We start from the raw sequence: 288358 nt of genomic DNA, 5'->3' as shown, positions 1-288358 counted from the left end.
GCATCCTTGTCATCAACTGACTTAATTGAATTGTACACCAAGCAAACATCTGCAAATAGTCTAGCGGTGCTCGTGTCTTTTCTGTGAATGTCGTTAATGTAAAATATAAACAAATGTGGGCCTAAAACAGCGCCCTGGGGTGAACCACAACACTGGACGCCATTCAGAGCTTTTTCCATTCACGCACACCCCGCTGGAGACGTTTCATCAAGCAATTGGAAATTCATCTTTTAGTGTTGGAGTGAATACCATAGTAATTGAGCTTCTTAAGTAATCTTTGGTGGGGAATGACATCAAATGCTTTGGAAAAGTTGAGCACCACTAAATCACTGATGACATTGTTATCAAAGTTTTTGGCCAGCTCATTAGTTGTCAGGATAAGCTGGGGCTCGCATGATCTATGCTACCTAAATGGATGCTGATTATCAGCAAGAATATTGTCATTGCTAAGATGCCTCATCAGGTTGCTGTCTATTACGTGCTCCAGGAGTTTGCAGCAGGTGCTTGTTAATGAAACAGGATGATAATTTGCCGGGTTGGTGGTTGAGCCCTTCTGGAAGAGAGGAGTGATGTTTGCCTTTCTACAATCCAGGGGAAGGTCACCTGAGTTAAGTGACAGTTGGAAGAGAAACTGCAGAACAGGAGCTACTTCTTCCTATTTCCAATGATAGAATTAAAGGTTCTTGGGAACTGGAATTTTTGCAGCTACTTTCTGATGATTTATGGGGAAGAATTTTGAACTTGTTAATAATTCTTCAATTTGTCCCCCTCACTCTATGATTCAGTTCAAGGTCATGCATAGGATACATATATCTCAGGATAGATTGGCCTGTAATTTTCCTAATATAAGTCCTATTTGTGATAGGTGTAGATCCAAAGAGGTCGCTTTGATTCATATGTTTTGATCCTGTACAAAGTTAGATAATTTTTGGCAAGGTGTTTTTGAAGCTTTGGGTAAAATGTTGGACTTAGATTTACAGCCAAACTGCTGGTTTTGGGATCACAGTATTGGGAACAGGCTTTGCACGTGCTTCAGCCAAAGGACAGTAACCTTTTCAACGTGGATGGTAAGAAGAGCTCGATTAATCAAATGGGAAGATTACAATCCACCTACTTTACTACAATGGCTTTCCTCCATTATGTCATGTTCAGATTTGGAAAAAAAAAATTAAAAGTTGGACATTTGATAAACTTTGAAAAAACCTGGCAACCATTTATTTAATATTTTCATTGACTCAAACTAATAAACAAAATTGAACCACTTCCACTTTGTGTTTTTCTCCAAGTGTGTTGTGTTTATTCAGGAAGAATCTCTTTTCTACTTACTTTAAAATTACTCTCAGAATGGATTGACCAGTGATTTTTTTTTTCTCCTTTTTTAAATCTTTTTTTTTAATCAGAGTTGGATGGGATTTTTTTTTGTTCTATGCATTAACTTTTTATTTCTTTACTCAATGTAACTGTCAATATATGGAAATGTTGAATTAATTTGAAAGTACTTGATTATTATATTGAAGGACAATGTATATTATTTTTTCACATTTTCTGTCTATTATTGTGTCTTTTGTGGAAAATTAATAAAAAGATCAAAAAGGAAGGAAAGAAATGTGAATTTTTGACTGAATTTTTGTCTCTATTTCCATATATTTTGAACTTGCATCACTCAAAACCCGAGGAATGAAAGGTTAATCAATATCATTGAAAAAAGCCCCTGGAAGTTTTCTTTCTTTCATTGGCGGTAATTAGGTTATTGTTGAAGTACATGTTACAGCAGCAATATTGGAAAATGGTGAACTCAGAAGCAACCTCAGAAATGTTGGAGCCATCAGCAAGTACCAATGGAGAAAGAAATGGAGATAACATTTCCAGTCAACACCTTTTATCTGTGCAGACAAAGCTGCGGTGTAAGGGGAGAAACAGAGAAGAGACCAAATGGAAAACCTGTAACAGGATGGCGATCAAGAGACTGTGGCAAAAAAAAAGAGAGAGAGAGAGAGAGAGAGAGAGAGAGAAAGAAAGAGCAATCCTGGAACTGTGAGAAAGAGAACATAGCAGTTGTTGGAAATCTGAACTAACAAAAATACTGGAAATACTAACAGATCAGGCAGAACCTGTGGAGAGAAACACCGAGTTAACATTTCAGGTCAATAATCCTTCAGCATCATCAGAAGTATTCCTTTTATTTTAACATTTACATTTTTATTTAAAATATGTTTATATTTAATTTAATTGGAATGATTGATGAAAGTTATGGAGTCAGAAGAGGCAGTGCTCTTCCTTAAGTTTACCTTGCAACGCTTATGAGGAATGTAAAGGCAGGGAAGTCAGAATGGGAGCAGGAAAGAGAAATAAAGTGACACATAACTGAAAGCTCAGGGTCACCCCTTGAGGAGATGTACTCTAAAGTGGTGACCCAATCTGTATTTGGGGTCTCCAGTGCAGAATTCTCCACACTGGGAGCACCAATTGCAGTACACTTGCTTGAATAAAATATCAATGAACCATTCCAAATACCATTCTTTCAGCTGGAAGAAGGTTCCTGGATGATGGGATTGGAGGAGATGACCACGTTGCTTTTTCTTCCGTGACATGGAACAGCCTCATAAGAAAGAGAAAGAACAACGAAGGAAATGGAAGAATCAACATGAAGTTAACTCATCTTTTGGGAAGCTGAAAAATAGAAGAGAGGGGCATTACACTGGAGGAGTTGAAAATGAGGCTTTAATCTGGCTTCAGATAAAGCTGCATTGGAGAGGCCAGAGAACTCCAAGGAAATATGAGTTTGAACAGTCATGCAAAGATCAAATCAATATAAATCAGGAGCTTTTGGATGCTATTTGAGGTAATTTTGATAAGGAAAGGAAATCTGTTAATGTAGATTGCAGAAGTAATGTTTACTTACTATTTTGAAGACTTGACTCCTAATTCTATAGTCATTTTCCTCATCCTCTCTGAGAAATGTTGTTTCCAGGGTTTAGATGCCTGAGGCCTGTGGTTCTTGCATTCCTGATTAGCAATTGAACACGTGATTACTTTACCTCAACCTCTCTATTACTTTACTGTCAAGATGCTACCTTATGATCTTGACCAATCCCTCCCTTTCACCTCAGATCTCTTTTTACTCACCTGAGTCACCATTTGTTTTACATGTCATGAACAGAGATCTATTTATGTCACTGGAGAATATGCGAAGAACAAAGTTAATTATTCTTTATTCATACAGATATCTGAATTTCAAAAGGAAAATATTATTCATCAGTCATAGGTTTTTAATCAAACACTTACTGCCTTTGAACACATCTCTTACACACACCTCTTCAAATCCTTTCAATCATTATATGCATTTGGTCCCATTCTCTCACATCACCATCACAAGACTCCTTTTTGCAACAGTTTAACCTTTAAGTCACCATGAGCCACACTATGAAAAAAATCAACTAATAAATTAAATGATCAATTAATTTGTGTAATCAAATACGATCTCATATGCTTTCAACAAGCAATTTTTGGGAAAAAAACCTGGCAATTTCAATGAATTAGTCAATACACAAGCTAATATATATTATAAACATATGTCCATATATATGCACACACAGTTAATACAATCCAATATTTAAATCAATTATAACTCACTTACTGAAGAGATTTCAGACTGTTACCTCTTGTCATTTTCATAGAATTCAATGAGATATCATCTCTTACTTCCATATGCTTCCCAAAATCTGTGTTGCAAATAGTACTATTATAAAAACATTTATAAAAACGATACTCCGTTGAAAATTGGGTATTGCAGTGCAGTTAAAAATAAATACATAAAGGTATTAATAGTAGCCTTGCACTCTATGTAATATAATCCAGTTATCTGGGAATCTCTGGGTAGGACAATGGAAGGTCATAAAACAATTATCTTATCAAAATGTGAACTAAATTGAGGTTTGCAATCAGATATACTGTAAATATTTCTACATAGTAAGACATTAGAAATGTTATATAAATATATATAAAGAAAATAATGTAGCTAAACAGAGATTACTCTTGGTAGACATATTTCAAATCTACAACTCTCTCTTCATTTTTCCCAGAAGAAGATGTAACCTGGACCACAGCGTTAAAATTTTCCTGATAAATGCTGGGAACATTGCAGATTTAATTCTGTCCTAAATTTGGCATTATGCAGTTATATTTTTGAAACAAAAGAGGAATATGTAGAATTAAACATCTGCTATAACTACAATATGCTTTCTGCTTACAAATCCAATGGAAGATTTGGACAAGTCATCTTTCAGAATTTTGCCAGGAGAGGGCACAAAAAGTCACTTCATCACTGTAATCTATTAAACTATAAATATTTAAATTCCATCTTCCAAGGACAAAAGGACCATATGTAGCATGACCTTTTGGTGAAATCTGTAATGCTACAAGATATAATCTAACTAACCTTTGGAGTTCAACTGCATAGTTCTGGATTCCCTAACAAAATATGACAGCTAACACAATATTGATGCATGTTATGAATGTAAACATTTGTTTATATAGATCAGACATACAAAGGAATCAATATCTTAAAGAAAAGATTACAGATTATTCACATACTATCCAACGCTGAAATGCCATTCATATCATTTCTGTTACTCGCTGTCATTATACTCCGCTACTATGTCACATTCAGCCTTATGTTCCTTTCCCCACCTTCTCTATACTTAACCCTCTAGAACAGGGCAATTCTGCCTTATTTGCAAATTCAATTTTGTGAGTTTTTTGCTGATATTATGGCAAATAATAATATGAATATCCAGCAAATAAAGAAAACTTAATTTGTCAGTCAAAGCTTAACAATTGTTTCAACTTTCTTTTGTAAGTATATCCAGAATATATATATTTTTAAATTAGATCTTATCTCTTTTTATTTTAGCTTCCAATTTGCAGTAATTGGTTCGATTGCTTTTGCACTTGAAACCAGCAACCCTTTTAGGAGGGAAGGATTCACTTCAGGCCTTCTGCATGAATTACAGAACCATTTCATGAGGGGTCAAAATCTTCAGTTTTACTGAGACCTCAGGCAGTATTTTTCTTCTCAACAATACCCAAGGACTCACATTTATAGACCATGCCAGACGAGACCTGCCATCATCCCTCCATTTCTCTGAAGAGCCAGGGATCGAACGATGCCATCTGCTATAAGCTGACCTGCAGACAACTTTTAAGGACCAAGGCACCTTTTTATGTGGCTGGAGGTCATAGTGCCATTAGACTTCTATGCTGCATGATCTTTCCAGGGCACCACAGGGGACAGATAAAGTTTTCTGCAAATCATTCTACAATAAAGGAACTAGCTGTGGTCGCTACTGCCAGGGGAAAAAATCTTTTTGTATTTGACATTGGAAAAGAGACACAAACTGGAGAAGATGCATTGAATTCAAAGAGAATAATTGATAAGTGTGAAATGTGCTGCTGGATTATTACTGTTGCCTTTATCCGACTGCAGAAAATTACTCTCACCCATGTAATCTATATTGGTGAACAGATCTTTTAAAAGTTCATGGTTCTTGGACTTTTCATAACTTTGTTCTGTGTCCGGGAAAAGACAACTATTTCATTATTCCTCATTGCCTGCCAGTTTACAGTCCAGGGCTCATATTTTTGGCCACATCGTTATTATTATGTGCGATTAATATTATGAATTGTTGAGAACCTTGCTCATGCAAAATGATCTACAACCTACTTTCAGTGTTTTGAAACTTACCATCTTTTCAGGTTTAGACATATCAAGATACTTTGGTTCTGTATCTAGGCGCAAGGCATCAGCTAAATAAACTGTTCCTTCACTCTTCAGAAACCACAATATGTCATTTGATTTCACACCATCTAAAATAGTGACACATTGAAACATTGTAGTTGGGCAGGATTTAAATAGTGGGAACTTTACAGAGGCACCAGACAGAGATGAATGACAAAAGAAACTGCAGATATCAGCACACACGAGTGTGCAATCAAAGATTAATTCTGTTATAGATGATTGGAGTAAGGACTTTGATGATCCAAACTTCAAAAGAAGGCTAACAGGAGTATACAACTAAATACTTGCGGCATTAAGAAGACTAAAAGAGCCTGTGTTTACTTCCAAGGAGCATCGAGAGGTCCATTATGTACCTGAATCAGAGAGTAACACAGCACAAAACTGTCCATGCTGACAAAGTTGCCCACATGGTCTACTCCCATTTTCCTGCATTTACCCCATATCTCTCTGGACCATTCCTATCTATGCACCTGTCTAGATGTGTATTAAATGCTGTAGTTGGAGGCATCTCTTTCACTTTCTCAGCTAGCTCGTTCCACATGCTCACTACCATTTATGTCAAAACATTGCCTCATAGATCCCCTTTAAAATTTTTTACCATCTCACCTTAAATTGATGCCCTCTGGTTTTATATTCCTCTGCCCTGGAAACAAGACTCTGTCCATTTACCTTATCTGTACCATTCATGATTTTATGTATTTCTGGGACCCCCCCCGCCCCTCAGCCTCCAATACTCCAGGAAAAAGCCCAAGCCAATGTAGTCTCTCCTTATAACTCAAGCCCTCTAATCCTGGTAACAGGATTTTTTTTCCATGCTCTTTTCAATTTAATGACATCCTTCGAATTGCTAGGTGACTTGAATACTGCATTACTCCAAGCATGGTATGGTGATGTCTTATACAATTGTAACATGATGTGCCAACTCTTGTACTCAATGTTCAGATCAATGAAAGCAAGAATTATAGACATAACATCTCATTCTAAAGTCTTTCCCATCTCACCTTAAATCCATTTCTTATAGTGTTTGGTTCCCCATTTTGGGAAAAAAGGCTATGATTATTTATTTTATCTATGCCTCGCCTATGATCTTATGTCTTATCTTCTCTATTCCTCTCTTATAAACCGTGATAAGGTCCTCTTTCATCCTCAAATGCTCCAGAGAAGAAGGTCCCAGACTATCCAGCCCTCTCCTTAAAATTGAAGCAAATTTTTCTAAATCCTTTTCATCTCAATGACATATATATTTTTAAAATGGTTGAATGACCAAAACTCCATGAGAGCGCTGTCTCACTAATGCCTTGTACAGTTGTTACATGACATCCCTGCTCCTCTACTCATGAAGGTAAGTGTTCCAAATGACTTCTTTACGATCCTGTCTATTTCAATGGACATATTTTCCTCTGCCCCGATGTACTACGAAATCCTTCACTGCATACATTCAGCTCTGACAAAGTGCAACTTGCCTGAGCTAAATTCCATCTGCCATTTCTTGGCCCACTTTCACAGTTCATGTATATTCTGTTGCAGTGCAAGATCTTAAGTAAAGGCATAACTTCAGCCACCTCCGGTCTTCTGCTACTTTACCTGTAGCCAACGATGATACAAATATCCCTGCTATAGTGTGACAGAGCATATAGATAAGTTTTGGGGAGATAAATTGGGAAAGGTTTGTTAGAGTAGGTTACATACAAACACTTTAAAACAGATCTTATTTAAAATACTGGAGCTCTGCCCCATGCTAGACATATCAGCTCCACAGCTTTTGCAAGAGCTTTGAAGAATGCTCAAGAGACTTCACTAATGGATTGTTATTTACAAAAGGCAACAGATGAAAGATCTTGTTGGAGCCACGGATTGTCTTGAAGAGAATTTGTTCTTCTAAGAGGGTCATGTGATTTTGCAAGCAGAGAGAATCAGACAGGCTTTGTCTCAGAGAGAGAGAGAGAGAGAGAGAGAGAGAGAGAGAGAGAGACTGAGATCAGTTCTAGTGTTACAGCTAGTAAAAGTAGCTGGGACTGGAACAGGACAAGCTGGAAAACTTGTGGAAAGCCCCATTTTGGAAGCTGGCCTGGTCAAAGACTAGTGGTTCAAGCAAGAGGAGAGGACTGGCTGTCTAATGTTTCACTTGGAATAAGCAAAACAAAAAGGAATTCAGTGGTGACCCGAAAGAAAGAGGTTATCATCTGGAGAACCTTTAAAGGGCAAGATTTGTCTGCAAGACACTGACATGGCTGATGGAAGAACATCAGTTGTGACTGTCCTGGAACAACAAATCTCTCTCTGAAAACCAACAAGAACCTTCCTAAGTGGTAACCATTTAACTTTCAAGCACCAAAGCCTGGTGAGTTTTATAAACATTAAATTCTGTGCACAGTATAAGAATTGCCTGCAACCAGTGAACTTGGAGGAATGAAAAGTGGATTGGACTGTGAACCAAAGAACTTTTCTGAACTTACACACACGTGCGCTTAGAATTAGAAGGGGGTTAAGTTAGGTTAGTTCAGTTATGTTAAAGTGTGATTCTGCTTTCATGTTTAAAGATAATTAAAAGCAACTTTTGTTTAAGTAACCATTTGTCTTGGTGAATATCTAATGCTGCTGGGTTTTGGGGTCCTCTCGGCTCGTAATAATAGTGCTAGCTTCCCACCATGTTCCAGGGATTTCATTCCCCTAGGAATTGATCAACCCTTGTATACTTTTTAAAATCTCCTCTTCTGTAATGTGGAAATACTTCATGACATAATTTTTCTGTTCCCTGAATTTGCTTGTCTCCATGGTAAATATTGACGAGAAATATTAATTTAAATATTCATTCATGTCAGTGTGCAAAAAAGGCCACCAGAGCATCACACAGATTACTAGGACTGCTGAGACATCATCCCATGGGAGTGGGAACAGATTCATGGAAGCATTAGCATGTAGTCTCCTCTCCTGACCCTTGCACCGCTGCTGTACCTGTGAACTTGCTGTTTTCTGTCCAGTAAAGCAACTCGAACTGCTGCCCTCTTTGGGGGAAATGCTGCAAACTTCAGACAGACATGAGTCTCCTTGAAAGCATCAAAGGCCATCAGCAGAATCATCCAATGAAAGTCGACAGCCTGAGGATCAAAATCAGAATCAAAATTTAATGTCACAAAAATTGTTTTGCAGCAGCATTCCAGTGCAATTAATTTTTATAAAATTACGTTTAAAACTAAATAAATTAGTGCAAAAATATGAGGAAGTGAGGTAGTGTCTGTGTTTGAGGAATCTGATGGCAGAGGAGAGGAAGCTGTCCTTGTCCCGCTGGGTGTCATCAGGCTTCTGTACCGGTGGTACCATATGGTAGCAGTATGAAGAGGGCATGGCCTGGGTGAGTCAAGGTTCATGAAGATAGAGGCTGCTTTCTTAAGACACCATCTCTTGTATATGTTCTCGATGGAGTAGCTACTGATGCCTGTGATGGCACTGGTCAAGTTCACAAATCTCTGTCGTTGTTTTATTATCGTACATTGGCTCCTCCATAACGGATGGTGAAGTGACCAGTCAGAATGCTCCTCATGGTACACCTGTAGAAATTTGAAAGATTCTTTGTTGACAGACCAAAATTCCTCAAAATCCTAAAAAAGCATAGTTGTTGGCAAACCTTCCTCGTGATTGCATCAACATGGAGGCCCCAGGACAGAACTTCAAGTCCTTAACCCATTCTACTGCTGATCCATCGAGGAGCACTGGTCTGTGGTCTCCTGATTTCCCCTTCCTGAAGTTCACAATCAATTCCTTGGTATTGATAATATTGGATGCAAGGTTGTTGTTGTTGTGCCATCACTCAACTAGCTGATCTATCTCCCTCCTGTACACTTGCCCTTTGACTGTCCTCTTCCGATGAGGAAGTCAAGGATCCAGTTGCAGAGAGGGATGCGGAGGCTCAGGGTTTGGAGCTTGTTGACCAGCACTGGGGGTATGATGGTGTTAAAAGCTGAGCTGCAGGCATTGAAGTGTAGCCTGATGTACGTGTTGCTGTCGTCAAGGTGATCCAGAGCCTAGTGGAGAGCCAATGGCATTGCTTCTTCTGTGATGGTAGGTAAATTACAGTGGTTCAGATCTTTAATTAGATGTGAGTTAACTCTAGCTATAACCATGCTCTCATGTGGGTGCTACTGGGTGAAAGTCATTGATGCCCTTTTGAAGCAGTTATGAAACTCTGGCTGCAGCATTGAGAGATTGAAAATGTCTGTGAATATCCTAGATGGTTAGTTGGGTATGCCATTGTAATGGAAGATTCTAACTGTGTTTTTTTACTTTTGCACCCTTTGTTTCTGCAAGGCTGAGAACCTGCTTGTTTTTAGAATCAGCAGACATAAGCTAAATTCCACCGATGGGCCAGAGATGCAGTTATCTAAAGAAAGGACATCTGTGTACCAAGAACATTTAATCTTCCTGCTTGTTTTGGTCACAGACTGTCAGAGGCCTAGCCTTGATGCAAAATAAACCATTGTATTCAAAGTGATAAGCTGAAAATTACATTATTCGATAGAAGCCTAGCATGCTAGCTTGCTTGCTTATCTTTCTTGCTGTGCTGGGAATAGGTGCTTGGGTAAGCAGCTTTTGGGTAGTATAAGCCATGGTCCCGTTGAGACTCTCCGAGAGGTGGCAACATCTCTCAGCAAGAAGAAGAACTTCTAGAGTCCAGCCAACGTCCCGGTTGGGGGAGGTGGAGAAGCTGCTACCGGCACCCTGACAACCTACTACAAGTTTGCAGTTGTTGCCTCGCTTCGGCAGTTGGGTCCAGTCCAGGCATTGATAAGTATAGTTGGGAAGGGCTTGCATATTATAGTTTGAAATCAGCGTTTGAATTTGTGTAATAAACATTTGTATAAACTGAACTGCTCTCAGTGTGTGTCTATTTTCTTTCAGTAGCTCAAACACTGTGACCAATCTAAAACGAACAAAGTGAGAGGTACAAGTTTACCCAAGACAGCCATTAGGGCCTGATGCCTGGCATGGGCTCAACATCTTTCTGATGTGGATGGTCTCAGAGACAGATATCATGAAGTCGTCAGCTTCAGCAGGGATTCCCATAGGTAACATTGAACTCTCCTTCTCAAAACGAGAATAAAAGATGTTCAGCTCATCAGGTAGTGAAGCATCATGGCTATTTATGGTGTTCGGCCTCACCTTGCAGGATATTATGGCCCACCATCCCTGCCAGATCTGGCAAGTATACGACTCTGGTTGCAGCTTCCCTCAGATTTGCCTCCTTGCTGCTTTCCGAAGGGTGTACCATTTACAGAGCAGAAACAGGCCATGTTGGCCTTTCAGTCCGCATTGGTTCACCAGAGCAACTCCACTAGCTCAAACCTCCCACTCTCCGCCAATAACCTTCCAACCCCCTCTTCTCCACGTACACATCCAACCTTCTCTTAAATGACAGAATGGACCCTGCCACAACCATCTCATTCAGAAGATCATTCCATTCTGCTGAGTGAAAAAGCCACCTCTAATATTTCTCCTAAAGTGTTGCCCCCTTACCCTTAACTCATGACCTCTTGTTTCAGCCTCCCCTGCGCTCAGGGGAGTCTATTTATGTCTAGTCTATCCATTCCTTTCATAATTTTAAATATCTCTATCAAGTCCCCTCTCAGTCATCTACATTCCAATGAATAAAGTCCCAGTCTCCTTCATTTCTCCCTGTAATCCAGATGCTGTTAGCCAGACAACATCCTTGTAAACTTTCTCTGCACCCTCTCCACCTTATCTATATCCTCTCTATAATTTGGAGACCAGAACTGAGCACAGTACTCCAAACCTGGCTTCCTATGAAGATCTGGATCACCAGCTTAAACACCATTGATCCTGGCCTCAGCAGTTTGGAAATCTTTTGATTCATCCACGGCTTCTGGTTGGGATACTCCCGGTATGTCCATGTGGACACACATTCATCCATGCAGGTCTTGATTAATTCATTGTCAACCATGGCATATTCATTCACGCTCGAGGCTGAGTCCTTGAATGTGGTCCTTTCCACTGAGTAGCCTTTCAGCCACTCCTCTGCTTTCCTCAACCATTCTTTCACTGTCTTCACCATTGGTGCTGTAGTCTTCAGTCTCTGCTTGTACACCAGATGAGCAGTCTTGACAAATGAGGTCATGGGATGGCTTGGTAGGCATTCTTCATGGAGGTGTAGCAGTGGTTAAGTGTGTTGGGTTCTGGTTTTGCAGGTAACAATCTGGTGGTAGCTTGTTAGAGACCTTTTCAGGTTGGCTTGGTTGAAGTCCCCTACAATGATCAGGAAGGTCTTCTACCAGATATGCCTCAGCTGCGTAGAAGCAGCTTAGTAGCAAAGGCGCACAGAACAGATGCTATGTAAAGGTATCAGAGTGATTGGCTGATTCTTGTTTGGATTATGGCATGATACCATCTACAAAGTTGATTTTCACTGTGCATCTTCCATGCAGTCCTTGTAATCCATACAGCTGAGATAGACGGAGCTCCTCCTGAGTGCTTCAGAGGTACAGAATGAATCACAAATGTTTGCAGATGTTGTGAATGGAGAGAAAATGCAGAACTGCTGGAGGAACTCAGCAGATCTTGCCATGGCCAGGCTGCGAGACCCGCTGAGTTCCTCCAGCAGTTTGGTGTTTTTACCACAGGTTTAGAGTTACTGGCAACACCTCTCTTAATCATATGCACAGTGTGCCCATATTCATGACTTCTGTTCTAGAATCATGAACTCTCTCATCTCTAAACAGATCTTGTAAGGCAAACACACACTTTGATTGAAAGGGGTGGCTGCAGGCACACCAGACTGCTGTACAACGAAAGCATTATAACTGACTGTCTGAATGTCAGCTTTTGATTTTCATACTTAGCTGCATGCATTCACAAATATATTTCATGTTGCTGGAAAAGAATCTCTTTCCATTCAGGCATATGGCAAAGATGGCATACAGTGCAGTTCTAGTGACGGCAGTCCATGGAATGAGTAAGCATGACAACTGCAGCCTTAAAATGTACTGACCGGGGTGTAGTTTAATTGGAATTTTAAAAAAGCAGTCATGACTATTATAATGAGTTTATTGTTCTTCACATGGTATAATGTAGATATGTCTGAAATTCTTACTTGGTGCAGCTGAACAGATACTTAGAAAGAGAAACTAATTAGAGACAATGAAACATAAGACAGATCATAAATATTTACCGTAATCCTAGTGCAAAGATTTGACGCTCTGGTGCAGACAGTCCAGGATTCGTGTAGCAAGGGGAGGCTCAAGAGTCTGATAGCTGGGGAAAGAAAATGTTCTTGAGCCCAGAAGTACTGGTTTTCAGGCTTCTGTACCTTTTGTTCAAAGGTAGCAATTGTGACCAGAGTGACTGGGGTCAGTATTGACATTGGCTGTCTTCTTGAGACAGGGCATCATTTTAATGTTTGCAGAGGATGTGAAGTCAGAGTCTGCAATGGACCTGGCTACGTTTGCTACCTTCTGCTGCCTTCTGCATTCCTGGGCACTTCCAAACCAGATTGTGATGCCTCCAATCAGTATACTTTCCACAGTCCACCTGTAGAAGCTTGATATGGTACCTGAATACATTGTCAAATCTCCTCTGGTTACGGTTGCCTCAATGCACTGGCTCCAGTGAGGGTCTTCTGAGATATGGACTCTCAGGAACTTAATAGTTATGACACTCCCTAGCACCTTCCGTAGATGGTGCGTGGTCCCTTGGACTCTCCTTCCTAAAATCAGCATTCAACTTCGAGGTCTCGGTGTCATTGAGAGCAAGATTGTTATTCTGACAACACCCAACCAAGTTTTCAATCTCCATCCTGTATCCTGACTCAACATTTCCAGGTATTCAGCAACAATAGTGGTGTCATCAGTAAATTTATAGATTGAGTTGGAACTGAGCATGGCTATGCAGTCATAGGTATACAAGAAAATTAGTAGGGGCCTAAGCACACAGCATTAGGGTACCACTTTGTTGACAGTCAGCATGGAGGAGGTGATCTCTGCACTGATTGGGGTCCGCCAATGAGGTGAAGGTTCCAGTTTCATGGGTCATGGGTCTTCCTGGTATCATGGTGTTGAATGCCAAGCTGTAGCCAATGAACAACAGCTTGAAGTAGTGTTCCTTCATCTTGGAGAGTCAACATATTGTGACAATGGGCGAACTGAAGTAAGTGCACAGTAGGAATTGATTCACTCCATAACTTACCTCTCAAAGCACTTCATCACGGTAGATGTCAGTGCCACCGGCCATAGTCATTGAGGCTCATCATCTTGCCCTTCTTGGACACCATAATAGTGGATATCCTTTTGAATATGTGGGGACCTCTAAGAACTGCAGTAAGAATTTCAAAATGAAGCTGAAGCTTCCAGCTTCAAAATGGCAGCACTGCCATAGAATGAGTGATGTATGCTGAGCAGGCCTGGATTGACCATTAAGCAAACTAAGCACGTGCTTAGGGCACCAAGGGAAGAGGGCACCGCAGAGTTTTGTTTCCAGTGCTGGATTTTCCATAGTGCCCCTGAACTAGGGCCCCACCAAAAGGGGGCCCTCACAATAAATGAAAAATATAGATATACATTTATATCTGTCCTGGAGGAATACTGTATTTTTAACCTATTATTTCACACTCAATACTTATTGAGTCTTAATGTTTTGTCAGTTAGATAATGGAAGGATCGAGGGGGAACCATTGTTGGGCTGTGCTTAGGGCATCAGTTGGCCTTAATCTGGCCCTGATGCTGATTGATATCATTATCTATTTTTTCTGCTTGCTTCCAGTAAGAGTACTACAAAAACTCTAGCCAGTTGGTTTCTGCAGGTTCTAACGACCAGGCAAGGTACACATATGATAAATAGCATTGTAGTATTTAGCAGAATTCGATGACATTTCCTTCATGAATTTCTCACATCAAAACTTCAATAATAGCTGAAGTTCAAGTGTAGAAACTGGACTTGGAACATACTGAGCAGGCCTGGGATCCTTGTAGCAGTATTTCCTAATTTGTGTGGCCTTTGCTCATTCTCCCTATTATATAGATCTCCAAAAGAATACCTAATGGATTGCCCATATAAAGTAGGACTTATTTTCCATTCTGCAAAGCATTATCATTATGTGGAAATATTTACAAATTTTGGAAGAAACAGATCAGCAATTACCATGAGGATAACTGATTCCATTCGTATGGCAAGAAAGACAATCTTCTTGCTGCTTATCTAGTGGCCATTGGAAGGTTATGAATGGGTGTCAGCTGGAGCTTTCAGCTTCAAAATGGCGGTGCTGCCATGATGATTATCTATATGCTCTGCATACTTCCAGCGAGTATGTATGCTTATCCCATTACTAAGATGGCAAGCGCAATCATTTGTGTTGAATAATTGTGCACATGTAATTTCAATCCTACAGAGACCAGTTTTGCCCTACTATTAAATATATAAAATTAACTTTCAGTTTTTGCTTTGTGATTAGAAACTCTGAATTAAATACAAATTCTTCTAAAATCTGGGTTTTTTTCTCAACTGATTTATAATCGTGCAGACTCGTAAATACCTGCAGATATCAGTGCCGAAATTCAATGAACAGAACTTCCAATCAATTGAAAATTAAAACTTTATTAGCCAATATTTTTTCTCAATAATGGAAGTTTTCAATATCAAAAATAATGATTTAAATTAATGAAAGGCACTAATATTCTACATAACAGCGACAGTGTGGCGATAAAGAGAAGTTATTTTATTAATGTTGTTATTTGAAGGTTCTTAAATAGCTGACTGTAGAATTAATGAAGATGTTTTATTCAAGTATTTGCACCAGTGGAATTGCAAGTTGGCTGCATATATCCACAAATTATGGGCTTTGTACTAGAGAGTTTCGCAATATGCACAGCTGGGAAGTGAAGTTCCCTGCTGGCATTCGTCACTTGTCCGTACGAATGCTGACAATCGTAAACTACAGAGCACCACTGCAATGAAAAGAAGATAATGGAAGATAGGAAACTAACTGGTCGCACTTTTGTCAGCTCGTAGCCCTATTGAGAGTTGTAAGCTGCTAGGAAACTTTGCTTAGTAATCTTTCTTTGGCTTGGCTTCGCGGACGAAGATTTATGGAGGGGGTAAAAAGTCCACGTCAGCTGCAGACTCGTTTGTGGCTGACAAGTCCGATGCGGGACAGGCAGACACGATTGCAGCGGTTGCAGGGGAAAATTGGTTGGTTGGGGATGGGTGTTGGGTTTTTCCTCCTTTGCCTTTTGTCAGTGAGGTAGGCTCTGCGGTCTTCTTCAAAGGAGGTTGCTGCCCGCCAAACTGTGAGGCGCCAAGATGCACGGTTTGAGGCGATATCAGCCCACTGGCGGTGGTCAATGTGGCAGGCACCAAGAGATTTCTTTAGGCAGTCCTTGTACCTTTTCTTTGGTGCACCTCTGTCACGGTGGCCAGTGGAGAGCTCGCCATATAACACGATCTTGGGAAGGCGATGGTCCTCCATTCTGGAGACGTGACCCATCCAGCACAGCTGGATCTTCAGCAGCGTGGACTCGATGCTGTCGACCTCTGCCATCTCAAGTACTTCGACGTTAGGGATGTAAGCGCTCCAATGAATGTTGAGGATGGAGCGGAGACAACGCTGGTGGAAGCGTTCTAGGAGCCGTAGGTGGTGCCGGTAGAGGACCCATGATTCGGAGCCGAACAGGAGTGTGGGTATGACAACGGCTCTGTATACGCATAGAACTTCATGATGTGCGATGAATGGCATTAATGCAGCATTCTTTTTCAGAATTGTACATTTGAAAATCAATGAGTAAATAGAATAGCAAATCTTCAGTTCTTTTATGGCAATTTTCAGGGCCTGAAAATTTTCAATATGATCCTTCACCTCGACATTAATGTGAAGAAGAACAACTTTATTCTCTTCATTTATGCTGTGAAGGACTCACTTCTTTGTACTTCATGGCTACCAATTCATGCTGTCTATGTTTGAACCAGTATTTTAGCCTATTTCCTCCCTCAATAGAGAGACTGTTGCACTCAAGGCTTCTCTGTACATCTGCACATACTTAATCCTCCCATGTATTTAATGCTCCTTTTATCAGAATCTCTCTATTGACATATGCTGCCTTTTAATTTGCAACTGCTGGAGATGCCAATTTACTTAATCATACCGCTCCTTGAAAACTTCAATGTTCCCATCATTTCATGAGTTTTAAAATTATATGCTCAATGCATACAACACTCTCCAGGAGGTTCAGAAAACTTACTTCTACCGTGTATCCTGAGGTAATATGAAAAATGATATATACATGCATTTACACATTGTATACAAATATACAGAGCCCACCTCACTGACAAAAGGCAAAGGAGGAAAAACCCAACACCCTACCCCAACCCACCAATTTTCCCCTGCAACCGCTGCAACCGTGTCTGCCTGTCCCGCATCGGACTTGTCAGCCACAAACGAGCCTGCAGCTGACGTGGACTTTTTACCCCCTCCATAAATCTTCGTCCGCGAAGCCAAGCCAAAGAAGAAACAAATATATAACATTCTTTTATCATGACAGGACCCTTGGTGCATTGATGCATCCCTGATTTAAATAGAAAGGCAGGTCGGAAAATGAGAAATACTGGTGTTATTGGGAGAAGGAGTGGGAGTGAGTCTCATCTTAATGTAAATGATGGGATCATAAAATCAAAGAAAATCCATGGTTCAGCAGGAGAACATTCTGCCCAATGAACTATCCTGGTTAAGTTCATACTCATCTTCCAGCACTTGATCCTTGATTGTGCATATCACAGCTCTTCAATTTCATCAAAGTGATTTTTTTTCAATGTACTGACATCATGACCACTTGCACCACTTCAGACAGTGAATTGCAGACTCCCACATCTCCTCTCCAATTCTTCTTAAAGCTTTAGGAAATACGTTGAATTTTGACAGATAAGTCATTCGTTGTTTGTGAAACATATTTTTCATACCTTAAGTAATTGCAACAATTATAATTCTTTTCTTTTTCAATCATTTTATTAATCACATTACAGGTGAACCACCCTAAGGAGAGTTGGAGTATATAATCAATAAGGACATCATATAACACATTGCATTACACCACAATTAACAAATATCTACTCATCTCCTCAAAGTGAAATCTTCCAAAAAAATATATAAAATCTCACCTAATCTAAGAAACAAAAAGACTGGGCATCCTATCCTGAGAATTTATTAATAAAAAATAATCGTCTGGTCTTCACCAACAAAAAGAAAAGAAATAAATTTAAATGAAGGAAAATTAGTTATACTAACTAAGTCATGTGGAAATCATTTATAAACGTTGCCAAGTCTCTTCAAGTTTAACAAAAGTATCAAATATACGACTCCTTACTTTCTGTAAACTTAAGCATGATATAATTTGAGAGAGCCATTGAGTCATAGGAGAATGGATTTGAATCTTTCCAGTTAAATAAAATAGCTCTTCTGGCCAACAGTGTAGAAAAGGCTACAACCCAATGTGTGGAAGTGGGAACTCGTCCCACTTCTGGAAGTATAATTCCAAAAATAGCAGTCAAAGGGTTAGGTTGCAAACTAATATACAGTATAGCTGACAAAGTCTTAAAAATACCTATTCAATAATTCTCCAACATAGGGCATGACCAAAACTTAGCAGTTAGAGAACAATTGTAATTACTGAGAAACTATGATAAAGTAAAATAATTGAATTATTTGATTTAACTGAAAACTGACAGCAGAGGGTAGACTTTAATGGAAAAATAATGCAGTTTGACCGACACATATTACTAATGTACAGGTCAGCCAGCAAAGAAGAGATTTACCATAAATTTGCAATTTGCCAGGTTGCTGATTGATTTTGCAACACTCCCTCGGTGCAACTTGCCCTGAAGCTTCTCATAAGTAATCGGAGTTGCTGCAAGAAAGCTTGCAGATGTTAGGATTGTAGTTGAACACACAAAAGTGCTGGAGAAACTCAGCAAATAATGGAGCATCTACAGGAGGTAAAGGGTAACCAATGTTTCAGACCTGAGCCCTTTGTCAAGGTATGAGCAAAAAGCAAGCAGGCGGAGAGGAAGGAAGAAGAGACATTGGGAGGTTCACAGGCTAACAGGTAAGAGATCATAGGTGGATATGCTATCGGTGGGAGACTAGGAGAGATAAATGCTGATATCTGATGGGGGAGGTGAAAAGAGAAGGGAAGGCCGTAGGGAGCTGGAGTAAAGGAGACAGAAGGATAGGGAAAGAAGAAAGGCTTGGGGAGGTGTGTGTGTGTGTGTAATAGAATTGGAGGAGCTGATGTTGATGCTTTTTGGAGAGTGCTAAGATGGACTATTAGGTGTTTTTCCTCCAATTTGTGGATAGCCAAATTGATGAAGCCATAATTAAAATGGTTTGCCACTAGGAGGTCCATTATTGCAGTGGGCAGAGATGAGGTGCTCAATTAAATAATCTCCCATTCTGCATTCACTCTCTCCAATTTAGAGGAGGCCATAATGGGAGCATGTAGATGACCCTTGTAGATTCACAGGTGAAGTGTTGATTCATTTGGAAGGACTGTTTAGGTCCTCCAAATTGGTGGTGAGGGAGGAGGTGTGACCACAAGTATTGCATTTCCTGCAGCCACAGAGGTAGGTAGGGATGAGTGGAAGAGGGAGTCCTGGAGAGAGTAATCTCTGTGGAAAGCAGAAAAGGGAGGGGCTGATGTGCCTCATGGTGGGATCATGTTGTAGGTGGCGGAAATTTCAGAGGATAATGTGTTGAATACGGAGGCTAGTGGAGGGGTAGTTGAGGACAAGGGGAATCCTGTCCTTGTGGTGTTTTGGTGTGCAGGGGGCCATGGTAGATGTGCAGGAAATAGAGGAGATGTGGGTAAGGGCTGAGTTGATGGCAGTAGAGAGGAAGATGGAATTTTATTAGAATCACAACAGAAACACAAATTTAGTGATGGGGAGCCTTAAAACACAACTGTTATTAACAAGTGCCAATCCACTTCTCTTGTACAGAAATTTTATTTTTTTTATAAATTTGGACATATTTAAATGTAGGCGTACAGCATGGCAACAAGCCACTTCAACCCACAAGTCTGTGTCACCCAATTTACAACGCATTAACCTACACCCCCGGCACGGTTTGAATGGTGGGAGGAAACTGGAGCTCCAGAGAAAACCCATGCAAACACAGGGAGAACGTGCAAACTCCTTACAGATAGCGAAGGATTTGAACCTGATCTCCGTTACTGTAAAGGCATTGCACTAACTGCTAAGCCAACCATGCTCTTTCTGACAGGTTATGGTGTTGTCTTGGGAGATATGTAAAACAGAGAAAATGAGAGGGAAAAACTGATCAGCAAAAGAGAGGAAAGAAAACAAAAGAAGCACATTTTAAAATTTTAAAAATTGATATCTTGAGTAACTCCAACTATCCTTCATGGCTTGGCTTCGTGAATGAAGATTGAGGAAGAGGGCTTTTCACATCTACTGCAGGCCTGCTGGCTGCTGACGAGGCCAATGCGAGATAGACATGCCCGGCTGCAGCACCTGCGAGGGAAATTCTGTTCTGGGTTTGGTGCTGTTATATCGCGGTTCTTCTTCTGCCTTCTTTTGTCCTCAAGGCCAGCTCTGCATGCATACTCGAAGGAGGAGACACACTGGTGAATGGTGTGTCCTTAGACCACATGATCAGGGGCTAGAGCAGACCACTGCTGATGGTCAATGTGACAGGCAGCAAGGAATTCATTCAGAGAGTCCCTGTATCTCTTTATCGGAGCCCCTCTGTCACGATGGCCAGTAGAGAGTTCGCCATTCAGCACATTCTTGAGCAGGCGATGATCTTCCATCCTAGAAACGTTCCCTGCCCAGTGTAGCTGCGTCTTCAACAGCATGCTCTCAATGTCAGTAACCTCCCCCTGTTTGAGGACTTCAATGTTGGTGATGAAGTCACTCCAGTGGATGTTGAGGATGGTGTGGAGGAAGCGCTCAAGGAGTTGTCAGTGGGGATGGTAGGTGACCCATGTACAAGAGAGTGGTCAGTACAATGACTCTGTACACACTGATCTTTTTGCCTTTCTTCAGACGCTTGTTGATCCATACTCTTGTACAGCCTGCCGAATGCACTGTTTGCCTTTGCCGGTCTGACAATGGTAATGCAGGGAGGGTGGTACAGGAAGAGCTCAGCAGCTTTCACAAAGCAACTATACCATCATGTGGAACTACTTAAATGAAAGATGTTTCACTGCTGTCATTATGATAAAGTAATAATTTTGTTGTCACATACATTGTACAATGTACAAAGTACCAAAGTTCTTACTTGCTGTAGCTGCACAGGTATTTGATAAACAAAAAAAGACCCACAAAGCAGCTATAGATAAACTACATACAAAATGCTTAATTGAATTCAAAAAGATAAGGAAAACATCAAAATAGATAGAATATAAATATTCACAGTTATCCTAGTGGCTCACCAATAATACAGATAGTCCTCAACTGGTATTAGAATAGTCTCTAATTAATGGAAAAAGGGGGAACATTTGATAGCATTTGGAAATAATTGATTCTTGAATGTAGATGTGGAGGTTTTCACGCTTCAGCACCTCCTACCTGAAGGTAGCAGTGAGAAAAGGATGTGACCAAGGTGATGGGGTACCTTTGATTTTGGCTTCCTTCTTGAGGAAGGACTTCACATAGATTATTTCAATGGATAGGAGATGAGAGCCTGAGGTGGACCTAGCTACTGTATGTCTATTACCCTATGAATCTTTCTGCATTCCTAAGCAGTCAAATTCCCAAAGCAGACCATGATGGAACCAATTAATACACTTTCCACGTTACACGTGCATGAGTTTGATGGTGTATTTGGCAACAGGTCAAATCTCTTCAGATTTCTTAGAAAGTAAAGGCATTGGCATTTTCATGGTGCATCAATGTGCTGGCTCCAGTTGTGTTCTGAACTATTACAAATATTCTGAATAATTAACATTAGACACTGTTACAAATATGCTCAAATTCCTAATTAGACAAAATTTTGAGATATGTTTAATGTAAATATCAATATATAAATCCCCACAACCTTAAAAATTAAGTTCAATTTGAGTGCTGTTACGAGCCCAGAGGACTCCAAAACCCAACAGCAAGACAAATGGTTACTTAAACAAAAATTGCTTTTAATTATCTTTAAACATGAAAATAGAATCAAACTTTAACTTAACTAACCTAGCTTAACCCCCTTTTAATTCTAAGCACATGTATGTGTAATGTATGTGTAAGTTCAGAAAAGTTCTTTGGTTCACAGTCCATTCTCACTTCTCATTCCTCCAATTTCACTGGTTGCAGGCAATTCTTATACTACACACAGAATTTAACATTTATAAAGTTCACCAGGCTTTGGTGCTTGAAAGGTAAATGGTTACCACTGAGGAAGGTTCTTGTCAGTTTTCAGAGAGATTTTTGTTGTTCCAGGACATCCACAACTGATGTACTTCCATCAGCCATGTCAGTGTCTTGCTGATGAAACTTGCCCCTTCAGGGTTCTCCGGATGATAACCTCTTTCTTTTAGGTCACCACAGAGTTCCTTTTTGTTTTGCTTATTCCAAGTGAAACATTAGACAGCCAGTCCTTTCCTCTTGCATGAACCACAAGGGTTTTGATCAGGCCGTCTTCCAAAATTGGGCTTTCTACAAGCTTGTCAACTTGTCCTGTTCCAGTCCCAGCTACTGTTGCCAGCTGTAACACTGTAGAACTGATCTCTCTCTCTCTGAGAGAAAGCCTGTTTGACTCTCTCTGCTTGCAAAACCACATGACCCTCTTAGAACATCTCCAGACAATCTGCGGCTCCAACAAGATCTTTCATCTGCTGCCTTTTGTAAACAACAATCCATTAGTGAAGTCTCTTGAGTACTCTTCAAAGCCCTTGCAAAAGCTGTGGAGCCGATTTGTCTAGCAATAGCAGAGCTCCAGTATTTCAAATGAGATCTGTTTTAAAACGTTTGTATGTAATCTACTCTAACAAACCTTTCCCAATTTATCTCCCAAAAACATATTTATATACTTTGTCACACTGCAAAATGAAATTTCTGTGTAAAAATCAGGAAGCTGTAGAGATTCACAATGCATGCCATGTCTCTTTATGTCCTGAATGCAGGCAATTTTAATACCAACTAGTTATTTGATGTTCAAAACAACCAGTTATTATGCATAAATTCTAGTCTAATATATAACTAATTTACCTGAATCAATGAAGAAGTGCACAACAGAAATACATTTTTGTTAAGGATCCATCTGCAGAGAACTTTGTGCCATGAATAAAATTTCATTTCAGGATGTAGCCAGCAACAAGGAAGCTTGGGCATAGATTATGGATAGATTTTGGTGAAAGGACACTATTCATACCAAGTGTTGAATCCTGAAAATCTCTTTAAATATTGCAGAGCCTTGTAAAGAGAAGGGTTAATTTGTGGTTAAATGCAGGTTATATGTGAGTGTGTTTCATATTAAAACATAAAAGCATTTAGAAATCCCTACATTTGCTTTACACGTGAGCCGAACTCTCATAATAGATTGCAAAGGCTAAACTCTTGACTAGGTTAACTGAATTTCATAATTGAAGAACAAGAATAGGGAGCTCCTGTTGGTTTCATTACGACATTTATAGGTACTGTCACCAAAAAATGCTCAAATACATCTTAATAAATAAAAAGCACATAAATATTTTCTATTATCTTTACTCATTGTAATAATGCTTCTCACAATGAAAGAAACAGAAGGAATTTTAATGCAACATGATAAACAAGGCTTAATAATCTTGTTTTATTTTGCAAAACTGGAGGTATTTTATAAGATAAATTAGCTGTAGGATGTGTGAGTAAAAAGGTAATAATAGCGAGTATTATGAGACCATATTTTGATATTCATAGATGAAATAAAAACAGAAAATATTGGAAATGTTCAGGCACCATTTGTAGGCTGATATTTTAGAATTATAGCCTTTAAAATCAGAAGCTAAAACTATATTTCTTAAAAATAATATTGCATTGAATGAGAGAAGTTTGATATTAACAATATCAAACCAATATTTAAAGGCAGTAATTGAAAAGCAAAAAATAAAAATGCAATTAAAATGTCATAGGTTGGAAGGTTTACCATGCCTTTAACAGCAATAAAAAAAAAATATTTTTCACACTATGAACCATATTAACCAAAATACACACAAACATTTCCCTCCTTAATATACACAGTGGCATTTTATCCCCTTCCCCCCCCTCCCTCCCTCCTTCCCACCCCCTCCCTACCCACTAAACGTTCAACATATACAATACAATAAACCCATTAAACAATGTCATCACACAATGAAAATAAACAAAAAATTATGTCATCTACTTTTACTCACTGGGTCAGTTAATTTAGTCTTCCCATTCTGTCATTTTAGGGGATGGAGGTCCGCAGTAGGCCCTCTCTGTTGTTAGCTGCAGCAAAAAAATGCATAACATCAACCTGGAAATCAGAAGAGAGCCTGAGAGTACAGCAATGGTACATAGAAATGAATAAATGTAAGCCACTGCCTTTTTTATGTTTTATCTTACAAAGAGCACCCATCTGATTCAATGTAAATTTCTGTAGAATGCCTAACAGGTTCCTTTGGCAAAAATATAGCTTTTTGTTCAGGATACGTGGGCAGAGAACCTATACTAGCTACTCAAACAATGGCTTCAAACCTTTTTCCAACTCATGTTTATGGAGCTTGGGAGAGTAAATGTAGGTCACCGTTAGCATGGACGCTCTCAAATTTACCCTCCTTCTTTGCAGAACTTATCTGACCCTGGACGCAATGCACAAACTATCAAAAATTAAGTCAACCTGAGCTGGTGATTTGAGCTGAAGTATCTGTTTGGTACATGTACTTCATCAACTGGATGGAAATGAGTTGCTGGCCTCAGCATGGCTTGGCCTTCTTTAATCCATTAGAGATGGGGGCATCCATGTCCTCCTGCTCAGTGGCCTGATTATAAATCTAGCCTGGTGAATCAAGACCAAGTGGAGAACTGAGTCAAGTCAGAAAAAGGGAGAAGAGCAACAGACTGAATAAAGGGGTGGGGAGGAATGAAATGAGGGAAGCGGAGAGGAAGAGGTTGACAAAAGAGAAGGATGAAAAAGCACATAAACAGTGAAAGGTCAAGCTTTAATATCTTTTACAAAATGTATTTTTGGGAAGATTTTGCTTCTCAAGGTCCTGATTTATTCTTAATTGCTGAGCTGCCGAATATTACTGGCAAGGAAACACCATCAGGATAGTTGCCATCTTACATCCTGTGTGAGCTGCCCATATGGCCTGAATGTCGGTCACTGGATTGAGTCTATGATGGGCTCCGGCTGGCAAACTCAGTGTTCAACGAGAGATACACCCCTCTCCACTTTGTCCTCTCTGTTCCCAGGACCTATCTGCGAGCAGGTGCAACATACACGTCACCGAATGTGATAGCAATCTAAGCTGGTTCACCAAAATGGATTTTCTATTCACTGCATGTTACATGGAAGTGAATCTCAGATTCACAAAGGTTGGGTGTAGGGTTTTATCCTTTGCATATGTTCCCTTGCTGGATCTTTGTTATAACTATGAGGCCTTTTTGAAAATCTGGCTTCTGTTTTAAATTCTATCTGCATCAGCAATATCTAAGAAACTCCAACTTGAATTATTTTCTCAGTAATTGACAGATTTCTAATTGTTTCGGTGCATTCTTTAAATTTTTTAGAACAATAATCATGGACAGGCTATTTTTTAAATTATAAAGCATGAAAATCTGCACACTATGGTTGAAGTAAAACACAGTGCAGGAGAAATTCAGCAGGGTGAACAGTGTCCTTCAAATAGCAAAAGTAAAGATACATGACCGATATTTAGGGCTCAGGTCCGAAACGTCCGTCATGTGTGAATTTGAAAGACTGAACTTTGAAGTTACTTCTAGATTTTGCCATGCACTGTAATGGTCTGGGTATATCAGACACACACACACACACACACACACACACACACAGTCATTTTGGAGTAAAGAAGACTGTAGATAAAATAACAAGACACTTCTATTAACCTAGTTTAAGCAGGGATGTTGTGACCTTTTGCAGGATATGTCACAATTCCAAGGTTCTGGATAAACCTAATCAGGGGCCGCCAAAGGCACCATTACAACCTATGCCTGTTTGTGGAGAACATTTTTCAAGAGTTATTGTGGATTGTGTTAGTCCCGTTGCCTAAGATAAAAGGTGGAAATCAGTATTTGTTAACTGTTATGTGTGCAGCTTCCAGGTTTCCAGAAGCTATTCCACTTAGGAACATAAAAGCTAAATCCATAACCAAAGCTTTGGTTAAATTCTTTACATTGGTGGAATTGCCTAAGAAAATTCAAGGATCAAGAAAGTAACTTATTTATAAATTGGGAGTTAAACAAATTACATCATCTTCATATCATCCTGAAACGCAAGGAGACTTGGAGAGATTTCATTCGATACTCAAGGCCATGATGAGGACCTTTTGCTGTGATAATGAGAAGGATTGGGATGAGGGTGTCCATTTGCTTCTGTTTACAGATCTGTACAGGAATCATTAGGCTTCAGTTCTTTTGAGCTGGTATTTGGACATCAAGTTAGTGGACCTTTAATGTTGTTAAAAGACCAGTGGGTTAATGAGGATGTGCAGTTAAATTTATTGGATTATGTTTATAAGATCAAAGACCGGTTGCAGAAAGTCAGGGAATTGGCTCAAGAGAATTTGAAGGTGGCTCAAGGAAAGTTGAAAATCTAGAATGATAGGAAAGCTAAAGAGAGGAATTTTAAGAAGGGAGATAAAGTATTAATTATTTTCCCAACAAACTAATCCACTTAGGGCTAGATTTTCAGGACCATATAAAATAGAATCAAAGATTAATGAAGTCGATTATGTGGTTAAAACACCTGATGGGAGACGTAAAACACAAAATTGTCACATAAACATGTTGAAGCCATATTTTGAGAATTCAGGCATTAGTTGTTGACAAGATTAAGGAATTTATGAATCATGAGACAATAGAAGATGACTCTTGTGAGGGTCACTTCAAACAAAACATTGTTCCAGTGTCTAATTTAAACTATTTTGCAGAATCTGGATGATAAGTTAGATCATCTCCAACCCCAGGAAAAGGAGGAATTGATACAGCTACTTTTAAAATTAAAAAAATTGTTTCCAGATGTGCCTCAAAGGAACATTGGTGATTTGTCAAGATGTGGATGTAAGAGAAGCTCATTCCATAAAATAATACCCCTATCGAATAAACATTGAAAAGAGTATAATAATGGATCAGGAGGTAGAATACATGTTGGAAAATGATATTATTAGATCTTTAAACTCAAAATGGAATTCTCCTTGTGTTCTGGTACCTAAAACAGATGGAACTCTTAGATTCAGTATAGATTACTGTAAGGTTAATGCAGTAACCAAAATGGATGCTATCCCATTCCTAAAATTGATGATTGCATTGATAAAATTGGGAAAGCTAAATTTCTTACTAAGGTGGATCTATTGAAGGGTTACTGGTCTGTGCCACTAATCAAAAGAGAAAGGGATATTTCTGCATTTGTGACACGATCAGGCTTGTACAAATATAACGTGTTACCTTTTGGCATGAAAATGACTCAGTGATATTCCAAAGGATAATAAATTCTGTGATGTAAGGTTTAAAACATACAGATGCCTGTATTGATGACTTGGTCACAAAAAGTGACACATGGGAAGAAAATCTAATGGAAATGGAGAAATTGTTTGCAAGATTATCCAAAGCAAACTTAACTGTCAATTTAGCTAAAAGTGAATTTGGACATGCTACTGTGACACACTTAGGGCAAAATTGTGCTTATTCAAGCGAAAGTGCAAGCAATTTCTGAATTCTCTATTCCCTATGGCAAGAAAGGAGTGAGAAGGTTTATGGGAATGACAGGATATTATAGGAAGTTTTACAAGAGTTTTGCAGAAATTGTTATTCGTTTAACCAATCTTCTGAAGAAGGGGGAGAAATTTGTGTGGACAAAATCTTGTCAGAGAGCTTCAGAAAATTTAAAGGAGATATTGTGCCATAACCCTGTTTTAAAATCTTCTGATTTGGACAAACCATTTTCTTTAGCCATGGATGTGAGTGAAGAGGCTGCGGGAACAGTATTATTCCAAAAGAATGAATATGATGATATTGATCATCCAAGAAATTCAATGTACATCAAAAAAAAATTCTACCACAGAGAAAGAACTATTGTCCCTTGTACTGGCTTTACAGCACTTCGATGATTATATCTGCACAGATCAGGGACCAATTATTATGTATCCTGACCATAATCCCCTAGAGTTTTTAAGTAAAATGAAACACAAAAATCAAAGATTATTAAACTGGAGTTTAATTCTGCAAGAATATAATTTAATGATAACTTACATATAAAGCTAAAATATGTACTTTCTGATTGCCTTTCAAGATGTTAAGTTTGCAATGTTTTGCAGCAAAATAAAACGTATTAGTTATATACGCTTCTAAAAGAATGTTAATTGTATATATTATATCAAATAACAGTAATAAAGGTATTTCTTAATGTGTAGATTATAGTTAAAAATTTTGCTCTGATGGCTCAAAATTTTCTTTTTTGTGGATAAGTGTTACAAGCTTCCATTTTAGTAAAATGGGATTGTCACTGAGATGGATAGTATAGACAAGAGGGACTGAATGGTCACAGTTAACATTTAGCATTTCATACAAACACAACACAATTCACAGCCCAGAGATAATTTGATACATTGGAAGAACGGAGGGAAGGTTTGTCACAGTCTGTTCCAGAATTCGATAATTTGCAAAGACATTGTGATTTTGCAAGGGAGAACCATTCTGGAGAGAAAGCAACTTTTTGAAGCAGCTCTTGAGGCCAGCCATTCTGTGGAATTTGGAGCAAAACCGGCTCTGTGAATGACTGGCCCTTTTCGGTGGATTGACCTGTACCAGGAAGGTCTTTTTGGGAAGCAAAGTGTTCCATTTTGATTGTGACTAACAGTGGAGGTCACTTGGAAAGACTGCTGCATTTCAAGTGGTGAATAGCAGTGAAATTACTTGGAGAGACCGGTGCCAGAGAAGTTTTGTGGAGACCACCCAGTTTGAGCCTTGCCTACAAAAGGACCAGGAGCGTTATGACCACAGCTCGTGAAAATGGACATTTCTTCAAAGACTCCGCAAGAAGAATTCGTGAGTCTGTAACAGACACAACTCCAGTCTTCCCATCAGTTCAACATTAATTCTGGGCATCAAATTTCAAAAGCCTAAGCTTCAACACTGAATTTGAAAGACGGACTTTGAAATAACTTTCTAGATTTTGGGCTGAACTGTATTGATTTGGGTATATTTCACACACACACACACACACACACACACACACACACACGCACGCACGCACGCACGCACGCACGCACGCACGCACGCACGCGCACACACACACACACACACACACACACACACACACACACACACACACACACACACACACACACACACACATTTTAATTGAGATCATGTATTAATTAGAATATAACCTGGTGAAATATTTTTACATAAACCGAAGGCTATTGGCAATTAGAAAGCATGCATTACTGTGATTATAAATGCACATGATTATAAATGTAACAACAATTTTAACAATTGAGATGCTTATCATAAAAATATGCATATTTATAAGAAAATGTAATTGCTGATCAGTGACAGATTTGGAAATGAATTATTAATGGTTTTATCTTGAATACAATTCATTTGGTAATCCACAGATCTCTATTAAGTATTCTGTTTATGCCACTTATGCATAATTAGTAGAAACTAGAAGGACCGAGAAATTGAATCACATTGCAAGTGCAATGGGATATGTGTTGCATCATAAAATCAATAACAAACTACAAATGGCACCTTATAAGACAGTTTGCATTTTATCTGGTATTCAGTTGCTCTGTGCAGCATATGTCCTACACACACACACACACACACACACACACACAAAAACACACACACACACACACAAAAACACACACACACACACACACACACACACACACACACACACACTGCACAAAATTACTGCAGGTGCAATATTAATCATCAGAATGTATGAGTGGCAACTCCCTACAAAATTCATTTATGTATGTGCAATTATTATGCAGTGTCTACTATGCACAAGAAATCAGATCTGAATAGTAGAATCAAATTCTGCAAATGCATTGTCAAAAAGAATCATGGCTAACTTACAGGTTTGTTGAGGAGTCAACTGTCTCATTGGAGTCAGACATAGAGAAGTTTGGGAATGTCCTGACCATATCTGACAGAAAAATAACTATTTGTTAGCAAATTATGGGTGGTTAATTCTTGGATCTGCTGGCCCCCTACAATAACAAGAGGGACAAAGGAAAGGCCTGCATCTTTGAGACGGAGGCCAAAAGGCCTTTGGTTGGGTGAACCTATTTCCCCAAGAAATTTCCAGTAGAAATGTCCTTACTACCAGATGCTGACATATGGATGCCATTATTTTCTAAGGTAGTGGAAGAGACCTGTCACCTCTGAACAGATTTCCAACCATGAAACTATAGCTAGGTTCCCTTTCTGTCAATGTGTCATCCTGAATTTTTCAGCTTTTGTTTTCTTTCCTACTATAGAAATTGATTTTATTCATATGTACATTACATAACACCACTGCTTCCTACTCAAGGGAGGAGCATTCATCTCTTCTTTTTCCTGGACAGCACAGGAATGACCAAAGTTAAATTGTTTCCTGTAGTATTTTAGACTTTCGATATTAAACAGGAGCATCTAATCAACCAGCAAGATTCCTCAATCCATGAACATGAAGATAGCAAATGATCATCAGTAAATGATACTTACAGTTAACACAAAATACAAAGAGGTTTACATTACCCATTCACCTTGAGGCAGATGATATGCCTGCATAATTAAAGACAGTGTGCTAGGTAGATGGATGGGTCAAGAGAGACAAAGACAAAGGCATCGGTCCTTTGCCAACAGTTCCTCACACCTGTCTAGGCAAACGGACAATGCAGTTACTTGCCACAACTCGGGATTACAAGAAGAATAATGGTGCCCAATTTTGGGATCCATGAGATACCATGCAGTCCTCTCCAGAAAGGGTTTTCCACTATTTGTTGCATTGTACTTAATTAATCTCACTCTAATGAGAACAAAGCCCTTTCCCACTTTATAGCATTGAGGGGAGGATGGGCAAAGGGTGGAAAAAGAAGAAAAAGAAATAGATGATGGGTGAAAATGAAGAAAGGACCTCTTCAAAAATGGTCAGGATGTGTTGTATACCCCCATTGTTCAGATGAGGTTTACCATTTCACCAGCTCAGAGAGCAAACTGGCAGAAAACAGTTACAACATTGGTGCTTGTAATAATAAGATGGTGGTAACCACTTTGTCACAATTGTGACTAGCATTTGACTGGAGAGAAAGTACATAATTTTCCCTTGTAAAAGCATCTCACAGATCGCCATTGACCAGAAATTGACCTTGGCCAGGTTGTTAATTAATAATCTTGACAAGGGATTTAACCCCTTCCTTTCCAAAGCTGTTCCATGTTCCAAGTAAGATTGACAAGAGAAACTGTACCCAGATCAAAAATAACATTGAAAAGGTATTAAAGGGTGCTCACTTTTTGCCTCCAATTGCAGGTCATTTAATTCACCTTGTCCACATTCAGCAAAAAAAACTGGCCTACTGCAGTGCCACCCATAGCAGAACTTTCACTCCAGTCTAACTCTGAGCTAATGCATGCAATGTGTTATATACCAAATGAATGGCAGCAGCTTTTCCCCATTAATACAAAGAAAAAAAATACTGAGACAGACATGGACTCCAACAACTGCAACATGGCTACCAAACCACAACACTGTCATTCCAATGAACTGAATTTTTAATATCAGAAGATGCAAATAGTTTCAAAAAAAGCAATTCTTTCCCTTTGAAGATCATAATTATTTTGTCATCTGCCGTGCCTATTATAACTTAGAGCTTCCTTTTAATTAAAATATCTTACAATATTTTGTTCCATAGACTAAAATTTGTACTGTTATATATGGTATGGTTGAATTGAATATAAATAAATCTTACAGTTAAACTAATTTTACACATTTTCTTATATTTTAACACTGGTCCATCAATAGTCTTATAATGGGAAACAATCTAATTGTGCATTCTGTTATATATGCAGAAAATAGATTTATTACAAAATAGTGTGTTTTTATGCATGCAATGGCTGTTCAGTATAAAAAATATAATTGATGTATTTGAGTGCACAGTAATTGTTGAAGTAGAATTATGGACCATATCCATTCTCAAATGAAGTACTAGTCATGCATGTGGTTTTCATTAATGCATGGAAATGTACACTTGAATTCCTTCAATGGTTTGATGAGGCATTTTTAGAAAACAACAGAACGGGAAATGAAAATAAACCTGAGAGGCCATGCACTCAATATATGTTACAATGTAGTGGAAATAGAAATTCTGAATCATTTCATCTAATTGTCAGCACATCTATCAATGCATCATATTTTTGAGAAATATAGAAGAATTTTTTAAGAGTCTGTTACTTATATTTAGATGAAAAGCTCTACTTAATTTGATACCAGAATGGAGCATCTGCTTCTTGAACGAATGAGTATGATGTACAAGTAGATTTTTTGTTAACTTCTTGAGATTCCTTCATTGAAGAATCATTTGATACCCCATCATAAGTTATTTTAATAACAATACAGATTTTTTTGCTTTGAAGTAAAACTAACAATAGCATTATATTAGCATTATTTATATTTGGGACAGCAGTCATAACTATGATCCAACTAACAATACGAAGCATGGTTCAGATGAACCAGAATATTGTGATGCAATTTTAGATTGTACCTTTTTTTTCCATTTAAAGAACTATTCAATTTGAGCAAATAGAAACTTCTTCCAGAACACCAAAAACATACAAATTTTAAAGCAATAATGATACAAATATATCAGTTACTTTTTAATTGATAGCAAATATTCACAGATTATTAGAATTAAAGATGCCAAATTCCGATTGAATAATGAATGCTTTTCACCGGAATAGCAACAAAGAACTGCTCGATTATTGTTTGGTCAAAATATTAATTATCCAACATTGCAATTCTCAATGCAGACCCACTTGAGATAAAAAAATGTTGGTAAATCTTTTGAGACTTGAACTCAAAAATCTAGATTCATATTCCTACATTGTACTCAAAGAATGTTGCTCCATTGAAAAGTGTTAATTTCCAAATTATACCTGAGTAAAAAACTTCTCTCGACAGAAAGCATCGATGAAGGGAAATGAGTAGTCAACTTTTCTGATCGTAATCCTTTTTTGCTATTGAGAAAGGAGAGGGAAGGCGGGCAGTGTTAAAATAGGGCGTGGGGGTGGGGTCAGTGGGTGATAGGTTGTCCAAGGAGGGGTGAAGGATGATAGATACTATAGATAGGGTCAAGTGGGGTGGAGTTGGCAGACAGTGCTAGGAGAAAAAAAAGAGGGCAGGTAGAGCCAGAGGGGAAAGGAAGGTGGAGACAGCTGCTTAAGAAAGGAGACAGGTAGAAACATAAAAGAGAAAGAAGGTGGTCTGATAGGTACAATGGAAGAGGAGATACAGAGAGGGCTTTGTGGGTAAGTGGAAAAGGAAAAGGAGGCTGAAAGGATATTGGACTGTGTGGCTAAGGAGAGAGAAAGGGACAGAGAGCGCATTGGAATTCGAGAATTCTGGTTTAGACTACCCAGGCAGATTATGAGATGCTGTTTCTTCAAATTTGTATTTGGCCCAGGACAGGCAGGAAATAGGGAGGGGAATTGAAATGACTGGCAACCATGAGCTGCAGCTGATGAGTGAAGACAGTGAAGGTGTTCGGCAAAATGATCACCTCGTCTGCACTTGGTCTCACCAATGTAGAGAAGGCCATCTCTTTCCAGCATCTACAGTCTCTCCTGTCTCCAGGTGCTACTTTCTGCTCTGCATGGCACTATTTTGAAAGGCAGGAAATTATGAGATGAGGCCCTTCAACCTGAAGCATTAACTGTTTCTCTTTCCACTGATGCAACTCAATGTTTCCAGCATATTCTGTTTGTCTTTTCCAGATATCCATCATCTACAGATTTTTTAATATTTTTAATTATCCCTAGCATCCTGGGTAATAATTAATCTCAAAACAGATTGTCTGGTCATTAGCTAAGTTCACTCTGCTGGAGAACCCCAGTGAGTTGATCAGCATCAGTAGGAGACAAAGAATGGTCGATGTATATGGGCCAGAACCCACTGAGTTCCTCCAGTAGATTGTGTTTGGCTTCAGATTCCAACATCGCCTATGTTTTTCTTATCTGATCATTAACATTGCTGTTTATGTGAACTTGCTGACTAGATATTGGCTTTCATAGCTCCTACATTCCAACTGCTTAATTAATTGACACATTCAAAATCACTCTGGAATTAAATCGTCAGTAACATAAATATTCAGGACATTCTTTGTTTTTTTTCTTTTTTTATTATATTTTAATATTTGAATGGTGCCACACCATTATTGTGCATCACACGACAAGTTGTATTTCTACGGGGATTGAAATTCATTGTTGGCTGAAGGGTAATTATTAGGAAAATTATTAGATTGAGACAATTATTGTGGAGGGTGGCAAGATTTTTGAAAGGAACCAGGAGTTCCCTAAGATGGAAGTTAGTTGAACAAGGTAACGATGGAGAATCAACAAAGGGAATAAAGGATGCAGACTCTATTTCCACCAAGGAAGATATGAAGGTTTGTAGAGGCTTTTAAACTTAGAACAAGAATCTTAAAATCAATTATTAAGGACATGGGAAGTTACTGGGCCAGGTCACTGGGCAATGTTAAGATCGCTCGTAAGTTCATGAACTGTGGCATTCTGAATGACTTAAAAAAGCAGGTCTTACTCCTTTTGGGAAATAAAGAGCAGTGTGCCACAAATGATGGGGAATAATTTATCATCAGTTCCCACTGACTATAATAGAGTGGGGACTTCTTGTGGTTGACTGAAGCAAGCATAAAGCTACTTTGTTGCATGCTGTGAGCAAGCGCAGGGAAGAGACTGAGACAACAGGCTGCGAGCTCCGGTATCACAACTGCTTTATTTTGAATTCCGCACTGCAACATTTAAATCCGAGCTAGGTCCCGCCTCTAACATCCCGGCACTTGCATCATCAGGACGTGACCTTCCGGTCTGGACCGGAAGAGACAGTCCTACGACACCATCCTTGCCGCAGCTGCCCCACCGACCATGTGTGACAAGTAGGGCCACTTCGCTGCTACAAGCATGTGCATCACCACATAGCCCCACCCCCCCATAGAACCGGCACCAATGGTCTCGGGATGTGTCAAGAGAGAGGTGTGCGGTTTCGGCAGCCGACCTCTATGCACTGGTAGGGGAACCTGTACTGGCTGGGACAAGTCCATATTTGCTGGTTTTAAATGGTCCAGCGTGAATAACTCCTCTTTTCCAACAATGTCAAGGGTAAACATTGAAGCATTCCTGTATAGCACCCTGTATGGGCCTTCATAAGGTCGTTGAAGGGGAGTCCTGTGTGCGTATCTGTGCATGAACACATACTCACAGGAATACAAGTCCAGTGGATAATTGAAGGGCGGTTGACCATGTCGCAATGGCGGGGGTGGTGCGATAGATCCCAGTTTGTCACGCAGCCTCTCAAGGACGATGGCAGGTCGGCATCCTGTTTAGATGCTGGAGGGAGGAATTGTCCAGGCATTGCGATGGTCTCTCCATAGACTGAGAAGGTCCCGAGGTCGTCTTTTGGCATTGTGCGAATGTCCAGGAGCACCCAGGGCAGTTTGTCCACCCAGTTGGGCTTATCGAGGCCGATTTGAGGTGGCGGTGGAAACGCTCAATTAATCCATTGGCTTGAGGGTGGTAAGCTGTGGTACAGTGCAGCTGGATCCCCAGGAGTCTGGAGAGTTGTGTCCACAGAGCAGAGGTGAATTGTGCCCCCGGTCGGTTGTAACATCTGCCGGGACACCAAAACGGGAGACTCAAGTGGCGAGGAAAACTCTGGCACATGTCTCTGTGGAGGTATGTCCTCTAGTCAGCGAGTGCATTTGTCCATCACCGTGAGTAGGTAGCAGGACCTCTGGGAGACTGGCAGGGGTCCAACTATGGCCAGATGGATGTGTTGGAACCTTTGGGTTGGGGCATCAAACTGTTGGCCTTGGTGCCTGGTGTGCCGCTGGACCTTGGACATCTGGCAGTCTGTAGTTTTTCGCCCATTCTGTGACTTGTTTACGTAGGCCTTGCCAAACAAATTTGGTGGATACTAGCTGCACCGTCGTGTGGGTGGAGGGGTGCAATATACTGTGGATTAAATCGAAAGCCGTTCTCCTCCACTGGACAGGGATGAGAGGGTGGGGCCGGCCAGTGGAAATGTCACAGAGGGGCGTGGTGGCATCAGTGTCAAGTGAGCTGCAACCCTGTGATTGCTGTTCAGAAGCTGAGTGTCTCGGGGTCGTTCCGTTGTGCATCATCAATGAACTGTTCCAGGACAGCGTCCATGGCTGTGTTGGACGCGTCGACTGGGAGGATTGTTGGTACATTCATTCATGGGTGTACTAGCATCATTGTGTGGGCCAGGGCTTCTTTAGTCTGGTCGAACGCACTGTGTGACTCCTCTGTCCATTCAACCTTCTTCGACAAGCTCAACATTAACATGAAGAGAGGGCGTATAATCTTGGCTGCTGCAGGGATGAACCTGTGGTAGAAATTCACCATGCTCACAAATTCCTGAAGGCCCTTCAGTGTTGTCAGTCTGCCCAACTGCCGGATGGCATCGACTTTGTCTGGTAAAGGGCTGGCGCCAGCTGGGATAATTTTGTGGCCCAGAAAAGTCTATTTCCGTAAGACCGAACTGGCACTAATGGTGAAGCTGAACTGTGCAAGGTGAGTGAACAGCTGGTGGAGGTGCATCATGTGCTCTTCAGGTGAGCTGCTGGCCACCAGGATGTTGTTAAGGTAGATGAAGGGGAAAGGCAAGTCTCTGCCCACCATGTCCATGAGGCGCTGAAAAGTCTATGCTGTCTTTTTCAAGACAAACAGCATACGTAGGAACTCGAACAGGCTGAACGGGTGATGATAGTGGTCTTTTGGACATCATCTGGGTGCACAAGGATCAGATGGTATCCCCGGATTAGGTTGACTTTGGAGAAAAACTTTGCACCGTCAAGATTCACTGCAAAATCCTGGGTATGAGGGATTGGGTAGTGATCTGGTGTTGATGCTTCGTTGAGATGTCTGTAATCACCACAGGGCCTCCAGCTGCCATTGGACTTAGGTGCCATGTTGAGAGGTGAGGCCCATGGACTATCGGTACGACAGATGATGCCCAGCTCCTCCATGCACCTAAACTCTTCCTTGGTGAGGTTGAGTTTGTCTGGGGCTAGGCGGTGGGCATGAGAATGCAATGGCGGGCCAGTGGTAGCAATATGGGGTTGGGCATGGCTGCCGTGAATTGGGAGCAGAATGGAGGGAAAGTCTGCAAGGGATTGGCCATACTGGCCGTGTTTGGTATCCATGGAAACGAGTGGGTGGACGGTTCGTTGGACTTGCCGAGGTGCACCGTGTAGAAAGTCTCAACGTGGACTAGCCTTCTGCCCTTGAATTCGATGAGCAGGGAGTGTGTCTGGTGAAATCTATACCGAGCAGGGGTTTGTCCACCGAAGCAAGCACGAAGGACCATTGGAATGTGCTGTTGCTAAAACATACAGCAATCCGCTTTTTCCCAAAGGTCCAGATGGCGGTGTTATTGGCAGACTGAAGGGAAGGACTATGCAGTCTCGTGTGCGTCTCGAGCGCCGTAGGAGGTATAACGCTTATCTCTGCCCCTGTATCCACGAAGAGCCTGCAGTCTGAGATGCTGTCCCAGACGTGAAGAAGGCTATTTGGTTGGCCAGCCACTGCAGCTACTATCGGAGGCTGACCACATCGCTTCCCAGGAACGAACATGGCTGGCGGCATCTGTGGACAGATGCCACCCTCCCCCCAAACGTTGGTGATAGAAACAGCATTTGGGATCGGACCTCTCCATCTTCTGGCAGCACCTGAATTAGGTCATTGACGTGAGGTGGCTTCCTGGTTGAGCGAGCTGACGACGTAGAAGTATCTCATCAAATCGGAGATTATCTGCTTGATCTGAGAGGCCTTCGCTTGACTGAACCAAGTGTGGGGCCTGTTCTTCCAGAAAGTTGGCAGCTTCAACACGACGGCGTGTACAGCTGCCTGTTCCATTGTGTCGAGTCTTCAGGGCCATGCAGACTCATCGGGGTCATCAGTGTAACATGTTGCGAGCGAGCACAGCGAAGAGACTGAGACAACAGGCTGTGAGCTCTGGTATCACAACTGCTCTATTTTAAATTCTGCGCTTCAACCGTTAAGTCTGACCTAGGTCCCCCGTCCCCCCACCCCCACCAATGTCCCAGAGCTTGCATCCTGATGATGCAAACGTGTATCCGACCTTCCGGTCTGGATCGGAAAAGACAGTCGCATGACACCATCCTTGCCGTGGCTACCCCGCCGACCGCGCGTGACAAGCAGGGTAGATTCGCCACTATAAGCATGTGCGTCGCCACAACTCCATTGATTTAAATTGGAATTCTATGATAACGGTAACACCTTCATGGTCATTCTGATTGGAGGGATCTTGTGCCGTACACTCTCTTGCCAGAATCAGCTCATGGACTAAGTGATAGGAAACTTACTGGTTAGAATATTTGTTTCTTTGCATTCTAAAATGGGTGTGGGCTAACATTGCAATGAGTATGACCTCTGAAAAAGGTCATTGCACCACATCTTCCCCTCCCCCACAATATCTGCCACTTTTCAAGGTTTGAAAACTGCCCACCCAATAAAGCAGCAGGCTTGAATGAGAGCTTTATTTTTGGGTACATTATATTAATGCCATGGTTTGGATGGTAGTCTTTCAATGCGTTGTAACACAATGTGGTTTTTACAGCTTGACAGTATATAACCAACTAACCTCTGTATTTGCTAGTGAATGAATGAATTTTCTTTCTTTTTTACTATATTTAAATAGTTGAATGATATAACACCATTATCATGTCTAGCACGACAAGTTGTATTTCGAAATAAATTGCAAACGGTTTGAAAATTCATTGTAGACTGATGCATAGCAGAAGGGTAATTAGTGGAAAAATTATTAGACTGAGCTTTATAGAGGGCAGAAACCCAGCGTCCACGGGGGATGAAGATATATAACCAACGTTTCAGGCCTGAGCCCTAAGTCCTTATTCAAGGACGTTGAAAGTCCTGCTGAGTCCTCCAGCATTCGTGTTTTTTACTGCAATCACAGTGTCTGCACTTTTGTGTTTCACTCTGCATTTATTAAAGTCATATCGTTTTGCAGCACATATAAACAGCTTATTCAGTCCAACTAGTCCATGTCCATATTGTCAATCCAAGCTCATCCCATTTGCCTGCATTATGCCCATATCCCTTTAAATTTTCTTATCCATGTACTTGTCTAAATGTCCTTCCAACATTACAAATACACCTACCTCTACCACTTCCTTTAGCACCTTGTTCCATATACCCCACCAACCTCTGTATTAAAAAGATGCCCCTCACATCCCTTTCAAATCTTTCCCCTCTCACCTTAAATCTATACTTTCTAGTTTTAGATTCATATACCTTAGGAAATAAATATTTAGTTGCCTCATGATTTGAAAACTTGTGTAAGGTCCCCTTTAGCTTCCAGCACTCCAGGGACATAAATTCCAGCCTATCTAGACAACAGACTCGCCAAGGCAAATAGCACCTTTGGAAGACTACACAAAAGAGTCTGGAAAAACAACCAACTGAAAAACCTCACAAAGATAAGTGTATACAGAGCCGTTGTCATACCCACACTCCTGTTTGGCTCCGAATCATGGGTCCTCTACCGGCATCACCTACGGCTCCTAGAACGCTTCCACCAGCGTTGTCTCCGCTCCATCCTCAACATCCATTGGAGCGCTTTCATCCCTTACGTCGAAGTACTCGAGATGGCAGAGGTCGACAGCATCGAGTCTACGCTGCTGAAGATCCAGCTGCGCTGGGTGGGTCACGTCTCCAGAATGGAGGACCATCGCCTTCCCAAGATCGTGTTATATGGCGAGCTCTCCACTGGCCACCGTGACAGAGGTGCATCAAAGAAAAGGTACAAGGACTGCCTAAAGAAATCTCTTGGTGCCTGCCACATTGACCACCGCCAGTGGGCTGATATCGCCTCAAACCGTGCATCTTGGCGCCTCACAGTTTGGCGGGCAGCAACCTCCTTTGAAGAAGACCGCAGAGCCCACCTCACTGACAAAAGGCAAAGGAGGAAAAACCCAACACCCAACCCCAACCCACCAATTTTCCCCTGCAGCCGCTGCAACCGTGTCTGCCTGTCCCGCATCGGACTTGTCAGCCACAAACGAACCTGCAGATGACGTGGACATTTACCCCCTCCATAAATCTTCGTCCGCGAAGCCAAGCCAAAGAGCCTCTCCTTATAATTCAAGCCCACTATTCATGGTAAAATCTTTTCTGCCCCCTTTACTGCTTAATAATATTGTTTCTATTGCTGGCGAACAAGTACAGGTGTACCCCATTTTACGAATCTTGGCTTTACGAAAATTCGCTTTTACGAAGAAACCTGTGTTCGCTTTCACTAAAGGATTTGAATGGGTTTTCACTTTTTCGAAAATAGCCTTTAATAGTAGTAAATGGGTCCTTGCTTGCGAGAAGTTTCATAGGAACACTCTAGTTCCTTAAAGCGGGGTACACCTGTACTCTAAATGCAGGCTCACCGTCGATGACCGATAGAGGCAAGTGTGCCAAATATGGAATCTATATTCTGGAAGAAGTCGCCAGAAAGTTTATTCCTTTCTGTGAAAGCTGATGTCTGGGAGAAGGCATGAGGAAAATCAAATGCTTCCTCCCTCTTTCTGTAAATTCTATTGTTTAACAAAGTAATTTGCTTACATTAACTTATTCTCCAGCACCTAAAAGTGATGACGACATATGGTATGAGAAATGTTGGTTAATTGAACTATGAAATTTGCTCTCAGGGTCTGAAAATGTCAATATTGTGGACTTACTTTGAGAGGTGGGTGATACAATTTAAATATTAAACCATGAAACAAATAAAGATGCCCAAGCAGTTAAACCTTCAGATAAATAATCTGTCCAATGGATGGAATCAATGGACGGGGATATTTACACAATATGGGGCTGGCTATGCAAGGTAATCCTGAATGTATGGAAGTGTAGATGCTGTTATATCACATTATTATATAGGTAGAGAATTGTGTCATAGTAACAAAGCCCAACAAAAATGTATCAGATGTATTATAAGCAATTACATCTCTTCTTCTTTCTTTGGCTTGGCTTCACAGACAAAGATTTATGGAGGGGTAATGTCCACGTCTGCTGCAGGCTCGTTGGTGACTGACAAGTCCGATGCAGGACAGGCAGGCACGGTTGCAGCGGTTGCAAGGGAAAATTGGTGGGTTAGGGTTGGGTGTTGGGTTTTTCCTCCTTTGTCTTTTGTCAGTGAGGTGGGCTCTGTCGTCTTCCTCAAAGGAGGTTGCTGCCCGCCGAACTGGTGAGGCACCAAGATGCACGGTTGGAGGCGAGATCAGCCCACTGGCGGTGGTCAATGTGGCAGGTACCAAGAGATTTCTTTAAGCAGTCCTTGTACCTCTTCTTTGGTGCACCTCTGTCTCGGTGGCCAGTGGAGAGCTCGCCATAGAACAGGATCTTGGGAAGGCGATGGTCCTCCATTCTGGAGACGTGACCCACCCAGAGCAGTTGGGTCTTCAGCAGCATGGGTTCGATGCTTGCGGACTCTGCCAGCTCGAGTACTTCGATGTTGGTGATGAAGTCATTCCAATGAATGTTGAGGATGGAGCGGAGACAGCGCTGATGGAAGCGTTCTAGGAGCCGTAGGTGATGCCGATAGAGGACCCATGATTCGGAGCCGAACAGGAGCGTGGGTATGACAACGGCTCTGTATACGCTGATCTTTGTGTGTTTCTTCAGGTGGTTGTTTTTCCAAGCTCTTTTGTGTAGTCTTCCAAAGGTGCTATTTGCCTTGGCGAGTCTGTTGTCTATCTCTTTGTCGATCCTTGCATCAGATGAAATGGTGCAGCCGAGGTAGGTAAACTGGTTGACCGTTTTGAGTTCTGTGTGCCCGATGGAGATGTGGGGGGGGGGGCTGGTGGTCATGGTGGGGAGCTGGCTGATGGAGGACCTCAGTTTTCTTCAGGCTGACTTCCAGGCCAAGCATTTTGGCAGTTTCCGCAAAACAGGACATCTACTAAGAAATGAAACAGACATTTATTACTTCCCTTTTTGCTGCCATCACTTACACGAGTTGTCATTTGAAACTTGCTTAATACAGCTTGATGATGGCAGTTTGTGCAGATTCACTTAACCTAAATTGGATCGCATGTGACATTAGGAGTCCAAGATGAGGAACCAGCAATGTGTGAGAAAGTTAATTCTGGAAAGGTTCATAAAAGACATTCAAGACCAGACTAGAAATGTAGGAAAGCAAACCTAAGGATGTACTGCCTTCAAAGTTTGAAAGTAATACCATGACAATACTGCCTTCGTTGTGTGCATTGACATGAGTTGGGGTGAAGGAGAATAGTCGGTATGTGGGATAATGGATGAAAAGTGGATTTGAAGATCATTTCTACAATCAGTGCATGATGAAGGGAACATTGAAAGTCCTGGGTGGAATTCAATTAATCCTACAGAGACAGACACAAGTCTGAGTGCAGAAGTCACAACTGAATACAATGCACCCAGCGCCAAAATAAGCTCAACTGTTAAAAGAACGCTATTTGACTGTTTATGTCATAGTATTAGTTCAAGGGCAAGTCCATTGACTTTGACTTGTCTTGAGCAACATTTAAGTCTTTCCAAAGGACATCATCAATTTTGAGGCAAAACAATGGCAACCAACGAATCACGTGCCATTAACGTAAAATAAAGCTGACTGGGAGAGAATCTCCGAATACAGTCACTCACAAAAATAGAAATACAACAAATTACACTTTGCATTTGACCCCAGAATCCGTAGCTTTTCTTGTTTACCTCCAAGAGAGTGATGATGTGGTTTACGTTATGGTGGTCAACAAAGATGTCACACCATACTTGCAAGTAATACATCCAACAGGTGAATTTAATAAAGGTAGATGACAACAGGATTGTGAAAGCAGCCAGAAAACAGGTATGCAATTGCCATGGAAGTACACAGGACATTGCACCACTGAGATCTGGAGACATAGTAAAGGTAAAGTTCATATCAGGTATGGCAGAATTGAATGATGACTCAATATACATCACATCTCATGTTATAGGAAGCCAGAGAACAGGAATCAGCCCAATTTGGAAGGTCAGCCCATCAGCTCAAGTAACTGGAAGGTTCCATGCCAAAGTAAAGTGCACAGAGTTAGGACAGTTGTTCGGCATATGATTTTGCTATTTTAACTTGTAGTTGTTCTCTAATATTTTAGAGATATAGTGTCCAGTCAGTGAACAGGCTACATGTTTGTAACCATGGTTGTAATATATGGTGCGTTTCTATGATCTGTTATGACTGTTTGTAAGCATGGTCATTCCCTTTGATTTATCATAAGTCAAGGTGATCTGTTACTGTGGTATATTATGCGTGACCAGTGGTGTGGCCTTTTACTCACCCTGGTCTGTTATGTAAACTTTGTTGCATGGTCTATATTCGGTTTGGCACATTGGCTCTGCCTGTCCTAAATAGGTAAGTAATTCTCATCTCTATTTACGGTGGAGAACTCGAGGAAGTAAATAGTGATGTTTTAAAGAGAGTTCACATTACAGAAGAGTAGGTGATGAAGGTTTCAAAATGCATAAAGGTAGATAAATCACCGGTCCTGCTCAAGTGTATCGCAGGACACTGGAAAGCTCAGGGAAGAAATTGCAGGAGCCACGGCAGAGATGTTTACATCATCGTTAAAAGCATAATTATAGTATCAAACAACTGGTAAGTGGCTAATAAACTGGGGAAGTGGGCAAATAGATGGAAGATGGAACTCAGTCAAGTGTGAGGTGTAGCACTTTGGTATATTAGAGCAGGACCTATAGAATTAATGAAAATGGCCTGGAGAGTTTGTAAGACTTCAGGGTACCTGAGAGTTCCATGAAAGTGGCAACTCTCGTGGATAGGGTAGTAAAGAAAGTATTTAGCACACTTGCCTTCTCTGGTCAGTTGCAGCTGTACAATGCACTTGCATGAAGATCTGGTCCTTCATTTATAGGAAAGGGTGCAGAAATGTTACCAGGCTCATAAGCTTGAATTCTCAGGAAAGGCTGAATATTCAGGGACTCTTTTCTCTGGAGAATAGGAGGCTGAGGGTGAACCTTATAAAGGTTTATGAGATCCGTAGAGCCATGGATAAGGTAAATAATCATAGTCTTTTTTTTCCCCCCAAGAAAGGAATCAAAAAATTAGATGGCATGGATTTAGGCTGAGAAGGAAAGATTTAAAAGGAGGGGTATATATTTTACACAGAGTGTTTTGTGTATTGCATGAACTGTCAGAAGGAGTAGAAATGGGTACAATTGTAAGGTTTAAAATAAAACATTTACACAGGTAATTTACACAAGAACATTTCAGAGGGATTGGGGCTAACCATTGAGACTGGCTTTCTTGGGCAAGTTGGTTGGCATGGACAAGTTTGGCTGTAGGGCCTGTTTCATTATGACTGTGTAATAGTTAAATAATCAAGTACAGAGTAATCAGTGAGCGTGACGCATCAGCGAAGTCTGTTTGTCGGCTCCATGCTGTCAATCAGTTGCTCAAGCCTACACAAACCTGTACAGAGCAATAATCCATCATTTAAATGTTTTAAGATCTGTCTGTCGGTGAAATTGGAAAACTATAGGTTTCCCTTTCCGTTGATGGAGAGAATGGATTGGAGGTGGGAATATATGTATGTAGGAGATGAGATTTGCATTAATTTCACAACAATACCAGACATTGTATTCGCTGCACAATGCATTTGATTAAGAGAAATTAACTCTAATCACACACATAAACTATCATCTTAGCTGAAGAAATATTCTAATTAGAACAGCAATAAATTTTGAAAAAGCTTTTTTTAAGTGCATAAAAGGTAACATTTTTTGTTTAAGCTAAACTATCAGAATCAGGATTTATTGTCATGAGCAAGTCATGAAATTTGGTGTTTTTCAGAGCATAATCGTGCAAACATTCATATTATAACCATCTTGTGACATTACTGTAAAACATAAAATAAAATAATAGTGCACAAAAAGGAAGGCAGTGTCTTTGGTTCATTGATTATTCAGGATTCAGATGGCAGCGGGGAAGAAGCTGTCCTTGTGCCGCTGAGTGCTCGTCTTTAGGCTCCTGTATCTTTTTCCTGATGGTAGCAGAGTGACTATTCCATGGGGTGGAAGATCTATCTCCTGAAAATCAACAATAACTGTGACATCAACTCTCTGGATGTTTCTCTGGATTTTGGTACCCTGGAGTCTACCATTCATAGCCACTCCTCGTATCTATTTACCTGCAGAAAATACTAAGGTTTTGTCTCAAGGTTTTGTCCCAAGCCTGAAGTATCTGAGAACCCAGCAACAAGACGTTATGTAGACCACTGTCCCCGACTTTCTCTGGCTGTTGGTAAAGCCTGGCTCCCAATTGTGATGACTCTGAATGATGTCAAGGATTTCAGACCTTTCAAGTCTTTAAGACATTCAGAAATAGATAAAAACTTACTTTAAACAAAATAAAGATTTATTTTCAACTTTGGAGCATAACCAAATCTCTTTACCACATATAAAACATAAATCTGAGGATATTAAATTAAATCTTTTTAATTTTTGAAGAGTTAAATATAATTGATGCAATGTTAATAGGTTTAGTCATATTTTCTCTACATAAATTTCTCCAATCATTTTCATCTATCTTTCTATTCAAATCATTTTCCCGTTTTAATCTTGATTTATGAATATTTAATTTAGGCATTTTCTTTTGTAATAATTTATACATCTCTGAAATAAATGTGCTTATATCTACTCTAGTGATTAATAATTCTAAAGCAGATTGTCTAGGTAATTTAAACTGTAACCTAACTTTTCAGTTTAAAAAGCTTTTACTTGATAATAACAAAAAAAAGTATTATTAGGAATTTTATATTTTTCCTTCATTCAATTAAAATAAATAAATTTCCCAGCCTCAAAACAATACTCCACCTTTTTATTCCCCAATTGATTACATATCTTTAAAAACTGATGATTAATCATAAAACAAAAAAGTTTATTCTGAAATGAAGACATTTTAGGTGAAATCCTACCTTTTCCACCGATCTCATAATCAATTTTATTCCATAATTCAATTGAATGTTTCAATATTCATGGATCTTTATCAACTAGTAATTTTGAATTCCATTTATAAATAAATTCTTGCATATATTCCTCACCAATTTTAGCTAATTCTATATTTTCCCCTACTGAAGACTTATCGAAGTCAAACATTCCACTAATAAATTTCAATTGAGCAGCTTTATAATAATTCTGAAAATGTGGAAGTTGTAAACCACCTAATTCAAATTTCCAAGTTAATTTTTCCAAAGACAGTCTAACCATTTTCCCTTTCCATAAAAATATCCTAAGAATTAAATTAAGATCCTTACATTTTTTTTAGGTATTTGACAAGAAATAGATTGAAAGAGATACTAAATCCTTGGAAAAATATTCAGTTTTATACAATTTACCTATTAAAGTTATAGGTAAATCATTCCACCTAGTTAAATCATCTTGAATTTTATTACATAATGGTAAATAATTCAATTTAAACAAACTATCCAAATTTTTATCAATTTTAATGACTAAATATTTAATTTGATTTTGTGTCCATTTAAATTGCACTATTTGCTTACACCAAACATAATCCCTCTCAAATAATGGCATAATTTCACTTTTGTCCCAATTGATTTTATAACCAGATATTTCTCCATAATCTTGTAACTTCTTATACAATGAACTTAATGAATTTTCAGGATCTGTTACATTAATTAAAACATCATCAGCAATTGTTGTTTTTATTAGGAGATACTAAAATGATTAGTTTAAAATTAAGATTAACTATGTATCAAATTGAATATTGACGATTAGTTTTAGTTATATCTAAGAAATGTCTAGCTATCACTTGGAAATCTGATTTAGTGTTGGGAATGCAAAGATGGCACACTGAAATGAAATCTTGTATCTTCTTGAAAAGATAACTTATAATTTATGAGATGAATATCATTTCTTTTTGAAAGTATGTAGCCCATATTTACAAATTGTTGGTTCGAAGCTAAGAGGTCTCAATCCATTCTGGTGATGATTCTTGGTTTCACAGCTGTAGAGTTGAATTATATACATAATTGATCATCTTGTTTCTTTTCTTTCTTACAGTGGGTAAATGTATGGAAAGGAGGATGGGAAGGTATGGGAGTAATGGGGAGGGAGATAGGGTTGGGTATTTTTTTGTATATACACATATTATCCACATATATTCTTCTTTATGAATGTAATTGTGGCTTTAAACATTTAAAATAAATTATTAAAAAAGATTTATTTTCAAATTATTTTCAAAACCATGAACTGAAAGCAATCCAGAACATTAAACAAACCCTTTTCTTTGAAGGACATATGGAGCCCTACAGCATAGAAAGAGACCAACAGTCCATTGAGTTATTAAGCACCCATAATCACCGATTATTTAAATTGACTGCAAACTCCATACAGCCAGCACCGGAGGTCAGGATTCATCACGGGTCTCTAGATCTAAATTTTTAAATTTTAAATTTAATTTTTAAAAAATGTAGTCATACAGCATGGTAACAGGCCATTTTCGCCCACAAGTCCATGCCGCCCAATTTACACTCAATTAATCTACACTCCAGGTATGTTTTACTGTAAGACAACAGCTCTACTGGGTGCCCACTGATTTAGTTTCTCTTTATATTTTAGATTCACAACTGTGAATTGAATTGAATTGTTATGCATACCAAGAAACAGTCAAAAACTCTGTTTTGTATGCTATCCATGCAAGTCAACCCATACTTAAGTAATACAATAATAAAACAAAGTGCAGAAACAGTGTTACATTGTCAAAAGGTGCAGGCTATAGTATCATTGGTATGGAGAGATGGATATACAGAGCATTGCATCATCTTTAACCTTTAGAAGGTTTATCCTGTATAGCCATGTTCGGCTCTAACTGCATCTACAAATTCTCTGATGACACTATGCTGTTGGTTAAATAACTGGAAATGATGAGTCAGAATAAAGGATGGAGATCAAAAACCTGGTTGGGTGGTGTCAAAACAACAATCTTGCTCTCAACATCAGCAAGATCAAGGAGATGCTTGATGACTGAGGAAGAAGAGGCGGAGGGACCATACACCACTCCACGTTGATAGGAAGAAGGTGGAGAGAGTCCAAATCTTCATGTTCCTGGCAGTCCATGTATTTCAGATCTTTCCTGTCGCCAGCACATCAGGGCAACAATGAAGAAGGCACATCAATGCCTCTACTTTCAAAGGAGTCTGAGGCATTTTGGTATGTCATAGGATACTCAATTTAACTTCTACAGGTGAACTGTGGAGAGTACATTTACTGGTTGCATCACATCCTGGTTAGGAAATCCAAGTGCCCAGGAATACAGAAGGCTCTGACCTCCCACACATGGGCAATAACTCAAGAAGGCAGCCAACATCACAAGCAGCCCCCCCCCACCCCCTGCCCCCCATCAGCTGGTCACAACTTCTTCTCACTGTTACCTTCAGGGTGAAGGTAGAGAAGCCTGAGAATTGGCATCTCTGGGTTCACGGACAGATTTTTTTTTTATAACACCTATCAGATTCTTGGAATTCCCTTTGGTACACTCATAGTCAGCTGTCCTAACATCACATAAGGATTACTTGCACTCTTGCTTCAATTTTTTTGCACGAGGATCACCATGAATATTTATTATCAATCTTATGCATTTATTATCTCTTTTAAGTTAATTCATTTAGTGTTTCTTTCTGTTTTGCCTCAACAAGTAGAATTTTGGTCCATGTGTACTCTGTATGACAATAAACATGTCATCATCATCATGAGTTTTATAAGGGTTGTCAAGAATCTGGTGGTTCATGTATTCATGTATCTCCTGCCCAACTGAGAGAAGGGTGGGATGAGCACTTTAAAATATTGGCAGCTTTCCCTGCAGCCCTTCTTGAAATAAATGAGGATAGGGAAATGAATCATGTTTATTCTTGTGCATGATAAGAATGCTGATACCCCTGCCTGAATGTTCTGTTGGGGCTCCATCCGTGAATCCTATTGAAATTGAATGGATGAATAAATTTATGACTTTTGCACTTCACTCTGATTGCATCAAGCTCCTGAATTGCTGCCATTTAAACAGTAGGTTTATGTGTAACCTCTAACATTTTACCAACAATTATGTTTGAAAGTTTTATGAACTTTCTCTAGTCTTTGATTTCAGATTTCGGGCTTGTAGAGTGCATCGCAAGAACCAAAGACTTGTTGATCCAAACCAAGGCTTTTATTAGCTAAAAGACTGGAGCATATCACATGTAGGCCGACCAGTCCAGAATGACCTGGTCTGGCTAGGAGCAATCCTTTGAGACCTGCCAGTAGGCATGGCTACACTCTCAGCCAATCACAGTCATCCTACACTATAATCTGTACATATACACATTGGTGATAGAATCTGTACTATCACAAGGCTTAGATTTATTGTCAGAGAATATACATGACATTACGTACAACCCTGAGATTCTTTATTCTGCAGGTGAGGCAGAATTACCACTTATTGGTAGTGCAAAACAAAACTACACAGCACATACATGTAAACAAATAACTGTAAACAGATAACGAATGTAAACAAATTCACTATGCCATATGGAGAGGATAAAAAAATCAATAAAGTGTACAAGGAAGAGTCCTTAAATGTGTCCCTCATTGATGGTGGGGGGGGGGGGGGGTTAGCAGCTGTTCCTGAACCTGGTAATGCCAGTTTTGTGACACCTTTATCTCTTTCCTGATGGCAACAGGGTGGGGTGGGTGGATCCTTGATAATTGCTGCTGCTCTTCAATGTCAGTGTACCCTATAGATGTTCTCAATAGTGGGGAGAAGAGGCTCCCCACTTGCTTGTGATATCCTAGGCAGTGTCCACTACCTTTTGGAGGGCTTTACGCTCAGGGGTATTGGTGTCTCCATATCAGACTGTGATGCAGCCAGTCAGCACACTTTCCACCACACTTCCATAGAAATTTGCCAAGGTTTCTGGTGTTGTTCCAATCCTCCATAAACTCCTGAGATAGTAGAGGTGCTGAGATGTTTCCTTCATGATGCCATTGGTGTGTTGGGTCCTCCAAGATAGTGACTCCCAAGAACATAAATTTGCTCACCCTCTCCACCTTCTGATCCCCTAATGATCACTGGATTGTAGACCTCTGATCAGGAGGAATATTATGCAAATTAGCAATACATTAACTTTGCAATGGGTTTAGGAGTTTGAATCCACAAGATTCAATATGGCTCAGTCACCATAGTTATGGGTAGAGAGATCACATAGAATACAAAATGAGAGGAGCAGAAATAGTCACCCATCTCCTCAAACCTGACCCACTATTTGATTTACCCCAGTTGTCAATGACTTTTCTGTACTATATGCCTCAATTCCATCAATCTCCAACCTTCAGGACACAGAATTCATCACCTTTTGTGAGATCAGTTGTGATTATTTCAAAAAAGGGGCTTTGGCTCTTCTGTAAGACTTACCACAACATATCAGTAGAATCTTATGCTCTGTCACATGCAGTATGCATGAGCTTGTGTGTAGTTTGGGCATGCTGGGTCCTTGACCACCTATAGCAGGCATCTCAAGGTACTGAATGATAGCTAAGCAAAATCTTCCTAAATCATTACCTTCCTTTCCCAGGCCAACAGTGCAGCACTGGGTACTCTAATTACACTCAGATGGATGTCTGAGTGAACATGCACGTCAACTGCATGTCTGACATTGGACTGCTGAATTAGGCACTCTGTCCTGAACTTTCCCATTGGAAGAAATTACCAGATATACAAAGGAACAGATTGAAGCTTGGTTCATAAGACCTCGTGAAAAAATTAAGACTTCTTCACTGATTCTTGGGAATGTCCTGATCAATACCACTCAAGATGAAGGAGCAGCCAGAAAACAATTGAGATTCTAGAAATGCTATACTGAATCCAAATCTGAATCAGCCATCATCGTAATTTAGGCTGGAGGGATCATCACCTCCTCCTGTTCCTTATGTTCTCATAAACCAGCAACTTACCTGTTCCAAAAGTCATTTCTCGTTCCCATCTGAGGGAGAGTCTGTGGGTCTTTTACTGAACATATCAGTTAACTCAGAATCAAGTCATCTTCCATCTCTGAGAAGGTACATTGGTTTTGAATGTATGGGTATTCTGAGCACAGCGTCATAAGAGAGCATTGTTTTTGTCTTTGCATGTTTATCAGTCACCTTTTTTGTCCATTCTCATTTTTTTGCTTAGTTTCAATTTCAGAAAATAATGCCTTTAGAACAAAAGGCTCCATCTCAAGCTGTAACAGAATTACTTATGGGAAGCCTGTTTCGGGAATGAGCAATCTAAATTACACAAAGCAATTATTAATTTTCATTTTCTTTTTTTCAGTAAAATAGTTAATGTAAAAAATGATCACCTTTTCTTTTTTTTTTAAATGCTGCATATGGTACTTAAGTCCTGAGATGAGGACATACTTATTTCCATAACTGGATCGTCAGGGGTCTGAACAAAAGTCTGAATAATCACATAGCAGTACTTAACCTCAAGTGTGTGCTTGCTATCAGCAGCGTTCAGTCACGCTAAAATTGTTAGTGCACTCCAAACATTAACTACTTTGAATACCTGCCATTTTCAGACTATGTCACACAATTCTATTGTGATGTATAATTACTATGATTTACATATTTTGCATCGGCTATACTTCCATTTAAATATGATAAATACTACCCTGTATTCAGCTGAAATAAATTTGTTTTAAGCAGTATCATATGGAATCATGACTTGTTAAAGTTGGTTAAAATATATATATTTTATATCACATATAAGCCAATAAATTGGAGTGGATTCCTACGCCTGATCGTTGAGGCTTGAATGAGAATTCGTATCGGACCTCGTCCATCTGCAAATAGTCTTTTTTACTCAAGTTTATAAAACAATTACTGATTTAAACAATTTTGCTATTTTAATTAGTTCATTGAGGTTGTATACAAAATCAGGTAACATAAAATTGCCAGATGATATGCAATTACCTGTTTTGTGGCACAGCCCTGAATCAACCAAAATGAACTGAATTGAATCGTTTACTGTCACACACAATGAGATGAAGTGAAAAGTTTTGCTTTGCATCCTACCAATGCTAATTCAACATTGTTGAAGTTAAAATCAAAATATAATATAGATATTATAATGAGGGTTGGTAATAATTTATTTTTTCTTTTGGCAGTGATTTAAAAAATATTTTTTATTGAATTGAGAACATGGAGGATAATTCCTACGCATTAAATATTAAGTGAATAAAATGTGTGCACATGGTAGAAGATTGCATTTGGCACTTAACATGCACATAATCCATCCAACATCAAAAGCTGATGTTCTATGTTTGGAACCATTTTAAGAAACATTGACAATTTGCCTCACATTTGTTACTGGAGACAAAGCAGACTTATGGCTCAAAATATATAATTCTGGTTATCATTCAAAGATTTAAAAGCAGGCTGAGCCCTATAAATGATCTTAAATAGTTAGAAGTTGGCAAAGACACCGAAAATAAGAATTTGGAATATTAATCACTGGTCATTGAAGCAGCCAAAGCAATGGTTCCTAAAGAAAACAAATTTCAGGTTTTATGCAGCGTCAGTTATGTCTACTAAGCTCAAGCAACAGGAACCTAGATTAATTACTCTCTACTTGAATTTCTATTCTTATTCCTTCATTTACAGGACTCATGAAATATTTGCAGAGTTTAAATCATTGTGCATCCCTAACCACTCCTGAGAAGTAGACATATGCAGACATCAATGAAGGTGCTCTTATAGTGTGGCTCAATATTTAGCCCCAGTGACAATGAAGAACCAGCAATTTATTTCTAAGCGAGGATAATGTTTGATTTGAATGGGGCCTGAAGTTGATGATGTTCCCAAACTTTGTCCTTCTAAGTGGTTGAGGTCAGGGATTTGGGAAGTGTCATAGAGTAGATAAATATGTAACTGCAATATGTTTGTAGATAGTACATGCTGCAGCCACGATGTGATGTGTATTGAAGTGAATGATTGGGGTGGGGAATTAAGTGTCAATTCTACATCCCAATTTGGCCTGAAAGGTGTCAAACATCCTGAGCGCTTTGATACCAGGAGTTAACCAAGCTTATGTCTTGTACCAGAAATTGTTAGAGGAATTGGGGAAATACCCCTTCTTGAGTTCCTCTTGCAGGCACATGTGGCAGATCCAGTTAAGTTTCTGGCTGAAATTGACTGTCAGGACTTTGACATTGAACATGATGGATGTCAACATGCTCAGCAAGTCAGATAATACAGTATCTCTGAATGGGGAAAGAATATTAGCATCAGAATTGGAAAGGAGAAATAAAGCAAGATCATTTAAATATGTAGATATTAGGGGTGGAGTTGAAGGATAGGACAAAGTAAATATCCCTGATAGAGAGATGCCAGGGTTGCCATGGTGATATGCCATGGATGAAACCATCCAAGTGATCATAAAGGGGGAAGTTAATGGGAAAGAAAACCATCAAAGGAATGTAGAAAAGCTGCATAATGAAAGTCATTCTGGTCAGTTCTGTTACAAACAGAGCAAGCAAAGTACCTGAAAAGTACCTGAATGCAGAAGACTTCAACATGCCCAGACAAAGACCAAGTGGTATTCCGTAAGCTCATATTGTGCTACATACTTAAGAGTCCAAGAAGCCACCAGGTGATAGGTTGAGCGGGGGAATATCACATTTCCAGCATTGGCAGTTTTATGATGGTGGAGTACTTGATAGGAGTGAAATGTCCCTGTGTGTGGCAAATATTCCTTGCTATTTATCAGTCCCTGTAATGTGTCTTGGAGTAAGTAGGTATTGTCTTCTTTATGATGTGATAAAGCTGCAAACAAAATTGAACATTGTGCAATCAACAGCAAATATCCCCACTTCTGACCTTTTGATGGAAAGAATGTTATTAATGAAGCGGCTGATAATTGATCACCACTGTATTATGGATGGCAATAACACTGCTCATCTCACACTTGGCTTCGACTACCTAAACTAAACAATAAGCTGATGGAAGCTGCATTTATTGACAATAAGATTTTTTTAGAAATTATTTTATTGAGGTTTTCATAACCACTCAAAGTATTACCAGTTGAATCAAGACAAATTATTTATTCTTGACCTGACATCAACAGTGAGGAACTACTGAATAACAAAGGAAGAACATGGTTATGCATTCAGAGGGATGTTGTATGTAGCATGTTTCATTTCCTTAGAAATTCACAAAGCATCCTCAGACACTTAATTACTTTTATGTGAAGTTGTTTTTGATACATTGAAAAATTTACAGTAAAGGAGCGCACAATAAAGTTGCACAAGCTGCAATAAATTGAATGAGAATTTATCTGTGGTGATGGCAATGGCTGAGATTACATGAAGGCGAGAGTATGAGAAAGAATCACGGTTCAGAAAATTTACCATATAGTGCACAACTTGGAAGCAAAATCAGAATTTATTGTCAATAACATGTCACAGATTGAAGGTTTTGTGGCAGCTTTGCAGGTGCAGATATTGCTATAAATTACATTTGAAAAAATAAATGGATTAGTGCAAAAGAAGAGAAAGTGGTTCATTGTCCATTCAGAAATCTGATGGCAGAGGGTAAGAAGCTGCTTTTGCACTGTTGTGTGTTCATCTTCAGGCTTCTGTACTTCCTTCCAGATGGTAGGAGTGTGAAGAGGGCATGACCTGGGAGGTGATGGTCTTTGAGGAGAGAGGCTGCTTTCTTATAGATGTCATCGATGAAGGGAAGACAGATCCCCATGATGGTGCTGGTCAAGTCTTTTTTCTCTGTAGGTTTTTTCTTGTCCTGTACATTGGCGCCTCATGTCAGACAGTGACGCAACCAGTCAGAAGGCTCTCCAAAATACACCTGTAGAAGTTTGCAAGAGTCTTTGATGACATTTCTTATCTCCTCAAACGTCTCACAAAGTATAGCCACTGGTGAGCCTTCTTCATGATTGCATCAACAGAGAGGCCAAAGGAGAGATCTTGACACAGAACAATTTGATATTCTTAACTCTTTCCATTGCTGCCCCCTCGATGAGCACTGGTTCATGTTCTCCTGATTTCTCCCCGAAGTCTACAATCAGTTTCTTAGTTTTGGTAAGGCTAAGAGCAAGGTTGTTGCCATGGCACCATTCAGCTAGCTCATCTATCTCCCTCCTGACTGCTTCCTCATTGCCGTCTGTGATTCTGGCGATGACAGTGGTGTCATCCGCAATTTTTTAGCTGGCATTCGAATTGCGTCTATGCCATACAGTCATGGTGTAGAGCGAGTAGAGCAGTGGGCTAAGCACACATTCTTAAGGTGCGCCCAAGTTGATGATCAATGAGGAGGAGAAATCTCTGATTTAAGCTGACTGTGATCTTCAGATGAGGAAGTCAAGGATCCAGTTGCAGAGGGGGATGCAGACGCTCAGGTTTTGAAACATGTTGACCAGTAATGAGGATATTCAAGAAGCGTGAGTTCTTTATGGTTATGAAATAAAACAGGGGTAATATGATGTGAAATTGCGGTTAGTCTGTTGTAAGACAGACAAAGATTTGCTATCAGCAGGAATTATCCGACATCCCTTACAATCAGAGAAAGTGAAGCTTATGAGTGTCCCCACAGAGTCACTGAGCATCTGTGGATTCGCTGCCAGCGCTCCCACGCAGACTTCAATCCAAACCATCAGCAATCCAAGCTCCAAATCCAAACCTCCAACCTGATTAGGAAGCCTTCACACCCTTGGCACTCTGTCTCATCTCACTTCTGATACCTGCTATTCTTTCAACCATTTCCTGCCAGTCTGCAGCCTTGTGTGTGTCCTTTGACCTCAGTCACTAGGAGCCCAAAAACTGTATTTGTTCCTTACCTCAATTCATCAACATCCCTAGTGTTGTTCAGCTGCAGACCCCCTCACTGGTCCCCTGCCATGGACACCTTCCTGTCAGCTCATCTCTTCTGCTTCTCCTTCTCAATGTTGGGGGGTGGGGGGGAGGGGGGGGTGTGGTCTCCTGGTTTTGTGGTGCCCTGTGCCAGTCCTCTGCTTCTTCAGAGTCTGCAACCCCACGAGACTGCTGCTGAATACAAGCACCGCCATCTTGGGCCTAGACTCCAAAGTCGCAAGATTTTAAAATAAACCACTATGGCAGTGTGCCACAATGAGCAATGGAGATTGGCTGCGTTGAGCGAGAAGTGTGAAAGAAACGAGCCGAGTCCAGCGATGTCTCAGAGCGAACTCCTTTACTTAAAACCCATGGTTCAAACAACTGCACCCTCTCACTTTAATCCCTGCGTCCTGCGGGATGGAAGTGATATGGACTTCCTGTGTAAGGCTCGCCCTGCATCTAAAACCCCACTAGATGCTGTCAGTTGCAACTGCTGGGGCCAGTTTGCTCGCTGCATAGGTGAGCTACGCTACGTAGGTGCTATGCTACATGACCGACCTTCCCCACCCCCCAGAACCGGCATCAGTGGTGGCCGTAGTCATTCAATTGCCCTTTTTACAAGCTCTGCCTCATTTGCGAGGGGTCGGAATCATAACCGGCTGATCAATATCAAAGCGTGTCGGTTTGAGGCAGTACACCATGAAGGTTTCTTCCTGTTCCCCAATGTCCAAGACACAGGTCGCCTTTCATACAGCCATTGCAGGGGTGTTGCAGGGGTGTTCTGTGCTGTCCTCTAAAGACAAACACATGACCCATTGCAGGTCATCAGGTAGATATGATGGTACTATTCCATGATGTGATGTGAGTATTGGGGCCAAATTCCTGAGCCTCTGTTGGTGTGTCATCTTGCTTGTGCAATGCTAGAAGGAATTCTCCTAGTACGAAAGGTCAGTGCCATAGACCAGTTCAGCTGAAGATGTCTCCAAGTCCTCTTTGGGTGCCTTGCAGATGTCCAGAAGGACCCAGGGGAGTTGGATCGCCCAGTCTGGTCCTCATAGGCAGGCCAACAGGGCTGATTTTAGATGCCTGTGGAACCATTCCAAAAGACTGTTGGACCTTGAGTGGTACACCATCATCCTGTGGAGCTGAGGTCCTAGCAGCTGCGCCACCGTAGACCACATGGCTGACATGAATTGAACTCCTCTGTCAGCAGTAATGTGGGCAGGGAGATCGAATCATGCAACCCAGATTGTAATGAGCATCCTGGCACATGTCTCTGCCTTCATGTCTGCTATGGGAACCATCTAAGGCCTTCTGGTAAATCTGTCCACCATCATAAACAGGTACCTTGATCCTCTGGACACTGGTAGTGGGCCAACGATGTCTACATGCACATGCTTAAACCTCCTACGTGTTGCTTGAAAAGGCCTTTATATCCCTTTATATCTTAGAGGTTTGGCAGTGTGTGCATGTTTTAGCCCAGTGCCTCACATGCTTACAAAGTCCATGGCACACAAAGCAACTGGAAATTATTTTGACAGTTGCCCGGACTGAAAGGTAGACTAACCTGTGCAACAGGCATTTCCAGGCAACAGGAATGATGGGACGGGGTTGTCCCATTGAAATGTCACACAGAATTTTAACACCTCTTGGTCCAATGGTCACATCCTCTAAATCGAGTCCAGTGACCGCAGTGTAGTGCATAGGTATCTCCTCATCCTGTCGTTGTGCCTTTGCTAAAGCGGTAAAGTCCACTCCCGGTGACAAGGTGCATATTGACTAGATGGCAGTCTGTGAAAGTGCGTCGGCGACCAAGTTGCTTTTCCCTGAGATGCGCTTGATTGTAGTGGAGAATTCAGATACGTATGACAGGTGATGATGCTGGTGAGCAGAACATGGGTGCAACACTTTAGCAAACACAAAGGTCAGGGGTTTGTAATCCGTGAAGATCGTAAAGTCCCTACCCTCGATAAAATACTGAAAATATTGGATTGCCAGGTAGAGTGGCAGGAATTCCCTGTCAAACGCACTGTATTTCATCTCTGGGGGGTGTCGCAGGTGCTGGCTGAAAAAGGCTAGTGGCTTCCATTGGCTGTCAACCAACTGCCCCAGGATGCCACCTACTGCCACCTAGAGGCATCCACTGTCAGGGCCATAGGGATGTCTACTCATGGGTAGAGGAGGAGCATAGCATTGGCCAGGGCATTTTTGGTTTCAATGAAAGCCTTCATCATCTCATCTAACCACTCGACCTCTTTGGATTTTGTGGACATAAGGGAAAAAAGAGATTGCATGATCTGGGCTGCAGATAGAATAAACCAGTGATAGAAATTAAACATACCAACAAATTCCTGCAGGCCTTTAACTGTATCAGGCCTAGCGAATTGTCAGATGGCTTCCACCTTAGACAATAGTGGTATGGCCCCATGGTGGTTGATACGATGTCCAAGAAAATAGATAGTTGATCAAGTTGACACTTTGTCAGGTTGATTGTGGGTCCAAAATCATTGAGATGACAGCAGAGAATACACAGATGTGCCAGGCATTCCTGGTGGGAGCGGCTGGGTACCAGGATATCATCTAAATAGATGAATAGAAAATCCAAACTGCGCCCCACCGTGTCCGAGGCACTGGAAGGTTTGTGCCACATTTTCTAAGACCAAAAGGCATACGAAGAAACTCAAAGAGGCTGAATAGAGTGATGATGGCCATCTTTGGAACGTCTGCTGGGTTAACCTGGACCTGATGATATCCTCTAACCAGATCAATTTTCGAGTAAGTTCTCCATGAAATCTTGTTTGTGCGGGACTGGGTTTCTATCATCGTTCAACCTCCTGTAGTCCTCGCATGGTCTCCATCCTCCCGTGGATTTAGGAACCATATGGAGTGGAAAGGCCCACGGGCTGTCTGACTGCCATACAATCCCCATTTCCTCCATCCTTTGAAGCTCCTCCATTGCGAGTTAGAGCTTGTCTGGAGGTAGCTTACAGGCCCGGATGAGTAAGGCGTGTCCCTGCTTGGGGATGAAATGCATCTCACCATGTTTGGGTTTTACCATTGAAAACTGCGGTGTGATGATGGAAGGAAATTCTGATAATACTCTGGCAAATTTGTTACTAGAGTGTATTACAGAGTCCAGGTGTGGAGCTGGCAATTTTGCCATCCCGAGGGAGAAAGTCTGAAAAGTCTTGGCGTTGACCAGCTGTCGTCCTTTAAGGTCTACTAACAGTCCATGCCCAGCAATGGCTACGATACCATGGCTATGGTAAATGTCCATTTGAAATGGCTGGCACCAAATTGTAACAGGATGGTTCACATATCATAGGTCCAGATGGTGCTGTTGTTGACTATCTTGAGGTCTGATCCAGCCTTTCTTGTCCTAGTAAACATGGACATCTGCACCTGTGTCTACTACAAACATGCACCAAGAGTGTCTGTCCCAGACATACAGGAGACTATCAGTGGCCAGCTGCCATAGCCATTAGTGACAGCTGGCACGTTCATTTCCCAAAAACAAGCACAGTGGTCGGCATCTGCAGGCCCTGGATCCCCATCTTCGGTGGTAGAAACACCAAATGGAATTGTCGCTGTCACTGGTTGGTGGTTCTGCTGGTCTTGTCGCTGGGATGCGTTGAAGTTGTGTCCTTGGACGAGGGGCAGTACTAATTTCAGCACTAGCTGCACCATATTGCTTTTTGCCACAAAGAACAGCTACACTTCGTGGATCCATGGGGATGACGTAGTGACGTAGTGATAACAAGCCCATACTCTGCAGCCAGCTTTCTGAATTCTTGTGACGTGAACTTTGTTCCATTGTCACTTATTACTTGCTCGGGTATTCCTTGTTCAGCAAGGAGCGCTCTCATTTCAGGTGATAGTTGACGCTCTCAGGTCTTTCACCCTTTTAATGAATTGGAACTTAGAGTAGTAACAGGCTACTATTAAATACAACTTTTGATTCTCCGTGAACAGGTCTGCTCCCACTGTGTGCCATGGCCTGGCAGGTACTTCTGTGGAAATCAATATCTCTTTTTGTTGTGTGTTTCTGTTAATGCTTTTGGATATTTTCTTCGACTGGATCTCATAATTGACAAGAGATCAACTGCAACTTTCAGCAGCTATTCAGGCCGAGAATTGCTGGTCCATCTGCATCTACCACGTAGAATGTGCAGAGGATGTTCATTCCCTTATGGCAGCCATTGTTCTTAGCTCTTCCTAGCTGCTTGATCATGGGTCCACCATAGGCCGTTAATGTGATATTTGCTGTTCTCTGGGAACATTTGGCGGTAGCGTCTGAGTGGAAGGACGTTGCTTTCTGATCCAATATCCAGCTTCACCTTCAGGTTAAATATTGTAGGGTTGTTCTGGATTGTCCTCTGCATTTGGACAATTCACTTCCTTCTTTCATCTCACCCGACATCTCGTGAAGAGTGTATAGATTCTTTGTCCAATATCTGAGTGTCGGAGTCCTCATTGTTGGTTCCTTTTATGTGGTGGATCTTCTCCTTGTCTTTTTTATTCACTGGTATTACTGTTTTCTTCGCACCAGACTTGCACATCTTCGCCCAATGGTTCGCTTCACTATGGGCTCTACATTCAGAACCGTATATGGGGATTTGTTTCAGTTATCGAAGGGGTGTTGTCTGCTGCACTTCCTGAAGGTCTTGAGGGTTTGCATTTTTCTAATTGTGTTCTTTATAGCATCAATCCTTCCTTCTCTTTGCTGTGAGTGGGACTGCATAGATGGGGATTTCATTTGCATCCTCGAGGCTTCGAAGTCTCTGGCTGTGTCTCTAGCTTTGACCAGCTTCAAGTTATCATTCCCTATAAGAGACTTTTGCACTTTGGGATGGGCACTCACCCAAATTGGTTGATCAACTAATCTTTCCTCTGTATCCTTAAAACTGCATTTTGCGGCAACAATTTTTAGTCAAGGGAGTAAATTATCAACAGTTTCATCAGTCTCTTGCATTAAGCCTTGAAATTCGTAGTGTTTAATTCTATGATTAGACCTGAGTTCAAGGTGAGAAGCAAACTTTGCAAATATCTGCTCTAGATCATTTATCTCCACCTCTGTAACCTCCCAGCTATTAAACAAGTCAAGGTCTCGCTCCCCTGTCCAGAGAAGTATATAACTGACCTTCCCCTCTGCTGTTGCATTTTTAAAATAGCTTTTGAATGATAAATTGCACTTTTGCTGAAACTTTTTAAACAATTCAACAATGTCTTCAGCCTCCCCGTCCATCACTGGGTGAATAGCTGTTGCTCCAGCCATTTTTTTTTCAGTAATGTTTTTTCTCTTCTTACCCTTCGAATTCCAGTGATTTATAATTAATTGTACGGCTTTATTCTTGTTCTCTTATAGCGCTGCCACCATTTTATGTCTCTGGGTTAATTGGGAGGCTTCTTAAATAACTCAGAGATGCAAGAAACTTTACTTACTGATGGTTTCCACCAGCTATGGAGACTGTTCACACACACTCTATATACATATACGTAAGCCCCACAGTGGGACACTACAGTTACTACAGTGAGAAGGGTGCATTCTTACACAGTTACAAAATAGTTCACATTATCCTGACTAAATAGCAGAAGGGTCCACTTTCAGTAAAACAGCATAACACTTACAGCAATATTTTTTCAGAAAACTAACGCCTCCACCCCCATCCCAACCTGATGGCTTCATTCAAAACAAGGCTTCTTTTCATTGCATTGTCAGCCCAGAATGCAAGCCTATATCATAGGTTATAGCCTGAACCCACAAGCTGACTGATACTTGGAAGGAAGAAGTGAATCAAACAGATCAGAATTAACTACTTGACACAGAGCATGATGAATATTTGGAATAGATTTACAAGATAAACAATTGAGAGGGCATCACAGTTAGTGTACCAGTTAGCACCATGCTGTTACAGTGCCAGCGATTGGAACTGGTTTTGAATCCTGGTCTGTCTGTAAGGAGTTTGTAAGTTCTCCCTGTGTTTGCGTGGGTTTCCTTTGGTGGGTTCAAGTTTTCTCAAACCCTTCAAAACATACCAGGGTTGAAGGTCATTTGGGTGTAATTGGACAGCGCAGGCTCATGGGCCAAAAGGGCTTGTAACCGTGCTATATGTCTAAATTTTAAAAAATTTAAAATCTAAATTTAAAGAATGAGAATGACAGTCATTTGAAGATGAGCTGGATAGATGGCCATTGGGTAAATGGAACATCATTTTTCTAAATAAGGAACTGGGCGTTCTGTATTTAAAATCCAGTGACTCCCCGATAGATTGAAATTATCTTCCCCAGGCATGTTTGTTCCTGAGTTCCTCCACAGACTTGTCAGAATAAAGAATTGTTTATGGATGCACTTTCAACCAAGATTTCCAGTATAATTGAAGTAAACTTATTTTTGAATTATTTGCTTGTAAGTGCTGCAAAATGGATCTTCCCTGCAAGATAAATTTGCCCTGTGTCGTGATCCTACCAAACAGCTAGATGAGAGCCCTGATCATAAGCTTATCCCTGGCCTTAGTGAAATGACCAGCACATCGGAAATATCAACAAGACACAAACCAGCAATGTGGGTGTGGTGGAACGTTGTAAAACAAGCATTGTACTGGTTAGCCTGCCACGATACTGGAACTCCTAATCCTACAGGATTCCTAATAAAGATGGTATCGCCCAATCCCCTCCCTCAGTACTGCCCTGGAATCAGGCCATCAGCATGTAAGAGATGCCTGTAAGTTTATAACAATTAAAACCTGTTAATCTCGATTTCTGGTCTCTCATGTCTAATTGATAGTGCCACAGTGGGCATTATTTTAAGGGGAGTTCTTGTTTAGGTTTGACCAGCAGGAGAAATAACTGGGCAAGGGCCATCTGAGGAGCAATGTCAGTCATTGGGATTTCTGTGGAGTCTGGAGGAGAAATTCAGCATTTCCTAGTTCCATGCTCTGGCAAGTACTTTTAGCAAAGCAAACATTTAGGTGGCAGACTTCAATTATTAGTTTGAAGAAAACTCATTAGAATAAATGTACTCCTACTTTCCAAAACTCTAGGTCCAGTACTGACTGGTAGAGGACAGTCAAGTTGTAGGACAGAGAGGTGAACAAGTAGTTTAGCAGGAAAGTCTCCAGATACTATGGTTGTACTGCAAGACACAAAAGTGCTGGAGAAATTTAACAGGTCACACAGCATCTACAGGAAACAAAGGGTAACCAATGTTTCTGCGATTACCCTTTGCTTTTTATAGATGCTGCCTGACCTGCTGAGTTTCTCCACCCTTTTGTGTATTGCAGAACCAAAACAGACACTTGCCTGCAATTGGCAAGTTAAATGCTTAATATCCATTTCAAACACATATTATAACACATTTCTTGAAGCCAATCTCAATATGGCAAGCAGTGAATTTTTGGCATAGAATTCACACCTGTGCACCATTATTATTTTTGTGTTACAGATAAGCAAAACCTATGAATATTTACAATATTGCAGTAGCTTGGCGAAACCATACCTGAACATGTGAGTGAAACACGAAAGTCTGCAGATGCTGTGATTGTAGTAAAACGCACACAGTAAATGCTGATGGAATTCAGATGGTTTTCCAGCATTCACAGGAGAAAAGGATATATTGCCAACGTTTCGGGTCTGATTTTTCCTGTTGCCCTTACTTTATGCAATTTTGAGAAATTTGCTTAGATTCTATTCCTGCAGAATTCCACAAACGGACACAAGGAGATTGACATAATCTTCTACAGAAAATCACAGCAGATGAGCTGGTGCCTGCTCAGATTTCATAAGTAATGCAAAGTAGACGAGAGATGGTCGTTATCACATTTCACTCTAGTAAAAATCATTGTATTATGCGATTGAATTTCTTAGCATATGCTGCGTTTGAGTGCAATGAACCTAATTTTCTAAAATTACAGTGTAAGAAACCAGTAAATGAATAATCAAGATAATTTGTTCGAAATTTTGGAATTTCTCATCCATGATTCCAATAGAGGAATTAACACGAGAGTTAAATGTTAGAAAAAGAATTTAAGATGGAAATATTAGACAGCCATCACCAATGGGTGGCACGGTTAACATTGTTGCAGCACCGGTGATCGAACCTGGGTTCGAATCCCACACTGTCTGTAAGGAGTTTCTACGTTCTCCTCATTTTCACCATGGGCTCCAGTTTCCTCCCACCATTCAAAACATAATGGGGGTAAATTGGGTGGCACAGGTTTGTGGGTCCAAAGGGCCTGTTAGCATGATAAATGACTGAATTTAACATTTATATCCAAGTCTTGTCTTTATACAATTATTTCTAGCCTACTGATCTGTACTGTAAATGTATAATATATTCAAAATAAACTTTATATTTAGCTTACTGATCAATAAAATGTTCACCAACCATTATAAATGTCTATATTTTTGCTTCATTGTATAATGCCAGATGTTACAGAGTTCTGTGTTGTGTATTGGCCCATGTGTTGTGTGGTTTTGTGTTGAAAAGTGACAGTTTGCCTTATAGAGCCAAGGTGAATCTGGACTGCTCAGAGAGTGGGAGACAGACTGAGCATGTGCAGAAAATGATCTAAAAATTTTTGGACTTGGACGATAAACCAGCACTGGGGGTGCTGTGGAGTGGAAGAAGGCCCAGAGCATGAGTCATGGTCTGGAGGACAGTTTAAAATGTTGGGATTTCAAAAAGGATGAACATTCTGAAGGCAGCCAGAAGAATTTGGACCAAGCCCGTTGTTCCTCTCTCTGCAAGCAACACAAGACAATTTCATATTTTGTGCTATCTCTCTCTCTCAAAGATCTTTTGGCTTCAGTTTACCAAACAAACTGAAATTTTTTTATGATCTTTGCTTCGGTTGAGATCGAAGTTTTGTGAGTCTTGTTTGTTTTGTGCCTAAGTTTTTTTCTGTGGGCTAGTTGGAAATATAACTTTAATTACTTATGTTAAATTTAGGCTGGGGAATTTATTAGTTTTACACTGTTATAGAAATTTGTATAGTAACCAGTGGGCATAAAAGGGGGGGGATTTTGAATTAAAGTTTGAAGGTAAATTTTTGTTAATAAAGTAACTGTTCATCTTTACCCCTGTGTGATATGCCTTCTTTGTGGTTGCTGGTTTGATCTTGTAACACAGAGTATACTTCAGGGATTTAATCTCTAAGTCTTTTTAGACATACAGCAAGCTCTTCCAATCCAAGACCCGTTCCATCCAAATGTATCAATTAACCAATAAACCCCATGGTTTTTTTTAATTTTTAGATTCTTAAGTAGAACCCTTGTCTAAATGCATGATCACAGACAGATGTTCTTACACAGTATCAGGAAGAAAGCATGAGTCAACACATGCCTCACACAGCCATTACATTGGAGAATTGCAGGCCCTCCCAACCTCAGCATCAAATGAGTAGTTGTAGTACGTGGGCTGATAAATTACTGGGTGGTCAGCAAATGTAAGAAGCTTGTGACTAGTGCCAGGGATTTGTGGGAATATTGCTTTGTGTAAAAATATTGTACCATCTTCAAGCACAATGATATGATTTCTCCCTGATTTAAAAGAAAACATCAATTCTATCGACAGTGGCAGAGTCCAAGGTTATAGATAAAAATGACAACTTCATAGGCATTTGTTTATGGTTGGTGAAAAATTTCTTGACTTTTCAGGGGGCAGCTCAATTCTGGTGTGATTCAGGAGAGACCTGGAGAATTCTTTTTCATGGTTACAGGTTGAGTCAAATGGGGATTCTGTTTATCTTTTAAGATCTGGGATATGCCAAGCCTATGGTTCCCTTGCGATGCAAGGTGAGGCAGAACGCCAAAGCAAAGGATACCTTTGATCAGAAGGAAATGGCAACTTTGGGAAATCCAGAGGGGTTAAAATGTATTTCCTGCTCTTAAGCAGTCTGTTTGTTGCTTTCTGTTTAACCTATTTTTTTAATGCTCTCTCCTAGTAACATCTTTGAGCCAATGTTATGGCTGGTTTCTCACCTTGTTAGGGCGATCACATATTTAGTTTAGTTCTTTTGTTCTGCGAATTGAAGTATCAGAGAAATGTTCCGACATTTGCTATTGACCAACAATGTTTTAACGGATTATAACAAAGTTTAACAACATAATAATGTTAACAATGTTTAATATCATTGGAAAGCTCAACATGACTTTAATATGAATTTGTTTGAACAATTCATAGACAACAATGTCTTTTATCCTCTAAGCAACTATAAAGTTATCACTACAATTAAGTTAATAGGACATTGGATTTTGAATTTGAATCGGATCAATTGAGCATTTCAAACTCATGGAGGCGTGATTGTCAACAGCAGCATCAAGGCCATTGGAAGCAGTAGGCCTTGCTTAAGAATTCTTTCTGTGTGTTTATTGCTGGTTTGAACACAGTTTGGAGAAATTGCTGGTTGTCCTTTGAGGACTTTTTTGGAGTTATTGTTGTGCAAGTTCAGCACCTGAGAACCAGGCGATTGGCTGGATGGATAAAGATAAAATGGCAGCCACCGCTGAAGCTGGTGCCCCTGAGGAGCAACGTATCCAGGAAATGAAGGTTAAGGAAGTTATAGAAGAATTACAACATCGGGACTTCGATACAAGTGGAAACAAAACTGCTCTTAAACAAGTCTGAAAGAGGCAAGAGAAGCAAAGAAGGTTTCAGTTGCTGGGAATACAAACCCCACCGAATTGCTGCAAAAATCATCAACGGAATCTAAGATCATCCATATGAAAATGGCTGAAGATGTGACACAAGACGATGAAGTGGAGGATGGGCAATTCAAAATGGACAGAGTCAGATCTTAAAGCCACCTCTGTCACACAGGATGATATACTTCTGTGTGATTGTACATCAAAATCTGGAAAGCAGGAGAAGCAAAAGAAGTTCCAGAGCTTCCCGTACTTCAAGGGCTCCATCTGCATGTTTAAAGGTTTAAGCTGGCGTGGCTGCTCTTGAAGCAGAATAATTATTGCTTCATAATAAGTTGGCCTTAGAAGAGCAGGAGGAGCAGCTTAAGGAGGTGAGCGGAGCAGTTTCGGAGAGGAGGAACAGAGAAAGCAGTAGCTATGGAGAGAAGGGGAGCAGTTACGGTTGGAAAAGGAGCTGAAGGAGGAGCAGCTAAGGAGGGAAAAGGTGCAGCCAAAGAGGCAAAAGGATCAGCTAGAACAAGAAACAAAAAATGTTGTCAATCAGGCCAGAGTGAAGGCACTAGGAGGTTTAGAGCTATCTGGTGTTCAAAGTAAATATCTAAAGTGCTTAACATAATAGAGTCATATTTTTAGGAAGGACAATAGAAAAAAGAAAATAATTAATACGAAGGTAAGCCAGTGCAATGGTTATGAGACATGTATGTACCCGAACAAATCATGTTAAGGCACACTAGTGCCAAAACTCAAACCCCATCAATGACCACACTGGACAGAGGTGCGAGCTAAATACCAACTTACAAGGCAGAATACTTGATGCTCCTGTCAGGTAATACAAAACACTCAGGTATGAAAAGGCAAAATTAAAAGACTGCATCATTAGTCCAGTTATCGTCTCTCTCTTCTCTGCTTCAGAGAGGGATTTCAGTTTTTAATGTTGACCTGAGTTCACGAGAAACTTTGAATGCCATATTGAAAGTAAGAGCCAAAACTCTGAGGATTTTCTATATTATTTGGAACAGTACACGAATGGACAACCACAAAAACCTGTAAAGAGTTGCCATCATATGCCCCCGAACGAAGGATTCGAAAGGGTTAATTCTTTACTAAAGAAGCATTTTGGCAACAAGCATAAAATTGCTACAGCTTATGTACAGAAGGCTTTTTCATGGTTGTCAATAAAACCAGATGACATGAAAGTTCTACAAGCTTACACCCTCTTTCTAAAAGGATGTTGCAATGTCATGGCAGAGATCGGCCATTTACAAGAGCTTGACATATCTACTAATATGCTAATCATTTTAAATAAACTACCCTACTGGATGGGAGAATTATGGAGAAGTTCATTTGCTGAATATCAAAAAAAATACGATAAAGTGGCTATTTGTATGGATTTTCTGGAGTTCATTGAAGGGTAAGTGGACGTTGTCACGGATCCGGTGTATGGAAATATGAAAGGCACTCAGACAGAAAGATTGGAGTCAGATTTAAATGTTAGAAGTGATGAACAAAACTGGTCTGATCTTTGTAAGAATAATATGACAAATACAATAAATGTAAGATACAGATTGGTCAATACAATTTTTTTACATCAATAGTATCTCACACAGCAGAAATTAAATAAGTTGAAGTCAGATTTATCATATCAATGTTTCAGATGTAGGTACATTCATCCTGGACATGTCCCAAGATAAGAGCTTTTTGGATCGATTTACGAATTTTCTATAGAACAGGTTACAGGATTTAAGTTTCCACAAAATCCAGAATTATTTTTATTGGGGAATATCACAGGGACAAAATTGAAATGATCTAAACACCAATTAGAATTTGTTAAAATAGCATTAGCAGGCAGCAAGAAAATGTATAGCAGTGGCTAGGAAATCTGATTCACATTGAAGTATGGCACGATGGAATACCAAGATGCATAGTTGTGTTCCCCTTGAGATTAATTATAATTTAAGAAATAAAAATGATATATTTTGCAAATTTGACACTTGTATTTACAAATTTCAGGTATAAGTTTGTAAACATTTTTTAATCCTAGAGACTTGCACTAACCTTTTCCAAAAAATTAAATAAATTATATATTGGAGATCCTTGTGGAGAGTGGCACTTTCTTGGCAATCCTTTCTGCTTTCCTTGCTTTTCTTTTTCTCTTTTCTGTTCTTGTCTTTTTTTTCTTCCTTTTTCTTTTCTTTTGGGGTTTCTCGGTTGGGAGGGAGTTGGAGGAGGAGTGGAGGATTTTACCATCATGAAGTGGATAATGGATTTACATTTTTTTTTTATTTGTACCTTCTTAAGTTTGTAACTGACTTCATGTGTGGACAAAAATTTAAATGAAATATTTTTTTTAAATGGCACTCAGACAGTAAGCAAAAAAAGTTCAGAGGTCCAAATCATACCCTCAACCAAAATTTTCTAAAGAAGTATATTTGCTACCTTCATGGCAGTTGCGAATAAAGAAATTAAGGAAAAGGAAAGATTGTCTGCTTTGAAGAAATGTTTGTTCTGTAAAGATAAGCATGATTTGGAAAAGTGTGCACAGTTGGAAAAGAAGACGCATAGTGAGAAAATCATTTTTCTGAAGGAAAATGGAGGATGATTTGGCCATCTGTAAAGGGCACATCAGCAAAAATTGCAAAAAGTGACTCAGCTGCGACATGTGGTGACAAAAGCTTCCCAAAATGCTACATATCTTCCAGGAAAGGAAGAATATGGAAAAAGAACAAACAGCAAGAAAAGAAGCAGATGAGAACGATGCTGAAACTTCGGTACAGACAAATGGTCTTAGTGGGGCCAGTAAGAACAAGTGGTAATTTTTAATAGTGCCTGTGCAAGTCAAGGCCAAGAAAGGAAGTGCAATAGAGCATACTTATTCATTTCTCCATCCAGATAGCACTGCATCATTTTGTATTGAGTGGCTAATGAATAAGCTTAATCTTCTAGGAAGAATGTCAAAAATTTTATTGAGAACTATAGGTCAAGTTAAATCATTGAAACCAGCTTTGTGTTGAGCTTAGAGGTCACTGGGCTGGATAGTAATGACTTTTGTGAGTTCCCAGGCATTTAAACTCAGAAAACTATGCCTGTGCACAAAGGAAACATCCCACATCAAAACACTGAGATAGAATTGCTGATTGGTACAGATGTACCAAAAGCTATGGAACCACTAGATATGATAAGGAGTGTGGGAGAAGTTATGCCATCAAAACTATGCTTGGATGGATGATTAATGGACCATTAGGAGAAAGAAATGAAGTTCAGAACCAGTCGGCTCTAAGTATCAACAAGATATCGATCATGAAACTTGATGAGCTGTGGGAGCAGCAGTTCAAGAATGACTTTCCTGAATGCCTCAGGGAAGACAAAGAACCTTCAAGGGAAGACCAGGAGTTCTTGGATTTGGTGTTAATGAGCATTATTGATTTGGTTTACCTTTGCTTTGGATTACCTTGCATGCCTGATAATAGAAGTGTTGTCGAACAACATACACTGAATTTAAAGAGAAGATTCTGGAAAGATCCTTGCTTTCGTTCCGATTACAACATCTGTGTATCTGACATGATGTGTAAAGGATATGCAGAGAAAGTACCAGAGGATATCTTGGAACGTAGTCATGGCAAAAAATGTTACTTACCATAACATGAGGTTTGGCATCTCCAAATGAAAATAAACAAATTGTATTTGACCGTGGAGCAACCTTTCAGGAAGTTTCACTAAATTCCCAGCACTTACAGGGTTCAGATTTGGCCGGTTGATAGAAGTCTTGAGTAGATTCCGTAAAGAAGCTGTTGTCATCACTGCAAACATTGAAGGAATCTTCCACCAGGTGAAAGTACCGAAGGAAGACAGTGACTTGTGATTCCTTTGGTGGCCTGATGGAGACTACAGTCAAAACATGGATGAATAAGGAATGATAAGGCATCTATTTGGAGTGACTTCATCACCAAGCTTGTGAATTTTTCCCTTAGGAAGTGTGCTGAGGACAATAGGAAACAGTTTCGCTCTCGACATATAAGCACCTTCAGGAATAGCTTCTATGTGGATGACTGTCTCACTTCTGTAGCCACAGAAGAAGCAGCAAGAACTCTTTATCATGAGTTGCGAGTGATCTGTTCCAGGGGAACCTTTCTACTTACCAAATAGATAAGTAACAGTCATTATATATTGACTGCCATAACTGAAGCAGACAGGGAAAAAGAAATAAAAAATCTGAACTTAGACCATGACAACCTTCCTGTGGAGAGAGGGGTTAGGTGTACAATAGGGTATTCAGTGTGACGTTTTTAAGTTCAAAATCATTTTGAAGGACTGACCTCTCATAAGAAGGGGTATTCTGTCAACAGTCAGGTCGATATATGATCCTCTAGGAATATTGGCACCAGTAGTCCTGACTGCCTAGAAGCTCCTGCAAGGTTTGTGTAGGATTGGTTGGGGTTTGAGCAGAAGAGCGAGATTGTAACTGGACTAATGATGCAGCCACTTCATTTTGCCTTTTTGTACCTGAGTGAATGATACTTTGTTCACCCAATTTTCTATTACCTGACGGGAGCATCAATATTCTGCCTTGTAAGATGGTATTTGGCTCATACCTAGTGTTGGCATTGATGGAGTTTGAGTTTTGGCACCAATGGACATTGTGGATTTGCAAAGGGAAAGGCCAGTGTGGTTCCATTAAAGCCAGCCATTATCTCTGAAATGGCCGTTGATGGCTGTTACCATGGCAACTAGAATGGACACAATGTTGAAAAGAGAGTTGCAGATGGAATCACCAGACTCCATACTTTGGGCTGATAGTACCTCTGTGCTCAAATACATTAACAATAAAACCACAAGGTTTTGAACTTGCATGGCTAACAGAATTACTGAAATTGATAAAATCTCACTTCCAATGCAGTGGAGATATGTTAACACAGTTAACAATCCTGTAGATCTGCCTTCCTGAGGTTTGAAAGTCAAGTCTTTTCTAAAGAAAGAAATATAGATGTCTGGGCTTTGGTTTCTTCTCAGAACAAGTGGCCTCAAATACCTGATAAATTAGATCAGTGGTTCTCAACCTTTATCTTTCAACTCACATACCACTTTAAGTAATCCCTTCGCCATTGAAGCTTTAATAAATTACTTTTAATTTCTTTTGAAATTTAGCCAATATATACTACTTGTAGTATATTTGATTTTTTTTCTTTATAATGGTAATTATTATTTTTTAAATATAATAATTATGGCAAGTATTTTTAAGTTAAAATGTATTTCATGCTTGCAAGCAGTCTGTTTGTGGCTTTGTGTTTAGCATTTTTATGCTGTCTCCTAGCAACATCTTTGAGCCAAGGTTATAGCTGGTTTCTCGTCTTATTAGGGAGATAACATTTTTAGTTTAATTCTTTTGTTCTGTGAAATGGCGGATCGAGAGAAATATTCTGACATTTCCTATTGACCATCTAACAATGTTTTAACAGGTTGTAACAATGGTTAGCAACTTGATAACATTAACAATGTTTAATATCATTTAATAAACATTGGAAAGTTTAACATAACTTTAGTTTGAATTTGTTTGAATGAGTCATAGACAACAGTAACGTTATTTTATCCTCCCAGCGACTATAAAAGTAGTCATTACGGTTTTCAAGCACTCAGACAGAAAGATTGGAGTCAGATTTAAATGTTAGAAGTGATGAACAAAACTGGTCTGATCTTTGTAAGAATAATATGACAAATACAATAAATGTAAGATACAGATTGGTCAATACAATTTTTTACATCTTCCTGACCTAAAAGAAAACTCATCAATTCTATTGACAGAGGCAGATTTCAAGGTTATAGATAAAATTGACAACTTCATTGGCATTTGATTATTTATTTATGGTTGCTGAAAAAATCTTGACTTTTCAGGGGGCATTTCAATTCTGGTGTGATTCAGGTGAGACCTGGAGAATTCTGTTTTATGGTCAAATGGGAATTCTATTTATCTATGACGATCTTAGAAAATGCCAAGCCTATGGTTCCCTTGTGATCCAAGGTGAGGCAGAATGCCAAAGCAAAGGATACCCCATGATCAGAAGGGAATGACATTTCTGGGAAATACCAATGGAAAATGTAGAATTTAACATGGATGGGATTCTCTGTTATTGGAAGTGAATGCTCAAAATTACAGTGGGGTGTTGCCCAGAAATTGAGGGTAACCATCCTACCTTTTTAGATGGTAATATTAGAGATTGGGATACCTTTATATGCAGAATCTAGGGTTTCCCTTGTGATTGGATGGGTGAGAGCCCAATGATTCCTTGCAGGTTATTGGAGGAGAGGGAACTGTTCAAAGAGATTTATAGTTTTAAAATACCTGTAGAAAGTGAGAATTTAATGTCCTTTTTGGTGGCTTCTGAACGTAATGCTGGCATTATGTGTCAATTGTGAGAGCAGTTAAGATCAACCACAATGTTGCAGGCATGAAGATTTCCTGAGAAAAGACATTAGATTTCTAACACTGAACCACAATCTGGTAACATCATGACAACATATTGACCCAAGCCTTTTATTGTTATTCCAGATTTTATTTAATTAGTTGAATTTAAATTCCCCATCTGTCATGGTGGGATTTGAACTTGTGCCTCCAGATCAATAATTCAAGCCTCTGGATAGTAACTTAATAGTGTCATAGATGCGAGAAAGCAGTAAAAATATACGTTTATTTCACTGAACATAATGCAAGGCTGTTTTAGATATTTCTTGAAAGAGAAAAGTGTTTCACTAGTACTATTTCAAACCTATAGTTGGAAAGCAGTATTCACAACATGCTCCACATGCAGTCACAGGAGACTGCAGAGATTGGAATCTGGAGCAACAAGCAATTTGCTAGAGGAACTCAATGGCATCAGTGGGGAAAAAAATAGCTTGATATTTTGTGGTGGAACCTGGTGGTAATTGTCTTTTTCCCCTGCCACAAAAGAGATAAATTGTATTTACCCCACAAATCTATTGAGTGGAAATGCCCATAATGTCATATGAATAATTGCTAACTTTGCAAATTCACTCAAGTAAAACATACAAGGAAATAGTAATAAATATTACTATTAGTGTGTTATCCTAAAGTTCAGATGAAGGCAGATTGTTGGTCTAAAATTAAGTGAATTTTATTTTCCATTAATAATATGATTAAAATGAACACCTCTTGTACTGATGAACGTTAAGACATTGTGGTACTGCAATGCTTCAGTGAGAATTCTGATTCCTAGAATTTCTGCCTGGTTAGGTACAGCAGATAATCAATAAGTCAATTAAAAGAGAGCAGGCTCTCTGCCTGAAACAGCCACGATGGTTCCCTTGTGATGCTGAACTGCCTGCCCAAAGAATACTCTGCCACTTATGCTACCATTGCTCCAGGGGTCCTGGAGTCTTTGAGGGATTGATGATTAGCACCCAGGGAGCAGTTGTGAACAACTCAGAACATTCATAGATTTCTTAAAAAGCTTTTCTTTTGTTTTCTTTGCATGATCATAAAAATATTCAAGACACCAAAAAAGGTTATCAGTTTTTTAATTTGTGTGTGTGTGTGTGTGTGTGTGTGTGTGTGTGTGTGTGTGTGTGTGTGTGTGTGTGTGTGTGTGTGTGTGTGTGTGTGTGTGTGTGTGTGTGAGAGAGAGAGAGAGAGAGAGAGTATTTAAATGGGTTTAATCATGGAAAGGTAACATTCAAATTCTCAATTCCTGCAATTAATCTAATAATCCAAACAGTCTCTGCAAAAGACAAGCTTGCCGCATCATCCATAATTTAAAACCCAATCACCATGGATAAACAATTGCCTTAATTGCCATAGCCTTCACTATAATAGTTCTCAGACTTTGGTGAAATTTTTTAAATTGTTGCATAGCAATTTTTCCACTATTATTTTATGTCCTGTGTTAAAATAATCAACATCAAAAAGGGGGATAATGAACTAAAAACAATTTTATATCAACATTACCCTGGAAGTCCCCTTTTTCTAGGGATGAATTTGAGAAAACTCTAAGTTCTCTATGGGCTAATAAATCACCAGGCAATGATAGATTACCTCCGAATTTTGTAAAGAATTTAAAGATAAATTAATACACCTTTTTATGAGGGTACTGACTCAGGCTGAGGAGACCTATATTTTCCTGGAATCTTTTTCAACTGCAATTACTACATTGATTTTTTTTAAAAAGAACTGTTGAAACCAACATCTTATAGATCGATAGCGCTTTTAAATGTGGACTATAACATAATAGCGAAAGCAAAAATTGGTTAAATCTGATCAATCAGGATTTATTAAAATAGTCAATTATTATATAATATGGGCAGATTATTTACTATATCACGCTGAGCCAAATCTAAGATGGACCTGAGTGTAGCAGTGGTTTTGGACGCTGAAAAGGCTTTTGATGAGCTTGAATGGGATTTTTTTTTTTATTTACAACAATGGAGACATTTAGTTTAGGCCAAATATTTATTAGTTAGGTAAGAGCACTTTACTATCAGTCAAAAGCTAAAATAATTACTAATGGACAGATTTCATCACTATCTAGGTTTTGAAAGCAGAAGAATTATTGCATTGGATCATGACCAAAGTAATGGTTATTTCAACTGACCCGTGCCTGGGTTTTAGAAGCATCGTAGAAGTCACACATTTCATTTCCCCTATGCAAGGTAAAGAGGAGTTGTGAAAACTGTTCGCCCAAAAGGAGATTTATCAGCAAGAAACCTAACAAAGATTTGTGAGTTTTCAGCTGTTCAATCACTCAGTCTCTCCAACCTCTTTCTAATTACTTCTGGGTATCAGTTTAAAAGTCTGCATTTCAACTATGGTCTTCTAGGAGTGAAATTTGGAATGATTTTCCAGAACTGTTCCTAAGCTGTACTAGATTGGGTATTTCTCTCTCTCTCTTTCTCACACACACACACACACACACACACACACACACACACACACACACACACACACACCACGCACAAGCATACTCATGCATAGTTGGGGATCAAGTTTAGCTAAGTTGTTATACTTATTAGTGGTTATTAATAAATATATCATTTTAAAAGAAAAACAATAGCAATCTTTTGGTGAATTTCTATTGCTGCTAGTCTGCAATATAACAGACCTCAGTGGGTCAAGCAGCAGCAGTGTGCAAAAAAGAATGGTCAACCTTTAAGGCCAAACCCTTTATTAAGGCTGGGGCTATGGAGAGTTATTCAGTGTGTTGGTGAAGGGAAATTGTTCAGAACATTGTTCCAGCAAGAAACCTGGGGATCTCCACATCCAGCAACAATGAAGAGACAGGAAAAGTTGTAAAAAAAACTCTATCTCCATCTGCATGCTGAATATGGCAGCAAACCATTGTCTGATAGTCACTGAAGCAGAGTCCCTGAGGGGTACTATTGCGAACTAACAACCGTTTTAAATTTTGTTTGGGACTAAAGGGATTTTGTTAGCAATGGAAAATTCACCAAACAATGGTAAATTCAAAATAATAGTTTTTAATTAAATTACTAACAATATAAACTTACTTAACTCTAAAGGTAACCCCACTATGCATGAATGTAAATGTGTGTGTGTGTGTGTGTGTGTGTGTGTGTGTGTGTGTGTGTGTGTGTGTGTGTGTGTGTGTGTGTGTGTGCGTGTGTGTGTATGTGTGTGTGTGTGTGTGAGATTAAAGTCCCACTCTGAAAAGTAATCCTTAAAATTCAGCATTATTTTAGTTTTGCTTGAATGTCTTAAATTTCCAGTTCAGAAGTAATTATAAAGTGCTTTTAAGCATCATATTTTCAGTCCTCTTTACTCACAACTCTGTTTTCCACATGAAGAATCTGCCTTCTTCTCAAAGATTCAGTGAATGTGGCTATTTTCTTCCACGATTAATTCACAAACCCAGACAAGGGTTAAACAAATGTTTTTTTTTATCCACTTCCACAATTAAGTTACAAACTAGACAAGGTTTAAATTAAGTGGCCATACAAAAATAGACCCAGTAGAAATCTGTCCTCTTTTCCAAAGAGAGAGTGCAACGGTCTTCCATATTTCAAAAGTCACTGATTCTGTGTTCCCTTTCCCCCAGGAGTAACACACAACAGCACCAATTTTGGTTACTATAACTCAACCCTATCTTTCACAAGGTTTCAACACCTGTGTGACTTTTGTAAACTCCAAAATGAACTGATGTCTTTGTCTCTCATTTCGATAATATATTTCTCCAAATCATGTGACAGCGAGTGTGATTTTAAACAGTTGCCAATCTCAGTTTCTGGTAAACCATGTGATCTTTATACTTCTGTCCTGTAGACAACACGACTCCGAAAGATTATCCTAATTCTGTTTCAAAGGCTTAAGGATATCATTCACATGGCTCTGAGTTTCATTTCTCTTGTTCAAGAGGCCTTGTGATTTAGTTTAAAAACAGATGGCTTCCTCAGCAGTAATCAAGACTCACTTCAAATCTATTAGCTCTGTCCTTCCTAGACACGTCGACTACAAGAATGAACTCCCTTCTCTGAAAATAACAGTTCCTCTATGAATGTGTTGTGACCTGTGTATGACCCTGTAGTAACCCACAACTAAGAAATCAGATATTATATTTTAACTCTTCAATTGACTTTACTAAGACATTTTTATATATGAGAAATATAGATTAATATTAAACTAAGAATTAACACCAATCTGTTATAATACAAAGACTTGCCTCTATTTACTATATTGCACCATCCTATCAGTCAGGATTAGAGTACTCCTGTAAAAATAAGGAGACAAGTTTCAGGTCACAAACACATTATCCATGTGTGATAGTGATCAACCTGACATGTCTTCATTTAACAGTTCAAGTTTATGATAAACTGACACCTTATTAACAGCTATTCAGGCATTTATATTTCATAAGGAGTGCTACTAAGTACTGGTAGGAGGAGAAGTCTGTTTTCAGAAGTTGCATCTCCATTAATACACAGTATCAAGGCCACAAGTTCTTAACCAACATTCTGTGGCAGTTCACCCCCATCATGGAAGATCCCAATTCATGAATATGCTGGTAAAAAAGTTGGTCAAGATCAAAAGGACAAATAGTGGAAAATCTGATGATATAGGTCTTCATCGGATGAACATAAAAACAAATCAAGCAAGACTTCTAAAAGAACCAAGCCATTTAACTATAAAAGTTATAGATGTTTTGCAAACCTTCTCATCCTGGGTTTGCCTATGCCCTCTTTATTAACAGGAGTTCTGGGATATGGTGAAAATTTGGCCCACACCTGGAAATAAAGTAAAGCCCCTGTTATCCAGAATCCAAGCAACCGGGAGCCTCAAGCAACCTGCTAAAAAATCTCAGAAATTAAATTGTTGAAAAATATGGAAGTTTAAAATTGGCATGCTTTGTTTTTATTTCACCATTTAGGCAATCTCAAGCAAATGCAAAATTCACTTGTCCAGCACCTCCCAATCCCCATACATGCTAGATACCAGGGGTTTTAAAATGTCCTTCACTGCTCCATTTTATCTTGCACCCAGAAGCATATCATATGCCCTTGAACAAGAAGTGAAAAGATTCAGAGGTATAAAACAAGAAAAAAAAATCCCAAATCAAGACACAGAACAAAAGATTAGAAGAATCCGTAGGCCAGGTGAACTCCGTACACGACAGGCTGAATTGCAGTAGCGAATAGCCAGCGTGGCAGGGCACAGGGGGCTTCCTTCCACGGCACAGAAGTTCCAGGCTGCAGGAGCGCATTGCCAGGGGAACGAACAGGCCTCACAGCAGCATTATGACATCACTCCCGTGAGCCTGTCGCCTCCCCTAAAAAAAGGAACACGCGCGGTTTGAATAAACAGTAGTTACTGGTTTACTTGGTTGGTGTGGACAGCATTTGTTTCAGCAGCTCTGCCTTTAGCGATGCTACAAATCCTCATTTTTTTCCTTCATATTCTGGAACTCTTTCATATCATGGAATCAATGAATTGTCAATTACAAAGAGAGATCACTCAGCCTATCAAAGCCTGTACCGGATCCTTGTAATCAGTTCCATTGCATTGCCCTCTCTTGCTCCTTCCCTGCAAGTGTCTATTCAACTCATTTTTTAAAGCCCTGGATGATTATTTCCACCAGTCATAGCCTACTGGCAGTGAGTTCAGATGACAGACAGCCTTTGCACTTGAAAAACCAGTTTCCATTTCATTTTAATGCTGTGCCCCCAGTCCACAATAAATCTATTGGCAGTTCTTGCTCCACAGTGTGGCAAACAAGTCACTGTAGCTGGTAACAAATCCAGCACACATGGTCACAAGGGAAAATTAAAGTGTTTCTTGTTATGAGCCCAAAGGATTCAAAAACCAGCATCAGAAATTCACTAAGACAATGGCTACTTAAACAAAACTGGTTTTATTTTCTTGATACATAATAATAAGATCAATACTAAACTTTATTACTATTAACTTAGCTTAGCTTAACTTAACCCCCTTCTAATTCTAAACGCTTGTGTATGTAATGCTTATGTGTTCAGGAATGTTCTTTTTCACTGCTCAATCATTCATTTTTCACTTCTCCAAGTTCACCGGTATCAGGACATCATCAATACTGTGCACAGAATTGAACTGGCTCTGGTGCTTTAACTCAGTTGTTACCGCTCAGGAAAGTCTTTGTTGGTTGCAGAGAGACATGCATTGTTCGCTGGGCACAAAATGATCTCCTTCAATCAGCAACTGAAGTGTCTGACCGAAGAAACTTGCCCCCTCTTGGATTTTTCCAAAAGATAACTTCTTCTTCCAGGTTACCACAAGGAGTTCTTTCCCCCCCACCCCCCACACACACACATTCCAGGAGAAACACAATAACCAGCCACAACCTCTGCAATTGACTACAAAGGTTTAGAGTAGGCTAATAGGGTTTAGCAGTAGGTCTGTCAACTTGCATCCTTCACTATAAATTGCTGCAGAATACTCTCCCAAACAATGGATGTTTTCTCTGTTTGCAAAACCACATGGCCCCCTCTTCAGACAACAAACTTCAACCAGAATAGCAGCAAAAGATTTCTCAGTTCTTGACCCTGGACACTGTTCAAACCTGCTGGTCCATTAACACCTACTTGTGAAACTCTCACAAGCACTTCCCATTATCTCTGCAAAGCCAACTGCAGACATAAAGTCAACTCTTGCATGGCAAATGAGATGTTTGTTTGTGAAATGTGACCTGATAACTAAATGTCACAATCTTTTAAGATATATTTTATCATAATTTTTTTAACTTATTCCGTAACACTCCACATAGTGAAAGGGGCACAAGAGATAGATCTGAGCTCTCCTATCATGATCTAATTACTTAAAATTAATTTAAAATGAAGTCTAACATTAAACTAAAGATTAACACAAATCCTTCCCCACACATAAGTTAGTAATTTAACTGTAAATGTAATACTTTTACTTACTAGTTGCCTTCCTCTCCACACATCATGTTCTGAATCATGATGTCAGGCTGCAGGTCTTCTGCTGGTGTCTGAGGTGGTTAAGTTCCAATACAAGTCCTGCTCCCCTTGCTGTGGCCATTGATTATCTGCCACAAGAAATTCTGGTTGTCTGGGTTCAAAGCAGTACTGGGCAAAGCAAGCATGCAAATGAGGTTTCACAAGCTGAAAATGGGGTATTTGGATCTCCTAGGTTCCAATACCAAGATTAGCATCTGTGTCACATGTTTGTCAGAGTGGAATTAACAGGATAGGTCAGATGATTATGAGGCTCGAGAAAAGGTGCAAAGAGAAGGGATTCATATCCCTGCTTCATTGGAACATGTTTTGGAAAACAATAGACCAATCAAACCAAAATGGGCTGTACCTAGGCAGGAGTGGAACTGATGTCCTAGGGTGTATTTGCTACTGCTGTTAATAAAGATTTGAAGTCAAATGGCAAGATTATTGGAGGTGATGAAGAAAGACAAAAGCAGAGGAAACAAGAATACAATCAAAATGTAGGGGGGTAAAAGTGAAAGTGGGAAGTGCCAACTTCAATGTATTCCTACCACCAACCATATTTTCCCCTTTCCCTCTTGCCACTTTTCACTGAGATCATGTTCTCTGTGACTCTCTGGCCTACTCTTCCCTCCCTATCACAGTCGGCCCCAGAACAAGTGTTAGAGGGGGGCATTAGGGTAACCAGGGAGTGTACAAACCAACAGTTGTAAACACGCTCAGCAGGGAGGTGGGGGAGGGGCTACCTGCCAAATGGATGTAAACTTCCTCTGTCCCTCTGATGTTACAGCCAAAAGCACTGTTATTTTTATTGCATAGAGATTTTTATTGTGTGGGAGATTCAATAGTGTGCATCAAGCTAGACACTATTGACACTTTACACATGCTAGTGACACGAGCGGGGGTGGGTCTGGTGGTGATTGATGGTGTATGGAGGCACAGCACCTCGCAAGGAGGGGCCACACTCATGAATGCCCCCACCCTTTGGCACTGACCCTGCTCCCTACCCATCCTTCTACTCTCTTAGCTACTTTCTGCTGCCTTTGTCCCTACAATTCCCCCTTACATCCATCAAGGGCCATAAATATTCCTTCCAAATGAGGTATAGTTTCACCTGCACTTCATCCAGCCTAGCCTACTGCATTGGGTGCACTTGACATGCCCTATGCTTGCTTGTTTTATCCAAGATGAACCTCTTGATTGACCCTCACCATCAGAAGCCTAATTGCCTGAATTCACCTGGGATTGTCTGATCTCGGAAGCTGAACAGGCTCAGGCCTGGTCAGTACGTGGAGGGGAGACATCCTAGGAACATCAGGTGCTATAGGTTTCTGTAAGGGGCGCTGGACAAAGTGACGATTTTCTGTCTGGCTTAGGGTCGAGAAAAGTTAAAGAATTTCATGTATGTTACATTCTAAAAATGTAGTATTACGTGACAATAATGGAACATTTACACCATTTCCCAGAGACATAACTGTCCTAGGTTTCATCCCATTGCATAAACATGAAGCCTAATAACCTAATAACAGCATTATTAAATTTTCCAATTTCAGGGAAATCCCACCCCAATCCAGTTCCACTGTTCCCATCTAACTTCATCTTGCTCCTGTCCTCACTTTTCTCTTAAACCTCCTCCCTCCCCTCCCACCCCCAGCCCACCGTACCCCCTGTTTCTTTATCACCTTCATTTGTCCTGTATCCCTTCACCTCTTGGCTCTTCTTCAGTACCACCACTCACTTTTTATGCCGCTATCTCCTCATTTTAGTCTCAATAAGTGATCCCAAGCCAAAACTTTGATGATCCATTTCTCTCCATGGATCCTGGTTTAATGCTACTACCTTATTTAGCATCACCACAAATCAAATACAGTTGCATCATTAATAAAGGTAATTCAAAGAATTACTTTAGCAATGTGGATCCAAAATACTTATTATTACATTTGTTTTATTCAAAGAAATCCCATAGCATCTTATTTGCGTGCATTTGAGCACTGGATATTGCAGCTCAAAAGGGTACAGATTTGTCATTTCAATCTTTGAGAGATTTAAAGAAAGAATCTTCAATTATTTGTTATGTATTCCTAAATCTTATAAATACATGGGGATATTTTAACCCAAACACACGCAGATGCACAGACATGCACACCACACACACACACACACAATACAATTTAGCAAAATTCATTAACTGAAGTGTTCCAAAGACTGAAAAAGAAAGGTGTGAATGAGCAGTTAGATGCTTTTTTTTCCGTAGATACTAAATAGAAGTGTTCAATAGCTATCATGTTCTAAGGAACTAATTGCTGTACTGCTCATTAAAATCAGTATAGAAACATATAGAATTACTTTCAGTTCAAAACATTTTTTTAACATGCAATTAGTATTTGAGTGACACATGCACAATAAAACAAAACAACAGTTGTCTATATTGTTTAAAGTGCTAATCACAAACGGCCATGGCAGAACGGCTGCTACTTTTCTAATGAGACGCAGAATGTTTCATATGCTGTTAAGGTGATCAAAGTGAAAGTGCTAAACATGTTATGACTACATTTTATAATTTATTATTTGTTTTGGAGACTCGTTAAAATCAGCTTTTAACAGTGAGGAAATGCCACTGGTTAGCTCTTCTACTTGGCATCGCTAGTTTGGCTGGAAACATTAGCAAAAAAAAGTGAGGAAAAACTCTATATTACTGCCATCACTCTAAAAATGTTATATATTTTTAAGGTTCTTTTGATTATTAGGTGTAAATTCACTTGCTATTTTTTTCTCGATGCCAGCAGCACCACTGACAATTGTAAAAGTGCAGACAGTTTTACTATGCACTTCTGTTCCAGTTTTACTATGCACTTCTGTTCCAGCTTAAATTCGTTTCATATTTATACACAGTCTCACACACATTTTATATATATAGAAAATGTAATTTTTAACAGATATGATCATGAGAAGAGCAAACTGTTTTGATTACGCTTCAAGGTGAAGGAAATTATTTCCCTCACCTTGGTTAAAAAAAATCTTTCACCCTGTATCCACTTCCATATTCCTCAGAAGCAGCAGAAGATCCAATTTCTTCCCCAAGGTAAACAACATTATTCTGCACATGTAGACATTCATACATCTACTGATAACTCCAAGGCAGATCTAAATAGTTAGGACTATTATGCCATCTATGTGCAAATCATATGCAAATCTTGCCAGAAAATAATTCGGGTCAATGCACACTTCCCAAGAGGAAACATGATGTTTTCATTCTGAAGTGCTCAGATGTCACTGAGCTTTTTGAAAGAAAGAGGAGGATGGAAAGCAGATTCCTCTGAAACCAGTCTCCATGAGGCAGCCATGCCTGATGACACGTCGGTGCAATGTTGTAACCCAGCAATAGAGCTGATAACTTGTGGCATATAGATCAAATAAACTGTTAACTGGTCAAATATTTAGATTACAATAACACCATTTCTCATGCTTGCAACAGCCACGTTGATCAAAATCATCTGAAATCACTTTATTAATGAAACATTCTGCCAAATCAATCTGGCAAGTAATACCCAAGGATGCCATTCTCTAATTCTCACGATCTTGACTTGTGAGGACCACTCTTGGAAAAATGAATTACCCAGAATCGCAATTTTTTTACAAGAAGAGATTCAATTACACAGGAAATTTATTTCTAAAGGAAAGTCAGATTTATTGCAAACATATAAAACTTTCCTTCACGGTCCTCCATGCATTTGACATGTGAACCACAGAAGAGCCTGGACATGTGCATAGGCATCTAATTGCCTGGATGCCACTTTGGGACTCTTGATTCACACACACACAGCCCACAGACATGCACCACAGCCTTTTAGCTGTACTCATGAGACTTGCTTGATAGACTCTACTTTCTGGGACCTTCACCTTTCAACCTCATAAGGCATATTCGAATTGCACCCAGAAACAGTGGCAGGTTCACTATCAAATGTTCATTGACCTGCTGCACATCATTTCATACAAGTGCCTAAACATGTGTCATTCACCAGGATATGGTGGTGAAGTGGAAATTGAATTACCAGTGCAGTAATCCAGAAGCATGGAAGATTATTCAGTGATATGAGTTTAAATCCACCATGTTGATGGACAATTTAAACAGTTTATTAAATAATCTGGAATTTTATTAAAATCTAGCCTCGTACTGATAACAATGAAACTGTTGGATCTGGTTCACTAATATTCTACAGGAGAGGAAACTGACCTATTCCTGGCTCCAGACCACTGAACTCTGGTTGACTCTCAAACGTCCTCTGAGCGTGCTGAGCAAGCTCTTCAGTAAAAAACCTAATTACTGCAATAGCTCACCACCAGCTTCTCCACTGTGACTAGCAATGGACAAAGCATTTGCTTTTGCCCGTGATACTGATATTGAGAAATAAAAACAGAAATAAATTTACACCTAAAAATCTACCATGTGTGTTTATTGAGGCTTGCTCTCGTTATGAAATGTCTTATTTGCCTGTCTCAAATCTCCACTGCAATGGTGTGCATAACGTTGTGGTTTTGGTTTCAAAGCAGCTTTTATGAGCTTTATGTTACTTGAACATCTTCAAAATGTGGATTGGATTGACAAAGAATTTCTTTGCAGAAACTGTAATTTCCTGAAGGCCCACATACCTATATAATGATTGGTGTGTAGTGTGGCAGCCTTGTGAAAAAGCTTGCCCACAGAGCTGATTGGATTGTTGAAAATTCAATTGACAGTTTAGCATCACATTTTTAATTTCTCTACCATTCAAACATCACAGCCACCAAATACTAACACTTCACCATAAGATAAACTAATATTATGGACCAATTACAGTTAATGCACAGTGAACAAAGAGCAAAGTTCAATTTTGAAATGCCTGAATACGAAAAATTGAAAGCACAGCAATTAAGAATTATCAGGAATGACAACATCTCAGTTAAATACACAATCAAAGAACATGTGTAGGCATGCAGATATACATATCTCTTTCTTCAGTCACATTTAGCTACAGCCTTGTTAAACAAAAGTATTTTGTTTCAATTTTAGAGCTTCATATATTGCAAGTGAAATTGTCCATCTATTCTGTTTGGTTGCTCTAGCTAGTGGCTTAAAAATACATAAAAATAGAACAAGCTAAAATTAAAATGCTAAAATCCCTGTTATAAGGAATTCAAGCAACTAGCTACCCCAAGCAACCGGCAAAAAAAATTGAGGAAATAAAAAAATAAAATAAGTAAGAATAAATAAAGCAAATAAAAGTTCACAATTGTAAAAGTAAATGTTCTTGAAGCAATGCGCAAACCCTTGGTCAAGATGAAAGCAAACATTCAGCCAGTGGAACACCCTGATAGTGACTCATCCGCATCATCGGTTTGCATAACACTTAATTAAAGTTATGTTTTAATAAAATGACATTGCCCAGGATGAAGAGCTGACCGATGCTGTTCACCACTGGGGTGAGTCTCTCTATCCCTGCCTAGTAAGAGACTTTATCTTTATTCTTTCTTTGGCTTGGCTTCGCGGACGAAGATTTATGGAGGGGTATGTCCACATCTGCTGCAGGCTCGTTGGTGACTGACAAGTCCGATGCGGGACAGGCAGACACGGTTGCAGCTGTTGCAAGGGAAAATTGGTGGGTTGGGGTTGGGTGTTGGGTTTTTCCTCCTTTGTCTTTTCTCAGTGAGGTGGGCTCTGCAGTCTTCTTCAAAGGAGGTTGTAGCCCGCCGAACTGTGAGGCACCAAGATGCACGGTTGGAGGCGAGATCAGCCCACTGGCGGTGGTCAATGTGGCAGGCACCAAGAGATTTCTTTAAGCAGTCCTTGTACCTCTTCTTTGGTGCACCTCTGTCTCGGTGGCCAGTGGAGAGCTCACCATAGAACACGATCTTGGGAAGGCGATGGTCCTCCATTCTGGAGACGTGACCCACCCAGCGCAGTTGGGTCTTCAGCAGCGTGGATTCGATGCTTGCGGATTCTGCCAGCTCAAGTACTTCGATGTTGGTGATGAAGTCATTCCAATGAATGTTGAGGATGGAGCAGAGACAGCGCTGGTGGAAGCGTTCTAGGAGCCGTAGGTGATGCCGGTAGAGGACCCATGATTCGGAGCCGAACAGGAGCGTGGGTATGACAACGACTCTGTACACGCTGATCCTTGTGTGTTTCTTCAGGTGATTGTTTTTCCAGACTCTTTTGTGTAATCTTCCAAAGGCGCTATTTGGCTTGGCAAGTCTGTTGTCTATCTCTTTGTCGATCCTTGCATCAGATGTAATGGTTCAGCCGAGGTCGGTAAACTGGTTGACTGTTTTGAGTTCTGTGTGTTCTGTGTGGTGGGGAGCTGGCTGATGGAGGACCTCAGTTTTCTTCAGGCTGACTTCCAGGCCAAACATTTTGGCAGTTTCCGCAAAACAGGACGTCATGCGCTGGAGAGCTGGCTCTGAATGGGCAACTAAAGCGGCATCGTCTGCAAAGAGTATCTTTATTAGCATGTTTTTAAATGACATATGTAATAGTCAATCCCATGTAATAGTCGACTCCCTCTCCTTTTTTGCCCCAAATTCACATTTTCCACATGACCCACCCATCTAAAAGTCAACTCCTCCTTTTATGGCTCAGATCGCCTGTCAATTTGAGCTCTCAATACCCCGACTACAAATCTTTACCCCTGCCGCCCGCCCATCCGAGCTCCGTTCACCTGCCTATCCAAACTCCTGACACTCCAACCACTCGCACATCCAAGCCCCAGACACCCAGGTCACCTCCCACCGGAGCTCCAGATACCCCAACAGCATATCCTCACCTCAGCCACCTGCCTACCAGAGCTCCCTTCGACCTCACCACAGACTCTCTCCTAAGCCCCAGTCGCCCACCCATCCATGCTCCCAATGTCCTGAATATGGACTTACCACCTGGTCCCGGCCATCCAAGCACCCGACGTCTTGAATAACACATGTAATTATCGCGGACAAAAGTAGTATCCATGTAAAAGTTGACCCCCCCACCCCCCAAATTTGACTGAAAAATTGGTCAAAGAACTCGACTATTACACGAGTATACATCGTATATCAGTATGGCTTAATCTGTAAATTGTGGTGTTGGGGAGGGGGGGGGTTAATTATGATGGCAGCACAGTTAGTGCAATGCTGCTACTGCACCGATGATCAGAGTTCGAATTTAAATTTAAATTTTGTAAGTTACGGGAACTTTAGTCAGTAAATCAAAGCTTTGCTTGATTGCCACTAGGGAGTTGATGAGAAATTTTCCAAAGTTTTTATTCCTGGAATTGGCCACAGGTTTTTTTATTTGGCTTTTTTCCTCCCCCAGGAGCCACACTACCTGTATAGTTGTCTACATGGACTTTAGTAAAGACTTTGACAAGGTCCCACATGTGGACAGGGTTGAAAATAGCTTTTAGCATCTTAGTCTTTATCAATCAAAGTATTGAGTATAGGAGTTGGGATGTTATTTTTAAGTTATTTAAGGCATTGGTGAGGACAAATTTAACCATATAACCATATAAACTCTTACAGTGCAGAACAGGCCAGTTCGGCCCTACTAGTCCATGCCGTAAAAAATCCCCACCCTCCTAGTCCCACTGACCAGCACCCGGTCCATACCCCTCCAGTCCTCTCCTCTCCATGTAACTATCCAGTCTATCCTTAAATGTAACCAATGATCCCGCCTCGACCACGTCTGCCGGAAGCTCATTCCACATCCCTACCACCCTTTGCGTAAAGAAATTTCCCCTCATGTTCCCCTTATAATTTTCCCCCTTCAATCTTAAACCATGCCCTCTAGTTTGAATCTCTCCCACTCTTAATTGAAAAAGCCTATCCACATTTACTCTGTACTTTGGAATATTGTGTGCCGTTCTGAGCACCAAACTACAGGAAAGATATCAAATAAGATTGAAAGTGTGCAGAGAAGATTTACGAGGATTTTGCCGGGTCTTCAGGAATTGAGTTACAGGTTAGGGCTTTATTTCTTGGACCAGAGGATAGATTTGATAGAGGTTTATAAGATTATGAGAAGTATCGACCATGTGGATGCGAGTAGGCTTTTTCCACTTAGATTGGGGGAGATAAATCCAAGAGGTCATAGTTTTAAACTGAAAAGGGAAAGCTTTAGGGGGAACATTAGGTGAAAGTTCTTCAGTCAGAGAGTAGGTAGGAGTGTGGAATGAACTGCCATCTGATGTGGTGAAAGCGGGCTCGATCTTATGTTTTAAGAATAAATTGGATAGATATGAAGGGAGAGAATTGATGTTTAGATAGTTAGTATAGTGGCTTTCTTTTTTTATGTAACAGGTTTTAAGATATAAGTATGTTAATACTTTTTCTTGGCAAGTACTTATGTAACATTTATTTGTTGAAACCAATAAAAATATTGAAAAAGAAATTGGATAGATACATGGATGGGAGAGGTCTGGAGAGTTATGGAATGGGAGCAGGTCATTTGGACTAGTAGAATAATGGTCGGTACAGACTAGAAGGGCCAAATGGCCAGATTTCTGTGCTGTAGCATTCTATGGTTTACATTATTAAGGACAAAACTATTGATTTTTTTTTCAAATTACTTCCATTTTGCTCTGTCTTTTGTCTTTTAAACTGTTTAATTCATAATGATTAGTTAGGCATTGTAAGACTCAAACAATCAGAAAATTCACATAAACAGCTTCTCTACCAATCCCCCTAGGTGCTGGATACCGATGTCTATCCAGATCTTGTCTTTTTTATTTGAACAAAATTATGAATATTAGCCCAATTCCCTTAAACTCTTAAAAGAATTGCACTCACAAAAAGGATATTTTATTATTAATAATTAATTGATCATTTTATTTTTTATGGAATTTCCCCTTAGCATCAAATTCAGCATCAAATATACAGCAAATCCTTCTTACAGATGTAAGAAGGCTTGCATATTCTGAAAGCATAATAGGAGCATGAAGTATTTTTTTTAAGACTCAGTGGAATTGAATGAATATCCACAAAAGCTTCTTCAAACTACTGAAAATACAAACATTGTTGGATTTCATCATTACTAACATTTACTCTCAAATGCAGTTGTGCTTATCAGTTGTCTCAGGTTACACCTTTTCATGTTTACACTGCAGATTACCACTTTCTCCACTGATATCCACATGTTCTATTCAGCAAATTAAAAACATTCGACAAAATTACAAAATTTAAAGGTAAACTCTTTCAAAAGTAATATTTTATTCATTCTTTAACTCCATTTTGTGCATTAGATATAAAATGGTTATGAATTTTGCTGAGTTAAGTCCCATCTGTCAATACTGGCATACAGTGAATGGTCTTTCATCTCACTGTGACTCACTCAGTTGCAGGAGTTAACACAGAAGCTACCATGTTCAGCCTCTTGTACACATTGAGCTGTCTGTTTTCAGCTACAATTCAATTAAGATTGCAAAATGTGGGCATGATTTTCTGTGGAAAATCCAAAATAAAACATGCTGAAAATTGGAAATAAAAACAGAAAATGCTGGAAAAACCCAGCGGGATAAGTTCCAAACTACGGAAAAACAGGCCACCTAAATACAATGTTAATTCTGCTTCTTCCTTCTCTGGTGTTTTACTTGCTGGATATTTCCAGAATTTTCTGGGGTTTGTGGTCAATTATTCCAAGAAAGAACCATTAGGGTTACCCATGTTATGTCTTTGGGTTACTTGGGAGGCTTCTTAAACAACTTAGAGATGCAAGATTCAAATAACAAAAGAGAGATTACTTACTGATGCCTTCCACCATCTCAGGAAAAACGTACACACACACACACACACACGCACACACACACGCACACAAACACACACACACACACACACACACACACACACACACACACACACACACACACACACACACACACACACACACTCCCCACAGTGGGGCACAATAGTACTACAGTGAGAGAGGTATATTCTTACACGGTTACAAAATAGTTCACATTATCCTGACTATATACCACCCATCATGCTCCTGGGTACCATTTACTTCCTTGAACACACAGGTGAAAAATGGACGGAGTTTGAAAGTGAAATAATGGACTTAAATGCTTAACTGGACCAACAAATATCACAGCCATGAGGGCAAGTAAAAGTATCTTGTACTGAGCGGCCAATCCCTTGATCTATTCCTTTTTAAATGTAAATTATTTCAGGGGATGTGTATGTGACTAAGAATACCACAATCATCATTCATCCTAGTGATCCCTGAGCTGAGAAATAATCAAGGTTTAACTGCATTGATGGTTCTGGGGTCTCAGAGAATGGTGAAGCAGCCCAGGTTTCCTTCCTTGAAGAACAACTTTATTGGCCATCTGCAATTACCCTGGAGAAGTTGGTGGTGAGCCACCTTCTTGAACTCCTGCAGTAATCAGGTTATAACTGAAGAGTCTCACACCAATACTGTTGTACCTGAAATGCCACCTTGACACTCAGAATCAATGTTTCTGTGTCAACCATTGTCTACTGTTACAAATCACCAAGGCATCTCCAACAACTCTAAGAGAAAGGAACATTGCTACTTCCACATTCAAGTTCAAATTCAAGGTTATTGCCATCATGCCATTGTATAAGTACAATTGGACAAAATAGCGTTCTTTGGTGTAAAAGTATGTAAACATGGCACGCATATTTACAAGCTATTTATACGCAGTACATACTGTCCATAAAAAAATAAATAAAATCTTGTTAAATAAATAGTAGAGACTCAGAGTGATTATATGAGCAGGTCATCAGTCATTCCAGAGTCTCACAGCTGCGGGAAGAAACTGTTTCTCAGCCTGGTGGTTCTGGCTCCGATAGTCCTGTATACCTTCCTCGAAAGTAGTTGGAAAATGCTATGTGGTGTGTGGTAGGGATCCTTAATGACTTTGCTAGCACTCTCCTGACAACGATCCCAGTAGATCACGTCAATGTGTGGGGCGGGTGTGTGGTGAGGGGGGAAGGGAGACCTCAATGATCCTCTCTGCTGCTCTTATGGTCCTGTGGTCTGACCTCTGATCAAATGGTCTGCGGCAACTGTACCACATTGTGATGCAAAAGGCCAGAAGTCTCTCAGTAGAGCTCCTGTAGAAAATTGACAGGATGGTGGTCGGTGGTCCTGCCCGCCTCAGATCTCAGGAAGTGCAGTCCCTGTTGTGCCTTCCTGACAAATGAAGATGTGTGTGTCCAGAAAAAGTCGCTATTTAAGTGAACTCCAAGGAACTTAGTGCTCTCTATTCTCTCCATGACAAAGTTATAGTGATATCTATTTTCATCCAAATCACCCTAACCCATCCCTTGAATTGGAAGTCTGCCTCTCTTCCTTCAATGTTATCGGGACATTAGGATATAAAATTCCTCTGGGCTGTTCAAGGTCCAATCATCATCATCTGGTTAATCAGTGACCCTCCTTCATCATAGGATCAGGTCTGTCCATGAATAAATGGAGAATTCCAATTCACCTTCCCACAAAATACACCATGCTTAGACCAAACATTCAAGCACAAGCTGATCCAAATAAGAAACATTTGCATCGCATAAACCATTGGTCAGAACCTCAACTTGATCAGCAACAAAGGGGAAGCATGGTTGGCATATTGGTTAGCGCAATGCTTTTACAGCGCCAGCGATCAGGACTGGGGTTTGAAACCCATGCTGTCGGTAAGCAGTTGGTACATAGTAAAGACAAAGATGCTGGAGGAACTCAGCAGATCAAACAGCGTCCTTTATGTAGCAAAGGCAGAGATACATAACTGACGTTTCGGGCTTGAGCCCTTCATCCAAATATGAGAAAGTGCCGGTGAGAGTCAGAATAAAAGAGTGTGAGGGGGAAGGAGGAGTGGCAAGGCAAGAGATGATAGGTGGAGAAGGGGGGGAGGGGACAACAGCATTGAGGGGGAGGGGGAAGAAAAGGCAAGCAGCTTTAAAGGAAAGCAATGGTCTGACTGGAGGATGTCCAGATGGAAAATAAGGTTTTTGTTCCTCCAATCTTTTGGTGGTCAGAGTGGGACAGGACATAAAGACATGGACAGACATGTGAGTGTTGGAGTGTGAATTAGAATTGTAATGGTTGGCCACTTGGAGGTCACTGTGGTTCCAAATGGAGAGGAGGTGCTGAGCAAAGCGATCTCCCAGTCTGCGATCTATCTCTCCAATGTAGAGAATGCGACAAAGGGAGCACCAGGTGGAGTAACTAAATCCTCTGGACGTACAGGTGAGTGTCGCTTCACATGAAAGGCCTGTTTGGGGCTCCAGACCGTGGTGAGGGAGGTGTGGGCGCAAGTGTTCCACCTCCTGTGGGCACAGGAGAAGGTGCCAGAGATGCGATGGGTGAGGAGGGATGAGGCCAGGAGGGAATCACGGAGGGAGCAGTCACTGTGGAAGGCCGAGAGAGGAGCGGAAAAGATGTGTGGGATCATGTAATGAGTGACGGAAATTCCAGTGATGAGTTGGATGCAGAGGCTGGTGGGGTGGTAGGTGAGGATGAGGGGGATTCTATATTGGTTGCATCTGGGGTCAGAGGGGGCCAGGGCAGATGAATGGGAAATAAAGGAGATGCGGGTGAAGGCTAAGTCAATAGTGGTGGAGGGGAAGCCACGTTTGTGGAAAAAGGCAGATGTTTCAGAAGCTCTGGACTAGAAGACCTCATCTTGGGGACAGATGCAGCAGAGGTGATGGAATCCTTGCAGGGGGAAGGATGTGAGGAAGTTTAGTCCAAGTAGTTGTGGGAGTCAAAGGGTTTATAGTATATGTCAGTGGAATGCTGGTCTCTGAGATAAAGATAGAGAGATCCAGGAAGGGGAGAGTGTTATCAGAGATGGACCAGTTGTGCTTGAGGTCAGAGTGCAATTTGGTTGTGAAGTGGAAGAAGTTGACAAGTTCATCGTGGGTGCATGAGGCAGCCCAAATGTACTCATTGATATACTGGAGGAAGAGTTGAAGTGTCTTGCCTGTGTAGGTTTGCAGCATGGATTGCTCCACAAAGGCAAATAGACAGGTGTAGCTGGGACCCATGGATACACCTTTAATTTGGAGAAAGTGGGATGGAGTTGAAGGAGAAGTTATTGAGGGTGAGGACTGCCAGGTGGATGAGGGTGGTCATGGAGAATGACTGGTCGGATATTTGGTCCACGAAGAAGTGAAGTACTTTCAGACCTTCTGTATGGGGGATAGAGGTATAAAGGGATTGGACAATCGTCGTGAAGATTAGGCAGTCTGGTTCAGGGATGCTGAAATCATTGAAGAGATGGAGGGCAAGTGAGGTGTCACAGATGTAGGTGGGGAGGAATTGGACCAGGTGAGAAAGGATGAGTCAAGGTAGAATGAAAATAGTTTGGTGCGGTAGGGGCAGGCAGAAACAATGGGTCTACCTGGATGGTTGGGTTTGTGCATCTTGGGTAGGAGATAGAAACAGGCAGTGCAGGGGTGGGAGAGAATGAGGTTGGTAACCATGGAGAGGAGGTGACCAGAGGTGATGAAGTTGGAGATGGGTTTGGATATAATGGCTTGATGTGTGGTGGTGAAGCCCTGTGGGAGGGGTTGATAGGATGAGGTGTCTGAGAGCTGTTGCCTGGCTTCGGCAAGATCGAGGTCAGTGCGCCAGACCACAACTGCACCACCCTTCTCTGCAGTTTTTTTTTTGCACCGTTCCCAGAGGCACTGCAATACTGGGTCGATGCGTGGAGTGTACGGAGCAAGCCCCTATTCCATCTCCCTGTTCCAAAAATAAATTTAATATATGGTCCCTAGATAAAGGACGTATCAGATATTAAACTGAAAAGCCTTTTGGCTAAGATCAAGTGTAGTGTCTACCCTTCTCTGCAGGTTTGATGTGAGGTTGGGATTGTTGTGGAGAAAGTGGAGCAGAAAGTGTTCTGAGAAGGTGAGGTTGGTATACGAGAGGAGGGTGGTACATTTGATACAGTTGATGTCTCAGAGGCAGTTGGAAATAAAAAAGGTCCAGAGCAGGCGGTTGGCCAGGACGAGGTGTCCAGGAGGAAGAAGGGTTGAAGCGGGAGAAAAGGTCCTGGGTGGAGGGGCAGAGAGTAGTGGTATGGAAATGGGCCCGGAAACGGAGGTGGCAGAAGAAATGTTTGGCATCACGGCATGCAGAACTCATTGAGGTGTGGGCTGAGGGGGGTCAAAGGTGAGGCCTCTACTGAAGACTGAGCTCTCCGTCTCAGAGAGGGGAAGGTCAGAGGAGTTTATACATTCTCCCTGTGTATGCGTATGCTTTCCCCAGTGTGGTGATGTATATATTCTGTGCTGCTCTGGGTATTTAGTGGCTGGCCCACCCACTGATGACTCAATCCCCTGTAACCCCTCTTTGTGACCTAGCCATAAAGGTCAACCTCCTTGCCCCCTTCCATTCATTCAAGCACATGAAGATGGGCCAGCTGAAATCTATTAAATCTATATGTGTATTAAAGTTCCTCACTCAGTCTTTGGAGTCATTGATAAGTGTGTATCAATTTAATACACATTAATTTTCCACATGGGATGGACAAGCTGCTGAGACCTGACAGACTCGAAATCAATCCACAGACGTACGGAGCTACTGAACGGTATGAGCAGTGGATCGCCTACTTCACAAACTTCCTCGAAGTCGCAGCAGGCCTGGTGGACTCTGACGAGAAGAAACTCAAGGTCGTGTAAAATAGAGTGGGCCACTGAGCATACCTGGTGACCCGGAACTGCACGACCAGCCCGGAGGCCATGGCTGAACTCCGAAATCTCTACCGACCCTGGTTGAACTAAGTGTACTCACGGTACCAGCTGGCCTCAAGAAGACATCAACCCGGTGAGTCCAGGGATGAGTTCCTCCGAGCACTGTATGACCTGGGGAAGAGACTGCTGGGACACTGCTACAGCTCCGTTGCCCATAGCCCAATGTGTGGAGGAACTGGTCCAAGATGCCTGCGTGGCTGGAGTAAGGTCTGACTACATTCATCAGCAACTGCACGAGGAGGACAAGCTGCCCCTGAAGAGAACCTTCCAGCTTGCCAGGACCCTTGACTCAGCCCAACGCAATGCTGACAAAATCACTAGTAAGAACAGGGCCTCCACATGCAGACCATGAGTGCTGTCATGTTGGGACTCGGCATCACAGATGGCCTCCATGATAGTGAACCACGACCCCACTACCCCTGCTGCCCTGATCAGACACCTGAGGTGCCACTTCTGCGGCCAGCAGCACTCTCGATTACTCTGCCCAGCTAAGAAGGTGATCTGTTCGGGATACAGAAAGGAACATTACCAGCATGCCTGTAAGCCAAACCCTCCCGAGTGAGCCGCACAGCGCTGATGTCACATCTGGCCCCAAATAGCTTGACCGTGTGTGCAACTCGGGAGTCACCATCTTACCTAGCGTCTCCTCCGCCCTCCTTGATGATGTCACCTCTGCCTTCCACTGCCTAGATGATGTCACTTCCTCCTTCTTCCACCAATGTGATAGCATGGTCAACATGGAGGCTGCCATCTTATCAGTCAGGCCTCCCCTCCAACAGCGACAATGATAACCTGCTCCTAGCTTTCATGACTCTGAACCAGGGCAGCCCTTGTCCGTTCACCCACTCGATGATGGCGATTGAGGTAAACGGGAAAAGAACGAACAGCCTGTTTGACAGCAGGAGCACAGAATGCTTTATTCACCTGGACACTGGCCAGAAATTCTCTCTGTCAGATCCATGAGCAGCACCATCTCTATGGCCGCGAAGGACCAATCCGCGGTGATCCAGGGGTTCTACGTAGCATCGTTAATGGTGGGGGGGGGGGGGGGGGTGAATGTTATAACTTTCATTTGCTTGTGATGCCAATACTCTTGGGTGTTGACTTCCAGAGCCAGTTTAGGAGCGTGATAATGGCTTTCGGAGGACCTCAACCACCCATAACAAAACACAATCCCTGACGCACAGCCCCTGTCCCCCAGCAGCCGGCCCCCAGCTGCGGCCTTTCCACCCTCCGCATATCCCCTCCATCATTATTTAAGAACCTGACCCCGGACTGCCAGCCCATCGCATCAAAAAGCAGGCGCTATAGTGCCGAGGATTGGACATTTATAAATTCCAAGGTACCGAGACTCTTGGAAGAGGGGTTCATAGCTCTCAATTCAAGCCAGTGGAGAGCCCAAGTCGTGGTGGTCAGGGGCAGGAACAAACACCGTCAGCCAGATGGTCAATCGCTTCACTCAGCTAGATGCTTACCATCTCCCCCGGATTGCTGATATGGTCAACAAAATAATCCAGTACAAAGTGTACTCCACGATTGACCTGAAGTTGGCATACAACCTTCGCCCGAGGAACTGCAAATACCCTGCCTTCGAAGCAGATAGCACACTCTATCACTTCCTCAGCGTGCCCTTCAGAGTCACCAATGGGGGGGGGGGGGGGGGGTCTCAGTGTTCCAAAGGGAGATGGATCAGATGGTAAACAGGCATAAATTGACAACATTCCCCTACCTTGACAATGTTACCAGCTGAGGTCATGACCAGCAGGACCTAGAAGCAAACCTGGCAAAATGTCTCAGCGCAGCCAAGTCCCTTAATCTGACTTACAGCAAGGAGAAGTGTGTGTTTAGTACCATTCGCCTGGCCCTCCTTGGATGCATCGTGGCACATGGCATCATCACCCTCGACCCCGAGCACATGCATCCCGTTATGGAGCTCCTGAAACCACACAACCTCAAGGTGCTGAAACGGTGCCTGGAGTTCTTTTCTTACTCTGCCCAATTATGCCAATAAAGCCTATCCCTTAGTAAGGTCTACATGCTTCCCCTTATCAGCAGATGCCCAGGCAGCATTTGACCAAATCAAGAGTCACCACTAAAGCCATGGAGCATGCCATGGACAAATCCATCCCATTCCAGGTGGAGAGTGATGCCTCCAATTTTGTGCTGGCTGCCACTCTCAACTAGGCAGGCAGGCCAGTAGCACATTTTTCCCTGCACCCTCCACGGCCCCAAGATGGCACTCCTCAGTTGAGGAGGCACAGTCGATTATTGAGGCTCTGTGCCACTGGCGTCACTACCTGCCCAGGAAAAAAATTACCCTGCTGACGACCAATGGGCAGTCACTTTCATGTTCAAAATAAAACTGCGGGGTAAAATCAAGAATGATAAAATCCTGAGGTGGAGAATCAAACTCTTCACCCATAACTACAATATCCTGTACCAGCCAGACAAATTCAATGAACACCCCCCCCCCACCGATGCCCTGTCCCAGGGAACATGCACCAGCGCACATCTTGACTACCTCCAGTCCCTCAATGATGACCTCTCCACCTCGGGGTCACAAGGGTGTTCTCCTTCATAAAAGCCTGGGACCTCCTATACTGCATCAAGGACGTCAGGTCTCTAACCAGACACTGTCAGGTCTGCACGGATTGTAAATCGCCGTTCAGGCACCACAAGGCACACCTCATCAAGGCCCTGCATCCCTTTGAATGGCTGAGTGTCAATTTCAAGGGACCCCTGCCCTCGACTAATAGGAATGTCTATTTCCTTAACGTTCTCCAGGTTCCCATTTGCCATCCCCTGTCCCAACATGACCTCTGCCAATGTTATCAGGGAACTCCACAGTGTTTTCACCCGTTTGGGTACCCAGATTATATTCATAGTGATCGGGGGTCCTCATTCATGATCGACGAGCTGTGGCAGTACCTGTTGGCTAAAGGCATACCTACTAATAATAGGAGGACAAGCTATAATCCCAGGGGGAACGGCCAGGTGGAGCAAGAAATTCTAGAAGCCGGTCCTCCTGGCCCTTAAGTCCAAAGGCCTTATGATGTCTCACGGGCAGGAAGTCCTGCCAGATGCACTCCGTGCCATCCGATCTCTCCTACATGCGCTGCTACAAATATGACCCCACATGAATGCATGTTTTCCTTCCCCAGGAGATAGGTGACCAGGACCACTCTGCCGCCCTGGCTCTCATCTCCAGGACCCGTCCTGCTGAGGAAACATGCAAGGGGCCCTAAGACTGACCCGTTGGTGAAATAGGTTCAGCTCCTGCACATAAATCCTCAATATACTTATGTCCAGTACCCTGACAGCCATGAGGACACAGTCCCTGTCTGGGACCTGGGGTGTGCCGGAGACACGCACCCATCCTACCCGGCAACCACATACACACTTTGTCCCCTACAGGGAATTGGTGCAGGCTAGCGACGCACACCCACCCCACCCGCGCACCCACACCACACCACATGCCCAGAACACTCAACCAGCCGAGCCGACCACCACAACCACCCCCACAAACAATGGCGGCAGCATTGCCGACCCCCCCCCCCCACCCCACACCTCAAGACATCTGACCAGCAACAGAGCCAACCAGTACACCCTCAGCGGAGCTGTGCAGGTCACAGAGACAGAGGAAGTCACCTGACTGGCTGAACCTTAGGACTGGCTTTTTTTTTAAAGAGGGGGGTGAATGTGATGATGTGTATATACTGTTCTGTGTGGTCCTGTGGCTGGCCCACCCACTGATGACTCGATCCTCTGTGACCTGGCCATAAAGGTCGACCTCCCTGCCCCCTTCCATTCATTCAAGCACATGGAGTTGGGCCTGGTGAAATCTAATGTGCATTAAAGCCTATCGTTCCTCACTCGGCCTTTGGAGTCACTGATAGTCTGTATCACCCGAGGGCTCCTATTTCCTCCACCATTCAAAACATACTGGGGGATGTAGGTTAATTGTGTGTAAATTCGGTGGCACAAACTCGTGGGTCAAAATGGCCCACTACCATGCTGGGTGTCTACAGTTTTTAAATCTTAAAAATTTAAATTAAAAAAAATTATAAATTAATAGCTTCATATCAGATATTCAGGTGCATGATAAAACACCTTTGCTTAACTGAATAAATGCAGTTCCATGAACACACAACTCAGGAGAAGCCATTACCCGATTGGCACCACCGTTAATAGTCAGTCCTCTATTGCTACATCATCCACAAAATCCACAGTAATTACTGAGAAGAGTATTCCATCAAGCTGTAATCTCCACCAACAAGGAAGACAAATGCAGCAGGCTATGAGAGTGCCACCACTTCAGGCTCCTCTTATAAGTTATATTACTTCCAGATTTGTTCCCTCGCTGTCACTATATCTTTCTCCGAGCACTCCCTGTAGAGCAGCACCACAAAGGTGCATTCACCAGGAGGACTGCAGCATTTCAAGGTGGTGGCTCACCATTGCCTTCTCAAGGGCAATTACGGATAGATATTGAAAGCCAATTCTATTTTGCGTTTCACCATTTTTACATCCTTTTGGTTAGATAGCATCCTATCAGAAATATTCCCTTTCCTTATCTATACAGGTTCCATCTTCTCTGTAACAAACTTTTAAGACTTCTTCAGTTTTAATGATGCACTTTCAGCTTGATATGTCGTCTGCTGTTGCACTCAGGTAAAGATATATAACCAGCGTATCGGGCCTGATCGCCTCTTCAAGATATTAGTAAAAGATTTCACGCATCTGCCTGCTTTCCACTCGTACCTTTTGGGCTTAGGCCCAAAACTTCAGACATATTTCTTCACCTCCTATGCAGACTTTTGTTTTTCACTCTTTCCAAAGATTCTAACTGTCCTGCTGAGTGTTTTCAGGATTTTCTATTTTCATTATAAGATCCAGTAACATGGGCAGCTCTGATACCAGAAGGTCCGGACCATTGATACTGACAGCCGAGTTTGACTTCCACTGTGACAAATTTAGTACATGTATTCAATGAAATGCCTGGAATTAGATTGCATGTAACAAAGGCAATAAGAATCAGCTGATTCACATTAAAATCAAATGAGAACAAAAAGAACCTGGTACCTTCCCCTGGCCAATATTTGACTGCAAATGCACCAACCAGGGTCCTGAAAATCTGCACCAACCAACTAGCAGGAGTGTTCACGGGCATTTCAACCTCTCATTGCAGCAGTTGGAGGTTTGCACCTGCTTCAAAAGGACATCAATCGTGCTGGTACCCAAGAAGAGTAGTGTAAATGCCTCAATGACTACCACCCAGTAGCACTAACTTCTACTGCGAATCAATGCTTTGAGAGGCTGGTCATGGCCAGAATTAACGTACCTAAGCAAAGATCTGCACCCACCAGATCCTCAATACAATCGCTCCACAGCAGATGCAATATTGTTGGCTCTTCACTCGGCTCTGGATCACCTTGAAAACAGCATTTCATGCATTCAGCTTCATCACTACAGCTCGGCCTTCAATACTATTACTCCCTCAGTGCTGGTCAAGAAGCTACAAACTCTAGGCCTCTGCAACTGGATCCTTGACTTTCTCATCAGAAGACCACAATTAGTATGAATTGGAAGTAACGTCTTCTCCTCATTGATTATCAAGAGAGGTGCACCCCAAGGATGCATACTTAGCCCACGGCTCTACTCATTATACACCCATGACTGTGTGGCCAGACACAATTCCAATCCTATGTGCAAGTTTGCCAATGACACCATAGTTGTAGGCAGAATCACAAACGGCAATGAGGAAGTGTGCAAGAGGGATATAGATCAGTTTGTTGAATGGCGTAACAACAACCTAGCACTCAACGTTAGTGAAATCAAGGAGATGACTGTGGACTTCAGGAGGAAGTCAGGGGAATATGGCCCAGTCCTTATCGAGGGCTCAATAGTGGAGAGGGTCAAGAACCTCAAATTTCTGGGTGTCAACATCTCCGAGGATCTGTCCTGGAGCTTCCATATTGATGCAATCTCAAAGAAGGATTGCCAGTGGCTATACTTTGTGAGGTGTCTAAGAAGATTCAGTTTATCACCAAAAGCTCTCAAAAACTTCTACCAGTGTACCATGGAGAGCATTCTGACTGGTTGCATCACTGCCTGGTATGGAAGGCACCAACTCTCAGGAACGAATAAAATCCAGAGAGTTGTTAATTCAGCCTGTGACATCACTGGCATCAGACTTCACTCCATCATGGACATGAGGCAGTGTCTTAAAAAAGCAGCCTCTATCCTCACCACCCAGGCTATGCCCTCTTCATTCTGCTATCATCGAGAAAAAAGGTACAGGAGCCGAAAGACAAGTGCTCAGCAGCACAAGGCCATCAGATTCCTGAATGATCATTGAACCAAAGACATTGACTTACATATTTTATTTATAGTAATGTTATAAGATGGTTATAATATAAATGTTTGCACTATGACACAAAATATCAAATTTCATGACTTGTTCATGCCAATAAATTCTGATTCTGAATGTGATTGTCTCTTAATTCCCCAACTGTGTTAATGGAGATGGACAAAAAAATGGTGTTTTGTTAGGTTATATCCACATTGTGTGAAACAAAAGTCGAGTTGCACACTGAAGTACAATTAATGACGCAGTCCCACAACTTTTAACCTTTTCATGAAGGACACTGAGTCAAAATTTTAAAATCGAAGTATCAGGGAGCTATTTTGATTCTTGCGAGTCTCTGCAACTCTGTGCAAAAGCACAGTAGATGCTAAACAAGAGTAAACTTCAATGAGTTTAACACTAATTACGCATTCTCTTTCGACTTGCCCATTACCGCGTGGGTTATAGCTGGTGGTCCTGCTTGAAGCAATACCACGCTCCAGAAGTTACTGCCGCAGCTCTGTGCTCATAAACAAGGACCCCCTGTTATTGTGGATGTAACTGGGGTACCCGAAGATGGCAAAGATGCTGTGCAGGGCCTCTATGACTGAGGAGGCAGTCATGTCCGAGCAGGGCACAGCGAACGGGAAGCGGGAGTACTCGACAAATGCTGTAAGGGTGTAGGTGTTACAGTTGGTCGACGGTAGGGGCCCCTTGCAGTCTACGCTGAGACGCTCAATGGGGCGGGTGGCTTTGATGACGTGGGTGTTCTCCGGACGGAAGAAGTGGGGCTTGCACTTAGCTCACACCGAGCAGGCTCAGGTCATGGAATCTCCTTGACCGTGTAGGGCAGGTTGAAAGCTTTGACAAAGTGCGTGAACCTAGTGACCCCTGGATGACAGAGTTCCTTGTGGAGTCTCTGCAGCCTCTTCCAGTTGTATGTCGGCGCAAGTCTGCCTGGAGAGCGCATCTGGCGGGTCATTGAGTTTTCTCCACCTGGCGATTTTGTCATTCTTGATCTTACCTCGTTGGGTATTGCTAAACATGGAGACCGCGCGTTGGTCGGTCAGCAGTGTAAACCGCCTGCCAGTGAGGTAGTGTCTCCAATGACGTACTGCTTCAACTATGGCCTGGGCCTCCTTCCCGACAGAGGATTGTCAGCTCTCAGGACCCTGGAAGGTTCTGGAGAAGAAGGCTACTGGCCGGCCAGCCTGGTTCAAAGTGGCTGCCAGTGCAAAATCAGACACATCGCTCTCGACTTGGAACGGTATGGACTCGTCGATGGCGTGCAGTGTTGCAGCAGCGATGTCCGATTTGATGCGAAGGCCGCTCTGGCTTCGGTTGACAGGGGGAAGGAGGTGGTCTTGATGAGTGGCCATGCCTCGTCAGCATAGTGTGGAACCCATTGGCCATAGTAAGAGAAAAAGCCCAGGCATCGTCTGAGTGCCTTCTGGGTGTGGGGGGGGGGGGGGGCAAGTCCATGAATGGACGCATGCAATCAGGGTCCAGCATTACCACCACGTTCTCCACCACACAACCTAGAATTGCTAGCCGAGTGGTCCGGAAGACACATTTGTCAAAATTATTGGTCAAGTTCAGCCGAAATGCAGTCTGAAAAAATTTCTCAAGATTGGCATCATGGTCCTCTGTGTCATAGCCACAAATGGTGACATTGTCCAGATACGGGAAAGTAGCAGTCAGCCCGTTCTGGTCCACCATCTGGTCCATTTCCCACTGGAAGACCGCGACGTCATTTGTGACCCCAAAGGGTACCCTGAGGAATTGATACAGCTGCCCATTCACTTTGAAGGATGTGAAAGGTCGGTCTTCTCAGCAGATCAGGAACTGATGATAGGGCGAACGTAAATCAATGGTGGAAAATACACGGTATTGGGCAATCTGATTCACCACATCCATGATCCGTGGAAGGGGGTACACATCCAGAAGCGTGAAGCGGTTGATTGTCTGGCTGTAGTCAACCACCATTCACGGCTTCTCCCCGTTTTTAACAACCACCACCTGGGCTCTCCAAGGACTCGAGCTAGGCTCGATAATGCCCTCGTCCAGCAGTTTGTGGACCTCGGTTGTGATAAATTTCCTGTGTTCATAACTATATTGCCAGCTTTTGGTGGCCACAGACTTCCAGCCAGGGATGAGGTTTGCGAAAAGCGCTGGTGGAGTAACTCGGAGGGTGAAGAGACTACTGGTGAGGCCCTGGGGCGCGGGACAGGATGGCTCGGGCTGCCGCTGGCAGGAGGCTTCCGGGGTGGAGTGGCTACAGACAGAGAGTGGAGCTTGAAGCCCCCCAAAGTGCAGGGAAACGGTTTGAAACTGGCATTGAAAATCCAGACCCAGCAGTGCAGGGGCGATCAATTGGGGAAAGGACTAATAGTTTGAAGTCTGTGAATGTGATACCCTGGACTTTGAGGGTCGCCACACAATACCCCTATACACCAGTCGAGTGTGATCTGGTAGCCAATAAAATTCTCAATGCAGTGGGGAGAATAGCCAGTCCGCAACGGTGGGCCAGGTCTGGGCGGATAAAACTGTCAGTTGACCCCCGAGTCAAATAAGCAATTGGTATAGTGACCATGCACTTTAATTAGTTCCATTGCTTTTGTGAGGGGATGGGGGAAGTCCTGGTTGAGGGTTACTGATGCAGAGACTTGTAATGGGGACAGTGAAGTCCTGCATGATGACGTCATGCAAACAGTTGGGCCTGAAGAGACAGCGTCAAGGAGTTGGTGTCATTGCTACCTAAAACTGAATTAAACTAGTAAACTGAAAGCCCATTAACTTTCATAATAATAAATTCAAGATTCCTTCATTTTCATGTAATAGTATAGAACATGTAATATTCAACAAAATTGCCGTCTGCCTGCCATAAGGCAGATAAAGAGCCACCATTAATGTCTCCTGCCACCCATTAGAGTCCAAGAAGCAAATGAGAGTCCCTTCAGATTCACTGACTGTCCATGAATTCATCTCCAGTACTCCTGCAGCCTTTGCAGCCACACAAACTCCTGTTCGACCTATCAGCGACCCAAGCTAATAATAATAATAAAAATACTGGCAATACTTTTGGCCCAAGAAACTTAATTGAAAAATATTTTTTTCTATTTCATTGCCTATATCTAACAGTGTTCTTTTGAAGGTGGTGATTGGGTTTTTTTTAAAGCTTTTGAATATGTTGAGCTGCATTTCAGCCATATGCAGGAAAACAAGAAGAGATCAGTTATTTTTACATCGCAAGTGGTCCCTCAGCACTTGGACTTGTGACATTTCATGACAGAGGTTTCAACCTCCCTTAAAGAAATGTCACAAGTCAGGATAAAGTTTATCCTGCTTTTTTATTTCAATAAAGAGCTCTCATCAGCTCTCCGTTGTGTTTAAAAGGCGTACGTGGGCATGGGGCCTTTCTCAATGAAACTGTTGCAGAATCCTTTATTCCAGGTAAGCTGGTACAGAATTTTGGACTGGGATGTTTTTGATGTTATGAACACGTGGAATGTATATACTATTTCAGAAAATTATTTCTAAAGATGCAGCTAGTTATATAATTGTGTATTGTGCATGTTTCTGATTTCTGAAGCTAATTTCTGGCAATAATACTGACAAGATACTAAATTCAAAACAAACTGGTAATTTATGAAGTCTGTCATTTTGTTGTATTATATGAAACTATTCTTTTGCCTCCAGGGAATTACTATATATCAGGAAAAAAATGCAGTTAAAATTTGGAACCAGATTGAAATATGTAAGTGATTAACTAACATTAAATTACCCTGACAAATATAAAATATATCATAGCTGAAAATCATGAGTTATATAAATGTGCAAATTTGGAAAAGTCTAAAAACTTCATTTAAATTGGATAATGAAACGGGATTAAAGAAATTTCAATTTCAGAAATCAGTGACATGTATCGATATACAGAGAACATAAATGGTTCTTGAAGATCAGGTGGAGGATCTTTTAAATGTAAGAAAACAATTTTAAACCCCAAAATATCTTGTTCAAATCACCAATGAATACACGCTGGGCGGGACCAGATTACTGGTAGGTGATTTTTGAATGGGCTGAATAATCTTAGATTTATTTTTCTCTGTTATTTTCCTATTGACCTAATCAAGAAAAGTAATCGAATGGAAATTAATTAATTCAATTTTCAACACTTTTTATCACTACTATTTTCCATGATATCTGGGAAAACATGAATACAAGTCAGTCACCTTAATTTTTGTTTGCACATGTCCTGATGAACATCCACAATCTATGGGCAGAACTGGCAACAAGTCATCAATGTACCCTCTCAGCTTCGTAGAACATGTAAGATTCAACAGAGGAGAATAATAAAATAAAATGTAAAAAGTGTTAAGTAAATAAAAAAGTGTTAAGTAATTAAAAAACTAAAGATGTTATATTCACTAAACACTTATCCATAGACTGGTAATTTTTTAAAAAAAATGAAGATTATATATTCAAATAGAGGAACATTAGATGCATTTGGAAGTCTTAGAAAGAAAGAGTTGTTTCACTTACGCCAAGAGCATTTAAATAAAGCACCACTGGCCAGCATTTTACACTTAAAAAAAATATTCTGCCATTAAATGAGTGTCAGTGATAAATAATAACTACACTGCCATAGATTCATCTTATAAAACTTGCAACTCCCATAGCTCTGCAGCCCTGCAGCTCAGCAAGATTTAGACTGCCCCAACCTGACATAAAACAGATCGAAAAAAATAAACAAAAACAAAAAGAAAACACACAGTAACCTTGAAAATGTGTTTTGCCAGAATAACTTTACTAGATATATAGTCCCACTATCAGTAAATTCTTAATAATTTTTATTTATTGTAAACAATGAGATTTAAATTGATTTTAATGGTAAGGAATGGTAATGAGATTAAACACAGTTGTAAAATTCTGCCAGAAATTTGCTGATGACTTTTCTAGTGACCTACTCCAATTTATATGAAACAGAAGAGGCTAATTAACCTCTGTGGACTTCAATAGCTTTTTGCACTAGAAATTAAACAATTGTGATTTTTATTCAGGGCACTATGAAATGTTATTGTCACTCTGCGCTTACTGAGTTATACCAAATAAAAATGAGTACTGGATGCAGTTATCGTTTAAATTTAATTCCCTCCTTAAAATGTTCAACATTGGACATTGTTCTCAGTCAAAAATATGTGACAACTTATCTTCTCCCTTATCAAATTTGTTGTAATCTTTCAGCATAATTTCTTTAAAGCAAATAATGACCGAGTTGCAAATAAACATAAAAAAAACATTGTTTTAATCTAAGCCACATTTTGCTTTATGAATGCAGTTCATAGAGAAGATCTAATGTAAATAAAGTGTTGAAAAATCTAGAGAAATATTTTGCTCAATAAAACATATCTGGGTTTTTTTCATGTTTATATGGAGTATGATTTTATTGTACTATAACTGCATTTACTAAAGATAATTAAAATAAAACATGGTTACAATTTGCATCAGGGATTATATGGACATACAAATAATTTTCTCTCTGTTCTTCACCAAAATAGGCTTCTGCAAAATGGCAAAGTGAAAATTGTCAACCTGCCACACACACCTGATTTTTTTTATTGATGCCAGTAGATTCATTATTGGTCATTTTTCAGTTCACTGTTCATTGATTTCACCCACATCACGTCAAGGTAAATATAATGGTCAAATATATTTTTCTAATTTTGAACTGAAGATTATTTTCTTCATCTGTTTTGTCTGGGGCATCAGTCACCATTCCCTGGGCAAGACGACAAAAATGATCAGCTTCCTAGTCTCTGGATACACAACTCTATAAGCAGTTTGAGAGCAACCTGAAGTGACTCAAATGATTATTTTCTCTCCTTCCCTAAGGAGTTTTTACTTGCTGCATTCCCTAGATGATCAAATCAAAGTCAGGAACTATTGTTGGGGTAAATCATCATCCTATCATTTCAATTCAGAGTGAAATGAAACACTGCTCACTACCATCACCGTCAAGCAGCGAGAATATCTTAGCATTTTAAATACAAAAGCATAGTAGATCATATATTTAGAACACATTCAAATTGTAAAATGAGAATCCTATTTACTATAATAAAATTACATTTTAATGATTGCATTATTACTTAAGCAGAATTGAGTTTTCATTTGACTTGCATGTTGCAATAGTTGGTTAAAATTTCCTTTTAAATATTTTTAAATATTCAATCCTTATAGAATTTTTCAAAAAAATTACTGAAGAGGTTTTACAGGTAAACATTCTTGCAGTGGAGCTTAAAAGTTTTATTCTGTGTTTAAACTGCCCCCTACTGCCCGATGGCCATAAAGAACCAATGTTAATGGCATTGTAGTAATAATATACTCATTGCATGTATCAGATTTTAAATGTTCAAAATATCTCCAAATATCACTCTAAATATCTTAGAGTGTGCACTCTAAAATGAAAAGAGGCAATTTTCACCATATTTCGATAAGGAACTAGTCTTAATGTGCTTCAGACATTTCTGCTCTCTGTGGAATTACCCACTTGCTTGAGTCAGAATGACTTTGCAGTTCTCAGTCAAATTCTTGGAAGGGCAGTGATTTTTTTAAAATGTTCCCCCGATCTGATTTCTTTTTTTTAATGTAACCACCATCCTGAACTCATGAAGTGATGTTGAAGGATGTTTCCCATATTTCTTGCAAAGGGTGAGGCACAAATAGATAAAGAATATTTTTTATAAAATATTAATTTCTATAATGAGTATATAAAATTATTTATTGTTTAAATCTCAATCTTATCTTGGAGTGAAATATTAATTATATTTTGGAAACTGTGCAAAGAAATTTGAACAGTGAGCAGAGATCAATAAGATTTAATTTTAACATTTCAAGAGCTTTTATGTACAAAAGAAAGTAATAACAAAGTAAACAATGTCCATTTAGTTGTGACTTAAAAAGTCCAGTATTGTGAATTTTTGGCATTATCAATTTTATCTTTTATCATTTATTTTCCGCATGAATAAATGCTGGAGAACTTTTATTTTTCATTCTCACATCAGGTTTCTCTGAACTCAAATATGTAAAAGGTTCATTGCCTCTTCCTTAGTTAAATGCTGCTGACCAACAAAGCTATTAGTTAAATAGATAATTACTTTTTTAGCTTTATAATTTAATTGCATCAGGAAAGAGGATTTATAATGCATTTTAATTATTTGCACCAGGTGACCCTTGTAAAAGGCTTTACAGTAGAGCCTCTATAATTAGCTTGTCATAGACCAGTTTGACTATTGCCTTGTTGTCCTTTTCATGGTTAGTCACTACATGACTAGCTTTCTAAAAACCACATATAATAAACTGCTACAGTTTTTAAAAAAACACTAAAATGTCTGCATAACTGACAAATATACTATGGCCATCCTAATTTGCGATGGTTCTGCTTGGCATGTCGTGGGAGACTCCCCAGGGTTTTGTGAAGTCGTCCCACTCCAGGATTTCAAATGGATCTCACCCTAAATGGTTGAAGAGAGAGCTCTTTCCCTAGGGTAGGTAATTAGCTTATGCTACAGCACACCACCTGATCTAATTCCATTTGCTTTATGTTTACTAAAAAAATACAAAGACCCAGATTAGAAATCTTCTAAAATATCTAAATGAGATATTAATTCAGTGAGTTTATAAAAATATTCAGTAAATTGGACTTACACATTAAAGTACTGTTGACAAACCATTAAGGATGTGAACCATTTTATATTACTAAGTGACAATCTATTAAAAATTGGTTAAGGCAGATAGAGCAAATTATATTACTGTTGGTCTTTAATGTCTATATGCTTCATGTGTTTTCACTGTATATTACTTTTATCTCTGTGGTTTTTAATGGAAAGCAATTTGGTAAAGAAGCAATTTTCATTTACTTATATTATGCAATTATGAAACAAATTAACCTTACTGGTCTTAATTATGTTTAGTTCCATATGGCTGATCAAGCAATTTATATTCTATTACACTTTAGAAATTAACAACCTTGTTATAATTTTCAGATGAACATGTATTGTCTTTTAATAGGTGCATCCCTAGATGAAAGATAGAGCAGTCGACAAAACATATTAGCTGGGGACAGAAATACCCAGTATTTTATTTAGATTAAAAAAATGTAATATTCCTGATTTCTGAATTTCCTAATTATTACTGCCATGAAATATGCTGAAAGATAGTATATGCAGGTTGGATCAGCAACAGGCCCTGCCTTGATCAAGACAGAGAGCATGATTATTCTAAACTGATGGAATTCTGGGACAAAAACCAATGCTTCCATATTCCAATGGGTACTATAGGGTAGAGTTCTTATGACTGAATGCATGTGACAGAAATTCAGTCTTTTACATGCTTCTTTGAGCCTTAACTTTGAAAGTAAAATTATTTCCCTCTCTTCACATCCAATGTAAATTTAAATTTAGACATACAGCACGGTAACGGGCCCTTTTGGCCCACGATCCCGTGCCGCCTAATTACACCCAATTGACCTATAAGCCCTGTACATTTTGAACGGTGAGAGGAAACCAGAGTCCCCAGGGAAACTCCACACAGACACAGGGAGAACGTACAAACTCCTTACAGACAGCAGGGAATTCGGATGCCTGTCCCATTCGCTGGCGCTGTAAAGGCATTGTGCTAACTGCTACGCTAACTGTGTCGTTCAATGTATGTGTCTTATATGTTGTCATATTGGAAAGAAAGCTCACATTTTAAGTCTTAATATTCATAAAAATAAGTTGTCTTATAGGTGATAAAATCGTAATACCTGCTGCATTTATGTAAATCAAGTGTCAATCCTCTATATAATCAGAAATAAGGCTTCCTTCATACCCTGGCGATCACTGTGTGATAAATCTGTACATGTTCAAATAACTCTCATTCCGTCTACAACACTATCTAAAAGGCAAGGCGTCCGATCATATGAAGTGAGGCTTAATTAGTTTACAGCCCAGAAATGGAGCACTGTTCCCCAAATGTCGGTCTATTACTAAAGATGCTGTTCATCTGCACTAAAACATGGATAGTGGCGAACTTGAATCCTATTTCATACATCTTTTCAGTTGAAATCATTGTTACATTTTTACCTTGCACTCAGCTACTTTGTACTTCCTTCTAAGATTGTTGATGTCAGTAGAGTTGTCAGCCAGCTTATTAGCGTCAAGACACGCCTCAACTTGTGGTTATTTTTGTTGAGATACTGGGAAAAAAACATGATTTTATCTCACGAATTCCCCAGGACATTTAGAGTAACTAAAACATAAGCAAAGCCTGTAATGACTTCAACCTCTGCAGGTCTTTTCTGAATCAGTTCCACCTGACAACAAAGCAGGATTCTTTTTCTGGTCAAATTACCAAATGCAATAACCCAGAATTTGATGACAATTGTTATCCTGCTTATGGATAAAGTTCCCCAAAGAGATCAAATGATCTCCAGATCCAGAATTTCCCCTTTTCTGAATCCAGGCACTGTCAGTAGAAACCACAAACTTCTAGTAGCAGTGCTGTCATCAGACTAATTGGCAAGCCACAACCAAACGGGGTTAAAATGTTAATCAACATTTTATGAACAAATGCTAAAGAGTGGAACATATCTTTATAGCCAAATTAAAATCTGAACTATAATCAACAACCTTTCAAAACATTTTCTAATGTTGCCATCCCTTGGGAAAGAAATGCATTCTGTTGCACATGCTCGAATTTACATTTCTGAAATATGGTTCCATTCCGTTCAAAGAAACCAAATTTCAGAAACAAAGTTCTAAGGGAAAATATTAGCATTTCACATGTTTAGAGCATTGAGCAGAAGACAATTTTTATATTTTCTAATCTTCATATCATGAAATTGCAATGCATGTACATACCGTATAAGCTGGCATATAAGACAACCCCCTGAATCCCCAACTAAAATGTAGATTTTGAGCTATCGTCGCTATATAAGACTGCCCCATGTCTGCCACTGACCACTGGAGTGATGCTACTAGGCACATTTAATATATTAATTCTCAATATTTTAAAAGCAAATCACGCAGTAAAGGATTAAATTCTATTAGCCTATTTTGAAATAAACCACCGTCAACTCCTTTAAAAGGCTACTTAAAGTCTGTTCATAGCCAACAGTAGTCGGACTGGATGGATAGACCCCATGGGGGAGTCCTGAGATTTCGCTGTTAGGGTGGAGATTTTACACTTGGGTGCAGGGGAGTGCTGAGACTTAGCTACTATATTTCATATTTTATATTTGATTCAGGAAAGCACTGAGATCCCTGTTCTGGTTTGAATTTTGAACTTGGTATGGGGGAGCGCTGGGACTTCGCTGTTAAGGTTCGGATTTTCTACTTGGTATGGGGGAGCGCTGGGACTTCGCTGTTAAGGTTCGGATTTTCTACTTGGTATGGGGGAGCGCTGAGACTTCGCTGTTAAGGTTCGGATTTTCTACTTGGCATATAAGACGACCCCTGGATTTAGGGTGAATTTTTTTTACATATGTTGAGATACATGGTAAACTGACTTTTCTGAGCCAGATCAGATAATTTACTGAGTAGCATTTACAGCTCAGAACACCATGAAAAAGCTTATGTATGTCTCAGGTAACTAGGTGTTAAAATTTTCAGGTGGTTTTACAGTGGGAATACTTAGCAAGAAATATTTTTTCAGGGTAAGTCATTTCATGAGAGGATAATTAACATTAGACTACAAATGTAAAAAACCGTGGAATTAGTAAATACCTCCAGCATTTGCCATTGTTTTTAACCACAGAATCTTAACCATTGAATTTAATTGTGTGCACTTAGTTCTGGTGATTTTTTTGGGGTTCTGGAGAAGGAGCAGAAAAGAGATACCAGGCAAGTCTGCTGATACCTATCTGCTCCTCTCTGAAGAAGCCTGCTGGTGTCAACAGTGATTCATGAAAGAATTCAGACTTGAACTTTGCATGCTGCAACACCCTTCTTCGTGTCAGATGTCAGTTACTATCAATGGTATATCTGCTTTCCAGGTATGCAAGTGGCATATCTTCAAAAAATTATTCAAGAGTTTAATACATTTTTGCAAATTTATCATATTTTACATGGGAAATGACCAGGGACAAGAACATTATATATTGTGGAAAATAGTCAGGAATTCAGGACATTATTTACTGCTCTGTGGCTAGGTCCCCATTATTGAATAAATGGGCTTGCAGTTGAAATGCACAATCCTGCCGGAGAATCTTAGCAGGTCAGTGGGTGGTTATTGTGAACATTGTAGAAGTATGTGCATGCTTAATGGCAGCTCCAATGATCCATTCATCATACACTAATTATTGGGACCTACCTTCCTTATCACAGGGTCATCAAATTCCCAGGTTGTTTTTACAGCATCACAAATATATTCCAGAGTTTCAGTTTCTTGACATCAAGATGGTTTAAAATAAAAAAATTATTTTAAAAAAAAGATGGTTTACAATCACTAGAATTACAGTAAGGCAGCCACCAGAGTTATAGTAGGATAAACCTTAAACATGGCTAAAGCTGAGACTTTGATCTTCGAACATTTGGGAACACAGGACATTACTCATAGATCATCTCCACTTAACCTATTCTACATTGCAGAGCAAACTAACAATAGAACAGAGGGAGCAATCATTCCAACAAGCATAAGAGAAGTTTGAGTACTAAATGTCCGGTGCTGATCAAATGCGAGAACGCAAGAAGGAATTAGTAGGCAACCTGCTTCCCCCCAACCTTTCCTGCTATTCAGCAACACCAGGACTGATCTGCCCTGGCTTTGATTCCTCTTCTAGGTCAGCTTCACAAAGAATTCCCTGATCTTTCAGAAAAAGTTTGCCTTCAAACACGTTCAATGATCTTGCCTGCATGACCTTCTGAGATAGAGTATTCCAGAGATTCGCCACTCACTGCAAGATAGAAATTCCCGCACAACTCAGTTTTAAATGGCTGCCCCATTGTTTTGTAATCATGCCCTGCGTTCAAGAGTCTCCCACTATTGAAAAATCCCAATATCTACTCTCTCAAATCCCCTTAGAACAGGGGTGTCAAACTCAAATTCACAGAGGGCCAAAATTAAAAACTTGGACTAAGTCGTGGGCCAAACTAAATATTTATTGAAAATTTTCAACAACATCTGCATGTTTTCTCTTCTTTCAACATCTGTAATGTTAAACTTTTTCTTATTGAAATAAATGTTTAATAATAGTTTAGGTTAAATTCTTTCCAGAAGAAGCATTAACAAATGAGAAATAAAATATTCAATAAATAATATTGAATAATATATAATAATAAATAATAAAAAGGAGCCTTTAAGCTCCTTTTAAATTTTTTTTTTTCACAAGCCAACAAGTCAAAAAAATAACTTGCTTTAATGAAAATCCAATCTTTCGACTATGAACAGTCCAAAGTGAACCAAAGAAAATATTAATCCAAGGTTAGCTTGCTACACTGTGATTTACTCTGATGCACCTGGGTCTAAACCAGATACTTGGCATCTCTTCTTAGATGCAAGTTCATCAAACTCTGGGGTCAGAGTTTGCCTCCCACCTGTCTTGAAAGGTCCTGTTTTCTGTCTTTCGTTTGGCCATTTTTCGTAAGGAGTTTATTACGTGTGAGTTGGGCGACAGGTCGCAGATGCCAATGAAAGTAAAGAGAGGAGGTGGGGGCGATTAACGGGCTGACGGGCCGGTGCCAATGCATTTGCAAAGCATTCTGGGATTTGTAGTATTAGCTGTGTATGCGCTATACTGGCGCGGCAGCCAGCGGGCCAGCTCTAATACATATTTGATATGATCTTGCGGGCCAAATATAATTATATCACGGGCCAAATTTGGCCCGCGGGCCTGAGTTTGACATGTGTGCCTTAGAACCTAATAAGATTTCATAAAGATCACCATTGATCCAGATGATACAGATCCAATCTCTTGCACTTGTGAGAGAACAACTCTCTAATCCCTTGAATTTTCTTCGTGAATCTTTTTCTGGGCTGATTCCAATGCTATTAAATAGCGTGACCAAAACTGGGCACAATACATCTGATGCAGCCTCCCTAGCACCCTATAAAATTATAACGACATGTAATGCTTACCCAAATGGTTCTCTTGCAATCACGCCTTGGAATCCTGATTAAAATTAAGGAAATCAATCTAAGGGGTGAGACTACATCCTGGAACACAGAGGCCAGGTAAACCCTCTCCTCCCTGAAATGTCATGGCATATGAAGATCAGAGTCCAGCTCATCGAACCTGATTTGAAGTTCCTTGATCAGCTACCTGACCATCTCTGGTTGATTTAATTAGTTGGATAAATTAGATTAAATTGTTTTTACTGGTTTGAATTGTTTTCACTCCTTTGCTATACTCTGATTTAAATCTCTGGCTAATCAGAAGATTCTTAGGGATTAAATATGGTGGGAAAAATACCCATCAATTATCAATGTAGTTTCCAGTAATTCACACTTTGAAATGAACAACCAAGAGCAAATTACAGCCAGGCCAGGGTTTCCCAATTCTTTTAACCCGTGTAGTCCTGCTCTATAAAGTCAAATATTAAAATTCAGATTTATTGTCAGAGTACATACATGTCATCACATACAACACTGAGATTCTTTTTCCTGTGAGTCAGGTAGAATTACAATTTATCAGTAGTGTAAACAATGTACTCAAGAAGACTATACAAATAAGAGAAATGTAAACAGACAAAATATATGTAAATAAACTGACTGTGCAATACAGAAGAAAAAAATGTTCAGTAATAAATATTGTGCAAAGTAAGAGCCCTTAAATGAGTCCCTGATTGAGTTTGTTGTTGAGGAGTCTGATGGTGGAGGGAGAGCAGCTGTTCCTGAATCTGGCAGTATGAGTCTTGTGGCACCAATACTTTTTTTCCTGATGGGACAGCAAGATGTGGATCCTTGATGATTGCTGCTGCTCTCCATTGGCAGTGTTCCATGGATATTTTCTCAGCAGTGGGGAGAGTTTTGCCTATGATGTGCAATACTGGTCTGTGTCCACTACCTTTTGCAGAGATTTCCACTCAGTGCTATTGGTGCTCCCACACCAGGTCATGATGCAGCCAGTCAGCAGACTTTCCTCTGCACATCTGTAGAAGTTTGCCAAATTTTCCGATGTAATACCAAACCTCCGCAACCTCCTGAGCTATTCTTGGGCCTAGCATCCATTCTCCGCTCTCCCTTGCTCTGAAGTCTTTGATCTCCCACTCTTTCAAAGCCACCTTCACTCTGCTAAGCTTACTGCAGACACCCAGTACAATCTACATGACCAAATAATTTCCCATACATGGTTAACCATGATGTTAAATAAAACTTACCATCTGTTCCTCACTATCTCTCATTCACTGCCTCACACTGATAGAGCTTTCAGAATATATTCAGTGAAATATTTGTTAGGCCTACCTGTGATTAAAATGGTCATGTTCCATCTCAATGTCATTTTCTCTGAATGTTTGACCAGTAGCAAAAATATGGGTTGCCAGTTTTCAAGACGAGGATGGAAGTGGCTCGCTCACTCTCTTCATTGTTTCATGTTGATGTATCTGCATTCAACGGGGAGGATTGGGAGGTTTTTCCCAGAATACCATTTTCATTGACTGTTGACACCTCTCTTGCTGTGCCATGTGTCTGAATAAATATAAATACCTGTAAAACTCTGAGTGTGTTTAAGCTCTACAAATGGTTGTTTCAGTCTAACTCCTGTTCCACTGATTCAACCGCAAACTGCCATAGATTGATATTCAAGCCCATTGTAGATTGCATTGGTGAAATTACGTTTAACATGAGACAAATGATGCTCCATCACAGAGGCCATTAAGAGGGGATCTTCTATACAGTGCCCAGCGGCTCAGACACAGTACTGTTTGCTCTGCTGGATGAGGTCCCAAACTATACAGATTAAATTACCCATTCTTTGAGTGACTCATGTAATACTGACATTGAGCTATTAAATAAGTGTTTGCTTGATTTAGTGATGTCAGAATCCTTGTTAATAACAGCAGAAAGAGGCTTCAAACTGACATTTCTGACAACAGATTCCGTCTGTTACAATTCCAGCTGTACATTTTCCTCCTCACATAACAAGAAAAAAAATAACTGCAAAAGTTAGGTTCATGCAACTTGCAACTCAAATCCCTGGCAATGCAAATCTAATCACTAACAGCCGCAGAAAGTGAGTGCGCTCATGTCCTCAGCCAAGATTATGCAGGCAGTTAAGACCTCTCCTTGTGTATTAGAAGGAGCAGAACAACTTATTTTTTTCTTAACTGTAAAGATACAGTACATTAACAGGACTTTCCAGCCCATGAGTTTATGCCGTCCCAATACACCAATCAACCTACAAACTCTGTTCATTTTTGGAGGGTGAGAGAAAACCGGAGAACCTGGAGAAAGCCACACGTACATGGGAGAGTGTATAAATTTCTTATAAACAGTACCGGATTTGTACCTGGGTCGTTAGTGCTGTAATAGCGTTGCACTAACAGCTACGCTAACCGTGCAGCCCTAAATCCACTTTAAATTATGTGCAGTAATACAGCTTTAAAATAAGAAATGAAGTGTGCTGCATAAACATTGGTCCAAATAAAGGAATAATTAATTAAAAATAAAGAGCAGGAATGAGATCATTTTTTTTGGTTTGATCGTAGCTTCCATCACCCTGAGAACTGCTTCCTCACCTGTAATTTAAATGTCCCTTGCACACAATGTTAAGCATTGGCTTAACATTCATTGCCTTACTGCCTCCTGTTCCAGGCAGACTTCTTCTATAAGGAGATGGGAGTAGCAAGTGCTGCCATATTAGGTAAATGAGCATTAATCATTTGGAATAAGCACTCACTAAAGAAACCTCAAAAAGTAAAAGAAATGATCAGAAGAGAGTCTGATGGTTGTCTTTTTGGCAGCATAGAGATATTCATTCAGGTATTTTCTTCTGCATGTCACCTGTTGTCTACAATTCAATTAGTCAGGCTGCATGTCCACTTCGTTCACCCAAGTGCAGCTGACCTGGTGCCCTTCAGATCACTCTCCCAACTCCTGATAATGACCATAATCTCTTGTTTGACGACCCATGGACAAAAGCAGCAAGGAAAGGTCTTCATTCAAGAATCACCCAACAAAAAGAAAAATGTGTAAAGCTAACTTGTTCAAGAAAAGCTAAACATAAATGAAATAAAAGAGCGACCGAAAGGCCAAACCATTAACAGCTATGGTATACACAAAAGAATGCAAAATAAAGATGAGCTGTGCTCAACCATATAAAGAGAACCATTTCATTATTTCTCACAAATTAATTAAATGTCCCACTGAGTGACAATTAGGTTCTAACCAGGGTGCTGAACATGAATCATTTGGGGAAACAAAAATCACATGGTGGTAGGTAAGCTCTTTTCATTTAGTCATCGTAATTAATAGAAGAAAGAAATCTTACATTCCAGAAAGAAAGAACAGATATGAACCCAACTTATGAAGAAAAAGCAGAAAATGCTTCACTTTAAACTTTAGTTTGCCTTTCAGATTGCACGTAGGAAACTTGGTTGAGAGTTGACCACAATCTTTCAGTGCATTGTAATTGTTGGAAAATTACATCCACTGAATGATCGAACTATCACAATGTGACCTAGAGAATGGATTACATGCTTTATAGGTGTTCTAAACAAGTATTTCACAGAGAACTAAAACCCACTTAGATCCCCTGAATAATTAGAAAGTCAGGCAAAACTCCATGAAGAGCAGTGCCGTGGTGGTGGGCACTCACTTTCCTCTCCTAAAATGGGTTCCACCCAGTCCTATCATAGTTGTACGCAGAGCATTGTAAAATCAAGTCACAGCAGCCACGATGCGAAAAAGATCGTGAGGGAGGGCAGAAATGGCATTGAAATGAGTATAAAAATATAAAAGTAGTCCAATTTCTAGGACTCTGTGTCTAGTGAGTCAGAACACTCAGCTGCCGTACGATGATCTGACCTGATTACTTCCATGCTGTGTGGCCCCCAAGCCAGTGAAAGGTACAAACTGATCAAGGGGCCAGAAATCACAGTATGCAGCTCACAATTGATTTTAAGAATAGGCTGTGATCACTGAAGGGAGTGCCATTGATTAATCCTCTGTAGTGTTGACCATAGGAGACCGAGCCTGGAAGATGCTGTTTGCAAGGCATCGATGTGATGGTGCAAACCCTTTAATTGCTATTGCATTCTGAACCTTGAGCAACATGCTCCTAGATTTTTTTTTATTGGACCAAGCAGTGAATATTGTATGTTTCCCCTTAAAGCTCCAGCAGTATTTTTGCTGGCAGTGAAGGCAATGTGTGCTCTGTGACCTGTGACATCATTAGGTGAGTGACCGATGCTAGGTAATATCAGCCAGACTAAGGGGAATCATCCACAAATGGGCATTAAGTAACTTAAAATGGTCACTAACATGATCAAACATCAAGAATATTGCTTTTTAGAATGCATTATGAATAAAAATATTATTGTCACATTTCCAGGTAAGTGAGTACATGCAGCTACGCTGTAAAATCTTACTTATCCATCGCATCCTTTTAGTTTTATCTATTATTACCAGTCTATTTCAGATTTCCATTAATGTATTTCATATATCTGGCCCAAGTATAATGCACTAAATGTCACTTGAAACCATCAACATCTTACTTAATTGGGAATTCAAACTGTATTGTTTCACAAGGGACCTATTTAGGGGTTCCACTGACTCCAAGGTGTTGATACAAACATAACTGTTCATTTAATGCTTCACATCTATTGCATGCCTTCTGAAACATGGTGATAGAGGCAGGTTAAATAGGATCTTTTAAAAGTAGGTACATGGAACAGAAACATGGAGGGTTATACAGTAGGGATATTCTAGGAAGTTGGTAGAGCAAGTTATTATGTTGGTACAACACTATGGGCTGAAGGGCCTGTACTGTGCTGTAGATTTCTATGTTTTAGGACCCACAGAAGTGCCAAATCTTTGTCCCTAAACCAATGGTTCTCAACCTTTCTCTTTGCCATCGGTGCTCTGTGATTAGTAAGAGTTTGCTTAAGGTTGTATGTGAGTGGGAAGGGAAGGTTGAGAAGCACTGCTCTAGACCCAATTGTTACTGAAATATTTTGCTTGAGAAAAATTGTCATTGGCCCATTTCCTTTGGGGATATGAAACCATGCACATAACGAGTCATTTAGGTACAATTAAAACAGAGGCTTTCAAACTTTTTCTTTCCACCCACATACGACCTTAAGCAATCCCTTACTGATCACAGAGCACCTATGGAATAGGGAATACTTCAAGTGATATGTGAGTGGAAAGAAAAAGGTTGAGAACCTTTGCCCTAAGCCTTTCAGACAAAAAAAAAGAATGGCTACTATAAAAAAACACTTTTGAAAGCTTATTTGAAATAATATTTTAGCTACAAATTAAATACCCAATTGGTTAAATACTAATGACATGGAAGCTATTAAATTCATTCAATAGTTATCAATGCAAAGGAATAGAAAACACAAAAATCAAATGTTCAGTTTATTCCTCAATAAATCTTGGAAGAGTTAAGCAGGAAGGACTAACCTATTAAAAAGGAACATAAATTTATTCTCGATGAAAGAGACCTTTTTCGTTTTGTGTTGCTGAAGCAAACTGCCTGGTGTAGAAACAGGGCCTGTCTCACAATTTGTTCTTCAGTTCACGATAATAACTATACATGCAATTGTGCAAAAAAGACAATTCATTAGACCAAATGGAATTTTTGGCCCTTTCACTGTTATGGAGCTACAAATCAATTTCATTTATTTATCAAATTAACCTGAAAGAGGGAGAATGGGAGATGTATAAATAAACTGAGGAAATGGAATGCATAAACACAAATTTTATGAATGGTAGAGCAGCTGTCTTTCTGTTTCTGAAACCTGCTGTTATATTAAATGGGTGGAATGAAGAATGTCCATTTAGCACTCCATTGTTCAGCACTCACTGAACACCATTCATGACATTTTGAATTTAATTTTGTGATATCAAATCCCTGGCTTTTAAGGGATTACTCAATAAATAAAGGGCTGCATCCATTTTTGTTGTATAACTAGATTTTTTTTAAAAGTCTCTTTGGCATGAATAAATTTGTTCAAACTGACATGAAAAGTTTCCATTAAAATTAGTTTCAGGCTACATTGCAGTTCTACAAATAAACCACACTGGTGCATTTACAAGTGAAAGTGATTGTATTCTGTGAAAGTTAGTTTACTCTAATGGGTGGTAAACGTCTATCAGTAACCTCAAATAAAGCTGTTAGAACAAAATTGTTATATCAATCACGCTGAAAGGAAGTCATTTGGCAACCCACTTACCAGCAAGCGAACCTGCTCCCAAAATGGTGGATGTGCCGTGGAAAACGTGGGAAGTTGACCTGCATCCAACACACTAAAATTAAGCAGAAAGTGACTGAAAATCACTTCATTAAGTACATTCATCATTAACTCCAATCTTTAATATGTTTAACTTTGATTCTACATCTTACTCTAGCCTCTGCATTCTTCAAACACAAATGCAGAAAACAGCATCTTTGCCATCAATCTTCTGGCCTTCGCTTTGAATTTCTCAAAATCTTTACCTGCTCTTCCATTTTGTCACGAATGCCAAGTGCTATTAATGAAGGATGGCAAGACATCGGAAGAGGAGAGAAGACGTGTTTTGTCCAATGGGATTGTCCAGATAAGCAGATGTCATTCTTCTGCTTAGTTCTTGGGCCATTCTGTGCTTTGTCAATTTCTCAATGTTTTCTTCCCCCTTTGCTATTCAATTGTTACTTTATTTTTTTATATGGAAAATGGGTGTTGTTGGCAAGGCCAGCATGTATTGACCACTCCTAATTTTCCTTGAAAAGTACCACTTATTTGAACTGCTGAAGTTCTTAAGTTTGAGAACCACTTTTCAAACATGAATATGTATGTATTGTAGAGCTCGTCGAAAGAACCAAAGACTTGTTGATCCAAACCAAGGCTTTTATTAGCAAAAGACCGGAGCTCTTCACAGGTGGCCGACCAGTCCGGAATGATCCGACCTGGCTAGGGACACAACCCTTTAAGGCCCAAACAATAGGTGTGGCTTAGCTCTCAGCCAATCGCTGTAAGCACAGTCTAGATACAGTAACTATATACACTATGTACATTGGTGATAGATCTGTACTATCACATTCACCCCTTCTTGGAGAATTGACCCGGGAAAAAAAAAACAAAAACGAGGGAGAGAATGAAAAGGAAGGGGTAGGTCAAGGACTGTAGCGGTCAGGGGGTCTGACCATCCGGCGTGACCGCCGTGGTGCCGGGATTGGGGTCGCTGGAGTGGTGTCACCAGCGGGCTCATCGGGTGCGACTGCTCCGTCACTCAATTCCCCAGTCGTTTTGTCGGCAGGGTGGCCCGAGTCATTGGGGTGCTGTTGGTCCTTCTGTTGCGGCACGGGGCCTGGAGCATAAGGAGTTGGGGGGTTTGCTGGGTCTACCGCGTCCTGAGCTAGGTCCCGCACCGAAACAGTGTCCTCCCGCCCGTCTGGGAACTCCACGTATGCGTAATGTGGGTTCGCGTGGAGTAGAGTCACTCGGTCGACCAAGGGGTCGTTCTTTGAGTGCCGGACGTGGCGTCGCAAAAGGACGGGGCCAGGGACGGTGAGCCATGCCGGTACAGTGGTTCCCGATTCGGATTTCCTCGGGAAAAGGAACATCCTTTCGTGGGGGGTGGCATTTGTTGCAGTACATAGGAGGGAGCGGATGGAGTGTAAGGCACTAGTGAGAACCTCCTGCCAGTGAGAGGTGGGGAGACCTTTAGACCGGAGAGCCAGTGTAACCGCTCTCCATATGGTGGCATTCTCCCTCTCGACCTGGCCATTACCGCGTGGGTTATAGCTCGTGGTCCTGCTTGAAGCAATACCACACTCCAGAAGGTACTGTTGCAGCTCTGCACTCATGAATGAGGACCCCCTATCACTGTGGATGGAATTGGGGTACCCGAAGATGGTGAAAATACTGTGAAGGGCCTGTATCACTGAGGTGGCAGTGGTGTCTGGGCAGGCCACAGCGAATGGGAAGCGGGAGTATTCGTCGATGGCCGTAAGGATGTAGGTATTACGGTTGGTCGACGGTAGGGGTCCCTTAAAGTCTACGCTAAGACGCTCGAAGGGGCGGGTGGCTTTGATGACGTGGGAGTTATCCGGACGGAAGAAGTGGGGCTTGCATTCGGCGCACACCGAACAGGCTCGGGTCATGGAGCGGATCTCCTCAACTGTGTAGGGTAAGTTGCGCGCCTTGACAAAGTGAGCAAACCTAGTGACCCCTGGATGACAGAGCGCCTCATGGAGTTTCCGTAGTCTGTCCATCTGTATGCTGGCGCACGTCCCCCTGGAGAGCGCGTCAGGCGGGTCGTTGAGCTTACCAGGCCGGTACAGGATGTCATAGTTAAAGGTGGAGAGTTCGATTCTCCATCTGGCGATTTTGTCGTTTTTTATCTTACCACGCTGGGTGTTGCTGAACATGAAGGAGACCGCGCGTTGATCAGTCAACAGTGTAAAGCGCCTCCCAGCGAGGTAATGTCTCCAACGACGTACCGCTTCAACTATGGCCTGGGCCTCCTTCTCGATCGAGGAGTGTCTACTCTCCGGACCCTGGAGGGTTCTGGAGAAGAAGGCTACAGGCCGACCGGCCTGGTTCAAGGTGGCTGCCAGGGCGAAGTCGGATGCATCGCTCTCGACTTGAAACGGGACAGACTCATCGATCGCGTGCAGCGTCGCAGCAGCGATGTCAGATTTGATTCGGTCGAAAGCCGCTGTGGCTTCGGTCGAGAGGGGAAAAGAGGTGGTCTTGATAAGAGGACGTGCCTTGTCGGCGTAGTTTGGAACCCATTGGGCGTAATAAGAGAAAAGGCCCAGGCAGCGTTTGAGAGCTTTCTGGGTATGTGGGGGGGGTAAGTCCATTAAGGGACGCATGCGGTCAGGATCTGGCATGACTATCCCGTTTTCCACCACACAACCTAGAATAGCGAGTCGTGTGGTCCGGAAAACACACTTGTCCAAATTGTAAGTCAGGTTTAGCTGACGGGCAGTTTGAAGAAATTTGTCTAGGTTGGCGTCATGGTCCTGCATGTCGTGGCCACAGATGGTGATATTGTCCAGATACGGGAAAGTAGCGGTTAGCCCGTTCTGGTCCACCATCCTGTCCATTTCCCGCTGGAAGACCGCGACACCATTTGTGACCCCGAATGGTACCCTGAGAAATTGATATAGCCGCCCATTCGCTTCAAAGGCCGTGAATGGTCGGTCCTCGCAGCGGATCGGGAGCTGGTGGTAGGCCGAACGTAGGTCAATAGTGGAGAAAATGCGGTACTGGGCGATCTGGTTCACCACATCCGTGATGCGTGGCAGGGGGTACGCATCCAGGAGTGTGAAGCGGTTAATGGTCTGGCTATAGTCGACCACCATCCGTAGTTTTTCCCCATTCTTGACAACCACCACCTGGGCTCTCCAGGGGCTTGAACTGGGTTCGATGATGCCCTCATCCAGCAATCTACGCACCTCACTCCTAATGAATTGCCTGTTTTCGTAACTATATTGCCGACTTTTGGTGGCCACAGGCTTCCAGCCAGGGGTGAGGTTTGCGAAGAGTGCTGGCGGGGCAATCCGGAGTGTGGAAAGGCCGCAGGATTGGCCCCGGGGCACGGGGGCGGGTTGCTCGGGTGCTTCGGGAGTGGGGCGATGGCAGACCGAGAGGGGGGCGTGGGGTCCCCCAAAGTGTAGGGACACCGTTTGGAACTGACACTGGAAGTCTAATCCCAGCAACACTGGGGCGCACAATTGGGGAAGGACGAATAATTTAAAGTGGGTGACCGTCACGCCCTGTACTTCCAGCGTGGCGATGCAATACCCCTTTATCCCAGTCGAGTGCGACCTCGTCGCTAATGAGATCCTCTGGGTAGTGGGGATAATGTCAAGTCCCCAACGGAGGGCCAGATCTGGCTGGATAAAACTGTCAGTTGACCCAGAGTCAAATAAGCAATTGGTGTAGTGTCCATGCACTTTAATCAGTTCCATTGCTCTGGTGAGGGGATGAGAGCATTGCTGGTTTAATGTTATTGAAGCAGTTGACAGGCGAGTTTTGCGCGATGACGTCACGCAACGGGATGACGTCACACAACGGGATGACGTCACGCAACGGGATGACGTAGTCAACGCTCGAGGAGAAGGTTGGAGAACCTCCCGGAAGTGCTGGTGAATGGTAAGTAGTGGGGTTTGTAGTTGCTCGTGATCGGTGGTCGGGCCCTGGCGGTCGTCAGCGATGGACGCTAGGGTGAGCACCTGGTTGGCCGCGGGGGTGGCTGCGGCGGCGGTAGCGTCGGCCCCGGGGGTGGCTGTGGCGGCGGCAGCAGCGGCGGTAGCGTCGGCCCCGGGGGTGTCCGTGGCGGCGGCAGCAGCGGCGGTAGCGTCGGCCCCGGGGGTGGCTGTGGCGGCGGCAGCAGCGGCGGTAGTGTCAAGTGTTCCGCACGGGGGCGAGAGGCAGGCCATCACCATGGTTGCGACGGTGGGTTGCCCCTTCCGGGTTCGGCGTCTCCGTGACGTCAGGCGTTGCCGTGCAGGGGAGCCCTCGCTCTCATTGGACGAGAGCTCTGGGGAAGAAGAGTTTGAATGGGATAGTGGCGGTTGAGCTTCACACGAGGCACTGTGTTTGCTGGCGGCCATTTTAGACCTACAGACTGCAGCAAAGTGGCCCTTTTTAAGGCACTTCTGGCACCTGGCTTTTCTTGCTGGGCACTGGGACCTGCTGTGCTTGTCCCTCCCGCAGAAATAACATTTCGGGTTCGCACGGGGCAGGGTAGCAGCAGCTGACAGGCCGTCAGGGGTAGGGTAGAAGGGCACTTTACTCACATCAGAACGAGGGGTCCAGTCCCTAGAGAGCTCGGTGGACTTTAAGGCTGCATCCTCCATTGTGATTGCAATCCGGGCCACGTCCTCTAGTTTTTCTACCCCTTGTTCGAGCAAACGCAGCCTCACTTCGTTTGATCGGAGCCCGGCCACATAGGCATCCCGGACGAGGTCGCTAGTGATCTCGGCAGCAGTTTTGTCCACACAGTTACAGTCCTTGCCCAATGCCTTTAATACTTGTAAATATGCCCTGCTGGACTCGCCGGGCTGTTGTTTCCTCGACGCAAGCATGAGCCGGGCATGAACTCTGTTCACCGGTTGATCATACAGTTCTTTCAGTACCTTTATGGCTGCGGTGTAAGTGGTCTCATCCTGGATGTTCTCGTAGACTCTCAAGGACACCATAGACAGCAATGCTGTTAGACGCTGGTTATCCTCCTCTACCTGAATGAATCTCAGGAAGTTTTCAAAGTTCAGCAGCCAGAAGTTAAAGGCTTTGAAGGCTGTAGCTGACTGTGGGTCGATATCAAGTTTTTCTGGCCGAGTTAAACGCTCCATCCCTTTCAAAAAAAATTCTTTTTGCTAATAAAATTGTAGAGCTCGTCGAAAGAACCAAAGACTTGTTGATCCAAACCAAGGCTTTTATTAGCAAAAGACCGGAGCTCTTCACAGGTGGCCGACCAGTCCGGAATGATCCGACCTGGCTAGGGACACAACCCTTTAAGGCCCAAACAATAGGTGTGGCTTAGCTCTCAGCCAATCGCTGTAAGCACAGTCTAGATACAGTAACTATATACACTATGTACATTGGTGATAGATCTGTACTATCACATGTATATATGCTTTATGTTGCTTTACAAGCCTACATAGGCAAGGTTCTGCAAGTCTTCCTCCACTACATGCATAATATTATGCATGTACAAAAATTATTTCTACAGTTACAATATTTAAGAGGTATAGAGACTAATACATTATTCATGAGGGATACATGATTGAGAAGGATATGGGCCAAATATAGGCAATGGGACAAGCTCAAGTTGACAACATGGCTAGCACTGATGAGCTGGGCCAATGCACCAGTTTCCATGCTCCATTATACTCCAATGAATATTCAGTGCATAGCACGTTTAATTGGTGGAATGTCAATATAAAGTTTTATATATAGATGCAGACTGGGAGATCACTTTGTTGAGCAGCTTGTCTGTGCCCGCTGTAGTAGCAAGGATCTCACAGTGGCCACCCATTTCAATTCTCCATCCATTCCCTTGCTGACGTGTTTCATGAACTGCCAGACTGAGACCACACGCAAATTGGAGGAACATCACCTCATCTTCTGACTGGATACCCTCCAACTAGATGGCATTAATATTGACTTCTCTGGCTTTTGTTAACCACCCCCCCCCCCCACTTTTTCCCCATTGCCTTTCCTCATCTCTGTCTCTCCATTCCATCTCTTTCACACAAACATGATAAATTTTACCTTATCATATCCTTTTGTTGGTCTGGATTCCTTCCCCAGCCAGCATTGTCTGAATTCCCAGACTTTCTGAGATTTCCTGCTTCTAAATTATTCCTTCAAGACAGGATCTGGCCCGAAACATCGGGAACATATCTTTCTCACCTGTAGATGCTGAAGACTGGCTGAGTTCCTCCAGCATTTCGGTGCATTTTTAATAAAGTTTGGGTTTGCCTTCTGAATCAATATTGGCATATTAACTCATTATCATTCTGGTAATTTAAGGGTTGGCAGAATCTAAGCTCAGTAAAATTCTGTAAAGGTGCTAGTATTGTACAATAAAGATCAACGTGGATCACCAGGGAAGTTCCTCTCCAATAAATTAGCAAACAGCTTTGATTCACCTTTAAAGACATAGCAATTGATTTTATTTCTTTGTGAATTTTGCCAGTGATTTCTGGAAGTTTTGAGTCTAAAGAGAAAAAGATCGTTGAGAGTGGGACATTAATCTCTACTCATGTCCTCAATTGATGTGTAACCCTATCTAATAACAGACCAGAAAAGAAAAAAAAAATGATCCGGTAAGGTTCTTTTCTTTGTCAAGAAATTTGTTGTGTGAAAGCCCTTCAACAAAGACCTCCATCGATTCCATTTCAAAGCATGGTTATTTTAGCTGGTTAAGGTTGTGAAACAATTCACTTAATAAAACAAATGTATCTGTGAGTTAGTCAATTAAACAAATTTTTTTTTTCCCCATGAAAAGGTAATTCATCTGCCCAGATGTTTTATCCCTGGTCAATTATGCTAAATGTGCTCTTTAGTATAGTCTGGTGTTGTACTCTGAAATCCATTTCACTGTTCAAATTCCAATATGCAGATCATTTGGCATGAAATGTATTTCCACCAGTTCACTGAGATACAACAATATCATGATTGAGTAGGGCAGTGGTTCTTAAATGTTTTTCTCACTCACACACCACCTTAAGTGATCCCTTACTAACCACCGAACACCAAAGGCATAGGATGCCATTGGTATTCTGTGGTAAATAACAAATTACTTAAGGTCGTATGTGAATGGAAAAAGTTTGAGAACCACTTTTCAAACATGAATATGTATGTATATATGCTTTATGTTGCTTTACAAGCCTACATAGGCAAGGTTCTGCAAGTCTTCCTCCACTACATTAACGACTACTTTTGGTGCTACCTCATGCACCCCTTTATCCATTTTGCTGCCAACTTCTGCCCTGGCCTTAAATTCACGTAGTCTATCACTACCAACACTATCCCTTTTGCGATCTCTCTTTCTCCATCTCAGGAGACAAACTTTGTCAGACATCTTCTACAAACCCACCAACTTCCATAGCTACCTCGTCTACACTCTTGTAAGGATTCCATTTCTTTCCCTGAATTCCTCCATCTCCATCACATCTGCTCCCAGGATGAGGTCTTCCATGCCAGACCATCTAACAGTTCCTCCTTCTTTACCTGCTATGGACACTATGAGAACTGCTGAGTTCATCCAGCATTTATGAGTTGTTAGCACAATCTCAGTGCCTGCAGATTTTGTGTTTTACATCTTACGATAAGCGGACTCAGTAACTCGCAGTAGTGGTTGAAAAGAAATGTCCCAAAACTTCCAATACCACAATAGGGTTCTCATATGAACTACCCCCCTGGATTTTCCATTCAAGACTAACTCACTCAAAGTAAATGAATGATTGTGATTAGCTGATCGAATTCAAGTTCAATTTCTCCTCCATGACCTCCATCAGTACCAGAGTACCACAGGTCTGCATTCTTAGCCCCCTGCTCTACTCGCTTTAGACTAGTGGTTTTCAAACTTTTTCTTTCCATTCACATACCACCTTAGTTTTTTTTGAAAATTTTATTTATCATTTGTATCAATATAAAAAAGAATAATTCAGTAATACAGTAATTAATGTAGGTCATACAAAATTATACAAAAAATAATAATTTTTCTTTTCAACCCCCCTCCTCCCAAAAGAAGGAAGAAAAGAAAAGGAAGAAAAAGAAAATGACACCTACTTCTACATGCATAATATTATTAACAAATATAATATAATATAATATTCATTGATTATTTTTTATAGATTCTAAATTGAGATGGGAGGGTAAGATGGAGAAGGTGGGTGGAATTTTATTCATAAAATCCATAATGGTTTCCAAATTTTTTTAAAGTTTTCAATTCAATTTCTTAAGCTTCATGATAATGCATATGTATGAGATGTACCGGAAGTCACGTGGTATGAGAGAGAGATAAGAACACAAGCAGGAGAACAAAGGGAAACTGGAAAATAAAGAAAACGGAGAAGTTTACCTGATAAACTTGTGTTTAATGTTTTATTAACTTCACATTTCGGGCCACAAATGTGACATTGGCGACGAGGATGAAAGAAGCTTGAAGAAAATTAAAGACTAAATAAGATTACAGAGGATTACAGACAACTTCAAGGTGATAAGAATTTTCTCTGTGTCTCAGTACTTTTGGGGCTGGAATATTTCCTCATGGCTGGTGCAGAGAGTGACTTTCTAACACATAGTGGAATTGCTCATTTTGACCCAACGGGTGATGCAAGCACTGTAAGTGTGAAGTGGAAGGCATGGCTGGAAGAATTTGAATCCTACGCCGACAGTCGTGGCCTATTTCTCGATACCGGTACAGTTGAACAAAAAGCGCAGAGAAGGGCGTTACTTCTTTTCACTGCAGGACCCTCAGTTCGGGAAACATTTAAGACACTTTTAAATACTGGAAGAAAGGATGAGTACCGGAAAGCGGTAGATGCATTAAATGCACATTATGTAGTGACACCGAATGCTACATTTCAACGCCATTTGTTTCGGAGAACGAGACAATTGCTCAGTACGTGACGAGACTACGCCAGCTAGCTGTTGGATGCAATTACATGCCAGCTGATTTGGACAACCAATTACTGGATCAAGTCGTACAGCACTGCAGATCAGATAAACTCAGAAGACGTCTACTGGAAAGAGGGAGTGAGTTGGAACTCACCGATGCTTTAACCATTGCTGCTGCATTAGAGGCTGTTGAAGGGCAATTTCATACCATCACCCTGAAAGACAACTCAAGCCAGCAAATTAAGAGGCTCTCACATCGCCATAATCAGCCAAGATATACGCCGACACAGGACGTGGAGTGTTATCGATGTGGAAACCGAGGTCACTTTGGAAAAGACCCATATTGCCCGGCCAAAGGCAAAGTTTGCAGAAAGTGTGGAGGTAAGGACCACTTTGCAAAGAAGTGCAAAAGCAAGTCCAATGCAGACCAGAAGAGGAAGAGTACAACTTCCAAAGGCAAAGCCTGGGGTAAAGGAAAGTATCCTGGAAAGAAAGATACCATTCGCCAGATAGACGGTGACGATGATGATACCCAGGAGGAACAGAGTTGTTTCCAATTTACGTTGAATGAAGTACATCATGAGAAGGTCCTAGTGATCATTGGTGGAGTGACAGTTCAGGTCATTGTAGATTCAGGCAGTGACAGTAATGTGATTGATCGACATTTATGGGAGAAGTTGAAAAGGAAAATGATCATCTGTACCTCAAAGAAGTGTTCCAAGAAACTGTATCCATACACAGCAACCAAGCCATTGCAGACCATTGGATGTTTTACTGCAACTGTTGAAGCTGGAGATAAGTACACCGAAGCAGAGTTTATGGTCATAGAAGAGAGGGGAGAACCATTGTTGAGTAGAAGCACAGCGCAAGACCTGGCAATACTTCATATTGGAGCTTGTGCCAATTCAGTTCAGTCATACGAGGATATGAAGCAAGAATTCCCCGCAGTCTTCCAAGGAGTAGGAAAGCTGAAAGGTCGACAATTGAAGCTAGCGGTAGATGAAACGGTCAAACCCAAGGCACAACCAATGCGCCGAACTCCGTTTGGACTTCGTTTGAAAGTCGAAGCCAAAACTAAAGAATTGATCGAACAAGACATTATTGAACCGGTGGAACATTCGACACAATGGGTCAGCCCAGTAGTGATTGTGCCCAAACCAAAGGGTGACATAAGACTATGTGTTGACATGAGAATGGCCAATGAAGCTATAATTAGAGAACAACACCTTATACCAACGGTGGAGGAAATACTTCAAGAACTAACTACCAGCAAGGTATTCTCAAAAATTGATCTGAAATGGGGCTATCATCAATTAGAGCTAGATCCAGGTTCCCGAGATGTAACTACATTTGTGACTCACTGTGGATTGTATCGTTACAAGAGACTATCATTTGGAATTAATGCAGCTTTGGAGATCTACCAGTATGAAATCCATCGAGTGATTCAAGGCATTCCTGGAGTTGCCAACATTTCTGACGACATCATAGTCCATGCACCAACGAAGGAAGAGCATGACAAACGGTTGAGGCGTGTACTATCTAGACTACAGGAGGCAGGCCTTACCGTGAATGGAAACAAGTGCCAGTTCGGTGTGTCAGAAATGGACTTCATAGGACACAGACTTACCCGGGAAGGACTAAACCCTGCAGAGGCCAAGGTGAAAGCTATTGAAGAGGCACGTGCACCTCAGAACGCAACAGAGGTGAGGAGTTTCCTGGGATTGGTCAATTTTTGTGCAAAGTTCATTCCTAATTTCACTACAGTGGCAGAACCACTAAGGAAACTAACCAGGAAAGGTGTACCTTTTCATTTTGGATCTGAGCAGAAGAAAGCGTTCACAGCGCTGAAGCAAAGCCTGACAGATGCAAAAACTCTTGGATATTACGATCTGGCGGCATCAACTAAAGTCATAGCGGATGCCAGTCCAGTTGGTTTAGGAGCCGTGTTGGTCCAGATGCATGATGGAGGACCAAGAATCATTGCCTATGCCAGCAGATCGTTATCAGATGTGGAAAGAAGATACTCTCAGACAGAGAAAGAAGCACTCGGACTTATATGGGCCTGTGAGAGGTTCCATGCATATTTACACGGCATTGAATTTGAACTCATCACAGATCATAAGCCATTAGAGGTGATCTATGCACCTAGATCCAAATCATGTGCCAGAATAGAGAGATGGGTACTCAGACTACAACCCTACAAATATAAAGTAATCCATATTGCAGGGAAAGCAAACATTGCAGATCCGCTGTCCAGATTGGTGAAGGATGGATGTCCACAATCCAAATCAGAATTGGGAACAGAAACAGAAAGCTTTGTACGCTTCGTAGCTATTCAGGCGACACCGAAAGCTGTGACTACGAAGGAAGTCGAGAGAGAATCCGAACGTGATCCAGAACTTATGGAAGTAAGAGAATGCATACAGAGTGGACAATGGGACAAGTGTACTCACAAGGCTTATATTCCCATTAGAGACGAACTTTGTTGCATCAGACAGTGTGTATTAAGAGGTTGCAGATTGGTGATACCACAAAGATTGAGACCGAAGATCGTATCCTTAGCGCATGAAGGACACCTAGGTATTCTTGGTACCAAGCAAAACCTCAGAACCAAGGTATGGTGGCCAAGTTGTGATAAAGGCGCAGAGAAATTTGTTAAAACTTGTCACGGATGTCAAATCACAAGTAGGAGTAATCCGACAGAACCGATCCGGAGTACGCAACTTCCGACAGGAGCATGGATCGACGTAGCTGTTGATTTTCTTGGACCTTTACCGACGGGTGAATCAATTATGGTAGTGATAGATTACTACAGCAGATACTATGAGTACGTGGTGTTGAAATCCACAACCACTGAAAAAACAATACAAGCATTAGCAGAGATATTCGCAAGATATGGGTTACCTGTTACATTATACTCTAATAATGGTCCACAATTCATTTCAGAGACATTTGCGAAATACATGAGGACCACAGGTATCCATCATCATAAAGTAACTCCGAAATGGCCGCAAGCCAGCGGAGAAGTAGAGAGACAAAATCAATCCATTGAAAAACGATTGAAGATTGCACACGCAGTAGGACAAAATTGGCGAGAAGCATTGCTATCTTATGTGGCTGTCTATCGAGCAACGCCTCATGCAACCACTGGAAAAAGTCCTGCAGAAGCATTTTTTGGGAGAAAAATCCGCACAAAAATGCCAGAAATAAAGGAAATCCGAGACGACCAGGAGATGAGGGACCACGATGCTGAAAAGAAAGGTGCAGCAAAGCTGCACACAGATTCGAAACGTGGAGCCAAGTACTCAGACATCATGCCAGGAGATAATGTTCTAGTGAGGCATGAAACTGGTGGTAAGCTAGATACACCTTATTACCATCAACCCTATACTGTCGTATCCAGAAGTGGCAGTATGGTGACAGTCAAGTCTCCGACTGGAGTCCAGTATAAGAGAAATGTATCAGGTGTAAAAAGGTACCAGTCCAGAGATACATCGAGCGAAGAGGTTGAAAGGCCAATACGAGATGCTGAAACTGAGAGACCTGATGATGTTCCAGAGGCAGTTACCAGCACTCCTGATGAAGTGACTAGAGCGCCAGAAACACCCGGAGCCGTGGCGAGCAGTATTTCTGACGCTGAGAGTGAACAACCGAGAAGCGACGACAATATCGCAGGCAGGCCGAAACGAAACCGGAAAGTGCCCAAACGATACGAAGACTTTGTGCCATAGTTTTGATAAGAACTTTGGGACAGTATTTTAATCTTATATCATAAAGTGCATGTATGAGTGCTGTAGGAAGTAAATTTTATGTAGTTGAGTTATAGTATTACCATTAGTTACGATGTTTGTAAGTTTCCGAGGAATATTGGTAAGTGAAGGTAAAGTTTATTTCTGATTAAAGGAGGGATGTCATGATAATGAATATGTATGAGATGTACCGGAAGTCACGTGGTATGAGAGAGAGATAAGAACACAAGCAGGAGAACAAAGGGAAACTGGAAAATAAAGAAAACGGAGAAGTTTACCTGATAAACTTGTGTTTAATGTTTTATTAACTTCACATTTCGGGCCACAAATGTGACAACACCTACTTCTACATGCATAATATTATTAACAAATATAATATTCATTGATTATTTTTTATAGATTCTAATTGAGAGGGGAGGGTAAGATGGAGAAGGTAGATGGAATTTTATTCATAAAATCCATAATGGTTTCCAAATTTTTTAAAAGTTTTCAATTCAATTTCTTAAGCTATATGTAATTTTTTCTAAAGGTAAACAACTTTACATTTCAATATGCAATCTGCCTAATTGCACCACACTCTCAGTTTTCCATGTTACCGCTATACATTTCTTTGCAGTCGCTATTGCTATATTTAAATTTTTTTCTTGATATTTGTCCAATTTCAGCTTTATATCTTTTTCATGTATATTCCCAAGTAAAAATACTCTTGGATCTTTTTGTATCTTTATCTCCATAATTTGTCCTAGCAATACACTCAAATCATTACAAAATCTTTCCACTTTCTCACAGGATCATACCGAATGTTTAAAAAAAGTCTCTATTTCTTTGGTACATCGAAAACACTTACCTGGATAATTAGAATTAAGTCACTTAATTTATGAGTATAATATAATTGATGAAAAAAATTATATTGAACCATTTGATATCTGGCATTAACTGTATACTCCCTTGACACAATTTTGATCTTATTTCCTCTAGAATTTGTATATTTAAATCTTTCTCCTGTCATAATTTTGATTTGTATAAATCTTTTTTCTTTGTAGATTATTGTAATTTTATATACATATTTGTAATAAATTTCTTAATAATAAGTGCATCTGTTATTATATCTTCAAACTAACTTTGTTCTGGGAGTCTTAATTCTGTTCTTAATTTCTTTAAGTACAATTTTAATTGGTAATATGCAAAATTTGTGTTATTTTGTATATTATATTTATCTTTTAATTGCTCCAAAATTAAAAAGAAAGATCCTAAAAAACAATCTTTTATCTTCTGCATACCGTTACTTTACCAAATAAAGAATTATACAAAGTGAAAGGAATAAGTTGATTTTGTTTTAACAACATTTTAGGTAATTGATAATTTTTAATCCCTCTCTCCATATGAATCCCATTCCTTATTTTCAACTTATGTTTTAAAATTGGTGCTTCCATATTTCCTTTAACAATTCACTATTCCATTTATACAAAATGTGTTCTGGGATAGTTTCTCCAATTTTATTCATTCCAATCTGACCCCAAGCTGTATTTTCACTCATTTGATAACAGAAGAACAAAAATCTCAATTGAGCTGCTTTATAATAATTTTTAAAATTCAGTAATCTTAGTCCTCCCTGATCAAATTTCCATGTTAATTTATCAAGACCAACTCTTGACATTTTTACCTTTCCAAATAAATTCTCATATAATTTTATTCAAACCCTGAAAAAAAAATTGTGGTACATGAATGGGTAAAAATTGAAATAAATATTGTATTCTCAGAAAAATATTCGTCTTAATACAATTCACCCATCCTATTAATGTTATTGGTAAATCTTTCCATCTTCTCAGATCTTCTATCTTTTTCGATGGTAGTGAATAATTTAACTTTAATAAATTATTTATATTTCTATTAACTTTTTATTCCTAGATATTTAATTACATAATTTTTTTCCCTTACATTTTGTCAATCTTTTACATTGTGAATGATCCATATCCACCATAGGCATCACCTCACTTTTATCAACATTAACTTTGTAACCCAATATTAATCCATGTGCTTTTACTCTCATATTCAACTTATTTAACAATATTTCTGATCTTATTAAATATACTATAACATCGTCTGCAAACAAACTAATTTTATGTTCTTTATTATCTATCTCAAATCATTTAATTTCTTTATCAATTCTAATTATTTCTGCTAATGGCTCTATTGTTAATGCAAATAATAAAAGGTGACAATGGACAACCTTGTTGATATGCCATAGACAAGGACCAGTCAAGTATCATTCCAATACTGGGCTTTTATTAACAGATGAAAAGCCACCTCTAAATTGGCCAGTCGGTAAGGTTTTCCATCTGTTATATCAGGAGGGTGGAGTATCTCTACAACCATAGCCAATAGCAAGCAGTCAGTGTAACATTCCCCCTCCCCATGACATCCTCACACTTGTCTAGAAGACCTTTTGAATAAAAAAGGTTTTGATATTTGTCTATTTGTATCCATTTTTGCTTTTGGCTGATCATACAACACTTCTATCCAATTTACAAAAGTATTTTGAATCCCAAAAGCATTAAACAAAAAATCCCATTCCAATCTATCAAATGCTTTGTCTGTATCTAATGCAACCCCAACCATTTCTATTTTGCATTATATGTATCAAACAAAAATTAACTATATTATCTGCTGCTTTTCTATTTTTAATAAAACCAGTTTGATCCATATGTATTAATTTTGTTAAAAATTTAACTAACCAATTAGCTAATAATTTTGATACACTTTTATAATCCATATTCAATAATTATATAGATCTGTATAATTCCTTTCTTTGGAATTACTGTTATTAATGTTGTTTTAAAAGATTCTGGTAGGTCATGTACCTCTCTCATTTGGTCTAATATCCCCATTAATACAGGTACTAATAACTCCTTAAACTCTTTATAAAATTAAGGTGGAAAACCATCTTCACCTGTCTCTTTAATATCCTGAAATGACATCAGGGTCTCATAAACTTCTATTTCAGAAAAAATATTAGACAATCTTAACTTTTCATCTTCATCTAAAACAGGTCATTTAACTTGTCGCAAATACTCTTCTATTTTATTATAATCTTTTAAAGATTCTGAATGATAATGTTTGGCATAAAACTCCTTAAAATTATCAATTATTTCCTGCATTTTATAAGTAATCTGACCAGTAGTTTTCTTAGTGGTAATTTTTGTTCTAAAAACTTGTTCTGCCTTTAATTGCTATGCTAATACTTTATGAATCCTTTCACCTAATTAGTAATATTTTTTCATGATCTCATTATATCCCTCTCCATTCTATAAATTTGTATTGTATTAAATCTTAATTTTTGGATTCTAACAATATTCTTTTCTCCTCATTTTTTTCACTTGCATTTCCTTCTCCAATTTCATTATTTCTTTTTCCAACAGATCCACCTCTTTCATATATTTTCTTTACTTTTGAAGTAAAACTTATTACTTATCCTCTTAAATATGCCTTTATAGAATCCAATATTATGAACTTAATTGTTACTCAATCATTATTAGTTTGAAGAAAAAAATTATCTGTTGTCTCATAAAGTCACAAAATTCTTTTTCCTTCAGAAATGTGGTATTTAACCTCCACCTTCTTCCAAAAAAATTGACAAAATTAAAAGTGAATGATCCAATAGAACTCACGCTTGATATTCAACCTTTTGCACTCTAAATTGAAATTGTGCAGAAATTAAAAACATATCTATTTGTGAATATGTTTTATGTCGAAAAGAGTAAAAAGAATAATCTCCTTCACTTGGATGAATTCTTCTCCATATATCCACTAAACCCGTGTCTTACAGTAAATCTATTGCTATTTTAGCTAGTTTATTTTTCATCATTTTATCTCCTGATTAATACAATTTAGAGTCCAAAGTAAAAGTAAAATTTCCCACTAATATAATTTTTCCCTTGGCATTTGATAATTGCATAATTAGATAAAAACATACCACATTAAGATATGAAACCATGCACATAACGAGCCAATTAGGTACAATTAAAACAGAGGCTTTCAAACCCTTTCTTTCCACTCACATACCACCTTAAGTAATCCCTTACTAATCACAGAGCACCTACAGCAAAGGGAATACTTAACCTGGTATGTGAGTGGAAAGAAAAGTTTGAAAACCACTCTGCTTTCGACCTATGTCTATGTGGCTCAGGTCAACAATAATACCATCTCCAAAATTGCTGATGAATCTACCATAGTGGGTTCTATTAAAAAAGTGTTGAATCAGCAAACAGGAGGGAGATTAAAGTCTTGGCTGAATGTTGAACTCATAACAACGTCACATTCAATGTCACCAACTTTAGGAAGGGAAAACCAGGGGTGTACAATCTAGTGATCAATGGGGAATCAGAGGTGGAGAGAGTGAGTAAATTTAAATCACTGTCTCGGGGGACCTTTCCTGGACCTAACATACTAATGTCATCATGAACAAAGCACGTTAGCGCCTTTACTTTCTCTGGGGTTTACTGAGATTTGGTATGACATCAAACGCCTTGGCAACCATCTACAGATGTTTAGTGAAAAGTGTGCTGACTGGCTGCATTACAACCTGGTTTCATGGAAAACTTTGCAAAAGGTAGTGATCAGAGCCCAGTACATCACAGACAAAATTCTCCCTACCATCGAGAAAATCTACATGGAACACTGCCGTCGGAGAATGGTGGATGGCTGGAAGTACTATCTGTCTGACGTTTCTCTTGAAATAAGAGAAACAGAGAGGAGCTCTGTAGTAGCTTGAAGAAAGAAGTTACCATGTGGAAAACCCTGATGGGGCAAGTTTCATCAGTGAGACATTGAGATGACTAATGGTGGTCCTGAGCAGTAAACATTTATCTTTCGAGCACCACTGCCTGGTGAACTTTATACATGTTGAATTCTGTGAACAGTATAAGAATTGCCTGCATCCAGAGAACTTGGAATAAGAAGTGAGATTGAACTATGAACCAAAGAACTTTTCTTAAATTTATACACACATTACATTCACGTCCGCATAGAATTAGAAGGCGGTTAATATGGGTTAGTTAAGTATAAAGTTAAAGTTTTATTCTATTTTCATGTTTAAAGAAGATTAAAAATAACTTTTGTTTTAAAAACCACTTGTCTTGGTCAATGTCTTTGCTGCTGGGTTTCGGGGTCCTTTGGGCTCATAACGGTAACATGAATCCAAAGTAAAAGAAACTATACAAATCAAGTGGATCGATGATATGGGACCACATGGTTATCAGCTAGGCTTGCAGGGACATGGTGGGGGTGGGTGGGCATCAGCCTCCTCAAAGGCATAATTGTTCAGCCACACATCCCCATCTCCCGACCACACATCACACTCTTCCCCTCACATGATGATGGTTCTGATCTTTCCATGATCGACCAGCTTCACTGAACCTAGCCTCCAACTGCTGATGTGCACCCTGGCAGTATCCATTTCGTCAAGCAGGGATCCGTGCTGGAGCTTTAATGATTCAATCTGCTCATCTTTCTGGGCGCCCTGACTACTCAAATTGGACGTGATACTCACCTCAGTAGGTAACCATAAGGCTCCTGCATGACTTCCTCTGGTCCCAGAAAACCCCAATTCCTCAAGAAGGGAGACCACATGATGCCCTATCTTCTCTCCATGGGGGTCCAGCCTTTCAATCCAGTCAGCTGGCATGACATGGCTTGCCAGCCACTCTGCAAAATGGCTAAAACCCTGATGGTCATCGGTCCACTCGGGGATTTTATATTCCTTTACTAGCTGTGGATCGCCTCCTGCTGTTCCCATTGATTTGGAGGTACACAATAACACATGCACACAACAGGACACCCATATACACACTCATTTGTGCTATCTCCCACATGATTAATACCTCACATGTTCAGCCAAAACTCTTTGAACCCTGCTTGTAGTGCTCATTGCTGTGTTTGGAAGTGTATTGGTGGGGGGATGATGGCATAGGAAGAAGACGTGGAAAAACACCTCCCCCGGCAGAACTATTAAAAACCCGATTTTTAAACTTCTTGTAACTTTTCAGAAAATATTGGATATATTGTTGGTATGCTCTGTAAACAACTATGAGGAAAACAAAAGTACAAGCAGTTGAAAAAAAATGACTTCTAAACAGTTATCAAGTACGGAAGAACTTGGGCCTACCTTCAAAGTGTAGCCTGCGGAGTCGATTCCTGCTCACCCAAGACTGCAATGGCAGACCCTGGGTAAGACTAACTTGACTCCGCATTGCGGAAGATGGCCCCAGTGCCCGAAAACATCCACCTCCAGATTATGAGGAGGAACCAAGGGGGATCCGCCTTCTCTCAGCCCAATGATACTGGACTGACAGGAGGGGGATATCTGAACCCACAGTCGGGCTGAAATGCCTTCAGCATCGACGGAGGAGGAAGAAAGTGACATTGGAGGAAGAAGAAGAAGAAGAAATTTATCCAGGTACAGTGGAGGAAGAGGAAGAGGTTTTAACAAAGTTTAAATGGGGTCTGACCTCATTATTCAGACCCACCAAGTCAAATCAGATAGAAAATTTGGCATCTCAGATGGGTCAAGGTTTTTCATCTATGAAGGAACAACTGACTGATATGAAGCAGGATATATCATCTACTGTATTAAGTTGGATATGGCAATGTGTGTGAAGATGGTGGATAAGGTACAAGATCAATTTAAGAAGATTGAAGAGGCTTTTCCTGACTGTAAGGATGATGTGGAACAATGTAAAGAAAAGATGGGGGATTAATTCTCTAGTTAGGAAATTCAAAGACATGAATTATTGAAGAAAATTGATGCATTGGAGAATCAAAATTGAAAGAATAATGTTAAAATTGTTGGTCTTCTGGAAGATTTTGAAGACCCAGACCTGGTTCAATTTTTTCAGTAGTGGATTCCTGAAGTTTTGGGGAAAGAATATTTTCCAAATGGTTTGGAATTGGATAGAGCTCATAGAACGATAAGAAGGAAACCTCTTCCAGGTGAAGCTCCACATTCTATCTTGATTAGATGCTTACGCTATCAAGATAGAGCATTGATCTTAAGAGTTACAGTCAAAATGCAAGAAGTAATCAAGATAGTTAAAAATAATAGTTTTCCTTTCTGTTGATTTGAATCAAGCTGTTATTAAACAACATAAAGAATTTAATTCTGCCAAAGCTGTTTTGTGGAAGAAAGGATATAAATTTGCTTTTCGGTATCCAAAGTTTTTTTTGGAGACTTGCACTCTCAGTTTTTTAGTGATGCTGAAGCTCTTACATTTGCTAATTATCCACTGGATAATAAACAGATGAAAAGTCAAGAAAGCTTTTCTCAACCAGTTCAGAAGGGGAAGAATGGAGGGCAAGAGAAGAAATCGCAGCAGTTGATTGATATTGATATCGATGATGACCAGGTTAATAGACATCTGGAGGAACCATATCATACCTGAAATGACTTGCTGATTATTATTTTTTGTTCTGTTCTGGGGGGGTGGTTTGACTACTGATCCTTCTAAAGTCATTGGCCACTTTGTGGCATTGGTCACTCCCACATAATTTGGGGGGGGGGGCGTAATACTGTAGTACAGTATTATTGTTTTTTGGGTTTTTATATATAACCCTCCAGGCGGAACCAGCAGAAAAGAACAAGTTCTACACCGACCTGCGCAACCTCATCCAACGTACCCCTACAGCCGACAAGGTTGTCATCCTGGGCGACTTCAACGCTCGTGTCGGCAAAGACTCAGAAACCTGGCCAGGAATCCTGGGCAAGCATGGCGTCGGCAAGTGCAACGACAATGGGCGCCTCCTGTTGGAGCTCTGCGCAGAACAGCGGCTTGTCATTACAAACACCCTTTTTCAGCAGAGGGACAGCCTTAAGACCACCTGGATGCATCCCCGATCCAAACACTGGCACTTCCTGGACTACATCCTGGTGCGAGAAAGTGACAAACAAGATGTGCTCCACACCAGGGTCATGCCTAGCGCGGAATGCCACACTGACCACCGGCTGGTTCGCTGCAAGCTCAACCTTCACTTCAAGCCAAAGCCCAGGAACAATAAAGCCCCCAGAAAGAGGTTCAATGTTGGAAAACTGCAGTCAGACGAAGCGAGAGGAAACTTCCAGGCAAACCTCAAAGCAAAGCTCGACGTTGCAACCCGCCTCACGGACCCGTCCCCTGAAACCCTCTGGGATCAGTTGAAGACTACCATACTGCAATCCACTGAAGAGGTACTGGGCTTCTCCTCCAGGAAAAACAAGGACTGGTTTGACGAAAACAGCCAGGAAATCCAGGAGCTGCTGGCAAAGAAGCGAGCTGCCCACCAGGCTCACCTTACAAAGCCGTCCTGTCCAGAGAAGAAACAAGCCTTCCGTCGCGCATGCAGCCATCTTCAGCGCAAACTCCGGGAGATCCAAAATGAGTGGTGGACTAGCCTCGCCAAACGAACACAGCTCAGCGCGGACATTGGCGACTTCAGGGGTTTCTACGAGGCTCTAAAGGCTGTGTACGGCCCCTCACCCCAAGTCCAAAGCCCGCTGCGCAGCTCAGACGGCAAAGTCCTCCTCAGCGACAAGATCTCCATCCTCAACCGATGGTCAGAACACTTCCAATCTCTTTTCAGTACCAACCGCTCAGTCCAAGATTCCGCCCTGCTCCAGCTCCCTCAACAGCCCCTAAGGCTAGAGCTGGATGAGGTTCCCACCCTGGATGAGACATATAAGGCAATCGAACAACTGAAAAGTGGCAAAGCAGCAGGTATGGATGGAATCCCCCCAGAAGTCTGGAAGGCTGGCGGCAAAACTCTGCATGCCAAACTGCATGAGTTTTTCAAGCTTTGTTGGGACCAAGGTAAACTGCCTCAGGATCTTCGTGATGCCACCATCATCACCCTGTACAAAAACAAAGGCGAGAAATCAGACTGCTCAAACTACAGGGGAATCACGTTGCTCTCCATTGCAGGCAAAATCTTCGCTAGGATTCTACTAAATAGAATAATACCTAGTGTCGCTGAGAATATTCTCCCAGAATCACAGTGCGGCTTTCGCGCTAACAGAGGAACCACTGACATGGTCTTTGCCCTCAGACAGCTCCAAGAAAAGTGTAGAGAACAAAACAAAGGACTCTACATCACCTTTGTTGACCTCACCAAAGCCTTCGACACCGTGAGCAGGAAAGGGCTTTGGCAAATACTAGAGCGCATCGGATGTCCCCCAAAGTTCCTCAACATGATTATCCAACTGCACGAAAACCAACAAGGTCGGGTCAGATACAGCAATGAGCTCTCTGAACCCTTCTCCATTAACAATGGCGTGAAGCAAGGATGTGTTCTCGCACCAACCCTCTTTTCAATCTTCTTCAGCATGATGCTGAACCAAGCCATGAAAGACCCCAACAATGAAGACGCTGTTTACATCCGGTACCGCACGGATGGCAGTCTCTTCAATCTGAGGCGCCTGCAAGCTCACACCAAGACACAAGAGAAACTTGTCCGTGAACTACTCTTTGCAGATGATGCCGCTTTAGTTGCCCATTCAGAGCCAGCTCTTCAGCGCTTGACGTCCTGCTTTGCGGAAACTGCCAAAATGTTTGGCCTGGAAGTCAGCCTGAAGAAAACTGAGGTCCTCCATCAGCCAGCTCCCCACCATGACTACCAGCCCCCCCACATCTCCATCGGGCACACAAAACTCAAAACGGTCAACCAGTTTACCTATCTCGGCTGCACCATTTCATCAGATGCAAGGATCGACAATGAGATAGACAACAGACTCGCCAAGGCAAATAGCGCCTTTGGAAGACTACACAAAAGAGTCTGGAAAAACAACCAACTGAAAAACCTCACAAAGATAAGCGTATACAGAGCCGTTGTCATACCCACACTCCTGTTCGGCTCCGAATCATGGGTCCTCTACCGGCACCACCTACGGCTCCTAGAACGCTTCCACCAGCGTTGTCTCCGCTCCATCCTCAACATCCATTGGAGCGCTCACACCCCTAACGTCGAGGTACTCGAGATGGCAGAGGTCGACAGCATCGAGTCCACGCTGCTGAAGATCCAGCTGCGCTGGATGGGTCACGTCTCCAGAATGGAGGACCATCGCCTTCCCAAGATCGTATTATATGGCGAGCTCTCCACTGGCCACCGTGACAGAGGTGCACCAAAGAAAAGGTACAAGGACTGCCTAAAGAAATCTCTTGGTGCCTGCCACATTGACCACCGCCAGTGGGCTGATAACGCCTCAAACCGTGCATCTTGGCGCCTCACAGTTTGGCGGGCAGCAGCCTCCTTTGAAGAAGACCGCAGAGCCCATCTCACTGACAAAAGGCAAAGGAGGAAAAACCCAACACCCAACCCCAACCAACCAATTTTCCCTTGCAACCGCTGCAATCGTGTCTGCCTGTCCCGCATCGGACTGGTCAGCCACAAACGAGCCTGCAGCTGACGTGGACTTTTTACCCCCTCCATAAATCTTCGTCCGCGAAGCCAAGCCAAAGATATATATATATATATATGGGTTTTTATCTTTTTCTTTTGAGGAGATTATTTAATCTTTTTTGTGTGATTGCCATGGAGAGGAGTTTCATCACGTGTGGTAAGGTGGTTTTGAAATGAATTGCAATGATGGCTAATTTAAATTTTGCTACTTTAATGTTAATGGGCTTAATAATCCAATTAAGAGAAAAAAAGTATTAGCGTATATTAAAAAATTGAAGATTGACGTTGATTTTTTGCAAAAAATACAATTGACTGAGAAGTAACATCAGAAATTTAAAAGAGATTGAGTTGGACAAGTTAGAGTGTCTTCATTAATTTGAAAGCAAGAGGAGTAGCTATTTTTATTAATAAGAAGTTATCTTTTAAATTGGAATCAGTTATTGAGTCAGTTGGTAGACTTTTGAGTGTTAATTGTAAAATAATTTCTGAGTCTTGGAGTTTAATGAATGTTTATGCTCCTAATATGGAGGATGAAAAATTTATGTTGGATTTTTTTCTCAATTTATATCAAGCATATGAAAAAAAATTATGGTAGGAGGCTATTTTAATTGTTGTTTGGATCCATTATTAGATAAATCTCCAAAAACAGTTGGGACTAAAAAGTCTAAACAGCTGATGGTGTTAATGAAAGATATAAATTTAGTAGATATATGGAGGAGGTTAAATCCTAAAGAGAAAGATTTTTCATTTTATTCATTTTGACATGATTCTTATTCCAGAATAGATTTATTTTTGGTATCAGCACAATTACAAGGCCGGGTATTGAAGGCTGAATATAAAAGTAGGATTTTGTCTGATCATTCTTTGTTATTAATAATATGCACTGGTTCAGAGAGAATTGATAATATTTATCGATGGAGATTTAATTCTTTGTTGTTGAAAAATGTAGAATTTTGTAATTTTATAAAAGATCAAATACAGTTCTTTTTGAAAATAAATGTGGATTCAATTTGTTTATGGGATGCTTTAAAGACATATTTGAGGGGACAAATTATTATTTTTACTGCTAAAATTAAGAAACATTAAACATTAGTACCTAATGTAACTAAATTAGAGGAGATAGAGATATTAGAAAAAAGATTTACAGCAAAATTCATGGAAGTTAAGAAAATAAGTTTAACTAATATGAAGTTACAATATAATTTGTTACAAACATAAATTTGAAAAGTTATTACAGAGAATCAGACAAAGGTACTATGAATTAGGGGAAAGAGCTGATAAAGTATTAGCTTGGCAGTTAAAGATGGAACAAGTTTATAGAACAATAAATGCTATTAGACATAAATCAATGATTACATATAAACCTCAGGAAATGAATTATGCACCAAAAATTTTGTGAAAAATTGTATACTTCTGAAGTAGTGGGAGATGAGGTTAAAATCTGATTTGGATTTACACTTTTTGAGTGATAAGGATATTAAGGATTTGGATGCTCCTTTTACTACTAAAGAAGTAATAGATGCACTTCGATCCATGCTAAATGGTATGTCTCCAGTGGATGAAGTATTTACTTCTGAATTTTATTTAAAAATTCAGGATTTATTAATTCCTTTATTGATGGATGTATTGAAACAAGTGACAAGAGTTTCATTCTTTTCTGGATTCTTTTTCTCAAGCAATTGTTACAATTATTCTTAAGAAAGATGGGGACCCATTGAAAGCTGGGTATTATAGACCAATTTCATTATTAAATGTTGATTATAAGATTGTAGCGAATGTTCTAGCTAATAGGTTGTCTAAATATTTACCAGATTTAATTCATTTAGATCAGGCAGGTTTTATTAAAAATCGTTATTTGGCAGATAACATTGTGAAGTTGATTTCTTTAACTAATGTTTCTCAGAAGGTATCCAACCTACAAATGGTTATTTTATTGGATGCAGAAAAGGCCTTTGATAGAGTAGAGAGGAGATTTTTATTTAAAGTTTTAGAGAAATTTAAATTTGGCCCTTTTTTATTAGTTGGATTAACCTTTTATATAGAAGTCCAACTGCTAGAATTGTGACAAATGGACAGTTATCTTTACCTTTTATGTTGACCAGATCGACTAAACAAGGTTGTCCTTTGTCACCAGCTCTATTTGCATTAGTTATTGAAGTTTTGGCTCAGATGATTAGACAAGATAGTAATATTAAAGGTATTAAGGTGAAATCTGATGAATTTAAAATTAATTTGTTTGCAGATAATGTTTTGATATATTTAACAGAACCTCAGAATTCTTTGAGGTGTTTACGTGACAGATTTGAACAGTATGGTGAGCTATCAGATGATAAAATTAATTTGGAAAAGACTGAGATTATGTTATTAGCTGAAATGGATTATTCTTCTTGTAGGCATATTATGAAATTTAAATGATCGAATCAGATTAAGTATTTAAGTGTTCAGGTAGATTATAATTTTAGTTATTTATATGAATTAAATTATTTTCCATTGTTGTCTAAAATTAAACATGATTTGAATCGATGGAAGGATTTACCAATAATATTAGTAGGAAGAGTTAATTGTATTAAAATGAATATTTTTCCTCTAATTCAGTATTTATTTCAATCTATTCCCTTTAAGATTTCTCAAAAAAATTTAAGGATTTAAATGGTTTGGTGAGGAAATTTTTATGAAAGGATAAAATGGTAAGGGTATCTTTACAAAAATTAACTTGGAAATATGAATTAGGAGGTCTGCAACTCCCTAATTTTTGAAATTGTTATGATGCGGCACAATTAAAATTTATTAATAGGATGTTTGATATAGATAATCCTTTGATATGGGCTAATACTGGATTATCTCAGATTGGTGAGAAGAGGATGGATCAGTTTATCTATAGATGGAATCCTAAGTTATTGAGTAGTTATAATTTACCTGTTTTGAAACATTTAATGAACTTATGGTATAAAAAAATGAAGTTATAAGTACTCAAGGTAAGATTTCAGGTAAAACTCCTTTGTATCAAAATAAGCTTTTCCCCTTTACTCTTCTTAATCAGATTTTGAAGTTATGGGACCAAAAGGGTATTAAATTAGTGCAAGATTGTTATGAAGCAGGATATTTTATTTCTTTTCAAAGAATGAAAGAGAAATATGATATATCTTCAAATACTCTTTTTTCTTATTATCAGATTGAAGCTTTATTGTTGGATAATTTTGGGCCTACTTTATGGTTACCTGGACGGTCTAAGTTTGAAATTTTAATTACTGAGGGTGGTAAGAAGGTATTTATATCTGAGATGTAGGCTTTATTATAGAATAAAAAGCTTAAGTTGGATTTACATAAATCTAGATTGAAGTGGGAGAAAGATTTAGGTATACTTATTTCTCAGGATGATTGGATGAATTTATGAAGGGATAGTATCACTAAAATTGTAAATGTAAGTATCGATTAGTTCATTATAATTTTATTCATCAATTATATTGAACTCGAGAAAAATTAAAGAAATATAATTTTATTTCTTCGGATTTATATTTTCGGCCTCATAAGGTTGTAGGTTCTTTTTTACAGTCTACTTGGTCATGTGAAACTGTAAAACTTTTTTGGAATAGACTAAGTAATTTTTAGAAGTTATTCTAAAAGTGAAATTTTCATTAGATCATTTTGCATTTTTGTTGGATAATATTAAGAGGTTAAGTTAATTAAAATTAAATAGATTTCAAATTGCATTTTTGAGATTAGCTTTAGCTGTAGTTAGAAAATGTCTGGCAATTACTTGGGAAAATGAGACTGATTTGAGTATTCGAAATGGCATATGGAGATAGGTGAATCTATTTCAATGCAAGGAGTATTGTAGGAAAAGCAGACGATCTTAAAATGTAGATTGGCATATGGAATTATGACAATGTATTCCATTGGAGAAGATAACATATAACTTGCGAGATTTTTTTATCGTATTTGGATTATATGGGGTTGAACTTTTGAATCCCCTCACCACACAGTAGTTGTGTTACTCCAAACCATGGTAATTAACTGAGGAATTTTGTTGTTCTGGTTGATCTCCTCTTTCTTTTTTCTCTCTTTCTTTTGGGGTAGATTAGAGGGGGATGGGTTGGGGTGGGTGGGTTAAGGAATGGGGTGGCGGGTCGTAGGGGGTTACTTTTAAAATATCATGCATGCATATTTTAATTGTTTTCTTTTAGTTTTATTCATTAATTCTATGTTTCAATATATGCATCATGATATAATAAATAAAATTTTCGCAAAAAATGAAGAGTATCAGGTTCGGTGGGTTCACAGTGAGGTGAGCTGGATACAAGTGTTACAATTACAGGTAAATTCATTGAACACACAATGAACACAGGTTGGACTCCGATGCCAGTGGCCGCTTATCTTCTACATGCTCATGCACATGTACACACTCTTATAGAAAGGAACTTTCAAACATACTCCCAGTTCCCTGTACCACTGGGGGTGTGGCTTTCTGCAAGCACTGATCTATTTCAGCTTAAGTGCAATGCACACCTTGCCCTCGACTCTTCCACCAATGTCCACAGTAGCAACCTGATGAGGAGTGATGTCCGGGGCTTGGTCCACGAAGCAGAGAGAAAGAAATGTGCTACACATGAATGTTTTAGGTTCTGAGCTGGGCATCCAGCCAATGATGACCCTAAGTAATTCAAATGAGCCAATGGAAAAGTGTGCACTAAAGGGTGGCCGGAGTCGAACCTTGATTGGAAGGTGATGTGACTTCCAAATAAGTTTCTGACAGGGAGGACACATGACCATCAGCAATCCCCAGTTTTCCAAACAGACAATGAGGCCACGTGCTCCTCCACAATCCACATATAACAATGAGGGAGTCACAGAGGGAGTGGTCCCTAAAGAAAACAGATTGGGGAGGGAAGGAGAAGGGAGGTTGTGTCTAGTGGTGATAGGATCAGATTGTAGGTGGCAGGAATTACAGAGGATAATATGTTGGATGTCGAGGCTGGTGGGGTGGTAGGTGAGGACAAGGGAATCCTGTGCTTGTTGAGCAGGAGTAGGTAATCTGGCCCATCTTGGTTCACCTTGGTCACCACTCACTGTCATTTCCAGAATCAAAGCTTCAACCACTTCTCTTCATTCAGCCTTTCCTCTGCATCCAAAACCTTGAAGAAGGGATCTGGCCCATAATGTTGGTTATAAATCATTACCTCTTGTGAAGGCTGTGATACCTGTTGAGATTCTCAAGCATTTCTGTGATTTTACTGCATCCAGAACCTTGACTGTTCTTACCTCTGCCTGTTTATTGAAGCTTTTTTTCCCCAAAGAGCTGCTGTCACTCCCAGCACCTGGGCCATTTAATCCACCTTTTCACACCCAAGCCTCATGCAAAAGCCTCTACTCAACACTGAGCCACTCCAATAGTCGCTCTGCTTGTCCCTTATATCTTTGATTGGCTGCTGCAAATTAATCAACCAATTACAAATCAGCAATTTACGGATGTGATAACTCTGGGGTTCTGGTCAGTGAAACACACCAACAAGTCTGAAGACCTACCTCCTTTGTGCTCTTGTTCCAGGTTCTGTCTCCTGGTCAGTGAAACATGATCGAGTTAAATGGTGGAGTGGAGCCAGGTGGCCTACTCCTGCTCCTACTTCCTATCTTCTTGTATAATGTTTGAGCAGACTCCACACTAGCTGCATTGGAGGTTGACTGAAGCCAGATTGTTGGACCTGTGAGCCAGCAAGTGAACCATTGTGCAGATACCTGAAATATAAGAAAAGAAAATGCTGAAACTACTCAACCGATGGGCAAGCATCTGGAGAGAAGGAGACAGAGTTAATTCAGGTCAATGACAAAGGGTCACAACCAAAAAGTAAATTCTAATTCTCTCTCTATGGATGCTGGAAATATTCAGCAGGTCGGTACATTGCACTTAGTTCATAAATCTAAGCTACTATTTTGGATAGTGAACATCTGAGCACTTTGCTATTTATCATCAAGAATCCACATTACCCAGTACATGCTCTGTTCTCACTGCAACCATCAGGAAAGAGAGATAGTTGCCACAAGACTCGCACAACCAGGTTCAGGAACACCTGCTACCCCTTCACCATCAAGAGTCTTCAACAACAAACTCAATCAAGGTCTCAATTAAGGACTCTTATTTTCACACATCATTGGCTTTTTCTCTATATTGCAAAGTCAATTTGTTTACATGTCTTTATTTCTTTACATATGTCCATTGTTTACAATTTTTCTGCACTACCGATAAATGGTAATTCTGCTTCACTCACAGGGTAAAGTATTTCAGCGTTCTATGTAATGTCATGTGTGTACTCTGACAATAAAACTGAAATCTTTTTCTTGATATCAGAATATTGAGTCCTGTGAGGAGAAGTGGACATACACTCACTAGAATTCAGAAAAATGAGGGGTGGTCCAAATGAAGCAGAAAATATTCTACAATAACATGTGGGATAAATTTCTATTGGCTGGAAAGACAAGAACTAAAGGCCTTAAATTTGGCAGTTTAACACTCAGATGAAGAGAATTTTCTACACACACACAAATGAGATTTCTGCAGTTCTCAGTCTCAGATGTTAAAACTGCATTTAGAGGCACAAACCAAAGGGTTGTGCATGGTGGAAATAATGTACTCAGGTGAATCTATTTCAATGCAAGGAGTATTGTAGGAAAAGCAGACGATCTTAAAATGTAGATTGGCATATGGAATTATGACATTGTGGCCATCGGTTGGAGGAGGAACAGGACTGGCAGCTCAATGTTCTGGGGTTATATTGTTTTGGATGTGATAAGATTGGGATGAAAGGTGGAGGAGTAAGATTGTTTATCAGGGAAAATACCACAGAAGGGCTCAGACAATGAGGAGACCAAGTTTTAAAAAAAAGTACTGTAATTTTCTACATGGTCAAACCAAAATGTAAACAAATAACCTTGAATAAAATCTGGAATGTGCTCTTTAATCACATGTGAATTGCTTGATTACAAATTTAAAACTGCTGAAAAAAAATGTCTTTGTCCCAAACATTATAGAGAGCACAATGTACATATTAAAGAGGAAGACGTGCTTGCTGTCTTAAAGTGAATAAAGGTGGATTAAGATATTCCCTGGGACTTTGAGGGAGGCTGGTGCAGAAATTGCAGGGACCCTGGTAGATATATTTAAAATGTTCTTAATCCACAAGTGATGTGCCGGAGGATAAGAGGGTATCTCATATTTTTCTGTTGTTTAAAACTACTCCAAAAATAACCCAGAAATTATAGGCCAGTGAATCTGATGTCAGTAGCAGATCAGTTATTGCAAGGTTGTTTTAGAGATCGGATATACACATATTTAGATAGTCAAGGACCAATTAGAGATAGTCAACGAGGCTTTGTGCATGCTAGCTTGTGTTTAACTTGTAGAGTTTTTCAAGGAGGTTACCAGAAAGCTGTTAAAATGAATTCTGCAAATCTTATCAACATAGCTTTAGTAAAGTCTTTGACAAGGTCCCACATGTGCGGTTAGTTAGGAAGGTTCAGTCGCTCTGTATTCATGATGAGGTAGTAAACTGGATTTGACATTGGCTTAATAGGAGAAGCCAGTAGTGGATAATTGCCTCTCTGACCAGAGGCCTGTGACTCGTGGTGAGCCTCAAGGATTGGTGCTGGGACCATTGTTTTTCATCACCCTTATCAATGATCTAGATGATAATGTGGTAAATTGGATCAGTAAGTTGCAGATAACACAAAGGTTGGAGCTGTAGTGGACCATGAGGAAAGCTTTCAAGGCTTGCTGAGGGATCTAGACCAGTTGGAAAAGTGCACTGCAAAATGGCAGATGAAATTTAATGCAGACAAGTGTGAGGTATTGCATTCTGGAAGGACAAACCAAGAAAGGACGTGCACTGTAAATGGTAGGGCACCGAGTAGTGTGGTAGAACAGAGGGATCTGTAATGGTAGTGATCATGATTGTAAGGCAACTAGCAATGCCTTACTATTTGATTATACTTGGCTGTCACCAGGGGCTGACACACAATGTGCAATATCTGTAATGGAGACTTGCAGCCTCATGGCATGCCTCGTGATGCTGTCGACAACAACTTTAAAGTAAAGAACCTTTTCCTTCATCCATGTGTTGTCTTAAGAACTCACACATATGAATACAAAATGAAACAGGATCTGGGAATACGAACATATAATTTGCAAAAGTGACGCCACAGGTAAATAGACTCATAAAAAGAGTTTTTGGAATATTGGCCTTCATAAATCAAAGTACTGAGTCTGGGAGTTGTGATGTTATGGTAAAGTTGTATAAGGCATTGGTGAAGCCATATTTGGAGTATTGTGTGCAGTTTAGGTCACCTAACTACAAGAAAGCTATCAGTAAGTTTGAAAAAGTGCAGAGATTTATTAGGTTGTTGCCAGGACTTGATGAACTTAATTAGAGGGAAAGGTTAAACAGGTTAGGACTTTTATCCCTGGAGCGTAGAAGAATGAGGGGAGATTTGATATAGGTTTACACAATTATGATGGGTATAGACAGAGTAAATGCAAGTAGGCTTTTTCCATTGATGTGAAGTGAGAAACAAACCAGAGGACATGGGTTATGGGTGAAAGGGGAGAAGTTTAAGGGAAACATTAGGGGGAATTTCTTAACACAGAGAATAGTGGGAATACAGTACAAACTGCTAGCTGAAGTGGTGAATGCCGGCTCAATTTTAACACACAAGAAAAATTTGGACAAGTTCCTGGATGGGAGAGGTATAGAGGAATATGGAATAGTAGCAGGTCAGTGGGAGTACGCAGAATAATAATTTGGAATGACTAGAAGGGCCAAAGGGCCTGTTTTTTGTGTTGTAATGTTATCTGGCTCTATGGTGTAGTCATTGAATTCATACAATTGCTGAGAGTAAATGATTGATGGTCTTTAAAGGAATCGAGTTATTTAGGGTTTAGGCCAAAAAATGGAATTCAAGGACCTGCCATTTGATGAGCAGAGCAGATTTAAAAGACTAAATGATTCACTTCTGCTTCTTATGTTCTAGTGTTCGTTGCTTTATTTGTTGCCCAATTTCCCACAATCAATGTTTTGGAGTCACAATGATCACCAACATTAAACTGTGGATACAAGAACAAATCAGATCCAGGTCACTCTGCAGTGAGTGATCCAATTCTTAATTGCCAACATTAACATGAGATAAGTCAGGTATCTGATGCAAAACTTGTTTGGATGAACTCAGCTCCAACAATGAATAACACCCACCCAGGACAAAACACGGACGCCAACTTGATCAGCATGCTATCTTTCACATAAAACATTGTGGCTGCAATCCATATAATTGACAAAATGTACAACACTAAACCTATAATATTACCTCTTCTACATTAACAAACAAAGGAGCAAATAATTTGGGAACTTTTCACTCACCACTAACCCATGTGCTCATTTCTATGGACCTTCACCCATGTCATATATTATTCTTATGTAAATACAGATCACCGTTCCTTCATTATTCACCAATGATAAATTAAAGGGGAGAAATAGAGTGATTTTCTCAGTAATGGCCATGTTGTGCATTTAACTTATTCCTTCCATTTTACTTTCCCATACCATTGACAATCAATGATATAGTCTCGAATTATGTTTCACAGTTAACGTGATAATATTTGCTTCTATTGACTAACAGCAGTAGATGGCACTTAACTTTCACAGTGGCAGCAGGTGCGTAGTTAGGTGGGAGGATCAGGGTGAGTGAGCGTTCCCCTGCCTTTTCAGCCTGACAGCATCCCCGACCCCACAAACCTCCCACACCACATACTTTTGAACTCTGCTGCAAGACTAAGGCATCTGCTGCAGATTCCGTGCTCTCAACAGTTCAAAAACAGGCACACTGAATCCCTCGACCTACACTGGAGCTCCCTACACCTGTACGGTGTGCTTGTGTGGTAAGCCAAGGGGAGGGTTTGGAATCAGCGTCGTAAGCTCTGATGTATTAGGCCGAGGGGTGTGTTCGGTCACCGGAGCTCCTGATACCCAACTCTGAACCCTCCCCTCACCCTACACCGGAGCTCTAATTCAAACCACAGGCAATAATCACTGCAAGGAATACACAACTGCTCTACTTATAGCCTCTCAAAAAAAATTCAACAAACCAGCAGGTGAATGATCATTTTGACTATCTTTTGTGTGCTCCCATCCACTGGAATGGTCCGCTGCAGCTTTTATTTTATATATCCGATAATTGAATGTGGCCTTGGATTTTTTTTCCATTTGAATTTTAAAAAATCAGAATTAATAGTATATTTCACGAAAGTCCATTCTTGGTTGAGGTTGATTTGATTCTGTTTGTAAGCAGATTTATTAATTGCACAGTAATGGATTTAACTTCCTTTTACACATTAAGACCTAAGATTTTCTCAGATGTTGTGTTGAAAGTCTTTTTTTTCCATAGTTTTCCTCCTTCCCCATGGTCCATCACTAAGCCGTATGACATTTCCTAAGAGGTTACAATGCCTTTTTGCATTTTTACAATGAAAAATGCAAGCCTATATTTTGTTTTGAAACAAGGTATCATTGTTGTTTGTTCTATCAACGTGGTGAATTGCAAAAAAAAAAACAATGAAATGTACAAAGGGAATTTCTTGCAAAGCCTTTTTATTATTTCCACTTCAGTTTAACAAGTTGACAGAGTTGCGATGTGCCTTCACGTTGTTGGGTTATTTCCATCCCCTCCTTCCTCACTTTCCTAGCCAGTACTTCAATTTTGCCTTGCCCAAGATTCTCAATCTGCAGTTAGTCGTGTTCCTACAATTTAGCCCTCACCCGTTACTGATGACATTTCACTGGGAAATTCTCATTTTTGTTTTAAATCACATGAAATAAAAGCACATTTTAAAAAAAAAAATCTTCATTCCTATCTCTGTTTTGTAAACTTAGTTGTAATACTATATTTGGAGTTGGGATTTTCTGTTTAAGATAGATGGAAGAGAGTCTCAAATGCCCACTGTTCTCTGTCTAAGAAGTATTCCCCAACTTCACTTCTGAAAACCCCGTCTTTAAATTTTGGATTATGTCTGCTAATCTCTACACTTGGACCAGGACTTCTTGATCTTTCCCCTTCAGTATCTAGATACCTTTCATCGGAAATGAGAATAAATATTTTATTTTAAGTGGAAGAGTTTCTAAACTGGACCAATTCTGAAGGTAGAACATTTGTATAGAATTTCAAGTTGGCAGCAGTGAAACCGCTGTATTATTTATTGTATCTGTTGATGCTTAAGATGCATATTTTCTCCTTTTTTAATACCTAATCATGGAGGCAGCTTTTTGTGTGTGTGTGTGTGTGTGTGTGTGTGTGTGTGTGTGTGTGGGCGCGCGCTCACAGCCATGGTCGTGGCAGTTTTTTAATGTGCTCTCACTCCCCATGACCTGTACAATGGCTTCTTTTCATCACTAAATCCAGAAAATGGATGTTTTAAATTCAATCCAACAGCTGTTCCTACATCAGCTGTCAATTAGGGATTTGTGTATGGAGATTTCTTGCTTACTGTTTTAATTTTATTCCCACTTCAGACCGAACAAATGCTGTTGATACCGAAAGTCAGCATTTCAGAGCAGGAGATGTGACTGGAGTTAATGTGAAGCATCAGTGAGATTTATATCTCCATGGACGGCATGCTCAGAAGTGGTCCCAGCACAAGCTGGAATTGGAGAAGCAGAAGGAGAATGGGTGGATGCTAGATATAGTAAAAAGAGGCAGATAGTGCACAAGTCCCCAGGGGACAACACCCACCCAAAGAGATGGGGGGTGAGGGGGGGAGTTGACCTCTCAGGTGAATGTACCAAAACACAAGGTTATAGCAGCACAGGTCCTTCCGCTAATCTAATGGGAAAAAGAGAAAAAGGCAAAGCCACGGTGATACAGGTCACTATGACAAGAGGAATAGACAGGCATTTCTGCAGCCATGGACTTCCAGGGGCTTGCATCATGGAACGGGTGCAGGACATACTGAAAGAGTAGGGTGACAGGGGCCCTAGTACATGTTGCTACCTACGACATAGTAATGGAATGAAGTCCCAGAAGTTGCATGTAGGGAGCTGGTGGATCAGTTAGAAATTAGGATTGCAACAATGGAAATTGCAGGATTATGTTCAATGCTTTTTTGCGAGTGAGGAACAGCAGTTGGAGGATGGTAAGATGAAGGCATAGAGTCCTGGTTTTAGATTCCTGAAGCATGTGGAAGGGGAATGGATGCCTGAGCAGGGAGTTAGAGCAGGGGGAACCTGAATAGAAATTACAGACAAAAAATATAGAAAGCAAAATAGCAGCAAATAGTTTTGAAAGAGCAAACAGATGGAGTTAATGCAAGAAATGAGGCAAAGAGAGAAAATTAAGTGATCTTTATCACATTTGGTCAATTAATTAAGTGTATTTGACTGAAACAGTATGATTCGATAATCATTACAGAGTCATGGTTACCCCTGCTGGGAACTCAATATTCAGAAATATTTGACCTTCAGGAAGGACAGGCTGAAAGGAAAGGTAATGGGGTAGCTCTGCGAAGAAGAGGTGAAATAAGCACGGATGTGAACGCTGATCTACGTACAGAAGATATGATATTTATTGGGTTGAATTTTAAAAAAAGCAAAAGACAGAAAACAGTGGTGGGAGTGGTGCCCCAGCCTCCAAACAATAACCGCATGGTAGGACTAAATCTAGAAATGATGGGAGCCTATAAAAAGAATAATGCATTAGTCATCGTCATTAAGACTTTAATCTTAATACAGATTGTGTTAATCAAATTGGAAATAGCAGGCATGAGAATGATTTCATTGAGTGCATTCAGGGTGGATTTCTGGAGCAATAAGTTAAGGAGCCAAACAGGGAAAAGGCTATTTTGAATTTGGAAATTAGTTACAAGGCATGTTTAATAAATGATCTCAATGGCAAAGATTTCATTGAAAGTAATAAACAAAATATAACAGAATTTAGCATTTAGCCCGAGAATGAAAAACTTCCATATACTAGGGGAAGTACAAAGGACTGTGGAGAGAATAAAGGGGTCAGAGCAAATATATTAACAGGTTAAACAATAAATAGGCAGCAGGTGATATTTAAAGAGATAATTCATGAATCCCAGCAAAAATATACCCAACAAGGAGCAAAGATTCAACGGTGGAGGTGAACGTGGCGAATTAATAAAGTCAAGGAGGCAGAAGGCAGGGATACAGCCACCGAGTTTTCACCATCTGTCATCTTTACACTAATCCGACCACAAACTCATTTATTCTCCCCCACTCCCATCAATCAACCCCCCCCCTCAGATTCTACCATTCAACTACAATTTACAATGCCCAATTATCCTACAAACCCACAAATATTTGGATGTGAGAGGAAACACATGTGGCGTAAAGGAGAAGGTATAAACACCACACCCACAGGCAGCACTGGAGGCCAGAGTTAAACCTGGGAGCCTGAAACTATGGGGTGGCAGCCTGGAACGGTGTGGTTGCAGCCCTACTCACTGTATCCATGAGATACTGATAATAAGCTGAAAGAGAAAATGTATGAGGTAGCAAAAGTCAGGTTGCTCCAAAGAGTGGGATATATCTGTAATTCACCAAGTGATTGGAAAAATAATTACAAAAAAATAAATAGTAAAACCTAGAAGAGCTTTCCTCTATAAAGGAAGAGCAAGTAAAAGTGATCATTAGGTGTTTTGAGACTGAAGTTTAGAAAATAGTTGAGGGAGGAAGCAAACAGATATTTGCATCCATCTTTTCAGTCAGAAATTTATTTATAAATGTACACATACAGCACAGTAACAGGCCATTTCGGCTGACGAGATCATGCCACCCAATTACCCTACATCTCCAGTATGTTTTGAACGGTGGGTGGAACCGGAGCCTCTGTGGAGAATCCATGCATAATTAGGGAGAATATACAAATTCCTTACAGTCAGCATTGGTTTCGAACCCGCCCTGGACACTGGCACTGTAACGACGTTACACTAACCACTATGCCAACCATGATGAAATGCTGCGAATATCTTAACACTAAAGACTGCAATAAGCGAATTAAGTATGATTACCATCATTAACTATTAATGTTAGGCAAAGAAATAGAACAATTACTGATCAATCCCCAGCACTTGAAGGTTTGCATCCTCAGATCCTTAAAGTTGCTACTAAGACAGTGAGTGAAACACGAAGGTCTGCAGATGCTGAGATTGTAGTAAAAACATAGAAATGCTGGAGGAACTAAGCAGGTCTCGCAGCGACCATAAGAGGTAACCCAACTTGCAGGCCTGAACCCTTCTGCAAGGTATGAGCAAAAAGCAGACAGCAGAATAGGGACAAAGGGAGGAAAGGGTTGGGTTGAGGGTAGGCACAGGCCTGATGAAAGACATTAATCGGATATGGATAGGGGCACAGGAGGAGAAAGGTAACAATAGATCAGGGGAGTGGGTGGCCATGTGAATGCAGAGTTGTAGGAAAGGAGACAGAGGGAAAGAGAGAGAGTTAAAGAGAAATAGGGATGGGAAGGGGAGAGACAATGAGTGGAGGGAAATAAATGGAAATTGGAGAGGTCAATGTTAATGCCATCTGGTTGGAGGGTGCCTCGACAAAATATGAGGTATTGTTCTGCCAATATGCAAGTAGTCTCAGTTTATAGGTCAACATGGGAATGGGGAGGGGAATTAAAATGAGTTGCCACTGGGAGATCTGTGCTATTGCAGCAGATAGACAGAAGAAAGTGATTCCCCAATCTGCATCCAGTCTCTCTTCTATAGGGTTCCACAATGGGAGCACTGGATGCAGTAGATGACCCCTGCAGGTTCACTTGGAAGGTCTGTTTGTGGCCCTGTATGGTGGTAATGGAGGCAGAGTAGGTGCAAATGTACCATTTCTTGCAGTCACAGGAGTAGGTGTCAAGTGGGCAATTGGTATGACTCCCTTGTTAAACACATCCTTCTCTCTATTCTCCTCCCCCAGCGACCATTCCCTTCATTATTCCATCATCCACTCTTCCCCTTCCACCATATCAAATTATCGCTTGTTGTCTGCTGGCCTATGCTTTCCCCCTCCCGCTCCCCACCATTTCCTCCCTTCTCCACCAGCCTTTTTATTCAAGAGCCTGCCTGCTTTCTGCTCACACATTGATGAAGGGCTCAAGCCTGAAATGTGGGTTATATATCTTTACTTCCTATGGATACTGCAAGACCTGCTGAGTTCCTCCAGCATTTCTGTGTTTTTACTGCAGAGATAGTGATGCATAGGTTCCTATCTCACAAAATCCTCAGATTTTGGAAACACGTTAAAGGATTAGAAATTAGCCTAAAGTCTGTTATTGGAGAAATGTTACAATCACTTATTGAGATAACAGCAAAATATTTGGGTATTCCCAAGCTAATCCAGCAGAGGCAGCGCAGCTCTATGAAAGGAAAATCCAATCAGACAAATTTACAAACGTTCTTTGAAGAAATATCAACAAGAGTGGATAAAGAGTGGACAGATGTAATATATGTGAATTTTCATGATACATTTGTGGAGGTCCAATAAAGAGGTGTGAAAGGTGTACGTCAGCATGGATAAAGAATAGACCAACTCGCAGGAAGCAGTGATTATATTGGCACCCTGCAAATTGCTTACAATGCATGAATGATTTGAAGGAAGGAGGAAAATGAGCTGTTTGCCAGAGGGAGGTACAGGACAGTTAACATAGCGGTTAACACAATCCTGCTACAGCCCCAGCAAATCTGGTTCAAATCCAATGCTGTCTGAAAGGAGTTTGTACATTTTTCCCGTATCTACATGGGTTTCCCCTGAGTGCTCTGGTTTCCTCCCACCCCTTCAAAATGTACAGGAGTTGTAGGTCTATTGGGTGCAATTGGGTGGCATGAGCTCTTGGGCCAGCAGTGCCTGTTACCGTGCTGTATGTCTTCATTTTTTTTTTAATTTGATTTGCAATTGATATACAAGTAGAGAAGAAGACAAGCTATAAATTTGCAGAGATGTATTGTTTGATTAAGTGAGTGTTCAAGCATTTGGCAACTGAAGTGCAGTTTGGGGAAATATGAAGCTATTTACTTTGGAAGGAAGAATAATAAAACAGATTATTTCTCAAGTAGCAAAATACTACAAAAACCTGAAGCATAATGGCATCTAGGCGTTCCCTTGCACGAAAGACAGAAAGCTAGCGAGCAAAACAAATTGTGCTATAAAATTAAGGAAGTAAGGCATGTGAGCTCACAACAAGAACAGTATGAACAGTTTGGGTTCCTTTTAAAAGGAAAGATGCATTACCATTCGAGGTGTTTCAGAGAGGTTTAAGTGAATGATCTCCAAGATGGAAGGCTCATCTTTGGAGGAAAGGATGAACTGAAGTACAAAAAAAACTAGTCATGGTCTTGTGAAACATACAAATTTCTTATGATAAATGCTGGGAGGATATTTCACCTCTTGGGAGACTCTCGATCAGAAGAAAGACCACACTATCAGGATAAGGGCACACATTAAAGACAGATGAGGAAAGATTTCTCCTCTCATAGATTATGTCTTTAGAATTCCTTGCCTGAGAGGACCATGAACATATTTAAAGCTGAAATTGATTTTCTGGATCAATAAGAAAATCAAGGATTATGGAGAGAGGCTGGGAAAGTGAATTTAAAGAAAGTTGAATCCTATTGAATATTGGAGCATTTGTAATTTAAAAAGTTGACTTATCTACATTTAATTAATTGGGTCATGAGCGGTTGAATTAATTTTGTTTAATTTTAAATTTTATTTACAGCACAGTAGAAGCCTATTCCAGCCATTTCAACCCATGCTGCCAAATTTCACCCAAATTAACCTATAACCCCACAAGTTTTGAAAGGTGGGAGGAAGTGCATCCAGGCACAGAGAGGATGTAGGATCTCCTTACAGACAGTGTCGGATTCAAACCCTGGTCGCTGACATTGTAATAGCATTACACTAACCACTACGCTAACTATGCCACCCCATTTATGGGGAGAGGCTGTGCCTATCTTCACAGAAGCAAAGAAGGCCAAGGGATGAACTTACAGAGGAATATAAAGTCACAAAGGTTATGGATACAGTTAATGCTCACAGTAATTTTCCAAGCATGCATCATTCTAAAAACAGAGTGCATTGGTTTAAGGTGAGGGGAAGAAATTTAAGAGGGGCCTCATAGTATTATGTATCTGGAATGAGTTGCCAGAGGAAGCCATGATTTCAATGTTCACAAGGCGTTTGATCATATTAATACAGAGGAAGGATTTAAAAGATTTGGGCCATTTAAGATAAATGGAACTAGAACAGAATGCTAATTTAATCTGAATGGACCTTTTCTGAACTGTAAGACAAACTATTTTCATGGTAAGTCATATTTTAAAAGGAAGTACAAATTATCAGTATTGTTTCAAAACTTGTGATCATCAACTTAATTTGCTCAATTAGTAAATGCAGGAATTCCACTATTTTTTCCAAAAGAGGAATATGACAAGCTCTGGACTAGGGCTGATATTAAAGGGTCTCAATGTAATTCATTCAGAGGAATACCAGACCTTCTCCTAATGACATTTTAAACTCTGGCTTCATGTTGATGCAATTCACTTCCAGTTAGATGCTCCAATTTGCATGTTAAATCTGGAATGCAGACTACACCTTGTGTCAACTAATAATTTACAGACACCTTTGTAATTTCTGTCTTTGTTATTTCTGGTGTAATAGATGCCTTGGTTCATTCTTTTTTCCAGTGAAAATCTATATTTGTTAATTTTATTTATTTAATGGATGTTGAAGGAAACCTAGTAATAAATAGCTGCTACTTTTAGTTTAATAAATGTGCAAAATGTATAATGATTGCTCCTTTCATTAAATTAATTAGTTTGTAGGGTATGAGTAAGTTCCCCAAATTTCCCATCAATAAAGTGACAGGAAATCCATGATCACAATCAAGGGCCTTTATCATCTACAAGAAATGATAGTAGGTTGGGGATTTCAACAAAGTGTGTGTGGGATGGGGGTGGGTTGAAATTAGTACAAATGTATTGTCCAGCCATTGGCAATGGGATGGAAAGAGCTCCCCTCCCCCTCACACTCCCTGAAACAAAAGCATCATCCTAGTCTGTATGACTTGGTAGGGTGCACCCCTGTCTCCACAGGGGCCAATTAAAATTTAACCCTCAAGAAGCTTTGTTGATTGTGTATTTGGCACAACTCCAGCCTACATTTACTGGATGCATGATATGCATAAACATGAAGTTATGCACCAAAAGGATACTTACTATCAGCCTATTCTCAAAGCTCTAACATTCTATCAACTGAAATGTTACATCCTACTCAGTTTACCAACTCATTCATCCCTTCCACTGCTTAAGAGGGAAGAATTCCCTTATGAAAATACTTCCTCTCATACTTTTAAATCTCTGCCACCTTTGTACCGAACCTCAGAAACTTCTAGTATAACCAAATGGCAAGACTTATTCTTTGGTGCTACACCACTTGACAGTCCAGTCTGAGTTCTTGGTTTCTTCTACTCAATATGTAATTTTCGTACTGCACAGGTTTGAATCACAGTAGGAGCAGGACTGCTTTCATCTTGAACTCATGTTTATTAGATTCAATAATGATCTATGGTCACTTTCTCATCCATGTAGAGAAAGGGAGGAATTTGTTTTCCACAAGGTGAAAAGCTACATTGTAAATAGCTGCTTTCATGCTATCCTTAAGGGGAACACCTTGCAATGAAGATCATCAATAGCGAGGTCTGGAGTGCCGCGATCAGTTCTAAGGCACAGCAGGGAAGGGTGAATGAGGATAGCTATGTTGATGGGAGATTTCATAATTAAGGGCACAAACAAGAGATTGTGTGGCTGTAAATGAGACTTCAAGAAAGCATGTTCCCTCCTCAGTTCCAGGGTCAAGCAAGTTTGCAAAAATCTGCAGAACATTCTTGGAGGGAGGGGAATGGAGAGCAGTCAGAGATCTTTGTGCACACTGGCACCAATAGCTTAGGGAGAAAAAGGGATGGGACACTGCAAAATGAATATGAAGAGCCAGGCAGAATGTTGAGGCAAATAAATAAGTTAAAGATCAGTAGGCAGGACAGGTAAAAGCACAGCAGTAAGTGAGGAAAGAATGATGACTAACAATGACTGGTGTAATATCCTATAAGTCAGTATCCATGCTGATATAAGCACCTCATGACTATGCAGTCATTAACCTGTTTTTATGTTAATTATCTGTTGCATAATTAGTACCTAAGGAACGTCCACTGTAACCATACATGGTAAAAGGCAAGTTCTGCACAGCTATGACTGAACTGCCTTGGAATGTGTCTTGACCACTGCTTGGTCCATGTGCTATGTGAATAAATCACAAATTTTAGACTCACTCTATCAAGTCATGTTCTTTTGATTTTGTACATTAACTACTGGAACTTTCAAACTATACTCATTGTTTCTTCAGTACACAAAAAACAAGCAAGGCATACGAACTCAGGGACTGGATACACAGAACTGGATTATAGCTATCACATAACATGGCTAAGGAGGTACAGGACTGGCAACTCAATGTACCAGATGTGACATGTATGAGAGATGGGGTTAAAAAATATATTTAGATTTTTGATAAGAGAATACATGAAGACAGTACTTGGACTTACCAGAGTCGACATCCAGTGAGAACACATGGTTGTAATTCAGGAATTAGAAGGGGGTGATCACTTTCATATGATTGAACTATAGTCCTCCCATTTGTCACAGCAGGAACAAGTACAGAGATTACAAATAGCTGCAAGATTAATAGGATTGCAATTTTAGGGGATTTTAACTTTTCATCTATTGACTGTGACTGCCAGAGTTCAGGGCTTGGACATGAACTTCAGTCCCATTATGCAGATGGCCTTATTGAAGAGAGGGCAATACTCGTCCTTCTCTTGGGTTGAAACTGGGCAAGCGACTAAAGTATCAATGGGTTCAGTGATCATAATGCTATTGGTTTAAAAATAAGGCATAGACTTGTCCACAAGTTAACGTTCTCAAATGGGGCTTGATCAATTTTGATGGTTTTGGACAGGACCTTGCATTGACTGACTGGGCAAGGCTGCTTACAGGTAAAGGAATGTCGGACACATGGGAGGCCCATTCATAGTGAGCTAGTGAGGGGTCATGGAAAACATGTTTCTATAAGAGTGAACAAGTGTACAAGATAAAAAAAAAACAAGGATAAGAGATATAGCGAGGCTCTGGTGAAGAAGAGAAAGGAGGCACATGTCAACCATTTGCAGGTGGGATCATGAATCCCTTGAGAATGGGGAATGTAGAAGTAAATTCAAAAGGAAACCAACAGGGGAAAAAAGGGATGTGAGATAGCCTTGACATATACATCAAAAAACAATCCCAAAACATTCAAGTATATTAAAGGCAAAAAAGTAACTGGGGAGAGAATGACTCTTCAACTATCAGTAATGATCACTTTTATATGGAGCCACAGGTGAAAGGTGATGTGCTAAATGAATATTTGTCATCTACAGTTACCATAGTAAAAGATGTGGCTGCTTATGGGAGGCAAATGATGTTGCGTTGAAGAGAGTCCACATTACACAAGTAGTGGTGCTGGAGATGTTAAAATGCATAACAGGTACATAAAATCTAATGGCTCGATCAAGTGTATCTGAGGAAATTCTGGCAAGCTGGGGAAGAAATTGCAGAGGACCTGCCAAGCCTAGTTGTATCATCTTTTAACCACATGTGGGGTGACAGAAGAGGGTAATGTTATGCCTTTATTTAACAAAAGATGCAAGAACAAACCTGGGAACTATACAGTGAACTTGACAGAAAATGAAGTAGAATACGTAGAGATATGCCTGCATAAGTTTGTGGCACTGATGGGCTGTGTTTGTCTTTAGTCTCCTTTCCAGTTCATTTCCTCAGATGCAAGTCATGCTTCTATGATTTCCTTTATTAGTATTTGCAAACACACTGTCCTGTCCAGGCACTCCAATATGATCTTTATGAACCTACACTTTACAATACAAATGAGTAAGAGATGGAAATTTTAACTAGTTTATGTTTAAATGGTTATGTGAGCACCACAGCAGTATTCTCATAACAGGATACATTGCAGGAATTAAAAATGTCTGTTTTACATAAATTCCTATAATGTAATTCATTTAAAATAACGACTCTAATACAAGTTTCCATGAAAAAAGATTTATTCAACCATATTTTAAACACCAATGTTTAATTTGAGTTTCAATGTAGTCCAATCTGAAGTAAATGAAACTCACCCAATATAGCTATCTAATCAATCACCATAAACTAATCACCATAATTGATATTTGACTAAGTGTTCAGACTTTCCCACAATCTAATATTTACAAGAAGAATGTGTCCAATTTAAATCAGCTGGAAACATTGATCCATTCTTACAAAAATCTTCAATAAATAATTCAAACGACTTTATCATGACTGGCATCAGTTGCCAATAATAAAGCTTGTGAAAGAACATTAGTTTTGGATGGCTTAATTGTTATTAATATAACCAATACAATGTACGTTTTATCAAAGACTTCAGAATGCCATAGTTCTCGAAAGAAGCTCCAGGCCTTATGAGAAAGTTGACAATATCCATTTCCAGCAAAGGGGAGTGTCATCTTCATAAAGCCAGTTTAAAGATGCAAATTTCAAGTTCCCTATGGAATCTTAGAAATTCCTTTGAATGTTGAATCATTATATAAATCAGGACAAAGGTTCCTCTTAATTTGATTTAACTGCATGCTCTAAATATATTAATTGTGTTGTACAGATTTTTTAAAATTTTAAATTAATTTGGAGATACAGCATGAGAACAGGCCTTTACATTCTATAAGCCTGCACCATCCATATACACCGACATGAACAATTAACCCTGTACGTCTTCAGAAGGTGGGAGGAAACCAGGGCACCCAGAAGAAATCCATGCAGACATGAGAACACACAAACTCTTCAGACAGTGCCAGATTTGAATTTGGGTCGCTGGCTCTGTAATAATGTTGTGCTAACCTCTGCTCTATAGTGTTTTATTGGGATTTACCTTATCCTTATGATTAAGATCACTGCTTGAGAAGACACTCAAAATCAAGTTTTAAAATATTCCAATATACTGTGTTAATCTGCAATATCACAACAAGAAAACAAAATGACTGCAAGAATTTACTGATTAATCTTCATTTCATGCTTATCAACACAAGAAATCATTGCCATTGAAGCGAGAAGATGGAAGAGATCATTTTCAACTTGTTTGGTAAAGTTAAATCAATTTACAGGTTATATTCACAGGCATTATTAAATTGATCATAAAAATAAAACAAATTAATTAAACTCAGAACCAAATACGACTTGGTCGAACGAGTCTGTAATCATTTGCTGCAATGAAATGTTCAGCAATCTTTCTGTCATTTTCTATATGCTACAGTTCAATGTTCTTTCCAATATCCCATACACTGGTTATTTTGAGGAATGTTGCAGATATGCCCAGACTTTTTAGCAGCCTGGATCTCATGCTAATTGCTTCGAACACATTTCTCCCATTGGTTTGCTTCTGTTATTTCCTTCGCCCTCCCCCCCCCCCATTCTCTCCAGTTCAGCTTTGTGCTTCTCTGCTCAACTTACAAAACCTGTAAGATATAGGAACAGAAGTGGGCCATTTGGCCTTGTCGAGTCTCCCACTCTACCTCACTCCCCTGCCTTCTCCCCATAACTTTTGATATACAAACTATTCCGTTACCCATAAATCTTAACCTTCAATGCACCCAATAACTTGGCCTCCACAGCCCCCCTGTGGTAGCAAAATTTCAGAGGCTGGCCACTCTTTGACTAAAGAAGCCCCTCTGCATCGGTTTTCAATCCTGAAGTTGCGCCCCCTTGTCCTAGACTCCCCTACCATGGGAAATAACTTTGCCTCTACTCTGTCCAGGCCTTTCAGGATTCAAAATGCTTCTATGAGTATCCCCTTCATTCTTCTGAACACCAAGGAGTCGAGTCCAAGAACCAACAAACCTTCCTCATTTGCTAATCCTTTCATTCTAGGAATCATTATTTTTAATTAAATACAACCAATGTTAAAGGAAAATGGTAAATTGTACAAATTGCAATGGGAGAAAATAGTTTTACATTTACTCCTCTACTGTAATTTACCCACCTCGGTATAAAGAAACAAGGCATTCTTTACAACATGTAGGTGACTCATTGTTATAGTTAATAATCAAGGTACTATTTAGTTGGGAATACAGGAAGTTAAATGAGACAAATGCATTCTTGATCCAAATGACAGATATATCAGATGTCATTCCAAAATGGATTTTTTTTTGCAAAAGGCTATGCTTTTTGTCAATTCAAATTACTCAGATATCATAGATTATACACAAGATTTAGCAAAATAAAACTTTAGAAAAAGTTTTAAGGCTGTTAAATTTTCTTCTAGGATTTGTTGTTGCAACAGCATTCAAAATTACATTAAACATGTGGTCAATTAAAAGTTAAAGAGATATTGGAGCAGTGTTCATAAATATTACAATATAGTCTCAGTAACTATCAAGTGGTTTTTACACACAAGACTACAGTTTACTCTTGGTATGAATCTATACAAAAGAGAGTGCCAAGCCGACTCTATGATAAATCATTTCATCGCCTGCTTTTTTCTATCGTCAGTCAGCACTTTTTTTTATATAAAGTGGTTGAATGCCAATTAATGGAAGTGAATGATGTACCGTAAACCTGAACTACAATATTAAAACACTATTGAACATCAAATTTGTCCAATATCACATGTAATTAGAACAAAGAAATATTTCTAGCCAATTAATTTTTACCCCCAGGTTGCGACCTCAGTCCCTCTCCTACTTTAGTCCCTGTACTCCACATAGCCATGTTTGACTCCAACACTACAAATTCACTGATACCACCACATTGTAAGCTGAATAACTAGAAATGATGAATCAGAATATTGGATTGAGTTCAAGAACCTGGTTGGGCCAGGACAATAATCTCACCTTATTGTGGATTTTAGGAAGGTGAGGCCACAGGACCAAGCATCTATCCACATGAAGGGTAGAGAGGTGGAGAGCGTTAATTCCTTCAGATTCCTAGGAGTCCATATATCCTGAAGCCAGCACATGACGATCATGAAGGCATACCAATGCTTCTACTTTGTAAATATTTGAGAAGATTTGGTATGTCATCAAATACCCAGACTTCATTAGGTGTACTGTGGAAAGTATACCTACTGGTGGCATCACAGCCTGGTTTGGTAATTCAAGTGCTGCAAATGTAGCAAAACATTGGCAAATTCATCATAGGTCAAAATCTGACCCACTGAAAACATTTATGCGAGGCACAACCTCAAGATGGCAGCCAACGTCCTACCCCAACGCCCAGGCCGCAACCTCATTCTGCTGCCACCTTCAGAAAGCCTGAAGTTTAGTACCTCTTGGTTCAATAATACTTTCCAAGATACAGCAGGCTCTTGAACCTCCCTTATGTCACTGATCATAAAATAACCTGACACCACAAAACTGTCTACACTATAATACTGTGATAACTGAATATTCATTGTGTTTTAAAAGTTATTAACTCTTTAATTTAATGTGTATTGTAATCTCTGTTTTGCTGCAGCAAGAATGTGTACATGCATTGGACAACATGACAATAAATCTCAATGTGAGTAACTCCTGTTTTCCAAGGCTATTTACCAAGCGAGACTGATTGAACATTTTAAAATTTCAAATGATTTCAGGGAATCTGAAAATCCCAAAACTAGAAACCTTGCATTTCATCTGCAATAATCTGTTTGTTCATAGCCCCTCTGCATTGTAAACTAGGGTGGAGAGATCATTTCAATGGGACAAACTTCAAACTTGAATACACTGCAAAATATAAACCTGCATTACTCAGACTTTTACATAACATTTCCCTTACCAGGGCCTGATATCAGCTCATCTCAGCAATATCAAGCTATCAGTATAGAAATCCATGCATAAAACATTTTTATTAAGTTGAAGACCAGCAATAAGGCTGCTTGTTAATACTGAAGTTTTTAGCTGCAAACAATCCTCTGTAGGTCTGTAGTGGCGCACTTAAGAGTTATTAAACATTGAAAATTACCATACACAGTATCCTTGAAATGATCTATATTTTCTAATGGTTTCAAGTATTCAAATTAACACAAATGGTAGCAAGTGTGGCTTTCAAAAGAAGTAAATTAGCAAGACTACTTGCTGTATACCACCAAATTATCTCTTGAAAAAAAATGCAGAAGAACTTTGGAATAAGGGTTGAGGTGGTAATTAATAATACTGCACATTTCGCTTTATCAAAGTAATGATTCTAATCATAAAAATCTATCAAATCCAATGAATTCTCATTGAATATTCCCAAGCAATTTTCCTTTTTTTTTAAAAAAATATAAGGAAAATTAACAATGAAAATACATCAACTGTAGTAGCTCTGCCCTCTTATCCCCCTCACCCAAAAATATTAAAAGTCAGCTATCCCATATTAAATGACAACTGGTGAGTCTGTTGAGGAGCCACAGGTAATGGTGAATACCATTCTGATGTTAACAAAAAACCCTATACAGAATGGGACGGCAAGAAGCCTTCACCGATTATTGATACACACCCAGTTTCAGAACACCAAATAAACAAGTTGAAGGATCAGTTGTCCATTGGAACATTCAAGGTCTGCAAAGGACCAAAATCTCTTGCCTGGTTTAAAAAAAATTCAGCTTTCCTTTGAGCTTGATTGGACCCTTACCATTTCAATACCAGAAGATTTAAAAACTTTTCAAAGGACACTGATGTGAGATTTTAATAAACTCCGAGGAATAATTTTATATTTACATATCACATTTGTATTCCTGAACTTGCTCCTAATTATTTTTAGCAAAACTTCCCCTAAGGCGGCTTTAAGAGAGTGGGCAGCCAACTCTGGCTGAGAGAAGACAGCTCACACAAAGAGTCTATTGGAGTCCCTTTGCTCTTAGAAGTCCTAATTAGAATGAATTATTTATTCTACAGAAGTAGTTTGACAGGAACATACTAAGAAATAAAATTTGTATAAAGCTTACATGGATATCCTGGAATGCAATCAAGGAACTCTGATAATGGCTTTATTCAATTCGACTGCAACATCAGGTCTTATTTTACATATACATTTCCTTTGAATAATTTAATCATTCAGCATAAATTTCAATGGAAATAGATTACCTTCATTTATTCAGGATCTGGGCATCACCAGCAAGGCCAGTATTTATTGCCCATTCCCTATTTCATTTGAACCTATTGGCTTGATAGCCAAGTTCAATGGGAATTCAAGGGTCAACTACATGAGATGAATCTGGAGTCGCAAGTAGACCCATCAAGGACCAAAACTGTAGATAAAACAAATGCATACAAATCTGATAATTTAATTGATATTAGTAGACGTTATAAATGTACAAGGATCAAAAATTCCATGGAAAGTAATTTCACAGGCAATTGTAAAAAAATGTTGGAAATATTTCTTGATGATGTGCTTTTGGATTCTTTCCAGAAACCGTCTATAAGCACAATTATTTGCAGATCTATAGAAAATTGTTGTTGCATGAATACTGGAGGAGGAAATGGGAAAACTGAATTTAAACAATTAGCCCATGTGTAATACCAGAGGGATGAAACATTCCATCAATATTTAGAGAAGACATCACAATCTTTGTAAAAGTTAGGGCCACAGAACCTTTACTATCAAGCAAAAAATGTAAAGAAAGGAATCCTAAATGCAAGAAAGTGAGAGCACTCTGGCACCTAAACCTCTATTTCATTGATATTGGAGGTACTGCTGTATAAAATGTTTCCCTTTCTCCCACTTACTCTTTCCACAAAATGGAATGGCCGCTACTTTGCAAGAATGTTTAGCTATCACTCCCTTTACAACTCTCGACCAGCCTCTTCAATGACCAATGGCTCATGCAGCAAGGATGCCAAGGCTGACAGACACCTGTCAGGGTATACCAGCTGTTGCAGTGCCATTTAAAACAGGTAAGCCTCCAGGTGACTTGGCTAAAGTGATCTCTGTTCAAGATTAGCTGCTATACTCTCTCAGGATCGACAATTCCATTCTAGTTTGTGTAAGTTTTGTGTTAACTGATGAAACAAATCTTCCACTGAAAGGTCAGAGATGCCTAATGTGGCAAACTGGTGGGTAGATCATGAGGTAGTTAGCTCCTTCTACCACTTGACAGTACTTGTGTATATTCCTGGAGCCTGGACTCATGATTCTTAAGGAATGCTCCCGAAACACTTTGGTCATAGGCCATGGATTCCAAGGGGGCTAGAGGATTTTGTATTTCTTCAAAGCCTTTATGTACGTTCTTGAATTTTTCCTCTAAACAATTAGAACTGTTGGAATCAAGTCTCTATTTCATGATAGCAAATGACACGCTGCTAAACATATCCAAGTAAGTGCAACTTTGAGCTCAATCCCAGAGAATTGGCCTGGGGAGGACATTGTATAAATCCACTACCTGTAAGTTGTTCACATCAAGTGCAGGAACACATTGTAGATCTTAGGCTTCAACCTCCCATATAACCATATAAAGTACGGAACAGGACAGGCCAGTTTGGCCCTACTAGTCCATGCCGGAACAAATCCCCACCCTCCTAGTCCCACTGACCAGCACCTGGTCCATACCCCTCCAATCCTCTCCCCTCCATGTAATTATCCAGTCTTTCCTTAAATGTAAACAACGTCCTTGCTTCAACCACATCTTCCGGAAGCTTATCCCACATCCTAACCACCCTTTGCATGAAGAAATTTCCCCTCATGTTCCCCTTATAATTTTCCCCCTGCAATTTCAAACCACAACCTCTGGTTTGAATATCCCCCACTCTTAATTGAAAAAGCCTATCCACGTTGACTCTCTGTCCCTTTTAAAATCTTGAACACCTCCATCAAATCCCCTCAATCTTCTACACTCCAGAGAAAAAAGCCCCAGGCTGCTCAACCTTTCTCTGTAACTCAAACCCTTGAAGGCCATAGAGTTTTCAATACAACTGCACAGGTTATAGATAATGTGGCCTCCTGCTCATTCAAACCAGGGATTGAATCTAGGAGCAGTAAATGCTGTTCTGTAAATGTATATGGCACTGGTGAAGCTCATCAGGTTGATTCCAGAGATGATGGGGTTATCCCATGAGGAGAGAGAGAGTCTTCTGAGCCTGTACTCGCTGAAATTTAGAAGAATGAGAGGGGATCTTGTAGAAGTGTATAAAATTACTAAAGGCATAGATAGAGGTAGACAAGTCGTTTCCATTAGTGGAGGGAGAATAAAACTAGGGGACATAGACTAAGGAGACGAGCAGGAACTGCTTTTCCCAAAGAATGGTGAATCTATGGAATTCGCTGCCTATTGAAGCAATAGAGGCTACCTCAGTAAATATATTTAATATTAAGGTTGGATAGATTTTTTTTATAGTAGGGGAATTAAGGGATATCGGGAAAAGGAAGGTAAGTGGAGATGAATCCATCATCAAATCAGACATAAATCTCATTGACTGGCAGAGCAGGCTCGATGGGGCGGATAGCTTACGGTTATTCTCATTTCTTATGTTCTTAACACATCACATCAACCTGGTCCATAACATGTGTGGTATGAGACACCTGATCTCTGCACTCGACATTCCAGGAGGTCTTTCAACAACTTGATAGACAAGATACTTGAATGAGAGGTTTTTCATGCCACACAAAATAGCATCCATCCTCCAGTCCCAAGTGACAATGAATGCCCTTTTGTAATGGAATGCTCTGCATACACAAACATTGGAAAAATTTCTTGCACGATTAGAAATATGTTACAAACACTGGTATTTCAAATCTTCTCCCTTTAACAGGGCTAAAAGGACACTATAGTTTTTGAGGCTTACACTGATGCAACTGAAAAATATGAATACTGTTACCTACAGATTAAGTTTACTCAGGAACAAATCAATGCATTATTTTGGTTAAAGTGGTTCAATCACTTGTGTGAACAAGAGCAGAGATCTTCCCGAAGACTAAATTTTCTAATATTGAAAACTAATGTTCGATGCTCACAAAATAAAAGCAGAATAATTTGAAGGTTTTACTCAAATACATCTTGGTGGTTCCTATAAATATTAGCCATAATGAAAAATTGAGAGAAAAATACTGCAGATAAAATTACATGGGGAGATGGCCAGTATAGAGGTGAGTCAGGAAGCCACAAATGATAGGTGGATCCAGGTTAGAAGGGTGTGCAAGAAAGGATCTGGATAGATGAAAAAAGGGGTAAACAAGACACTGCAAATGCTGGAAAACTGGAGCAATACAAATTGCCAGAGGAACTCAAAAGATTAGGCAGCATACAATGAAGGCAGTAGATAAACAATGTTTCTATAGTCTTCTACGGATGCCATCAGACCCGTTGAATTCATCCAGAAAATTGTCTGTTCCTCAAGAGTAAAGTGTCCATGGTACCTGAAATTGGAGAACAGTGTTTATGCTGTTGGGTTGGATATTAGGCAATGAAATATGGGGTGCTGTTCCTCTTAGTTTGTGCTTGGCCTCCATCTGACAGTGAAGGTGGCAGGTCAATGAATGATCAGTACAAGAATGGGGAGGGGAGTTCAAAGGCAATGCAGACAGATCACAGTCATTCGGTAAAGCAGTCACCTGGCCTGATTTTGGCCTCGCTATGGTAAAGGCTGCCAAATCAACAGCATAGATTAATTTGAGTGATTCTCTGCCCTATGATCATAGGAGGTGCAGCACCTCCCTCAACTCCATCCAGGGACCTAAACACTTGAAGGGGAGGAAAAACACTTAGGGGAGGGAAGAGATAACCTGAGCATTGTAGAGAGTGATCTCAGCAGAAAGATGTGGGCGAAAGTTATGACAGGTGGTGGGATCACATTGTGTCTGAAGATCTAAAACAATGGTTTTCAAACTTTCTTTCCACTCACGGACCACCTTAAGTAATCCCTATGCCAATAGATGCTGTGATTAGTAAGTGATTGCTTAAGGTGGTATGTGAGTACGAAGGGAAGATTGAGAACCATTGCTCTTGACCCAATTGTTACTGAAATATTTGCTTGAGAAAAATTGTCATTGGCCCATTTCCTTTGGAGTTGTGAAACCGTGCATGTAACGAGTCAATTAAGCACAATTAAAACGGTTTTCAAACTTTTTCTTTCCACTCACATACCACGTTAAGTAATCACGGAGCACTTGTCTGTGGGGAATGCACAGGTGTTGGAAATGGAGGAGAGCTTTATAATCATGGTGGACAGTCAGCCAACTTCCTGTAAAAGGAAGATGTTCCTGTAAAAGGAAGATGTTCCTGTAAAAGGAAGATGTTCCTGTAAAAGGAAGATGTTCCTGTAAAAGGAAGATGTTCCTGTAAAAGGAAGATGTTCCTGTAAAAGGAAGATGTTCCTGTAAAAGGAAGATGTTCCTGTAAAAGGAAGATGTTCCTGTAAAAGGAAGATGTTCCTGTAAAAGGAAGATGTTCCTGTAAAAGGAAGATGTTCCTGTAAAAGGAAGATGTTCCTGTAAAAGGAAGATGTTCCTGTAAAAGGAAGATGTTCCTGTAAAAGGAAGATGTTCCTGTAAAAGGAAGATATTCCTGTAAAAGGAAGATGTTCCTGTAAAAGGAAGATGTTCCTGTAAAAGGAAGATGTTCCTGTAAAAGGAAGATGTTCCTGTAAAAGGAAGATGTTCCTGTAAAAGGAAGATGTTCCAGTAAAAGGAAGATGTTCCTGTAAAAGGAAGATGTTCCTGTAAAAGGAAGATGTTCCAGTAAAAGGAAGATGTTCCTGTAAAAGGAAGATGTTCCTGTAAAAGGAAGATGTTCCTGTAAAAGGAAGATGTTCCTGTAAAAGGAAGATATTCCTGTAAAAGGAAGATATTCCTGTAAAAGGAAGATATTCCTGATGTGCTGAAGTGGAAAGTCCCATTGCAAGGAAACTGAGGAGGATGGCATTCTTACAAGAAACTGCATGGGAGAGGTATTTTAGGCAGATGCAAGAGTCAGTGAGTTTGTAGTAAATGTTTGTCTCCTGAAATGGAGCCAATGAGAGAGGTATCAGAAAATAGTCCAAGTGAATTTAAGGACAGGGTGGTCATTCATCAAGAGATTGATAACAATGAGAAGCTCAGCACATGCAAGAGGCAGAACCAATGTGCAATGTAGCAAAGTTAGGGAATAGCTTGGAACAAAGACTGTTCGATATGGCCAATGAGAAAGGAGGATGGTGTAAAGTTCATGCAAGTGCCCATGACTAAACCATGTACTTGTAGAAAGGAATCAAAAGTAGCTGTTCAGAGCAAGAACAAGTTCTTTCAGGCAGAGGAGAGCTATTTTGTTTGAAGACCAAATCAAGAGAACCCCCCCAAGGTCTTCTTGATAAGAAATGGAAATGTATAAATTTCTTAAAATATTAAATCTCCTTTTGTAATGACTGCGCTGAATTTCGAAATGAAGCACACACATCAGCTGCCTTCATACCTTGAAGGGCCCAAGTCCAAAACATTGGTTATGTCTTTATTATTACTATATGAAGTACTGTTTGACCTGCTGAGTTTTTCCAGCAGTGGTTTTTTTTTCAATACACCAGCTGCCCCAATAGTCAGGATAATCCTGATGACGTTCCTCATGACATTCCAAACTAATGGTCTCTTCACCAAAATGAAAACTGAAAGTTTATTACATGACACTACTTGCCAGCTCCTCAAATATGAACCACCTGGAATTAGAAATACACCGCCATTCTTTCAAGATTGCTGGTTTAGGTTTCCTACTTAACACTGTGTGAGTATCTCCACTGTAAACAAAGTCTGATTAAGGACAGCCAACTTCTATATTGAAACCCACATCCTGTAAATGAATTTTAAAAATCCAACAAAATGCTTTTATAAATCCTGGAATGCTTAACTACAATAAATCACAAATTACATTTAGTTTACCATCTAATACATGTTGAAAATTTACATATGAACTTTCTAATTTGTACATGGTCATTGCCTTCAATGTTCAGGATACTCCAGAAATACTTAAACAGTCACATTTTGACATCTCGAGTCTATCAATTTCAAGCCAGTGGAGAATGTGAATAAGCATTTAAGTGAACATTGCATGCATCATAATCATTTTTCCTTCCAAATCATACAATGTTATAATCGATTAATAATTTTAAGCTCTTGAGGTTAAAAGTTTTCCAATAAGCAGCAAATATTTAAATAAAAAGATGCTAATGAGGCCAGTTTGGGAATTCTTAAAGCAGACTAAAATACATCAATTTATCATAGAGATTATGGATGATTTGAGATGGGTATCTCCATTTGGGAACATTGTACAGCCATCCAAAAATTGCAGGCCAATTTAAACAATGAACTTGTGCAAATAACAATATTTGAAGAATTTCTGAAATATTTCATTAAAAGCCAATATTTCTTCATAAAAGTGGAATTCACAATCCTTATTTGCTGTGCATGCTTTAAGGCCACTTTCATTTAAGTATATACCAATAAAGTTTGAATTAATCCTGTTCTGAGAAGTTGCACCCATTACAGAGAAAGATATAATTCATCTCACAATTTAATTTAAAACAGTTTTTAAAGATTATCCTCAAGAGTATTAGAACCCATCAGCTATATTGTGCTTCATGGATTATTGAATAGCAAATCAAAATTTATTGATAATTGGAACACTAAATAAAAGATATAGGTTACAAGTAATAACTACTTATTATATTAAAAGATAAATGTCAGCATTTTTGATTCGATTGTTTTGGTGACATTTATCAGAGATAAACAAAGTTAAAATTTTGGGTATTTGCAAGTGAGAATATCGGTACAGTAATGCCTATCAATACCTGTGCAAAAAAACTTATTAGCTAAATGGACCCGTCCTCAGTTCACCTCTTTCCTAATTGCTACTCAACACAAGACAACCAACATTAGGTAAACTTCTCACACTTGATTTTGGACAATTGGCATTTTTACATTGAAACAGCAGAATTCCATAAGAAATTAGCATACTTACCTCCAGTGTGTTCCAATGTGGTAGTTTATACAGAGGCACTTTTGCACAGCCTTCCTGTGTCATGGAGTATGTCGAAGGGTGAATGTCGTATTCATTAACCCAGTTTCTCATGGAGTGCCTGTGGTCAATTTACACTGTAGCTGCTCCGTAAAAATGTGTAGGGGGTACCGGAGGAAAGATTGTAGGGCAAAATTTGCTCAAAAAATTCCATCTCGACATTTTTACACTGCCACCGGAGCATAAAATTTCCTGAGCTCAGTGGCTGTATAAAAAGTGCCTAATGAATCAAATTTGCAGGACTGTAAATGTAGAGACCCAAAATTAATTATTGTACCAGTACTTAATAAGAGCACAAATAAAAGTTCCAAGGATGCCAGCCTTATCAAACTTCCACTGCAATCATAGCATGAAATCTACCCACCAATGCATAACATCGTGAGGTATTTTATCCAATAAAAGGCAAGTAAAACATAACCTAATAACTGACTCATCAGCTGCCATCTAATCAGTGGCACCAATATAAAATTTGTCAGATAAATCTCTAAGCCTGACACAATTGCTATAATTCATCAGTGAAGTCTTCAAATATTTATCTCTACCAGTTCAAAAGAAGCGGTTTACTGTCAACCTGCAAACTGACACTACAGTTTATAGCAGGGCTTGAATCACATTGAATCCAAGGCTCAAACAGACAAATGGCACTTGCAGTAGCCAAATATTGGCCATCAGCAAAGCACAAGCACCTCCTCCTGAACTGCAGTAACACTACAGTTGGTTGGCCACAGTAACAACCTGTGGAGAGAATGCATTCCAAAATGTGTTACTCACTTGAACCCTCAATGCTTCAGCAAATTTACTGATTCGGGAGTTTATGCACACTTAATTTGAATGCTGTAACTCCAAAAATAGAAGTCACATGCATCTTCTAAACACAGTCCAAGAAAAGGTATTTATGATTTCTGCCACACAAGTTGCCAGACTAATGATTTTAAATAAACTCTGTTGATATGGAATGACATGACCATCAATTAATCCTCCAACATTCTGGTGGTTCTCTAACCAGAAATAGCTGCAACAATGATGTGGCTACTATAGCAGGTTAGTAATTGCATGGTGAAGGTCTCACTCTCCCTCACTTCCCAATGCCTCTCTACAGGATGTTCTAGAATGGTAGGTGCCTGGAGCTCACCATCAGGGTAACATTTTGAATGGTGGGAGGAAATCTGAGGCCCTGGAGAAAACAGACACAGGAAGAACATACAAACTGCTTACAGACAGTGCAGAATTCAAACCCTGGTCCAGATCAAGGCACCATAATCACACCAGCCATGTGTAGGCAGACAGGATTGACATCATGGTCAGCACAGGCATGGTGGGCGAAAAGGCCTGTTCCTTGGATGTACTGTTAATGTTCTTAATAAAAGATCAATTGAATACTTTTCATTAGCCTGGGTGCAAATCAACTCTCTTGAAGAGGATCAGCACCCTATTAATCCAGCTCAGTCACTCTTCTCTAGCACCAGTCTGTGTATGTGCAGCACAGACTAAGCCAAGGATTCACTTCAGCAACATGCAAGGTTTTGTTAACAGTATTATTGCAGTTACTTAATGTCAACAAAAAGCACAAAGATGGTAGGTGCACAGAAACCTAATCAACTCCAAATTCTCCTCAGTTTCAGAGATTTTCTAGTGTGAGGTTAAATCATCACTGGCTCCAAATACAGTACATACACACAAAAGGACAAATTAGATGCAGCCCTCAAGTCCTTCAAACCTTTCTTGCTGTACATTAAGATTGTGTCCAGGTCGATTGTAAACTCCATGCATTCCTTCAATCGACCTTGGCCTTAGCCTTAAAACATTCAAAGATGGCTTCCACCATCTTTCAAGGAAGAATTCCAAAGACTGACCTTCCTAATTGATCTATATTACGGAGATTTAAAAGGGTTGTCAGTTATTATCCACCAACATCCGGTCAACAACTCGTAGGGGTTTGAATCAAGCTACCTCTCTCCCTTCTAAACTACAGGAGGTACAAGCCTAGCTGATCTAATTTTTACACGCAAGGACAACCTGTCTAATTTTGGCGTTAGTCAAGTAGACCAATTGCTCTTCTTAATTGCTTCCAATATACTAACATCTTTCCCGAAATGGGGAAACCATTACAGCCTAAACAGATCTCACCATTCATTGCTTGTTATGACTGACAATAACCTCTCCACCTTGGTGTTCAATTTCTCTAGAATTAAATGGTTATATTTCCCCATTGTCTATTGTACCTCCATGTTAGTCTTTTGGCAAATTATGGTCCAAGACATTCAGATCCCTTTGCATCTCAGAGCTCTGCACTTTCACCATTGAGAACATGCATGGTCCTTACTCTGCCAGTATTTATGGGGCATTGAGAACCAGTTTATCACATCTGAAAATGTTTCCCTCATCAAAAAAAATTAAATAGAAAATGACACTGCAAAACAATGCAAAATGTCAATTCTTTGGTAGGGCCAGAACAAATCTAAATAAACCCCTGCAATTTATGTATACACATTTATCCTTCATGTTGAATTAAAAAGTTGTAACTTTATTTTCAAAAAAATGAGCTACAAACTTCTAAAAGCAGCATTTTTAAAAAAAAATGTACATCAGCAGCTCCCAAACCTCTAAAGTGCTGGTGAAACTCAACAGGTCACATAGTATCTATATAAAGCAAAGGACAGTTGAAATTTTAGGCTTAGTCCCTTCTTGAAGAGTGAAAGGGCTCAGCCTGCCTTTTACTTTCTATGGACTGTGTGACCTGCTGAATTTCTCTTGCACTTTTGAGTACGGTGTACTGCACTGGACCTCAGTGTTGTAGATTTCTTGTTTACCTCTGAAACCACTAGATGGCACCACAGGGCAGATGGATGACAAAATTAATCCAGGTAGCTGGAGTTGTAAAATCTGAAGGTTTGAGGTCAGGAGATTAAAGTTGCGGTGGAAAAAGCCTATTTTATCCAACTCATTTGTGCCAAAGGTTCACCAGATTAAATCTCCCCACAGGCAACAAGCTGCAGTGCTCATTCTCACCATGCTGAATTTGTTCAGCTTGATTCATAATTGCAGTTTGCATATACAAATTCTTTGATTTATTTTCCATTTGTACAAGACTTTGCATAAGATCACTGAAAATGTTGCAGAGTTGCAGAGGTAGCAGGTCACTTTATGTTTGCAAACTAGATTGCAAGAAATGTTTCATACTAAAGATAATCCAAGCTTGCTTTGCAAAACCATGTCCTTTCTTGAAAACATCCACCCTGATGCCCCCACCACTTTTTTTAAAAAAGTGTTTTATATTCCTGAGAAAATCTTTCTCAACAGTTTGGCAATGTTTCTCCCTCGATGGACTATTTGCTACAACTTGGTGGCAGTGATAAAAAGTTCTACATTTCAACAATTCACTGGAATTTATCCCCAAATCTCTTATCATTGCCTATCCTGAATTTATGGCCCTACAATTCTAGTCAAATTTGACAGAAAATTGGAAGGACATCCAATGTGAACAAACTTTTTCCATGCACGAGTTATTATCGTTCATTGAGGGTTTAAAGATGGGATTGCTGTGATAGATGGAATAGTTCACACATCAACTGCCCACCTGGATCTGCAGAAAATGCCTTGTTTATCAACTCAGATCCAGAAAGGACAATCAAAGTCTTCAAAAGTCATGATTAAAAAGCAAAAATCATTTCTGATATAGCAGCAATCCAGGTGAACAAAAATGGCAAGATTTTAAACTTCTTTTGCATAATTGTGAAACGTTGATGAAAATAATGGAAGCATTGGTGGTTAACAAAAAGGGCTAGAGGCTTAAATGTTAAATATAAGGCAAATTTTTTTTACCCATCAGGTAATACAAATTCTAAATTGGAATTTAATTAAAACCGCTGAATAGACCTATCATAAATACCAATAGAAGGAAAATTGTAGAAAACTTTATTTTGTAGAAAATGGCAAAGAAACATTTGCTTTGAAATAGATCTGTTTGTAACTGTTACTCTAACTTATCCCACAGATAAATCTATGGAACAGACAAGCCATTTAAAATAAAACTTATTCTCAGAAGAACAATTATTAAAGACGTCTGTGGAACTAATACTATGTGCACATCAAAATATTACAAGGTATCTGCATTTCTTGAGATGACAAAAGATAAAGACCCAACAGATAAACATTTACAAGAAAGATTACTCCTTTGAAAAGGAATAATTCATCTTTCTGCATAAAACTTTGGATTTCAGCTTGGGGATAAAAATCATTACAAATTTCCAGCATCAAATAACGTTGGGAGGAAAGTTGGCAGACATTTAATGCAAAAAAAAATTATAGTAAACTTTTAACAAGTTACTATTAAAATATCTTGATGAGACTCTTCCAAGTTTTTTTTATTCGAAAGATAGTTCTCCATTTCCCATCTGAACACTTGAATGGGATGGATTTGTAAATGACATTGGACGTGAGTCTTTATATTATGACCAAATAATTGTTCTAACCATGCTCAATTTGATAAAGAAAACAGATTCATAAAATGCATCGTAACTATTGCAGTAAAGAGCGTTAGCATCAGTGCTACAACACATTTACCATTTCAACTATTGGAACAAAATGTCTTTTGAGGAAATGTCTCAGTTGAGGAAACAGTAATGAAATAGTTGGGTAAATTCAAGCGATTCTGAAAATACTTGCTAGTTAAACCTGAGTGCAAAGCAATGCTGGATAAATTGCATTCATATCTTCATACACTATCTGGACAGATGGTTCTCCACTAAAAATTAAAATGTATAAAGCAGAATCTGCTAATTTTTTGCTTTTTGTTTAAGTATCAAGTATGGACAGTCTTTCTTTGCTCAGAAAGAACAAGTTACTTTATCACAACAAATCTTTGCTTTGAGATTTGGTATTCATTTTTTGAATTCAAAGGACAATTCTTTTGACAAGTCATTATGTTCCAATAAGAATTGCACACTTAAATTTTAAACAATGAACAGTGAGAGCACAACAAAAATACATCAATTGTTGGGCAGAGACTAATTACTCACAAGCTTTAGTAATGCCATACATAATTTCTCCATATAGTCCTCCCATTACAAGCAGCACATAAAAAAACAATTGATTTCTCATGTACAAGTAGGTTGGTAAAAAAAAAATCAAAGATCAAGTATTGAACAGTATCAATCTAACCATTCTATTCCACAGACAGTCTTCCTTTGGTCTGAGGCACAATATATACTTAATTACAAATATTTTCTCAGAGTTCTGTTTGTTCCAAGCCTGCACTCCATTTATTATTAAAACATTTCTGGTGAGCCGATGGCTTCAAAGTGTAACTCGAACACAGTGGTGCTTCAATCTGTACGGCAGCATTCCCTTGTTAAGTTGGAAGAACTCCACAAGCTGAACAAGGTTAACAAATTTGGTGTGACCCTCATCCAGTGAATAATAAACTTTTCCTTCTTCTTCCAGCTGCATTGATTACATGGCAGTAATGAAACATTTCCAAAATACAAAAGCATTTCTTCACATTTAATCAACTGTTATTTTATATCCTGCTCTTTCAAACTCTACAGTGCTCGCTACTCATGAGAGATCTCAGCAAACCCTTATCAAAAAAATTATACCGGACAGATTTTCATTTCCATTACTCAAATATTTGTCATGTACATGTAGGATAAAAAATTAAATTAAATTGAAAAGCATCAAGCTAACCACTCAATTCCATGGACAGTCTTTCTTTGCTCAGAAAGAACAAGTTACTTTATCACATTGCTAGTGTATCAGTATCAGGCCCACTTCATTACTCAAGCATTCCGATATCTTCAGAGATTCAAGTGTAATTTGTGTATACTGTAGGCTTCAGTTTACATGCAGCCCCTTATCAAAACTTGCCTAAAATTAGGCAAGTTGACCTGACCATTATTACCATGATGGCCAGTTGGAAAAGTGTCATATTAGCCAGTTCAAATAATGAATATTACTTGCAGTCTTTGCAGATCCATATGGATTATTGCCCTTTGTGTCTCGACTCAGTTCAGTGGAAGAAACAACTTTAGCTTCTACCAAACTCCTTTCTCATTTTATAAGCCTAGCGTCTTTCTCCATAATCCAGCAAATTATTGATCAAAAACTCCTCAGTGCCAGTGCAAGTTATAGAGGAACTGCATTCAGTCTTGAAAATAATGAATGCACCTAACCCCATCCCCTAAATCTTCCAGGTTGCACTTTGAGGGGTAACTTCACCATTGTCATATTATATCCCAAGTATTTCATTTATACACGCGTAGAAAAGTTTCAAAAAGCCATTTCTTAAAGTAGATTTTTTTCTTGCTTCCACACCCTTCCTTCTACATAACTTAATCTATCCATATTATAAACACCAATTTCCTGTCACCCATCCCAGGAAAAGGAACAGCAGGAAAGCCAATTTCCTGAAAACCAATTTGCTGCTCAAGTCAATAAGCGCCTAGAACTCTAGACCTCATTATACACCCATGACTGCATGGCCAGACAATTCCAAATCTATCTACAAGTTTGTCGATGATACCACATGTCAGCAGAATCACAAATGGCAAGGAGGAAGCATATAGGAAGGAGATAGATCAGTTTGCTGAATGAGGTAACGATAACAACCTGGAGCTCAATGTCAGCAAACAGAGGAAATCATTGTGGACTTCAGGAAGAGATCAGGGAAACACGACTCAGACCTTATTGAAGGCTCAGTAGTGGAGAGGGTCAAGAACTTCAAATTCCTGGCTGTCAACATCTCCAAGGATCTGTCCTGAACCCTCCACATTGATGCAATCACAAAGAAGGTTCGCCAGAAGCTATACTTTGAGAGGTGCCTGAGGAGATATGATATGCAACCAAAGACTCTCAAGACTTCTACAGGTGTACCCTGAAAAGCATTCTGGCCAGCTACATCACTGCCTGGTACGGAGGCACCTAATCTTAGGACAAGAATAAACTCTAGAGGATTGTTAACTCGGCCTGCAACATCGCAGGACCAGACTTCACTCCATCAAGGACATCTACAGGAAGTGGATCCTTTTAAAAAAAATGCCTATATCCTCAAAGACCCTCACCACCCAGGCCATACCCTCATCACTCTGCTACCATTGGGAAAAATGTACAGGAACCCAAAGACGAGCACTCAACAGCACAAGGACAGCTTCTTCCCCACTGCCATCAGATTCCTGATGAATCAATGACCCAAGGGCACTGCCTTACTTTTGGTGCACTATTATTTGTACATTTCTTTATAGTAATAGTGTAAGATGGCTATAATATGAATGGTTGCGTTATGATGCTGCCACGAAACACCAAATTTCATGACAAATAATTTTGATTCTGCTCTAGTGATGAGTGGTGACAAATTGGGAGATACTGTAGACTGCAGAAAGCCTCCTTTCTTGGCTGTCTACTGCTGATTTACAATTTACACTGATATTGCTCTCCACAACCCAGAAAACAGACTGGGCAAATGTACAGAACTCAAACGATGAATGGATACTTCATTTTCCTCAAATACAGCTGAGTTCATGTGGAAATGCATTCCAAAATATGTAGCTCTCCACAATGTAGATGAAACAAAACCAAGAAAACATGCCCAGGCAGCGGAACAACAGGAGAGATTTGGGGAAGTGCATCGTTTTTGGCAACGTTATACGTGCATTATATAATCAATAGACATCAGATTTAAAAAGCTACTCTGGATTATCCATGAAAAAAAATGGAAGAAATGAAGAGGTATGTGACCTTTTTCTTGAAGTATTGAGGCCCTGTGATGATGGTTAACAGATAAATACAAGATAGTAACTTGAAAATAGTCACAGCTAGCAAGATGGAAACAAATAGGTCCACTCAAACCATCATGGTAACTGCCCTATACAAAATAGCATCCATGAGCACATAATGGGGGAAATCTTCCCTGCAGAAGTCAAATTATTGCCATAAGAATATTATGGGAAACATCCTAAAAGTGGGATAAATTAAAATTTACATAAAGGTTGTCCAACTCATGGATGTTTTCAAACCAGATTCCCTGAGTTAACCAATTAAATATGCCCGTGAACAGAATTTGTATTGCTGTTTCAAAACAGCTTCAACCTTCTACTGAATGAAGAGTGTAACTTTGGAAGCTTTTTTAAAATTTTGAGACACAGTATGGAAACAGCCCTTCCAGCCCATGTGACCCATTAACTTACTAACTGGTACATCTTTGGAGTGCAGGGGAAAACCGGAGCACACACAGGAAACCCACACAGACTCCAGGGGAAATCATACAACTGCTTTCGGTCAGCAGCAGATTTGAACCAATGTTGCTGACGCTGTAATAGCATTACACTAACCACTACACTAAATGTGACGTAATAAGGTACTGGTAGCTCAGTTCATTAATCTGAAGGAGGAAGACACTTGTGGCAAGTTTAAAATTGACCAAACAAGAAAGCAAAAAGATTTGTAATTAGAAGAGCACTTGTAGTACAATAGGTCAGCTGGAGTGAAATAGTAATCAATACTGGTATCAGTATTGTTTGCAGTATATACAAGTGCCCTAGAGTTTTCCTAAACTCACAGTGGGGGAGCAGGATTCAGTTATAGCAAATGGTCAAGACAAACATCAAAACAATTTGGCTGGATTGAGATATTGAATGGCAAATGGCATTTAATGTAAACAAAGGTGGTTGAATACAATAGAAGAGAATAATTACAAATTAAATGTCTCTCAAGAGCAACGTGGAGCATCGAAAATCTTGGTGAATAGTTCAATGAAAGCCACCAGCCCTATATACCTTGCACATAATGGATACACAATCCAGGGCCCAAAGTACAATTTCTAGAACTTGGCTACATTTCAAAGCTGGATATGGTAATGAAAGTGTACAAAATACTGGAGCCAAGACAGAAATAGAAAACAATACTAGGATCAGAGCTCAACATCTGATGCATGATTCAGAAGGGAAGATAGATTAAAAGGTGATTTAGGAAGGCTGGAGGTGTGGGCTGAGAAATGGCTGATGGAATTTAATACAGATAAATGTGAGGTGCTACATTTTGGAAAGGCAAATTTAAATAGGTCATATACATTGAATGGTAGACAATTGAGGAGTGCAGAGCAACAAAGGGATTTAGGAGTTGTAGTAAATAGTACCCTCAAGGCTGATACTCAGGTAGATGGTGTGGTGAAGAAGGCATTCGGAATGTTGGCCTTCATAAATCGGAGTATTGAATTCAAGAGTAGGGAGGTTATGATGAAATTGTACAAGGCATTGGTGAGGCCAAATTTGGAGTACTGTGTACAGCTTTGGTCACCAAATTATAGGAAAGATATAAACAAAATAGAGAGAGTGCAGAGAAGGTTCACAAGAATGTTGACAGAATTTCAGTGTCTGAGTTACAGGGAAAGGTTGTGCAGACTGGGGCTTTTTTCTCTGGAGCGTAGAAGATTGAGAGGGGACTTGATAGAGGTGTTTAAGATTTTAAAAGGGACAGACAGAGTAAATGTGGATAGGCTTTTTCAATTAAGAAAGGGGGAGATTCAAACTAGAGGACATGGTTTAAGATTGAAGGGGGAAAATTATAAGGGGAACATGAGGGGAAATTTCTTTACGCAGAGGGTGGTGGGGATGTGGAATGAGCTTCCGGCAGACGTGGTCGAGGCGGGATCATTGGTTACATTTATGGAAAGACTGGATCGTTACATGGATAGGAGGGGACTAGAGGGGTAAGGACCGGGTGCTGGTCAGTGGGACTAGGAGGGTGGGGATTTGCTATGGCATGGACCTAGTAGGGCCGAACTGGCCTGTTCTGTGCTGTAAGTGGTTATATGGTTATAAATTGAAGACTTTGCTTTGGAGAGTCAAGACTGACAAAACATTAAGAAAGAAAGGATAGTTGAGTGGGTGGGTACCTGAAAATAGCTAGTGACTAATTAAAAGTACAACTTTTCCAAAATTTTGTATGTAAACAAAAGTTTACATCTTTGGATGTAAAGATGTTCCATATTTTACTCTCCAACAATTCTGAAAAATGCTAAGTTATTGCAGAAGTCCAAGTATTAAACATGGAAATGCAGATGTCAGAAGAAACCATTTTGCTTTCATACCAGCAGAATTTGATGGTCCATTACATATTTATGCCCAATACTCCCATGAGTTCCTCAGAAAATAGTACCATCACTCAAAAGCTGAAGTTCTTGCAAATACTGACACAGAACACTCATGATTGCAAACAGCAGTTTGGATAATGAACGTTCAGGAATCATCGCCAGCTAAAACATTCCAAAGCCCTCTTTTACTAAACCAAAAGGAACACTAAAATTGCAGCATTGTAGGTTTAACAATATCATAAAGCAAATAACCACATTAAAAGTCAGTAACAAATTTTTAATCTCCAAGAACTTACCGAAATAATTTGAAAATGTCTTATCTTCTTACCATAGCAGAGCGACAAAACAAAATTCTTCAAATTGCTTTGGCTCTCCCGTACCAAGTACAATCTGGATGGGTAAAAAGGAAAGATATATACACAAACACACACACCAAATTGTTTGCACACTATACTTTAACTGAAATTTGACTACAATTTGTGGGACTGAAAATGGAAAAATGCAAATGCTTCTGCAATTTATTCAGACAAAGGCAGTAATTCAAGCGCAGGATTGCACTTAACAGATACAGTAAAGGGGTTTCACCCATTGAACCTATGTTGATTCACATCTCCACAATACTCAATTTCCTAAGTTCAGCTCGGAATATAGTAAAAACATAGCTTATTTAACATAGGAAAGAATTCCAAGATTCTGCACAGAAAATTGGAGTAGCTTTCAAAAAAGGTTAACAGAGTGACTGAACATTTTATTGAAGAGACTGGAAAAAATATTTATAAGCTGAACTAGTTGAAAGATCTGACATCAAATTAAATCAAAGGTGAGATAAACTATAGGAATACATTATCAATAAAAGGTTTTCCTTTTTTAAAAAAAAATCACTGCAGCCAACTCAACTCAAGCCTGCCTCTCCATGTTCAAGATGGTACTGTTTTCCCAATGACCATACATCTCATTGAAACTCCCTTTTTTGCCCACTTTAAAGCCACTTGTCAAATTAAATGTATTTACACCTTGCGCTTGCAGCAACTTACTTTTCATGGTCATCCTGGTATTTTAGCAAATCATCAACACCATTTTTCTTCAATTTTGATTCAGTTTCAAGATCAATATTCATTGTAAAAAAAAAAGTGTCATATGACATGAAATTTCTTTTTGCCTGCTGCAAGGTAGACAGATTCGCTACCAGCAGGAATTGCCTAAGCAGCTCTTACAGTCAGACTTTGTGTCAGACACACACATATTGGTATGATGCCCATTCTAATGAGTATAATGCTTGGTCCAAGTAATCTCAAGTCAAACTTTGCCATTTTCTGTCAGAGACCAATGGAACTAAGGCAATCACCATAGATCGCTGTGATTTTTCATTACCCGATGGGCTGAACAGCTATGCTTGTTTTGAGAAGAACCACCAAACAGTGCCTACTAGAATCCTTGAAAAGGCTGAGGACTCTGTGATATCTGTCTCCAAGAACTTCATTCAAGAGGGTGAACCCTCACAAGGAATTAAGCCCTGTTGGCATACCTGGGAGGGTCCTGAAAATCTGTGCCAACCAACTAGCCAGTCTTCACTAACATTGTCAACCTCTTATTGCTGCAGTCAGAGGTTCCCACCTGTTTAAAAGGGCACAAATCATCCCTGCACCCAAGAAGTAAAGAAGAGCAGGGTGAGTTGCCTCAATTACCAACTTCTACTGTGATGAAATGCTTTGAGAGGCTGGTCATGGCCAGAATTAACATGCACCTAAACAAAGGACTGGACCTACTGTTATCATCACAATCGCTCCACAGCAGATACAACATTGTTGACTCTTCACTCAGCTCTGGATCACCTCAAAAACAGCAGTTCATGCATTCAGCTTCATCAACTACAGCTCGGCTTCAATACCATTATTCCCTCAGTGCTGGTCAAGGAGCTACAAACTCTAGGCCTCTCTACCCGCTCTGCAACTGGATCCTTGACTTTCTCATCAGAAGACCACAGTGAGTATGAATGGAACCAACATCTCCTCCTCACTGATCATCAACACAAGCGCACCCCAAGGATGAGTGCTCAGCCCACTGTTCTACTCGTTATACACCCATGACTGTGGGGTCAGACAATTCCAATGGCATCTACAATTTTGCTGATGACACCACAGTTGGCAGCAGGATCACAAACAGCAATGAGGAAGCATACAGGAGGAAGACAGATCAGCTCCTTGAATAGTGTAATGACAACAACCTTGCACTCAACATCAGAAGAAACAAGATGATTGTGGACTTCAGGAGGAAGTCGGGGGAACACAACCCAGTCCTCATCGAGGGCTCAGTAGTGGAGAGGGTCAAGAACTTCAAATTCATGGCTGTCAACATCTCTGAGAATCTGTTCTGGAGCCTCCATATGGAGGCAATCACAAAGAAGGCTCGCCAGTGGCAATACTTTGTGAGGAGAATCGATACATCACTGAAGACACTTGTAAACTTCTACAGGTGTACTGTGGAGACCATTCTGACTGATAGCATCACTGCCTGGTATGGAGGAACCAACTCTCAGGACGAGAACAAACTTCAGAGGATTGTTAACTTGACCTGCGACATCACAGGCACCAGGACTTCACTCCAAAGACATACATCTACATGAAGTGGTGTCTTTAAAGGAAGTAGCCTCTATCCTCAAAGACCCTCATCACCCAGGACATGCCCTCTTCATACTGCTACCATTTGGGGGGGGGGGGGGGGTAGAAAGGAACAAGAGCCCAGGGACAGGTTCTTTCCACTGCCAACAGATTCCTAATGAATCAATGAACCATAGACACTGCCTTACTTTTTGTGGAATATTATTTTTACATTTTTTTTATATAGTAATGTTGTAAGGTGGTTATAAAATGAATATTTACACTATGACGCTGCAGCAAAATGGCAAATTTCATGACTTGCTCATAACTTCTAATTCATCTCCAGTCACCATTACAATTGCTATAATCACAACTCCACTACCCTCTCACACATCTTCCTGCTTCCCTTGGTGTGATCAAAAGCCTATGGATAACCATCTAAAATACATAAAGTACCAGTTGTACCCATTCACAGCTTAAGTGCCAAGATATATTATCTGCAATTTCATACTGTACAGGGAAAGCAAAATAGAAAGACACAGGATTAATTCAGCTTTCAACCAACACTGCTCAGTTCCTTCTAAACTGTTTTCCCCCAACTGCTGAAACATCAAGCAAAGGCTGGAGTCTCATTTTGAAGTTTGATAATGTTGCATTAAACTTTTGGACTGGATTTGAAAATTGAACATCAAACTTCCAAATTCTGCCCAATTATTCCAAGAAGTATTGAATCACTGAAGAGAAATTAAATTAATTTTTCACTATTCATGAATCAGGCCCAGGAATATTATCCCTCATCTATACTTGTGCCCTGAAACATGAGAGATTGCAGGTGGTGTGATTTCAGTAAAAAATACAGAAATGCCAGAGGAACTCAGCAGGTCTTGAGGCGTCCATAGGAGATTTATTATTACTGAGATTTCGGCACTGAACTCTTCCTCCCTTCCCATACCTTTGATTTGATTTTTCATGAACTCCAAGTTGTCCAAAATTCTTAAATGATTTGCCATGATGTACACATCCCGGCAATGCATTTAAATTCCCATTGCTGGAGCCTTTGTCAACAGTCCTTGTGATTTCCCCCCCCACCCCCCCGCCACCCCACCCCCACCTTTTTTTAGTCTTGTATTCCTTCCAAAGCCTTGCTATTAGAATATATACCCAACTCTACTCTCCTTTGCACAACTTGTGTCCCGGGCTCTGCTATATTTATTGGAACTCTCTCTCCTAAATTCCACATCCTTCTACTTCTCAATCCAGCATATAAACAAATTTTAATCTCTCAAAATAATAGTTCTTTTTTACTCTGAAGTTATTTCCTCCCCCATATGTTGTCTGAATAAATCTTCTCTGCAAAGACTTTTTCAATTTGGTATCAATGCTAAGGAAAGACCAACCCTTCAGAAGAATGCATCAGTTATACTGCATTTCCAGATCTTCTCATGATTCAAGTACACTTTTTTTTTAATTGGAAAGAGCAGATTAATCTCGATGCTCTTTGGGGAACAGAGTTTTAGTCCATCTGAGAAGAATGGGATGAAAACGTCTATGTGGATGCTGGATTCATGCATGGAACATCATTACAAAGTCAGAACTTAGTTCTTTGTTTTCATGAATCACACCCAGCTCATCAGGACTGACACAGGAAAGGAGAAAGCCCACATTGGATTCGAATGCAATTCCGACACTAATGGGAAGAGCAGAGTGCAGCTGGAGAAAAGGGCATCTTACTCTGAACTTCATTGCATTGGATGAATGGTTGCTTCAAAAGAAATTGGTCAAAGTGTACAGAAAAACAAACCTTTCTTCAATCCTGTCCTATCACCTAATATGTAATACGTTGTCTTCGGTTTCAAAGGAAAATGAGCTCTCTTTGGGAACTGCAATGTAATTTCTCTGCTTTCAGGCAGGTTTCGTACAACTCGAATTGTACTTTGAGAAACAAAGCATTCAAGGACATCCACATTTCTTCCTTCACTGGCATTCAGCACAAGATCAAAATCCAAATGGAATACAGAACAGAAATTTGCAGCATAGTACAGGCCTTTCTTTCCACAGTCGGGTGCCAACTTCAACCCGCTCTAACAATGACCTGGAATTTCCCCACGGCAGAGCCCGGGACACAAGTTCCATGTACTTTTGGATGTACCCATCTAAAATAAAAGTCTTTTAAAAGATCCTCTTGGACCTGCCTCCACCACCATGGCTGGCAGAATATTCCATGTACTCAACACTTTGGGTGAAAGACTTACCCAACATCCCCCATTCCCCCCCCCCCCCTACTTACTCCCAAGCACCTCAAAACTCACCAACTTTCTAGATTCCAACAAAATTCACAAACTTTCAAATTACTCTCCTTCCAAAATTAAACTTTCCTTCCCCATTGAATCATGATATTAAAAGTATATTATAACTTTAATTTCTGTGTAATTCAAGTGTGAAGTATTTTAATGCATATTTGCTTTGCTTATTCTGAGCCACATTACAATTAGAATTATGCAGATTCAAACCACACATAAACCGTAACAACATGAATCATCTTAAGAACACTACGTAGGAAATATATTAATAATATTCACATTTAACTTATTTAAATGTGTAAGACTTAACATCAATATAGTGAGAATGTAAGCAAAAGCAGGAAAAAAAACCTTTGAAGAGATTTCAATAAAGTACAAATGTGGCAGTTGAATAATGGAAATAACACACCTCAAAGATCTACTAAAAAATGCTTACCCATCCACAAGCCCTTGTTGTTCCATTAGTTTTTGAGATTCCTCTCTGGAGATTCTGTGATGAAACCAAGGCTGTATCCTGTGAAAAGCTAGATTATGAAGGGAAGTTAGAATTGTTAAAGATGGCATACCCCATTGTTATATTCATATTAATTTATCATCTCAGAGGTTACTTGACCAATGACAGGAAGAATATTAATCAGGGTAGTGGGGGAAAAAAAGAGGTTGTGCTACCAGGTCTTCAATTATAGGTAGAGGTTGGAGAGGGTGGAATTTCATTTCCTGGAATGCAAGAGGCTGAGGGATGAGTTTATAGAAGTATATAGAATTATGGGGTGGGGGTGGGGGGGTTGCACTGCACTGCAGATAAAGAGAATTTTCAGAGCCTTTTCTCCAGGGAAGACGACTCTCGAACCCGAGAAGAGGTTTAAGAGGAACACGTGGGGCAACATTTTCCACCTTGAAGGTAATGTGCATCTGGAACAAGTTGCTGAATGAAGCCACAGGAATGGTCACCATTCAAAAGACAGATCGATGGATTTAGAAGGATATGAAGGAAATTCACTAGCCCAGAATGTTAACTTGGTCAACCTGGTCAAGTTGGGCTGAAGGGCTGGATACATGTTGTATCACTTTGATAGCCCTTAACTGAATGGGGGGGGGGGGGGGGGGGGGGGCACAAGAGGAAATATAGAAAGTTAAAAACGTGAAAATGCAGGGTAGAAAAATATGCATAGTCAGGATCTGTCAAGCAAGAACTGAACATAGAAATAAGCAACATATCGCAAAAATGACAATTAAGAATTAGTGGAGGGGAAAATTGGTGAAAATGCCTTTACCTCAAATAATATGCAGGACTTGTATCAAAATTGAAAAATACCAGCAAGGAAGCAATGGCTAGCATAAAGAATTCCATTTGAGGTTTTTTAAAAAAAAAGAAATATTAGCCCATATGTGGCTGACATGGAAAACTGAAAGGAGTATTTAATCCAAACCAAAAGACTCAAGGAGCTGCAAGCCCGAGGAATGAGAAAATGTAAAAACTCAGAAAAAGAACTAAGACATCAAGGAATAACAGAATTTGAAAGGAAAATATGGCTGAGTTGTTAAAAATCAATCAACTTCCATCCACTTCCAGAGGTTGGATATTTTGAACTATTGGGTTGCATAGTTTTTACAAACAGCAAATACTTATTCGAAACTATTTGGCAAATTAATCACTTTTTTGGTTTGCACGATTTATCACAATTAAAAACATGTTAAAACAACCTTCAGTTGAAGCAGCAATAGGTTGTGCAGTTACACTCCAATGCATGTTCACACGATGACAGGTCCTCTTCTGTTTTGATTGAAGAAATAAACAGAATGAATAGCAAGTATGAAATTTATAAAGTATAAATTAGAAAATAAATTTACTTAAACAGACACTGGAAACTATTTGCTAATACCAACAAAAATAAACTGCAACCACACAATCATAAAAAATTACTGTTGCCAATGTGTTCCACAATTGCATGAATAACTTCGATTCAATTCAGTGAGCCAATGGATAGCAACATTAAATAAAGGCTGTTAAATGTTCTTCACTAGATTAACCACAAAGGATCCTTTGGTTAACTTAGTTGCATCACTGTGCAAAACTGCTCAATTTTTGTCAATTAACTGGACACTACCACTCCAGCAACCCAGGTTTGAATCCGGTACTGTCTCTAAGAAGCTTGTATGTTTTCCCAATGTCTGTCTGGGTTTTTTCCCCCCAGATTCCTCCCTCTCTCCCTCCCTCCATCCAAAAGTACAGGGTTTGGAGGTTAATTGGTGTACTTGAGCAGAACTGCTCAGACTTAAAACTGTGGTTTGGATCAAGAATTAAAACAGACAGGAATTTAAAATCAGAAATTAGAATATCAATTTGCATCACATTGGGAAGGACGAACACAAATGCATAATTCTGCAGTGTTTATTATGACCAGCTTGCTTCACAGTGTGCCTTCTGCTGAACACAAAAAAAAAAACAAGCGACCCCCGCCCCCTCAACTTCAAAAAAGGGTGGGGAACTAGGTCAGAAACACTGGAAACTAAAAATGATTCTGGGTATCCTTTGGAATAGTTTAAATTCTCAAATCTGATATTTGCTTTTGCTTTTAAAATTGCAGCTCACGTTCAAATTTGTTTCTCAACGTCCAATGAAGTTTATATTTTGTCATTATCAAATAATGTCCGCATCAAAGCACTCCACATATGATAAGCCAGCAAGAGGACACCACACTGCAAATTGGTGATCAGCTATGTAAGCCAAGTCGAGTGTAAACATATTATTGACAAACTATTAGAACATGAAACAAAATACATCAGGAATTGTTATCCTCTGTTATAATTACATTGATCCTTTGGAGATTAGTGGCCAAAAAGAGAATTCCATTGGAAAAACTAATCAGTTGCAACTAGATTTTAATTTTGCAAAAAGGGCGTAATGGATTGACAGTGATTCTTGGATAAGCAAAAATTACCCGCCAGGACAATGCCTCCTCAGCAGCAGCTGACAGTGCCTCTACAGGGTTGTCAATTATTCTTCCACTCTCTCCAGTGAAGTCCATTGCGACCAGGGAATTGTCAGAGCTACTTCTCTATAAATGAGATAAGAATTTTTTTTTTTTTTAAATCTAATGCAGACTATAAAATACAAGATGAAATTGGTACAAGTTCTCAGCAAGTCAGGCGGTATTTGCACAGGAAGTTTGTTTTTTCATTTGAGGACCTTTCATTGGATCCTCGAGTGATGTATCTTTTTTTCCCTCGTAAATGCTGTGATCATTTCAACTAAATGTTTTCTGACGTATTACAAGCAATTATTGATGTAGTTTTTCTACTTTTTTTTCATTGAATTTTTGTGCATGTTTACTTTGTATACAAATGAATTATTATGTAATTGTTAATTCAATAATTATGCTTGTAATGTTTTTTTTTAAATAAAAGTAGATGCTGCCATAGTACTTCCAACAGTTTCACTTGCAGGATTAGTTGTTTCTCTTCCCCCACCCCCAAAGTTATTTAACAATGTATCATAGAAAAGAAGTAAAGAAATGGATATGAAGGCAGACAAGTGTAGAAATGTCAAGAACTTGATAAATAACTGACCAAAACAAGGATCAAGATCAGTAATGTTCTCATGGGCAGTCTGGGATATTGTTTGCTGTGGCCTCCTTTAAAGTGGAGCGTAGGTAAGAGTGCAAGATTGAAAATTGGACTGGTGGCTTTCATATGTCCATTGCTGGCCCATGATCCTGGATGCTTTAAGGAAGTCAGCTGCTCTGTAAAACGCAAATGAAAATCTCAAACTACATCATGCCCAATGTAATTTTCCTGAGAAATTTGATCATGCAGCAATTATGGCACCATGCAGTCTGATCTCGTGAAGCCTATACATCCAGGAGACTCACGGGATACAGTATTTGAAACAGTGCCATACCAATTATGAAATTAAATGTAAGGATGTGGAAAAGGGAGAGGGATAGGTAGGCATTTTATTTAGCAAATGGGTCAACTGATTATGGAGTATGAGTGTTCATCTTGCATATACGGGAATGAAAGTACCCAAAAAAGATCAATGCCAATTCAAAAATCATCGTTTGCTTTATTTATATCAGCACCAATGCAAATTTGATCATTTTTCATGTATACAGAAAACAGTGAACAACTGTTTTATGCACGATCCGGGCAAGTCAACCTATACGTTGAACAACAGGTGCTGCAAGAATTGAGAAGTGCAAGGGATAGTGTTAAACAGAAAAGTGGTTAAAAGCAGAGCAAGGCATCATCTTGTATGAATGGGAGGTCTGTTCAGCAGTCTGATAACAGCAAGAAAATAATCTTTCCATCTGAGGGTACACATTTTTAAACTCCTGCCTCTTCTTCCTGACAGGAGGGCGGAGAAGAGAGTGTGAGTAGAATAGGACCTGCTTTCTTGGGGCAGCAGGAGGTGGTTAGAGTCAGTGGATAGATTGGCTTGCATAAAGGCCAAAGCTGTCTTCACAACTATCTGCAGTTTCTTGCTGTCAAGCTAGGATACATCTGGAGTACAGTGCAAAATTAAACATTTGTAATTGACACAGGGACAGGCCAACTTCTGAGGAAGTAGAGGTGCTGGTATATGGTCTTAGCTGCACAAGACAACTCACAGGAGACAATACTTCTAAAAACGGACAGCTCCTCACCATTTCCACTTAAGCACGGATGATGAAGATGGGCACGTGCTCCACCCCACCTCCCAAAATCAATGACTAACTCCTTAATTTTCTGCCACTAGATTCCTTTACCTCCTTCTACTAAAGATGGAGTTGGGCCAGTATTTGACCTTACAGTCATGTGTTTTAGGACTACAGTAAGGGGTCAAATGCACAGCCTTCTTGAAGACGAGGCTGCGTTGTAGGATAAATGTTTAAAATTTGAACACTTGAAAGAATCATTTTCATGATCCAGTATCATCGTGAAACAGGAAGTTAAAGAATTTCTACGAATTAAGCAATGACTTTATTTCTCACTTTAGGGTTTTTTTTTTCCAGGAAATATTTAGCACTCAATATCAATTTAAATCAAAGGGAGAACACTGATCAGATAATTTTGGTCATTTTAATTTAGTTCTTCATTTTGGCCACCTTCATTCAGTCATTCAAGGTATCCAAAATGTCAGTGTCATATTTTGCAAAGATGACATTGCTAAAGATTAATCGAAATGACTTCACAGAGGTGCCAAGCCATGATGTAATTATCTATAATTGTACTGAATGAACAGCATACCGTTAATAATGATGCAGTCTTTAGCAGCGGTGTCTTATAATTTTGATAGAGTTGTAATCCATGCTGTAAAATGAGAATCAAGAATATGCATGAAGCAAGATAATTTGACAATTAAATCATTTTTATGGATTTCAAGTTTTTCTTGGAAGAAATGCTAATATGAAGTTGCATATACTGATAATATTACTCCAGATACATTGGGGATTGTGAGCGCTTGGGCTGGGGGGTCGGGGGGGAAGATGGTTTTAGTTAATACTGAACTGTACAATATGAACATCAATTACAATATAAATAATTGTTAGCTAATGCTTAAATCTGCTTTCAACGATGCGTCTGCAATGGGTTAGGAAAAGAAGCATGGGAAATATCTCCCAACCTCTTGATGAGCCCAGTCGGGGATCGACTGTACTAGAGTGGGGGTAAAGGAGGGGGGAAATTATCACAATATGACGGAATTCAATTTGAGATTTAACAAAGAGAAACTAAAGTCAGATGTGCCAGGATTTCAGTGGAGTTAAAGCATTTACACTGGCATGAGAGAAGAACTGGCCGAAGTAGATTGGAAGGGGGCTCCAGTAGGGAAGACGGCAGAGCAACAATTGGAATTTCTACAAGAAAGGAGGAAGGTGCAAGATAAATACATAGCAAAAAGAAATATTCAAATGAAAAAATGCCATTACTGTGGCTGAGGTCAAAGCCAATATAAAAGCCAAAGAGAGGGGATACAAGGAAGCACAAATTAGTGAGGAGAGGGTTATGAAGCATTTAAAAACTTGCACAAGGTAACTGAAAAAACCCATAAGGAGGGAAGAGTAGGCCAGGGAATAATATCAAAGAGAATACAAAAAGCTTCAAGCACATACAAGAGCAAGAGGTGAAGAGATACAAGATCATTAGAAAATTACACTGGAGAAATAAATAATAGGAGACAAAGATGTCAGAGGAACTAAATGGGTATTTTGCAATGTCTTCACTGTGAAAGAAGTTAGCAGCGTGCTAGATGCCGAAGTGTACAAGGGAAGGGAGGTTGTGCAGTTACTATTTCAAGGGAGAAGGTGCTTAGAAAGCTGAATGGTCTAAGGGTGGATATATCTTGTCAACCAGATGGATTGCAAGAAGTAGAGGTGGAGATTGAGGAGGCATCGACAAAAACCCTTCAGGAATCTATAGATTTTGGTATAGTCCTGGAGGACTGGAAAATTACAAATGTCATCCCACTGTTCAAGAGAGGGAGGCAGCAGAAAGTATAGATCAGTTCGCTCAGTGTCTGTGGTTGGGAATATGTTGGAATTGATGGTCAAGGGCAAGATTACGGAGTTCTTGGAGGCACACGACAAGATAAGGAAACAATACTGGCTTTGGCTTAAGGGAAAGTCTTGCTTGACAAACCTATTGGAATTCTTTGAAGTAATAATCAGGAAATGTTGGGTATTTGGATTTTAAGGCAGCCTTTGATAAGGTGCTGTGCATGAGGTTTCTTAACGAGAAGAGAGTCCATGGTATAACAGGAAGCATACCAGCATGGGTAGAGCATTGGCTGATGGTCAAAAAGCAGAGTCTGAACACTGGGATCATGTTCTGGTCGGCTGCCCATTGTTAGTGGTGTTCCGCAGGGGATCAGTGTTGGGGACGCTTTTTTTTTCTATTGAATAGATTGTGGAATGAATGTATCATCTACAAACTTGGCCACAAAGCCAAAGGTAGGTGGAGGAGCAGGAGGTGTTGAGGAAACAGGGAAGCTGCAGGACTTGAACAGTGTGGTGATTGTATATACTGTTCTGTGCTGTCCTGTGTACAAGTGGCTGGCCCACCCCTGTAACCCCCTCCCCCTGTGACCTGGCCATAAAGGTTGACCTCCCTGTCCCCTTCCATTCATTCAAGCACATGGGAGTTAGGTTTTAATACACATTAGATTTCAGCTGGCCCAACGTTCCTCACTCAGACTTTGGAGTCACTGATAGATTAGGAGAATGCATTTCATTTGCCATTTCTCCACCCAATGTCAGAAATTGGCAGTAATGCACTTTGGGATAAAAAAATAAAGAGGAAGTTTTTTTTTAATTGAGAAAACTGAAAATACCCAGCTGCAAAGAGACCTGGAAGTCCTCACACTGGGTAGCCCAAAGGTAAACTTGCACATTGTGTCAGTGGTGAATGCAGCAAATGCAATGCTGGCATTCATATCAAAAGGAATAGAATGCAAGAGCAGGGATGTGACGTTGAGGTTCAATAATGCACTGGTGAGACCTCATTTGGACCATTGTGAGCAGTTTTGGATTTAAGAAAGAATGTGCTGATTTACAAAGGATTCCAGGAGTGAAAGGTTCATCATAAGAGAAGTGTTCTATAGCTCTTGTCCTGGAATTTTGGGGAATGAGGAGTGGATCTCATTGAAACATTTTGAATGTTGAAAGGCATGGGCGGAGTATATGTAGGAAGGTAGTTTCCCCAAGGTGGGAGATTCGAGGACAAGAGGGCAAAACTTCAGGATTAAAGGACATCCACAGAACAGAGATACTGAGGAATTTCTTCAGCCAGACAGTGGTGAATCTGTGGAATTTGTTGCCACAGGTTGTGGTGGAGCCCAGTCATTGCATTTAAGACAGAGATTGATAGGTTCTTGATCAGCTATATTGATTTCAATTAGCAAAGGTTACGAGGAGAAGGCCAGGCAGTGAGGCTAAGCGGGGAAAGGGGATCAGCTCATGATTAAATGGCAGGGAGGACTCAATGGGTTGAATAGCCTTATGATCACATGGTCTAACTTTTATGACCCCTTTCTTTTCTAAAGCTCTCAATCATTTCCAGCATTTAAGTGGACCGAGGAAGGAATTCCAAGTGTTCTACTAGAGTCTTGGTGGAATGTGAAGCATATATTATAGGCGATTGTAAAATAAAGTGCACAGAAGACTGGAAAGGGGCAAGTGTGATAAAGCATTTCAGCGATATGGGATTAAAGTATTCTTAGCACAAAATCACAAGCAACTCGATACTTACATCTTGTAAGAAGCAATAAAACCAAATTAATCATGGTTATTTTGGTTATTAATATTAAAATATTAAAAATAGTTTTGCAGAGGAGACCCTGTTTTAGAGTGAAACAAATACCTGGGTAGAGAGCAAATGATATTACACCATTTCTATGTTTCTTTTCATAATCGAAAAAATATGCAATGAACGCTTTGAAATGCAATCGCAATACTGAAGGAATAGTGCATTTTCACAAACTTGGATGATGTTTTTTTTAAAAAAACTTTATTCAGGTAAGCTTTAAAACCTGATACTTTTTAAAATGACGGCAGTGAAAAATTCAGTGTACACATCAACACAGTCACAATTTTGGATTTGGCATGGTGTTGCATGTGGGATATTCCTGAGAGCACTTCAACAACTGCATCTTTGAAATCTTTCATAATAAAATTCACAAATAAACATGCGATTCCCTTTTGCATGCAACTAGTGCCTAAGACATTCACTTTAGAAATTCTGGGAATGGGCAGGCAAGGCAGTATTTTGCATTATATTCAAAGGAACTCACACCAGAATTTTTCTTCAGTATAAAAAGTAAATACATTGAATAACATAACAAATTTATTTCAATGCTCTTTCTGGGAGCCTTGCTGAGAGCAAAGGTGGCACTGCATTCCTCTCCCCCCCCCCCCACCCCCCCCAATTTAGCATTGTCAAGGCTATTATCATGACTTGAACTGGTGTTGCATTGAGACCACACTGGTTAGAATTTTTTTAAAAAAAGAATTCCCTCACCAGATGTTTAAAAAACCAACTAATCTTAAGGGAGTTGATGAGAAAGAATAAAAATGGGTTTAATACAAGATTCCAAAAGGCATTATATAAATGCAAGCTCCTTTCATTAGTTAAAATTATATTAAGAGTAGGGCTGGGGTATAGAGATGCAAGGTGAGACATGGCAATTTTAGTACAAACCTCAGCAAAAGCAAATCATGGATAGAAGAAATAAAAGCAGTAACTGGAAATAAGTGGGTCAGGTGATTCTACATTTTTTTTTGCCACACTAATTAACATGCATGCTACCTCATTCAAGATTCTTTGTATGGGAGGGGAAGGAGTCAAGTGCACTGTCTGAATCACCAGCCTGCCAGTTCTATTCTGACCTCTCCTTGTTCAAGTTTCTCCCTGGGCTAATGAACTTTTTGCCAGGACTATTAAGCACAAATGAAATAGCGCATGTAACACTTCACATCTCACCCCAAAATCAATATTTGCATATGTCCCAAGAGGTTGCAACCATCATTTACTCTTTATTGCTCCTACCTTTTGCTCAAAGGTCTTAAATTATAAAGAGGGGAAAACTCAAAAAAAAGAGTTGAGGTAGTCAAGTTAACAGACTACTGAACTGATTTTAGAATCTCATGCAAAAATCAGGTACCCTCCACACCGCAATTTTAAAAACGTGATAAAAATTGCAAAATCTCATCCTGCATAAATTAACTGTTAAATACAATGGCTTCCGTGTTTCTTCACTACAAAATTGTTGGTTGAAAGTGGCATTTAATTTCACGCCATCTCTTTCACATTTTGGGTCCCAATAGGTTCAAGCAAAGACAAAGCAAAAAAAGTAAAAATAATAAAGAGTAAACTGCAAAACAGTCAATCCAGAAGCTCAATCATCTTTTTCTTTCTGCATAAAAGATCATTTCCTGTTCTTTCTTTCTCAGTTTTCTGTCTTTGCCAAGAGCAACTAATGCAAGCAAGAAAACCCCTTCCTCCACAAAACCAAATTATTTCAGATTTTGTTTTCCCAACTGCACCATCATCTCTTACGCAGACAGAGATCAAAACACCCCATCACAACAACTTCACAAGAGTGAATCTCCCACCCTTGCATTCAGGCTTTTTCACATTTCTTACTATCCCTGATGAAAGGTTTCACACCAAAACATTGACCATCTATTGCTTTCCATGGATGCTGCCTGACCAGAGTTCCTCTACCATTTTGTGTGTTGCTCCAGTTTTCAAACATCAGGAAGTTTCTTATTTAACTTGCACACAAGAGACAGCCTGGAGAGTTCTGACCCTAAACATCAACTACTCTTTTCCTCCCAGTGATAATTCACCAAGATCCTCCTGCAGATTGTTTATTTTGCCACTAGAAACTGTGCCTACGATGACAAGGGTGCTAAAATCTTCAAGTCAGAAATGCAGAAAATTTCAATAATTCTAACAAGATTTTGAGGTACCTTTGAACCACTCGAATGATTTTAATTGCAATAATGACTGTTTTGGTCACTTCTTACTGCAGTAGCAAATAAGTGCCATAGGAAAAAAAATCTCTCCTAAACTACATCCATATTTGGAAGTTTGCCTGCTATGATTTCCCAGGGGTGGGAGGAAGCAAAGCCTCTCGGCCCTTTTATAGAGTGAAAAAAATTCAATTGTAAGTGCGGAGATTCTCCGCCCTTGCGTTGCAGATCCTACCAGCATAAATGGTCTGTGAGCAGCTCCAAGGCACCGCCTCCCATCTTGTGTCAGAGGTGGAGCGGAGGACTCCGCCACACATCTAAATTAACTGCCACCGCAAGGAGCCACCACCAGATAATCATCCGGGGTTAAGGCTCTTCTTATTCCCCCTCTGCCCCTCGCTCCTTTACCAAGGCTGTCAAGACCAAAGAGTAGGAGGGCAGTGAGGAGCCAGAGGTCCAGGGGAGGAGGGGAGGAGGAGAGTCGGAGACCACCGGGTGCTGAGTTCCATGGCCCGGGAGGAAGGAGTACAGAAGCTGGGGAGTGGATACAGAGGCAGCGCCAGGGAGACCGATGGATACAAGAGGGGAGCAAAGAGCCAGAGAGACAGCAACCAGGCACAAGAGCTGGAAGAATAATCAATGGCCATCTTCATTACCCAGAATTCTCCCATACAGCTGGAACTGCTCTGCCTTTCCCAGAGCTGTTCCAGCTGCGTGGGGGATAATGGGTAGCGAAGAGAGCCATTGTTCGGTGCATATGTTAGACCTCATGGTGATGGGTGGTGTTATGACTCCACTCACCGGACGACCTTATGCTCTATGCTCTGGAGGACACTACGAGGCGCCGCTCTTCCTAAAAGTAGCGCAGGAGCCGCCTTTTAGTGCGGCTCCATAAAAAGGTAAGTTCAAGATTTTCCTCCGTGGATGGAGCCAGCCTCGAGGTGGAGGCCTGGCATAAAAAACACCTATTGAATGGGGACACTCAGCAGAGCTAGCATCATTTCATGGGTGAAAATTTGGATCAGGACTACAGGGGAACTTGCAACAGGATCAAATGGTGAGACGAGCCATCAACTCCAGGTAATATTGATTTCAATTACTTAGAACAGTAACTGGGGGGGAAATGCTACGATCCAGTTTTTAGGCATTATGGTCTTCCAATTTTGATAACTCACGAACCAACGTTGCACACTGGCGCATGATTCATGTCAATAAGAGTTACCAAGGTTCTGATTAGTCAAATTGGTAATCAATTTTGTTTGAAGCCAGAATTACCCAGCATTAATGATTTCCTGCAATTAAAAAAACATTAAATCATACTATTTAAAATAATTTTCTTTGGCTTGGCTTCGCGGACGAAGATTTATGGAGGGGGTAAAAAGTCCACGTCAGCTGCAGGCTCGTTTGTGGCTGACCAGTCCGATGCGGGACAGGCAGACACGATTGCAGCGGTTGCAAGGGAAAATTGGTTGGTTGGGGTTGGGTGTTGGGTTTTTCCTCCTTTGCCTTTTGTCAGTGAGGTAGGCTCTGCGGTCTTCTTCAAAGGAGGCTGCTGCCCGCCAAACTGTGAGGCGCCAAGATGCACGGTTTGAGGCGTTATCAGCCCACTGGCGGTGGTCAATGTGGCAGGCACCAAGAGATTTCTTTAGGCAGTCCTTGTACCTTTTCTTTGGTGCACCTCTGTCACGGTGGCCAGTGGAGAGCTCGCCATATAATACGATCTTGGGAAGGCGATGGTCCTCCATTCTGGAGACGTGACCCATCCAGCGCAGCTGGATCTTCAGCAGCGTGGACCCGATGCTGTCGACCTCTGCCATCTCGAGTACCTCGACGTTAGGGGTGTGAGCGCTCCAATAGATGTTGAGGATGGAGCGGAGACAACGCTGGTGGAAGCGTTCTAGGAGCCGTAGGTGGTGCCGGTATAGGACCCATGATTCGGAGCCGAACAGGTGTGTGGGTATGACAACGGCTCTGTATACGCTTATCTTTGTGAGGTTTTTCAGTTGGTTGTTTTTCCAGACTCTTTTGTGTAGTCTTCCAAAGGCGCTATTTGCCTTGGCGAGTCTGTTGTCTATCTCATTGTCGATCCTTGCATCTGATGAAATGGTGCAGCCGAGATAGGTAAACTGGTTGACCGTTTTGAGTTTTGTGTGCCCGATGGAGATGTGGGGGGGCTGGTAGTCATGGTGGGGAGCTGGCTGATGGAGGACCTCAGTTTTCTTCAGGCTGACTTCCAGGCCAAACATTTTGGCAGTTTCCGCAAAGCAGGACGTCAAGCGCTGAAGAGCTGGAAGCAAGGCTGTGTTCTCGCACCAACCCTCTTTTCAATCTTCTTCAGCATGATGCTGAACCAAGCCATGAAAGACCCCAACAATGAAGACGCTGTTTACATCCGGTACCGCACGGATGGCAGTCTCTTCAATCTGAGGCGCCTGCAAGCTCACACCAAGACACAAGAGAAACTTGTCCGTGAACTACTCTTTGCAGATTTAAAATAATAATCTTTATTAAAAAGACTAATTGGGAGTGGGGAACAAATCACATTTCTTTCTCCCCCCCCCCCACACCTAAGGCAGTCAAGATTATTGAAATAAAGCTCTTTTTTTTTTACTGTTTACATTTATCTCAACAATCATCCTCAACTTGGTTTAAATATAAAGTTATCATTGGATTGGGACCAAATTCAGTATTTTAATTTTCATCAACTTTTTCATCTTTCCCAAACTTTGCTAAGTTCAGGTGAATATTATTGACTCAATAATATTTCTGGGACCATTTTGCTCACATTGAGTAACACTGAACAATCACTTTTGGGTGTATTTTATGGATTTTGAGGTGCTGATCATGAGAATCATTTTAAAAAGTTTTTTTTAATATATAAAATATCACCTATTTGTGTGATTTCCTGTCATTTTTAAATATTCTTCAAGCATACAAAACCACGAAGGGCAACACTTCACTGAAAATTCATTTTCTGAACTCACATTTGGACTTCTGATCTTGGTGCAGTCAGAGACAAACGAGGTGAAAGGTTTCACCAGGACATTGCGACCATGGAAAAGCTGTATCAAGGCAACTGGAATCCATCAATGCTGGCCAACTGTTGTCAGACACTGACACGAGAGGCATCAAATGCTGAGTATAAATGAAACTCAGTGGCAAAACATTTCTGGTCAGTTGAACTAATGTGTCAACATTATGTGATTACACATACTAGATTCAATAAAAGTTAATGTTTCTCCTACTTCCTACTTGATACAACAAAACTGAAATTATCTGTGTTCAGTTTTAAGTTGCCTGTCATAATCCCCACTTTTTCTCTCAGGAAGCAAGCAAACCTTTTGGGGGGGGGGGGAAATGCTGTCCAGTGCAATCAACCAAAATTGCTTCAAATAACCATTACTTTTTGTGAGATTTTGTTGGACACCAACCTGTTGTTCTTTTAACATGATCATTGCAATGCAACATGCAGTTCTAGTTATGTATAGCCTTGCTGTGAAATATATTTCAAAATGAGTGCCTAATTTAATTTTTAATGTGACATATTACCTGCTGTTAATTCATCTTTACATTGTGAAAGCAAGGAATATTCCAAGTTACTAATTTCAGCATTTATATTTAGAATCAATTGTTTCTATTTATATTATTAGACCGGATAAAGTGAACTCATTGTATGTTCTTAAAGCATTCACGTTCTACAAATGTTGCCTCTCACGGTGGCAGCAAGAATGTTACTTTTATCAAATCTACAATAAAGCGTGAAATCTTGCGGCTTTTTATTGTAAATCACTGACATTAAAACTTACATTCTAAAACAACTACTGTCAGAAGCAATTCAAAAAACAAATAATGCAATAGCCATCCTCAGCTTCAAATAATCAACCTTTTCATTCCCTTCAATTTTAACCACTTTGATCAACTTTGCATCCAATAGGAATGGAAACAAGATTTGATATTCAAGGGACCATGACTGTTCCACCATTCAAGTGAATCATGCACTTGTCACCCTCCAGAGCCTCAATCTTTTGATGCCTATGCATCACCTGCAATGCTTCAAATTGCAATGTTACTTCAAAATGCAGTTTCCCAAATCTAGATTAAAATTAAGTACTAAAATAGCAAGTCAGACAAATATACCATCCACAGGACATCTTCTGCAAACCCACCAACCCCAAAGTAATCTTGACTACACCTATTTCTACCTAGTCTTCTGCAAGTTTGGATTTATTGTCAGATCACATACAACCCTGAGATTGAGATTCTTTTCCTGTGGGCCATACAGAATTTCTACTTAATGGTAACTGTAGAATGTACTCAAATGTAAACAAACTGACTGTGCAAGAAAGTGAGCACGATAAAGTGCATAACAATGAGTCCTTAAATTAGTCTCTTAGTTTGTTGTTTTAGAAATGGATGGTGGAGGGATAGCAACTGTTCCTGAACCTGGTGGTTCAACTCTTGTGGCACCCATACCTTTCTCTCAATTCCTCAATCTCCGCCACAACTGCTCCCTCAATGAGTATTTCCATTCCAGGAAATCAGAGATTTATTTTCTCCTTCAGAAAACATGGCTTCTACTCTACTGCCATGAACTCACCTGTCACCCGCATCTCCTCTATTTTCCACCCTTCTGACCTGGCCCCTTCTCCCCATAGGGTGCAACATTGGCTTTTTTCTCCATGGATGCTACATGACCTGCTGAATTTCTCCAGCTCTTTTCTGTACTGAGAAGTATTATCATGCTCTATTAAAATACTTGAAGCATAGATTGATTATGAAGTGTTTTATGCCACCGTAGCAGTTAAGCTTGCCTGCTAATGTTAATGACTGTGTGTATACTGCTGTCCCAATGACTAGGTCTGGGCAGCAGCCATTGCCTCCCCAAAGAATGAGAAGCCAGAGTATTTGTCAGTTATTTTCGTGGTTCTGAACTCAAGATTTAATATTGATTTTGCTAACACTTGACAAATTTGAGGTTGTAACTATCTTTAAAATTTCAAGTAATCCATTTGTAAATCAAATTACCATTCAATGCCAGCAAAGTATGCTCAAGAAATTATTAACTGATAATGCACATCAAACTGAGCAAAGCAATTGATAATTAGCTATTTCTTAACAGATACTTGTAACCATCTTCATGCTGGGTATCAAAATGGATAAGTCCCTGCAACTTTACTGGCACTAGTACCTTAAATAGTCGAACCACCGTCATCCAGCAGGTCCTACTAAGATCATCATCTGCGCAAAGGAGTTTCAGGTCCTTGGCATCTCCCGACCAGTTAAGCTGGAAGGTTATAGCAGATTGTCCAACATTAACACACAACTTGACACTTGTTGGAATTAACAATAGATAGAAATTATTTTCAGTCCATATATTTTCAGTTTAAAAGCATTAATACTGCCTAATTTAAAAAAATACTTCCATGATTTGAAAACCTCAACTTGTAATTAGTACAATCTTGAATTTTTTTAAAAACAATGCAGTTTCAGAATAAGGAGGACACCCACATCCAAATATATGGGATAACTATTCATGTTTAGTAATCCATTCAACAGGTGATATACCTTGAGACAGAATCCAAAGTTTGTTGGAGCTCCATACATCTTCTTCCCTGATAACAATGTGTAAACATTGTTTTCATTTAAATCAGCAATGAACTGGAGATGTCTTGGTTCCTGTTATTGCAAATAAAAATGATTAATCCACCAGTTTCAGAATGATACACTACCTTACTCCTGTTATTCCTTTCCTCATCTGAGGAACATTAGGCAAGTGAGTTAACTGCCAAGAGCTGAAATCATTCATCTAATATTTCAAAATAGCTGTGTGATAGTACAGATTTTATCACCAATGTGTACAGATGGTATTGTAGGGTGACTGTGATTGGCTGAGAGCATAGCCACTCCTACTGGCTATGCTGGTTGCTCCATTCTGGACTGGTCGACCTACTTGTGATATGCCCCAGTCTTTTTAGTTAATAAAAGCCTTGGTTTGGATCAACAAGTCTTTGGTTCTTTTGACACGCTCTACGGGCTGCTCTTCTGAATACACAGAATTGCTCCCATATTGATATTTATAATAATGAAAACTATTTATTATTTGCCCATTTAGGGAGATCCCCCACTATAAAAGCAGATGAGATCAATGATAGGGGTTGCAATATCCAAATATGGGAATGTATATTGAATGTTTAAAATGTCAAAATATTCTCTTTGCACAACTTGAAACATGCAAGACATTGATTATTTTTAAGGATAGCTCTGACATTGAACAGCCATTGTGGAATTCATTCATTTTTGCTGCACACAGCTTTTCAATTTGACCATCGAGTTGTTCCTGGATTTAAAATATCCACAAAAACATTTCTGGCAGAATTGGAAGAGCATTTCAGAATTGGTTGATCCTGTACTTAACATTTCAAAAATGTGGTTAAGTTATGAATTGAATTCAATCAATTAAAAGAACACTAATAGTTGACCATGATAGCTGGAGTTACAAATGTGCCAATTCTTTACAGTTAGATGGAACATGAATCCAACGCAAGGATATTAAAGCAATTCTACTCAAAAAAGACCATCTTCTCTGCCAACGAAAGAGAATCAACTTCACCACTGATGAACCTACTTCACAAAACTTACTGTTTACTTTATTCAAAAGAACCATCTTAAACTCAATAGTCCTTGACAGTAAAGAATGTTTGAATGGGTGGTTGGGCTGTAACACAAGGAAATTAAAGAACAGACAAATCCCAGATCTTTTTGTTGTCAAGATGTATTAATTAATGCACTTCCCCACAAATAAGTATCAGCTATGCCCTTTTCCACATCTCTTGCCTGTGACCCCTTTGGCAAGAGGGGATGAAAGTGCCTGGCCTTCAGATAGCCCATCTATTGGAAATTCTCCTACCCATGTTTGTGCAGTCTTGCCGATCATTTACAAAGATCACCAGATGAATTTCATTTCTGCGAATGGCAAGCTCTTTTCTCAAGACCATGCTCCCCATGTATACCACTCCACAATCTCAAAAGTTGAGCCCCAAATGATCTCTGTGCTGTAGTAAGCCACATTTCAATGATTCAGAATTCTGCAAACCTATTTATTTGAATAGCCATTGGAAAGATTAAGACAAACAAGACATAATGAGTAGTCAGAAACAAGCAAAAGTCTTCACAGCTGGCAGAGTGAGGGTTTGTCCTGGCCTACTTTCAACATTCCTGCCTGTCTTGACTCAGGACTGATAACATCTGGGCATTTGCAACATGTACAGAAATAGTTTATTCTCTTGTAAATTAGTTTCAAATCATAAAAAGCTTTTGTTGCATTCATCATTTCAAAAGTTTTTTTTAAATTTTCCCATATTTAAGAAAACATCTCTAAGCCATTAAATCCTCACGTTGTTGAATATTTTCAAACTACAACTCTATCACTTAACTCATATTGGCAGATTTCAATCCCAAATCATTTTTGTCAAGTATTTTTTAGTTCGTTGTTATTTGAAGATTATGGACAAAGGGTAATACTTCTTAGCAGTAATAGTACTTCATTCTTTGTAGTACTGTAGTTATTTCTTCAATCTCGTGAAGTGACAAAGAGAGGGGGGAAAAAATTTGACAGGCAGATGCAAACAGAGTTACTGCAGGATGGGATATCTTGATATAAAGGGGATAATCTTGCATGGTATTTAAAAGCAAAGTTGTAGAAATTGTAGCAACACAAATTTTCCACAACCTTGAGGGGAAAGTTGGACTACAAAAAAAAAGAAAATAGCATTTTGAAATGTTTAAAAAGAAAATGAAAATCTCAGGTGATCTGCATTTCAAAATACAACTGTTTATGCATTTGGAGCAAGAGTAGACCACTAAATCCTTCAAGCCTGCTCCATCATGTTTTTGGTAGGTTTGACTGCAAACAACTCAGCATTTCCATTTGCCTAGATTAACCTTTGACTACGCCCTTCTCTACTTTAAACTAAATCAGATCCATCTCTACCTAAGTATAGCACCCTTTGAGGAACAGAGAATGTTTCCGTGTAGGAGAATCTTGAAGAGGCGCAGCCTCTTTAGAAGAGAGCTAAAAAAAAAAGTTTTTAATAGCACTTAGCTCTATTTAAGTTTGTTACAAAAGGGAATTTTTACGAGATTAAAGGAAAATTAAGCAAACTAAAGCTTTAGTTTAATTAGCATAAACCCAAATGACTTGTACTACCATCAGTACATTTTTACATTTGATTGCTGTGAATGAAGATAGGCAATACTTAAATACTGGCCAATATTTTTCTAATCAATGACGAGTCAGGTTATCCCACAATAAGTACGAGTGGAGGTTATTCTGCACTTCTCCTGGTCTAACTTGGACTTCTACTGGACTAACTTGGGCAAGCAGAAATAATATCTTTGGTGCAATTGGAAAGTTTGTAACAATCCAGTCAAAAGAGGGACAGTTTTGTCTGTGATTTATAGGAATTCTGTGCCCAGGACTACAAAACATTTGTTATTATGACCCTGAGAAATCCAAGGACACTGCAATTCCTTCAAACCCACCTTAAATTGTTTCATAGTTCAAGAGGAATCTGACAAATTTAACCCTCTCTTTCATATGGTATTCAGTGCATGCATTTCTTCTCCCTCTCTCTCTCTCTCCCCCTGATAATTTTTGCCTATACAAAAGCTTTGTCTTAGAACTTGCTGTTCGCCAGGTTCCATTGCAAATATATTGTGAACATCCATAATGAAGTCAGCACTAGTCTCTAAACGAGTCTTCTGTGTGAATACATACAGTCACAGCTCTCCGCACATATACTCAAGTATTTCACTTAATGACTTTATTGCAATAATATTTCATTTTAGATAGTGTGTCAATTGAGAAATATAACCAATAGTTATTCCAAAAAAAAATGTAGTTATAGCTTGAATATTATTTAGGCCCATTCATTTTATCAAGTTAGTCAAAAATTCAAACTGGAAAAGTCAGGTCATCTTACTTGAGCTCCATTAAGAGGTTTACTTTAAAGACTGGTGCAACACCAAGCCTACTTGGATCAATACAACCCAGAAATGCTAATCATCTCTCTCCACGGATGCTAGTTGATTCCAGGACATTGCTTCAATTTCAGATTTCTCACCTCTGCACTTTGCCTTGTGTGCACAAAATGTACTCTAACTACATCCACGATAACAAGATTGTACATACCACATAGTAAAATTTCCAACGTTTTTAATTTTCTTTGAAATAAAGACCATTTTACCATAAACTCAAATGTTACGGTCATTTCTGTAAATGGGCCATCTACAACATTTAAATCAGAGTTGTAACTGAAAGTTTCAAAATTGCCTGGAAATATCCAACAGTACACTTTCAGATTACCATATGCTAATTTGAATAACCTATCATTCAGATAATTCCTTAAAATTAAGCGTCAGTCACTTCTCACTGAAATAATTTCAGTGAATGAAGAACACATTTAATCATATACCTGCTGCATCTTCCAAAATCACAAAAAAAGCCCACTTTACTCTTTGGATGAATTCAGAAGTTCACTTTCTAGAACGAGTATCCACTGTTCAACTGAATTTTCTACCATCTTGGTTAATCATTGATCTTTGAATAAATTGGCCACAGGGTTAAACAAAGTTTAATTTTGATTACCCCAATAAATTAATAAGTCACATAACTAAAAATATATACTGTGGTTCTGAAACAACATTTAAATATTTTTTAAAAAGTCATTTAAGTAAATGTGATCAACTTTTCCAAAGAGTCACTCATTGATATAATACATGATCCTTTTGCACTTTCAATGGGTCTGATCAACAGAGCTACAAAATAACTTTCATCCATATATCAGCCAAAGAAGAAAGAGGGTTGTACAGTTAGATTTAAACCTGGAAAATTAGACCAGATTCAAGCGATCATTAGGGATTGGTCAGGAAAAAAGGCCCATTTGACTTTACTTAATTCCTTGATTTGGAGAATATTTCTTACTGGAATTTTTTTTTAAATACTGAATAATTACAGACATAATTAAAGGTGAGCCAATCTATCTTATTGCTGCACAATTCAATGGCATAAACATGTGGCTTCTGACTTGATTCTTGAATATGGAGCAACAAAACCAGTAGTTTCAATTTGACACATTTCCCAGCTCAATAGGAGAAAGAACAATGGAGTTCTCCTGCTCAGATTAACAAGTTTCTCCTGGTGTGTGTATAATATGTGGAGCTTGCCAATCTTATTCCAAAGTCTAAACAAATTTGATCATGTCTTCTGCAGGCACAGCACAATGCTGATAAATGAATCTCAGTACAACAGCAGGAGTATTGAAAGGATGACCTCCACCTTGGTAATAAATAATTTATTGGCTCCCTCAGACATTCCCTAAGATGGTAATCAGTTACAATATGGAGTAAGAATACTGCAATTCAGAAGGTAAATATGCCTGGAAACTGTGATTGGTTTCAAGATATTACCGAATACAACTGAATAATCCTGGGTGGGGGTGCGAGTATATTAACAAATTAACAATTTACATTTTGTAAATTGGAGATGCCTTTCTATTTTTACATTTAGAAGCAGTCTCTATGCTCTCTCCAGAGAAAAATGAACTAGAATATCATGGATCATGTGCAAATTTCAGTTTCATTCATCATTTCTATTTGCAGGGGAATTCATCGTATAATTTTAGAATGGAGGGGAAAGCAGTTTTGCCTAATGTATGGTCATTCTTGTATTGTAAACTTCAATAATCCAATAAAGAAATAAAACATCTAATGCAATAACGCAATTAATGAAGATAGAGCTCATTAGCAGTGAAGCAATTATGACTCATCCAGATCAATAATTTTAGATTAAAGGCTAATGAACATTACACATTTGAGATCAATGTCATACGGAAGAACGTCTATTAAAATACAAGATCAATCTCATGAAAGCAGAGACAACCAACTAATGAATGCAAGGATTATTTTTTTAAAAAAGGGTAGATATCCCCACAACTTTGGAAGCACAGTGGAAGGGCAACAATTCCTTAGCTTTTTTCCCTTAGGTGTGTGAAAACTTATGATGGAATAGTTCTCTTTTTTTTTGAATATTTTATTTAAATCAAATCATGATAATTATAACAGTTAATATCAAATCAGTGTTGCAGTGTTCACAAATATATGATGGTTGATATATAGTAAAGCTACAAAAACTTTTTTAAAAATCCCTATAAACTAAGCCCCCCCCCCCAAATAAAACACCCTTACTAACCCTAATAACTAGAATCTAAATCTAAAATACATAATATATTCGTCATATTCAGGGAAAACTTCACTGGTTTGGAGAATTCAAAACAAAAGAAACAAAATTATAATTTCAATCTCATTATTCTAATGTGCGGGCTCCAAACGTAAAAAATACAGATTATTTACCCCTTAAATTAGATGTAATTTTTCTAAAAGGATACAACTTTGAATCTTTGCCTTCTTCCTTGTGTTAATTTTTAAGTTACAGCAATGCATTTCCTTGCTATCACCAAAACTAACTAACAAATTTCAATTGAAAATCTGTTAAAGATCATTTAGGAGTTATATTCTCAAAATTTCCCCAACAATAATAATTCAGGATTTAATGGAAAAACACCAGTAATTCATTGTTAAAAATTTACTAACAGAAATCCAAAAAGGTTTAACCTTTGAACAAGAACATGTAGAGTGAACAAAGGTTCCAACTTCTTTTCCACATCTAAAACATAGGTCCAATATATCCAATTTCCATCTACTACACCTCAAATGATGGAATATTTCTCATTCCCAAGATTTTACTGATGGCAAACCTACTCACTTCAATAATCAGATGGTGACATTTTAATCCTTTAAATTTAGTTTTAATCCAGCAGATGAAAAAGATTTTTTTCCTGCAACCATTGTCACAAAACTACCAGATAATGAAAATCTTTCTGGCTAATGCCCTTCTGAGAAGCCAGCCATCCTTCAATGGTCTTGCCTACAAGAGAATTCAGACCCACAGTGGAGTCAGCTCTTAAATGAGTCAATTTGCAATTAGGGATGGGAAATAAAAGTTGGTGCTGAAAAATGACACAGATCTTAAAATGTTCAGATCACTGATGTGATAAGTAACAAATTTACCAGAAATCTTTTGAGGATACAATGAGCACTGAACACGAGAGGGGATCAGGTTGAGGTTTTAAACTTGGATTTCCAAGTGGCATTTGACAAGATGTCACATGAAAGACATCCATAAAATAAAGACACACAGTGTTGGTTTAATGGATTGAGGATTGTTTTAAAAACAGAAGGCAGTGAGTTGGGAAAAATGGGTGCTTCTGTGATTGGCAAATACCAAGTTGCACATCTCAGCTACTAGGTTTAACCTCCTGTTCAGAGACAAAACTTGCAACTAATTGCCAAAACTAAAACCAAAATTTTCTGCTCAGCAGAAATAGAAAGCTGACACTTCTACCTGCCCTGTGACTTCACAGCTATGCTGATTACCACTTTACATTCAAGTCTTCAGCAATGAAGGCAAAGCTTTATGGTATCATCTGCCAAGCCCACACATGTCAGCCAGATGGTTGCATGATTGTGAGTGGAGACTTCAACCACGCCAACCTGAAAAATGTTCTACTACAGTTTCAACAACAAGTCACATTCACCACTAGGAGATATACACCAACATCCCTGGTGCATACAAGGCCGGCCCACACCCCCACCTTTGATACTCAGGCCATATATCAGTCTTGCATGTGGACCACTGGAAAAAAATTATGTTCACTTCACAGGGAGATCACAACATAGCTGGTGGGGATGGAGGCAGAGCAGAATAGCAGTGCAGGACTGCTTTGAGATGATGGACGAGCTTTTTCCAGAGTGGCCACCGACAATGGCTGTATAGACGGTAAAAGAAAGCTCCATCCCTCCTGAAGAACAGGCCCCTCGTATTCCCACAGCAGAGATAAGTGGATCTGATCCAGAGTGAGCCTACACAAGGTGACAGCACCAGACATCATCCCCAGTCTGGTACAGAAGATCTGTGCAGACAAACCGATTTTTATTGATCTTCAACATGTCACTTCAGGAGTCCATCATCCTCGCATGTTGGCAGCGGAACATTGGGCACCGCCATGGTGAATATTGGCACTCAGGGCTGTGTGCTCGGTCTGCTCCTGCTCACACTGACCCATGAAGGCAATGGCAGATCCAGCTCAAGAGCCATCAAGTTGGCAGAGGACATGACATTAATTGGTCTCATCAACAACAACAAAGTAGTCACAATGCAGAGGTGCAAAATCTTTATTTGTGAAAATAACAATCAGTCTCAAAGTGGCCATGACAGATGATGGTGGTCTTCAAGGGGACCAGGGATGACCGACCTCCACTGAACATTAATAGTTCGGTAGTGGATGGAGAGACTGGAAAGCACCAAGTTCCTTGGAGTCCACTTAAGAAATGACCTATCCTGGACACAATATCTCTTCAGGTATCAAGAAGGCACAACGGAGACTACACTTCCTGGCTACCGGCCACCATTCCGTCACTTTTGACAGCATCTTTATCTAGAGAGAGTCCTGGCTGGCTGAATCAGTGTGGTACATTTGCCAAAGTTAAGCATCAGATCAGAGATCAATCTGGCAGAGAATCGCAGGAGCATTTAAGAAAATGCAAACATTGAAGCCGTGCATAGAGAGCAGGTGCTGAGAAGTTTTTCCTTTAAATGTCATGTATCCCATTGCGATTATGAAATTCCATACAAACATCTCCCCATTTGAAAAATATTAAAGTAATCCCATCATGACAATAAATTGTAATTAATAATATATACAATTGTGTACAAGTCAGAAATTGGAAACTACATCCATGCAAAACACAGACCTATTAACAGTAGAAAGTGGACATTTCCACCGTTAATGTCAAGCAGGGCATTAAATCTTAATACCAAGACCTCTCAGACACCATGCATGCTGCAGTCAGGATGAGTGACATCATCAGACACGATATCCCATGAAGATTGGGAGTGCAGACAGAGAAAAGTTGTCAAGTTGGTTATCAGAAATTGCACCTCATCGCATTTTCAAAAGATCGACTCCTGGCAGTGTTGCCAGCATAGGCTGCATTCAGCTCGGAACAGTGGTGTAGAGTGGAGGCAATCCCAGTGTCAGGTGTTAATTGAAGGTCACTTAACTAGAGTTCAACAAAATCAAAAATTCTGATCTTGCATCATTTATTAGAAATCTGGAGCCAATGCTTCTGCACACCAAGCCAGAATTCAATAAGCACCCAGTTTTTTTTTTAAATCTTAGGGAGACAAGTAAAATCTTACAATTACAGTTTTTGTAACTTCAAATAAGATCAAAAATATGTTGAACTTTGAATGAGCATTCAAACATATGGAGAAATAGGGAAACTAAATTCAAACACAAGAAACCATAGAAAAGGGGAGTGAAATTGTAAGACTAAAAGCAATGTGAACAAAAGAGACTGATGAGGGGGCTAAACAACATGCATTGAATTTTAAGCAGTCCATGTCAATCAAAATTTTTTTAAAAATGGTTACTCCCACTTCCTAACTTTCTGCTTCCCCCCCCCCCCTCAAGTATTCAAGGAATCCTAAATGTGAGTGAAACATGGCAGTCTGCAGATGCTGTGATTGTAGTAAAAACAGCTGGTCTTGCAGCATCCATGTAAAGAAATATTACCATATTCTCCTTCAAACAATGTCGCTTTCCCTTTACCACCATCACTTCGACCATCACCCACATATCCTACAATACCCACACATCTGCACTGACACCCTCCGCCCCAACACGCAATAAGGACAGGATTCCCCTTGTCCTCATCTACCACCCCACCAGCATCCATGCACAAATGTCCTCCTCTACCAATTCTCCCTCTGCCTATGTTACCCAATCACCAGACATATTCCCCTCTCCGTCCTCCGCATGGACTCCCTCATCCACTTGGCACCTACCCTCAACTGCAGGAGATGCTCTACTGCATCCCCACCTCCTCCCTCACCACCATTCGGGGCCCCAAACAGTCCTTCAAAGTGAAGCATCACTTCACATGAATCTGCTAATAATTCTTCATTCCTGCCAACATCCTCTACGCCCTTTAAAGACAATAATTTCTTCTAGTCCACTGACCAGAACAGAAGTCACTCACCATGACAACTAATTATCTGTTTAGTATCTATCCACAAGGCCAGCATTCACAAATTTCTTCATGGTATTCTGAAGAGTTAAAAATCTCAAAATATAACTATTTTAAGTGCATCTTGAGAATGACTAGTTCAGAAAAAAAATCAATTGATGCTGATTTATTACCTTTGATGTTCCTTTAGTGGAAAAGTATAATCCTGACCGTCGCAAGAAGAAGTAATATTTCTTCCAAGACTTCTTCCCTTGATCTTTAATCTGAAGGTGCCCATGGATTTCAGGACATGCTCTTGGGTTCATGAAATCCTAAACAAGTATTCAAAATTTGAATGAATGTTTAAATATCAATTTTCATCTCAACTTTAGTTTTTGTTAATACTGCAGAGCTCTCAAAAAGAAACAGCGTGAACATCAAATTGCAGAAGTGTTTGTGATGAGTTTGGGCGGTGTAGCTTTTGTGTGGAGACAGGCACAGACTGAAGATTATGAATATCTTGGGACTATGGTGGCAACTCAACCCACCTTTAAAGAGCACTAGTCACAACCCACCAGTTAAGTCCTGCTTCAATGTGTGAGAATGGTCATTTGTGAGCCTTGTATAGATTTTGGAATATTTTACAAAAGTTACAAAAGGTGCACCACTGTACTTAACTGCAAGTCAAGGTTAAAGGTACCATTAGTGTCACGTAATACTACATTTGGGATGCAACATACATGAAATTCTTCAACTTTTGTCTACCATGAGACTTTTGTCAACCACGAGGCAGACAGAGTCACCACATTTCCAGTGCCCCTCACAGAAACCTACAGAATCTGGTGTTCCTAGGTGGTCTCTGCTCCAAGTATTGATCAGTCCTGAGCCTACTTCACTTCCAAGATCAGACAATCTCGGGCGTGTTCAGGCTCTTAATATGGACCACAAGCATGAAAGATAAAAATAAAAGATTTTTTTTTTTAAAAAAGAGGCCTTCTGCCTCTACCACAAAACTCAGTCTCCTCAAGTTTGCCATGTCACTCATTCCATTTCAATCCCCTTCTCCCCCCACCACTTCAATTTAATTTTACTTACTTCCACACTTTCCCAAGATACTAAAGACTGCACACACAAATTATCAACTTGCTTCCTTTGAACTTTGTTTTCAATTAATTAGGTCATCCTAATAATTATGGGACAAGTAGATTTTATCCAGTCATTTTAATAGCATTGTAAAATATAATGCCTCACCTGTATCAACTGTGAATGACTAAAACTTCCCTTTGTTTCACTGCAACAAGACACCATGTGTTCTGGAAAAAACTGGAAGAAAAAGCATTGAAAAATTATTTTTGCATGGAGTTCTTGTAAATCACCATTGCCTATTCAATTTTCTAACTAATTTTAAAGTAGGAAACTACACTCTATTTCCAGGAATAGAGCTCGTGGATAATTTTCCTCCAATTGTTTCCAGTGGAAAACTTGACTTAAATATTCTATTAATGATAAATAATCTTAATACATTTCAAGGTGTAAACGTGTATAAAAGTAAAACATTGGAAGACTTTTTTTAAAAATTGAACACACAGTACAATCACATCATCTCCAAAACAATTGTTACTGCCATTCGCATCAGCTATTATTGTTGATAATACTTAATGATCTGTTCAGATAGGTTTCAGATTCCTAAATTGCTGATTTCACTTACTGTTAGATTTCTGAAGAAATCGTATTTGCCACTTTTTTTTCTGAAGTAAAATCTGCAATTTGCATCCACTGCCCAACTTGACTGGACCCGAACCACTGATTCATGATCTTCTACAATTCTCTCTACATGAAGGGAAAACAAAATCCCAGAGAATTAATCCTTTGCATTCCTTCAAGTTTAAAAAAAAAATTGGGAATTCAGGTAATGGAAGCAAAATGGAACAAGGTCTCAATTGTGTGAGACACACTTTTTTAAATATTTGAATTTTACAAGTTGATGAAAATTAAAACAAACCATTTTTTTTTTAAATATCATGTAACATACAGAGTCTGTATTTATCCCTCCCCACCACCCCCATACAACTGAAAGTAGTCAATTAAATTACTTTGATACAATTAAATTTAAAAAGTAAAAAAACTCAAAATGCCACTGGGAGAAATAAATTGCATGCGCCATGTCCCACTTTTTTGATCACATTCTTTTCCCTGCTATAGTACCCCTATTTTGAAAGGAGGGGGAATTAATCAATGCCACACCTTAACAAGTGTGTAAGGTTTCTTCTTTAGATTTTATGTGATTTTTCTCCAGGGGAATGCAATTCTGCATTTCCACATTCCATCCTGTGGTATTTTGTTGGGAGTCAGACTTCCACGAATCTGCTCTACAATTCCTCACTACCGCCAAGGCTACCTTCATGAACGAAATTTGACATTTGGACATTATAAAACTCGCAGCCCGTGTAGACAGGGTGGTTAAGAAGGCATATGGTATGCTGGCCTTCATAAATCATAGTATAGCCTATAGGAGCTGGGAGGTGATGCTGCAGCTGTTTAAGGCATTGGTGAGGCTTGGAGTACTGTGCTCATTTCTAGTCTCCAAATTATAGAAAGGATATAGGCAAGGTGGAGAAGGTGCAGAGAAGGTTTACAAGGATGTTGCCTGGCTTAGCCTCTGGATTACAGGGAGAAATTAAGGAGAATGGGACTTTATTCATTGGAACGTAGACGACTGAGAGGGGACCTGATAGAGATATTTAAAATTATGAAAGGAATAGATAGTCTAGACATAAACAGACTCTTTCCCTTGAGGGTAGGGGAGGTTGGAACAAGAGGCCATGAGTTAAGCGAGTGGTGGCAGAATGGAATGATCTTCCGAATGAGAGTTGCGGCAGGGTCCCTTCTGTCAATTAAGAGAAGGTTGGATGCGTACATGGAGGTGAGGGGGGTTGGAGGGTTATTGGCAGAGAGCAGGAGGTTTGAGCTTGTGAAATTGTTCTAGTGAACCGGTGCGGATTCGAAAGGCCGACATGGCCTGTTTCCGCTCCGTAAATGGTTATATGGTTAATGTCTCCCAGAAGGCACATTTTTGGATCCTGTGGAAAACACTTCTGTAATTTTTTTTCCAACTTTTTAATATAAATGTCCCTCAAGTCTTGCCAGAAAAATCTTATCTTTGTGCATAGCCAGGTGGAAAGGACAAAGGTTCTAACCTCCACACCACACCTAAAGCATATTTCTGAAATTTCTGCCTTAGATGTATTTCTTGTGGTGTGAAGAACAGCTGGCGCACGAAATTGTATTGCACCATCCTGTATCTGGCATTGATTGACTCCAATCACACTGTCCACACACAGGTCTTGCCACCACTCTTCATTTTGATTGTCATGCCCAAGTCAGAATCCCATCTCTCCCTTGACCTATGCAAGCCTGCTTTGGGCCCTCACTTTGGAATATGTAATACATCTTAGCAATTAAATTTACACACATTACCCTGACAAATTAGAATCTCCATGCGACTACATCTAGGTAGGATCATAGGTGGTCCAAATTTTTCCCTTAAGAAAGATCTTATTTGCAAATTGCAGAAGAATGTTCTATTAGTATTTGTTCCTCAACTGCTTGAATGACATGAGCTGCCTTTGCTTGTAACAATCCTTGATACACCCGAGCGTTTCCCTACAGGACTTATCATATGCACGTAATAATAATGCCTTTCAAAGAGTCATACTTGCTGGCATGTGGTGGAGTCGCACCTTCCTGAGTAATCCTATGTCCCAAGAAATCAATTATTTCTCATCAAAAAAATGCATTTATCTGGATTGATAGCCAGTCCAAAGTTTTGAAGACGAATAAAAAAAATGTATGAAGATGTTCCAAATGCTCTTCCTTAGTCCCACTGGCCACTAAAATGTTGTTGAGTTAAATTACGACATTGATGCTTTAGGATGTGGAATGACCAATCACTGTTTGAAATGATGGAGAGGCATTCTTTAATCCGAATGGCTTTCATAAAAATTCAAACCCAAATGGGGTAATTATTCCTGTTTTTAGAATGTCTTCTGCTCTACAGATACTTGGTGATACCCATGCACCAAGACTATTTTGGAGAAAATCTTCGCTCCATGCAAATTAGCCGAGAAATCCTGAATAAGAGGTATCGGATAACGATCCGGGATGGTAATGTTATTAAGCCACCCGTAATCTCCACAAGGTCACCAAGCTCCATTGTGTTTCGGGACCATATGTAATGGAATGCCCAAGGACTGTCAGACTTACTAATTATGCATAATTCCTCCATCTTGGAAACTTCTTCCTTAGCTAAGCGCAGCTTCTCTGGAGGCAAGTGGCACACTTTAGCAAGTAGTAATCTCAGGGAAATCTTCCAACAACTTGGAAAATTAATCTAGTGGTTTACCTAATGTTTGAGGGCACAGAACAGGGTATCAGTGTCTGCCAGAGGAATAGTCTGAAAAGGAGTTCCATCTATTAGCCGACACCCTTTTAAGTCGACAAGGAATGAATGAGACCGAAGAAAATGTGCACTAAGCAAAGGTCAGGATACTGCTGCTATGATAAATCGCCAAGATGATTCTTGAACTTGACATTCATCTTCCTGGTGTCAAAGGTCGGAATTTTGGAACTGTTAACTGCTCGTAGTTGCAGGTCTGGGATAAGATGGAATGTGTCAAAACTGGTGGGTGGAAATACACCAACTTCTGAACCTGTGTCCACCAGAAATTGTCGCTGGGACAGCTGTTCTCATACATACTGTAGGATTGGAGGTTTCTTGCCAACCCCTGCAGCCTGTATTGGCTGTTGGCCTGGGTATTTCCCGCAAATGGGCAGGGTGGAAGGAACTTGCGGGCATTTACTCCCGCAATAACACCAAGACTAGGCATCTATAGGCTGCTTGCTTGTCTTGGTCATTGCCTGCTTGTGAGAAGGGAGGTGTTAAGAGCACTAGAGTAACATGGGGTCACTATCAGAGGGGTTAGTTGTGCAGGCATTTTTTTCCTTGCTGCACTTTTTAGACAGCCCAGAGATAGTTTGCCTCTGCCACTACAGCCCTTGGGACTTCAAATGAACACTTGGATAACAAGAGCCTAATATCATCTGGCCTTCACTCCAAAAGAGCTGCGTGAACAACACATTGGATCTTTCGTCAGCTGCCAGGAACAGCATTTCATCCATTAGTTCTGAAAGGGTGTGGTCTCCCAACCCATCGAGATGTAATAGTTTGGCTGTTGTTACAGATTAGATTATATATAAATATGTCTTTAGAAAAGATAGATTGAGAGGTTCAGCATCAGTCATTTCACAAACAGATATTTCACATCTCGTTTAAAATGCAAAATGCAATCCAGGCATTCCGGCACCAGTGGCTTTGCAAAAGACAATAGAACAGCTTTGGAATGAACTTCAGAAGTAGGTGCAAATGTGTCAAAGAGAGAAAATGGAGTTCTGCAGTAGCTTTTTAAGGCTGCAACAGAGCAGGCTGGCAGGCTTAATGAAAATCGCATTTTGAAGACGGTTGAGAGTTCTGAGTTCAGCCTGTTGAAAACCCTAGTAGTCCTTACAAGAGGAAATGGCTGGCTAGAATGTTTCTCCTGAAAGAAGGGGAACAAGAGGAACTCTATGGTGACCTGGAAAAAGAGGTCATCATTTGGAAAACCCATGATGGGGCAAGTTTCTTCGGCAAAACACTGAAGTGACTGATCGGAGGAAATCAGTTTGTGTCCAAAGAGCAACAACATCTCTCTGAAACCAAAAGGAACCTTCCTGAGCAGTAACCATTTATCTTTCAGCACCAGAGCCTGGTCAAAATTCATAAATGTTTTAAATTTTGTGCACAATATAAGAATTGCCTGATACAGGTACACAATCCTTGGGGGGACAGTGTGTTCCACCCCTTCCAGTCATGCTAATTTGACTTACAGAGCAAGTGGCAAATTGTGATAGTTAAACAAACAGTATTGGAAACTTACGAGTTGGTTCCAGAAGCATTTAGACAAAAATTTAGAGGAGTTTGGTGAAAATATGGAATCAATCTTATATAGATATTTTTTCAGAGCAAAATCCATGTTTTGACCGTTGGTATACCTCAAAAGGAATAATTTGATTGAGAGATTTGATATTAATTGAGGAAATTAAAAGGTATGTTCCCAATGAGATCAAATTATACTTGGATAAGATGTGGGGACATGGCAACAAATGTTAGGTTATCAGATGAATACGCCCTGATACACAAAAACAATTTCAGTATAGTACGCCTGTTCAGAAGGTTAATGTTGAGCAGACTAGTAAGCATGAAATTAAGTCTGGGGACAATGTTAAGAAAAAAAGATAAAGGCAAGGTAGGAAAGGACAGAACTTCTGGATATGTATGTCATTGTTGTAAGAAAGTTGGTCATGTTCTTGCAAATTTTGTAATGTTGAAAAACTTGAGAAAATGAGGTATTACCAGAAGCTTATATTCAGACTGCTGGAGTTAACGAGAGCAGATGTTCCAAACCTGGAAAGGATATTATGGATGTATTCAAACCTTTTATGTCAGAGGGCTTGGTTTCAATAAAGGACAAAAATTCTCAGGTTCCAGTTAAAATTCTTAGAGATAGTGACTGAGCAGCCACTGTTGTTTTAACTCTTGATCAAAAGACAGACACAGGAGAGATTACTTTGATTAGAGGTGTTGGAGGTGAGATAAATCCTGCACAAAATAGTGTTGAATTCAGAATTAAAGGACCAGTTGGAGTAGGAGTTATTTCAAAGTTACTGATGCAAGGAGTTTCATTTTTATTAGGGAATGATTGGGCAGAGGATAAAGTTGGGTCAGTTTTGAAGTCAACAAACAAGCTTAATAAGGATGAGGTTGAAAAAGATTGAAATATATCCAGCATGTGCTGTATGTAATGAGGTCTTGGTTTAAGAAAATGATGAGAGCAGAGGAAGATCCAGTTGAGAGAGACTTTGGCCAGTACTTTGGAAATAGTCCAGAAGAAGTAGGTTAAATGTGAGTCATGATTTGTCTATGTCAAGGAAAGAGTTAATTGAGCACCAAAAGACAGATTCTGATCTTGTTGACTTAAGCTGTGAATGAGGAAGAGATTAAAGAAATACCCTGTGGATATTACTTGAAGGGCAAATTGTTAATGAGGAAATGGAGACCTGCGAATGAAGTGGGTGGTGATTCATCGGGTGGTCATTCCTAGAATTTACTGGAATGAAATATTAAATTTGGCCCATAGTATACCTTTGGGTGGTCATCTTGGTGTAAAGAAAACCATGAATCAATTTTTATGGCCTGGTTTGAGGAAGGATGTCTATCTATGGGAAATTATTGCAACGGCTGTTTAAAAACTATAAAGGATTGATGGGGACAGGATAATAAGTGTTATCAACATTGGTTTAGGAAGGCCTTTGACAAGGCAGGCTGGTCTGGAAGCTGGGTTTTCATGGGACCCAGGGCAAGCTGAATAATTGAGTAAAATTGACTTGGTTGTAGTGGAGTTATGTTTATTAGATTGTAGCCTGTGACCAGTAGCGCTACAGGATCCAAAGCTGTTTAAGATTTGTATTAAACAATGGAATGAGAATGTACTTGCCATGGTTAGAAGGTTTATGGATGACACCAAAACTTAGTTATACCATGGAAAATAAAAGCAGGGCCAAGTGCAGTCTCAGAGTTGCTTATAGTTGAGATAAGGACTTACTTGCTCCCATTATCATTCCCTTTTGTGATAAAGGCCAAGCTGATAGCAAACAGATGGCTTGTGGTTTGGGTCAAGACCTTGCAACAAACAGGAAAGTGTACAGGAAAGATGGAGTATGAGAGGGAGGCAATAAGGAACAAGCTTGGGCATGGGGTAATTGAGGGGCAGATGGACCCAGGTGGTAAAGGAGAGTAGAAAGTTAAGGCAGAGGCTGGAAGGTAGAAAAAAATAAGGGAGAGAGGAAAAAATAGGCAGATAGAACTAGGGGAAGGAATGGTAAAGATGAACAAAGGGGAAAGAGAATCCAAGTGGACTGGGTGGTGAAAGGAGCACATGGGTGTGGGTTACTGGAAAATTCAATATTCGTATAATTCGACTTGCAGGCTACTCAAGTGAAATACAAACAGGATTTGCACTTGTAGTAAGGACAAAGACTACTTTTACCCTTCCAATCACTAGTTATACCTGAAAATTGGCATTTCATGTTGTACAACTCTTTTAATATCAACACAATCCACTTCACAATTTAAAACAACCTCCAGTATTGTGTGTTTAATTTTATTTTAAAAAAAGCATTTAGATATACAGCAGTGATAGTCCATTTCTGCCCATGCCGTCCAATTTATGCCTAATTAACCTACACCCCCAGTACATTTCGAACAGAGGGAAGAAACCAGAGCCCCCAGTGAGAATGTACTAACTCCTTACAGACAACTTGGGATTCAAACCTCAGTCCCTAGAGAAGATTGTCCAGAACAGGCAGCATTTCCTCAAAATTAATGAGAGATAGCTTGAAGGCAAATATAGTAAGTGGTTTCTTGCAGCAATGGGAGCAGAAATCAGATTTATATTCCCCACAGAGCAGGATTTTTTTTTTCAAGTGGTCCTGTTAAGTTTCTAAGGAAAATACTGTAATTGTTCTGCTTATTTGGTAGGGACTGTTTGCTGGAGTTGGGTGTTCCCGCTGCCTATAACTTTAAAGTGAGGATAGTGACAGACCACTTGAGGGAAGGGATGTAAAAGGAAGCCCCAACCCATCTTCAAGTGACCCCTCCTCGACACAAAGGAAGGAACCGAATTGGTATAACAAGTGAGCTGCTGATAGAAAAGGGAAAAAAATCCTTACAGATTAAAAAATATTTACACCCATTCTTTAAAAACATTTCCCCAACTGTCGATTGACTAAAACACAGCAACTTAATGGGGGTAACTAAATACAATGCTCAGTCTTGTACAGGAAAATTGTGGAATTCAATTGTATGGATCATTTAATGCAAAAATAGTTGGGTTCTGAGAATTTTACTCAAATTAACATTACACAAATTGTTTTTAAAAATTGGTAATAAAGATAATGGCGGCACGATTAGTGTAGCAGTTAGCACCATGTTGTTACAGTGCCAGCAATCAGGACCGGGTTTCAAATCCCATGCTTTCCGTAAAGAGTCTGCGTGGTTTTCCCCAGGGCTCCGGTTTCTTCCCACTGTTCGAAATGTACTGGGATGTATGTTAATTGCGTGTAATCGGGTGGCACAGGCTTGTGACTATGTCTAAATATGTAATTTATATTTATAAATAAGGATGTTCCAATGAAATTTATACAATTTTAACCTTTCACACTGAATAGAATACCATCAAATTGATAGATAGTTTTGCACTCCACCCAATTTTGTAGCCCAAAAAATCCAGGAAAACTGTAAAATGACCAATAAATCTCTATGAGAATCTCTGACAACACTGTTAAAATTAATAACCAGGTGTATGAAAACTGAGTCAGACAATAGTTTATTGGCAAAAGGATAGATTTTAATACTTTGGTGTTCAGAGTTTCCAGTGGCTGGTCTTGTACTACAAGGAAATAAAGTGACTTTCTAAAATTGCATTCTGCAACGCAATGATTTCCAATAAAAAAGGTTTTTGCAGAAGTTCTGTCAGATAATCAAGGTATAGAGCTCACATGGGGACAAATACTCTTATACATTAAATTCTAAGCGCACAAAAAATGCAGGTGGAGGGTAATTATCTGTCATGCCTGTATTTATTCACATAATGGCCATATCCTAGCAATAATTTGCAGAGAATATCTACTTCAGTTAACCAAGTACTGTATTCAATAACGATGGTTGCTTACCTATGCCACTTTGGGACAATTGCTCAAAAATAGTCCAGTTCTGATCATAACCACAACGGTTTTTTGTTATGCACAGCTGACACAAGTCTCTGGCTGTAGTGTCACTTGGCACCTCCAAAACGTGACTGCTGCCATCTTCATTAAATACCTTAATCACCTGGATATAAAAAGATAGGTATTCAACCAATGTGAAATTGATGGTCAATGTTATGCTATTAACCTTATTGACAACTGTGGTGGGCAAATCCTTCATTCTGCCTTACAAAATGAATTCTATTTGGAATTGCCTCACATTTTTGCTGCATGAAAGCAAAATTTTTATTTAAAAAATCTTAATTACCGAAGACCCGAGTATCCTTTGCTTTAAATGGAAATCACAATTTTAATAAAATTAATACACTTTAAAGACATTTTTGAAATAAAATGGGCAAGATGACACCTTCAACAGCCTCTACAATCTTGTCCGGTCTAATTAGTTATATCTACTCATCAGGAGATATGAGAAAAGATATTTTGACCTTCTTGGTCATTCGTTACATAAATAATAATTAAATTATTGCAGATAATTCAGAATTGTTTATTAGGATGGAGGCAACCACTGGATTGCAGCAGTTCTAGTTATGAAATTTGCTCATGTAGAATCACTATCCAAAAATCTTTGAGGGAAATTAAATTACTGCAAAATTCAAAATAAACAAATTACTATTATTTTTAAATATTTATTCCTTGCCTTGTGCATAGATATAATGTTGTGAAATGCAAGACTTTCTCAAACCGTGCATCTTGGCACCTCACAGTTCGGCGAGTAGCAACCTCCTTTGAAGAAGACCGCAGAGCCCACCTCACTGACAAAAGACAAAGGAGGAAAAACCCAACACCCAACCCCAACCAACCAATTTTCCCCTGCAACCGTGTCTGCCTGTCCCGCATCGGACTTGTCAGCCACAAACGATCCTGCAGCTGACGTGGACATTTACCCCCTCCATAAATCTTTGTCCGCGAAGCCAAGCCAAAGAAGAAGAAAATCCAAAAATCTGTGAGGGAAATTAAATTACTGCAAAATTCAAAATAAACAAATTACTATTATTTTTAAACATTTATTCCTTGCCTTGTGCATAGATATAATGTTGTGAAATGCAAGACTTTAGGACATGTCCATTAGGTCAGCATGTACTTGCAGATAAATCTGAACCAATGATTGATGACACAATGGTCAGTTCTAACGTGAAATTGAAGAATTTTATATTAAGTGTGTAAACCTACAACCTGCTCAGATAGTAGATAGATAAGGTATTGTATTGCACCAGGGCTCGTAACACTGCAGGAAGCCACAAAACAATGGGTCAGAAGATTTCAGATTTATTGACACATCATATACAAACCAGAGATTCTTTGACCTGCCAGGCAAGGCACTTACTGAAAGTGCAAAAACGGTGTCCAATGTACATATGCAAACAAACTGACTGCAATACAGAAAAAGAAAACAAAGTGCAACAAAAGAGTCCTTGAAGAAGTCCCTTTTGAGTTCATTATTGAAGAGTCTTGACAGTGAAGGGGGCAGCAGCTGTTCCTGAACCTAGTGGTGAGCCTTGTGGCATCCGTACTTCCATTCTGATGCTATCAGCCAGAACGGAGCACGTATTGGCCTGTATTGATTATGAGGAGGGTTTTACATGTGATGTGCTGGGCTATGTCCATCACCTTTTTCAGAGCTTTATGCTCAGGGAATCCCCATACCAGACTGTGATGCAGCCGGTTAATACACTTTCCACTACTCATCTGTAGAAATTTGCTATGGTTTCCGATGTCATACCAAACCTCTGCAAACTCCTGTGGAGTGGGTATGAATTGGAGAAGTGTGGCACCAGGCAAATGAAAGCTTAGGTATCCTCAGACGGAATGCGAATGCCATGTAAAGTAATACATGCGAATCAAGATAGAACGGTTCTGAGCACAAAAGGAGAACGCAAGAGCAGAGTGAAACAAAAGGGATCATCAGAACCGTTCAGCTGGAAAATTTTGTTGAGGCAGTAAGAACTGGATCTTTGTAGCTGCAAAGGCAGGATCTACAATGAAAAATTGTCAGAGAAGCAGCTTGCAGTTGCTGGAAGCAAAACCATCCATCTGCCTAAAGAACTCAAGCAGGTCAAATAGCAGCAAAGGAACAAGGAATTGTCAACAATCTGAGTTGCAACCTTTTGCATTGGCCAACAATGGCCTCACATTCTGTAAGGCAGTTATAGTTCTGAAGGGAGGCGCACGACCTGCCATTCTCAGAGGAAAGTCAGCTCACTAAAAAGCAGTGGTTTGCAATTCTGCTCCTCCTCCTCCTCCTCCGGAATGATTTGAATGTTATTTTCAGGTTGACACTAGACCAATACCTATCTTCCTCACATCTGAACTAAATCTTTTTTTTAAAAAAAGTTAGATTTATTATAAACATGAAAAAGGCCACTTAACCACATTCATCTGCACTGAACCAAAGGCAAGCTCTGTACTAATCCCATTTCGAACACTTGATCCATAGCCAAATTATTCAAATGTTTACCTTGACATTTAAATGCTGTCAGGAACCCAGTTTCTACACACTCCTACTCAGTGTGCTCCAAGTACTTGATATTCCACATGAAGGAGGCCCCCTCTTATTCTTCCTCTCAAAGAGAACACACCTACCTTGGCCTTTTTCTCCCCAAGACTGAACTGCTCCATCCCAGGTGAATCTCCTCTGCATTTTCTTTATGGATACCACATCTTCCCTACAGTATGGTGTCAAATATGCAAACATTGCAATAGAACAAGACTAGTATTCCCAAATCATTCTCCAGAAATACACTTCACAATGAAGTTGTCCCTGGCTTTTTTTTTTAAAACAAAACCTTCTCTTCCAAGGGGAGAAAACTAAACTTCTCTATTTTCCCAGCTGCGGGACCTTTCTAAGGTAACGATTCTGCATCCTGCATCTTCACTCGTCGTTTCTTGGATATGTGGTTAGCATTACACCCAAGACTCAACCCATATTTCAAGTTTAATACAAACGCACATTTTTCCCCTTTTCTCTCAGTGAAAAGAGTAATCAAAAAATCTTGCTAATTTAATTGCAAAATTTTGATGGACACAAATTACAGTTCAATCCTCTCACTTTAAAAAATTAGCTCTCTAGTTCATATTGTTTCTTAAACCTTCTCAGCAAATCTGTCACGTCACTTTTTTTTGCTACTGTTACTTTATCCTAGAGGTCTTGCTACCTACTATTGCATCCTTACTTACCTATTGCTTTAAAATATTAAAATCTGTTGAACAGAGCAACATTTTTTAAATAAACATTCTTGCTGGCTGTTCTGAATGACAAATCTCCTAAATGGTAACTTCAAAAAAATTACACTGGTTCCAAACTTGATAAAAAGGCCTACCACGACAGGATGTGCCATTGTCCTTTCCTGTACCAAATGCATATAATTGCTCATTTACCATATTGATGAAATAGCCTTAAACTTTTGTCTACTGTATCCCATCCACCACCATGATCTCTATCCACAAATCTGTCACATGCAAATTTTAAATTTATGGAGCAAGATGAATTGAGTCATTGCTCTGATCAGCCAAAACCTAACTGATCTCAAGATGAAAACACAAATCTTGCTGTAAGATATCCTGCAAAGATTTCAACCCCTCAGAGCTTTCAGATAACAGTAACTTTTCTACAAGTACTGAGCACATCAGTAAGAATGGAAGAACAACTTTTATCTTATTCAAAGTCTGACAGGTCACCTATTTTCCCTATGAACCCAAGTCTTTGATAGCACATCTGATTTGCAACATGATGCTTAGCCTTTGGAATAAAAGATAAAATCTGAATTAAAGTCATTTAGTGAAATACGATCCAAGCTTTTCAAACAAGTTTGACCCTTGTTTGTGAGTACACAGGAATATGCAAACTTTCTATATTTGTCTTAAGGGTTGACCATTGACCAAAAGAGTTGACATCGGCTCTCCAGTTTCACGAACATATACAGTGTTGCACACTTACTAAGCAATCCCATTTCCTAATTAAAAGTGACTGCGCATATACAGCCAGTGCAATTACGATTTCTCAATTCAAGGGCATTTTCCATCAACCCAGAAGAAAAATAAATGATTAATGAATCATATCTAGTCAGATCCTGGTTAGCTGCACAAAAAGTTTAATACTAAGAAAATTAAACATCCACTTGGCTTTAGAAAGTAATGACTTCAAGCCATGGGCTGCCCAAACTGCACATCATTTGGCAGAATCCTAGAGTAGAATGAAATCATAGGTAGGAGCTTGCAGTAAATTTCTTTGAATTATCAGTTATTTCCCCTTTTTCACAAAGCCATAACTGAAAATTATCAACATTCAAAACAGAAGGTAAAAGAACGGTACACCGCTGTACCGACCAAACCATTAGTCCGGGATTCTATTTGCCAACATTATAAGCAAATGACTCAAATCTGAATTATTGGCAATAAATAGCATTCTCTCCCCCCCCCCCCCCCACCCATTCAGTGCTGCTAAAGGTCATGTTTTATGACCAAACTCCAAAAAAAACAAAAAAAAAAAAATCAGGTTTCAAGTAAGAATCCAATTTCCTCTCTCCGACTCAACAATCAGAATGGCTTGAGAGCAAATTCTCATTCAGGTTGTTTATTATTCCTAGCTCCACCTTCATGCTAAATTCAGTAAAAGATTTGCTTTTGCAAGTATGAATTGGAGGTCAGCACAGGCAACCCAGATTCTAATCTGGTGCTTCTGGGTGGGTTTCCTCAGGTCATCTAGTTTCCTCCCACCATTCCAAAATATGTGCAGAGGGGTTGTAGGTTCATTGGTGTATGGGGGGGGGGGGGGGCAGCTCATGGGCCAGAAAGGCCTGTTACCAATATTGTACATTGAAGTTTAAAAATGTATTGTCTAGCCTTCTTATCCTTGGAGAGCTTAAATAGCTGATCACACCACCCATTGCAGCAGCATTACAGCTTTACCTTTTTAAGGCCAGCATCTCCAGCAATTTCTCTTCCCACACAGGGTAATAATTTGGGTATCCCTTCAAACCACCCCTGCCCCTCATCCCTGCTTTTAAATCTGGCCTAGTGAAGTTCTCCTACAAAGACATGGGGTCTCCACCTGAAGGGAGGTACAAATTCAAGACGGCCAGCCCTCATGTTCAGCTCAAATCAACAAAATTCATTTCTTGCCCTCAATCACATATCCTTCTCTGCATATCTGCATATCTTAATAATATTAAGATATTAATAGTAGTGGAGCTACTTACCTTAAATACAAGCTGTTTGAATACTTGTTGGTTAGTTGACCAGAAATGGTCTTCTATACCACTGTCACATTTCTGGATCTTGGACCAGATATTTTTCATGGATCTGGCATCACCGATCATCACATTACTCTGCAGTTCACTTTTAACCAACTAATACCATGTTCCAAATTCAAATGTTAACCTTTACTATTCTGCAGCTCCAGTAGATACTGTTAGGTCTGCTTTGTTCATGAATGAGTGAGACAAACACCAGGCTGAGTCAAAATCAGGGTTCTTTGTTCTTTATTACCGGATTGTAACACTTGCGACTAACCATGTTAGTCGGAGAATGCATTCTGCCGTTATCAGCAAAATGGTGATTTTTTATACCCTTGGATATGTGCTTAGAACATCATCATATCATTACTTGTCCAATGACTAAAACTGTTGCTATCCTTTCCCTGCTAGCTTCCTGCCTCTCAATCCATCAATGTCTCTCTTATCTTGTAAGTACAAGGATGCATTCACATCTTGTTACAGCCCTGTACATTCCCATCTCATGATGTTTTACCTAACAGGAGTACAAGGACACCTCCCCTTCTTGTTACAGCCCTGTACAGGGTAACTCCTTACACATTCCCATCTCATGATGTTTTACCTTACAATACCCAATGACCAACATGACCTTCAATTTCAGTGTTATAATTCATGCACCACTGTTTTGTGACATGAAAACAAGTTGGAGACATTTAAGAACCCAGATGTCATGCACATTTAAGGCTTTTTTTTTTTATAAACTTTATATCTGCATCTTAAATTTGGAATGAGCATCCTATCATAATACAGATTCAAATGACCAAATTGCAATCTACAATTCCCATTTCTCTCTGCGTCACTTGATCTAATTCTAAAGCATCATTTGTTCCAGCCATAACTAAAGAGCATCAGAACAATCAGGAGCATCCAACAGGATGCCACCCCAGATGCATTTGTCAAGAAAGCAAATTTTAAATGAAAAGTAACATTGTGATTACAAATTTCACTAACCCATTTACAAAAAGTTAAAATTGCAACAAGATCTAAACCAGTCACAAATACCTATAGGAGGCAGTTTCCTTGAAGCTGATAAGTTGTGTTATTGGCCCTCACTCAAATCACCTCAAACTACCCAGTTTTTTGTTTTTTCCCCCAAGGACAATGGAGAAATATTTTCAGATTTTGAGCAAAGTTAAACCACCAAAAGAATCAAATAAAAAAATATACAATGGAGGAAAGATATTACCAGTCCTTCAATAGGGGGTGGGTGGGAGAGAAAAGAGAAATTTCTTCCTCCTCCTCTCTTGGTGAGTGTAAGGAACGAACTGCCAGATGTGGTGTTGGAGGCAAGCACAATTACAAGGTTTAACAATATTTTGACAGGTACACAGTTAATAAAGGAAAGATTTGGAGAGATTTGCATCAAATAGGATCTTACAAAATGAATGACATTTGCAATGCATCTTTAAGTTTTAATCTCCAATGACCAAGTGAATGGAAATCCATTTTCATCTCCAGACTGAGTACATTGGATTATTTAACTGAACACCATTTTGCTTAAACCAAAGTCTGCAGGTTTTCATTTTCTTTTCAATGTTCAGAAGGATTTTATCTCAACAATTTCAGACCATCAACATCAATTTTATTTCCACAGTTTATTTTGTGACAGTCTCAGCACTAATATTCCTTTCATTGAGAAAGGCCTCCACTCCATATGCATCAGATTCCAGAATCCAGCAACCAATGAATCAGGCTTTAACTTCAGTGTGAAGATAATGGTCAAAATGGATGAAATTAGTCCTCAATGAACAAGACCAAAAGAAATCCTGGACCTCTGTCACCCGGCAGAAAGCGGATGAAAATAACATTTCAGGTTTGGTACTCACTGCCAAGGACTAGATAGATCAACTCTAGGCAGATTATTAAGTGACTAGATACAATACACAAATGCGCTAGAGAAACTCAGGAGGTAGTAAAGGGTTCACCAATGTTTCAGACCTAGCCCCTTTCAGCGCAAAACGTTGGTTGCCCTTTGCTTCCCATGGATATGTGTGATCTCCTGAGTTTCTCCAGCCCATTTGTGTATTGCATTCAACCTCACCATCTGCAAACTTTATTTTACTCTAAGTGGGAGTGGGGTGAAGAGAGATGAAAAAGTGGGAAAGAATTGAAGGTGAGAACTGAAACAGAAACTGGAAGCTGAAGGAAAGATGTTATGAGATGTATATGTGAGTGCTGCCATCCAAATGATTCTAATACAGAGGCTTTAATTAGCCCAAATTTGTAAATCAGACTTAGTATCTTTGTGGGCTCCACATCTGACTGCCCCCCAAAGTGGCCGGCTTGAGTCTTTATACAGGCCAGCAGGTGGGGCCAGCCTCCCAGGTTTCCTTCTTGCAAGTAGTGGTTGCCCCCTGCAGTACACTGAGGAGTGCAGCCAGCGCAGTGATTGTATCACCACAGTATAGTAAAATGAATCACTGAAGCTGAAACTTATGGATTGAGCTATACCATCTCCAAACATAGACTCCTGTCACATATTTAAAGAAGCATGTTAAAACTGCAAATCCACAATCGTTCCCACATTAATCACACCCATCTTGTTTCTATCATTGTCAAATTTGGTTGAAAGTCAGCTCTGATAATTCCAAAAAGTCACATGGGTTAGAAATTTGTTTGACAGGAGGTGCAATGTGTTATAATCATCAGTTTTGAAAGTTTATCATTAATTATACATTTTGTTATTGTGCAGTAAAATGATTAAAAAATAATTGAGCAACTTTTCACTTTTGGAGTAAATTCAACCCCCAACCTTGAGAAAACTTGGTTGGCAAAGACAATTTCATACCCATGTTATAATTTGGGTACAAATGATAACATACATGATGTTTATGAACATACCATATGGGAATAGCTAGTAAAAACAAGCTGTCAGTTTCAAAAATTCTGTTATAAAGCAGGTTTTCTAAACAGGAATGCTTCAGTGCATGTAAGGAAGGCCAGATTTTTCATACTGTCCACAAATTCACTCAATAGCATTTGGCCCTGCAACAATTTTCAAGCACCCTATTTTAATATTTGTACCAAATCCAGTTATTTCGAAAAAAGTGTGCCCACATACTACTGCAAAATTTTCAAGCATAAAATGGCTTAAATCACCAGACATTACTGCTTTCTGAAGGGACAAACAACTCTTTTTTAAATGACACAGCAGCAGAGAATAGGACATTTCATGTCAGGCCTCTGCCTTGAGACTGTCAAACTAGCAATGGATAAATAAATGGGAACTTGCCTTTCAGATAGCTTCTCCAGGGTCCCAGTCACATCCAGAGGCACCTCATAATGCCCTCTAGATCCAACAGAGGCAAGGTAACTAGTGTCATAGTGTCACCTGTCATAAATACACAGCAGTATAATGGCAGTCTTCCCTACCCATAATATCCCAGGCAGCTGGAACCGTTCTGTGGCTCCACAAAATGCCACATTTTGAGCCGCAGAGAACAGCCCCAAAAGCAGCCCGGGGCAGATGTGCCACCCCTCGCCGACTTGGAGGGGAAGGGGTGAGTGGGAAAATGGGTCGCAGGCTGACAGTGTCATCAGCCCACCCCTAAACAGCCACTTCGCGCAGCTGTACATTCAGATTGATCTGCAGAGGGCTGTGCTACGGAGATTATCCTTCTTGGAGAGGTGTTGCACTATACGGCTCGGAGATCGTCTCCACACATTCAGAAAGGTTTATGCATTTTGGCAGAGTTTCTCCACCTTGGCAGCCCAAAAGTTGAGATATCTGAAATGGCCTAACGGCTCATTCCACTTCTCAAATGGAGATTGCAAGATCTGCTAGTTTGACAGTAGACATCTTGTGCAAAGATACAAACTGTAATAACTAGGGCCAAGAGTGTTGGCACAAATAGTTTCCAGGCAAACACAACCAACCAACTTTCTAATGAATATTCAACCTCAGTTTCAATTTTGAATCCTTGAATTATTACAATGTCCAATCTTCACCCCTCCAGACTTCATTTTCCATTTTTCTAACAAGCTTTTAGACCACAAAACTTGCATTGTACTTTCATTGATGGTTCCAACACCACAAGAGGACCCTCTGCACTATTACACAGCCACTTTTTTTTCTTGGACCACAGTAACCATGTTTTTTGATTCACAAATGTTGGATGAACTCAGGTGGTCTTGCAGCATCTATACGAGGCAAAGATATATTACCAACATTTTGGGCCAGAGCCCTTCAAGGTACAAGTGGGGAAAAAAACAGGAAGACATCTGAATAAAGACTGAATAATGGCAGGGGGACAGTCCAAACCAACAGTCAAAAGGTGTTAATTGGATCAGATAAGAAGTGAGAATTAATTTTGGGGAGACAGAGACAGGGGTTTAAATGGGAAAAAAAGTCTCCAATTGGAGGTTGCCCAGACAAAATATGAAGTGTTCCTCCAATTTGCAAGTCTCAGTTTGGCTGTGCATGAGATCATGGACAGATAGACTAGCATGGTTTATTAGGGTGGGGAATTGAAATATGTTACCACTTGGAGATCTCTATTATTACAGCAGACCGAGTGAAGGTGCACAATGAAGTAATCTCCCAAGTCTTCGTCCAGTCTCTCCAATGCCCCAACAGGAGCATCAGATGTAGTAGATGACACTTGTAGATTCACAAGTGTTGCTTCACTTAGAACATCTGTTTGGAACCCCGAATTGTGGAGAGGGAGGGAGATGTGGGTGCAAGTGGAGCATCTCCTGCGGTCACAGGGGTAGGTGCCAAGACTATGATTCATGGGGGAAGGTGGCATGGACAAGGGTATCATGGAGGGAATGGTCCCTGTACATGTGGAGAAGGGAATGTATCTGGTAGTGGGATCACATTTTCTCCCCATCTGCTCAATTTAATTTTAACATACATTATTGTAGTTTTGGTTTGTGAAGCACCTATTCGCCCGCAGTAAGAGAATTCTGGTATGCATGCATGTTGTAAACTCAATATACACAAAAGTTCTAATTTACAAAATTGAAGTGAATAATTATAATGCACAATTTTGTCACAAAAGAGGAAAGAAGTCAACTCATTGGATTCTGCAAACTTCAAACCCAGAAAACAAGGCCACACAAGGAGAAATAAAACTACAAATAATAATGATGAAAAAAGTATTTTGCCACTCATTCTACTTATTGTAGTGTTTTGGAATGAGTAATTTGTGCCCACCATTCTCAACATCAGATGTAGAGGGGTCACAATGAACCGGCAAGATCTCTGGTGATGTTGCTGCTGGGTTAACAAACTCCATGCCTGTTAAGACCTCAGATTCTCCATTTAAAGGATGAAAGTTTCATTGATTTGCAGAAGGCAGCAAGGTGGCCCACTTTCACTGTTATTAAGACGTCTGAGAATAATTTCAATTTGAGCTTTCAGTGCAGTTTCAATATTGTTCCTAATCTTGCAGCTTATTCTTCAAGTACTCATCATTTTGAACATTTTTGCTGAGCAACCTCAAACCTCAGATTCTTGTATTCCTTTAATTCATCTCCAATTATGTTAACTTCTTAAATTTAGGCCTCTTAATTATTGACATTCCTTCCTGTTCACTGATCAATTACTTCATAGACAGTTCTACCAAATGGAATACTTTGGTGCCATGGCCAATAATATATTTCACATTGACCATCGACAATCTTAATATATATTCCAAGATTCTCCTCTTATCTCAGGATTGTTCTCACCTTGTTTATCCACACCAATATATTACCTCAGATTTAACCATTTTGATTTCCATTTGCAACCCAACCAATGCACAACAAATGAGCATGGGAAAAAGACATTTTTCCTAAAAATTTAAGACTTTTTTCTCCAATTTTTCAGAGCTACAAGAACCATTTATATCCAAAGAATCTTGAAAATAAATAGAAACCTGCATGCACTAGAAAATAATTTGAGTATCTGTCCAGGACTTACCAACTTTGCCTGCCACCCCTTCCTCATTTTTTCCCCCGTTGTACATTTGCAAACAAAGGATCTTAATGTCCCTTAATGGCCGCATACTTTTTCACCCTAGATAAATCAACTATTCATTGCCCATCCCACCACCCAAAAATAACTTGTTTCTCTGTTCTGAATGATCTCAGACCCAAAGCATTACTAATGTTTTACTTTCAACAGAGCTGCTGAACAAAAATTTTATCCACCCCTCCCACACCTCCACACTGCAGTTTTGGCAAGTTCTACTGAAATAGGCTTCACTGGTACCATTTACACCAGTGCAGCCCAATGCACATAGATAACCTCAGGGACAGATGCAAAGAGAGAAAAACAATGCAAGAGTTCAAACAAGTCACCAACCTAAAATATTGCACTCTCTCTCTCTGTAGATGCTATGTACGAAGTATACATTCCCATCTTTCACTACCTGCAATATTTTGATTTTGCTTTCTAACAAATAGATAATTAATGTTTGAATTAAAGCAAAACAAAACAACAATTGTGGCCAATCTTGATCACCACAACAAGCCATAGCAATTTTCTCACCTTGACCATCTACAGACCTTAACTATACTGTGCAGATAATAAGATAATATTATTCTACCTATCTGTTTGAATTTGCTGAGGTTTTGAAAATAATGTTTACAATTTTGGTTATTCTCCAAATTATTCTAGTAATTACAAAATTTCAAAGAATAAAAATGCAAGATTTCCTTTCATGAAGCAGTTACCAGGCAAGCATGTAGAATATTCCACTTGTACACTGCACAACAGCAGAAGTTCAAAGTAAATGGATCCTGACTTGTAATTCTATAAAGTTATTCATGATGGGAAAATGCATATATCAAAATGAGGCATTGAAAATTGGGTGGGGGGGGGGGGGCTGCAGATGTTGGAATTGGAAATAGAATCCATTGGAGGAACTTAATGGATGAATCGCAACAGAGGGAGAAAGAATGGTTAATGTTTTTAGGCCAGAACCCTTCATCAAGGCCATTTGGCATAGGGTTCCATTCCAAACACTACCATTCTTTATCCCACTGATGCTACTCAATCCAGCGAGTTTTACTTGTGCCCACACTGTGGTGATATGTAATTACACCACTAGGTCACCAAGGGTCATCCCGGTTACCTTGTATATAAAGCACTCCAGAGCTACAGTCTAGCCTTCCGGGTTTGTCTTGCAGAGAAGAGAGACAAGACCTCTTAGTGTACATATTAGTTTATTAAAGTTGTCTTATACTCGCACTGCTTTTGTGGTTAATGTCAGTACACACACCTCCTCCCTCACAGTCCTTCCAAGTAAGGAAACACTTTACTTGTGTATTTGCAGGGGTCATCTTCTGCAGCTGGTGTTCCTATTGTGGCCTCCTCTACATCTGAGAGACTGGACACAGACTGGGGAGATTGCTTCATTGAGCACCTTTGCTGTTTGCTGTAATAGCGGGTATCTCCCAGTGGCAATCCATTTCAATTCCCTGACCCATTCCCACACTAACATGTCCATCTATGGTCCCAATGCCACCTTCAAATTGGAGGAACATATTCTGTCAGAACACCCTCCAAATAGATGATATTAACAGACTTCAGTTTCCATTAAGCTCCCTCCACCACCACCCCCAACCCCCGTCTTTCTCACTACAAATCTCTGTCTTTTACCATATCTTTCTGACTCTTTACAGCTCTGCATTCATGGACCCAACTCCCCTCCCCTCCCAATAAATTCTCAGTTTTTCTCTCTTGCCTCTTATTCATATCTGCCTCTTCTCCTCTCCCCCCACCCAGCTTTTTATTCAGGTATCTGCCTGCTTTTCGCTCATACCTTAACAAAGAGCTCAGGCCAGAAATGCTAGTTATACATCTTTGTCTCCTATTGGTGTTGCGGGACCTGGTGAGTTCCTCTGTACTTACAACAATCACATCATCTGCAGACTTTCAAGTTCCTCCAGCAGGTTGTTTGCTGTGCTATTGCTGGCTTTGGCCAACAGGTGGTGTTTTAACATTGCAAACACCACACAAAAGTAAAGGAAGTGACACCATGCATGTGCATGAGTGATCAGTCTACTCATTGCAACCATTTATCAAGTGGCTAAAATTACAAGAACCGGCACACATTTCTTTATCCAAGCGCAGGAGCTGAAATTCACCCAATTTACCTACCCCTAGCCTCTTCAATCCAACTAGAGTTGTGCAAATCAGCAACAACACGATGGCAAAAGGTCATCAATGCATGACTGACCTCAAATGCTCCAGCAGGATAGCCAAGCACGAAGTCCTTCAAACCTCTTGTTCAACAAACTTCAGTTGGTTCAGAAATTCATCCCCCTGCCTTTGCAATTGTCAGTCATATATTAGAAGGAAAAAAAAATGGAACACTATTTTACTAAAAATTTGGAAGTTCTACGTCACAAAATACACAAGTTCTCAAGGTGCAGCAAAATAATTATTAACTCTTTTTTAATCATTGCAACATTTTATTCAATGCATAGTGCCCATAATTGCAAAGATTTTTTGCCTTCGAACAGTTAATGTGCAAGTTCAAGAGGATGTAGCCAAATACAATATGGAAATAGTTAAGAAAAAAAGGAATTTAACAGATACAGAAATCAGTCTTACCTGGCTTTGTATGGTAAGTGGAGTGATTGTAGGCAATGTCACTCGCCGTGCATACAAGCTCATCTCTGTTTTTTGAAAAGCATAACCATTAGACAATCACAACAGACCCATCTGTTTCATGTTGATGAAAATTCTTGAACAGGTTGCTTGCGTAACAATGAACAAAATTCTTTGTCATTGCTTTGAGGCAGTTACCAAAGGAAAAGGATCATCAAATATCACCTGACTTGTGTGAATCCTAAGCTACTCAAAGTAATGAAATGAGATGTGATCATAGGACAGGACAAATCAGTAGCCAATCACAAAAATGACAAAGCTCCTCCTTTGCCCTTGAAAACAAATCATCACTCTTTGTTTATACTTTTAACAACTAGGAACACAAATTTCCTGCCTGCTAAAGAACAATTTTAATATTGGTTGCTGGTTAAGAAATGCCTGTTTTAACCCTCTCAAATCCAGTGACACAATTTAAAAATTGGAAAACTCCTCGTCATCTTAGCAACTTAAATTTATTCTGCACCACAGTGACTCTACTGCTTACATGTAATAAAACACTTAATTGTCTAAAGCTGCAAAATTATTGTAAAATCAGTAAGATATTAAGGTCTTGGATGCACACAAAAGTGGTTCCAACTAACACCACACTTTCAAGGGCCAAAACATTTTTGGACATAATGAAGCAATGATTAATCCTGAAATACAATAGACTCATGAAGCTACTGTATGATCTGTATTTGTGCATAATTTAAAAAGGAATAATGTACTTTGCTTTCTGTTGTCCAACTTGCATAACAGGCCAGTCCCTTCATCCCCCCACCCCCGCAAAAAAATTAAATCCTCCCTACCTCACATTCCTCCATTTTCTTTCATTCGTGCGTAATTTAATAGCTTCTTATATGCCCCTTCACTTTGTACAGATGTCCTCTGATGTTTGTTATTCCCGACTTGGGAAAAATGTGCTGGTTGTCTACCTGATCTGTGCCTCCCGTAATCTTGTGTGCAATCTATTAATCACGTCTCATTCTTCTTTACTCCAAAGAGAAGAAGTCCCAGCTCTGCTATTTTCCAATCCAGGCCACATCCTGGTAAATCTCTGCACTCTCTCCATAGCTTGCACATACTTCGCGAAGTGAGGTGACCAGAACTGAACACAATATTCTAAGTGCGGCTCCACTAAAGATTTATAGAGCTGCAACATCACCTAACAATTCCTGAACTCAATCCCCCAAATAATGGAGCACAGCAAACCAAAGGCCTAAACTAACCCTTCAACCTGACAGCAACCTTGAGAGATCTATGGATTTTGTCCCCAAGGTCCCTCTGTTCTGCCACACTGTTAAGTATCCGACCTTTAACCCTGTACTCTGCCTTGAAGTTTGACCTTCTAAAGATTCCCATTCTTCAAACTGTCTCCCTAAATGTTTCTTGCAGCTTTCCACTTTCATGAGTGTCAAAAAATTTTCTCTAAACTTCAGATTACTAAGTTACAATAGGAAGGCAGCCAATATGAAGCTATTCATGTAAAATTTTAATGATCCCAGCTAACAAAGGTTTACAGCATAACAGGTGAGCAGAATGCTGTTTAAAATGGCAAGAGTTCAGCCACATACAAGTATACAGTCACAAATCATTTAACTTGTTACATCAGAACAAGCTAGTCTGTAACAGGTTCAATTTCTATTAATTGCAAGTACACCCAAGTGACAATCTAGGAAAGCGTCAGCAAAACAGACAGACCAACTGTCATCAGTACCTCTGAAAGTCGGATAGGAAACATTAGTCTCTGCTTTTGATAAGCTCTTCTCAGCCCCCTCATCCCTGTCCACAACTACAAAGGTCCTCCCACTTCTGCCTGATGCTGGCACTGTACCGACTCCTCATGAACTTCTGGTGGGGTTATGTGTGTCCATGCATCTTTCACCGGTCAGGAGTGTGACTCTCACATCTGTCGTTAGGTCTAGGAAAGGACCAAATGAAGCAAAATAGCATAATTACTACATAGTGGAGTTTCTAGTGGACTGTGACAACCAGGGACTCAGCAATGGTAACAGGTTAGCTATTTTGCTGTATGCAGCTATGGATTGCACAAGTTGCTAGTGATTGACCACATCTACTTTATGATCAGGAGAAAATCCTTGAAGCCACTGAAAATGGTTGAGCAGGGTGAAAACAACCGCAACCATGATACAATTCCAACCACTGGAGTATTTTCTCACTGATGCTTAATGACTTGAGTTTCACCAGGGTACCCAGATGTCACACACAATTAAATGGTCTCCTGGATGTCAAAGCCAGTCACTTATCCCAATCTGCCATATTTTATTTATCAAAGCCAGGATGCCATCTGAACCCAAATGTCTTGCCAGAATCCAAAATGGTTATTGGCAAGCTTTTGTTTGATAAACATATGGAGTTCAAAATCATCTGGCTGATGTAGGCTGGTTGGGAAGTTATTAGCTACTTAGAAATAACTGTTTCTAAGACAACAGCAGCTAACCCAGGCAATTCTTCCACGAGTTGGATCAAATAGTCCATGAATTGTCTGATCGCACCCTTTGTGATCTCCAAATATCACGTTTGGCAAATTGAATAGACTGCAGAAAGCCTTGAGCAACTGAGGGTCTCAAGAAAGCAGAGATTTTCTCTCTGCTTCAAAATGATCACATTTACAAAAACTTCATCCTCATTTAACATTCATCAAAGAGCTTCATCCTATTAAACATTTATGGTCTTGGGAGTATTATTTGTCATTATTCATGACTAGTTGTGACAGGGTAGGAGAACATTGATCTGTCTATTAACAGATTTCTGTACCAGGTTCATACTTTTTTTTGGTGCTATCTGCAGAACCCACTCTGGTAAGTCACCCTCAACTTAAGGTCTGCTCTTGAGATGACCAAGTGGTGACCATTCTTAGAAGGTAGCTGAACCTTCATTCCATTAACCCAACTCTGAGCACAAAGCCCTATAAAAGGTAGTGGACACAACCCAGTACATCAGACAAAACTCTCCACACCATCGAGAAAATTTACATGGAATGCTGTCATCAGAGAGCAGCAGTGATCATCAAGGATCTGTCTGCACCCACCCCGGACATGCTGTGCCGCAAGACTCATACCACCAGGTTCAGGAACAGTTGCGACCCCTCCGCTCTCAGACACACGTTTAAGCACTCTTTGCCCACTTATTGCTGAATATTTACATTTTCCGTATTGCAGTTTGTTTACATGTCTCCCTTTGGTATACAAATCTTTTCTTGAGTACTTTTTGCACTACAAATTATAAATACAGCCTGCCACACAGGGAAAAAAACCTCAAGGCTGTGTGTGATTTCGTGTGTACTCTGACAATAAATATGAAGTTTGACTTTTGACTTTAGAGAATTATTATGAGGCACAGAAACAGGCCCTTTACCCTTTTAAGTAAAAAATCAACCAGAAAAGTACTAATGTGGAGAAAACCAAAGGAAATCCACATGGTCAATGAAAGAACAAGCACTAGAGGTCAGGACCCAACCAAAGTTGCTGGAATTGTGATCATGAGCTTTTCTAGCTTAGCTACTGCATGAAGACAAACCACATTTCTTGTCTATCCCCTCTCCAACCACCCTCTCCCCTCTCCTTCACTATTCTTCAATTACAAATGCAACAAAATAAGCTCAAGACAGCTTCCTTCAGCAACTTCCAGTCGAGGGACAGTTCAGCAAAACCATCTTTGTTTTCCACTCTTCAACATCTTAAAACACATTTTCTAGGTTTGATGACAGACCATTGACATGAAACCATCACCATTTCTCCATACACAGAAACTAGATTTCTTGGTTTTTATTTTCACTTTACAGAATGCACTGTGTTGTGCCTTTGAATTGATAGACAAACCATTAATATCCTTCAAGGCACAAGTTTCCTTGAGCTTAAAAAAAACTTCTGCTCCCTCCATTTTCACGAATACGTCATCTTTCCACAATTCTCCACTTCTAATGTTTAGAATTGGGAGATGGAATGCAGGCAGAATTAAATTTTGACAAGTGAGAGATAATACATTTTGAGAAGTTAAATAAGGGTCAGACGTGCATAGTAAATGATGGGATTAACGTATATTGATGAACCAAAGGAAGGGAGAAAGAAAGACAGGGTTCAATCAATTATTCAATGGAGGTAGCAACAATAAAAGACAGCATCTGGTGTGTGCAGTTCTGGTCACCACACAAAAGGAATGAGTGCAGAAGATTCACCAAGATGGAGGAGTTTTGTTATGGCGAGAGATTTGAAAGGCTGGGTTTGTTTTGTTACCAGCAAAGGCGGCTGAGAGACAATCTAAAGGAAAGTAAATAAAAACCAATGTGATGCATACAATCTTTTGTAGGGATATCAAACACAAGATGTAGGTTTAAGAGGAAAGAATATCAAAAGGAGAGTTGAACAACGATTTTTTTTAAATATAGTTGATATCTAGAACTTGCAGGGTGTTGGTGGATTCTTGTACAACCCCCAAGATATGAAGCATTAGACACTACACTGGATTTGAAACGTACTTTACATAACCTTAGGGGGGGTGGGGGGGGGGGGGGGGGAGCTCATAGTTATAAAAGCTGCAAACCAGAAGATTCATGCACTGCAAAGTTGCAAAAAGGGCTCAAATCTCAATTCATCCCAACAACAAAATTAATAGAATAGAAAAAGGTTCATCAAAGTAAACAACCTTGAAAGCAATCTTCAGCAATATAATAATTAACACTGTAATCATGTGTACTGTTCCAGAGTAGGTTAGAGACGCACTTAATGTTCTACCAAAAGCAGTGTGCCAGCAGTCGAGAAAATCCAAGAGTCCCAGACATTCTTTAGTGAGCAACAGGAGACCTGTTGTCAGATTATTGCCCTTTCACACTGATTAACACACAGCATTCCCATAATTAATATTTCATTTGAATCATTACATCTCTTCTTTTCCCCCCCGCCTCCCCACCACTTTCAATTCTATTCCTTGTTTAGCATAGTACATCCCCAAAACGAAGGAGGCATTTTTAAACCTTCATCTGCAAGAAAAGCATCTTTCTCAACAATTACAACCAGAGCATACAAAATAACCTGTCTACATAGATTGAATAAATGATCAGAGAAATATTTATTTTGCCATATAAATCAGAACTAGGTAGATCAAATCACCTTGGGAAATATTAAGATCCAAAAACATGAAGAGCCGTTTGCACCCGAAATTGCTGACCCGGTAAGAAAAACATGTCAGCCTTCTGCCCTCCATTCCTCCCCTTCCCTCCCCACCCACCCAAGTTAGTCTACTAACTTAATTTTGGCTTCTGAAGTTTTTTTTTTATATAAATTTTTTTAAATAAATAAATAAATAGATAGATAGATTTGGTTGTCTGCTCACTACAGATTTAATAATTATAAAATCCAGGTATTAAATATCTAATTTTTAACCCATGGCCACTGGGTACAAGACTATTCTATGTCTGTTGATCAAGTACAGCAATTACAATTAAATAAACAAATCATGAAATCAATTAATCAATTTGAGGCCATGCCCAAATTTAATTACTTCTGATCATAACTTGCCACTGCAAATACATATCTGCTTGCAAATTCAGTGCTGACCTGCTGAAAAGTGAAATAGCATTCCTAAAATAAACGGCACTGCAAGATTGCAAGGCCTTGTACAATGTAGTAGTACATTAGCAAGGTCAAAAGCATTGGCCAGCACCCAAATATCTCAAGGCCTTAGCATGCATAAATGTTTAAAATCATTGAAATGAAAGTTAAAAGTGATGAAATATTGGTTATGGTTTTTAAAATAAAATTAATTTAGGAATGCCTTTCATCACATACCCAACAGAAACTTGGAGCAAATTTGTTCTCTGATTCCATATGAGGCCAACAAATTTAATGTCCTTCCTGGAAGGACCATTGGCAGTTCTGTGTGGAACTGTGGGATTGTTCAGCATAGATCCAAGAACACAGATCTTTTAGATTCATTTTCACTACCCTGTGCCATTTTCAGATATACTGTCATTACCAATGAACAAATTTAGCACCATTAGAGATTTGATAAAAGGACTCCAGCAGCACTTCTGGATGTTGGAAACAATTTCACAGATTAAGAAGGAAATTATTTAATTGCTCAATATATTAATCAGTTTCACTAGCAGATTATCCTTTAAAAACATTTATAATTTGTTAGAACTAGACTGAAGGAAAGGCTGGAAACATCATGGCATTGGGTAGAGAGCTAGTAACTCAACTCTGATAATGGACCCTGATATCACCTGCTGCAGAAGGAGACATTTCAAATGATCAAAAGTTCTTAAAGCATTATTTTAGTTGTTTTGGATCATAACTTGAAGTACTGTGAAAGCCAAAGTAACATACCACCTTTATTCATTGAAAAAAAAGTTGCATTATTAGCAAATTAAACATTGATAAGGTATTAAAATTATTTTTACAAATGGCTATGAATTAAATGAGTATTTCTGCATTCTAGATCATCATCTCAAGTCTACAGAGTAAATAGTGAATTACTCATCTTGCTGCCTTGGTTCACCAAAAAGAACATCTGCATTATTGCAATGTTAATTTTTTTTTCTCTTTAATTGTAATGGCAAATATTTATCCTTTACATGTATAATCTCTTTCCCTATTTTGGGATAGGGGGAGGGTTAATGTACACTATAACAGCTGCATATATACCTGGTTTCAGTATATAGGTACACTGCACTTACAAAGTCAGTATTGATGAAAAATAGGCAAGTACGCAGATGAAGATGCAGTATGCATCGAGGGCTATCAAAAGATAGAGATCAATTACACTCATGAAAAGAAATGGCACTTTGTATATTTAAGAGGGGAATGTTCGTATGTTTGTATGTATTTTGATTGATATGGTTCACAGTGTGAAAAATAAAAACATGTTTTTTAAAAGTGGTGGCAAGGAAATGTATCACAGTTACTTGGAAATCGGATACATCTTTAGGTATGCCAAGATGGCAAGTGGTCTTCCTTTTGGAAAAACAATTACCAGTACATATAGCTTGAGAAACAAATGTTTTTTGCAAATTTGGCGCCCGTGCGCTCAAATATTATGTTTAACTTTGTAATAATGTCCTTTCTACGCCTCTAGACCTGTGAGACTCTCATCTGAATTGTATTGAAGAGCTTTTGTGTGTTTGACAACATCTCTATGCAATCCTAAAAGTTTTTCTTTCTTTAATGTTTAAATACCTATATCTTTTATATTATTTTGAGGGAGGAGGTAAATACCATCATACACATAATTTTTGATTTGTTTCTTTTGGAACCTGTATTATTATTATTAACTCAGATTACTGCATGTAATCATGCAGATTGAGACAATCTTAAATATTCAAAACATCCAGCACCCTCAAGCAACTGGCAAAAAAAATATTAAATTTTAAAAATTAAAATACAAATAAAATAATAGGGAAAAATACCAAGTTTAAAATTCTAAAAGTAAATGTTCTCTGACCAAAGACCAAACAAGCTTTTGATAAAGATGGGGGGAAAATATTCAGCCAACGGAGTGCCTCGTTTGTGCTTTGCTCTCAAGAGCTGCTTGAATAAAGTTGCGTGAAAGAGCAATGGCGTCGCCCAGGATGAAGGGCTAGTTGATGCCACTCTCCATTGGAGTGACTCCCTTAAAGTGATCCCTTAACCATGCTTAGTAAGTCACCCCAGTCAGAGACTGTAAAGTTGGGGTAGAGGGGTTAATTATCTATAATGTTATTATTAGGCTTTAGGGTGGCTCTGTGGAAGTGGAGGAACCTGCAGATGCAGCGACAGTTGAATGTTTTCAAACCATGTGACTGAAAAAGTAAAATACTTCAAGGTTATATATTCATGCAAGTTCAGTGCTAACAGTTAATAGTATTTTTGTCTTTTAAACTACTTCTTAAAACATGTGTATTAATTAGGCATTACAAGAGTCTCAATGGTCCTCCATCAGCCGCCCACCATGACTATCAGCCCCCCCACATCCCCATCGGGCACACAAAACTCAAAACGGTCAACCAGTTTACCTATCTCAGCTGCACCATTTCATCTGATGCAAGGATCGACAACGAGATAGACAACAGACTCGCCAAGGCAAATAGCACCTTTGGAAGACTACACAAAAGAGTCTGGAAAAACAACTAACTGAAAAACCTCACAAAGATTAGCGTATACAGAGCCGTTGTCATACCCACACTCCTGTTCTGCTCCGAATCATGGGTCCTCTACCGGCATCACCTACGGCTCCTAGAACGCTTCCACCAGCATTGTCTCCGCTCCATCCTCAACATTCATTGGAGCGAATTCATCACCAACATCGAAATACTTGAGATGGCAGAGGCCGACAGCATCGAATCCACGCTGCTGAAGATCCAACTGCGCTGGATAGGTCACGTCTCCAGAATGGAGGACCATCGCCTTCCCAAGATCGTGTTATATGGCGAGCTCTGCACTGGCCACCGTGACAGAGGTGCACCAAAGAAGAGGTACAAGGACTGTCTAAAGAAATCTCTTGGTGCCTGCCACATTGACCACCGCCAGTGGGCTGATATCGCCTCAAACCGTGCATCTTGGCGCCTCACAGTTCGGCGGGCAGCAACCTCCTTTGAAGAAGACTGCAGAGCCCACCTCACTGACAAAAGACAAAGGAGGAAAAACCCAACACCCAACCCCAACCAACCAATTTTCCCTTGCAACCGCTGCAACCGTGTCAGCCTGTCCCGCATCGGACTTGTCAGCCACAAATGAGCCTACAGCTGACGTGGACATTACCCCTCCATAAATCTTCATCCGCGAAGCCAAGCCAAAGAAAAAGAAAGAAAAGAAGAACAAGAGTCACAAGCAACCAGAAAACTCATTTATCTGGCATCTACCAAACTTCATAGGTGCCAGATATCATGGTTTTACTGTACATGCTATTTATCACTGGCCCCTTCATTGACTCAAACTGTATATTCCAAGCATCACAACAGCTTAAATTCATAACAATGTTAAAGCAATAATTGTTCAATCAATATTCATTTACAATTAATAGGTCACAGTTCTAACCAGTAGAGAATCCAGGAGCTAACTAATTAGTCAGCGTAAGTGCTGGAGAAATTTCAAAGATCAAACTCCAGCTCTGGGCTCAGAAGTCCAGGAAGAGTATATTGAAATATGCATTTCAATTATTGCAAAGTATGTGTTGAGTTTTCTCATTTGGTTTTACATGCAGTCTTCCTGCTTAGTCAGTATCAAGAGTTCTGTTCAGAACCCCACTGAATGTTACCACCAAAATTCAAATAAAATGGTTAAAAAAGGGTTGTTCTTCATGTTAGAAGGCTCTAGAATATACAAATTTATATAATGTTTAATAGATTGTGGTAACCAAATCAGCAAGTTATTAAAAAACTATCCAGTGAACAATTATACAAAACCTGACACTGACAACAATTGCATGTACAATTCCATGCTAAGTATGGTGACAACAGCTGAAAACTCGGATCATTTCGACCTGGTTTTGTCACTGGCTTTGAAAGGGAGAAACATTTTATTTAATTAAACACTCAGTTTAAAAATCAAATGTGACAATCTGAAAGCTGCTGCAAGGCTTGATCAACTGGATTTGACCCCACTTCAAAATGACAACAGATCCAATATTGATTTGACAATGTCTCCATAGTAAAGGCCCACTGCTCACCAGAGAGAGCTCTTAATGGTGGTGAGTAGCCATTTCTGCATACTGCACCCAGGGAATTCAGTCACGCAGATCACAGCAGTATACATTCCTCCCGCACATGAAGGGAAGGCAATGAAAGAACTTTACAGGGCTATCTGGGAAACTCACGCAATGCACCCAGACAGTCGTACAACAGTCGCAGATGACTTGAAGTATGCTAACCTGAAAACCCCCACCTGCAGTTCCAACAGCATGTCAACTTTCCCCAACCGGAGGCGAGAACATCTTAAACATGCCTGGTGCCAAGAAGGCTGTCTCCGGCCTCCATCTCGGATCATATTTCCATTCTGCTAACCCTTGCACACAGTCCGCTGGTAAAATGAGTCAAGCAAGTTTGCAGGGAGATCAGATGTTGGCTGGGAGAAGCCACATCGGAGTTGCAGGATTGCTTTGGAACCATGGACTGGAAGAGATTCAGGGAGGTAACCACCTATAATGACCACATCAACATCCATATGTATACAAGACCATGACCAACTACATAGGCAAGGGTAGAGGATGTCAGTGATCAAGCACTGCACAGCAGGATGAACAAGAAAGTATGGCTTGACGCAGAGGTCTATGCATTACTCAGAGCTTGGAATGCTGCTTTCAGGTCAGGTAACAAGACAGAACCAAGAACTGCAAAAGCCAAACTCTCTCAAACAATCAGGAAGGCAAAGCGAGGTTATGCACAGAAAGATCCACAGGCACTGACATTGGCCACACGAGGTGTTTATTAAACCATCTGACCACAAGTCAACCTTGCGGGTCAATGATAATGATGCATCCCTCCCTGACGGACGATACCTATACACGGTTTGAGATTGAAAACACCATGTCACTAGAGTAAACCCAGACTTTCTTTTCTTCACCCAACCCCCGTATCAGGCACCCAATATAGATGCAAATGAGGCATGGAGGATTTTATCCAGGGTGAACCCAAGGCAGGAGATAACCTGCATGGTCGGCAGCTGGGGGTCTATACGATGAGCTGAATGAGGTCCTAATGAACCCCTTCGTTATCTCACTCAAGCAGTGGCTTCAAGGCACCCACCATCATGTTGATACCCCCAGAGAGACAGTAGATGGGCCAAATGCCCATAGTCCAGTGCCACTGAAACTTAATAGCCCCGACCCTCCACTTCATCCTGATCAACCGAGACAACTATGCCTCATACCAAGCCAGGATTTTACTGTATATATTTTGGATTGCTATGCTTCTTTGTGGTTAGGGTGTACTCTTCTTCTTTGGCTTGGCTTCGCGGACGAAGATTTATGGAGGGGGTAAATGTCCACGTCAGCTGCAGGCTCGTTTGTGGCTGACAAGTCCGATGCGGGACAGGCAGACACGGTTGCAGCGGAAAATTGGTGGGTTGGGGTTGGGTGTTGGGTTTTTCCTCCTTTGTCTTTTGTCAGTGAGGTGGGCTCTGTGGTCTTCTTCAAAGGAGGTTGCTGTCCGCCGAACTGTGAGGTGCCAAGATGCACGGTTTGAGGCGATATCAGCCCACTGGCAGTGGTCAATGTGGCAGGCACCAAGAGATTTCTTTAGGCAGTCCTTGTACCTTTTCTTTGGTGCACCTCTGTCATGGTGGCCAGTGGAGAGCTCGCCATATAACACGATCTTGGGAAGGCGATGGTCCTCCATTCTGGAGACGTGACCCACCCAGTGCAGCTGGATCTTCAGCAGCGTGGACTCGATGCTGTCGGCCTCTGCCATCTCAAGTACTTCGACGTTAGGGATGAAAGCGCTCCAATGAATGTTGAGGATGGAGCGGAGACAACGCTGGTGGAAGCGTTCTAGGAGCCGTAGGTGATGCCGATAGAGGACCCATGATTCGGAGCCGAACAGGAGTGTGGGTATGACAACGGCTCTGTATACGCTTATCTTTGTGAGGTTTTTCAGTTGGTTGTTTTTCCAGACTCTTTTGTGTAGTCTTCCAAAGGCGCTATTTGCCTTGGCGAGTCTGTTGTCTATCTCGTTGTCGATCCTTGCATCTGATGAAATGGTGCAGCCGAGATAGGTAAACTGGTTGACCGTTTTGAGTTTTGTGTGCCCGATGGAGATGTGGGGGGGCTGGTAGTCATGGTGGGGAGCTGGCTGATGGACACTACTGTCCAGAGATATACAGAAAACCTGATGAAACAGTGTGTTTGGAAAAAATACACTTTTTAATCTTTTATTTGCTCCTGTGGTCCACAGTTTTAAATTTGTAATCAAACAATTCACATGTAATTAAAGTGCAGATGCCCATTGTTTATTCAAGGCTATTTGCAGGCATTTTGGCTTGACCATGTAGAAATGACAGCACTTTTTAAATGCATAGTCCCCGGAGTTCAGGGCACCATGATGTTTGGGACATTTGGCTTCACAGGTATTTGTAATTACTCAGGCATGTTTATTTGCTTCATTGGTGCAGGTGTAAGAGAACCAAGCTGCTTCTAATCTTTTGATCAGAGTCTATAGTTGTCATTTTTCCAACAAGACCACCAGAGTTTGCCAATCAAAGTCAAAGCAGCAATTAGGAGGTTGAAAGACCAGAACAGTAAGAGACCTCACCCAAACTTTAGGATTATTAAAATCAACAGTTTGGAACGTCATTAAAAAAGAGCACTGCTGAGCTCAGTAATTGCAAAAGGGCTGGTATTTCAAGGCCTCCACTGCTGGTGGTCATCTCCACTTACAAAATCACTTGGAATGGATGCAGTCAGCAAAGGAATGGATGATGGAATTTTACTCCAGCAAGTGTGAAGTGATGTCTTTTGGGAAGTTACACCTGGCCAGGGCAAACAGTGAAGGGCCTAGGGAACAGCAAGATCTTGGGGTACAATTCCTTGAAAGCAGCGTAACAGGCAGGTAGATGCCTGCTTTCACCAGCCTAGGCAACACTACAACAATGGGAAAGTTGTGCTATAGTTGAATAAAATAGTTGGTTTGTCAGAGTTAGTTGAAGTATTAAGTGCATTTCTGCTCACTGTACTCAGGAGCCGATTGAACTGGAGTGCAGAGATTCACAGGAACGTCAGCAAGAAAAGAGGGCCAAGAGATTGGATAGGCTATTCATTTCCCTTGAAGCATAGAAAGCAGAGTGATGAACTTGAAGATGATGAATACTGATCAGACCCCAAGGGTAGCAGAGTCTAAAACTAAAAGTCATAGGTTAAGGTGGGAGGGAAAGATTTAAAGGGAATCTTAGAGACAAGCTTTTTCACAGAGGGTAATAGATACATAGATCAAGCTGCCAGGTGGTGGTAGAGGTAGATAAAAATTAAACATTTAAAAAGACATTTGGACAGGCACATGGATTTTTTTAAAAACTTAAGGGGCCCAAATGCAGGCAAATGAAATTAGTCCAGATAGGTATCCTGCTCCACGTGAACAAGTGCTGCTTCCATGCAGTACAAATCCATGAATAAAGGCAAATACCATTGAAAGATCAATGGCATCATTTGGTGGAGATAAATTCAAAGTTAAGCCATGAATTTTAAAGGTGTAGGTATTGAGATTGATATCTGCAACTTACTACCAGGAGGTCAAATCGACAGTGTATACAGGTTTAAAAAGTTGGCATGGATATGATGGGCAAGAGGATTGTTTTGGTGTACTGACTGAAAAACATAGCTGTAGCCATCTACAGCCCAACGAATGGCAGCTGTGAGATACTCAGGAACAGAGCTTCCTTGACAATATGGGCCAAGCTACAAACTCCCAGAGGGGAGCAGTTGGCACCATGCTATTAGGGTGTCAGCTACCTAGGTTCAAATCCAGTGCAAGGAGTTTGTATGTCCTCCCCTTATCTGTGTGGGTTTCCTCTGGCTTCCTCCCACCATTCAAAATGTAGGGGGTTGTAGGTAATTGGCTAATTTGGGGGGCACTGGCCTGTGGGCCTAAAGGGCATGTCACCATACTGCAAGTCTAAATTTAAATTCAAAGAGTACTAAACTATTTTTTAGTCAACCTGGATTTTAAAATGGGATATTAACCTGCACCTACAATTTTTGTAACAACCAGTTAGAATACAGTACAGATTGGAACACAATAGCCACTTATATTCAGATGCTGGCTGCCTGGTGACACGCACACCCAAGTGCTGATGTCACCAGAATAAGTGGGTCGGCCATTTTCATATCAGCTGTGGAGGAGACCTAGGTAGGTTTAACTGAGTTCCCAGACTACCTCAGAGGTAGGTCAGGGACCCTGGATAGGTTCCGACAAGGTTGATGCAGTGACTAACTTTGACACCAAAGCGGCATTTGACTGAATGCGGCATCTAGAAACAAAGGCAAAATGGACATCAATGGGCCTGAAGAAGAAATCACAACAATGGTGGAAATTACTTGTAATAATCCAAGCCTTTGGACATCATTGCAAGAGTATCTTGGGCAAAATCCTTGGGTTAATCCACCTTCAACTACTTAATTACATTTTCCACAAAACCAAAGCTGATTAATGCAAAATGTTCAATTCCATTCATAACTGTTCTGAAAATTAAGCAGTTCATATCTTTTGCCTGAATGTTGTTGGACGAATTATCAAGTAACATTCACATCAAAGATGCTACGCAAATACCATCTCTCAAAAGATAACCACATGTTTTGGCATTTAATGACATGATTGCCAAATCGCTAAGATTCCCCAAGGGGAAGGTAAAAGTTACACCAAATCAACTGCAAACCCTACGACCGCAAGAATAGATCAGAGACTGTATCCTGCAGCAAGTCACTCACTTCTTCACACTCAAATTTTCCTACCATCACATTATAAGATAGATGGAATGCTCTTGATTGTCTGGATGAGTGCTGTTCCAAATAATATTCAAAAACCTCAATACAATGCAAAACAAAGCAATCCACTACTCTAAATATTCCCTTCACCACCATCACACAATGACTAGTGTATGCATATGAAATACATTAATCATTCTGAGGCTACACAAAAACAGCATCATTTCAGATTCCTCTCCAAGTTGCACACCACATTTGCTTGAAAATTTTGCTTTCTCATTGCTATCAAATCACAATTAACCAACCAATCCTCATGTATTTATAATGCTGGAAGGAGACAGAATACACAAGTAAATTTTGCAGACTACACTGGAGTCAGAATTTAATTCTTGATGCTGAAGCCACAAGATCATTGTACTACTTCTGTGCCACTGTGCCTTTTAATAGATTCATTAAGCAAAAGTATACATTGGATCAGCAAATCTGAAACTGTTGCACCAAGATCTCAACATTGCAGTAAGACTACTATTAAGTGATCACAGCACATTATTAAAGGATATTGTACCATTTCCTTTGCAGATTGCTTTTTGCATCACTGGGTTGGAGCAAAAGGATAACCCAGTCCCTTGAAATAATAACATTTCTCTTTCCAATTTTTGGGAAGGTGTATTTTTTAATCTGGTCTTTAGTTCTTAACAATACTTTATGACTTCTTTTTGCTGCTCTTTTTGGAATAAATGACTGCTTCACAACCCCATGTAGTTGCCCTCACCTCCCTTATCACTAGAAGGACCATATTAATGAGGAGGAAAGATGCTGACCCTCCCACTCAATGGTTGTCTGATATGATGGCATGTTTGACTTTGGGGGGGGGGGGGGGGGGGAGAGAAGATATTCCACTAATGAAATGAATCTCAAGGTAGTGGACTACTTATGTTTAGCCAGTAGCAAGTTTTTTTTTCTTATAATTTCTTCTCAATTTAATGTTGATCTCAGCACCATTTTTATTATATGATTTGTTAATAATTATGTATACATTTACTTGATGAAACCAATGAAAATATTGGAAAGAGAATATTTGCATTTCTCAATCTCAATTAAAATAAACTCTGCATTTTATATTACAATTTACATTGCAAGATCAGCTCAGTCAAACATAGACACTGAATTTAAAAGCACTATTCCCCATTCTATTTTTGTACCCACACATGAAGGCTGAGCACTTTGTTCCAAGCCAATAGTTTGTTTCAAGGATAGAACAACAACCGTTATATGGTGTTGTCCAAGGCAATTTTAAGTTTCCTTGAAATTATTTTTTTGTTCTAAAAAAAATCTAGGACACATTATTCTTGGATGAAATGTCACCTTTGACTTTTTAAAATCATCTTAATCTTCAAATTCTATTTTTTACCCAAAATTCATTTATTTACTAAAATTGTGGATTATGTGGGCTTTAAAAAATAGGTACTTAGAAAGCTCAGTAGTATCATTTTAAATTAAAACTTGGTTTTAATCCTAATCTGGTAGAATGTACAATAGTTTTCATCTTAGCTTATATTGTGCATTATTTTCTACTATAAAATAAGGCAGTATGAAAAGTTGATATATAATGTTGGCACAACATTGTGGGCTGAAGGGCCTGTTCTGTACCATGTTCTATAGTTCGATAAAACAAACTTCAAACCATTCAAATTTATCTTAACTATATCCTAATCTGGCAACATTTAAAGACAAGGATTTGGTTTAATGTTAATTAACAAATTAAATTTTCCTTGGCAGAGGTCATTGGCAAACTTCTTACAAAGATGGAACAGTCAGTTCTTATATTGTTGCACCCAAGTCCATCAGAAGATAGGTCCTTACACCTGACAAGTGAACTGAAGGTGATTGCTTTGGTTGGTTGAGAAACAATGCAAAAGTATTTTAAAGAACTAAGAGCTAACAAACAATATAACTTAAGGGAAAAAGAACAAAGTGTTCCAATTGTGACCATCAAGTAATAGATAACATAAGATTAAAAGGGTTAGGACTTTGCCAAAAGCCAGCAAGTAGGGGACTTAAAAATTAGACTTCAGCATGAAGGATTAAGTCACAGAATAAAAGAATAAAATACAAATCTTAAGGTCTAGAAAAGTTGATGCCTGTTCCTTGTAGGAAAAACAAGAAATATTGAAGAGCAAGAAAACCAGCAGAAATAGCAAGATAAATACTTTTTCTCTCTATGAAAGTGAAAGAAAAATATTGGGTTAATGAGGAACTCAATGAAACCAGTGTTAATAAAAGTGTTGGAAAAGTGAAATGGGACTGAAAGTTGATGAGTTGTCAGGACCTAATTACCTGCTTCTTGGAGTATTGATGGACCTAACGATACAAAGTGCATAAGATGGATGCCATCTTGCAGCATTCCTCAAATTGTAGGGAAACATCCCAGTATTGATTAAGGATTGAATAACAGATAAAACAATGGGAACGAATGTTTCATTTTCAGGTTGGGAAGCAACAAGTATAGGGGTGCTGTACAGATTTGATCTAGGAGCCCCAGTTCAGTTTATAATTTGCACAATGGGATCTAGTTGAACATAGCCAAGTCCGATGATGACAGAAAGAAATTGCAGCATGGGCTTTGAGAGTACAGATCTTCAAATACAGACAGGCTTTGTAAATGAGTAGACACAGCAGATAGCACAATGTGGAGGCATCCACTTTGGAATTCGAGCATGGAACAGTAACTGCACCAAACACCACCAAATTTAAATTAAAACTCTGCTGCTTGCACACAGAACATATCCCTCCATTTCCTGCATATTTATGTTCATCAACAACTTCTGGGGATTGTAGGTTAATTGGTGTATTGGGGGCCATGAGCTGATGGGCAGAAGGGCCTGTAACCATGCTATCTGACTACATTTAAATTTAAAGCCACTTTAAACAACATCATACCCATTTCCACCAAAATCCAGACATCTATCATTCTTAAAAATAAAGATATTCCTCACATCTTGAAACTCTCTCAACAACACTCAACCCCCCCCCAAGCTTAAATGCATGCCCTCTAGAAATGACATTTTTACCCTGGAATTTAAATATTTCTGACCTCTACCCCCATCTGTGCTCCTCAATTTTCCATCAGGTCTGCCCTCAAGTTTCTGACACTCCAGAGAAAAACACAGTTTGACTCATCTCTCCACATGTCCTGCCCTTCAATGCAGGCAGCACCCCAATGCATCCCTTTTACATCCTTTCCAGCCTCCACATGCTTCCTGTCGGAGGAGGGGGGTGGGGAGCAATCAGAATTGTATACAATCCTCCAAGTGTGGCTTCCCAAAGTTTCATAGAGCAGCAACCATTGAGATTAGAAAGGATAAGTTTGTCAATAATGATAGATTTAATGGTAATGTGGCTCAGAGATGTACTTTGAGCATACAATGGTAAATGGCAAGGACACTCCTCCTCCACACAAGATGATTCAATTTATCTCAGGATTATGATGGAGGAAAACAGACCGATGGGGCGGATTAGTGGCCTAACTGCTTGAAAAATTCCCACAGCACAATTTAACTGCAATTTCTGACTTACTATTTACTAAATAGCCCAGAACTAAAAAGGCATCAGGAACAAAAGAATTGCTTCCAGTGACATTTCTTGTATTTGCTATCTTCCAAGAATGAGCTGTTGAATTCATTTCTCAGGATGCATTGAAATAGGGAAGAAGAAAAAAAAAATCACTGCCCTCATATATATGTCAAGGAACAAGCCAAATTTAGCTTTTTCACTGTTCTTATGAAACCTATTCTGAAATTAAAGTTTTAAAATTAATTGTCATAATTTAATATGTAGATGTAAATATCTTCAGACCTCATTGGTGATTATTGTCACAAATTGCATTTCCTTTCATACCACAAGTTTAACAGAGCAAAGATATCCATTTTCATGGGAGATCACATACTCAAATCGTCAGGGTAAAAAAACTAGAACTCTGCTCTCAACAGCTGGAAAAAGCCACCAACAATGAGGTGATTAAATTCAAAGATGCTCTGGAGGCCAGATGTGGCTGAGAATATGCACTTGTTAGTGCTTCAGGGGAGTACAAAGAAGGGAATGGGCCAAAAACCAATTTTACTACCGAGACACTGTTAAACCAGCAGTCAGAACAAGTTATGAACAACAGGCAATGCAAACAGAATAATTAAGGTTTCTGAAGCATAGAATGAGTGAGGACAGCAAGTAGTACTTTGGAATAAGCAGGCCCAAGGAGTAACCGAGATGGATGCAGAGCTTTAACAATAGCCGAGCTAAGGCAGGACAGAATCCAGAAAATTGTAGAAATAGATGCAATTATGGAGTCTAAAACACATCTCAGGAGGGCCATTACAAATACCAAGATTAGAAACACTCGATGCAAGTGCCTGGAATCTGGAACAAAAACAAATCTGCTGGAGGAATTCAGAAGGTCAAGCAGGATCACTTGGTGGGGATATGGGAACTGATAAAGGGTTTTGATACAGAACATCAACAATTCCTTTCATTCCCCACAGCAGAATTCAAGTGACTAAGAAATGCTTATTTAGTTCCAGACAATTAAGCAAATTATGTCAATGACTAGAGCCAAGAACAATGACCTGGACTTTTCCTGCCTTTGGCCAACAATGTCCTTGCTTGCCAATCAGCTTCTGACCTCTATTCCTGTGCAATGATAGATGGAACTTCAAGAAGAGCTGAAAGATCAGATGCAAGCACTTCCGACCTGCCTCTCCATCATGGACTAGAGATGATATAGGGTTGCATTCATTTGCAAAGGGTATCTTGCTGACTCATGAGATAAAAGGTACTAATAAGTACAGTCATTTGCTTTTACTCTTCAATATTCTTAATATCCATTTGAAAGTACCCACAATGCTGTACAATACTATTCATTATTTTTTAAATAGCAGTTTACCAGAAGCATTTCAAACATCCTTCCATATCAGTGAGCTTTCAAAACAATCAGACCACCACCACCTTCATAGGGAGGCCTTGATACTGAGGACATTGGGTTCCATTATTCACTCCATCCAAGCCCCTCATGATTTTCTAGACCTCAAAAGATCCCCTCCTAACCTCTTGGAAGCCCACTAACCATGTCAAAAGCTATTGCTATAGAAAATCATCCATGTTCCCAAAGCCATCCACAACTTGTCATTCCAGTTCAAAGCATAGAGATAAGAGAAATACCTTCAAGATATCAGTAACAGATAATATTCGGTCATACAATTCAACTGTATTTAGTGAAACAGTTACAGTAGGGAATCATATGCAAACAGGCCCATAATCAGGTGAAATCAGTGACAAATTTGTTGAAATAAAGGGTTCTCCTGATGGCCTTTGAGCAGAATCATCAATGTAATTTTTTTTTCCCCCCCACACTGATGCTGCTTGTTCTCTGCTTGCAGCATTTTCCAATTTTGTTGCACATTTCCACCTCTGGCAGGTTTTTTTTTAGAAAATAGTCTTGGCTCAATTCCAGCTGCAAGGCAACTGAATAAAGGGTCAACAGAGATTGGATTCTACCCTCAAGGCCAGCTAAATAAATGTCTAAAAATAGGATCCAGATTACTTTAAAGGGTTTCACAAGGATTACACTGAGATTACCCAATCAAAGGCATATTTTAACTATCATGTGTCAAGGGCTGAATATCTGTTTGGTTTCTGTTCAAATTCCATCTTAAAAATCATCTGAAATGCAAAGATCAGTTACTTGAATTTATGCCCTGAGCCTATCTTTGCAGCTTCATGAAATCTTTACACTAATGTTAAAGATTAGATACACCTCCATCAGACTCCACTCAACTTCAAGGTCAGGTCAAAAGTTTTTGCTGCTAGTTTGCCAATTTTTTGCTTACTTTAAACAGGCACAAATTGAATGTTTTTGAAAATTTATTTAGGATCAAGTTACACAAAGATTGGACAGACATCACCTCGTGATATGGCTCATTAATATAGTGAACAATCTGGCGCATTAATATATAGAACTGATGTTATAAAAGGCTACAAGTTAAATATCTAATGCTCTCATCATTTTTCTAACATTGTGGTTACAAATATAAAATTATTTCAGCTCTTTAAAAAGAATAAGAAAATATGATCTCACTGGCAATGCTGATTAGAACGGGTGACCTGTTTAAATAGTTCTCAGTCAGAATATATTGTCATGAACACATCAGAAAATTTAGCAATGCAAACATTTTTATAAACCACGTTACAAAAAAGTACAAGAAAAAGACAGTGAGGTAGTATTCTATATTCAGAACTCACAGTACACTTACAAATGCAAAGCCTTGGATTTCCCTCAATCCAATGGTGCAGTCCTGCTTGATAAGCACAGCATCACAGACCCTATTGATTAGTTCAGCACTAAATAATACAGTATTAAAATAAATTAATTTTAAAATCTACAATTTTTGTTATCTGTCAGAAAGTCACAGCTTAAAATATCTTCAGTTGGCAAAGCTGAGGCTTTGAACTTTGAAATGAGACTTCTTCCTATCGGATAACTTAGCAAAGACTATAGTTTTGGAATTCAAATTGCTTCAGGCCAGACTAGTCCTCCACAGTAGGTAACCGCTGGCATGGAGAGATTAGGTAGCAATTCAAAGCAACAAGATCTGGTATATCTCACCACTTTGCTTTTAGATTTCAAAATGCCACCAACCCAAAATTTTTGTGGCCACCCCAAAGACATGGGAATTAAATGGTGTTTTGTGCAAAGGATTTATGATGCTTTCTTTTCAGCAAATATTTAACAAGAGCAGACAAAATTGTCAGCCCCAATGAGCTATATTGAGACCATCCCAAACTATTTAATATGGCTAAAACGGTGTAGCCCCATTTATTTGCAGCCAAGATGGAAAAGCTAGAGCATTGACACAAAACTGAAAATGCAAAAAAAAACAGATAAACATGAAGGCCAAAAGATGAAAGCAATTATATCTCTAAGTTCTTGTTGTCTATCCAAATGGGAAGGAAAATGATGAGGGGGGGGGGGGGGGGGGCGGAAATCAAAGGGCAGTTTTAGTAACATGAAATTTTGAAGTGTAGCCAAGAAGATTTAATGAAGGACTTGTTTTTGTTGGTAATTTGATAGTGGTATTCACATTGAGGAGACAGTAAATGAAGACAGTCTGTGGCCAGAAATTGCGGGTTTTTAAAAACAAGAGTCAATGGATCCAATAATATAATAGGAAAACTGTGGCAAGACTATGATTTTTTAAAATTACATTATTTATAACAACTGATGGAACATTGTCTCCATCTGCAAACAGTTAGGTAAATATTTGCAGGAATTAGTAGTTTTCTTTGTATGGAACATATGCAACATGAGATTGGAACATTCCTTGCTTAACCAATTGTATTAATGTTTGATAATATTTCTTTGGAATAACGCAAGTTAAAATATTCTCACATCCCAATCCAAAAGAGCAAAATGAATTGTGATGCATGCATTCTGCAAAAAAAATATTGCTAGGCCTACAATCTGGTGGATAAAACAAACAAAGAACAAAAAATCTGGTGCCCAATCTCAAAATGGAGCAATAACAAAAGTGCAAAGGGACTGAATGCTTAAGACAGAAAATAGACAAATGCACAATTTCCCAAGGTTTCCTTGATCTGCTAGCATTCTTTTGGCAGAAGGACCATTTCCATCAAGTTTTGAGCATGAAGTGGGAGAAGTTAAAAATATCCAATAACAAATTTCAGCACAAAGCAGAAAAAAAATGGGCAACATTAAAGGATTATTTTTTTCCCCCTCAAAAGATCCAAATCTAATTTGGATAGATGATTTGGTATTAACCACAGGGACAGGCCCTTCAGTCCATTTATCAGTGTTGAACATATCAAACTAAAAAGCTGCTGCCTACACCTGATCAATATCCCTTCATCCACTTCACATTCACCCATCTGGAAATTTCTAAAGTTACTCTTGTATCTGCTTCCAAGTCAAGTTTATCGTCATCCCAATGTTCTCCGGTCCTCTGTGCAAAACATGCAGAGATAACACTTGCCATACATACAGGACGTATTCATATATACAAGTAGATATTTTTTCATAAATATGAGAGCCTTGGATGATTAGTGTGAGCAGGTCCTTTGGTCATTCAGCATTCTCACTGTCCTTGGGATGAAGCTGTTCCTCAGCCAGATGGTGCTGGCTCTGATGCTCCTGCTTCTCTTTCCCAATTAGAGCAGCTGAAAGATGCATGTGGGGTGAATCTATCCCTACTCCTGGCAGCCCGTTCCAGGCACCTACCACTCACTGTGTAAAATATGTGCCTCTCACTTCCTGCATTTCAGAAAAAAAAACTCGTGTTCATGCTCTCCCAAAAACTCGTACCTTCTAAACCAGGCAATATCTTGGTAAGCCTTTTCTGTAACCTTTCCAAAGCCTACACATCCTTTCTGTAACAGAGAAATTGGTTATCCTGTACATGGAGTACTATATGCAACCTGATCACAACTACCCTAACTTCTACTTTTATATTCAATGCTGAACTCAATCAAGTCAAGCATACCAGATGCCTTCTTTATTACCCTATTAACTGGATGGTCACATTCAATGAATTGTGGATCTGGACTCAAGAGATCCCTCTGCACAGCAATATTTCTAAGAGACCCATCATAAATTGTATACATTCCCTTACATTTGACCTCTCAAAATAGAACACCTCAACAATCACAGTGTCTGCAGAATTTTTTGCTTAAATTCAGCTGCCATTTCTTTACCATCTCTAAAGGATCTACATCCTGCTGTATTCTTTGATAGCCCTCAGCAGTGTTCACAAATCCACCAATTTGGTTTTCAAAACATCAACTCACTATAGATCCTATATATCTACACCTTTTGAATCAGCCCATCACAAGGGACTTGTCAAGTGCCTAAAAATTCATTTATTCAACATCCACTCTCCCAAACTTCATTGTCACCTCAAAAAATATAAATTGTTAAGAGATGACCTGCCCTTTACAAACCCACATTGATTGATCCCAATCAGATCATGACTTTCCAAAAATAAATCCCATCAACTATCCTTTCCAAGAGTTTCCCTACTACTAATGAAGAGACTTACTGGTTTACAATTTCCTGAGCCCCTTTCACACTTGCATCCCACTAAATTGGGTGTTCAGTGTCCTGGGAGAGGAATGGGGGTTTGGCTTTTCACACTTGACCACTCCTAATTGGGACACTGAATGCTTTCATACTTGCAAGGAGCCATCCCCAGGGGTTAGAACTCTTCAATCTTGAACCTGCCCAAATCCTGATCAATGTATTATGATCTTATATTTGAACAAAATTAATCATGCATAATTATAACACAATTAAGCTTTCTGTTCCTGTTCCTGTTGTTGTGCCAACCTATATAAACCTTTATAAGGAAGGGGCCATGGGAAAGTGCAAGCAGTAAATGAAATAGACAATTTTTAAACAGTGTGGGTAAGTTGGTAGTGCTATAGCACTCAATTTATATAGCATGGGAAAAAGCGATGGCAGACCTACCCTCCCAGAAGGCCATGCATCAGAGAAAGGGCTGTATGCCCGGCTGTAAACCTGGAGCATTCAGAGGGGTTTCTCTGCCACATGGCATTCTGGGAGTCAAGTCCCCCATCGCTTCCTCCCCCCGTTTCCCCCGTCTTTATAAATTGTGCACTGTAGCACTTCCAATTTTCCCATGCTGTTTAAAAATTGTCCGCTATTGCTGTTCATTTCCTCTCTCTCCCACTGTGACTTTCCCATGGCAAAGTTTACCTATATTTCAATCTTTTCTTCCTGAACTCAAAAACTTGGGTCCTTTCAATCCCACAATCCAATTACCCCTTTCACACTTGCCTGATTGCAACACCGGCATCTGCAGACACCATGGACTGTGTACTAGGGGTCGAGGCCGTCAATCCCCGGCATGATATGACGTCATCTGATGCTGGTGTTGAGCTGATTTTGCTTTCACACTAGACACTTTATAGGCTGATTGGCATTTTATTCCTGGAATCACTTGCAAGTGTGAAAGGAGCTTTGGATTATTACTTTTGCCTTCTTGAATGTTGGTACAACATTAACTCTCCAGTCCTTTGGGACCTTTCTTGACATTGGTGAAGACACAAAGATCTTTGACAAGGCTCCAATAATCTCTTCACTCACTCCCATCAGGCCCAGGGGTCTTGCACATTTTAATTCTCCACATTATGTTCCCCATCCATGCCCATCTCCTTGGTAAACTAAGTGCTCCTCTGACTTCAAGCATTAAATTCCTTCCTTTGACCTTGGGTTGTCTTGTCCTATCTTTTCACCAATCATTCTATTTTTAGGTATAAAAATATCTTGGGATTTTCTTTAATTCTGCTCAAAGGATATTTGAAACCTTTTTTTTGCCTTTCTATGCAATCTTGAGCTCTTTTCTGGATCCTTTGTGTTCCTCTAGGGATCTGATTATAGATTTTTCTTTGACTAATTTCATGACCTCTCTCATGCCATCCATCCTTATCCTTCTTTCGCATTGAAACCTGTTGGTCCTGGACTCTTAACAAGTTGATCCTTAAAGCACTCCTACACGTCGAACTGTAAAAGGGCTGGATGGCTTGGAGATTTCCAATATGTTCAGGAAAGTTTTCTAAATAGATGTACCAACCAGAGAGAGTGCTATAGTGAATCTCTTATTAGGGAGTGAGACAGGACATGAGACAGACGTATGTGTAGGGGAATATTGTGTGTTCAATTATCATAATCCCATTATTTTCAAATTAACTACAAAAGATAGGTCTGGCCTCTGGTTGAGATTCTAAATGGGCGAAAGGTCAATTTTGAGGAAACGAGAAAGGATCAAGAAAGAGTGGATTGGGATTATTTGTTTTCTGGCAAGGATGTGCTAGGTAAGCAAAAGACCTTGAAAAGTAACATTTTGAGAGTGCAGTTTGTTCCTGTCAGAATTAAAGGCAAAATTAACAGGCATAGTTTGAAGGATATTGTTCAGAAGAGGGAGGTGTATAGCAGGTATAGGCAACATGAAACTAATGAGCTACTTGATGTTTTGAATTTTTTTAATACTCTAGAAATCAGGACGGTTTAAAAAAAACATTAATTTTGTCTGGCATACAATGTAAAGGAAAATCCTAAGGCTTTCTACAGGAATAGCAAAGCAAAAGCTAAAGGTTAGCGAAAATCAGTACCCTTGAAGATCAGTGGTCACCTTTTGTATGAAGCCAGAAAATATTTTTTTTTTTTTTTTTTGCAACAGTATTTTTTTTTGCATCAGTATTTATTTAGGAAATAAGAGTCGTGGGAAGGAAGAAAAACAAGCAGCAAGGTCATGGAACTTAGATTAAAGAGGAGCAAATGCAAATAAGGGTGAATGAATCTCCAGGGCCTGACAAGATAGAAACTTCAGGGGCAACGGCAGAAATATTTAAAATATCAGCCATGGGGGTGGTGCTAGAGGATTGGAGGTTAACACACATTGTGCCCCCCCCCCCAAAAAAGCCTCAAAGTAACCCTGGAAATTCTAGGCCGGTAAGCCTGACATCACTAGTAGGTAAATTATGCGAAGGTGTTCTAAGAGATCACATATTGGCTAACCAGGAACTGATTAAGGATGGTCAACATGGCTTTGTGCATGGTAGGTCATGTTTTGAGGCGGTTACCAGGATAGTTGAAGAAAACGCTGTGGATGTTGTTTACATGGACTTTAGAAAGGCCTTCAACAAGGTCCCACATGGGACGTTAGTCAGGAAGGTTCAGATACTCATGGTGAGGTAGCACTAGATCAGACATTGGCTATATGGGAGAAGCCAGAAAGTGGTAATGGATGATTGTTTCTCAGACTGGAGGCCTGTGACTAATGAAGTGCCTCAGGGATTAGTGATGGAACCATCATCATAATCAAGATCATTCATATTATGACAAGGCAGTAAATTGGATCCGCAGGTTTGCCGAATACAAAGATTGGAGGCACAGTGGACAGTGAGGAAGATTTAAATCTTGATGAGGGATCTGGACCAGCTGAAAACTGGCAGATGGAATTTAATGCAGACAAGTGTGAGGTATTGCATTGTGGAAGGACAAACCAAGAAAGGGCATGCATGGTAAATGGTAGCACAGAATATCCCACACAAGTATACAATGGATCCTGTGGGATCTTTTCCCAGAGCACTCATCAGGGCTTTTTCCACAACCCTAAATAATGCTGCATTGCCAGAACTCATCACAAGCACCAAAATCCCCTTGTGCTGGTCGTAAGAGATTCCTATCATCCCCCCACCACCCCACCAAAAAAACCTCCTGCAAAGTCCAGAGTCTCATCTCATGGCTGAGACGAGTAGAAGATGAATGATTTCTTCTTGGTGGACTGTGGATTTGCAAAGGAAGTCTGGAAAAGAAAGCAAGGCTCATTGACAAGGTTTCTCCAGAGCAGTAGTGTTACAAGGGACTCCGATTTAAAGGCTGGTCTCAGGAATTTCTACCAAGGTAATTATCAAGTACTGCTGAAGGATCATCAATTCTGACATACTGGTCTGGCCAAAACTGTTGCATTCCGGTACAATTCGCATGGAGTGATGCACCAACAGAGCCTTTAACAAGTCATTATGGTGAAGGGCTGGAGTTTAAGGTTGATCTGCCACTAGACATGGAATGATTAGACCAAGGTATAAACCTTTCAGACACTGCTTCTCATATATATCATCCAAAGGGGGACACATGGGTGACAAGTATGCCTTGCATACATGTGCTCATACTATAAACACTTGGGCTGATAGCACTAAGAAAGCACAGACTGAATTACACTAATATATCGAAAGTAGTTCATCTTTTTGTACATTTTAATGACATTTTGAAATATATTAAACTGGTTGACAAAAATTCTTCTGTTCAAGATAATTACATCATACTTACAAAAGTGAAGTCTGTGCTCCCCAACATAGGTCCCCCATCAAGTCCAAAACACATATTTGGAGTCAATTACACATTCACTCCATATCAAGGTTGTACATGTCCTAATTAACTGCACACACCTTCATGCTTGAATCCCAGACGATCAAAAACAGCTTCCTAAAAAAAATTTCCCAGAGTCCACACAGCAACAATTCAACTTCTGTTGTTACAGTTTCACACCAGGTCTAATTATAAAGTGACAAAGGGAGTCAGAAACAATGAAGAACTCAAGCCAATGAACAAAGACTGCTTCTTTTCACTGTCTTAAATTATGAGATCTGCTTTTATTTCATGCTTTGGACATACTAACTGAAGTTTTTTTTTAAATCCACAATTTCCGTGAATAACTGCTTCCTAAACGATGTCAGGTTGACATTTAAAAGTCAACCATATATATAAAATTGGGTACATACATACAGGCCAGACCAGATGACACAGATATCCCCTGTTAATGGACAGTGAACCAGATAGGTTTTAAGGAGAATCTGGCAGTACTAGTTATCATACCTTTTGCTTTAAAATTTTGAATTAAACAAATTTAAACTTTTCAGATGCCTTTATGGCAGAGCTTCCCAAATTGGGTTCTGTGAAAGAAATGGGTAGTAATAACTAAAATTGTAATAATTGATTTGATTTTATTTAAATTTATATTACTTTACCTGCATTTCTGAACAATTGCCTCAGCAGCACAAACTTCTTGCCTCAAGACACCATTTTCAACCAATGAAACTGATTTCTTTTGGCTTGAGGCTGACCACATTTTTAAAATTTAAATTGCCTCTTCTTTCCCACCCCCACCTTCTCTGGAATTGTGATGGAGCCGGTGTGGGTGCCAAAATGGTGTTGGTTGGAACCAGGAACTGAGTCAACTGAGGCACTAGGTCTACAGTACGTTTGCAGTCAGGGTCACCGGCAGAGGGTACAGGGGTTAGCGAGGGGGGGGGGGGTGTTGGAAGCTCAGGCCTGCAGGCAGCAGGGGCCGAGATGCAAACCCATGTCTGAGGCATCAGGGGCTCCACCTGCAGGCAGCCAGAGCAGAGGTGGATACCCGCATCAAAGGCATTGGGAGATCAGGCCTGGGGGTGGCTGGAGATGGGTTGGAAACCCGCTTCTGGAAGGTCGGTGATGGTGGGCATTCGGGGTCTCGGAGTTCAGTGATATTTGTATTTACAATTTGGTTAGTACTCAGTTGAAACAAAATAATCAAATCTGAAGAAATTGGATTTTGCAAACCTTGCCTCAGAAAAACAATTTAAATGAGACTCAACCATGCTCGAGCCAGAAATTGACCCCATTCCACTTCCGGTTCTTATCTACGGCGTTCTGTGTTTTTCACGTACTCTCCTAAAGGGCTCTGCAGGCGAAAAAGTTTGGGAAGCCCTGCTTTATGGAATTTGAATACATGGATTTGGATTGTTAGTCCAAGTCTCTGAATTACTTGTCAGTTTATTTTCACCACTGCACAGAAGTAATGCACACTTCTAACCTTGATCAAGTTATCACCTTTTAATCAGTCCTCCTCCATTAAATATTCTTCTCCACTTGATCACATTTTCTGAAATATTTAATCCAAATGTCTACCCTATCAGAACAGGCATCTAACTTAAATATGGGTTAACAGAAGTCTTTAAAAAAAAGACTGCATTCAATACTTACTTCAGTGTTCTGAAACAAAGAACTTGAACCAAACCCATCCAGCAGGAAAGTGTACCAGATAAACCATTCATTTCATACCACACCCAGTTTCCATTAAAGACAACTGTATTACGCAAATTTCCTGTTGCTTAGGTTAATATTAACTCAAACATTTTCCTTTCAAAAAAAATCTATATACACAAAAAAAAAGTTAAAAAATTTTCCATTTGCAAAAACCTAAACATACCTTAGCACACATACTTTAGCACAGAAAATCACTTCTTTTTGACACAAATTCATGCACATCAACTTAACTACTGATGTCATTCAGCTACAGTTGGTTATATTTTTATTTTCAAATTGCAGGTTCAAACCTCTCTCCAGGTCCTTCACGCAAGTTTTTCCATTCCAACCCATCTGCTGAACTTTTATTCAGTTCAGAGTTCCTCAATTTCTCACAGTAACATGATGGTGATGTCAAGTAAAGCAACTTTTTTTATTTATATTCCAATTATTCAGCTCTGAATCATGGGTCCTCTACCGGCATTACCTACGGCTCCTAGAACACTTCCATCAGCGCTGTCTCTGCTCCATCCTCAACATTCATTGGAATGACTTCATCACCAACATCGAAGTACTCGAGCTGGCAGAATCCGCCAGCATCGAATCCACGCTGCTGAAGACCCAACTGCGCTGGGTGGGTCACGTCTCCAAAATGGAGGACCATCGCCTTCCCAAGATCGTGTTCTATGGCAAGCTCTCCACTGGCCACCGAGACAGAGGTGCACTCAAGAAGAGGTACAAGGACTGCTTAAAGAAATCTCTTGGAGCCTGCCCCACTGACCACCACCAGTGGGCTGATCTCGCCTCCAACCGTGCATCTTGGCGCCTCACAGTTCGGCGGGCTGCAACCTCCTTTTAAGAAGACCGCAGAGCCCACCTCACTGACAAAAGACAAAGGAGGAAAAACCCAACACCCAACCCACCAATTTTCCCTTGCAACCGCTGCAACCGTGCCTGCCTGTCCCGCATCGGACTTGTCAGTCACCAACAAACCTGCGGCAGACGTGGACATACCCCTCCATAAATCTTCGTCCGCGAAGCCAAGCCAAAGAACAGCAAATGCTCAAATCTATTTTGATCCTCAAAATCTATTATTCATTTAGCAAAAAGAAAAATAAACAATGACTAAATAGGTTTAAGTAATCTGGCAAGCAGAAAACTTACAAGGCTCATCCATTTGGCCTCATCTTCCGATGCACAAATTAATATTGTTAAAAAGCTTTCCCCATTCCTTTCCCTCACCACCATCCTCAAAAGTAAAAAAATGTTTTTGATTGACTTTTTAAACTATGTAGGCTAGATTTCAACTTCAATATAGTTTTTGACAAGTTTGTACATTTTGGTCAGAGCCAATTTTTTAGGCTAGAATTCAGCATGATTCCTAAATGCAACAATATCCTTGCAAGGAATCCATTACACTGCCAAAAAATAAATCAATGCCAATTGTAACTGTGCCTGAAACTGTTGCATAGCTTTACCTCTGATGGACACTGCGAGACCTGCTGAGTTCCTCAAACATTTGTGTTTTAGCTACACAACTTTCAGTTTGTGATGTGAGTTAACACTCCACCTTGTGGTAAGAGACAGTATTCCTAATTGGGTATACACAAATGAACCCTTGGAATATGGGGCGGGGGTGAAGCCATCTATAAACTATTTTTATCACTCAGTTACACACTCAGAAACAATTTTATTATACACAGCCACAAGGCAAAAACAAATATTTTGAGCATCAAATTTTCAAGTTAATTGATGATTCTGTGACTCAGCATGTCTTTTCATGTTGTCCTGGTGACAATTTGATAAAAATCGGAAATTTGGACACCAATGCAAAATATCTTTAGCAAATAATTGCATAATCTGTAGCACACCAATTTGTAGGAAGTGGGCATGAAATAACCCTTTTCAAACCATACACAAACATACTTTGGGAGGACAGTTTGGGGTTCCAAATATTGCTTCCAAGTGAAGCCACAGGAATCCTCTACTTCAGCCAGTGTTCCCATTGTGGCCTCCTCTACATTGGAGATGCTGATGCACACTGGGATTTCATTTGAGCACATTGGCTCCGTCTGCTGCAATAGCAGGGACCTCCTAGTGGCCAATCATTTCATATCGACGTGGCCTCATGCAAATTGGAGGAACACCTAATATTCTATGTGGGCGCTCTCCAACTAGATGGCATTAACATCAACCTCTGTTGCCACCCCCCATCTTTCCTTATCCCTCATCTCCTTTCCTCCAACTCCTTGCACCCTTACCTTCTGAGAGTTATCCCTTCCCCCATCACTTCTCAGTTTTCTCTTCTGCCCTTTTACTCATATCCACCCATGACCTGTTACTTGTTGGCATGTGCCATTTTTTTCTTCACTCCTCGAAGGGCTCCAGCACGAAACGTTGGTTACATTGGTTTGCTTCCTGTTGGCACTTGGTGACCTATTGTGTTTCACTTGCACTTGTGAATTAACAGGTCCACAATCTCCAAAATACATTTTTCCTATTGCCTCATCCTTGAGGAAATATTTCAAACAAGTTTCTGCAAATTACATTTTCTCCCCAATCTATACAGAATGCAGCTCAGGGGTACAGAGGTCACATACATCAACATTTTGCCCAATATTCAACTTCTGGCAAACAAGTAAACTTTCAGTAAAGTCCCAGCTGAAGAGAAAAATTAAGGGAACAACTAGAGCATGGATCTGGTAAATATTTACAACCACATGTGGAAGATCATTGCAGTCAGAAATCAGAAAAATTGACTATTCTTGCCATTCCTCGTCCAATTTTCTCACTTTTCTCAAGATCACCTCAATTCTTTAAGGCAGAGCAAGATTAGAGTGACAATGATTAACATAGCAGTTAGCAAAACACCTTCACAGCGCCAGCTACTGGGACCAGATCAGGGTTCAAATCCCTCACTGTATGCAAGGAGTTTGTACGTTCTCCCTGTGTTTGAGTAGGTTTGGGCTCAGATTTCCTCCCACCCTTCAAAAACATACCAGAGTGTAGGTTTTTTTTTGTTTTTGTTTTTGTTTTTTTTTTTGTTTTTTTTTTAATTTTTTATTTTTCACACCATAAATCACATTAGCCATGATATACACTATTTCTTTTTCACACATATACAGTGACTTTTTCTCCCCCCCCCCTCTTTCCTCCCAAACCACCCCCCCCCATCCATTTTAGGTATACAATCTAGGTTGCATTAAGCCAGTCAGACAATGTTGTCATTCAACAAAATTACACCAGAAATTCTACTGAGTCCATTCTTTTCTTTCCTTCTCCTTCCATCAACTTAGGTACTGTTTGTCCCCGGTAGGTTTTCGCTATTGTATTTAATGTAAGGCTCCTATACTTGTTCGAATATTTCAATATTATTTCTTAACCTATCTGTTATTTTTTCTAATGGAATACATTTATTCATTTAAATTTAGTAGTTTCTTCCTTTTAATTTGGTTATGTATTCCATTAATATTTAAAGTCATATAGTTCAGCGTAGCCCTTTTATATTTTGTTTATCTTCTCTTTCCGTTTTTCCATCATTACCTTTCCTCCTTTTCCATTTCTGTTTTCTTATTTTCAACTCTTTATAAGACAACATTCCTACAACATCCAACATTTTCCTTATTCTCCTATTTCTATCTTATTTATCCCCAATCTCCCCTTCACCTCCTGAGTTGTCCTTTATCCCTTGTCGGACAACCACATCTCCCCTCTCCATTTGGATTTGCGAATCCACTCGCAAGCGTCAACTGATTTTGCAGTGACCGCTATTTCCCCCCACCCCGCCTCCCCCAGAAAAGATTTCACTTTTCATATGTCACAAAGGTCACTCTTTTAATTCCCTCCTTATTCTCTCTATTCCATTACCTTCCCTTATTAATTCTTGTCTATACTATCTATATTTTCCTCTAAGTACAGATACATTCATGTATGCTCATTGTCTCTATTCACTCTTATACCTCTTTACCCGCATACATATCAATCGTGATCATTTTTACTCTCATTACCCGTCTTCATCCTTCAGTCTATTTTTGTAATTGTTCTGCAAATTTTCGTGCTTCTTCTGGATCCAGTAATAGTCTGTTTTGTTGTCCTGGAATAAATATTTTCAATACCGCTGGATGCTTTAGTATAAATTTATACCCTTTCTTCCATAAAATCGCCTTTGCTGTATTGAACTCTTTTCTCTTCTTTAGGAGTTCAAAACTTATATCTGGATAAATGAAGATTTTTTGCCCTTTATACTCCAGTGGTTTGTTGCCCTCTCTTACTTGTTCCATTGTCTTCTCCAGTACCTTTTCTCTTGTAGTATATCTTAGGAATTTTACTACAATAGATCTTGGTTTTTGTTGTGGTTGTGGTTTAGAGGCCAATACTCTATGTGCCCTTTCTATTTCCATTTCTTGCTGTAGTTCTGGACATCCTAGGGTCTTAGGGATCCACTCTTTTATAAACTCCCTCATATTCTTGTCTTCTTCATCTTCCTTAAGGCCCACTATCTTTATGTTATTTCTTCTGTTATGGTTTTCCATTGTATCTATTTTTTGAGCTAGTAGTTCTTGTGTCTCTTTAGTTTTTTTATTAGATTTCTCCAATTTCTTTTTTAAGTCTTCTACCTCCATTTCTGCTGCTACTGCCCGCTCTTCCATCTTGTCCATTTTCTTTCCGATTTCTGTTAAGGTCATCTCCATTTTATTTATTTTCTCTTCTGTGTTGTTTATTCTTTTTCTTAAATCCTTAAATTCCTGTGTTTGCCATTCTTTAAATGACTCCATGTATCCTTTAATAAGAGCAAGTATATCCTTTATCTTGCCTTTCTTTTCTTCTTCTATTTCTCTGTACTCTTCCTCTTCCTCTTCCTCTGGGTTGGCCATCTGTTGTTTCTTTGGTGCCCTTTCCTCCTCTTCTTTCTTGTTTCTATTGTCTTCTGTGGTCTCTTCTTGCTGCAGGTGTTCTGCAGCTGTCGTTGCCGGCTGTGGAGATCGACTCCCCAGCTGGTCCCCCCTCCCGTCGGTGTGTTTTTTTTCATTCGCATCGCGCATGCGCGATTCTTCGCGCATGCACGGTTGCACACTTTTACTCGGCTCTGCGAGCCATTTTTGTAGTCCATTATTTACCGACCTGAGGGAGCGGGTTTCTCTCTCCGCAGCGGGCCTCTTCGGACAGGTAAGGCCTTCACCTTTTTCCTCCTTTGTCTTCTCTTCCTCTCTTCTTACCGTTGCTTTCGATTTTTCTTTTTTTGTCGCCATCTTCTTTCCACCTTTATACTCACTTTTCTGTAACTTTTATTTCTGTGCCTTTGTGTTTTCCTTTGTTTTTCCCGACTTTTCTGGAGAGGGCTGGAGTTCACCGTCCGGCCACTACTCCATCACGTGACTCCTCCCAGAGTGTAGGTTAATGGGGTGTAAATTGGGCGGCATGGACTCATGGGGCCAAATTGCCCTGTTACAGTGCTGTAGGTCTAAATTTTTTTAATTAAAACAAGTTCCTAATCAATTGGGTATGCAAAATGCATTGATTGTACCCTACATTTTTGTATTGATAAAATGCACAATAGCTCAAGTGCTGCACTCGTCTTGGGCTTCATCCAAGTTATTCATGTAATAAATGCTTTAAAGCAGTTTCTGGTTGACAGTATTGCACGTGAGCATTTTAAATGTCATTACTCAAGACAGTTAGCCAGCTAATGATTAGAACTGAATCTTACAACATACAGCAAGATCCAGAAGGATGTTTGAGCACATTGAAATTACATTGAATTTGTATTAACTAATTGGGTATACTATGTGCAATGGTTATTGGAAAAAATAAACCATTTTAGCAAAGGATTTCATCGTTGCATCATAACAGAGAATGACCCTATCAATATCAAAGCTCCCATTTGCCATGCACATTTGTATTCCCATTACAGCATTCCGGTATAACCAAATTGTTTCCATTGCACCATTCCCATCTCAACTGAATATGAGTATCTGCTTTTTTCTTTTGTACAGAAAAAGATTCAGCTTTAAAAGATTTGTGCACGAGTTGAGGTGATCATGTGCACTGAAAATATCTGAAGGCAACGAAGGATTACAAGGTTGAATGAACAATGGAGTAAACAGTGGAATTTTTTTTTTAATAAAGGAAAGAGCACTCACTAGGAAGCCCTGAAAATTAAAAAACTGAAAATTTATTGATCACCACTGGAAAAAAAAAGATTGAGAATGCATTGCACTAATGAGAAGCAAGACAAAAATCTAAATTTCATTCCCACATGGGAATTCTTGATCGACATGACAACCTTTGTCAAAAGTAAAGAAACCATGTTACTTCTTCAATGGTGGCATCTTAACCCAATATTTTCCAATTTTGTTGAAATCAAATTGTAAATTATAGCAAGTTCAATTTCACACACGATTGTGTCTCAAAAAATGTATACTTTGGAGGTCTATGGCAAAGAATCAGCGGTCAACTCACATTGTAGCAAGAGATTTTATGCATTAAAGACATGGGCTAGCAATTCTAGAATGATGTCTGCAGGAGATCGGCAACAGCAGTGGAAGAAAGGGAGGTCCTTTTGCTAATTCCATTAGATCTCCAATGAAGAATTGAAAGATAGATTTAAAATCCAATCCAAATATTAGCTGATTGATTACAATACTAAACTTGATAATTCACTTGTATTAGATGTAATGGCTCTTACTTTCACAGGAGTGAAAAGTGGGAAGCAAGATGTTAGGTACCCCAGCATCTCTGCCTTTGCTTCAAGGAAGCCATCAGCAAGGTTCTGTCATTACATGGTCTGGGGTGGGAAGAATAGATTGCTTGCTCAAATACATTTCATAATTAATTGCATGCGTCATCTTAAAGCTGACCAATTTTTCACAATATTTGTGAGCTGTGTTACCTGCGATAAAAATGGAAAAGCTATTTGCTCTAGTTGTATGTACTGCAAAATATCATTTACTGTTGATATTTCTACTTGCACTTGAATAAATCATGGTCACAAATATTATGGGCAATACTTCCAATCCACATCTTCCAAATAATGCAGCTCATTCCAAACTCCAGTAGCTGTTCATTTCAAAAGCAACTCCAAGCCTTAATTTTGTAATAACCTAACCCATTTCAAAAGATGGAAACACAAATTACAGTTTGCTTAACACTTGAAAACATGACAAATGTGCAGGCCACCCTGCATTACAAAAGGGTCACATTGCTAGAAACTGTGCCACATTGTAATTTTCCGTAATGTAAAATCGCATCAAGACACAAGGTTACTCTTGCAGACATGAAGGAAAATTCCAGACTTTCATGGATACATTAAGATCAAACAAACAGCAAGAGACGTAATTAGTCCTCTTGAAAATCAGAGCAGCCATCTATTATGGAGATCTTTGATTTTTTTTCATCTATATTTACTCAGGAGATAGTCTACAGAAATGAGAACAGCAGTGAGATCCTGGACCCAATAGGGATTACAGAGGAGCAGGAGGAATTTGGTATCTTGACCCAAGGATAGACAGATCTCCAGGGCCTGAGTAGATATTCCTTGAGGGCCCTCGTAAAGGTATTTAAAATATATTTGGCCATAGTTGAGCTGCCAGAAGATAGCTAATATTGTTTTAAGAAAATCTCTTAGAACAATCAGGGAAATTAGAGGCCAGAAGCCTGACATCAGTGGTCAATAAATTGTTGGAAGATACCTGAAGATATTGGAAATGCAAGAACTTGGATAAACAGGGATTGATTAAGGATAGTCAACATGGCTTTGTACATGGTAGGTCACATCGAACCAATCGAGTTTTTTTTTTTAAATATATAAAGGAGGTTACCAGAAAAGTTGACGATGGAATGGCAGTGGATGTTGTCTACGTGGACATTAGTAAAGCCTTTTAAAAAGGTACCACATGTTTCAGTACCTTAACATCCAGGATGAGGAGGTAAATTGGATTAGTCTTTATAGTGGGGAATTGCCCCTCGGACTGGAGGCCTCAAGATCCATGCTGGCTGGGTGAATTGTTCCTTGTCACCTAGATCAACAACCTGGAATCAGCAAATTTGCAGGTGTCACTAAGATTGGAGGTGTAGTGAACAGGGTTTCAAAGTTTCCAGCAAGATCTGGACCAGCTGAAAAATTGGGCTGAAAAATGGCAGATGGAATTTAATGCAGACAAGTGTGAAGTGTTGCTCTATGGGAAGATGAACCAGGGAAGGACCAGTGGAAGAAGTGAATGCAAGGTTAATGTTGACATTTAAAAGATTGGATAGGTACATTGATGGAAAGCTATGGACCAGGTGTAAGTCACTGGGATGAGATTAAACAAATAGTTTAAAATGACTAGATGAGTTGAAGGGCCCATCTCTGATCTGTTATGCTCTATCATTTGCACAAATATCAAAGAACAAATATTTTAAAATGTTGATCTACTTACTTACTCCTCTGCCCCCACCACATTCACAAATTCTGCATTTGAGAATTATATTCTGTATTGCAATTTCCCCCTCCCCCCCCCCCCCCCCCAAGGGTTTGATTTGCAGATACTGCAAGGGCAGATTTACACAACCTGAACTATAACACAGGTTATCTGTACTTTATCAAATATTCACAAATCAAAGATTGGTACAAAACATCCAAACCAACATGCAAAAGATAACGGGTGATTGTACTCACATACAAGCTTGGTTTCGCTGCAGTGGAAGAACTTCCAGCAGGCACTGAAGGACTCCCAATCTTAGGACTTGGAACAGATGACGCAGCCACTGCTTCAGCATCTTCTTTTGTGTCCCTACATTAACCAACAAAATTGCAGCATTACATACACAAAACAGTGCGGATTCACGTACAAGATGGACAAATAATCAGGTAGCATCCACGTGCCAACCTCAAATTTCAGAATATCGTTTTGGAATTAATTTCTTGGGCAATCCTTCAGTTTTGAGGACTTTCTTTTGGTCTGATTTTGTGGGTTCTAAGGAGCCTCTTTCAGAAGTCTTAAATCCAAAATCTTTTACTATAAATGTTCAAGATAAAGTCAATCATAATGTATGCCAAGGCGCATCAAAAATTTGAAATCAACATTCTGAACACTCAGATATTTTCTGTTGAGTGGAAGAAAGTCAACGAACAAGGTCAGATTCCTTTTATGAAAGAAAAACAGATAATGTTGTTTGCCTAACTAATCAAATACTCAGTTCTTTCCTCATTCTGCCAGCTGTATTTGGGACCATTGCATCCTTGCTGCAGATGTAGGCCAAATGCAAGGATCTACAAACAAGACAAAGGATGATTTTTGCAATGTCACACATGTACCTTTGCAAGTGAATTTGCCTTGAACTCATGGATTTTTTTTTTTTAAATGACAGGTCAATCTTTTTGCTCAAATCTTCATCCATGATAAATCATTAATATTGAAGTTCCCATCCAAGTGATTCTTCACACCCACTCTTAAGCCCTTGCTTGCAAGGCATTTCCATGTATAGTGCACCAGAAATATCAAAAACCAAAAAGTTCTTGCCATAACTTCGGTAACATCCTTGTTGAAAAATACTGCAATTTGCAACATGCCAATCAGTGAAGCAAAGAGGATTCAAACAATAAATTAATTTCTATGGCTTTGTCTGCATTTGATGTACAACAGCATCCAAGACTTGCAGGATGCTCTGATCTGCTGACCTGCCGCATGCTTTAATTGGGCTGCTCTCCAAGCCACAAATTCCATCCCTCCTCCACTATTACAATACATTTTGTTTACGTGGCACAGTTAGTGTAGTGGTTGGTGCAAAGCTATTACAGTACCAATGATCTATCTTTGTATACACTACTAAGGAGTTTGTACATTCTCCTCAATGTTTTCCAGTGCTCTGGTTCCTCCCACATTCCAAAAACATTCAGGGTTGGGAGATTGAAACCCATGCCACCCAATGTCCAGAATCAGCTTCTGCAGTTTTGCAAATACATTTAATTAAAAGCATACTTGCATTTCCCTTTAAGTATTGGAAACTTGTGTCACCATTCTGAGCTTTTGCTTCAACAAATGCTGTTCTGCACCTCCTAAATCAGATACACTGTAACTCAAGACACACCCTTGCTGTTTGGTTACCATATGATATAGAAAACAGGTTGTATCTGGATATATTAGAGGGAAAAAAGGTTGAAGATGCCAAAAACCACAATTTTCTATCTCAAACTCAATGAGAATATTACAATTGTCACTATTTGCCACAGTCCAAGCCCACAGATGCACATGCACAAGGTAGTTCCAAACATTGGACACAGGGTGGCGCTGGACATCATGTTTCAATTATAGAGCCTATTTTAACACCAAATCCTCATGCCAAAATGGCAAATTTCCAGGCATGCTACTTTGCAGTGTTTCTCAAAGTATTATTTCCAACATTAACATAACAATTAAAAAGTTGGAGTAACTCAACAGGTCAGACAGCATCCATGAACAGTGGACAGTCAATATTTAGGCCAGAACCAATCATCAGGAAAATCAACAATCAGGCAATAGCCCAAATAATAAGGGAGGTGGGGGAAGAAATGAGGATGAGCACAGGCAGGTGATAGGGGAAGGGGGGGGCGGGGTAGAAAGAGCTGTGAAAGATGTATTTTTATTTCAATTTTATTTACAACACTGCAGAAGCAGATTCAAGCCATTTGAACCCACGCCACCCAATTAACGTACAGCACACGTGAGTAATACTCATAAGTGGGGTGAACAGAGAGGACGGATATCTGTTTACAACATGATCTAGATCAGTTGGGAAGGTGGGCCAAGGAGTGGGAAATAGAACTCCACTCAAACCAGATGAAGGACTCGCACAGTACTGTAAAAAGTGTAAAAGTCAATCCCATGTAATAGTTGACCCTTTTTGGGCCCAAAAATCACATTTTTCTGTTTGACCCACACATGCCTTGACTACGAACCTTCACCTAGGCCGCCCACCCATCCGAACTCTCAAACACCCCGACTGCAGATCCTCGCACTTGCTGCCTACTAGAGTTCCTGATGACTCGACAGGGGATTCTCACCCCAGCCTCCCACCCATCCAAATTTCCAATGCCCTGAACACAGACTAACCACCCAGCCATCCAAGCTCCTGATGCCTTGAATGGCACAGGTACTTACCATGGTCAAAAGTATGACAGTGTTAAAGTTAATCCCCCACAATCTGACCTAAAAAATTGGTCCAAAAACTTTACTATATACAGTAAATGGAAAGACTCTGAAGACCATAATAGAACAGAGAGACTTAGGGGTACAAGGTGCATAGTTCCTGGAAAGTGGTAACTTAGGTGGAGAAGGTTAAGGGAGCATATTGAGTACAAAAGTTGAGACTTCATGATATAACTGTAGAAAGCATGGTTGAGAACATACTTTGTGTAATTCTGGTCATTGAAAGGACATCATTAAGATTCAAAGATTCACCAGGGACTTGCCAAGACTGGAGGGATAGATTTTTAGAGGGGGTGGTTGGATCGGCTAGATTTTTACTCCCTCAAGAGGTCAAGCAATGATCTAATCAAGGATTACAAAAATCATGAAAACCATAGTTAAAATGCTTAGCTTTCATTTCTCCCAGTATAGAAAATTCTAGAACAAGGCATAGGTTTAAAGTGAAAGATATTTAGAGAAGACAAAAAGGGCAACTTTTTCCACTCAGATGATGTGAAAGAATCAGGTACAATTACAATGTTCAAAAACCATTTGTACAGATATGAATAGGAAGGACTGGGAAGCAAATGGGACCAGAAGGTCAGGCCAAAAGGTCTGTGCTATCTTCTATGATTGCCTCCACAAAGCATTTGGTCATTTGCCCCCAATCTCTCCTTGCAACAGTGTCAATCACTATTTATCATCTCTCTTAAGTGGATTGAATACTTCAGGTAAATGGAAGAAATTATACAAATTGCAAGTTCTTTATAGACTAGGACAAAACCAAAACATGTGAGCCAAGGAAGCCTCTGCACTTTTACATTTGTCACAGTGGATTTATATCTGAATAAAAATGAGCCAAGTTAGCTTTAGAGAAATGTATTCTTTGGACCACTTCAAGTTGCAATAAACAATGACGTGCACAAATGGAGGTAGCATTGATCAAATTACAAATGGAATCCCAGACCTCGTCAGAAAATGAAAGATTAAAATCCTATTCCCAATACTCTTGATTTTAAAGTAAGTCATTATAAATAAGATATTAAACCTTTGAGAAGTAAATCACAAATATTAACTTCACAAATTTGTGGGAAACATTGGGAATCAGATCTAGATATTTACAAATTGGACATTTTGCTCAAAAAATGTGTATTTGGGAACTTTAATTTTGCCACCAATTCTTTCAAAAGAACGAAAAGATTACAAATAAAAAGCTAGTTTTCCCACAAATGATCAGCGATTCTCAAGGTTAATTTGGAACCTTGCCCTTTAATTGCTGTTTGGATGATATTTTATTGACCATCTCCAAACCGAATTTTATCTTTTACTTCATTGATGGCCAGACATGCAATATTGATCAAATTGAAAGATTGCACTCCACCTACATAATCATTAAATGATATTATGTCTTGTTTAAACTTAGTATTTGTACCTTTAATAGCATATCCATTTTTTTTTTCTAATTATTCAAAGTCATGGAGCCCTTTTATTGACTTTTATAATAATCTAAAGTTTTAATATTGTACTAAACCTCGATGTTGTGTTATTGGTTTCTGAGTTGTCGTCACTCAATACCTACAAGCTAAGTTTTTTTAGTAACCTTGTTAATAGAAGGAGTTTTGGTTAAAGAGTTTTATTTTATTGATTACTATATTTTAAATATAACTGTATGGTTTAAGGATTTAGCTTAATTTAAATTATGATCTTTATTATGGCTGTACTTTGGAATTCATTTGCAGGAGGGATTTTTCTCCTCCCTCCCCCCCCCCCCCCCCCCCCCCCCCGTGGCATTGTAATGTACAAATTTACTGCTATTGAAATGAATAAAAGTATTTTAAAAACAAAGTTCTTGATAAGCACAAAGTAGAATTATAAAGTAATGCAAACCATAATCTTGACTGCAGAAAAATAAAAGTACAGAGGTTCTACAAAAAGCCAAATGCTATGGCTTCACTGAAATTGCTAAGTGACATACTTTTGCTATATTTGACTCAATAAACCAAAGAGTGAAAACTGTCTTTTTGGGAACAAAGGGAGAAATACTTTGAAGCTTCTAATCAGTTAAGAAAATTTATTAAAATTAATCTATACATTAAATAATGCAACTTCCCTCAATTTCAAAGTTCCCCAAACAAATGTTCAATAAGCAAAGATTACATAAGTATTGGAAACAAAGCACCAATCATGGTTTTCCTCTTCACATATTAGGACTGTGATAAAAAGCACAGCTTAATAGCATTTACTCAAAAAAAGGGACCATTAACCAAAGCTCAATTTATTGTAATACAACTGAAGAAATTTCAATTGTTACCATAAAATTTGTAACAAACTGTGTAAAAGTAAAAAATGTAATATTTCTTCTCATCATGGGCTCTCAAACATCTGAAGTTTCTCATATGCAGTTCTTCCATTAAGCAAGTTTGACTACCCCTGAAATATACTAAACTAAGCATACCTGCTTTGTTGGGTGCTTGATTGAGGAACCAACTCCTCCTGTGTGCTGGCACTTGGAGCTGAACTTATTTCTAAGTTCTCAAATTCTTGCAAAGGCTCCTGAGATGGTGTTTCCTTTGGATCCATAGCTGTGAAGAAAAGGCATTCCGTTCACTCTCCAAAAGACCAGGAAATATTTGCCAGATCCCTGTAAACATTCTGCATTGCACATATAATCCATATTCACTGATTCTTCATCCACCATTGTGCACCTTAAAACATTTCACCATGGTACACATTCTCCTCGTTACATCAAACCCAAGGTCTTGATAAGGTTTCTAAACATCTCGAAGCCCCAGCACCCAGAAGTGAACATAAAAGGTTGTTGGATCCCATTGGCTCCAATGAGATTTTGTACTCTTGCAGAATACAACCTAGCTGCTGTTCTTTTATGTACTTGGCTCAGTCTTTTATTGAGCAAAAACCTGTTAAATAGGTTGATCACTACAGCATCCATGATAAATTGATAGTTTGATTTCCTGATTAGCTTGCCCAAAGGAAAATGGTGGAAGGCAGGTCTGTAAACAGTAATGTTGGCAGGGACTATAGTGTCCTGGGTAAACTTGTACCTCTCACTTTGTTAATTTTAGATTGGTCACAGTGTTTGAGTTACCAAAAGAAAATAGACACCCACACCGAGAGTAGTTCAGTTTATACAAATGTTATTACAAATTCAAAAGCTGATTTCAAACTACAATATGCAAACCCTTCCCAATTATACTTATCAATGCCTGGACTGGTCCCAACTGCCGAAGCGAAGCAATGACCGCACACTTGTAGTAGGTTGTAGGGGCACCGGTAGCAGTTTCTCCACCTCCCCCAACCGGGACATTAGCTGGACTCTAGAAGTTGTTCTTCTTGCTGAGAGACGGTTCCACCTCTCAGAGAGTCTCCACTTCAGCAGTGGGACCATGGCTTATATTACCCCAAAAATTGTTTACTCATAGCTTCTCTCTTTGAATGGTCTCCTGACAGTCTGCGACCAACAAAAGGCAACTGCATCACTGGGCCTCATGGTGTAAATTAGATTATGTCTACTGATTCATATGCATCCCTGGGCCCCATGGTGGATTTGTCTAATTCATATGCATCCTGGGCCTCATGGTGGAATTTAGATGTGTCTACTAATTCATATGCATCCTGGGCCTCATGGTGGAATTTAGATTATGTCTTCTGATACAACTGCATCCCTTCTTGCATAAGCTGGTCTAAATCCTCCATTACATTCCACCCCTTGGTTGCAGCCTGTCACTTACGAGACCTAACAAGCATTTGAGTACAGAAGGAGCAAAAAAAATCTATAATAATCACAAAAATAAGCAATAATGCGAGCAACCAATGGAGAATATTGTGGCCCAAACCCCCAATTGAACCATGAAAAAGGATTCCAATCAAGGCTCAAACTATTCTTACGGGCCACAATACCCAGACACTGAAGCTCACGAACAGATTTTGAAACATGCTGAACTATCAGATATATTAGTGGATACATCGGGCCGTGTCCCCCACGGGCAACTCCCTCGGAACGTCCTCGACATTACAAATCCAATTGCTGGCACCAAAGCAACTGTTAAGCCAGATCAGTAGGAGTGCAAGATGGAGGACCTGGAACAAAAAAGCCTGACATATGTCACTCACGATGCCATAAGCGTTCAGTATTTAAACAAACTAAACCATCCTGTCCCTCAGTAGCTACCCACCGAGTGTTACCCTGGGCAGGTGTCACTATTTTCCCCTTGTACAGGAGGGCCACTACCTGGTGGTGCCACCCATACCTTTTGTCCGGCATTCTCTAGCTCGGCAATGACTGTTTTTCCTCTGGAATAGGCTGTAGTTCAGAAATGAAGAAGTCAGTGAAAAGGTGTACCTCCCTTTAAAGGGCGATGATTCAAATTGTCGACTGCCTGCTGCAGCACATGGCTCCACCCCTTCTGGGTCCCCAGTAGTGTTAACAAACGAATTTGTTCCTTCAGTAAGCCGTTCATTTGTTCAACTAACCCAGCAGCCTGCGTGCGGGTAATAAGGAATATGGTGGACCCACAAAATATTGTTGTCAGCTGTCCAATCACAGATTGCCTTCCCGGAGAAGTGCGAGCCATTATCAGACTGAATTTCCTCTGGTACATCATAACGAGAAATTAAATGGTTAGTCCTTGGATAGTGCTAGCTTGGTCAGCCATCTTGGTGGGAAAAGCAAAAACCAGGCCTGAAAAGGTATCAACCATTTCTAGGACGAAACATTTACCCCATTGTTTGTGATGTACACAAATATCTTGGATGAAAAAGTAGAGAGAGTGGGTTAGCAATCTTACAAATTATACCAAGAATGATGAAGCCTCTGCTATCAAAGAACACAATGAGATATCGATCATAGATTATAGGCAGAGAAATGGCAGATGGAATTTAATCCAGATGTGAAACATGTGCACTTTAAGGAGTTAAATACAAGGGAAAAATATACAGTTAATTGCAGGACTCTTAAAAGCATTAATGTGCAGAGGGATCAGTGGATCTAGGTCCATCGGTTCTGGAAAGTGGTCATGGAAGTAGATAGGGTGGTAAAGGCAACATATGGCACATTTGCTTCCACTTGACAGGGCATTGCATAGAGAGTAATGAAGTCATGATGCAGCTATACAAAACTATGTGCAATTCTGCTCACCCCAATACAGGAGGGATGTGGAGGCTTTGAAAAGAGCCCAGAAGGGATTTACCAGGATTCTGTGTGGATTAGAGCTATGGGAAAAGTTGAACAAATGTTGGTAGTTTTTTCTGGAGCAGATGTTATGGGAAAACTATACAAGTTTATAAAATTATAATAGGTAATAATATATGAAGGGTATATCTGGTGTAGCCAGAATTGGTTCCCCAGGATAAAAGTGAGACATATTTGAGGTCATACATTTACAATAATGGCAAGGGCAGGGGTGAAGAGAACTATTTAAAGGCAATGCACAGGGCAAATTATTTGCCCTCCTCCTCCCTTTCCCCCCACCAAGTTTCAAGTGCATAGAATGGGCAGTCATGTCTAACAGCAGAAGCAGAAATTAGATATATAGGGCAAGAGGAATATGGATCACATGCAAGAATGTTTTTGTTTCACTTGGGCATGGAGTTCAGTGCAGACAGTGGGCAGAAGGGTCAGTTCCTGCACTTTGCTCTTATGCTCCAGCGCCATAAATAACAGCGAGTTGCTGAAGTTAAAGGTCAATAATCCATTTTTGTTTGCTCCAATTGGCTTTGGATCGTGTCATGTGCCAAAATTGATACCATATTGGCCTCATTCAGAGCCTTTAGGATCTAGGCAAAATTGCTTAATAGGGCAATATTTCCCACTGATTAACCTTCAAGGAAATTTAACTTAAATAAATTAATTGAGTCTTTGCTCTTGATGAGTTGGAAAGATCATCAACAGGGGAAATACAAATGAGGAAACAAATGGTAAAACTAAACAAAAATGGGAACAAGATTTAAATATAAATATAAAAAAGGAAACATGGGAGAAATTATGCTCTGGAACGATGAGAAATACAATAAATACGAGGTTACGTATGATACAATATAACTGGATACACAGGCTATACATTACACCTCAAAAGTTAAATAAATGGGACTCAACAGTATCTGATAGATGTTTTCGATGTAAAAAAAGAAATGGGAACAACAATTCATGCAATCTGGACATGTGAGAAAGTAGAAAAATTTTGGGAAGATCTAAATCAGATATTAAATAAAATAACAGAAAACAATATACCAAAGAATCCAGAGATCTTCCTCCTAAGTAACATAAAAAACAAAGAATTTGGAATTGATTTGGAGGATGCACAAAAAAGATTTGTTAAGATAGCTCTAGCCGTAGCAAAAAAATGTATTATGTCAACCTGGAAATTGGAAGATAATTTGAAAATACAACAATGGTATATAGAAATGAATAAATGTATTCCATTAGAAAAAATAACATATAGTTTAAGAAATAATATTGAAATATTCAAACAAATATGGGAGCCTTACATGAAACACAATAGCGAAAACCTACCGGGGACAATCACTACCTAAGTTAACGGAAGGAAAAGGAAATGAAAAGAATGGACTCAGTGGAATTTCTGGTGTATTTTTATTGAATGACAACATTGTCTGACTGGTTTAATGTATCCTAGATTTTGTACCTTAAATGGATGGGAGGGGGGAGGTAGGGAGGGTGGGATGGGAGGAGGGAGGGGGGGGAGAAAATGGCACTGTATATGTGTGAAAAGGAAAAAGTGTGCATCATGGTTAATGTGATTTATGGTGTGAAAAATAAAAAATTGAAAAAAAAACAGGGGAAATACAAATGTTGCACTTCATAATGCATTCAGTAACTAAAATTATAGTATTTTGAGCAAGATGCAAATGTCAATAATTTACAATAAATTTACTACATTCCACAGCTCACAGGAGGGTGGCCACTTGTCTTTTTTTTAATGTTT

At 39.8% G+C, this 288358-nt stretch overlaps 1 protein-coding gene and 1 pseudogene across 4 annotated transcripts; both read right to left on the bottom strand.

The window, feature by feature from the left end:
- Positions 1-83783: 83783 nt before the first annotated feature.
- On the bottom strand, positions 83784-241389 carry grb14 (growth factor receptor-bound protein 14). 4 transcript variants are annotated; one of them, XR_011356743.1, is made up of 18 exons: positions 241164-241389; positions 227256-227412; positions 219139-219260; positions 218682-218753; positions 217625-217762; positions 207870-207980; positions 207493-207588; positions 197083-197145; positions 194796-194912; positions 193558-193627; positions 192290-192377; positions 187253-187346; positions 149283-149492; positions 120697-120769; positions 110446-110558; positions 106929-107102; positions 105556-105639; positions 83784-86714 (listed from the first exon to the last, which is right to left on the bottom strand). XR_011356743.1 is itself a non-coding variant. In XM_069935350.1 (13 exons), the coding sequence occupies exons 1-13, from the start codon at positions 241224-241226 to the stop codon at positions 149419-149421; spliced, it is 1233 nt and encodes a 410-aa protein (XP_069791451.1). In that variant the 5' UTR covers positions 241227-241389; the 3' UTR covers positions 149328-149418. The 4 variants fall into 4 exon arrangements, 2 of the variants coding, with proteins under 2 accessions (XP_069791451.1, XP_069791450.1); XR_011356744.1 differs by lacking the exons at positions 83784-86714; positions 105556-105639 and having other exon boundaries at positions 105947-107102; XM_069935350.1 differs by lacking the exons at positions 83784-86714; positions 105556-105639; positions 106929-107102; positions 110446-110558; positions 120697-120769 and having other exon boundaries at positions 149328-149492; positions 187285-187346.
- Positions 93885-94053, bottom strand: LOC138762510 (U2 spliceosomal RNA; annotated as a pseudogene).
- Positions 241390-288358: the final 46969 nt, after the last annotated feature.

The sequence above is a fragment of the Narcine bancroftii genome, chromosome 4 (assembly GCF_036971445.1).
Source record: "Narcine bancroftii isolate sNarBan1 chromosome 4, sNarBan1.hap1, whole genome shotgun sequence".
NCBI classification, from domain to species: Eukaryota; Metazoa; Chordata; class Chondrichthyes; order Torpediniformes; family Narcinidae; genus Narcine; species Narcine bancroftii.
This window is presented reverse-complemented; position numbering and strand designations above follow the sequence as displayed.

What these genes read in the sequence shown, in the direction of transcription:
- grb14 (XM_069935349.1), bottom strand. Translation starts at nt 241,226, where the DNA reads ATGAGCTTGTATGCACGGCGAGTGACATTGCCTACAATCACTCCACTT. An exon ending in GTCATTCACAGTTGATACAG is followed by an intron (nt 217,763 to 218,681) that starts GTGAGGCATTAT and finishes ATACTTGTTTAG; the next exon opens with GATTTCATGAACCCAAGAGC. An exon ending in CCACTAAAGGAACATCAAAG is followed by an intron (nt 207,981 to 217,624) that starts GTAATAAATCAG and finishes TTGCAATAACAG; the next exon opens with GAACCAAGACATCTCCAGTT.